This window comes from Tiliqua scincoides, chromosome 8 (assembly GCF_035046505.1).
Source record: "Tiliqua scincoides isolate rTilSci1 chromosome 8, rTilSci1.hap2, whole genome shotgun sequence".
Classification (NCBI taxonomy): Eukaryota; Metazoa; Chordata; class Lepidosauria; order Squamata; family Scincidae; genus Tiliqua; species Tiliqua scincoides.
In genome coordinates this window covers 47,093,377-47,364,096 of record NC_089828.1, presented here as the reverse complement: position 1 = coordinate 47,364,096, position 270,720 = coordinate 47,093,377, and the positions used below count along the sequence as shown (strand labels likewise).

At 49.5% G+C, this 270,720-nt stretch overlaps 9 protein-coding genes and 4 pseudogenes across 12 annotated transcripts; 6 read left to right on the top strand and 7 right to left on the bottom strand.

The window, feature by feature from the left end:
- The first annotated feature begins 28,506 nt into the window (after positions 1–28,506).
- LOC136659503 (5S ribosomal RNA) lies at positions 28,507–28,626 on the top strand (annotated as a pseudogene).
- A 23,934-nt stretch (positions 28,627–52,560) lies between these two features.
- On the top strand, positions 52,561–59,149 carry HIC1 (HIC ZBTB transcriptional repressor 1). 3 transcript variants are annotated; one of them, XM_066634781.1, is made up of 2 exons: positions 52,561–52,690; positions 55,709–59,149. In XM_066634781.1, exons 1-2 carry the CDS (start codon positions 52,639–52,641, stop codon positions 57,766–57,768), a joined length of 2,112 nt encoding a protein of 703 aa, XP_066490878.1. In that variant the 5' UTR covers positions 52,561–52,638; the 3' UTR covers positions 57,769–59,149. The 3 variants fall into 3 exon arrangements, with proteins under 3 accessions (XP_066490878.1, XP_066490879.1, XP_066490880.1); XM_066634782.1 differs by lacking the exon at positions 52,561–52,690 and adding an exon at positions 55,058–55,071; XM_066634783.1 differs by lacking the exon at positions 52,561–52,690 and adding an exon at positions 55,249–55,301.
- Positions 59,150–61,980: 2,831 nt separating this feature from the next.
- On the bottom strand, positions 61,981–147,416 carry SMG6 (SMG6 nonsense mediated mRNA decay factor). 2 transcript variants are annotated; one of them, XM_066634779.1, is made up of 18 exons: positions 146,110–147,416; positions 144,718–144,910; positions 143,783–143,893; positions 143,009–143,115; positions 141,999–142,077; positions 141,534–141,644; positions 141,230–141,424; positions 134,577–134,638; positions 133,036–133,181; positions 107,047–107,163; positions 105,385–105,547; positions 96,132–96,333; positions 73,842–74,018; positions 72,477–72,623; positions 68,329–68,482; positions 65,282–65,493; positions 64,558–64,639; positions 61,981–63,564 (listed from the first exon to the last, which is right to left on the bottom strand). In XM_066634779.1, the coding sequence occupies exons 1-18, from the start codon at positions 147,327–147,329 to the stop codon at positions 63,434–63,436; spliced, it is 3,609 nt and encodes a 1,202-aa protein (XP_066490876.1). In that variant the 5' UTR covers positions 147,330–147,416; the 3' UTR covers positions 61,981–63,433. The 2 variants fall into 2 exon arrangements, with proteins under 2 accessions (XP_066490876.1, XP_066490877.1); XM_066634780.1 differs by having other exon boundaries at positions 105,385–105,544.
- LOC136659838 (5S ribosomal RNA) lies at positions 116,016–116,136 on the bottom strand (annotated as a pseudogene).
- Positions 147,417–154,493: 7,077 nt separating the features above from the next.
- On the bottom strand, positions 154,494–167,222 carry POLDIP2 (DNA polymerase delta interacting protein 2). Its single transcript, XM_066636144.1, has 11 exons — positions 166,966–167,222; positions 165,036–165,117; positions 162,260–162,357; positions 161,076–161,172; positions 160,670–160,745; positions 158,963–159,070; positions 158,434–158,570; positions 158,017–158,043; positions 157,702–157,827; positions 157,276–157,355; positions 154,494–156,335 (listed from the first exon to the last, which is right to left on the bottom strand). Exons 1-11 carry the CDS (start codon positions 167,139–167,141, stop codon positions 156,221–156,223), a joined length of 1,122 nt encoding a protein of 373 aa, XP_066492241.1. The 5' UTR covers positions 167,142–167,222; the 3' UTR covers positions 154,494–156,220.
- Positions 167,223–167,435: 213 nt separating this feature from the next.
- Positions 167,436–171,443, top strand: TMEM199 (transmembrane protein 199). The gene is made up of 6 exons (XM_066635903.1): positions 167,436–167,645; positions 168,647–168,720; positions 168,938–169,027; positions 169,475–169,517; positions 170,283–170,395; positions 170,680–171,443. The coding sequence occupies exons 1-6, from the start codon at positions 167,450–167,452 to the stop codon at positions 170,773–170,775; spliced, it is 612 nt and encodes a 203-aa protein (XP_066492000.1). The 5' UTR covers positions 167,436–167,449; the 3' UTR covers positions 170,776–171,443.
- Positions 171,444–174,693: 3,250 nt separating this feature from the next.
- SEBOX (SEBOX homeobox) lies at positions 174,694–175,722 on the bottom strand. The gene is made up of 3 exons (XM_066636458.1): positions 175,629–175,722; positions 175,347–175,537; positions 174,694–175,041 (listed from the first exon to the last, which is right to left on the bottom strand). The coding sequence occupies exons 1-3, from the start codon at positions 175,720–175,722 to the stop codon at positions 174,694–174,696; spliced, it is 633 nt and encodes a 210-aa protein (XP_066492555.1).
- A 5,295-nt stretch (positions 175,723–181,017) lies between these two features.
- On the bottom strand, positions 181,018–186,886 carry VTN (vitronectin). The gene is made up of 8 exons (XM_066636118.1): positions 186,707–186,886; positions 186,229–186,348; positions 184,123–184,413; positions 183,857–183,996; positions 182,752–182,908; positions 182,089–182,241; positions 181,582–181,875; positions 181,018–181,189 (listed from the first exon to the last, which is right to left on the bottom strand). Exons 1-8 carry the CDS (start codon positions 186,765–186,767, stop codon positions 181,074–181,076), a joined length of 1,332 nt encoding a protein of 443 aa, XP_066492215.1. The 5' UTR covers positions 186,768–186,886; the 3' UTR covers positions 181,018–181,073.
- A 6,173-nt stretch (positions 186,887–193,059) lies between these two features.
- On the top strand, positions 193,060–210,505 carry SARM1 (sterile alpha and TIR motif containing 1). Its single transcript, XM_066636242.1, has 9 exons — positions 193,060–193,508; positions 200,723–201,341; positions 202,449–202,661; positions 204,016–204,107; positions 204,872–205,107; positions 206,777–206,879; positions 208,091–208,280; positions 209,544–209,665; positions 210,376–210,505. Exons 1-9 carry the CDS (start codon positions 193,060–193,062, stop codon positions 210,503–210,505), a joined length of 2,154 nt encoding a protein of 717 aa, XP_066492339.1.
- On the top strand, positions 207,531–207,650 carry LOC136659499 (5S ribosomal RNA; annotated as a pseudogene).
- A 5,415-nt stretch (positions 210,506–215,920) lies between the features above and the next one.
- On the bottom strand, positions 215,921–223,797 carry SLC46A1 (solute carrier family 46 member 1). The gene is made up of 5 exons (XM_066636457.1): positions 223,543–223,797; positions 220,455–221,307; positions 220,194–220,277; positions 218,777–218,933; positions 215,921–217,880 (listed from the first exon to the last, which is right to left on the bottom strand). Exons 1-5 carry the CDS (start codon positions 223,795–223,797, stop codon positions 217,796–217,798), a joined length of 1,434 nt encoding a protein of 477 aa, XP_066492554.1. The 3' UTR covers positions 215,921–217,795.
- Positions 223,798–237,944: 14,147 nt separating this feature from the next.
- Positions 237,945–268,448, top strand: SLC13A2 (solute carrier family 13 member 2). Its single transcript, XM_066636456.1, has 12 exons — positions 237,945–238,034; positions 251,864–251,992; positions 257,799–257,935; positions 259,080–259,288; positions 260,789–260,975; positions 262,298–262,420; positions 263,127–263,348; positions 263,628–263,722; positions 263,900–264,021; positions 264,815–264,976; positions 265,922–266,059; positions 268,281–268,448. Exons 2-12 carry the CDS (start codon positions 251,894–251,896, stop codon positions 268,446–268,448), a joined length of 1,662 nt encoding a protein of 553 aa, XP_066492553.1. The 5' UTR covers positions 237,945–238,034; positions 251,864–251,893.
- Positions 244,172–244,288, bottom strand: LOC136659558 (5S ribosomal RNA; annotated as a pseudogene).
- Positions 268,449–270,720: the final 2,272 nt, after the last annotated feature.

The following is a 270,720-nucleotide window of genomic DNA, read 5'->3' as shown; positions in this document are numbered from 1 at the left end:
AAAAGAGCTCCTGGGCATGAGCAGAGTGCGTTTGCATCAAGGAGCAACTGCAGCTGTGTGACTTCCAGGGCTTCAGTTTAGTGGATGAGAAGCTGCTGGGATGTGCTGCGGGGCGCCCCCTGCCGGCCAGACAGCGAAGCGACCTTAGACGGGGCGGGTGGGGTTTGCTGGCGTCCGCGGGAACCTGCGGGGACGGAGGCCAGGGATTGTGCAAGTGGCGGACAGCTCCGCCCGCCCCAAGCGAGGGAGATCGCAGCGGACTGAGCCTGCGGGAGCCACGGACAGTCCTGGCGCCGTCGAACAAGTCTTCTCTCTGGGGGGGAAGGCGAGGAGCGACTCGAGGTAAAGACGGGGCTGGGGGGGCTGGAGGGCTGTGGCAGCCGCGACCCACGCCTTGGAGTCCCGCCCCGCCTGGATGTCTCAGCCCCTTCCCCAGGAAGTAAGAGGTGTGGCTGTCGCCCAAGCCTTCCTGGAAGCCCACCCCCTTCTACCCGTGCAACTGCATTCAGACGTGCACCTTGTTGATCTCTCCTCCTCTTCCTCAACCTTTCCTACTAGAGGGGTACTAAATGGGGGGGGGGGTTGCCTGCTTGATTGTGACCCTTGTGTAAGAAAACAGGAAAATGTAGTGTATTCTCCCCCCCCCCTCCTTTGCAAACTCTAGAGGGGTAAAGGTGGTCTGAAAGGGGGAGATAAGCATGGGGAAGGGTGGAGAGAGCCACAAGACATCAGCACCCCCTCCCCACCTTAAATTCATGGTGGGCAATTGTCAGAGGTTAATCATATCAGAGCTCTGAGCCATGTGCAGAGTGCCTTCCTGGCATCAAGGGGTTAACACACAAACACCCCACCTACCTATACAAGGGATATTAGAAGGTAAGAAAGGGACTGAAGCCCAGGTACTCTGCGCATTCTTCATGGGGGGGTACAAGAGGGAGGTGTCACAGGCAGGTGGTCTGTTATTTTTTGTAGCTGTTGGCATGACAAGTTGAGGGGCCTGGAAGGTGGGCGGCCTTGTCTGAGATGAGTTGATCTTTTGGTTCCTTATCATGTTTGGGATGAGCGTTGATCCTGTCTTCAGGTACCGGCTACTTCCACACTGTGCTGAAACTGAACAAGCGAGCGTCCCCTCCCTCCCCCATATCTGAGTCTCCAGATCCTAGGTTTGAGCCTGGCAGTCGTGTCAGGCCTGGGTGGTTTGTTCTCCCCAGTCGGCATGAGTGCCAGGGCTTGGTCCCCAGAGCCTGCAGCCATCTGCTCAGCAGGCAAGGGAAGCTGGAGGCCCGGAGGGAGGAGGGGGGAGCCACACTGCCAGTGTGGGCTGCAGCCCCAAACGAAGCTGGCTTTCTGGCCAAGGTTCAGTTCAGTGACTGAGAGGCAAAGGCACTTCCTGTTCTGGGAACGGCGTGTTCCTCGCATTGGGCCAGGCCTGCTCAGAGTCAGGAGCTGGCACATTCCACAGCAAAGGATGGATAAATCATTTCCAGATGCAGCTGCTGCTCTTAAAGTCTCTCTCTTGCGCTCACAGACAGACATGAGGAGGCTGGGTGAGTGGGAGGCAATGAGGGCAACAGGGAACTGATGTCTCCCTGCTACCCCTTTGAGGTTGGGACCCCTGGGGTTTCCCTCTCGCAGGCAGGCACCCTGGATCCTAGCAGTTGCATTCCAAATAATTGGTGAAACGACCATTTCCCAGGAGAACCGTCTCACAGGGAGGCGGATGTCAACTGGCCCATGGTGGCGGCAGCAGGAAGGTAAGGGGGGGGAGGAAGCATGAGGTAGCTGCTCAATGGCCCCCACTAACGGAAGTGAGCTGTATTGCCTGCAGCCTTGGCTGCAACATTCAGGATGGCCAGAAAGCAAACTTTGCATGTTCACTTAGACTAACTTGTGTGGCGTTTTCCCCTCCTCCCATTTAGCTTCCAATGGGACCAGTCGCCAATTATTTCCGGGTTACAGCCCCTCAGACTGATTGTGAGCCACTCTGAGCGGCTGACTGCTTTTTTTCATGAAAAACTTTTTTTGATGGCTTGCAACTGTTCCAAATGTCCAAGAGGGGGGTTCAGGAGAGTGTACTGTGATGGTAATAAGGCAACCTCGCCACTGCAAAACCTTCTCCTGCACCCACCACCCCCCTGCGCCAGAGACAGGGAAACATGGTGGGCTGCCTTGCTCTGGCCCCACCTCCGCCTCAGGATCTGTCATTGGGGGTGTGGGTTGGCATACCCTCAAGGTGTGGTATCCAGGGCAGTGTACCCCCCTGCTCCCCCTTAGCAATGCCACTGTCTTCAAATATCCCTTTTTGGCAGCTCTTGAGAAGAAAATGTGCCCTGTTTCACCTGAAGGATGAAGGAATCCTCTGTGGGGAAAAAAGAGGGGGCGAAAGAGCATTGCACTGAGGTGAGTCACCCAGGTCGGTGTCGTCCAGGATGGCCTCGAGCACTCTAGCCTCCAGAGCCAGGATGCCAGTGCAAGGGAGGCATTTGTACCATGACAGCAAAATGGAACTTTCTTGTTTGGAGGCAGTCCATATATTAGATGCTGGGAAAAATAACAGGGGAAGCCAGTGCTCCACATGGCTTGCTGGGGAGCTTCCAGAGGCAACCGGCTGCCTCCTGTTGGAGACAGAATGCTGGGCTAGGAGGACTGAACTGCAAAGCCTTGTACTCCTCTTTCTCCTTGTGATGAAGAAGCGTCTCTTGTTTAAAGCAGGTGCCGAAACGAGCAAGTGGACTGGCTGATTACTGAGTAGTAGCGGCTCTCTGAGTGCCTGGGTCTCCCCCGTCTGTTGATAAAGCTTTTTGCAATACCAGTAGGCCCTAGTTTGCCTCTGTTTACTGGGTCACTAACAGAACTTTTTCCTCCTTTGCATATTAATAAGAATTAATAAGAAGAAGACTTTGTATAACAGTTACTGAATTGACAAATACTTCACACATATTACCTTGATGGAATCTTTACAACAACCCTGTAAGGTAGGTGAGTATGATGATCCCTCTTGCAGCATTGGGGAACTGAGACTGAGAGAGGATGGCTTGCCTAAGGCCATCTAGTGAGATTGGTGTGGAGGCGAGGTTTGAATCAAGGTCGTCTGATTTGAAGCTCAGTGTCTTCATGGCTATGGCAACCTGCTTCTGGTATTATAAGGGCAATTATGATGCTGTTTGCTTGTCTTCTGTTGTGTGATCATTTGTGGTTGGGTGACGCCTCAAGTCTGGAGATTTCTTGGCTCCTCCTCTTCCGGAGTTGCCTGCAGACCCCAGGATGCTTACCTGGCTGGTAGGAGACTTGCTGGGCTTGCTGAAGGAGACCACGACTATGGGGTGGACTTCCTTGGCAGAGGAACTTCTCCCCCCTTCCGCTCCTTGTGGACTCTTGCCTGGCACAGAGAAGGGAGCAGTGCCACTTGGAGCCCCCTGGACCTCCCCAAACAGTAAGAGTTTATGTGCAGTGAAAGCTGAAAATCTGCACACGAGCTCCTACTGTTCAGGGAGGCAGAACAGCCAGTCGACCCCGCCTGGAAGAGCATGCCTTGTGGTGGGTCGCAGACAACAACATGCTCCAACAGGCCTCCAACTACCACCAAGCCATGGAGATTTACTTGGTGGCCCAACTACCAGGAGGCTAGGTGACCCTCAAGCAAGCAAGTAAGCAGAGTAAAACTGGGGTCAACTTCCCCCAGAGACAATAAGCCAGGATGGGTAGAAAGGAGCCCTTCTCATTACTCCAAAGTAGGCTGTTTTCAGTGGGAGTTGGTCCAGGCACTTAATCCTGGCTGGGGCACGAACCCTTTCAGGCTGGCTAATCTTCTGACAAAGGCAGGGCTTGAGATGAATGGAAAGACAGCCAAAAGAAGCGGTGAGTGGATGTGTCCATACTTCTCTCAAATTCATGGTTTAAATTTCCCACTGCTGGTGTGAATGAGCAATGAGGATTCCTTCCAACACAATAAGATTCCTTTCCTGATGCCTTCTTCCCAAGATGCCCCCTTCAGCTCAATGCACGCCTGCTAGCTTTAGAGGTGTGGGTCAGAAGCAGAGATCTAGCTGGACAGGTAGTGCGATGCCATAGTAGGGGAGAGGAAGGAACCGAGATGCCTTCTGAAAAGGATTAGACAAACTCATGGGAGAGGAAAGGTGCATAAATGGGAATGAGCCACAATAGCCCTCAACTATAGAAAGCTGAATGCCAAATGGGGAGGGGACCATTGAGATGAGGAGACCAATGAGATGGGCAGTCCTTTCCCTTCGTGCCATGTTGGTGAGAGTTCCAGAAATTGACTGACTGGTCACTTTTGGAAACAGAGCACAGGGTTAGGGGAAGTTTGGTCTGGTGACTTGCTAGGAACTGAATCTCCGGAAGACGCATGGCGGGTTCAAAATGCAGTTGAGTCTCTTTGCAGTAAATGCAAGGCCTGTGGCTCCGGCAGGAATAACATCTCTTCTCACAAGCAGCCCATGTAGCACTGGATTCCATGCCACTGAATGTGTCGAAAAGCAAGACATGCAAAAATGTCTGTGTCTGGTGCATGATGTGTGACGGTCCATTCGCACATGAAAGTTGCCCTGTGGTGTTGCTGTCATCAGAGAGCGAGCGTGCCTGCGTGAACTGGCCCTTGATTCCTCAGGAACTAAACTTTGAAGTCCAAATGAAAAGTGCATTTGCTTTTTGTGCCACCACCACCCTCTTTCATCTTACCCTAACTAATCCCTCCTAACTCTGTATAGATGTACATAGCATCTAGCGGACTTCATAATTTTACCCTACCTGGCTGGAAAGGCTGCATGTTTCCAAGATGCATTCCTGTTCTGAGATGAGCTGGAGGACTTTTTTTTTGCAGGATGAGGAACAGGGAATGCTGGGAGTATCCAAGGCCAAGGTTTGCTTCAAGAACATGACTAAAGTTTTGTTGAGCTGGGATTGTTGTGCTACTATGCCTGAAAGCATGTGGGCAACTGATTGCAAAAGTCAGGGAAATAGCTGAATAAGATCTGTGGGGGTGGCTTCCAGAGACTTCTGTGGTTCCTTTTCCCTTGCCATGATTAGTGAACACAGTAAAGGATGCAAGCCAGTAGAAATTGCAGAATTATTCTGAACAAATTGTGCAAATGTGTGTAATTTATATAGGATGATATTCTGAATTACTTTGACAGTGATCCTATCCATACTTACCTGGAAGTAAGCCCAATTGACTATAATGGGACTTACTTCTGAGTAGACATGCAGAGGATTGGGCTGTAAGATACAGAACTACATATATGTTATGCTGTGCTATCTCATATGTAAATTACTGCACACAACCTTGGGCATGACCTTCGAAGGCTTCTAAACTGGAACAGATCTGCTGACCGCTGCATCCTTCATGGGGCTTCAAGGCCAGCGTTTGCCTGCAGAAGTCAGACGGCAAAGAACGAAGCTGCTGGGATCAGGAATCACTGTCCAGGTGAGCTGCATGCCTTTGGGACGCCTGTGGCTGCCTTCCAAAGCTTAGGCTTGTTCTGTCCCCAGCGACTATGTTGCAGTTTTGTGCCAAGTAAAAAAAAGCACACGGGGGAGTCCCTTAATTAAATCTGTGATATGGGAAGGCCATTGCCATTTCAGCTGCCAAGGGTACCCATTTACTGTGCATCCACTGTGAGCAGATGTTGCAATGCAAAATGTGTAGCAAGGGGGTTGAGCACTGGCGGGGGGGGCTCTTTGTGCTCTTATGGCTGTGAAAGATGAATGGGATGAATAGATAACAATCCACAATTGGATGCGGAATCCAAGGAGACTTTATGGATTCACTGGAGTCCTTCCGTTTGAAGCATGAAAGCTGTAATCAAGATAAACAAAAACAGGAGCAAGGGAAAACAAGTGCTGACTCCCAGATTGCTTTGAGCTGTCTGGTCCTTTGTGATGCAATGTATATGAACAAGTACTGACTCTGTGCATTAGACTAGTCCTCACTGAGTATAGATACCAACCTGGTACTAATTAACCTTCCAATAAACATGCATTCTGCTTGTAAGCTAACGAATGTGGTGCAAACTCTGTTGCCATTTCTCAGACCCTGGAAAGAATTGAAGCTCACATGCTCCAACACATACACCCAGTGGAGTCTCTTCTTGTGCAGCGAGGAGTGCCAAGATCAAAGGGAATCGGAAGGAGATGCTGGAACAAATAGTCTTCCTCCTGCCACCCCCCTCCCACGCAAATGTATCACAGTAGCCCAGAGCCCCCTCCAGCAAGGTCCAGTACCCAGGGAGCAGGGGGATCTGCATTCAACCTCTGTCCCAGACTGGTCTCTGCAGTGGGGGTCCATAGCGGAACCTTAGATTTGGGGCTGCTTTCACACATGTACACACTCGCTGCTGACGATGTTTCTGCGTCCACTCCCAACAACCATGGCTGTAGACTGTTACCAGCCCACATCCACACAGTAACAATCTAAAGCCACGGTTGCCCTGGAGACGCAAGGATGAGCTGGCACCATGCTGAATGGAATCCTGAGGACTTGGCCGTTGCGGTGAAGTAGTAAGTGTGGAGATGAGAGCTGCTGGGGTTGGAAGACGGCACCCCGCTCCTTCGTTCCTTGTCTCTGTCCCCAGATGTGGCATCTTTTTAAAACATCCATTTTTGATCCAAACTCTCCCAATTCATCCATGCAGGCATACCCTTGTTCCGTGGCCTACCTGGTGCAAAATCCTTCCCAGCAAACCCATTTACATCACTTCTAGTTGTAGAGTCACCACAATGGCCAGAGATTGTGGCACATGGGCTAGTGGCAGAGGGTGGATAAGTGGAGTGAAGGTGGAAAGCTTGCACATAGGAAGGTAAGAAAAGGCAAACAGGGATCCCAGCAGATATCCTTGGAGGATTCCTCCTGATCAGGAGAAAAATCTCTTCTCCTTCCAGGTAGAAAGCAGAGAGGCAAAAATGACTGCGGCCGTAGCTCTCGTTGCAAGACTTCAGGGCTAGGTGAACCAGGACTAGGCAGCTTGATAAAGGTAGCTTGATGGCCTACTAAAGCAATATGCAGTCAGGATAGGTAGAGCCAGAATTTATGCAAAGGACTCACTTGCCCAAGATGCCTCACTGCTTCCTGGAGTCTGAGGCAACCCCCCACAGCAATATTCCCCCCCCCCAACACACACATGCATGGCAGTGTGTAAGCTACCTTTCTCCCTGGATTTGAAAAGGAAGCAGAGCAGGAGAGGAGAACTGGGAGCATTGATACTCTACCCGTCCCTCTCCTCTTTTCTCCTCCACACTTCCTGTTCCACTCAGTTTCCTTCTTCCTTTTCAATCCTGGAGAGTGCTGGAGATGGGCAGGTGGATGTATGTACCCCTACCAGTATGGCTGCCCCTACTAGGCTGTCCCTGTGCATATGTGACTAGAAGATCATTGGTCCACTGAACCCAGTTTGTTTGTTTGACTAGGCAGCAGCAATCTATTGCTTCAGGACCAAGCGGAGTGTGTGTGTGTGTGTGTGTGTGTGTGTGTGTGTGTGTGTGTTTTAATTGGAGAGTCCAAGTATTGAACAATATACATGGCCATATACAAGGAAAAAGCAGTTGCATAGGACAGATTTTTTTTTTATATACAAACCTTTCTGTTGCAAAAGACTTTCCATGCACACTTACCTTGATGTACAAATGGAGTATCCAACATTCTGCAAGCACAAAACCCAAAGTGTGCCAAGCTTGGTTTTCCCTTTTCTTCCACCTCTGTCTCCTCATTCCCTGTGGAAGGCACTGAAAGATCCAAAGAGGACTAAGGCCTTGCTGGGTGAGGTGCAATTCAAACTGAGCAGCAACGTCTAGAAGAAAGACTCTCTAATTCTTGTCCTTGATCCTCTAGTAATGAGGGGAGTCAAGATCCGAGACAGGCACCTGTAGCCCAGAACTTGCCATCGCTTCAGTGCTCAAGAGCCAGGCATGCGCTGAAGGTTACAGGTGCCACCTTGAATCCAGGAAAGCATAGTTTCTGTAAAAAGCAAGTTTTGTGTTTGAATGCACACCTGCCTTCATCATCATCAGCCACCCAGTTTAGAACTCTTTTGCTCTTGAGATGAATGGGGAGAGGTTGGGACATAAACACTGAACTGGATTTTCCATTCCAGCACAATCCGTTCATCCAACTAGTTGATAAAACCACACAATTCCTCAAACAATGCAGAAAGGGGCCTGTAGAGTAAATACTAACCAGTGAGGTGAGCCCCAGGCTGCACGGGAAGCCAGTGTGACTTCAGAAGAAAATCATTCCAGTCCTAGATATTGCAACCCTGGACCTGAGCAAACCCCATCCCAACAGAAATGCAAGAGGGTGCATCACCAGTCCAACCTGACACCCTACTCCTGTTTGTGCAGTTTCTAAATCCTTGGAGCAGGCCTGGACAGTTTTCTACCCACCAAAAGGAGCAGCCCGGCTATGATACCAGTTAAATTCCTTGCTCCTGACAATCCACTAAATTGTCTGAAGCAAGGAATTTAACTGGCATCATAGCTGGTTGTCCACCAGGAGAAATCCACTAAAACTGAGTGGCGAAAGAGTTAGAACAGACAAAATATTTCTTGACCCAGAGTGTCATTAATCTGTGGAGCTCCTTGCCACAGGATGTGGTGATGGCATCTGACCTCAATGCCTTTAAAAGGGGATGGGACAGATTTATGGAGGAAAAACACATCATCCTGGTTTTAGAAGTAGGCTATCTCAGAATGCCAGATGTAAGGGAGTGGCAACATGTTACAGGTATCTTGTTGTCTTGTGTGCTCCCTGAGGCACTTGGTGGGCCATTGTGAGATACAGGAAGCTAGACTAGATGGAACTGGTCTGATCCAGTGGGGCTCTTCTAATGTTATGCTAATGGATGGGGGGAGGGGGCAAACTGATGAGACTTGTTGCCCCTCCCCTCTCTTCCCCCTCCCCACTTCTTGCCCTTCAACTACACCTTGTTCATCAATCCAACCAGCTTTGTAAAGATGCCCCAACTCAAGCTATACACAAAGTACAAGAGTAATCTAGACCTCTCCAATTCTTACCTCTAGCTTCAGGAATGGGAGGCAGCAGAAGCCCAAGGGAGGGGTGAGTAATTGATCCAAAAATAGTTATTTCTTTTTCTGCCTCATGCTGGGTTTGCTGAGGCATGTTTGAAAGTCTTTTCTAGCTGAGCACCAAAAAAGCAGTCACCCTCAATGCTTGGGCTCTGTCAGGCTCCTTGCAAGAAGGAAGTTTTCTGACGCCCACAGCAACTTATTCCAAAGAGCATAGGGATCAGCACCACGGACAGCGACCCACATGTGGCCTTGCTTGTGCTGCTGCTCTTGGACAGAGGCAGGCCCTGTTAGCCGAAGGGAGTTCTGCACACCTCGGGTCAGGTAATTGATGGTATTTCTACTCTCTAACCCAAGCTGGCTCCCGAAGTAGTAAGACTCTAGAGCCCGCTGAGAGGGGGCACTTACTAAGGTCTCCCGACTTTCTGAGAGGTCTGAGGTCTCTGCCCATATTCTCCCTTGCTGCTTGAAGCTCCCTCCCAGAGCATCTATATATGGCACCAACATCCCTCGATTTCTTCAAAGCCCCCCTTCGCCATCATGACCCCTGCCCAGGTCTCACTCCTCAACCACAGTAAGTCAAATTAGCTGCACTTGCGCCTGTTTTTCTCTTGCAGGGCAGGTCCTACTGGGAAGCAGGCTGTTCCAGGGCCAGTGCCTGCCCACTGGATGGCTTACAGAGGCTTACTCTGAGTCAGATCGTTTGTCTATTTAGCTCTGTCTGGTCTGCTCTGATCCGCAGCAGCTCTCCTGGTTTCCACCAGGAACCTTTCCCAGCTCTAGGTGAAGACCCCAAGGATTAACCTTTGGCCAGGACCAATCCCTTGTTACTCCTGCCCCTTTCCCCTCCCTTCATGGGACCTCCTGCCATCGAACTTCATCAATTGTAGTCTCCTTCTCTCTCACCTTGGGCAGCCCAATCCTGGCTGCGACTCACACACAGAGGCAGGGAGGAGGCCCTACTCACCACTTACTCCTGTCCCCGGGGAATTGGAGTTGCACCCCCTTACCTGATTCCCAGGAACCTGCGGAGAAGACATGCGAGCCCCGGGGCCACTTAGACGCGCACCACAAAGACTCCTGGTGGAAGCACCGCTGTCGCTGTCAGACTTCAGTACCATGACTGTAGACTGTTACTGTGTCTCCCATAGTGCTTAGCAGTAAGCAGTCTAGAGCCAAGGTGCTGACGTGCTGACCGGGGTCTTCTCAACGGAGTCTCCAGGAGCGTCAGCAGCTGCCTGGAGCCGCGACACCTTCTGACACCTTTTTTTTTTTTTTGACACATGCCTGCATTGAGTTTGCAAGTTTCTAGTCCTCATGACCGCAGAGGACGTTGGGAAGCCAAGGAGACGAGTGGAGACCTTTTATTGATCCCAGACAAGGGTCGGGGGGGGGGGGAAGATCACATGCTTTAGGGAGCTCACAGACGAGTTAGGGGGCAGGCGGCATTCCTAGAGCCGGTGGGGCAGCAGCTGGTTGTCTAACACTTCTGCCCTAGGTCCGCCTGGAAGAGCTCAGTTCAGGGTGGGGAGATCCACCCATGGGACAGAAGCCTGTGGCAGCCCCCCGCCCCCTTCATTTGATCTGTGGCAATCGGTTCCACCCCATGGCCAGGGAGCCCTGACAACAAAGGGAGCCCAACAGAGCTCAATGCCCCGCACACCATTGCGAGGGGCTTGATGATCCCACCCAGGTCTCCCTTGGGCTCAGAGGTAGCTCGCCTCTGCCCAGAGAAATGCCCCCATCGCGTCTAAGAGACTCAATGATCCTCCAGGAAGGTGCTGGATCCGGTTCTCCGAAGCACTTGTTGCGCTTCCTGCGTTCACACTCTCGGCTCACTCCCACGCCTGGCGCACCGTCTGACCCCCAGCGTTGGCACCGATGCCCCCCGCCCGTCTCTCCCCGCTCTCTTTCACAGAAGCAGGCAGGAGAGAGAGAAAGAGAAGCTGGAAGATTCCCGAGCTGCCACCTTCTCTCCTCCCAGCCCCCAGCTGGAGGGGGGGCAGGGGAGGTGGTCTTCTGTTCTCCGTGCGCCAAAAACTGGGGAGGGGGGGAGAATTTCAAGGCTGGGAGGTGGAGGAGGCGAGGGGGACAAACGGCGTCCCTTGCTAGCTGTTCCCCTCTGGCTGGAGGCGTCAAGCGCCCCCCATTATGATCTCTCCCCCCCCCGCCTCCATCCATCCTTCCTCCTTGACCAGCGTGCAGTGGCACCCAATGGGAAGCGCAGAGAGGCTGGGCGTCTGGTCCAACCAGTGCTGCTGCCTCAGGGGCGGGGGGGGGTGTTTAAGAAGCATCCCTCCTCCCTTCTCCCCCCCCCCGCAGGTCCTTCCTTGCAGCAGCCCTGGGGGGGGGAGAGAGAGAGAGAGAGAGAGAGAGAGAGAGTCAGCCCCGCATTTCCCTCCCCTCCTGGGCGGAGGAAGTGCAGCAACCTTGGCATTTGCCAGGCGGGGGGGCCAGCGGGGGGGGCGCCTCCTTTCCCTCCGCTTCCGGCGCCAGCGCCTCCAGCTATTGTCCCATTTCAAGGTGAAGAGCCTTCGCAGCCTCGCCAGGTAGTAGCAGCCTGGAGGCGGGGAGAGAACTGCAGCAGCATGGGGCGGGGGGGGGGGAACCAGGCAGGCAGGCGCAATGCAACAGGTAGCGGGTGTGTGTGCGGTGGGGGGGGGGAGATCTGCAGGAGCACGAGGGCCCCATGAACGGGGGGGGGGGAGAAGAGAAAGGGAATCGAAAGGGCTCTGTGCCCCACCCCCCCGCCACGTACTTGGCTCGCAAACCCCCAGACCCCACTGGGGGATGGGGAGACGCAGTAGAGCTCTGCGAGCCCCCCATCTATGGGGTTCACGAACCCCCTCTTCAGATCTCCCTGTTCCCTCTCCTCCGTCCCTTCGTTCTATGCACAGGTCATCAGCTCTCCTGAGTGCCCCCCCCATTAGTACGGGGGGAGCCTGGGAAGTGGGGTGCCGCCCGAAGCCCTGCCATCGCCCCCCCAGCTGCTGCTGCCACTATCCCCCCTCCTTCGTCTATAGGGGAGAGGCTGGATCCAGTCTCTTTCCTCTGGAGCCCCCCCTGCACCCCAATTTCTCCCCCCCCCCCACGAGAACCGGCTGTAACACTCGGGGAGACACAGACGGTCCGTGGCACCCCAAAGACCCTCCATCTCCTCTGCCCCTTCCTTCCTCTAGCACCTGTATTGGGGGGGGGGGTGCTTCAGTGCCCGGACAAGCCCCACGTGCTCGGCGTGGCAGCCAATCCACTCCGGGAGAGTCACGCCTCAGCCAGCAGGTGCTGCCACCCCCTCCCCCAGCCAGCCAGTCAGTCTGGGACGGGATAGGCTGGAGGCTCACCGACCTGGAGAGAGAGGGAGGAGTGGGGGGGAGGCAGCAGCCCCCAACCTATCCACTCCCACCGGCTGCGATGAGCTGGTCTTGCAGAGGGGAGGGGGCGACGCCTAGACTGGAGGGGCCACCACTGGGATCATACCTGAGCCTCGACGGGACGTCCTCTCTCTCTCTCGGGTGATCCATCCTTCTTGTTCTCCCTTTCCTTCCTTCCTCCCTTCTTCAGCCCCGGAGCCGCAGCCTCCTCTTCCTCCTCTTCCTCCTCCCCCCCGGGGGAGAGCAGCGACCCGATCCCGGATCCGGCAGTGGCAACCGGCTTTAGAGCCTGTGCCTGCAGCCGTCGGGGTTTTTATAGAGTCCGGCTCGTAGTAACGGGGATCTCGCGGCTCATTCATAGAAAAGCTTCAACCTACACAATGACGTGGGCGCGACGTCAGCGGGAAATTTAGGGAACGGGCAGAGGCTGCTATTTATATCCCAGGGAGAGGGGAGCAGGAAAGGGGGGGAGCGAGCCAAAGAGAGGGGCTGGGGGGGGGAGAAGAAGGAACAGGGTCCTCGGAGTAGGATCTCTAGGAGGAAGGAGCAGGGTCTCACAGCTCCATAGGAGCTCTATGGGAGCTGTGACACTCTGCATGCCCCCAGAGGTGTTCTTTTTGGGGGGGGGTCCAACTTCCTAGAGCCCTGGAGAGATCCGGACCACGGTGCCCGCAGACTCTGGGTGGGTGCTTTGGGGGGGGGGGGTCCTTCCAAACTTTCCCTGTGAACTTCCTCCACCCCCCCCCCCACACACACATTATAACCCTCATGCCAAGAGGGACCAGGCGCAAAGGAAGCTATGGGCCAGGACAGCAAGATGGAACCTCCATGTTCAGAGGCAGTCTACCTTTGGGTATCAGATGCTGGGGACAAACAACCAAGGAGGGCCGAATGTCCTTCATTCTTTGCTTCCGGAGCTTCTCAGAGATGGCTGGGTTGCAGGGTGGGGGAAGGAGTTAGCAGGACTTTTTAAACGGGTGGAGTCAAAGAATAGAGCTTATTGCAACCTAAAGCCATGCACCTACCTGCATGGCTTCTTCTCCTCTGGAGCTGTGCTGTCTTCCTTTGTATCCAGTGTCCCTAAGAGCGAGTGCTCAGGGCACTCCCCCCCCCCCAACCCACAGTCCCCTAACTGGGATAGGCTGGTGGGGGTAGGGAATCCAAGCATTCACTAGATTCTGTCTCTTGGTCTCCCAGTCCTGAGAATGGGATGTTCTGAGCCTGCCTCCCCTCCCAGAAACCTCTGTATATGTGCAACACAAGCGCAAGCCCTACATAATGTGCGGAGTGGACAGTACCTCTTCAAAGTTCACAACCGATATCCTTGGGGCCCAAATGAAATTTAGCCAGAATCCAAATCTCTGATTTTCCATGTTACAAATTTCACTTTAGAAATGTGTCTTCAAAGTGCTGGGGGGGGGGGGGATGACCCTAAACCTTGAAGCTTGTAGATAAAATGTTAATGGCACTGTTGTTTCGTGTTGCCTTGACAATTTTGCCTCTCCCTTCCTGAGTCCATTTCACCTCTAATTATTATGAAAGTTAAAACAAGATTAAAAAAGAAACTTTAGCTGTTGGTATTATGGAAGTCAAATGTCCGATCTGGGGCGAAAACATGGAAAATACTGATGGATGAAACCAAAAACCCACCTAGCGCAGCATCCTGTCTCCAGCCAAGGTCAGTCAGATACCCCTGGGAAGTTCGCAAGCAGGATATCAATGGCCTCCCCTTGTCGTCTGTCTCCAGCCCCTGGTACTCAGGGATATACTGCCACTGTACAGGGAGGTTCCACTAAACCTTAAGATTTCTTCTCTGTACAGGAAGGTTCCACCATGACTAGCAACCATCGACAGACCCCCTTTTTCACTGAATTTGCTTAACGCCTTCTAAAACAAGTAGCCTGTCTTGTGGCAGTGAGTTCCAGAAGTTCTGTGCTTTTCATTTGGATTTTCATTGAAATATATGAAGCTGCTTTGTATTGAGTCAAATGATGGGGCCATCCAGACCTGTATTTGGGGCTTCTTAAAACACGGGTATTTCCTGGTTGGAGATGCTAAGAATTAGTCCCATGACCTTCTGCATACAAAGGAGACATTCTCCCACTGAACCTCAGCCCTATGGTCTGAGCAGTCCTGTCTCTGCCTGCTTTGAAGAGGTTGTTGAATGGGAGCTCTGAATGGGAGCTGCATTCAGAGAAGCTTCCCTTGCTTCTCCTCTTCCCAGCCTCCTCCCCTCTCCCCAAATACTTCAAGCATCTCTCTCCTCTCTTCCAAACTTTCTCTTCCTGTTGGGCTCTGAAGTGCTTCTAAAGACGTACTACGTGGGTGGTAATTCCCATTATCTCTCCATGAAATGCAAGTCTCAGAGGTGGGAGGCACTGTCGGTACCAGGGGGTAGGGGGACCCTACTGTGCAATAGGGGGATAGGGTGACTGCTTTTTTGAGAGGGGTGTGGTGGACGGCTGGGTTGGCTTGCCTTGAACCTACCTGCAGACCTCTGAGATGTGGAAAGGGTCACTGCTGAGTGGCTCATTTCTAGGGCACTCTGAATTTCCGAAAGGGGCTTGGCATTCTTTTGAGTCTGCCCTCTCAAGGGCCCGCAGGAAAGGCACACCTTCCCATTTTACAGGTGTGGGCCCAGGATGAATGACTGGCCCAGGGTCACAAAGTGAGTCTGTAGCAGAGGCTGAACATGCACCCTGCTTTCCCAAATAAACCCCGTAGCCAGGCAGCTGATTCTGGGAGCTTCCCAAGCAAGGTCACAAAGTACCCTCCCCCCCACTTTTTGAATCCTCTGACCAGAAGTTAATGTTGCAAAAGAGAGGTGCTGGGACCCCAGCCTATCTTGAAGCCTGTTGGGAGTCCTCATAAGGGTGGTCAGAGAAAGGGAGAAGAACTGATGATTCCCCCCCCCCCCCAGCTGGTTTCTGGGTAAAGGTGATTCAAATCCCTTTTACTGATTCTCCATACAAAAACATTGGAATAGATTGTTCCAGAATAACAATGATTTTGGACTCATTTCCCAGGTATCCAGCATAGCTGAGAAGGCCCTGTGGTCCCTGGTCTGTATTTGGGATGGCAGGTAGTTTGCTGGAACCTTCCACGTTTGAATCCCTCTCCTCTCAGCCCCATTGCTCCCAACAGCTCTCTCACTTGGCCCTTTGAGCAAACTCCAGCATTCGCCCTTGTCTGCCTGGCCTTTGCTCTCCCGGGAGCTGCAATCTTGCCCAGAGCCCTTTTAGATCTAGAGAAAGAATTTAGGACAAGGAACCAAAACACCCACAACACATACGAGAGCCGTTCTGCAGAGTTCTCTGCTAGGAGCTTGTCCCAGGCCTACCTGGAGATGCTGTCACGGATCGAATCTAGGACATTCTGCATGGGCAGCAGATGCTTTGACACTGAGCTAGGGTCCCTCTGCCACGGCCTCTGAGAGGAATTTTATCAGGGGGTACAAAGTTTCTTTTGGGCCCCTTTGCAAAGGGGGAGGGATGAAACAGTGTGGGGGAGGGTGGTGACGAGCGAGCAGAATGGGGGCAGGAAGGGGCAAAACAAGATGGGGGGAGGGTAGAGACAGCTGGAAAAGTCTTTGGAGCCCAGGTCTACCCACCCATGTGGCACTGGCAGCTAGATACAGTAATACAGAAAACCAAACACACTCCTAAGTCTCTCTAAAATCTTTTAAATATAGAAAACAGTGCTGAAAATGAGCATCATCATATTTAGGGTCATACCAGAATGGAAAGTGTCCTGTGCACTGCAAAACTTGCTTCTGCAGCAGCTGTAGTCTTGCAGCTGTGTCCCTGAGCTCCTACACTTCATGGCAAGCGGATCCACAAGCCAAAGAGCGACTGTAGCAGGCCGGTTTCCTCCCAGATTTGACACTGTGTTAAGGAGGGTCATGTCTGCATTCCTTGGCCCAGCATATATGGCTTTCCAATAGCTGTAGTAGCTGCAGCCACACGCTGGCAGTGTCCCCAGCATTCAGTGCGGGCAACAAGTCTGAGAAGATAGGAAAATGTCAGATCCCAAGAACTTTCTGGGCCCCCTCCTTTGGCTCCTGGGCCCCCTTTGTGACCCTGGGCCTGGGTACAATTAACCCCCTTTACCCCCCTCTCCTGGGCCCTGCTCTGCCACCCCCCCAAGACTTGGGGGCCCACCAGATGGCACCATGTCCAGGTTCACATATGCATGGCCACCACTTGAGCCCTCCTAACCGAACAATGTGAGCAGCTGCCATTGAGAAGGGCTGTGTTTGGGTGGCAAATTTTATCTGTGAAAGCTCATTCACATGGCAGCTGGCCGATGCTACTTTTGGTCCATTCCTCTTCTTTTTTCTAATCTGGGAAAGAGGGAGAAGGAGGAGCAGCGGAGATGGGTGACCAGATGGAGGAGGATGGCCCCCTGACCTTCCAGGTCCTGCTGCAGCTGCCTCAGTTGGCCTGATGGATGGGCCAGTCCTGCAAATGCATACCAGGCCCCACTGAAAGGGGCAGCTGGACATACAGATATAGCTACCCTCTTAGAGGGCAATGTTATGATGAAAAAGACCTCTCATCCAATAAATCTGTAAATCTTCAAGGTACCTCCAAAGTTCAGAGATTGTTTTTTTCTGCAGCAAACCAACTAAACAGGGAACTTGGTTTAACTACCCATTGGCTGGCTGAGCTTCCTGGGGCCACCAGAGCCAGGATGATGTAGTGCAGGGGTGCTCAATAGGTGGATCGCTATCCACCGGTAGATCGCGAGGCAAAATGAGTAGATTGCGGAGTGCCGACCCCCCCCTTCAGCTGCCTCTGGGAGGAAACGCCGGGAGTAAGGTCCATTGTACTCAATGGGGCTTACTCCCAGGTAAGTGTAGCTAGGATTGCAGCCTCACAGCCTAATCCTAGGCATGTCTACTCAGGAGTCAGTCCTGTTATACTCAGTGGGGCTCAAGGTACACCAAAATACATTGTACACATAAATGTTATATGTTATGATGGCGCGAACATTGTAAAAAAAAAACTCTGGTAGATCTCTGGGCCTTGCTGGGTTTCAAAGTAGCTCTCGAGCCAAAAAAGTGTGAGCACCCCTGGTGTAGTGGTTCAGGAGTCAGATGTAGCTCTGGAAAATTCAGGTTCAAATCCTTGCTTAGCCATGAAGCTTCCCGGGTGACCTTGGGCCAGTCCCTAGCTCTCCGACTCACCTACCTCACAGGTTGTTGCGAGGGCAAAAGTTGGGGAGGAACTATGTACGCCGCCCTTGCACTCCTCAGAGGAAGGATGGCATAAGAATGTGAAAAATAAATATATAAATAAACTTCCTTCCCCAAGGACAGGGTCCTTCCCTTTCGAGGTGGATTAGTGGGGAAAGAGTTCTATTCATCACTGATTATGTGTGCCTCCCCCCCCTGCCCCGACCCGGAACATGTTTGTGTATTCAGCAGTGTTTCCACTAGACAACAACAGTTGTGGAAAGGGTGCTGGGGAGAGGAAGATACTCCAGACATTTTGATATGCACACAATCCTCTCCCCTTAAGGGAGGGAACTGGCGCATGTGGTGCAGGGCTTAGGGCCCAGTCCTATCCAATTTTCCAGCGCTGGTGCAGTTGTGCTAGTGGGGTGTGTGCTGCATCCTGTGGTGGAGGGGCAGTCACTTGGGGCCTTCTTAAGGTAAGGGGACATGTGTTCCCTTTCCATAGGTCTGTATTGTGGTACACTGAATGGGCCCTAAATTCGCCAAACTGATGCAGAGGTGTTGAAGGTGATCTAGTGAGTGTGGGTGAATTAATACTTTTTCACTAGTGGTCACAAGCATGCTCTGCTCAGGGTCTCGACGCAGGCTGAACTGGGATGAAGGTGCTAGTCCCTAAGAATGACATTTTCCTAGGAATCCATTCACAGTGAGCACATGTGTGGTGCTGGTGGGGGCTCTAAGGACTGTCCCTTGCCCTGGAAGCCTTTGGCCCCAAACCACTCAAGAATTTCATGTATGTGGGTTTTGTGTGTGTGTGTGCGACTGTGGCCATCTGCCCACCTCCCTTCCCCATGCCGACGTTGTTCCTGTGCCTCCCCCTCACCGATTTACTGTCTAGAGCCTCCCCCACCCCCCAACATCTTGTTTGTGTTGGAAGCTTTTTGTTCTGACCTCATATTGTGCCCTGGAAAAAGCATCATAGTGGTCTCCATGGCAACGGAGGCTGTTGCTGGTACTTCTGCTGCTGCGAGGCTGGAAAGGGAGCCGCCTCGGCACAGGCGCTGGCCAATCGGCGCCCGCGCTCCGCTTCCAGGTTTTCCTTCTCGCTCCGCCGGAATGGGCGAGGGTTCGAGCATCCCCTTGCGCAACGCACCGGAACTGCTGCGGTGCAAGAAGGGAGGTGAATGAATGGATGCGGGGGGGGGGAATCTATGAATGAAGGGGGGGGATCAGTTCAGAATCAGCTCAGGTCAGTCACAGCTCCTCTCTCTCCTCCACATCTGCCCACACACACACACACACACGGGGGGGGGGGACGACACCCTCTCGCTCTGCTAGGGCTGATGCTGCCTCAGGGTCCAGGCCTGGGACATGGCAAGTGACCATTATGCTAAAGGCAGAGATGCCCCTGAGCATGGGCAAAGCGCTAATCCCTTGCCACTGGGGAAGCTCAGCCAGTTCCACGGTTTGAGTGCTGGAGCCTCTCTCCCTCTTGACACATCCCACTTCCTCTCTGCCTCCCTCCCCCACTGTGGGATTTGCCCCCCCAACCCACCCCGTCTTCTGCTTTCTTTGCCCCCAGGGACACTTATTGAGGTGAATCCACCTAAACCAGGACAGCATAAATTCTGGGAATTTGAGTAAACATCTGCAGAAAGTGTCCACCTTCTCTCTCTCCCCCCCCCCCCCAAAAAAAAAATCTCTTGTACTTTTCACAGGTAGAAATCCAGCAGGCTAATTTATATGTTGGCAACTGCTGCTGTACCTGTGGGGTTTCTTCCTGACACATGCTGGTGACAGCACAAATATTCTGCCAGGAGTATACACAAAGAATCAGCAAATGTCATTGTTCCCATCAAGAGTCCCTTCTGTGCCCCACACCTGGGACATGCTCCCCATTCTTCTGGATCATAGGAATGCTTATTTTGGGGTGCCTCTTCAGTCCCTGTGGCTTGCCGTCCCCTCCAGTCCTGCTAGATAAATATGTGAAGTGTCTGCCAAGCTGGAGCTGACACCTGCCTGAGACAGGGCTGAGCCCCACTGCTATTTCACACTACCCACCCTTGATTCCCTACTCTCACCTACGCCTTGCCCCCGGCAACCGTCTGCCACAAAGGTCATATCTGGGGGGACCATTGAAGAAAGTTCATTTTCTGCTCTCTCACATCCTCCCTGTTAAGGCCATTGACTGCCCACATCAAAGAGGATGTTGGGACTTATGTGGGTCTCTAGGTCAGAGCTTCTGATGAACGCAGGATAAGATGATGAAAAGTCTTGTGGCCACTATAAAGAAGAACAAACATCTTGCAGCAGAAGCTTTTCTGGGCTCAAGGCTGGCCCAAGACCTTTGGGGCCCTGGGATGCTACCACCTTCTTGTGTGGCACTGTGCCAGGTCAAAGCTGCTTCCTCCTGACCAAGTGGGGTGCTAGCCACCACCAGCTTTCCCCTTCCCTGGATGTGAAGAGGGGAATGGGGAAGAGGAGGGTGCATGGAGAACGGGCTAGAGCAGGGGTGCCCAAACCCCGGCCCAGGGGCCACTTGCGGCCCTCGCGGCCTCTCAATGCAGCCCTCAGGGAGCCCCCAGTCTCCAATGAGCCTCTGGCCCTCCGGAGATTTGTTGAAGCCCACACTGGCCCAATGCAACTTCTCTCAGCGTGAGGGCAACTGTTTGACCTCTCGTGTGAGCTGTGGGATGAGAGCTCCCTCCACTGCTTGCTGTTTCAGGTCTGCGATGCAGCAGAGGCAGCAAAGGAAAGGCCAGCCTTGCTTTGTGCAAGGCCTTTTATAGGCCTTGAGCTATTGCAAGACCTTCATTCATTCATATAAGTTCATCTTTAATATATTCATTAATGAAAACTTATGTAAATTTATTCAAATTTTCAATGTAAATTAATTCTTTTTTTTCTCCGGCCCCCGACACAGTGTCAGAGAGCTGATGTGGCCCTCCTGCCAAAAACTTTGGACACCTCTGGGCTAGAGCAGCGGTTCTCCAGAGCCCTTACACTCCAAAACAGAGGGAGCCTCAGAGCCCTAGCACATGCATAGAGTGGCACCGCACTGTGCAGCTGGTGGCCCCTAATGGTGTGCTAGGGAGCCCCTGAAGGAGTCTCAGGGAGCCCCAGGGAGCCCCAGGGCTCTTAGGAGATATGCTGGGTTAGAGCATCAGGGGCACCATGCTAGAGATGGGTGGCAGGTACCTCTCACCAACCTGTTCCAGGGACAGCCAGCCCTGCACGAACTAAAGACCATGATGTGTGAAATCCTGTGGATAAAATGGGTGGAGTGTTTTAATAAAAATAAATTCTTTTAGCATCTTATGTATTTTATTTTTTTTAATTATCCAGCCAGGTTCATATTTACCCCCTTCTATTTTCTCACCCAATAACACCCAGGATTTTGGAATCAGTAAGAAGGACAGGCAAACCTGTTGCATATTGTGGAGGACTGGAAAAGGTGGCTTTTTCCTTGACAGTGTTGGAATCCAGAATTGGGTATGCATTGCATACAGCATTTAAAAATGCACCCGTTGAGCATTACTAGCAAGACTGAGAGTGCAGTATACTCTCTAATAGACTGAGCTGTAAACTAGGTAGTCTCATGTTCAACTCTCGATGGCCCCGAACCAGCAGAAATTGAATGGGGAAGGAGCTGTAGCTGATTGGTGTTGTGTGCAGATGGTCCCATGTTTAATCTTTAACAATAGGGCTGGTGCAGGAAAACCCCCCCCAAAAGGAGATGCTGTCCCCCCCAATTCCTGATGACGGACCAGCCTCCACCCCTTGGAATGGAAAAGGAAGATAAGGATGGAGCAGAAGAGGAAGCGGAGAGGAGAAGAGAGTGGTGGGCTAGATTGACCGTGTTTTGTTAGCCAAGCTGGGTACCATTATAATAAATACTTTATGGGGTTGTCATAAGGATTGTAACAGAGCATATAAAACTAGGTACATGAGAAAAGAAAGTCATAATAGATGGCTAGCTCACTTAACATGAGCTGGAAAAGGATCTGTTGCAAGATCCACAAGAAGTTGCTACTCCATTTGAAGCATTCTCAGTGAGGAGGCTACGTGGTGGCAAGCATGCCCAGGGCCAAGCCACTCATGAGACCATCACCTCTGATGGCAGGCGGTGCTGCCCACCTCCACTGCTCATCCTCCTTCAGCTCCCTGGATTTGAAGTGATAGAGGAGAACAGAGAAGAGGAAGATTTGCAGAGAAGCATAGAGTGGTGGGCTAGAGTGTCCACACTTGTGTTCAATTTCCCTCTTTTCAAATTCAAGGGGGAGGAGGATGGCAGCGATAGCGACTGGCACACTGCTGTTAAAGAAGAATGGCATTTGGCATGGCAAGGCACAATATGGGAGCATGTGTGGCACTTTTTGGTGCCCTGTCAAGGTGCTGGCAAGTTTTGTGTTGGTCCTGAGTACAACAGTGAGTTGTGGCATGAAGTTGGGCTCACTGTATGAGAAAAGTTGTGTCAGCTGCTGGGGAAGAAGGGAGGGGAAAGGTTCCCAAGACCTTCCCAGGCAATTCAAGGTTCACTAGTGAGGACAGATCAGGACAAGAACCAGGGATGGGCATTTGTCAGGGTTTGAATGCCTTTTTTACCATTTGTCATGACTTCTTGTGTGTCCCAGAGCAGAATCCTGGCAATACAGTTTGGGGGCCTGAGCCCTGACAAGCCATTGGGGCAGCAAGGGCATATTATGGACTGGCAACAGAGAAGAAAGGAGATGCCAGGCCAAGGCTTCTTTTTTCACCAGCTCATCCCTTAGATGCATGTCAAGATCTGTGTTAGGTCCTGTACAGGACAGACTGCATCTCATCTCTGGCCTGCACAACAGGCAGAAATCTGATAATTGACTCTGCCCTAGCAAGGGGATGCAGTAGCAATAGGGAAAGTTTCTCTTGGTGAATTCCTGCCTGTAGGGTAGTTTTTAAAGGCATGCCAGAAATACCCTGCCAGGAATAAACTGAGAATCCTGCCTTCTTGCCTTGGGGGGCATATAGTCTACACGGGATGGGCAAGATGAGGAAGGCAGATAAGTGAGAGCAATGGGGTGGGGAGCTAAGAGAGAAAGGAGGAGGCCCAGGCCAGCTGAGGCAAGGGAGGAAAGGCCTGGGAATGGGCCTTTGGTCCTGGCCACAGCTACTGCTATATGAAAGGTGGAAATCAACAGGTGCAGCTTTCTTGCACCATGGAGGCAAGACAATGGCCTTGGCTGAATGACAAGAAGACAACCTGCCTTTGACTGTCAATGGCACAGGAATCCTGGGAGGAAAAGCAGAAAGGAGGTGCTTGGGGGAGGATGGGGAAGGGGCTTTGCAAACAGAGAGCATTGGGGGCAATGCTCATGCATGTGGGGCTTGCCATGAGGTGGTGCGGGTGTCTGTGTGCGCCCTCTGATCACCTTTCAAAATGTGACATCCTGCCTCACTCACAATGCTGGTTTTAATGGTCTGTTCTTGGCCGCCCTTGTGAGGACTTGGTCCTGAAAGGTGGGGTATAAACCTTTGAAATGAATTAATTGAATGGAAGAGCTCATAATTCTTCAAAGAAAAATGTATAAGACAGAGAGTCAAGATAGTATTGTTGACATCATCATCATCATCATCAGTAGTAGTAGTAGTAGTTCAGCAGTTGGACATAGACCTGAAAGACCTGGGTTCAAATCCTCGCTCAGCCATGAAGCTTCCTGGGTGACCTTGGGCCAGTCGCTATTACTCAGCCTCACCAACCTCACAGGGTTGTTGTAAGGACAAAAGGGGGGGAAAGGAACCATATATACCACCCTGAGCTGCTTGGATGAAGGGCAGCATTAAATAAATAAATAAATAAATAAATGCTCGCCACGGTCCAAGTGCTTATACTATAAGGATCTTCTTATAGGATCTTCAGGAGCTAGGGAAATACACTTTCAGAAGGAGTTTGACACGGTCCCTCACCAAAGGCTACTCAAAAAACTCCAGTCAGGGAATTAGAGGGCAGGTCCTCTCCTGGATTGAGACCTGGTTGAAGACCAGGAAACAGAGAGTGGGTGTCAATGGGCAATTTTCACAATGGAGAGAGGTGAAAAGCGGTGTGCCCTAAGGATCTGTCCTGGGACCAGTGCTTTTCAACCTCTTCATAAATGACTTGGAGACAGGGGCGAGCAGTGAGGTGGCTAAGTTTGCAGACAACACCAAACTTTTCTGAGTGGTGAAGGAAAAGTGATTGTGAAGAGCTCCAGAAGGATCTCTCCAGACTGGCAGAATGGGCAGCAAAATGGCAGATGCGCTTCAATGTAAGTAGGTGTAAAGTCATGCACATTGGGGCAAAAAATCAAAACTTCACATATAGGCTAATGGGTTCTGAGCTGTCTGTGACAGATCAGGAGAGAGATCTTGGGGTGGTGGTGGACAGGTCGATGAAAGTGTCGACCCAATGTGCAGCGGCAGTGAAGAAGGCCAATTCTATGCTTGGGATCATTAGAAAAGGTATTGAGAACAAAATGGCTAATATTACACTGCCGTCATACAAATCGATGGTAAGGCCACACCTGGAGTATTGCATCAGTTCTGGTCGTCACATCTCAAAAAGGACATAGTGGAAATTGAAAAGGTGCAAAAGAGAGCGACTAAGATGATTGCTGGACTGGGGCACCTTCCTTATGAGGAAAGGCTACGGCATTTGGGCCTCTTCAGTCTAGAAAAGAGGCGTCTGAGGTGGGACATGATTGAGACATACAAAATTATGCACAGGAAGGACAGAGTGGATAGAGAGATGCTCTTTACACTCTCACATAACACCAGAACCAGGGGACATCCACTAAATTTGAGTGTTGGGAGGGTTAGGACAGACAAAAGAAAATATTTCTTTACTCAGCGTGTGGTCGGTCTGTGGAACTCCTTGCCGTAGGATGTGGTGATGGCATCTGGCCTGGATGCCTTTAAAAGGGAATTGGACAAGTTTCTGGAGGAAAAATCCATTATGGATTACAAGCCATGATGCGTATGTGCAATCTCCTGATTTTAGAAATGGGCTATGTCAGAATGCCAGGTGCAAGGGAGGGCACCAGGATGAGGTCTCTTGTTATCTGGTGTGCTCCCTGGGGCATTTGGTGGGCCGCTGTGAGATACAGGAAGCTGGACTAGATGGGTCTATGGCCTGATCCAGAGGGGCTCTTCTTATGTTCTTAACTACAATTCCCAGGAGGCCTTGCAGGTCTCTTGTCATCAGGTGTGCTCCCTGGGGCATTTGGTGTGAGATACAGGAAGCTGGACTAGATGGGTCTATGGCCTGATCCAGTGGGGCTGTTCTTATGTTCTTATGTACACTCTGCACATGTTCCAGGGATGTGTTGCTTTGCATGGCTGAAGCCTGGCACTGAACCTATAAGGCTCTGGTGGCATCCTGGTGGAATCAAGCCCACCTCTCTGCCCTACATTTCATCTCCCTCCTGGCAGCAAGCCGATGCCAGCAGGACTTGCCCATGCAAGATGCCCGTCCGCCAGCTAGCCCTGACTCGCATGAAGTGGGCCGGGGGGGCATACCAGAGCCACACTCACTGAGGCTCTCTAACTACCAGCTGGCAGGGAGACCCTCCTGGCTGATGGAGTGACCGCGTGTGTCCAGAATCACATTTCCGGCTTGGCAGCTGCATCACAGGAGCCTGGCACCCACTGACCTCCTTTTCCCTCCCGGAAAGGGTGCGGGGCTTGTTGGGCTGCGTTGGCATTCCAGGCACGTCCCGACCCAGCGGGCACAGGCTCCCTCTTGCTCGCTACCTCCGTCACTGCGCGGCGTCAGCACCGGCTGCCTTCTCTGCGCAGCCAAGCGGGCAAGGAATGTGTCTGGGCGGCACGTGCTGCCATCTGGTGGCAACAGGAAGGTACTGGCACCGTGGCTGGGCAATCGGAGCTCTGTGACGCAAGCACATGGCAATCAACGCCAGTACCGGTGCCCAGCAAAATGCCAGGCGGTGGGCACGTACTGGCAAGCTCTACAGGTGCCTCTCAGTGTCTACAGGTTGCCCAGCAAAATGCCAGCCAGTGGGCACATACCGGCAAGCTCTACAGGTGCCTCTCAGTGTCTCAGCAAAATGCCAGTCAGTGGGCATGTACTGGCAAATTCTATGGGTGCCTCCCAGTGTCTCAGCAAAATGCCAGTCAGCGGGCATGTACTGGCAAATTCTATGTGGGTGCCTCTCAGTGCCTAGAGAAGTTGCCAGCTTATGGAGACTGCAAACTTCCATGCGCCTCCAGGAGCTATGGGCTGCCTGCTAGCCTTTTCCTCTGGCAAGGACCTTGTGCCTTGTCCAGTTGCGCGACAAGCTGAAATTCAACCGGTGCTGCTCTCAGCATTGTGAACCTACTTTGAGGAGGAAGCCAGCACCAGTTGAATTTTCTAGACTGCTGTTAACAGCACATGGGGGGCATACAAAGGTGGGGTGGATTGAGAGTAAAGGGCAGCTTCATTTTGTGCCTGGTCTTAGCATTTGTGGGTTGAGTCAATCCATGGAGCCTGGCCCCACTGCCCAAATCTCCTCTCGAACAAGTTGAATGATAACATTCACCTCTGCACACGTACAGAGTGCATTCCCGCTCCCCACTACTTACAACCCATCTGCTCATGGTGCATGTTGTACAAATGAACCTGTTTTTATTCCTCAACCTGAACCTCCACCCACCCACCCTGCTTTATATCCTGTGATCTCAAAACACATAGACGAACAGGCCCTGCTGAGGGAGAGTCAGCATGGCTTCTGTAAGGGTAAGTCTTGCCTCACAAACCTTATAGAATTCTTTGAAAAGGTCAACAGGCATGTGGATGCAGGAGAACCCGTGGACATTATATATCTGGACTTTCAGAAGGCGTTTGACACGGTCCCTCACCAAAGGCTACTGAAAAAACTCCACAGTCAGGGAATTAGAGGACAGGTCCTCTCGTGGATTGAGAACTGGTTGGAGGCCAGGAAGCAGAGAGTGGGTGTCAATGGGCAATTTTCACAATGGAGAGAGGTGAAAAGCGGTGTGCCCCAAGGATCTGTCCTGGGACCGGTGCTTTTCAACCTCTTCATAAATGACCTGGAGACAGGGTTGAGCAGTGAAGTGGCTAAGTTTGCAGACGACACCAAACTTTTCCGAGTGGTAAAGACCAGAAGTGATTGTGAGGAGCTCCAGAAGGATCTCTCCAGACTGGCAGAATGGGCAGCAAAATGGCAGATGCGCTTCAATGTCAGTAAGTGTAAAGTCATGCACATTGGGGCAAAAAATCAAAACTTTAGATATAGGCTGATGGGTTCTGAGCTGTCTGTGACAGATCAGGAGAGAGATCTTGGGGTGGTGGTGGACAGGTCGATGAAAGTGTCGACCCAATGTGCGGTGGCAGTGAAGAAGGCCAATTCTATGCTTGGGATCATTAGGAAGGGTATTGAGAACAAAATGGCTAGTATTATAATGCCGTTGTACAAAACGATGGTAAGGCCACACCTGGAGTATTGTGTCCAGTTCTGGTCACCGCATCTCAAAAAAGACATAGTGGAAATGGAAAAGGTGCAAAAGAGAGCGACTAAGATGATTACGGGGCTGGGGCACCTTCCTTATGAGGAAAGGCTACGGCGTTTGGGCCTCTTCAGCCTAGAAAAGAGACGCCTGAGGGGGGACATGATTGAGACATACAAAATTATGCAGGGGATGGACAGAGTGGATAGGGAGATGCTCTTTACACTCTCACATAATACCAGAACCAGGGGACATCCACTAAAATTGAGTGTTGGGAGGGTTAGGACAGACAAAAGAAAATATTTCTTTACTCAGCGCGTGGTCGGTCTGTGGAACTCCTTGCCACAGGATGTGGTGCTGGCGTCTAGCCTAGACGCCTTTAAAAGGGGATTGGACGAGTTTCTGGAGGAAAAATCCATTATGGGGTACAAGCCATGATGAGTATGCGCAACCTCCTGATTTTAGGAATGGGTTAAGTCAGAATGCCAGATGTAGGGGAGGGCACCAGGATGAGGTCTCTTGTTATCTGGTGTGCTCCCTGGGGCATTTGGTGGGCCGCTGTGAGATACAGGAAGCTGGACTAGATGGGCCTATGGCCTGATCCAGTGGGGCTGTTCTTATGTTCTTATGTTCTGTCTTACTTTCATTGTGGAATTTAAGGCAGTATACATGAGGTTACCAGGAAGTCTCCCATCCAGGCGCTGACCAGACCCACTTCAGTAAGGTAGCTGCATCATAGCTCAAACATACCATGAGATTTGTGCCGTAAAAGCTGCAGCAGCAGTTTTCAACCTTTTTCATCTCATGGCACACTGACAGTGCCCTAAAATTGTCAAGGCACACCATCAGGTTTTTGACCATTGACAAGGCACACCATACTGCCAGTGGGGAAGGGGCTCAAATCTCCCATTAGCCCTACTAATGGCCTTCCCACCAAATTCATGTGGCACGCCTGTGGAGCACTCGTGGCACACCAATGTGCCATGGCACAGTGGTTAAAAATGGCTGAGCTATAGCCTGCAGGGGAAGCGTGTCCCATCACTATCAAAAAACCAAGGAAAGCTTCACCAATTTAATTTTGGGGTTACAGGCTGAGATTTGCACCAATTCTGCACCCACCCCGGACCTGATCTGCCCACCCCATCCCCTCTCCATTCTATCCCACCCTCCCCCTGCCCTTGAGCTGGACTTGCCTGGTCCAGTGGGCATCCTGGTAGCTGACGGTGTACATTGGAAGGCTCTGGCCTTCCCACCAGTGTGCCGGCTACTAACATGGTCTTGAAGTGCTTTATGGAGCTTTTTTGTGACAGTGCACGCTGGTGGAACACACATTCTGCCACCACAGCCTGTAGGATCGGGCTGCTATACACTAATGGGATGTGAGCTGTCAGTGATGAACGAGGAAGGAAATCTTGAGATGGTGGTGGCAATGATCATGGTGGTGACAGCAACTGTTACCCTGCACATGCCCAATCTCGTCTGATCTTGGAAGCTAAGCAGGGTCAGGCCTGGTTAGTACTTGGATGGGAGACCGCCTGGGAATACTGGGTGCTGTAGGCTTGTACCATAGTCTTTCGAGACTGAAGGTTGCCAACCATTTTTAGCTCCATGACAATGTGGACCCCCTGTGCAGCAGTAGTGAAGAAGGCACAATCCATCAGGGGTTGAAAATAAGACTGCTAATACGGCCCCTACACAGATCTATTGTGTGACTGTGTTTGAAATGCTGAGGACAGTTCTGGTCACCACAGATCTCCAGATTAGAGCCGGAAAAAGTGCAAAAACGGGAGCCAAAATTATCCGAGGGCTGTAACACCTTCCTTATGAGGAAAGGCTATCATGCTTGGGGCCAGTTAGCTTAGAAAAAAGATGATTAAAATGAGGAGGAGGGGGAGAGGACGCATGTAACTGATAGCCCAATCCTAACCTGTGCTGGAACAAGCAGGTTGGCTGGCCTGGGCTGTATCCAGTGCAGGTTTGACAGTGGAGGGAATGCAACATGTTCCCCTTGCTCTGAGTAATGCCCCAGCCACCTCAGTGAGGCAACTTGGATCTGCACCAGTGAAATGGCTGGCACAGACCCAAGCAGGCCCGTGTAATGCTGGTCTGCTTGGGAGGGGGGCTAGGCCAGGCCTAACAGCAGGAGGCCATCTCCACCCCTCTCCTGGGCCCTGCCTGCCTATTGACCTACTCATTACCATCCAACCCCCCTGCTCCAAAACACCCCTGTTTGCCCTCCTCCTGGCAACCCCATCCCATGCAGCAGCCTCCCCAGACCAGCACAACCTTATACCTCCTCGGTCTGGCATGGAGGCTCAAAGTGGCCTCTGGGGACCAGCACACATCCTTGCGCTGGCCCAGCTGACTTTCCCAGAGGCGCAGACGTGACTTATGGCACGTTTGTGACTTTCCTGGGCCGGTGCGAGGGACTCACGCCAGCCCAACGCAAGGCTGGGATTGTGCTCTGAGTCTCATATAGTTATGCATAACGCGGAGAAAGTGGACAGAGAGACTCAGGAGATTCAGGAGAGCCAAAAGAAATTACCAGGATGCACAGAGCATCATTAGTCTATGGAATTTGCCGTGTGGTGATGATGGCTGCTTTAGAGGGCTTTAAAAGGGAACGCATGGAGGAAAAATCTATCCGTTTCCACATGTCATGATAGCCCTATGCTCCTTTTAGGTAGAGCAGCTAAAATCTTAACCACCCTCTTCCTATCCTTACTTTTTTTCCACTCCATTCCTGTCTTCCTTTTCCAACCCAGGGAGTGGAAGGTGGAGTGGAAGCAGTGGGCAAACAGATTTGGGTGCCCCACCAATGTACTGCCTGAGGCAAATGCCTCAGTTGGCCTTATGGAAGGGCCCGCCCTGCCCACACTCTGCCCCTGCGACCCCTCATTAGAGTTAGGTTGAATTCCGATCCTCAGATAACTGTCTTACAGACCAGGAGCACCTCTGTCTTATCTGGATCAAGCTTGATTTGGTTCACCCACACCTAGGCCTGCCTCAGCCCTAGACACTGGTTCAGGATTGCAACCGCCTCACTGGATCGTGTTGGAAGGAAGTGACAGAGCTGAGTGTCATCTGCTTGCTGATGACATCACACTCCATCACCCTGGAATGGATGGCGCTGCCTTTGGTGTACTTCGTTGTCTTGCACCACTTAGAATGTGTCTGATACGCAGGCCAGCCCCAAGGGTTTCCTCCAGAGCATCCCACAGCCCTTTGTCACCTGGCTGTTCCTCCACACATCCTATTAAAAGCTCTTCCATCCTCCCAGATACATCTGCTTGGGCTTGGCTACAACCCTCATGCTCTTGCACTCCTGTTCCACTCGCCCTTGCCAAGGTCTTGTCAGTTTCCAATGTATAGGCCAGCTTCAGAAAGATGGGCCTCCCTGGGCGAAAGCAGGCTCTGGCATCACAACAGGTCTCCCTGCATCTCCTGGCTTCTCAAAGGCCAGCTGTGGCTCTTTGCATACCCAAAGGAGACATTATTAGCCCACATTCCTCAAATCCAGATTCAGTGTGATGGGATTATGTCACAATTATTGCAGGCAGTTCTGGGGAGAGAAGAATTGAAGCCCGAAGGTGAGAAAATACTTATTGGACGAAACGCAGATAAACTCATTGGATGGGGGTGGGGAAATGGATTGTCAGTGCACAAAATAGGCATACATTTCTCCTCCCCCCCCCCAACAGCAGAATCCAGCCTACTGGGACTATGTTCTGATCCTGGCAGTAATCCTGGCCAAGGCAACACTTGCTGGAGAAAAGACAGGGCCTGGAAATAGATCTTGGCATATTCCAGGAAGTGGCCAGGCAAGGGTTAACCCCTCACAGCAAGCACCCGCTGGCGTGGCACAGAGAAACCAGCAGAAAATTTAACAGCGAGCTGCCCCAGGGGCTCCAGCCTGGCTGCGCACTGCGAGTGATTTGGTGTGGGCAGCCAAGGCCCTGTTAATCGAAGCCAGGTGTGTGGGGAGGGGGTTTTGGGGGAAAGCTCGGAAATGGGGGCTTGTATCCTGTCCAAGAAGGCCGGTTGGGCCCACAAGTGAGCATGCGCCAAAACCACAGCTGGATGTGAGGCACAAGCTCCCAGCATCTGGCCTGTGTTGCTGCGCTTTGATTAATTGTGGGGAGGGGGGCAGAGGCAGGAGACACTCTGGCCCAGACCTCCCCACAGAGCCAATGAGTTAACCAGAACTGGCTCCAATGTGCTGAACTCGTTGAGGAGAATGTGCCCTTTCCGTGCACCAACAGAAAAAAAACAGCACGTGTCACTCTGCCAGCACCAGGCCAGAAAGGGGAGTCAAGCCATGCTGCAGGCATGGAGGCATTTTTTCTGCCCCCAGAGGCTTCATCATTTTGCTCTTCCTGTGTGGCAGGATGTGGCTTGTTGCCTTCCAGGGAGAGCCTAGGGTGGGCTGCTACGGGATTCCACCCACAGCCCAGAGAGACCCCCCCCCAGGGAAAATGTTCAGGAATGGTCTCAGCAAAGCACTTTTCCAGTTAGGGTGAATGGGATACGATGGGGTGGGTTTGTTTTGTTTTTAAAGTTTAGGATCGTTCTGGTATCTTTCGATGGGGTTTTAATCCCCGAGTCACACTGGGAATACTAGAAATAAATACCAGAAGGAACAAACAGAGCTAGTCTGAGACATCCCCCCCCCCCCGCAGCACCTGTGGTGGTGGGCCAAATACACCCATCCTTACACAGTTGCACACTAACTGCTCCACCTCCTCTTTGAACTTGAAAAGGAAAATGAGAAAGAGGTGGAAGAGGAAGTGTAGTGGAGACGAAAGTACTTCCTCTTTGACTCTGTCTCCTTCTCTCTTTTCAAATCCAGGGACCAGGTGGAGGAGGAGCCACGTGGGCAAAGGTGAGCAGCAAGTTCTCTCTGCCAACCCATTACCTGTCTCAGCTTCGTGGATGTCCCGGGCAGCAAAATAACAACCAAGCGTCTTGTGGCACCTAACAGATTTAGGGCACAATCCTGACGAGGTCTACTCAGAAGTAAGTCCTATTTTGTTCAATGGGGCTTACTCTCAGGAAAGTGTGGTTAGGATTGCAGCTTTATTGTGGCAAAAGCTTCATTCTTGTGCAGTGGTCATTTTTCAGGTCCCTGAAGTGTTGTCCTCAGTTGGCAGGTATATACTGTATGTGGGTATGGGGAAGGTTAACTACAGAGACAACGTATGACAATGTAAGGTATGGGGAGTTAACTGACAATGGCCATGAAATCCATGAGGTGCAGTCTGTGATAATTCTCTGTAAAGCTTCAATGTCTACATGCAAATGTATATGTGCAAGAGAAGCACAGGGACAATTAGCCACAGTAGCAGTAGTAGTAGTAGTAGATATTATTAAGAATACAATACTAATATACCGCTTTCAACAAAAAGTGGTTTATATAGCTAAATGAATAAATCATTGGTTCATTCATAATATTTATTGATTCATAATAAATGAATATTAAGTGTGTTGGCATCCTTCAGTCTCGGAAGACTATGGTGACACGCTCTGAATGGTGGTTCTGGAACAGTGTCCTCTCCAGTGCGCAAAGCCTGGGTAAAGTAGGTATGGAGGATAGGCTGTTACCCATGCAGCAAATCCCCCCTCTCCATGTCGCTGAAATGGTCCAATGGAAAGGCAGAAGCCAATACGGTTGGTTCCGGTGGCGTCGCAAGAGTTGCCAGAACGTGACTGTGTTCAGCCATGAACTGCCTCGGGGACTCCGGGTCCGGATTTTGCCTCGAGGTTGACTCCTGAAGCCTTTTCCACAACTGGATGTAGCCACAAGGCAGTGGAGGTTTGGGATCAGAGTTTTCCTTCTCTCAGATGAGCTGCCTTCCCAGGCTGAGGAGTCCCATCTACCCGGTGGCTGTTTAGTCGCCTCTTAAGACAAGTACAGCCAAACTGAAGGCCTATTCTTATCCCCAGCCCCCAGGGGCTGAATGAATATTAAGTGGTAATAATAATGTCTTTCTAGTCTTGCTAATAACCCAATCCTATGTATATCTACTAAGAAGTAGGTTCCATTCTAGTCAATGGGGCTTACTCCCAGGGAAGTGTGGATAGGATTGTAGCCTAATGGCCCAATCCTATCCAACTTTCCAGCACCAGTGCAGCTGCAATGCAGCCCTGAGGTAAGGGAACAAATGTTTCCATACCTTGAGGAGGCCTCTGTGACTACCCCAACACCACAGGATGCAGTGCACACCCCATTGGCTTGGCTGCACCGACACTGGAAAATTGGATAGGATTGGGCCCTACGTGAATTAATACCAGTTGCAGGAGCAGAAATTCTGAGCTTGATTCAAGCCTGAATGAATAGAATCAGACTTCTGGATAACATCTATCTCAGCAACTTCACTTTGGAAAGTACCTTTGAAGTCCTTTTATTTCAGAGTGACAGCTTTCAAGTCAGTGGTGGTCAACTCCTCTTCGCCCTTCTCAGTGAGCTCCAGGCCCAGCACGCTAAACTTTGTTGTCTGCTTTTGCTTTTGTGTCTTGAGCAGGTTTCTCTGCACGCCCTGAAAACACCCCCCCACTGATTTCTGCCGATCAAGCTGCTACTGCACAGGAGCAGCTCCGGTTGATTTTGTCTGGCAAGTTGATGACCCTTCTGTGTCCTAGGACAGAAGGCCAGTCACCCGTCTTTACCCCCCCTCTCCACAACTTCAGGAACACAGAGTGGAATTTGGACCTGGTTGGAAATGTGTTGCATGGGATGCCCTCCCTCTACCCTCTCCAGGGGGGCCCAACCTGAGATGTCAATCAACAGGTCCCCACAAAGCCTTAGGGAGGCAGCTGTCTCCAGGTTGCTGGGGGGGGGGAGTGATTTATATATAACAGACCAATAAATTACCTGGATGGGGCCTGGGGGAGCCATTCCTCACTCCAGCAGCACAGAGCTGCTCCCAGAACCTCTCCAAAAATTGTTTCCAACAATTAGCTGAAGATGAGGCAGAGAACCAAGAGGGAAAATAGCTTCTAGGGAGATGGGGGGGGGGCTCAGTGCTTCCCCTCTCCCCTGAAACTCATGTTTTTATGTGTTTTTGATGGTGTTCCTTTTGTAAATTTAGCTGGTGAAAACTAGCTTTTCGAGCGATTAAACGTGCTAAAGGCTTTATATCTGATTCACTGTACAGTGCCTTGATACGTACATAGCTCAGCTGGAGCTGACTTATACAAAGTCAGCCCATTGGTCCAGCCAGCCCAATCTTCCCAACAAAGATCTTTTCCAGGCAGGACTGGGCCAAGACTTCCTGACACCTGCCCTTACCTGGTAGTGTGCTAACTGCCCCCTCTGTCACTCTTCCCCCTCTCTGGGTTTGAAAAAGAAGGGAGAAATGGAGTACAGAGTAGTTAAGAGTGGAGGACTAGAGCATCTCTGCAGAGATGGGTGGAGGTGCCTGGCAAACTCTCCCAACAAATCCACTGGCAGAGGCAGGACCAGCCTGGCAGCTGGGGCAGGGTGCCAAATGCTCCCCCCCCCTACTTACTTGGTGCTACATCAGTCTCTGATCCTTCCACTCTCTGGATTGGAAAAAGGAAGAGAGAGCGAAGTGGGAGAGGAAGTGCAGAGGTGAGGAGCCCAGTAGGCTTAAGCTCTGTCTCTCTAGCCCACCACTCTACTTTTCTTCACACTTCTATTCTGCCCCCTCTGGTTTTTCCAGTTCAAGGAGTAGGAGGGTGAGGAGGACCAGTGGAAGAGAGTGGGCTGATGGAGGTGGGTGCTTCCTGCCAGTCTCCTGCCCAAGATGACGGCCTCAGTTGGCCTTTATGGATGGACAGACCTCGTTCCCAGAATTATTACCCAGAATCCTTTGTTAAAACCAGAGACACCAGACAAAATTTTCTACGTGCAAAACTTGTGCTCTATCACTATGCTATACCCCCTTCTCAATTGAACACCTTTTCTAGGTGAGTGTGAGGGAGCACAATGCTTCTAATCCCCTCTGCTGAAGAAGGGTGAACGCAGCTGCACTGCTTGACTTCCACATGGGATGTGGAATGGTGTCTGACTCAAATCCACTTTCTTAAACACATGGTGAGCCACAGTCTCCAACCCCTGACCTCTGGATACCAGTTTCAGAGCCAGTGGTGTCGCTATGGGGGCAGTAGCACAGTAAGTACTGCAGGTGCTGCAACCTTAGCGCTTTGCACCCCTCTAGCTATGCCACTGGTTGGTGGGCAAAAGTGGGAGGAGAAGGGGAGGGTCATGGGAAAGCTGCATGTGATTGTCCTGCCACTGGACTCAGCAGGCCCCTCCAAAATATGCATGGGCCATGGGGGTTTGGGGTTTGTTGCTCTTGAGCTGAGACAAGTAGCTCATTATATTGCAAACATAGGCTGTCAGGCTGCAGGTGGAGAATCACATGATTAAACATGCCCCCATGTTTCTGGTTTTTGGATTTTTAAAAAACCTCCCTGCAAGTAGAAAAGTAGAGTGTCAGGACAGTTAGGAGGATTCTTCTCTTCTCCCTAACATGCAGGGAGAGAGTTCCTTTTTGTTTTAAAATGGGAGAGCATTCAGTCATGCAATCCCCTCCTGGCAGACTCAGACTGAATGCATACAGTCGAGAAACATCGGGCCTGCCCAACCATAAAGGTGACATCAGCAGCTTCCTGTGGCAAACTGTGGGCCAGTTCTCAAGCGCACCATGACGACTGGCTTAGCCCACACCCACCCACCCATGAATGACCTGCAGAGGAAACAGATAAAAATGGCATCCACTGCTAGAGGTGCTTGTCTCTGGTGAGTGAGATAGGATTACAGCCTAGGGCCACAATCCTATACGTTTCTGAGAGTAAGCCCCAGTATACACAATGGGACTTACTTCTGAATAGACATGCCTAGGCTTGTGCTGTAACTGTAAGTAGTCTTACTGAACACAATGGGATTGCTTCTGTGTGAAATAAATAACACCATTTTCAAGCACACTGCTTTTCCTCTTCTCTTCCTAAGAGGGAAAGGAAGGAAAGGGGAAAGATATGAAAGGAGGAATTCAGGTATGAACAGGCAAAAGAGAAAGGGGAGCAGAGGAATGAGAGAGGCTGCCCTTCGACAATCTGCTTCAGGCAGCAAAATGTCAGGTGCCTGCACTGCAGGAATAGTTTTCTCAAGTGTTTAATAGAGACCCTCTGTCACATTCCATGTAGAGGTTCTTCAGTTGTGTTTCCACTGCTGCCTCAGGAGGGATTAAAGTCCTGCTCTCCCTCATTGCCTGGCCCTCATGCTGAGAAGAAAAGCCATTGAGATCCATTCACCTCCAGGTCCTGAGTAGTACAGGATGTTGGCTTTAAAAAAAAAGGGTTGGTGCAATTGTGGCTAATAGCATGAGCCTAGACTTGTCTACTCAGAAGTAAGGCCCACTGACTTCCATGGGACTTACGCTCAAGTAAGCTGCAAGTTTATCCACTCTTACCTGAGAGTAAGTCCCACTGAACTCAGTGGGGCTTACTTCTGAGTAGACATGCATAGGCTTAGAGTGAGTTACGAATCAAGACTTTCCCAGTTGAACTTTCGCCTGTGCAATGGACTCACTAGGTGGCCTTAGGCCAGTCACTCCCTCTCAGCCTTTCTATTACTGCATATCTTGCAGGATTGTTGTGTGAATCCCATCAAGACAAGACAGTACATGTGAAGCGTGTTGCACACTTAGACAGCAATCCTGTACACTCTTATCTGGGAGTCAGTCTCATTGAATTCAGTGGGACTGAGTTCTGAGCAGACATGCCTAGGATTGTGCTGTCGGAGAGCACTACACAAGTGGTGCCGCTGTCAAACAAACTTTAAAGCGGTCCACAAGGGGCACTTGGAGATGGTCTTTGCTTGCTCATTCTCTATAGGGGCTGTGCACAGCTTTGCCAGGTCTTTCCTCTCTTGGCCACCTGTATTTCCCCTCTGCAAATTTATCAAGCAGAAAATCAATCTGTTTTTAGAACAGCTGTACAGTAGTGCGGCGACCACAAGCACTGCCTATTATTAGCCCTGCTTTTCCACCTTCTTCTGAGAAGTGTGGCAGAAGCAGGAGGGTCTCACAACGGTGTCCCAGTGATCTTCCGCTCTTCACCTCCTGCTCTGCACCTCAGTGGTGTAATGGGGGGGGGGAAACACTAAGTTTTGCAGGGAGCCTCACCACAGCATGCATGTGGCCCCTGCCCTTCGGAGCTATTCTGGGCAGTGGGTGCAAAAAGCCATTCTGGGGGAGGTGGAGGAGCAGCTTGCATATTACTGTGAGTCTCCCTGCAAAACTTAATGCTTTGCACCCCTCTCTAGCTAGGCCACTGCTGCACCTCCTGTACTGATTGTGGCACAATGCAAGTGCCCCCCAAGTCAATAGTACTATTGACTATTGACCAAGTGCAAGTCAATAGTAATATTGACTATTGACCAAGTGCAAGTCAATAGTAATATTGACTATGGTGTGGAAGTCACACTGCAATTCCTCATGTATGGAGAATAACCTGGGAAGTGCCCCAAATCTTGCTATCTTTTTAAAACTGTGGTTTTGTTAAGAAGAAACACCAATTGTCCCTAGGGAGGAAGAGGAGCAATAGAAAGATGTTTTTAAAAAAATTGTAACCCACCCTGATCCTTTGGGATCAAGTGGGGTAGAGATTGAAATTGTTACTGTTTTGTTTTTTTTAATTTTTATTTATTTTTCATGTTTTTATGTCACCCTTCCTCCGAGGAGCTCAGGGTGCCCTACGTGGCAACCTTCCCTCCTTTTGTCTTCACAACAATCCTGCGAGGTAGGTGAGGCAGAGAGATAGCAACTGGCCCAAGGTCACCCAGGATGCTTCATGGCTAAGCGGGTCCAGATGCTTCAAATCTGGCTCTTCCAGGTCTAAGTCCAATGCCAGAACCTCTACGAACCCTGGCTCCCAAAAACTATTATTGAGAGTTGCCCGGGGTGGCTGTTGTAAGGACAGAAGAATGGGGTAACATATTTCTTAAATAACCCTTCCAGGCAAATTAGTTTTGAAGAAAATAAATACTGAAAAATGAAGCAGCTACAAAATCATAACTGGGGCTTCATCTAACACTCAAGAATATAACCCGAGCCAAAGGTGACTGTGCTATAATTAAACCTGACCAAAATAACATATGTCTTTCAAGGAAACATTTGACTAACAGCTCACCATTCGCAAATGAGATGAATGGCTACAATCATTCATAAAAGAGCCTGAAACCATTGTGCTTCTTACGGGCATGAATTAAGCCTGTTCATTTTTTCCATGAATGTCAAGGACCCTACCTGTTGATGTCACTGCTTTCCCACTTGTGTGCTATTTTTAATCGAGCTGCCAACAAGAGGGAGCCAGCAAGAGTTTTGTGCCGGGTGACCCGATCGTGTTCAGCAATATTTAATAGTGCTAATTGAGAAGTCGGTAGGAAAACGACACACGATTTTGGGAAGTCCTTCAAAAACCTGCTTCCAGAGCTGGGTGATAACAGCACATCCCACCACAGATGAACACATGTGCCCATGCCTCCGTGCACTCTTTCTGAGCATCCCAGCCGTGTCACTGTCAAGCATGAATGCTACAGCAACCAGGGCTCAGCCTAAATGGGTCTGGCAGAAAGCTGCCCACATAAAGCCCTCCCCCCAGCAAAAAAAAAAAAAGCAACCCAACTGCTGACAGCAGGCTTTCTCAGCAATCTAGCATGGCACCCATTGGAAATAAGAGACGAGAGACATGTGGTGTGGGTTAAATGCAGGCCAAAACTTTATGAACTGCGTTTTGTGCAGACATCTGCAGCTTAATCAAATGATACTGTGGGCATAACTCTTGGGGCTAAGGCAGGGTCTACACTGTGCCCATTTCTCTTCCCATTCTGGGCGAGCTTCCCAAGGCTCAGAAGGACATTTATTTACTTACTTTTCACATCTTTATACTACCCCTCCACCAAGGAGCTCAGGGTAGTGTACATAGTTCCTCGCCTCATGGTACAAGCCATAATGTGTATGCGCAACCTCCTGATTTTAGAAATGGGCTATGTCAGAATGCCAGATGCAAGGGAGGGCACCAGGATGAGGTCTCTTGTTATCTGGTGTGCTCCCTGGGGCATTTGGTGGGCCGCTGTGAGATACAGGAAGCTGGACTAGATGGGCCTATGGCCTGATCCAGTGGGGCTGTTCTTATGTTCTTATGCCTCCTTTTATCCTCACAACCACCCTGTGAGGTAGGTGTGTGTGTGTGTGTGTGTGTGTGAGAGAGAGAGAGAGAGAGAGAGAGAGAGAGAGAGTGAATGGCCCAAGGTCACCCAGGAAGCTTCATAGCTGAGTGGGGATTTGAACCTGGCTCTTCTAGGTCTAAATCCAACCCCTGAACCACTACACCATGGCTACATCTAGCATCCTCATTGCTACACTGAAGGAAGTTTTACCAACGTCACCTTCCCCCAGCCCCAGGACTGAATGGATAATTCCCCAAAAGGGGTTCTATTCTCAGATGTTTTTGGGTCCCAGAGCCTTGAGAAGCTGTTCCATGAAAACCTTCCTTTTTGTATTCAATAATGCCCACCAAATGCTCACCAACTATTTTCTAGTTCCCAAACTGTGGGTTGGGACCAACCACTGGGTTGCAAGCCAATTTTTGGTGGGTTGCAAAAAGTTTTTGAAACATTAAAAGAAGTCACACATTCCTATTTTCTTTAGTAATTGGCATGCCATAGATAACATGTGAACTTGGGTGTTTTTTTTAGGGGGGGTCTAGTGGGTCGCAGTGGATTGTCATTTTAAAAAGTGGGTCCCGGAGTTTAAAAGTTTGGGAAGAACTGTTTTAGAGGGATATCACTGTACTCACTGCACCTGCTGTTGGGATAAGGGACTGTCAGCCCAATCCTATCCACACTTTCCTGGGAGTAAGCCCCACTGATTCTAATGGGACTTAATTCTGAGTAGACATGCATAGGATTGGCTGTCAGTTAATGCACAGCATCCCTGCAAATATTACCAAAAACCCTACAGTGTAGGGGGGGGACACAGTTCAAGCCATGTTGTCTGGGCTGGCCCAAGACCTCTAGGTGCTCAAGGCGAAGAGCACAATTAAAACAGAATATTCAGGTGCCAAGTGAAAAAGACACAGGAAAATGGGGAGGGCAGAGTTGGAGGAAGAGAGAGCAAAAGATGCCCTTTTGAGGGCATTCATGGACCCTTTGAGGGCATTTGAGGGCTCTTTTGAGGGCATTCATGGGCCTTCGGTCAGTGCCTGACCTCTGATGCTGATACCATGATCAACATTCCTTTTAAGCTGAGTGCTCCTTATGCGCTATGACAGGTTGCATCTGTTTCCCAGTCAGCAGCCCTGCACCCAGCGTCAACCATAGGAGAGGCAGGGCCCAACAGGAAACATTTTTGAGGAGCCCCGATTCCAGTGGCATAGCTAAGAGGGGGAAGGGGGTACATTGCCCCGGGTATCACACCTTGAGAGAGAGGCCTCCAATAGGCACTTCTAGTTTTTGCCGAAAACCGGAAGTGATTTCAGAGGCCTCTAAGAGCCCAATCCTAGGCGTGTCTACTCAGGAGTAAGTCCCATTATAGTCAACAGGGCTTACTCCCAGGAAAGTGTGGAAAGGATTGAATCCTAAGACAACCCCTCAAGGCATGACACCCAGAACCTCAGAAGGTGCCCAACGCCTCCTCAGGCCTCAGAAAGCCCCCTGGAGGCCTAAGATGTTGTATGGAGGGGTGTCAAAAATTGGGAGGGGGTGCTAGAAATGTTTGTGGGCCCCCCCCCCGTGTCAGATGCCTTAGCTACACCACTGTTAGCTTCACAGCCAAGGTCTGTGGAATCTTATATAAGTAAAAATTATTATAGATGGAATCTCTCCACGGCAGAGAGGAAAGTAACCCAAACATATGCTTAAAAAGTGCATGTGAGTTAACAGACCAAATGGATCTGAAAACATTTTAATTATCAAATTGCAACACGTAAGCCTACAAGTAGACAAACAAAATGTAGATTACCTTTGAATAGTAAGCAATTACAAAGCCACTTGCTGTAGTGACTGTGAAATGATTTAGTAAAAATACTGATTTTTTTTTTTACCCTAGTGTGTGTGGGGGGGCCTAGGTACAGAGCCCAATTGGGAGCAATTGGGCCAATTGGCCTAAAGCTACCCCTGCCTGCATCCCCAAATCCACCAGCTCCTGGCTTGCTCTCTCCCAATGTCTCCATTTCGTTCATGTCTCATTCACAAGCTGCCAGCACAACTGGAGATTCTTTTACTTTGACCAGACACGTGTCTACGGCGGGAGGTGGGTGATGAGTCACCATCAAGGGGATCTTCACCTTCCAGGGAAGTCTCCCATTAAGGAGGCTTCCTTGAGCATCAAGGAACATCAGCAGGCCTCTGGAATGATGCGCTTAGCAAAGCTGTGGTCGGCCCGCATCATGACTGCCAGCTTGTAACTGCACCCCCTATTTAAAAGAGAAACAAAATCTAAATGCTGACCATTTTTTGTTAAATAAAATGTCACTCCTGTAAGAGAAAATAAATGAAGAGGTTAGCAAAGTCAAAAATGTGCAAGGTTAGCAAGACACAAATTAATCATTTCCCCGTCACCAACGCCCTATACAAATAGGATGCATCGTTCCCTTTCTCCCCAGTTTACCTTCAAGTGCTGAGCTAGAATGCAGGGCAGCGGAAGGAGCAGAGGCTGGCACTTCATTGGGTAAGGGGGTTCGTTCATTTGGCAGGCCATCTCAGGTCTTGGGTTGGTCCTAATAGCAAATGCCCCACTGAAATGCATTGCTTCCTCCAGAAGGCAGCCATTTGAATGAACTGCTTTTAAGAATGGCCATCCAGATGCATTAGATCTTTGGTTGGTTACAGCTTGTTTTTAGGGACCATTTAGAAGTAGGCTACCTCCAAATGGCAGGTGCAAGGGAGTTTCTTTTTTGTCTTGAGGGTTCCCCGAGGCATCTGGTGGGCCACTGTGAGCTACAGGAAGCTGGCCTAGTTGGGCCTTTGGCTCGATCCAGCCGGGCTCTTCTTATTTTCTTATGTTCTTATGACCGTCTGAAAATGCCACCTTGGGTGCCCTTCTGGGAGAAAGGCGGAATACAAATCTAATAAATAAATAATAAAATAAATAGCCAGTGGAAAAATACCCTCAGAATAGAAAGGAGATTAGAAAACAATGCAGTTCGCTGACCACTCTGGAAAGGCTTGTGCTGTGAATGAGCAATGCCTTCTTGCTAGCGGCATTTAGCCACACGCCAAGGTGTGTTTGCTCATTTTTTAATGTACAGGTTGCTTTTGAGCCCCCCCAAAGACCCTCAAGGCAGCCAAAAAAAAAATGCCATTTTGAAAATTGATTCAATAAAAAGTCTATGGAAAATAATACATATTTTCGTCATGCAGCACAGGAAACAGGAAAGGATCACGGATCAATGACAAGTCCTTTGCTGATGAAACCATTATGTGACTGACCCAAAACCCTTTGTACACATTGTTTAAAATAAGACTGGATGCTCACAGATGTCTAAGAAGGGTTGTAGCAATGCATTGCAAGGGACCTGAGTGTCTCTTGCAATTATCTGATTGGTTACAGTCACCAGCCTTAACTAGCACTAATCCAGGGGCACTTAGTACTCTGAATAAATGAATTCCTGAATTCTCAAAGCACACAGATCTGAACAGGATAACACATATTGCAAGATCAGTGGGCAGACTGAAACTGAGCCCACACCAGCTTTCCTTCCCCAGAATACCAACCATCTCTTCTGTCCTTCCCACACTAAGGCCAATGCTCCCTATACGTGCTTTCCTGGGAATAAGCCCCATTGAAGACAATGACACTTATGACCAATGGCGTCACTAGGGTTTATGTCCGCCGCTGCAGGAGGCCAGCATGTCACCCCCTTGATGGACCTCCTCCCATGCAGTGGGCAAGTTAATGACCCCGGAGGTGGGTGTGGTGATGTACCATTGCCCCACCCCACTGATTTTTTTTGGCTATACATTTTGATAGAACACAGATATTTCAATGTAGTTTTTTTTAACTGCATCCTGCTGTAAATTACACATCGAATGGTATATACCATGATGGTATTCCTACAAATTACAATTTTAGAGGTTTTGGTCACTAGTGGTGTCACCCCCCCCCCCCGGGTGTCAATTTACTAACGCCTTATTGGTTCCATGCTGCGTCATAACAACATCTCATTGGCTCTCAAACAATCAGTCTCATTGATCTGTTTTGAATTAAGGAAATGCACTTTTTTGTTACAGAAGATAGTTGCATTTTTGTTTTCTGGTTTTTTGGCCATAACTTTTGATAGAACGGAAATATTTCGTTCCAGTTTTTTTCATTGCATTCTACTGTAAATTATGCATTGAATGGTATATAACATGATAGTATTATTCCTAACAACCGCAATATTAGCTATTTTGGTCACCCATTAGCTATTTTGGCAGCCCAGTGTGGCCCTCACCTAGGGACACCTCTCCTTATGTCTGAGTACCACGCACAAGAGCAGGGGTTCCCAAACTGTGGGTCATGACCTGATTTTTGGTGGGTTGCCAAAGGGTGATGGAAAGATCAGATAACTGCCTCGAGCCCTGAGGCTATTGAAAAATCAGATACTGTAATAACAAATTACCCTGCAAAGAGTTCAGCTCCTGCCGTTCGCAAGATTGCTGCTAACTGCTTTGTAAGGAGCTAAGCTCCTGAAGTTTTCAAGCACTTGCAAATATAGGGAGATAAATGTTTGAGGGTCTTTTTCTGGTCATAGTTACTTAGAAATAAAAAAATATATATTTCTTTTTAGATTTTTTTTAAGTCTAGTAAACCTAGATGGGTCCTGATAGAGTGTTGTTTTAAAAAGAGGGTCTCGATGCTAAAAAGTTTGGGAACCAAGTGCTAGGGTAAATGGTCCTGTCACTAGAGTGTTTGGTATTCTCAGTGTGACACGTCTGTAGGCTCTTCACGTATACTGTGATTGATATGATGCAGTCCTATTCAGGTTACAGATGGTTCACCTGACACTCTGGAGATCTGCTGGGCTTTGCTCTCTTGAACTGCAGGTGGGGAGAGGTAGCCCACCCAGGAGGCCAACTGAAGCAACCAGCTCAGGCAGTAGGTGGGCAGGGGGTGCCCGCCTTTGTCCAACAAAGCACCTTCACTGTTCCTTCTCTTGCTCCCACTCCCCTGGACTGAAAAAGGGATGGAATGGGGTACATGACAGCTGGTGGGCTGTCTCAGGTGCCAACAGATCCTGGGCCAAATTGGGGGCGGGGGAGAGGAAGAAGAAGGGATAACAATCTTCTGCCCTTTTGCAGACATTTCCAGTTCATCACTCTCTTCCCCTCCACACTTATTTCTCACTTATTTATTTTTCACATTTTAATACCACCCCACTCCCAAGGAGCTCAGGGCTCTGTTTGTCCTCACAACAACCCTGTGAGGCAGGCAAAACTGAAAGGTTGTGACTGGCCTAAGGTCACCCAGGAAGCTTTATGGCTGAGCGGGGATTTGAACCTGGATCTTCTGAGTCTAAGTCCAAATCCCAAATAACACTTCCTCTCTTCCTTTTGAAATCCGAGCAGGAGAAGGAGGAAGAGTGGTGGAATGGGGGGGGCAGAGATGTGGGTGGCAGTCACCCCCTGAGACAATTGCCTCAGCAGTCCCCATTGGCGGCCTGACCTTGATTGAAGAATGTACAGAAAAGCGGTAATAAGGCTTTTAAATAAATTAATATTTCCTTGGAAATAAATCCCATCCAAATTAGTGGGACTTTCTTCTGAGTAAACCTGGTACACAAACAAGCTCCTTGGTGCCATTGGCAGCCAGCTTGTACCCTGGGCTCTATGGGAATGCACCAGCGTTCCTTCAGAGACTGGTTGATTGACAGCTACTCCATGTACAGACCAGCGACGATGCAATGCGCATGCAGTGTACTGACCATGAGATGGCTGCAGCTGTACAAAGTGTGTGGGAAAGGGGAAATGAAAGCCACTTGGCAGCCAAAGGGACACCCTTGGACAGCCTTCCCACCCCCACTGGAGCCATTTCCACTGCAGAGCATGCCTGCCAGAAGACCTTGAACTTGTGTCCTCCCAGCCCAAGGAGGCCCACCAGCTATGCAACCGACAAGGGTTTCTGTGGTCGTTGTGGAACGTTGTGGAACTGGTGCCTTGCCAGTTTCTCCACAACCCACCCTCCTCATGAGTTTCATGGGTCCTGGGCAGGTCACACAGGTGCTTCAAGCCAATTCGGCATCACAACGGTGCATCTACCTTATACAAAGCAGTGGAGTATGAAGAGGGTGGGTGGGGGCCCCTGGCCCTGGGTGCAAGGCTGCAGGGGATGTCTAAGAGCCTACCCCAAGATGTTTAAATTTCTCTTACAAAAAGAAAACTTGTCTATTTTTGTTGGAGTTGGTGTAATTCCGTCTGCTGTCCAGAGGGGGCAGGATGTTGTCCAGAAGGGGTCAAGCTATGGCCCAGTGACTCTGACCTTTCTACCTGTTCTCTCTGTGATCCTTGTGGGGTGTGGCTCTAACCCTTTATCCTTCCTTTCTCCTCTGAGCACTTCCTCTTGTCCTCTGACCACTGACCTGTTAAGATGGCACACACCAGGGCTCTGATGCCCAGGCCATCTTGAGCACAAGGCATGCAGGGCGAGGCAGCTCCAGGGCCTTGCTATCTCTAAGTGTTAGCTGAACCTCTGATCCTAATCAGATGCTGTATATATACACTTAGTGGAACTGTAAGTAAATAACTTCTTTTTTGCAACTTTAACAAGCCATTGCCTTTTTGTCTTTTTTATTGATTAGCAGTCAGCCGGGTGAGGGAGGTTTCCAAAGAGGAAACTATTTTAATTTCCTCCAGCAATTTTAAATTTATTTTCCAATTGTTTATTGGTTTATTTATTTATTATTATTTTATTTATTTATTTATTATTGGTTTATTTATTTTCCAATTGTTTATTGGTATGTGCAAGGTAGAGGTAGGCTGCCTCTGATTGCCAGATGCAGGAGAGGGCACCAGGACGCAGGTTGTGTCCCTTATCTAGTGTGTTCCCTGAAGCATTTGGTGGGCCACTGTGAGATACCGGAAGCTGGAATGGATGGGCCTTTGGTCTGATCCAGCGGGGCTCTTCTTAAGTTCTTACGGTTTATTTTTTCAATTGTTTATTGGTGTGTTTGTGTATGTATCATACCAGCAATATATATACCAATTACACACAATTCAATAAAAGAAAATGTTCACTGTTTGTGCTTCTTCTCTGGCCATTATTATTATTCATTACATGTCATGACTATTACTATCTGTCATGGGGGTACCAAAAATTTATGGACCCCCAGGTGCCAAATAACCTTAGTATGCCACTGCTCTAGAACTCCTGAATCTGAGATGGTGCACCAAATGCCACCTTCTTACCTGGTGAAACACCAGCCACCACGTCTGCTGCTGTTCCTCCCCCCTCCCACAACTGGAAAGGGAACAGAGATGAAGAAGTGTAAAGGAGGAGAGTCAGTGAGCTAAAACTTTGGAGATGTTCTAGCCCACTACTCTCCTCTCTTGTCCTTTCCTTTGCACTTCCTGTTTTGTCCCACCCTCTTTCTTTTTGAATCCAGGAAGCCGGAGTAGAGGAAGCAGGCAGGCAGAGGTGACTACCTGCCGCAGTTGGCCTCGCTGACAGGACAGCATTGAGCCATTTTCAACCACTGTGCTGTGGCACACTGGTGTGCCGCGAATGGTCCCCAGGTGTGCCGTGGGAGTTTGGTGGAGGATCATTTATTAATAGGACTACTGGGGATATGAACCCCCCACCAACAGCAAGGTGTTCCTTGTCAATTGTCCCAAAACTAATGGTATGCCTTGACAAGTTTAGTGCCTTGACAGTGTGCCATGAGATGAAAAAGGTTGAAAATCACTGGCCTGGACTGACAGAGCAGGACCTTCAGAGAAGGCCAAAGTCTTTGTACCCTCCTGAATAAGGACAGTTTTGTGGAACCAAGATGCTTTTGGGAGCTCACAGGCAGGGAACTGCCTTTCCCTGTTTGTTTCTAGCATTCTCTGAGGAGCTGGAATGCTTGTTGGCAAGCTGGGGGGGGGGCACAGATAAATCTGTCTCCCAAGTGTCATAAGAAGTGAAGCCTTGATGCCTAGGATCAAAAAGTAGATGATATTATATTTCAATCAGAACATCTTGGGCTTGAAACACAGGATGTGAGCTTGGCGTCACACAGGTCCCTTGAGCTCCCCTTTTAAGAGTCCGGCTAAGGAAGAAGCCTGTGAGATTCAAAAGTGTACATTCTCCATGGTAAATATTCCCTGGCTCTTTGCCTGCTGGGATTTAGCTGATGGCTCAAATACATTTGGGGGGGGGGGGAGAACAGGAAGCGACACAATGACACCTAAGTCCATCTCCTGCAAGGGACTTTTAAAATCCAGGCAGTGTCTTCCAATGGTTAAAGCAATGTATATAAAAGAGATATAAAGGAGAATATAAATGCTAGAATTTAACAAGGAGGGTCATAGGTCTACTCGTGATGTTTGCTTTTAGATGGCTTGGTTTGGTTGGTTTTTGCCTCTGTTTATTGAATCGATTTGTATGTGACTTTTCCAAAAAAAAAGACAGTTTTACCCAGAACAACAAAGATACAAATAAAATTAATCATAAAAAAAAAATCCTTCTAGAGAGCCAGGATAGTGTATTGGTTCAGGAGTCAAGCACAGACCTTGGAAGGTCCAGGTTCAAATCCCTCCTCAGCCACAAAGCTTCCCAGGTGACTTCGGGCCTGTCACCATCTCTCAGCCTCACCTACCTCACAGGGTAGTTGAGAGGACTAAAGGAGGAGAGGAACCACGTACACCATCCTGAGCTCCTTGGAGGAAGGGTGGAATAAATGGGAAAAATAAAATGTATTCTAGCTTAGTGGTTCCCAAAATTTAAGCATTGGGACCCACCTAAAAGTTTCGTTTTACCAACTGCTCAAGCCTCTGTGGCTATAATGGGGATTGGGCAGCAATGTTCCCCCCCCCCCGCAGGTTGTTTAACCCTTTATGCACATAGCCTAACCAGCTTTGATAGATTTGTCAGAAATTGTGCCATGGACCCGCTGTTTGGGAACAGCTGTTCTAGCTTATACAGAATTGAGAAAGACCCTGGATCGTGGGAGGGATGGCAGGACTCTGGATCATGACTCCCACTTTCTCACCGAGGACTCAGGGTTCAGCTCTCCAATTCTGCTGGGTGATTCAGGACGGGCACTTCCAAGAAGGGTGTTTCACACACACTGCTCACATGCCATTTGCAGCTGGTTCACATGACATCATGAGCCTCCCCGTGGTCCAGCCCTGCTTTCCCCAAGCTTCATGGGGAAAATTATTACTAAGAATATTTATACGCTGCTTTTCAAGAAAAGTCATTCATAACCCCTGCTAATTGGGTAAGAGGCACTTTTTCAAGTGGGTGCTCCTTTTTTTAGCAGGGGGAGAGTAACTGGCCCACCTCACCCCAGCAGTGTCTGTTCTAGTGGCTGTCTGCTGGTATTCATTTGCATCTTTTTAGATTGTGAGCCCTTTTGGGACAGGGAGCCATTTAGTTATTTGATTTTTTTCTGTAAACTGCTTTGTGAACTTTTAGTTGAAAAGCAGTATATAAATACTGTTAATAATAATAATAATAATAATAATAATAATAATAATAATAATAATAATAAAAGCAATGCAGAAGAGACACCAGCAGTAGCCACTGGAAAGGACACCATGCTGGGATGGAGAGGGCCTGTTGATCTCCCTTGCCCCACTAAATATAAGAGGACTCCACTTTAAAAGGTGCCACTTTGCCTAGTTAGCAGGGCTCAAAGGCTGCAATCCAATGCACATTTACCTGAGAGTAAGTTTCACTGAACTCAGTGGGGCTTACTTCTGAGTAGAGATACATAGGCTTGTGCCCATAATACCAGGAAAATTCAAAAAGCAGCACAGCAGCTCAATTGTTGGTGACCTGTTGGGTCTGTGCATGTCCAGAGACCACACCAGGAGTAGGGATGAGGAACAGTACTACTTTGCCACCGGATAGGGCTGTTGTAAGGATTTACACGTGCAGCACTTTGCACGAATGTTAAGTATTCTTCTTCAAATGGAGACATCCCAACCTAGACAGCATCAAGGGGACCACCTCATGTTTTCACACGTGAAGCATAGCGAGTCTTTCAACAGCTCTTCCTCTGTGTGAATATCTGAGTGTCCGAGGAGGAGCAAAAGGTGCGTTCCTGGATGCTGGGTTTTACACGCGTCTTCCAAACTCACTTCACGCGTCACACGTGAACGCGAAATTCTGATGCCTTCACTTTGAAAAAAAACATCTCGCTCCCCCCTCCACACCTCCCCAAAGCGGGGGAGGTTTAGATGACTTGAGAAACCGAATCGGAAGCCGGTTTCACGACCGAAGCGAGGCACCTTTCATTCGATGTAACGTGTGAACGTGTCTCCTAAGGATTGTGACGGCTCGGGCGGAGATGGGGAGGGCGGGAGGCAACTCAGAGGTTCCTTTCCAGGAGAGAACCGCGCTCTCTCTCCGGATTCTGGCCCCTGGAAGGCGAGGCTCCGTTTTGGGTGGTCTCTGGGGTGGGGGCAAACCCAGGCCAGGAAGAGAGTCTATAATCATTACAGGATCTCCAATGGATCCCTCTGGATCGGGCCTCTCCGAGGCGGCTCACAACATCCAGAATTGATTTCAACCAGGCGTCCACCCACTTAATTCGTTGTCGTGATCGCCGTTGACTTTGGGGAAGGGGATTTGGGCGCTGCTGGAGCGGGATGGTGGGATCAGGCCCCCCGCTAGATCCATTCACGAGGATGTCAGGCGATCGGGGCCTTATCCAGGCTCTCTGAAATGAAGATCGACCGCGTGGATCGGTGCAGGGAAAGAGAAAGCGAAACCGCCACTGGGCGCCACGAACACGACCAGTGGCATAGCTAGAGGGGGCGCAAAGCACTAGGTTTTGCAGGAGGGGACACGGAGGGACAGAACACCAGTGGCGTAGGTGCAAAGCACCTTTTGCAGGGAGCCTCCCCGGGACGTGCAAGGGTCCCTGAGGCTCCCTGCAAAAGTTAGTGCTTTGCACCCCCTCTAACTACGCCACTGGTGTTCTGTACCTCCGCGTGTGTTCCCCCCCCCCACGCGAGGCTCCCTACAAAACATAGTGCTTTGCCCCCCGTCTAGCTACGCCACTGGCGTTCTGTCCCTCCGCGCCCCCTCCCCAGGGAGGCTCCCTGAAAAACTTTGTGCTTTGCCCCCCTCTAGCTACACCACTGTGACTGAACACGGGAGGGGGGCTTTCTTCCTCTGTCCTGGACTGTGGATCGTCCGCTGAAACCCCTTTCCCTTGCTCCCAATGATCCTTTTTTCTGACCCAAATATTTCGTTTCGTTCATGGTTTATTCTCAGAAATTCGCTTTTATTATTATTACTATTTTAATGCTTTCCCACTGCCCGCCCCCTCTGAAAAGGCAAAGAAATCATGTCGCTCCTTTACGCAAGAAAGAAAAAAGATCCACGCCCCTCCCCCATTTTAAAGCTTTTGATTCATGTGAATTAAATACGAATTATCAAAACCCCACTGACTCTGTATGCAGTTGTCCTCCCCTAGATCCGATTTGCCCGAGGCCCCAGTATGAACACCCCCTCATCTAAACCCTTCCCACATTTAATTCGACCCCCAGAAAGGGGAAGGGGAGAGAAGGTTTCATTTAGTGTGGGTCAAAAATTGATTTTAAACGCAACCGTTTAATATTTGTCAAAGAAAAGAGTACAGAATATTATATTATACTATATATATATTACACTGTATAATGTTATATTTTGATTAAGAATATTCTTAATCATAAAGAATATTCATCATTATTATTTATTAATCCGGCTGAGATTTGTATTGGAGGGAATGAAGAGTTCCAGACCCCCTCCCCTTGATTTATCAGCACTTGGGATGGGTTTTGAGGAAGGCTGGTGGTGGAAACATTTTTTTTGGGGGGGTGGGATAAAAAGGGCTTGTCTGGAAATTAGATTTCATTGTTGAGAAAAGCAAAGGAGGGAAAGAGATTTGGGGGTTTATGTCTGCTCGAAATGTTTGTCTTAGGGCTTGTTCAGATGTTAAAGAACCAAGACACTGTCAATTTAAAAAAAAAGCACGCATTAAAATCCTCTCCCCCCTCCCAAGTGCTCTTTTAAATCTCACCTCCCAAAGCAGGTCCTTCCTCCCCCATTCGATACACGGCTACACGCCCCCTTCCTCCTCCCTACACAAACCCACCTTCACCTTCTAATGTCCCTGCAAATTCAGTGCTGGCTTGGGAAAGGGACTGTACAGCAGTGGCGTAGCTAGAGGGGGGGGCAAAGCATTAAGTTATGCAGGGAGACTGACCGCAGCGTGCAAGGGGTCCCTCCCCCTCCCCTTCGGAGCTATTCCAGGCGGGAGAAGCAGAAGGGGAGAGGCCCCTCGCACGCTGCAGTCAGTCTCCCTGCAAAACCTAGGAGAGGTGATGATGTGGGGTGGGTGGGTTCAAAGAGTCACAGCAGGATAGCTCCCACCTGGAGCTCTGGATCTCCCTCTCTCCCCACACCGTGCTGGTCTGTTTCAATTTGGGCTCCAACTGAATAGCCGATAAAGGGGGGGCGGGCCCATCGCGGATCCCCCCAAAGCGTCCCCAGACGGAGACCCGGAGCTGAGCTGAGCTGAGCACCTGAAGGAGCTGGGAGCGTCTGCGTGGGGTCCCAACTGGGGCCACCAGGTGGCGCCATCCCTGCAGGCTCCCCCTACGCTGGAAAATCGCGCCTTGAGTACTGGGGTGGTGGTTGGGGGGGCATGCCTGGAGGTGGCACCCGGGGGGGGGGCACCGGGCACGGAGGGGTTGGGAAACGGGGCAGCCGTGCCAGTGGCTGGAAGCGCCCCGTGCCTCAGGCGATCGCCGTCCAGGACCCGCATCCCCCAGGCAAGAGGCTCTGGGACGCGGGCGAGGAGAGGAGGGTGCGGGGGCAGCAGCAGCAGCAGGGAGGGACCCGAGCTCGCCAAGCCCCCCAACCCGCGTCAGCGCCGCCACCAACCTCTCGGGCAGCGTCTCCGGCCGGGCACCGCCTCGCTCTCCCCCAGCAGGGCGCAGGGGCTGGCCGGCTCCCCTCCGCGCCCTGGGGCTGCCTCTGCCTGCCCGTCCGTCCCTTCGGGGCTGCGCGGTGCGGGGTTCCCCTCGCCTCTGCCGCGGTCCGCCGCCGGCTGAGGGGTCCTGCCTCCCCACGGGGCGCCTCCCTCCTACCTGGGCTGTTCCTGCGGGAGCCCCGTCGGGCGGCTCCTCCTCCTGCCCCCGCCGGGGCTCGCTCGCTGGCTGGCTCGGGGGAGGCGGAGGAAGCGGCGGCGGCTCCTTGAACACGCCCGGGTTCAGCCCGGGGTCAGGGGGAGTTCGCGGCCCGGCCTTTACCTTCCCCGCCGCCGCCGCTGCGCGCCTGCACATGGGGGCCGGCCAGCGGCGGCAGCAGCAGCGCCGTCACCACCACCGAGCGGCCTGAGGCGCCGGCCGGGGCGCAGCGGAGGCGGCAGACCATGCGCGTCCACCCGGACCTCGCCTGCCTGGTCGACTCGACGGGGCTCCCAGGTAAGCGGGCGCGGGCGGCAGGGACGGGAGCCCCCAAAGCCCCTCCGGCCCGACGGGCGCGGCGGGAGTGCGGACCCCGCGGCTGATGGGCCCTGCGCGGTGGACCCCCAACCACTCACACCCCCCTGCCCTGCTGGTCCCAGGGCACAATCCGAGGCAAGCCTACTCGGAAGTAAGTCCCACCATAGTCAATGGGGCTTACTCCCAGGACAGTGTGGATAGGAGAGCAGCCCAAGAGCCCAAGCCTACTCAGAAGTAAGCCCCACCATAGTCAATGGGGCTTACTCCCAGGACAGTGTGGATAGGAGAGCAGCCCACGAGCCCAAGCCTACTCAGAAGTAAGTCCCACCATAGTCAATGGGGCTTACTCCCAGGAGAGCAGACTAAGAGCCCAAGCCTATGCAAGTCTACTCGGAAGTCCCATGATAGTCAAGGGGGCTTACTCCCAGGAAAGTGGATAGGAGTGCAGCCTGAGAGCCAAGCCTGTGCATGCCTACTCAGAAGTAAATCTCATGATAGTCAATGGGGCTTACTCCCAGGAAAGTGTGGCGAGGATGGCAGCCCCAGTCCCCAAATGTCAGCGCGACGCGGGTGCCCAACCTTCCCCTTGAGCCCGGGTGTCCTTCGGGGAGAGCCACCTTCTGCCCGGCCTGCCGGGGGCGGGGGTCCCGCGCCCACCCTGCCCGGCCCGGCCCGGCCCGGCCCCAGTGCTCCCCGCCAGCCAGCCTCCAACTCGCCTTTCTGCGGCTGGACCGTCCCGGTTGGGCCTTCTTTCCATCAGCCAATTCCGGGGCGCGCTTCCTCCAGCCGCCCGGGCTGCCTCCGGCTGGAGATCTGGCCGGGGTCGCTGCCCCCTTCCCCGCACGGAGGAGCCTTTGGATGGATCGAGTATCCGATGGGGAGCGAGGCACCTGCGGAGGGTGTGGACAAGCCGCTCTCGGACACGGGCTGTCCGGCCTCTGGCAGGCTGGGAGGCCTCGAATTAAGGCTGCAAACCTGTCAACACTTACCCGGGAGTAAGCCCCATTGACTAGAATGGGACTTACTTCCGCGTAGACATGCATAGGCTTAGGCTGAGGCTGCAATTCTATCCACACTTTCCTGGAAGCAAGCCCCATTGACTATAGTGGAACTTACTTCCGAGTAGGCATGCATAGGCTCAGGCCGCCATCTAATCCACACTTTCCTGGCAGTAAGCCCCATTGACTATAGTGCGACTTCTGAGTAGACATGCATAGGCTTAGGCTCAGGCTGCAATCCTATCCACATTTACCTAGGAGTAAGCCCCATTGACTTAGTTCCGATGGGCATGCCTAGGCTTGGGCTGTAAGGCTGCAGTCCTATCCACACTTACCTGGGTGTAAGGCCCATTGACTCTAATGGGAGTTAGTTCTGAATAGACATGCATAGGATTGGGCTCTATGTCACCATGTGGTGGACACTATGTGGGGGGACCCACCACAGTCTCTGTGGTCCACTGATCCTTCTGGCTGGGGAGGGGAAAAGAGATGGGGGGGGCACGACTGGTGTCTCTCCTGCCTGGTCCAGAGAGGCCCATCTCGCCTGGCCAGTGGTGGAACCAGCCTTTTTCTCCAGATTGGGGGCTTCCAAGGTGGCACCTGGTTCCCCTGAAGAGAGGTAGGCTCCCTCCAGAGCTGGAGACCCCCCACCCCACCCCGAGCGTGGAAGTCCTCTAGCCTTATCCCTCACGCTCACCGCGGGGCGCCCAGGCCTGCGGGCGGTGCCCTTCTCTCTCCCTGGGGCTGGGCTGGGGGGGGGGGCTCCGCTTTGCCAGGCGAGACCTGGGCTTTGGGGCTGCGGGCGCCATCCTCAGAAGTCCCATTCTGTCCAGTGAGGTTTGCTCCCAGTAAACCTGAGAGTAAGCCTCACTGGGCACAGTGGCACTGACTTCTGAGTAGACATGCATACGCTTGGGACCCCATCCTGCAATTCTAGCCACACTTCCCTGGGAATAGGTCCCATTGACTATAATGGGGCTTACTTCTGAGTAGGCATGCATAGGATTGAGCTCTGAGTCGCCTCTTCTTGGGGCTCCCCGCAGCGGGCCAGGATGGGGCTTCTTCGCCTCCCTGGGCTCTGGAGGTCGAGGGGGCGGTGGCACTCTCGGGCTCTTTTGGGGGGGGGGGGCGCAGCTCCGTAGAGGTGGCTCCCTCCAGGTGTGCCTGGTTAGCCCTGCCCCGGAGGGGGCGTGTGATGAGATCAGCAATGGAGATACCGGGGGCTCAGCCCCCTCCTTCTCCTCCGCCCGCCTGCAAGGGAAAGCCCCTCTCTCTATAAGGGCGGGCCGGTGGGGGACGACGGCCAGAGTGCCACGAGAGGCGCCCCTGCCCCGGGACCCCCACCCACCCACCCGCCAGCAGGTACCGAGCCGGGGAAGCGAGAGGGAGGCCGGGCCGGGGTTGGAGGGCCAGGCTGGTGGAGGCGGGCTGGGAACACAGTCGTAGGCGGGTCTACTCAGAAGTAAGTCCCATTGTCTTCAGTGGGGCATTCTCTCGATTAACTGTGCACAGGATTGCAGCCGCGCAGCCCCACTTCTATGCATGTCTGCTCAGGTGTAGGCCCCACTGTAGTCAATGGGGCTTACTCCCAAGTAAGTATGGATAGGACTGCAGCCTGGGGCGCCTGCTCTGACACAGCCGGATACTCCCGCGCGCTCTCTCTCTCTTCTATGCATGTCTACTCAGAAGCAAGTCCTATTGTTTTATATGGGGTTACTCTCAGGAAAGTGTGGGTAGGATTGCAGCCTTAGAGCCCACTCCCATGCCTGCATACTCAGAAGCAAGTCCCATTATAGTCAATGGGGCTTCCTCCCAGGAAAGTGGGTTGCAGCCTCAGAGCCTAGTGCTATGGTCTACCCAGGAACAAGTCAATGGGGCTTCCTTCCAGGAAAGTGTGTCCAGGGCTGCAGCCTCAGAGCCCAGGAGTAAGTCCCCCGGGCTTGCTCCCAGGACAGCGCGGCCGGGACTGCAGCGTCTCCCTCCCTCCCTCTCCCCGCAGGCGCCGCGATGCTGGACTCCTCGGAGCCGGCGGGCCACTCGCGGCAGCTGCTGCTCCAGCTGAACGCGCAGCGCACGAAGGGCTTCCTGTGCGACGTGATCCTGGTGGTGCAGAACGCGCTGTTCAGGGCCCACAAGAACGTGCTGGCGGCCAGCAGCGCCTACCTGAAGGCCCTGGTGGTGCACGACAACCTCATCAACCTGGACCAGGAGATGGTCAGCCCCGCCGTCTTCCGCGCCGTCCTCGACTTCATCTACACCGGCCGCCTGGGCGAGCCCGACGGGGACCCCGCCGCCGAGCCCAGCCTGGGCGCAGTCCTGGCCGCCGCCAGCTACCTGCAGATCCCGGACCTGGTGGCGCTGTGCAAGCGGAGGCTCAAGCGCTCCGGGAAGTACTGCCAGCTCCGCGGGGGCTTCTCGCCCTTCGGCAAGCTGGCCAGGGGCCTCCGCGCCGCCACGCCCGTCATTCAGAGCTGCTACGGCGCGCCCGGCCGCCCCGTCGAGGCGCTCAGCACCCACTGCGGGGAGCTCTATGCCGCCGCCTCCTCGCAGGGCGCGCACCCGCACGGCCTGTGCCCCCCTGAGCGCCTCTGCTCGCCCCTCTGCGGCCTGGACCTGTCCAAGAAGAGCCCCGACGGGGGGCCCTCTCCGCAGCTCCCGCCCCCCGAGGGCCGCCTGCGCGCCCCGCCCGTTGAGGCCCGCGAGAACTCTTTGCCCCCCAGGCCGGATAGCCCTGCCGTGGGCGCGGGGCTGCTGCCCCCCTTTGGGGAGCCGGCGCCGTCCCAGCTGCCGCCCTCCTACCACCGCAGCAGCAGCAGCCCCGGGCCTGAGCCGTCGGGGCGCGCCGAGGTGGCGCCCGAGTTCCTCTATCGCTGGATGAAGCACGAGCCTCTGGTGGGGGGCTACGTCGAGGAGGACGAGGAGGAGGAGGACGACGACGAGGGGGACCGTCGGGGGGGCCGGCGGGACAAGGGGGGCGGCGGCAGCGAGGAGCTGGACCCCAAGGGCGACTCTCCCCCGCAGCAGCCCCCCCAGCAGCGCCGCTACCCGGGCCTGGACCCCGACGGGGAGGCGGAGGAGCTGGAGCAGGACAAGAGCACCAGCGAGGAGACGGGTTGCAGCAGCGGCGGGCCGTCCCCGGAGGCGGGCAGCCTGGAGCGCTACCTGGGCTACGAGCAGGAGGGCGGCTTCGGGGGGGACAACCTGTACGTGTGCATCCCCTGCGGCAAGGGCTTCCCGTCTTCGGAGCAGCTGAACGCGCACGTCGAGGCGCACAACGAGGAGGATGAGCTGTACCGCAAGGAGGCCGCCGAGGCCGCTGCCGCCGCCGCCGCAGTGGCCGCGGGACAGGGGCCCCCCTTCCTGGACAGGGCGCTGCTGCCCCCCGCCGCGGCCCCGCTGCCGTCGGGGGACCTGCTGCGGCCCTACCGCTGCGCCTCCTGCGACAAGGCCTACAAGGACCCGGCCACGCTGCGGCAGCACGAGAAGACCCACTGGCTCACGCGGCCCTACCCCTGCTCCATCTGCGGGAAGAAGTTCACCCAGCGGGGCACCATGACCCGCCACATGCGCAGCCACCTGGGCCTGAAGCCCTTCGCCTGCGACGCCTGCGGCATGCGCTTCACCCGCCAGTACCGGCTCACCGAGCACATGCGCATCCACTCCGGCGAGAAGCCCTACGAGTGCCAGGTCTGCGGCGGCAAGTTCGCCCAGCAGCGCAACCTGCTCAGCCACATGAAGATGCACGCGGCGGCAGCCGCCGCCGCTGCCGCAGCCGCCTCCTCGGGCCCCGACGGCAAGCTCAAGCTGGACTTCCCCGACGGCGTCCTGGCCATGGCGCGCCTGGCCCAGCAGCAGCAGCAGGACAAGGAGCTGCTCTCGCACGCCTCCCACTTCCTGGCCGACCCCAAGGCCGCCATGGAGAGCCTCTACCTCGGCCTCAGCCCCGACAAGGCGGCGGAGGTGCTGGCCCAGGGCGCCGCCGCCGCAGCCGCAGCCGCCGCCGCCCACCTGCACAACGACCACCACGCCCGGACCATAGACCGCTTTTCGCCCCCCTGACGCCCACCCTGGCTGCTGACTTGATGGGGGGTGTGGCCCACGGGGGGGGGGGCTTGGTGAGTCTTGCTTTCTGCCCACTTGAGTGATCCTCCCCCTCTGGGGAGGGGTCAAAACTGGGACCTGAGGTGGGTGGGGAGGCAGGTGAGGCAGTGCCTCCTCATAGGGGTCCTTCCACAGTGCGAAGTGTTCAAGTACTGGAGGCAGGTGAGGCAGTGCCTCCCCTCCCACCAGGGTCCTTCGAAAAGCGGCGCTGCCACAGTGGGAGGTGCTCAAGCACTGGAGGCAGGTGAGGCACTGCCTCCCCTCCTTTGAAAAGCAGCGCCGAGGCAGTGGGAGGTACTCAGGCACTCACAACCCATGCGCAAAGCGGAGTGCGTGGGAGCAAAGCGTGTGGGTTGTGAGTGCTCACGCGCTTCACATGGCGGTGGTGCTTTTCGGTGGGGAGGCACTGCCTCACCTACCTCCCCACCCTTGGCAAGTCCCTGGGTCAAAACTGACCAGTTCAATCATGGGGGGGAGGAGAGTGGTCTTCTACTCCTCCCACCACAGTGCAGCCAGAATGCGGACCCCCCCCCCCCCTTTGCTGCCAGGCTTTGGAGCTACTGCCTCCTCCCACCCCAAGCAAGGGAATTGTGAATTTGTCCCTACCTCAGCTGCGCCCCCCCCCCAAATATTTCCTCCTCTTTACCATGGGCCATGGTGGGCCATGAAAAGGGGGGCGGGAAGGATCACTGGGACCCCTCCCAGTGATGCTTGGAAGACTGCCATCTAGCAGAGAACTGATCTCGCCATTATTACGCGGAAGTCAGTCATCTAAGAGCCCAATCCTATGCATGTCTATTCAGAAGTAAGTCCTATTATAGTCAATGGGGCTTATTCCCAGGAAAGTGTGGATAGGACTGTAGCCTAATTCTGGACTGTGCCATTGCAGGTTGGGGGTGCGCGCCATAGTTTCAACTGCATCTCCCTTGAAAACAATTTTTGAAAAGCTCCCTACATTGCGGAGAGGACTTTCCAAGATGTGCTAGTTTGCTGCTGGAGGAGTTGTTTTCAACTGGGGATGCAGGTAAACGACTCCCCCCCAGCCTGTCATCTAAAGTGGTACAGTCCTTTATGAGCAGATAAGTTTTCACTTTTTCCACGTTGCATGTTTACATGCTGCCCCCCCCCCCCCACATTGCCAAAGGAGTCTCAGACTTGTAGAGATCTGCTCAGGTAAGGGTCTTCAGCCTTGGTGCAATTCCCAAGGACTGTGGAAGGGGCCGGTCTCTGCGCCCCTCCCCTTTGGGAAACTGATTTGCAAGGGGACACTCAATGATCTTTCCCTCCCCCTCTCCCTGGATATGCCCTTCCCTGTCTCTGTGCTGGAGGGCTGAAGCTTGGTTGAGTAGTTGACATGCTCCTCTCCTCCTGGTGGAAGGGGGCCTTTGAACTTGTGTTAGGTCTGATTCCCTCTTCCTCCAGGGACCAGAACAGGATCAAGGCTGAGTCCTGGCTGAGAAGATCCCTGTAGTAAGGCTTGTTTGTGTGTGTGTGGGAGGGGGGGGGGTGTCTGGCCAAAGTGTTCTTGTCTTCCTCTTTTAACCAAAAATCAGGTTAATGTGAAACTCCTTTTAGGTCCCCAGCCTGGTGGGTAGAGATCTTCTTTCCATCAGTCTACACTGGGAGTGCCCGTAGGAATTCTCCAGTAAGGCAGTCATTTATCTTATTGGCAGGGCTCTGTGGCTTTCATAGCAGGCAGAAATTCAACTGGGGGCTATATCCAGCTGTACCTCTTGACTTTCTGCCTGTTGTGTGGCCAGGGAGAAAAAAGTGGTAACCTAGACAGCCTCCTCTTTTCTCCGTCTCCTCTGACCATGGCAGCAGTTTCTGGAATTTGAGGACACCCGTCCTTTAGTCAGCGTCCTTCGGTCAGCATCTGGCTTATACAGGACTTTTAGACAGCTTCCTCCCACTGAGTTCCTCTGGATGTGGCTTGGCTCACTGACATGAGGCACCTCAAGTGACTTGTCAAGCCCCTGTTCTTACAACACTTCTGAGATGTGTGTTGGCTGAAAGAAACAGCCCTGGTGGAGGGCAAAAGGGGTGGCCTCTGCTGTGCTTCTGTCACGGGAGTACAGGAAGCTCCAGGACCCGTTTGGAATGTGAATAGAAGAGGAAAGGGTGCATCTCCCTCACTATGGGGCAGAGAAGGCTTCCCCGTCAGAGACTCCAGCACCTTCTCATATGAACAAGCACTGCCTTCCACTGTTCCTAACTGAAGCCAAAGATTTTTGGAGGGGGTGGGGGGTTCCCTCTTTTCTGGACATCCCTCCTCCCATGGGACATTTTGACAAAGACAAAACACACCCAATTTGTCAGCTATATTGAGGGCCAGAGGGGCTGGCCTCTTTCATCCTTGGAATGGAGGGAAAAACTAGGCCAAGGGGAAAAACCACACGCCTTGCCCCATTGCCAGGGGCAAGTGATTTTAGCCCTGGCGCCTGGTTCCTTACCCTGCTTGCTGCACTTTCAGGGAGAGAGGTGTGCGTGTGTGTGATTGAGTAGGCAGCCCTCCCTCAACTTGTGTTGTTACAGCAAGTGTTGTTTGCCCTTCCCAAAGCTTTAACCAAAAATCTGGTTAATGTGAAGCTTCTCTTACCTTTTTGCACAAAAGCCCCTCTCCCCACCCCCAATGTGGCCTGTGCCAGCAGTGCCTTCACCTGAGCCAGCTGCCCCCCCTTCCCAGTCCCGGAAGGACACAGAGGGGGCTCTCCCGGAACAGCCAGAACTATCCAGAAGGGGCCGCCTGTTGTGCCTCTCGTAGCATTTTGTACATGGGATGTCGTTCCCTTTTGTTTTATACCAGAAAATAAAACCAGCAATAAAGGTTTTCTTTAGCACCACTTGGTCTGGGTTTGCTTGGGTGGGAATGGGCTGGGCAAGTGGGTTCCAGGCAGGCTGCTCAGACATTAGTAAAGTACATGGGAACCAACCCCCAAGTAGTTGGTGTAGGTTAAGGTGTCCAAACTCCTAGGAAGTTAGGAAGTTCACCGCGTGCACCAGAACAGCCAGCCTAACCCACCTTAAAGCCTGTTGTGTGGATAACATGTTATGGACCCTACATGCACTACCCAGAAAAACAGCAGCAGATGAACAAGGCAATGATTGTGGAGGGATTTGCTGAGACACAAGAAGTTCCTTTGAGCCTCTCTCACTGGGAGAGTCACCACTCTGGACACAGGAGGAACAGCAGCACCTTCAAGGCCATTGCGCTCTTTCTCTGTGGCAGAATTCCCCCCCCCCCATTTGCATGACAGATGTGGGGAAATGAGAAAACGGGATTGCAGCACCATGAGGAAATGTGCCCGAGGTTTTGCCATCATGCGGCTCAAGGGCTTCAGTGGCTGAGGAAGGGAATCTGGTGCCAGCAACCGAGATTTAGTGTCTGTCAGGGAGCACTGGTTTTAAATGTCATGTGCTATTAAGGCAGGGAGGCTCAGGCAGAGCAGTGGCCAACGTGAGCATGCAGGCCCCCCTCCCCCGGCAGCTCAAACTTTTTCAGAGAAAAGGATGCACCAACAGTATCCTGTTTCTGAGGCTGCCGTTCCCTGCGCACATCTAAAAACAAGTCTCTCTCGTGTCCCTGATGTGTCTAATGATGGAGGGGAAGCATGTATGATTCACGTTTTTCTCTTCCTGCATTTTTGAAGCATGACACGGAAATGGCCTGGTGAAACACCACTTCTGCATTGGCATCTTGCAGGTTCTGACAAATCTGCTACTGGATGAGGGCAAAGCTGATGTAGCAGCATGAGAGCCTCGGGGCTTCACAGAATGCCTTCTTGTGTATCTGCCCGACAACAAGCCCTGTCAAAGTCAAAACCTTCCATACTGCACCAGTACCTGACATCAGGAAGTCTTGTTTTGCCTACTTTACCCAACGTGCTTTGAACCTGACGCAGCAAACCACTGCCATGGACAGTCTTGTCCATCTGTCATAAGTAATTCTGGACACTTTCCTCTTCCTAAACACACTTGTTTTTTAAAACTCAGGCTGTTACTATTTTTTTTTCCTGGCCCTAATGAAATCAGATGTGGCAGCTACTCTGTCTCCCTGCCCCACTCAGTCAAGTTCTCTCTTGAAGCCAGACTGAGAGATCAAAATACCTACCAACTCCCACCCCTACTGCCCTCTCCCCCAAAATGAGGTGACACAGAGCAGCATACCCTACCAAAAATTTATTAAGAAAACAACAGAACAAAAACGGTCACAAGCCCCCCATCAAACCCAGGCAGGCTAAAGCACAACTAACGGCAGTCTCCTTGCAGGAAACTGGGATGGATCCTCGCCTTTGTTTTGTGTGCAGGTGGCAGATGCTGCTTGGTGGAGACCTGCAAAGGCAGAGAGAACCTTTCCCTCCCTGGACCAGCTGGACTGCGCAGGGCTGTGCCCAGCTCAGGATGCCATTCCTAAACCATTTGGCGCAACTTTTGCAAAGATGGCACAACTTATCTACAAAGGCGTCTTCTAATGCACATCTTTCCATATCCAGAACCTTTTTTGCCCATTTTGGGCTTCCCCTGACCTAAGCCCAAAGGGATGGGCTGGGAATGTTGTGGTCTCAGTCCCTTGTACAGGTGCCATTCTGGCAGATAACTGCTCCCAAGGGAGGGGGGACAGGCTCTGCTGAGAGGAGAAAAGGGATGCACAAAATTCTGGTCTCGCTCCCTGCCCCCCATTGCGGATTTTCCGGATGGAAAGGGAGGTCTTGAAACAATATTCTCCTCCGCGCTCCCCACTTCATTACAGACTCCAGAAGGAACATCAACACTTCTTTACAGGAGGGAGTGTCTGTTTGAACTCCAAGGGCCCCCCTCCCCCCCGGCATCTCCATGCCCTCAAATCTCCTTCATGGGAGGACTTACTTGTCTCCCCACAAATCCTTACAGCCTAACTATTGTTTCCAAACCCACAGCAGCTGCCTCCCTCTAAACCATACCAGTGAAAACACTAGGTAAGTAATTCATGTGAATTCCTTTTGGCTGGGAGAGATGATGACCATGGACAGGGGAACACCAGGTGGACAGTGCCCCAGTTGTCAGGACTGCAAAGCAGGTGGTGGCCATGGTGAAGATGTGGGCAGGAGCAAAGGGTCCAAATGTGTCCCAAACAGCAGAGGTGCCAGGCTAGGCTAAGCAAGCTGCAGGCAGACACCCCCAGAGGTGCTGGCAAATGCAGGAGGCACAAAAGGGGGTATGAAATGAGATGATGGCAGGCTGCCCACCTGTCTAGGTGATGAGGGGAGGGGCTCAGGGCTGGAAAGAGCAGTTTACAACTCCCAAATTAAGGCTACCATTGTCCCGCCTTGCTCCGACTAGGAGGCAAGGGAAAGTGGGGAACCTGACTCCAGTCTCTCTGGTAGGTCTCTCTTCCCTGTCCAAAGACCCAGAGAACCCTCACACTTTCTAGCCTCCATGGCAACAACCTTCCCAGCATGCCTCTCTCTCTTGCACCCACAGCACGGCCATTCCGGGTGGGGTTGGAGATGCTGCATTTATTGTTCATTGGTGGGTCCTGGCACGGTGGCAGCGGCAGTAGTGGCTTGGCGCTAGGCCCACCACCTCAAGGCCGCTCTCCTGGTGGCAAAGAGCTGCACAGCTTCTCAGGGTGACCTTTGCCTGCTCAACCCTCCTGTGCCCACCGCAGGAAAGTGGGGATGTCCCTCACGGGCACGTTGCGTGTCAGAGCCTTCACACGCAGGTTCCGGTCATCTGTCAGCAGCACCACCTCCCGGAGCAGCCGGATAGGGTCATCTGGAAGAGCAGAGGGTCGAGGAGGGGATTAGAGGACAGCAGCGGCCCGCACCAGTCTGGCACGTCAGCTCCAGCCCCAGGGAGTGTGCGTGGCCTGCGGCCCAAGCCTCGCCCATGTGGATCCCTTCTGAAGGGCTTAACAAAAACCATCCCCAGCTCAGGCCAGGCGACGAGGTGGATTGTTACAAACCAGAGGCTGTCAGATTGTCAGGCCCCATCCGCCATAATCCCCTGATCGTCCGATTCTGCCCCAGTGATGCATAAACACTCAGAAACGCCTTCTCTGTCAAGCTGACAAGTTAAGCTGCAGAGAATTTGGCCCGACAAACGCAAACTGGGGCCTTGGGCGGCAGCTGCCATTGTGCCTCCTTGTCCTGCCTGTCTTGGCAATGGCTTCAGCACAGTCAGGAGTGCAAAGACAGCCTGAGATGGGAGGGCACAGCAGAAGAGAAACATGGGCCAGACACTCTCCCCCGCAAAGCTGACTGGCCTGACAACAGGTTGTCCTGGAGACGGTCCCAGGGCACATCTTCGAAAGGGCATGAGAGAGTGGAGGTATGCCATGATGGCACCACTACCAAGAGCAGGATTCACTCCAACTCCCAGGCCTGCAGCTGTGGGGTGTGTGTGTGTGTGTGGCATGGACAGAAAGCCATCCCTACACACTATAAAGTTTTTTTTGCTGTGTGCGGGAACAAGCTTTGTCTTGGGGTTTTCTCTTCAGTTTCATCTTTCTTATTCAGATGACTGGTGTAGTTCAACAGCAAAGCTTTCTTGTTTCAGTTGAGGGCACAAATATTTATTCCTCCCCACTTAACAAAAATACAGTTTCAGACACTTCTTCCAAACAGAAGACTAAGCAAGTGAACAAATGATTGAAGACAAAGCTCACTCTGCCCCTGTTCCCTGCACACAACCTTCACTAGTTCCTAACCTACGCAACTGCCATAGGCCCTGGAAGTGGGGTGTGTATTTAGGAACTCCATGACATACCTTTGTTAGCTGGCATGAAATCCTTGGCCTTGTCATTGCAGTAGTGAAGGCAACAGGAGAGGATCAGGTCGTCATTGTTTCCCTGAGCAAAAGGAAAACAGAAAGAATCATCCTTGGTTTGAAAACAAATCTACCAGTTAATCTATCCATTTATAAAGAATAAACTGTGGATCTGAGCGAATGAATTGACTACCTTTTAAAATAAATTTGCATATTGTCAAAACCACAATCTAACTGCCTTATTGAGATAGCTTGTACTCTAACAAGCGAAATGTGCCATTCACTGTGCTAACGAGAGACCACCAATGTTAAGGTTTTCTTTTTCATTCCATATTATAGCAGAATTAAAAGAACCTCAGAATTAAACATGGGCCCTAAATTTTCAGGCCCATGGACTAAAATGGATCCACTGATCAATCAACAAATTTTTTTACTCTTTAGTGGGTTATCAGCTAGAAGTGAAGGTAGAGGAGAGTGGGGTGGGGGGAAGGAAAATCTGCAGCGGGAATGGGGCAGTTGTCATCTCCCATCAGGACCAAACTGCAGCTCTGCTGGATCTGACCACAGGCCCAACATGCTGTTTTTGACACAAGTCAAATGCCCATCCAGCAGTTTTCCACTTGGTGCTCAACTTTGCTCCATGCCATTTGATCTGGGATCTCCCTGTGTATGTGGGAGGGAGGGGGCTTCAGGAAAGTCTGGAGAAAAGAGAGATTCCATTTACCTGCTGCCTAGAAATGTCCTCGCTGCGGAAGGAGATGGATTCCAGCTCATTGCCCCGGCTGGTGAGGGCTCGCATGTAGCTATCACGCCGCTCAAAGCGTGTCTCCAGGAACTCAATGGCCTTGCGGGCGCGCTCCTGCAGCAAGCGGGCATAACCCCCAACTCGGTGCTCTGATTCGGGACCCCTGGCCAGTCCGTCCAACTCATTTATTACTAATAGGAGAAAGAGAGATTAACTTGCAGTTTGCTGCTTCCACTGGAAAGTCCCAGCAGTGGCATAGCTAAGAGGGGCAGAGGGGGTACATGCTCCTGGGTACCACGCTTTGTGGGGGTGTCTTAGAGGCCCCTGAAAGACACTTCTTGTTTTTGGCATTAACTGGAAGCACCTTTCGGAGGCCTCTATGATGCTGCATGGGGGGTGTTAAAATTTTAGGGGGCGATGTGTAAAAAAATTTTTGTGCCCCCATGTGCCAGATGCCTTAGCGATGCCACTGTGTCCCAGATGGCGCCTGAGAAGCCTGGGCACTCTAATATAGGGCCAGCCCTTTCCTCTGGATGGCTAAAGGTCTGGGATCTTACAGGTTGACTGCGGCTTCCATGCTGGGGGAGGAAAAAAAAAAGAGACCAGGGGAAACCATGTAGGTGGCAATTCTGGGCTCACCTTTTGGTCAGAAGCGGCAAACAAGCATCTCTCCCTGCAACAGGGTCACTGTTGAAGCAGCTGCTGTGAGGTTCCTGGAAGTCTGACTGGGAGCCAAGTGAGTTCAGAAGTGCACAAGAGTGTGAGTGTGCCTTCTGGCATATGAATAAGTCTGTGTGCATGTGTGCACAAGGCCGCAAGAGAAAGGGCAGAGGTGGCTCCACAGGGCCAGTGTGTTGCATGTGCTTCTTTTCATGCACCCAGCATCTCCCTGAGACAGTTAATCCAACAGCTCTTTCCAGCTTCCTAGCCAAGTGCTGAGATCAAGTGGGAAGTATGCATTCCTTGGGGGCTGCTGGTGTGGGGGGGGGGGACAGTAAGTATGGGGCAAGGGCCTCTCTCCAGTGCTGTGAAATCCCCTCCCCCTTTGCTGTTTTTGGTGACGGTGGCACTTACTGCCTGGACATCGGCATATGCCGTGACATTCCAACTACAACAGGCCCCCCCCGCCCTTGGCCAAGACACAGCCTCTTGCTCTTGCAGTGTGGGGGGGGGAAGGGAGAGAGAGTACAGTGCATAGAACATCAAACAGGGGAGAGAGGCTGGTACTCCATCCTGAAATCCGTTTTACAGCCGGTTCCAAGCCAAACAGCCTTCAAAGGGGAAGCTTGTTTGCGCTCCTGCCCGAGCTGGCTTCTCCACAGCAGGGTCAGGTTCAGGGAGCACAGTGGAATGGGGGAAAGAGCTGAAGAAACCAGTCCTGGAGGGAGCCATGGGTGGGCCTTAACTCTTTACTGCACCCACCCCAGGAAGGGCTCAGGGGGTCCTGCCTCTTAGCCGAAGCAAGGGGGATGAATGAGGAGGTGCCCACCTCCCCTTCCCACAACTGGAACAGAGTCCAGGTGACTGCTGAAAACGAGACCAGCCACCACCTTCCTTCTCAGTCCCCCTGCTGCCCACTGGCTGACCCACATACAAAGTTCCTCCTCTGATTGAGGTTCTCCCCATGGCAGCCTGCCAATATGTGGGGCAACCTTTAGGAGCCCAAATGGCTCCTGCGCATGAGACTTCCAAGCAGCCTGCCTGGTGCATTCCTACAGGATGGTCAGCCTTGCAGTGGGGTGTGGACTGGGTGGTCTTTTGGCTCCTTCAAACACTCAGTGTGATTCTGTAAAGAGGCCAAAGACAGCTGCAGGATAGCTCTGTCTGGAGAGGCTGTGATGTGTGGCAAAGCTGGGGTGGGGAAAGAAAAACAGGGGGGTGGTGATGGAGCTGGATCGGAGGACTCAGACCTGGAATTCAGAAGCCCAAGCAGACAAGAGGCAACTGCTGTGGGCACACCCAGGGCTTCTTTGACAGTCACGCTCACTTTAGGTCTTTCTGACCTGGAGCCACATATGCTCTCCTCCCTCCCAGGCAGGACTTGCTCCCTATTCCCACAGCAAAGGTACCAAGACCTGGGGGGCTGTGTCCTTAAGACTCTCTGGGGATGACGGACCAGCCTCCGACTCAGAGGCAATGCTGCTCACTGCTCAAAGAAGGGCCAGAGCACTGCTCCTTAAGAGTGCGAGGGAGCGGCATGTAAGTGTGCCCAGCATCTCTCTTTCCGCCCTCCACCCCTGCCACAGACCACCCAGAGGCAGCAGCAGCAGCTGCCTGTTATCTGCCAGGGTTGAGTGTTTACCAATAACAGGACAAAGCATAGCTGAGTTGCTGGACTGCAGCTTTATAAGGAGAAAAGCCAGAGCCAAGCCAGCAGCAGGACACAGGCAAGGATGAGCTGCCTGGTTCCACAGCCTCACCCTGGCCAGAGAGCCCAGGGAAATATTTCCCCGCTCCATCGGACCAAAGTGGGCCCATCCTGTTCAGCGCCCGGTCTCCAGTCCAGGCTGGTCAGAGATCCACCACTAGGGCACACAGGTCACCCTGTTGGTGTCCGCTGCTGTTCAGAGGCAGACTGACCCGACGATGGTGATTCTGCTAAGTGCCAATAGTCTATAAACTTAAAAAAAGGATTAAATACATCTGCTGGGAATCAAATCTATCAAGACCAGTAGCAATGACAGCATATGCAATAGAGTCTTCATGTCCAGAAACAGCCCATTCACGCTGCTGCCTACGGTGACTGAAGTACGCCTCCAGGTGGCCAGGCAGGGAAGCTTCACAAAAGCAGTTCCTCTCCCTTTCCTCCTCCTTCAAAGCCTAAACAATTAACAGAGGGCTGGCCAGGCCAGTGCAGCCTTTGGTGGGCTGGCAACTTCTGTGGCATTCTTTGCAAGGCTAAACTGCAGGCATCTGGCTGCTCACTGCTGGCAACAGCGGGTCTGACCCAGAAGAAAAATCCTCGCGTCCACACAGCAGCGTTTTCGAAGAAGTGGGGAAGCTGTGCCCCCCAACAGCCCACTTACCAATCAGGGGGACCACGAGGATGAACTGCCGGCAGTCCAAGAGCTTGATCAGGCTGCCCAGATGGTCAATGAAGCCGTTAGTGTCTGGCACCAGGAAGACGGGGCGGATCTCCAGTTCCATCTGCCTCACCTGCGCCTGGTCCTTCAGCACCGCCTGCAAGAGAGGCCGGGCGTGGGAATGAGACCCAGCAAGCCCACAGCAGTCCCAGTGGGAATCCCAACAAGCACCAGACCCGCCCTGCCTCAGAAGACCAGCCAGATCCCCTTGTGTGAACACACACCCTCCTCCTCTTCAAATTCTCCCCATCCAAAAGACCAGTGCACACTAGGAACACCAGCATGTCTCCACTCATTTTAAATAATTAATTCTGCCAGTCGCAGGGCAGGGACATGTGAAGCACCAAGGCAGACTTTGGAAGCACTGGAAATTCTCCTGCCCAGTCTCATCTCCGCCTCAAGCCAGCTTCTGAAATCCCAGAGTTTTCAAGTTTACCCTCACAACCATATGGGCTGGAAACTTGCTTTGTGCACGTATTTTAAAAAAGAAACCCCAAGATTCTCAGTGCTATGAATCCTGCACTTGGGGAAAAGCCCAACCTGCATTTTGGGGATCTTGTTTACAATAAACTGCTACTTCTGTAGTTCCATCCTCCTCTCACAATGTTTTGCATAAAAACACGACAATCAAGCCACGCTAAAAATACGGCCATGACATCACACGCATTCCTATGAGGAGGAACCCTTCCAAGAGTCCACATGTGCGCCCAGTGCCCAGGAAGTGCCTCCACACTCCCTTGGCCGAGACTCCCAGGCTCCTGGCAGCGCTAAGTGAGGCCTGTGCTGGCCGTCACGTCCCATCCTGCCCCCTGCGTTGGCCAGGGAGAGGACGACAGGATGCGCGTAGCTGTGGGGCTGGTGCCAAGGCTCCCCCTCCCCCGCCACCACAGGCTGTTCAAGGAGCTGGAGGGGAACTTGCCTCAGCAGGGTTCAGAGGCTGGAGGGAGGTTTATTTGTCTTTGGCAGCTGCTGGCCAAAGGGGTACAAGGGGAGCGCCGACATCCGGCCAGGCGAGAGAGCGGAGAGAGCAAGGCAAGAGGCTTTCTGCCAGAAAGACACTGGAAACAGCTCCACCACCACCTCTGGAAAGGGAAGGGCATAGGGCAATTTCAGGGGAGGCTTAGGGCAGGTTGGCTCAGAGGGCACAAGGTCAGAACTCAACCCCCCGGGATGCAAGGAGGGGGCCCCACTTGCTTATTTGTAACCAGACTTGGGAAATGGCACTAAATGCCTCTGAGAATGGGCAAAGCTGCCTTTCTCTTCAGGGCCAGGGCTTCCAAGCAGAATGCCCAGTGTCAGCTGGTGGTTGCCGATACCTCTATCATGCCAGCTTCACAGGATGGGAGAGGCTTTCCAGGAAGGAGGAGGATGCCAGCTCTTGCTCCAAGGCTGGCAAGCAGCAGGTACAGACGTGCCAGCTGTCCGGTAGCAAGCTTGCTGGCCGCAGCCGCAGCGGAGCCGCTTGGGTGGGGATTGCCCTTCCGCTGTCGGCAGGTGTGCGTGGCTCTATGCGCGTGCTGGGTCATTGTTTCCCAGTGCGAAGGGTGAACAGGCTTGGGCTAAATTTAGACAGCAACCCCCGCCCCCGCCCCCACAGGAGAGTGGCTGGGCTTGGTGGGGACAGCAGCATAACTATTTTGGGCAGGCCTCCACTTCTCTTCCCTTCCCGCGGGAGCAGCTCCCCCTGCTGCAGCGCCCAGAAAAGAATAGGGCTGTTCAGAGGAAGGACTTGTTATGGTTCAGGTGGGATTTTTTCAGCTGTGCAGGAAATACCGCCTGGCCCGGCACACAAAGGATCAGGGCAGCCTTCACAGCACCTGGGGGGCAAAGCTGGGGAGGAAGAAATGCAGCCCACTCTTCCTCTTGCCTGGGCGGAGGAACCAGCAGGCGCCCCACCCCACACCAGACTTCAGCAGAGGCAGGTTTAGTTTGGGACTACTTTTCAGTGCTCAGAACATAGGGAGGAATGATTGCCTCTGAGCATGTGCAGAGTTATCTCCCTCCATAGTCACCTAGGACATCTTGCAGGTTCCCCCTTCCCTCTCTCTTTAGAAATTAACCACAGCTCTCCTCAACGTTCCAAGCTGGCAGAGCATTACTGTGAGCCAAGCAGACACACCCTTCTCTGCCAGGGCAGCCCACAGGACCATCCCAATTGCAGAGCGAGGAGGACACTCAGATGGCATCTAATGCAGCTCACAAACTAAGAGCTCTTCTTACGTTCATCCGTATTTGGTGCACAGGTCAGCCTTCCCTGAAAAGTACACAGGAAGAGGATCACAGGCTCCCAAAAGCAAAGATACCTGCTTCATTCAGGCTACAAAGAACACAGTGCAGTGTGCAAGTCAGTGAGGCAAGGTGCATGCCTTCAGCGGTCAAGCGTTGAGAAGAGGTGCTGGGGCCTGGAAGCCACCTCTGCTGACATGGAAGGAAGTTCATCCTGCCCCCTAATCCCAGACACATTTGGGTTGACACCACTAGCTCCACGTTTTTAATCTCAGCTCCACATCGTCTGCAGATGCACAAGAGATTACGATCAGGATGAGCTGAGAGGGGAACGACGAGCGACTGGATGGAAACAGGGCAGGTCAACGGGGCATCAAGATGACCCTCCCCACTGAAGAAAGGGCCAAGCTAGCTAGAAGGAAGGACAAGGGACAGGCACCCCAGCATTTCAAGGGCACATGTACTATCTGCCCCCCCTGTCCAGTGTAACAGGTTGTCAAATTGTGACAACCTCTGTCCACTCAGACTCCAGTCCAAGTGAACTTCCCCTTCTTGCCTCACTTGCCACTCCTCCCTCTCCTATCTGTGTGGGCCCTGGGTGTCAGGGCCTTGGTGCTCCCAGCTTGTGATTTAAGGCAGCACTTCTGAACTGCCTGTTTCCAGCTCCACTGTGGTTCAGGCTGAATAAAGAGCTGAGAAGTGTTCTTCTTCCAGTGCCATGTGAGTGGTCCGGTGGCCAAAGCCACTGGGGCCGCTGCACCAGGAGGCTCTGGAGAGTGGCCTTCATGTCACCTGGCTCTGGGTTAATCAAATGTCATGCTCTCACTCTCATAAACACACACAACCGTGAACCGTGCATGTCCACCCCTCCGGCTTGCCAGAATCCAGACCCTTTCCTCCTGGCAGGCAGAAGGCTCGCTGCAGCAGGCAACGGTGGGCCTGGAGAGCAAAGAGCGGTGGTTCTGGGCCTGCAGCCAATAGCCGGCGGGTACACATGTGCGCGCTCTCCCAGTAGGGCCTTCAGCGGCCCTGTTTTACAACCACCTCGGCACAGACTCCAGAGTTCACGCATATGGCTAGACAGATGTGTTTGGCTTGTGTTCAAGGCTGGGAAATGAAGAGTTATGGAAGTGAAGGGCCCTGGGCATTGCAGAGGATGGGGGGAAGCAGGGGGGAATTTCCCTCGGCTGCTGAGAAACCCTTCTCTGGGCTGGAGGGAGCCAGCCAGAGAGTGGGGTCGGGAGAAAGCCAGGCAGCCAGTGCCTGTGGCTTGCTCTTAAAGGGCCAACACAGAAATCTTTTAAAGTATGTGTTCGGGGTGGAATCAATGGTCCCGGTGCAGCTTCCTAGCAACAGAGAGGGGAATATGGGAGTTGAGGCTGAGGAGGTTGGCATGGAATATGCACTATGGGGAATACACAGGGGATGCCACCCGGCTTGGTTCTAAAAGGACAAGAACATGAAAAAATGGGGCAGAGCACCCCAAAAGAATACCGGTCCTAGAGACTGGTCTCCTTGGCTGCATAACCCTCCACCAGCCCCTTTGCCTGCTTCAGCAGGCCATCTGGGGATGGCAGTAGAGGAAGCAGCAGCAGTTCATCATGAGCCTGAGCTGATGGTGCAGCAAAACTAAGTCGGACTCCTTGCTGGCGACTGGCTCTTTAGTGCTGGTGCACTGTGGAACTCCACTTCTTTTCCCCAAGCAGTCGCCCTTGCAAATGTTTTGGTCAAGTGTTTTTCCCACCTTCCTTACTGCAGAGTAATACATGCCATACATTGGTAAAATCTCTTCCTCTACCCATAGCAATTCCCCACCTGAGCCTGCAGTGTGCCTCGATAGCCCAATTCGTGCCTGCCAAGCCTACCTGGATCTTGTCCTGGCGACGCTGCTGCTCAGCAACCTTCCTGGCCAGTGCTTGCTTCTTGGCCCGGAGCTCCTTGATATCCAGCTCTCCACCACTGCCTTCTGCCTCTGAGTCATCTTCAATGGCCTCAATCCTGACATCATCCTCCTTCTCATAGTGTGGGTGGTCAGGTGAAGAAGAATGGGGGACAGAATCAGTGCCACCAAAGCTGCTATAGAAAATTTACCCAGCACATTTACAAACCGAATCCATTTTACTCCCTTTGACTTTCCACAAGGAATACTAGGAATTGTAATCCTGCAAGGCTGACTGAGTTCACTGCTGGAGAGCTCAAGCCTCCTCACAGAACTACAATTCCCAGAGTGCATTGGAAGTGTCACCCCCAAGCTTGCCCATCTCCCTTCAAGAATAGCAACAAGGATCCCATAAAACCTTCCTGTTGATGCAGAAAAGGATATGACAAGCATGAGTGCACGCTTCAGGGGAAAAAGTCACCCCAAATTCCCTGGCTCAGATACCCAGAATCCATACATTCAGAACGCCCGTTATGTGTGAATGTTACAATTTTACAGGAACACACAAAATATTCGGCTCAGACCTCTAGAAATGTGATGTGTAAAGAGGCTCTAATCCACAGTGGCTTCTAACCCCAAGGCCTCTCAATAAGTGGAACAGACTCTGCAGCCTCAGGGCTCAATGCCTCCCACCCTTCCCTGCTTATCCTGACCTCCTGTGAGATCCTACACAAGACAAGCATGGCCCTGCAGAGCGGCTGGCAGGGACGCCACACACACACACACACACACACACACACACACACACACACGGCCTGTAGAGAACCCCGGGCTACAGGAACAAGCTGGGGCAGAAAAACAAGAGGAGAAATTCCTTAATCACATCAGGATGTGAGAGAGGCAAGGGAGGGCAGGGAAGGGGGGGAGAGAAGAGCCAGCACCAGTCCCTCTTCCTGTACGTGTGTTGGAGGCTGCTGTTCAGCACTGCTCCTCCCATGCCCCAGCTCCACTGCTATAAACTCGATCCTGAGCCTGAACCCTAACATCCCCCCTGCTCCTCCTCCTCCACCCCCTTCCTGCTGCGCCAGAGCTGCACATTATTAAAGCTATCCCCCCCCAATCGTATTTGCAAAGCGCATCTGGAACTCATCGTTGTTACCAGAGTGAGAGAGAAAGGCTCTTGGGTGGGACTGGCAGGAAGGGGCACATGAGCACAGCACACTTAAGAGACACTGTGTAGACCCCCTTTCCCTCCCTCCCACCGCCAGCTATAAATAGAGGGAGAGCACAGGCCAGCCCAGGCCCCGCTGGGGCAATTGCTCCTACTGCGTGCGCCCTTCCCACCCGGTACCTGATCTTCCAGTTGTTTTCCCTCTTGGCTTGCCGTTTCCTTTCCCATGGCGTCTGGGACGGGGGCCACTGACACATACTTTCCACCCTTGAATGCCAGCAATGGCTCTTCTTGGCCACAAAGGGCTTCCAGGAAATACTTCAGCACCGTGACCCTCTTGCAGTCGGCTGCAATAACCTACAAAGGGAGGGCAGGGGGGAGAGGAGAAAGCAGGGTCAGAGCATCAGCGGGCCTAATGAGAATCACAGGGAGGAGATCTGCAGTCTGACCACAAACAGACCTGGGTTCAAGTCCCACCTCTGACACAGATAAATGGGCAGGTTTGGGCAATGGCATATTAGGATCTGGGCTGCTTTCAGTGTTACTGTTCAGGAACATGATGATGTGATGAAGCACTTTCTCTTTCCACCTACTGCCCCTATCATGAGGGATTAAGGAGCTTCCAAATGGGCCTGAATCTCCGCAGCTCCTTTCAGAAATCTAGTATCCCTCTGCAAGAATACGAGCAGAAGGACCAGCAACTTGCCTGCCCACAAAGAGATGAGGCACTGCAGCTTTGACTGTGCTAGGGCCCCACCCCGAAAGTATGAGATAGCAAAGAGGGAGGTCAGGTGGGTTCTTTAATTTCAGCCACATCAACGTGAGATCCATGACAACCCCTATAATGGGAAAAGTGGATTTTGGACAAGGTCACATGACATGGGTTGAGAAAGGATCACAGCAAGTGTCAACACTCAACAGGGAGGGATGATTTTGGGCAAAGCCATGCACCTTCTGACCCTGCAGGTACTCCATGATGTATTCAAGTCTTAGTGATACTCTCTGAACTGTGCAGGAGACACAACATAGCGACCTTTTCACAGGTACAACTTAGATTGGTGGAGCAGTAGACAGAAAGCTCTCTTTTTCGTTTAGGTTTTAATCAACCCCTCTGCCCCAGGCAACTTGACAGTGTTGTTCTTTCGTATCTACCATCACCCCCAAATTCCTGTCAATCCTTTACTCAAATAGGAATAGGGAGACAAGAGGGAAGAAAAGTGACAAGAGAGTAGGAAAAGAAATGAGGAACATCCCATCCCAAATGACAGTCAGCTGCTCCTCACCACTCTTCTCCTCATATGTTGCAAAAGAGATGGCAAGATTTGACTGAAGGGCTCCCCCACTCCTTTCCTTGCGGGCATTTATTTTTCCGCTAAAGCCAGATGAGGCGGAAAGAATCCTGTGATGAATTGAGAAACCCATGAAGAAATCTGTGGCAAGCTTCCAGGCTTGCCTGCTCTCATGCCAGCCAACAAGAGAGACCAAGAAAAGTAAGCCAGGAAGCGAGTGGCTTCAATTCTCCTCTCAGCCATAAACCCAAGCAAGCTGCTCTCTCTTAGCCTCAACTATCCTTATCTGCAACAGCAGATACAACAAGCAACCCTGTAAGGTAGGCAAAGTTGCTTGTAAGGACTGCTGAGATGTATACAGAGCCCCTTGAACACCTGGCCTCAAATATTTATATTGATTTCAGCTTAAAACAGTGGGTGAGACCACAGTGAACCTCCTGCAGGAGGGAATTCCACTAGTAGTGAGCCAACACTGGGAAAGCCCTCCTGTGCAACTGCATCAGCCACACCTCAGATAACCAGGGAGCACACAGGAGCATCTCCCCAGAGGACTCCCCAGGACACATGTGGACTGATAGGGAGGAGGTGGTTCTTTCAGGTAGTCAGGTCCTAAACCATTTAAGGCTTTAAAGGTTAAAAGGTTCCAGCATTCTGAAGCGCACCCAGAGGCAAACTGGCACCATTAGCTCACAGGAGGTCAAAGAGACAGCAGCCCATAATAGATCAATAGGCTACACATGGTGAGTCATAGCTACTTGGGTGGGAGGCAACTCCATGGTGCCCAAGATAGGAAGTGAATGTGCTCTCCCTCACCAGCTGCCAGCTTCCTCTCTGCAGGCTAACTGGAGTTGCATGGCACATGACACAACAGCTACCTGAACCCCAACACGAGCCCTTTGAGTGTATGTCCCGCCCCCACCTCCATGGGAAGCCAGAAATCATTCATAATGGGAGGAGATGGCCAAAATCTTTCTCTGTAACAGATCACTCCTCAACTGTCCTGTGCAACAGCTGGAGAAGGGGGAGACAAGGGAAAGAGATCCAGACAGCAGGCTGGAAAGGTTCAGGAGTAATGGCACAAGGTTCCACCCTCTCTCAGCATCAGGCCTTCCATCTGTAACACTGGTCTGTTAAATAGAGATGAAATAAAGAGCACTGAGATAAAGTATGCAAAGGATTTGAAGGCGTAGTCGTTTTTATACAGCACATTTCCTATTTTTTATAATGTTTTTTATATTGTCCTACAATAGCAGCAGTCAAGGCCACATACAAAATAGCACCATCAATTGTCTGTCATAAGATCAATATAATCAAATCACAAAACCTTCTTTAAAACAGCAGCAGTTGCAAAAAAATAAGGGGGGGGTGATATATAAGTGTCCTTGAAGTAAAAGAGCTTGAAGTAAAACACCCGCTTAAGTAAAGTTCTTTACTATCATCTAATACTACTGAAAGAGGCATCCTGGCCTGGCCATCTTTTTTGGAAAAGGGTTTCATTATCCTGTTGAGCACCACTTCCAGGTAAGAGATCAGGAGCATCCTGGGTCACCAAATAGCACAGGTCATGTCTACCTGGCCAAGTGAAACCAGTTTCAAGATTGCTTAAAAATTCACAATACCCAATAAGAGAAGCCTGGGAACCATAGTTCTGGGAAGGAGCTAGGAATGTCTAACAAAAATTGCTCAAGACCCTCACAAAACTACAGCCCTCAGGGTTCTTTGGAGACAATTACTTGACAATTAAACCAGTTCAAAACCACTTTGGAACTGCAGGAGAGAGAGGCACCCTAACAATTTAGTGCTGGTCAGCATTCATCTCTGCTTTTTCCTCTGTTCCTGTGCCCAGGACTGGTTCCTAAAGCTCAGATTCTGGCATCTTGGAATTTGAAGCATCTAAGAATGTTTTTCCAAACCTGGAAAGAGATGTATATTTGGACCTAGCATTTAGTAGAGGTCGGAGTTCAGGCTTTTAGATGCAAGTGGGTTGAAGTTACTGGGTGACCTGAAACACTATAGCACTAGCCTACCTGGCAAGGCTGTGATGAGGATAAACACTAGCAGAAAATTATTAGTGCTATGCAAGTCATAAATTTAAACCATCAGTGGGGCCTCCATCATGGGGTTCCCTTGACACAGGACAATCTCAAAGTGCTGCCTCACTGCCACCAAACTGTGTCTGGGACACAGCCATCCAGGGAAGGTGCCACGCAAATCTGATCATGACTGAAGGGGAAGGCGGAGCTACTCAACAAAATTTGGGACTATGTGCTCACCTGTTCAGCAGCTTAAGACCACCTCGGTTCTGAGGACCACCTTGCTGAATGGGTGGATTTACAGCTTTCCTTTATCTCTGCTAATTACTGGCACCTTCAACTGACTTTTACAACTTGCTAATTTTATGCCCTGACTAACAAGCAACTGAGAGGCAGGTCAATTCTGACGCCTGCCCACGGCTGGGAAAGGGCAAGCTTGCCCCATACAGTCTGCCCTACTGAGGCAGCCCAGTGGCAGCAGAGCAGCTGCAGACACCCCGCAGGCTGATGTGGTTTCATGCGTGACTCTGAAGCGGGGGGGGGTGTGCGTGCGCACGTGTCAAGAAGTGGCCCAGAGCACTCTTGGCAACAGGCTGCTGAAAATGGCTGCCAGCAGTGCTCTTGCTGGCAGACTCCTTTGAGCACTTAACAGGTGATTAAAACATCAGGACAAGTTGGGAGTCTTTCCAACATCTTGGGAGCCAAGGTTCAGTTGGGCCATTGACAGCAAACCTTCCCTGCGGAGCAGCAAGAGGCAGCCCCAGCTTCTGGGGCAGGGAGCTCTGTCCTCCCAATTCTCCTGAACTATTTGACAGGCTGGGGAAAACCCAACAGCTTCGCCTTGGCTGGTATCCCCCGTTCAATGTCAGGCATGGCTGGCTTCACCCCAAGTAACCAGCTTGCAGCTGCTCAGAATTCCCCTCCCCTTTTGGTCCAAGGATGGTCCTGAGGACAAGGGTTCAGCCCCACTGACAAGTCGCTCTGCATAGGGCCCTGCTGCTATCTATCTCAAAAGGTGGGCTATACAGCTGATTCTTAGCAAACGGAAGCAGACCAGGGCAGTGGCGACAAATAGCCCTGTGTGCTACCCAGCAGCATCTCTTGACAATCCACAGAAATACAGCTGGGAACCTTATTTGGTCCAAGTCCCCTGAAGGAACAGACTGTCAGTCTTGCACACGTAGGCTCCAGAGGGAGGGAGTGGTTCTTCATTACAGGAAACCACAGGCTGAGGGAGTCCAGTGCATCCAGTGGGTCACCATGCATGTCAGGAAGCTAGCAGGGTTCTAGTGTTTGGACTCAGCTGGGCAGGATCAAGTACCACCAGACAGTCCTAGAAAGAAGTCACCTGTACATGCTGGGGTAGCAAGTAGTGTTATGGCCAAAACCCACCTGCGGGAACAAGCAGCTGCCCTGGTGCGCAAGATTTAAATCTCTCTGAATTCTGTGCTACCCTGTATGGAGCCTAAACTTGCCTGGAGCTCCTGGCTGTCTTCCATGGTCAACGAGAATTTTATAGCAAATTCTAGGATTCAACCACAAACGTTCAAGCTTCCCTGGTCACAAACACAAAAGTATCTTCTATGTGTCAGGAACTGGTAGGGATCTCTATGCGCCTGATCCTCAAGTGCCCTCACAGGGTGCTTTGAAGGCTGCAAAGAAACAAGCCTTGCCAATTGTCCTCAGGTCATTTAGTCACAACCAGCACAGGAGTGATAGGCTAGAGAGCATCTATGCAAAGGGCCACAGCCCTGAAGGGGTGAGCAGGCAGATATTTTCAACAGCTTGTTGCCATGCTGTGCCTTCCACGCCCACCCCCTTTACTTGGTTTCTCTGGTCATATAGAAGCCACATTATACCTAGCATGTTTTCCGTCATTCTACTGCATCAGGGGCTGCTTCAGCGGATGAAGTTTTTTGTGGCCCATAAGCCCCCTTAGGTATGGCTGACGCATGCTGCACTTCTGTGGGAGCACGAGCCCAAAAAATACAGTATTCAACTTCCTGAGAATGTTAGCATTAAAAAAAAAAAAGTTTCTAACCCCTTTGAAGGCTACTTGCTGAAATCTCAGAAGCTGGGATTTCCAGTGGTATCGGTACCTTTGCCTCTTCCATAACCAGAAAAACCAGAATTATACAAAATAGAAAACACCACAGAATTATGCCATTTGTTCAATTTGCATGATTTATACAGGTTTTATTTATTTATTAGATTTATATTCTGCCTTTCTCCCTGAAGGGCACCCAAGGTGGCTAACAATCAAAACATTAAAATGCAGAATAAAATACAAATAAACATTAAAAATAAAAACAATTAGATAAAATACACAGCAGTCAGCAGTAAAACGCATAGTAAAAAACATTAATTTGTAAAACTAGCCCTTACAAGGCCTCGAAGGATTCCGAAATAAAAAAGTCTTCAGGCCCTGCTGGAAAGTTAATAATGAGGAAGCTGTCCTCAATTCAAAGGGGAGGGAAGGTGCCACCACCAAGAAGAGCCTGTTTCTGGCCGCCATCCCCCTCACCTCTCTCAATGGTGGCACAACCAACAGGGTCCCCTCTGATAACCTCAGAGAATGGACTGGACTATACAGAAGAAGGTGGTCTCTCAAATACGCTGGTCCCAAGCCATTTAGGGCTTTAAAGGTCAAAACCAGCACCTTGAATTCAGCCTGGAAACGAACTGGCAGCCGGTGCAGCTGCCGGAGCAGCAGCGTGACGGAGTCAAACCACCGACCTCCAGCAACTACACGAGCTGCCGCATTCTGTACTAGCTGTAGCTTCAGGACTGTCTTCAGCAGCAGCCCCACTTAGAGCGTGTTACAATTAATCCTGATGTCACCATGGCATGGACCACCGTGGCCAGATTCACCTAGTACAGCCACAGCTGGTGCACCAGTCGAAGCTGAGCAAAGGTGCTCCTGGCCACAGCCAACACCTGGACATCCAGGAGCAGCTACGAGTCCAGGAGAACCCCCAAGCTGGGGTTGCAGAATGCAATTCTTCCTTACACAGAAGTAGGACTGCCATGGTATAGTGTTTGGCTATGAGCTCAGAGGACACACAGCCTGACCTTATAAGCACCAGAAGTTGCCTTGTATTTTGATCACCATCCTATCTAGCAGCACTTGGAGCTCCACAGGATGACAGAGCAAAAAGTGTAGAATAAGGAAAGAGTCCCTTCTCCAGATGCCCAGCTGTGTTGGCATGCTGACATCCCAAATGCTTGACTTGAACATTTCATCGCATTCACATATAGACCTGCATTGGGCCCCTCACTGGGCAGGGCGTAATGCCCAGCGGTCACTGCAATACAGCTAAGTGGCTGCAGGCCTCTCCAACTGTCCTGATTCCTTTTTACTGGGCTCAACCATGGAAGAGGAGAAAAATGCCACCACAGCCTGGTCAGCCAGTCCACCACAGGAACCACAGTGGCAGAGGCCCAGCATGCTCACTCACTCCTTCCAACAGCAAATGTTTCTACACCACAAGCTGCTCCCTTTGGCAAATGCCACCCTTGGGGGAAGCCCTGGTGGGTGACCCCGCACCACTTCAGGGAAAAGCACCAGGGTTGCTTGCCAAAGAGGTGACAGGATGGCCTGAGAACAGTGGCTTCAGCCCATGCACATGTTTGGATTTGTTCTGTTACATGTTCTGGAATGAGGCACATGTCCTAACTATGCAAATCCCCACAATGGGCAAGAAGGACTGTAGCCTCCACAAAAGGTGTTTTGATGTTGACACTAGGCATCTGTACATGCTATATTAAAGCGCATCATTACAGAGTTGTAGTCCAAAAACTAAATTTTCTGTAGAAGCCATGCAAAAGAACATTATTAGTATAACAGATTCTGCTAATCAAGAACAAAGAATTCTGCCACCAGGCCAACAAAGTCATGTTCAGCCTTTCTCACGCCTGAGATAGTACTGAGAAATGCCAACACACATGCTAACTCTCTCTGCAGTCTTGAGGGCTAGAAACATTTTTTGTTAAATGAACACTCAATTTCAAAGTTGCTGAATTCTATTCTAAATGCAGAATTCTGTAGCTACAAGGGTGTGTGTGTGTGTGTGTGTGTGTGTGCGTGCATGCGTGCGTGCGTGCGTGTGTGTGTGTGGAAGGCTGAAAACAGCTGCAGGCATCCACAGAAGAACAGGAAGAGTCAGTGGCAACCAGGGCCCTTACAAGGGAAAAGGAGGGCAGAGAGCAAGAGAGCTTTCACTTCCTGTTAGGATGCTGAGAAGTTCCTAACAGCTGCTCCAGCCTTGGCGAGTGTCTCCAAATCTAGGCACTGTATGACCCCTTTTAGACAGGTACATGGGAGTTTGCAGCAGCTCATTTGCAAGGGACAAGGGGGCTGGGACTTCTACAAACCTCATCTCGGGGCTTTGCAGAAGCGCCAAAGATGAAAAAGAAGAAGAAAAAGCAATCAGAATGCGTCTGGGAAGGCTGGGGCACAGATTCATCCTTTTGAGCCTTCTCTCTCCAGCTCCTCTGGAGAGGATTGGAGGGAGAAAGTCTTGCTCCCTCTCCACACCCTCCACATTACGCTCTCAGCATAATCTAGCTCTTGGCAGAACTGCTGGCCAGACATTACCAGTTCTGGTGGAATTGGAGCAGGCCGATTCCAAGGAGCACTGCGGAGACCTGATGAGGCAGCGGCACCGGGGGGAGATGTGAAAGGAATGGGAGAGGCTTCACTCTGGGAGTTCAAGCAAAGGTTGATGGGATCTCTCTGGCTCAAAAGGACATCCCATATTTCAAAAAGCAGGAACTCCACACTCAACAGGCATCTAAAAGCTGCACAGAGCCCAGCAGAAGAGGCATTCCACCCCCACCAATCTAAGGTCTTGATCAGAGTTAGCTCAGCATTTCCAAGCCGCCAAACAGAAAGGAGATGGGGACGGGCCACAGCTGGCCAGCTGCAACTTGGGCGTATTTTATTCCGCTGCCCGTGGCCAGGCAGGATCACTCCAGACAAGGCTCAATCTACCGGCTGCCTCTCCAGGCAGGTCTGATGCCAGCAAAGAGTCGCATTTTTCCAGCCGTGGTCTTCCCACACTGAGACACAAATTTCCCCCAGTACTGCCAGCTGCGTTCCCCACTTGGATCTGCAGATACCTGCCATGATGACAGGAAGCTGAATATTCCACCGACCCCCACAAATTCCCTCGTGCCATCCCAAAATGCACCTCTCTTTCTATGAACAATCAAAGCACATTGGCCAAATAGAAGCTAGGGGATTGCTGTGGTCTGCACCACAGTTAGCCTCGGGCTCTGTTTTGTAGCTGCAATATCTGGTAGCTGTGTGGCCAGGCCTGGCTAGTGGGTGGGTTAAAATCACTGAATCATAAAGGGTCATGCACATCATCTAGGTAAGGTCACTGCCTCAATCCAAAACAGCCCTGTGCCCTAAGCGCATCCCCAATGGATGTCTCCAACACTCTCACAAAACACCAGAACCGGGGACATCCACTAAAATTGAGTGTTGGGAGAGTTAGAACAGACAAAAGAAAATATTTCTTTACTCAGCGTGTGTTTGGTCTGTGGAACTCTTTGCCACAGGATGTGGTGATGGTGACTGGCCTGGTCGCCTTTAAAAGGGGATTGGACAAGTTTCTGGAGGAAAAATCCATTACGGGGTACAAGCCATGATGTGTATGCGCAACCTCCTGATTTTAGAAATGGGTTATGTCAGAATGCCAGATGCAAGGGAGGGCACCAGGATGCAGGTCTCTTGTTATCTGGGGTGCTCCTTGGGGTATTTGGTGGGCCACTGTGAGATACAGGAAGCTGGACTAGATGGGCCTATGGCCTGATCCAGTGGGGCTGTTCTTATGAAAAGCAATGCTGGGAGTCAATCAAGAGCTTATCGTGTCCAGTGCCTCTGGCCTGGGACAGCCATTGCCTACAGCATCCCAGGATTAGAAAGGTTTCCAGAAGGAGATTCCTCTACTACTGTATCCATCTAAAGTTTTCCCTCAAGTCTATACCCCATACATAGTACTGATAGGAAGGGAGAACAAGGAGCTTTCCAGACAGCCAAGCTGATACAGGCAGGATAGGGCAAAGGTGGCGAGTTAAGCACATGAAAATGTGGGTTCCCCCAGCAATTTTTTTTTCCAGCAGACTATCTCTGTCTCTGCACAGAGCAGTGCGAAAATGAAGCATTTGCTAGGAGGGCAATCTCCAGGTCTTTCGTGACACCTAATTAATTACCAGGTAGCATCTCAGCAGAACTGCCAGCAAGTTGCAGCATGAAGCAGAGGGAATGAACTCCGCAGCAAACTAAACATTTCCTTTTGCCTCCTGCTGCAGCTCCAGGGTTTTTAGGGGTAGTGGGGGTGGGGATGTTGCTGGAAATAACAACTGGGTCCAGGGCTATTAATTTCTGCCCCATAGACAGCCAGGTCTCTCCAAAAGCCTTCCTCCCAAGGAGGTGCCCAAGCTTCCCACCACATCTTCACTTTCTGGGGCAAGAGATAAGGTAGACTGGTGCTGTGTGTGTGTCTATTTCTGAAGTTAACAGAGCCAAAGACAGGCAGAAATTAGGAGAAAGGTAGATCAGAATACAGACCTGAATGTTTTATGTAGGTTCACCAGTAATGCTAAGAACAGTATTTCAACTGCCTGCAAATCAAAAGCCACTTTCTATAGCACATTAACAACATTAATACTGGAGAGCCTAGAAGGCATTCTTGGAAAAGGAATAACTTCAGGGCCTCCCAGATCAGAGAGAAAAAGGGCTTGGTATGATCAAGTGCCTGGAAGGAGTTTTTTCCCCACTGACACAATGTCTTCACCTCCCTGGCTTCCCAGGACTCTGTATGTCCTGCCCAAAGAAAGCAAGTACAGTATGACTCTTGCCAGAATGAGACTAGAAATGAAGGCATGAGAGATCTCTGCTCCTTCTAAACGGATCACGTGCCCTCTCTGCCACCCAGCAGCCTGCCTGATTCCTGTGCTCCAGTACGGGTTAGGGGTTTTGATTCAACAAAGTTCACACTGGGCTGGAAGATTTTCTCTTTCACACAGTTCCCTCCTGGTGACCCTGGGATGTACCCTGCATCCAGGTGCAAATCTCCTCACCAAGCCAGAGGCATCACTTTCTCTTGGGAAGTTCCTTGATGTGAATCCAAGTGAGGCAAGGACATCAAAGGGGCTTCTGCTACACAGGCCCCCCCCCCAACATATAGGGACTCTTGCTTTCAAATGCAAATTCCCCCCCCCCATTCCAGTATTAAAAATACTTTATTGATATTGCAGGGTCTAAAGGCAGGCAAGGGCTGCCTGGAGGTCCCAACAAGAAAGTCTAACACAGTCACACAGTATCAAAAGGGGAAACTCCTAAAAAAAATATGAGGGGACTAGTTATTAGGAAGTTGAAAGGGAGTGTCAAGAGAGTCAAGCTCCAAAATGCTCAGAGGTCACCGAAAACCACAATAATTGAAGTCAGGTACCATTAAGTCCAAGAGGATGCCAGCCTGAGGAACAAGGAAGGTTACAAAAGGTAAAAATGGCAATGAAGAAAGCAAAAAGATGCACAAACCTGGGCAAAAGAAAAGGTAGTGAAGCAAGCAAGGAAAAAAAAGAGCTGGAGGAACATATCGCGAAAAGCTGTAACATCACCATCAAAATTTTCACTAAATAAACTAAGGGTGCAATCCTAACCCCTTATGTCAGTGCTTTCCAGCACTGACATAAGGGCAATGCAGCTCTGAGGTAAGGGAACAAACATTCCCTTACTTTGAGGAGGCCTCCGTGAGTGACACCCAACTACAGGATGCAGCACATGTCCCATTGGCACTGCTATGTCAGTGCTGGAAAGCAGTGACATAAGGGGTTAGGATTGTGCCCTAAGTAAAGTAAGGAAATTGGCCATAGAGGCAGTTGGATTGTAAGATGACAAGGAAGCGAAAGGTGTGCTAAAGGAGGATGGGATATTGCAGAGAAGCTGAATTACTTGTGTCTGTCTTCACGGTGGAAGATGTAGGAGAGATATATGTGCATGTGGAAGAACTATCATGGTTTCTGCAAAGGGACATCCTGTCTCACTAACCTTCTAGAGTTCAGAGAGAGAGAGAGAGAGAGAGAGAGAGAGAGAGAGAGAGAGAGAGTGTCACAAAGCATGTGGATGGGGTGACCCAGTGGATATTATGTATTTGGACTTTCAAAAGCTTTTGACAAAGTCCCTCATGAAAGGTTCCCAAGAAAGCTTAGCAGTCATGGTCCTCTTATGGACCAGTAACTGGCTACAAAAAAGGAAGCAGAGAACTGGAATAAGTGAACAATTCTCACAATGGAAGAAAGTAAGGAGTAGGGTATCCCCAGGAACCAGTGCTTTTTCCTATGAGGAAAAACTAAGATGTGGGATTTTTTTTAGTTTAGAAAAAAGGCAACTAAGAGGGGGAGGACATGGCAGAGGTTTTTACAATTATATACAGCATGGAGGAGAGAAGTTTTTCTTCCTCTCTTGTAATATTAGAACCAAGCAGCCAACCAGCTAATTGACTGTTAGGCAGCTTAGAACAAAAGAAGTACTTTTTCACACACTGCACAATTAACTTATGGAACTCTCTGCAACAAGATGTGGGGATGGCCATTACATCAGATGGCTTGGATCACACAAGTTCATTGAGGAAGGGGTTTAGCAATGACTATTAGACCCATGATGGCTATGTGGAACTTCTATGCTTCAGAGGTAGCATCTCCAAGAATGTCAGGTGCTGGGTGTGGTGGTGGTGGGAGCAATAGAAGGGGAGAGTTATCGCCTTCTAGCTCTGCTTTTGGGGTTCCCTGTGGATGTGATGAGACTTTGGTCTGATCTAGCAGAGTTTTTCTTATGTACCTCCCAGATATTATGATAATCAGTTGCATAAGGGGGGGGGTCTTTAAAAGGAACAGAAAAAATAGTGCAGGGTAGGGTCCATCAAAAGCCACAACAGAGAGGAATGGAATAGCTCTGGAGCATCACATGCCACAGCAGGGCACAGCTCTTCTTGCCCTGTTTTGAAGCATGAGGCTAACCACAGCTGGAAACAGAATGCTGGACTAGGTGGACTCACTTTGGTCTGACCCCACAAGGCATTTTTCACGTTCTGAACGTGAGGTTAACTGCAGCGTCTCTCAGTTCTGCAACTAGAGAGCTTCTCATTGTCACTTCTCATTGTCACTTGTATGAGAAACTGCTCACTCTCCAATGGCTGGAGAGGTATCACGGCAGAAGTTCACTTTTCTGTTCTCTGTCCTATCCTGCTGCCTCCACAATCACATGAGTTTGGAACAAACATGGTTCCCACCTTCCACAGGCTAAAATCAACCTTCAGTTTGAATTGCTCTGCTGTGAGGCTTGGCTGCGTATTATCAAGCAAAGACTTCCAGGGATAGTCTAACTTGCAACTAACTGTCACTCTGATCTGGGGGTTGTGAAGCTCAGTGAGAAACAGTACGTAGTACAAGACTGTGTTCTCTCCTGGGTATAAAGGCCTGATCTTCTAACTGCTTGGCAACAATAGAAGGGAGTGAGTTGATCAGAACTGGGAAGAGTGTGCATTCTAGTTTTATCTGTAGGTTCCCACTGCCAGCTGTTCATTTCTACCTTGCACTTGGGCACTTCAACTGGATAGTACATTTTTCACTCTAACTTTCCTCCTTTTTAAAATCAGCTAAGTATGCTAATACCTCTCCCGGGTAAACTTCAAATACATTTGGTAAATGAGCACTGGTAACTTAAGGACAGAGCTGATGGTGGAGGATATCAATGCGAGGATCTCTCAAAATACAGTAGGTTTGTCCTTGGTTGCAGATTCCAGCAAAAAGCTTCCAACTCTGATCCTGCCATCAATTCTCTCGGTCTAACCTCAAGGGAACGATCCAGAGCAGAGCTCTCTCGTGGAAAGGGCATCCTGGGATTCAACAGCTCCTCAGACATTGCTCGAGTCATGTGATTCACCACTTTGGAATTTCTGAAGAGGTTCCTTCAGTTCTCCATGGCCTGAACTGCCAGAAGTTCAGGGAAATGGCACAGGCAGCAAACAGCCTTCAAACACAGGCTCACTGCCCCGGGGATGGAAACCACAGTTTGGGTGCATCTGTGAGAACTGATGCTTGCAGGAAACTGGTGGCAGTCTCCCAATCCCAGGGACTAGAATATTCTGGCCACTGATAACTAGCCGGAAAAGGTTCCATCATTCCATGGTTCTGGTGGGGGGAAAGGATCTGGTACAGTCATTAGTACTTGCTCCTAACACTGGGAAAGTTTCCACACATCTCAAACTATCCCTGTTCTTAAATCTCTCCCTCCCTTTGCAAAGCTCTGAGTGCAAAGACGAGAATGGGGAGAACCTTGCCCCACACAACAGCAAGTGGGACCCCAATTAATGACCTGCAATCCGTTCAACAACGGTGAAGATGGAAGACTCCCCAGCCACTACCACAGGCCATGTCTAAGGCCATCCATGTCTATCTTCAGTCTAAGAGCGACTGTCAGTTGTGCCAGTCAGCCAAAGGCAATCCAACACATATGCCCTGGTTTTAAGCAGAAACTCTGGCATTGGGAGAGATGGATGGCAGCAAACTTATGAGTAGGGTGGAGCAGAGAAGGTAAAACCCTGAGAACCAAGACATCACCCAAAGACTAGTCAGGTATCATCAAGCAGGAAGCTGGACATCAACCTCCAAAGCAAGTCAACAGATTTTCCTGATTTCCCCAGAAACAGTGCTGACCCCCCCCCCCAATGATGCCTGGATGGATGTTCCAGTTTTTCCAGTAAGCAGCATTGCAAACCCTGCCCACATTCAACTGGTTCTCCTTGCTGTGGGGCACCTCTGGCCATGGCCCCCTGCCTGGCCCTTGGATACTCGACACAGAGCCACATATTTTTTTAATTTGATATAATTATCTCCGTGGAATTTCTAAATGCAGCCTCTCGGGATCCGAAGCAATTAAGAGAAGATAAATTTCTTTTCATGGAGCAAGCTGTCAAACGGATGAAGCAATTTCATTCCCCATTTGAAGTGGAAGCTTTGGGTCATGCCTGGTTTATTTGAAACAGTGCCATCACCTCAAGCTGCTGATCTTATCTGTCTCTCCCTCTCTCCCCTTCCAATGGCAGGGCACTGCCGCAAGTGATGACACCTGGCATGCTGCCAGCTCCTCCCCAGACACAGCTTATAAAGAGGCCACTGGGTGCTCCAATCCAAAGATGGGGAAGTAGTGAGACTGCCGAAGGGGAGGGGAGAGATAGAAAGCTCTTGTGGTAATGGGATTGATGGGCATTCGAAGTTTGGTGCTGGGTGCACAACTTCCCATTTTTTCTTGCTTATGCTGACCTTTAGAGAACTGCAAGTTCCCCAAAGGAAGATGGCCCTGCCCTTGTCTGTGTTCTAGAAGATCCCATCAATCCCCGGCCTTCCTAAAGAGGTGATGTGCATATGGAATTCACTATCACACGATGTGATGAAGGGCCACTAGCTTGACTTTAGAAAGGGACTGGAGAAATTAACAGATCTATCAAGGAGCTAAGCTAAGGAGGACTCCCAGGTTCAAAACCAATCTACCCCTAAATAGCAGAGGCAGGCTACCGCCTCCATGTTAACTTTCCATCAGGAACTGACTGGACTAGATGACTTTTGGTTTGAAACGGAAAATCCGTTCTTATTGATTGAAGACAGTCTGCCTGCAAAAGTGGCAAACTCTTGAATATGGAAGCCAAATGTACTCTCACTGCAAGAGGAGCCAACACATACATCTCCAAGTTGGCATCCAAGTGCAGAACTCTGCAAGGGAATCAGCAAATAAGCTTCTCCCTCCAGCCCTGCTTGTTTGCCTCCAAAATCACTCACATCCTCCTACTGAGTGCCAAGTTGAAGAGGGCGATGAAAAGCTCAGCTAGGTCCCAGCTGACCACACACAGAGCTTTGCACATACTGTGTTTCTGGGACCATATGACACAAGTGCAGGATTAGTTCTATATTACAGGTCTTTACTGAGAAGACAGAACTCTCAACCAGCAAGCAATTCCATGATGAGGGTGCCACTGCAAAGAAGGCCCTGTTCCTTGAATCCCATGGCAGCACAACCACCTCATGTGTCTTTCAGAGAAGAATTCCTGCAGAGAAATGCACTAAGATTGGGCAAGCTCCCTCTTAGCTGTTCAAGTTCAAAAGGCAGAAGACATATTCCTGAATTCATTTTGAAGGACTGAATGCCAAATCATGGCACTTCTAAGCTGCAAATCCTCAAGACTTGTAGAGCAAAACCACTCTGCAGGGGTAGGACTGGCTGGATTCTTCTCTTTCTTCAGTTGCCTCCAGCATAAGGGGTTTTAAATAAAAAAGCGAACACGTCAGGGCTTGCTCTGTACAACCAGCTGCCTTTCTAGGAGTAGCCAGAGCATCCTTATGGTCTGGTCCACCCCGCTTCACTGCCCTCCCTGGCAAGCTAGTTCCATCAACTGATCTGCCTCTCTGCCCACCCACAGTCCTGAAATCTGGATAGGAAGGAGCTTCTTGGTCAACTGCTAAGTCAAGGGATGCCTCTCTCTTAAGTGGTAGGAAGAAAGAGAGAAAAGACAAGCAATGTGGCATTTTCCCCCACATCAAATCTCTGAATATGTGGAAAGAAGGTCAGTTCCTTGAATGTCCTGCACACAGTCAAAAGAAAGACCTATAAAGGAAAGTGAGCAATGATCCTGCCCTAAGATCTGCTCCGAGCAGCTAATCCTTCCCCGTTTGCCAACTCCCCAACCCCACTCCGTCACCACTTCATCAAGCACTCTGGGAGTCCCTAATGAATTTTCCAGGCTGTCAAGAAACACTTGAGAGGAGATCCTTAGTCTGTCCACAGCCGGACACGAGAAGCGTTGGTCAGGCAGGCACAGCTCTAACAAGACAGGAGCAGAGTCGAAGCCTGAATCAGACATGCCAGCACACTGTGAGGCAAATTTGGGAGGGCCTGTTTAGTAGAATCATCAGCATGGACTTCAAGGGGACAGAATTTGACAAGAATGAAGTTTCACATACGCCTTATTTAAACCACCCTGAACAACAATCTCTTTTGCCAGGTCAATCCAACTCGGACACCCAAACCTCACATTCTTGTACTGTTAGGGCTGTCACCTTTGCCAATTAATTGTTTAATACAATTAATTATTTGAAAAGAAAAACAAACACTTCACTTGTTTTTGAAGGATACTTGTACGTGTGCTGCAGACGCTATTTTAGAAGCCCTCCTTGCTGTGTGAGAGAGCAAGGGAATGTCTCTCCTATGGTGGTGCCTCTACCATAGGCAGTTTAGATAACTGTGTGCATTTTTTTAAAGCTGCTGCTAATTAATTGGAAGCAACTTTTTGGTGGACCACAAGGTTGGAACTGATTGGTTACATTCATAAATCAGCAAAATACTGCAGCCTTAATGTAATTATATTAAGCTTGCTCCGAATGCCAAAGCTTGTCGGAGATCCATGCAATTCAAAAACCTGAACAGCAGCTTGTCCAAGTCAAAAGTATCATCTCACTCACTCTGTGTTTAGTGCTCATTTCTAGAACATATTCTGGCAACACTGAACCTAATGACAGAACTTAACACTAGTGCTCAGGAAGGGGAAAGAAATGGTGAGCATCCCAAGAGCGGGCACGATGAGGAAGAGCAGAGGAATGGGATGGCCATCTGATACTAGATGAAGGAGGAACTGGATGAAGGAGCAAGGCTTCCTTGGAATGGGCATCATCTTCCAGGTCTCATGCTCTTATGCATAAAACAGGTTCATGCTCTCTTAAACAGAGCTAAACTGTCTGGTGCTCCTTCAGGAATTATTTAGGTGGTCAGGCTTTCTTCCTGCACTGTCCACATACTCTTTGAGGACAGGAGTACCTTCTCCAACTTTTCCTCAAAAGGAAGATCATGTCGAGTGAAGTCATGAGGAAATGTCCAGGAAGGCTCCTCTGCTCTATCTTTTAAAGGAGACACCTTTCTAGAATGGACAGACGAACCACCTGGGAGAGGGGTGTAGGAGGTCCTGTGAAGGTAGTATTTGCTAAATCAAATCAGGGATTGCAGTAGTGTCAGAATAAGAGTTCAAAGCGTGACAAGGGCTTCCTAGACTGAAGTTACCTGCTCAACCCACAAAAATGGGATTGGAGGTAAAAGCCAAGTGCTCCAGTGCTCAAGACTTGCATATGCATCATTTTGAAATGTAGAAACTATCCTACAAAAGTAGTGCACATTTCAGAATTAATGGTGCAATCCTATACTTCAGATTGTCAATCTGAGTAGTATAGCATAAGGCACATGTTCTCAGACGCCAGCACGACAACAGACAGGCTGGTCTCTAGAGGCCCTTTCCTCAATGTGCCAAACAGAAATCCTGCCCCTGCCCTCTCCATACAGTGAAAGGGGACACCTTCTAAGGGCTGCTTGCCTGGTGCTTACTAAGTGTGCCCCCTGGCAGACAGTGACCTTTATGTCATCACACCTGGACTCAAGGCGGCTACAGCAGAGGTCCCCCTCCCGCTGTAAGGAGTAGTCAATCGCTGCTGGGCCATTTCCTTCCACGTCTACCTGCACAGCTGTTTCCTTCCTGGAGGCTGCAGCCCCCAGTGGGACGCAAGAGGCTTCTGTAGGTGCTTGGGAACAAGACGGAACAGAAATTGTTTCACACCTGGCTCCGAAATTACAGAACGCTGGAGCGCAGCCAACACAAGCTGGCAGTGCACCAGCTCCAATGGACATCAATTAAGCAGGTCGACAGCAGGGTTGCTTTCTGCAATCTGTAGCGCCCCAGAAACCTTCAGCAGCCCCAGCACCAGAGGTTTCCAGGTGGGAGCCTTTCCCGTGGATTCTACACCCAAGATTTATTGCTCAGTTCAACCCCCCACCCCACTTTCTTTGCACTAAGTCTCCCCCTCCTTTTCCTCCAATTCTGACACACGCTCTGAGCCTTTCTCCAGGGCTCCTCTCCTTTGTCTTAATGCAGCACTGGGCTTGTTTCCCCCAAGTCATCTGTTGCCGAGCTCAAGAAATATTTGCTTAGGATGTTACCTCCCTGCCTCCTCTCTTTGGGTCCCTAAAGCTGCAAGAAGAGTCAACGTGCCCAGGGGACACAGTGCTTCCTGACAGCCTGTGATGGACTCTGGGGGCCTGCAATGGGTAGCTCACTGTTTACTACTGGCAACAAGTATAGTATGCTATTTCAGATTGTGTGTGCTCAGGCCTCAGAATGCTTCTCCAATGCAAAAGAGGATAAAGAGTGTTCCTGCCTATGATTGACACATAGGATTGTCCAGAGGATTGGCCAGGCCTGATATAAATATTGGCCTTTTGTCCTTCCCTGGCCAACAGTGCTGTGTGTTCTGTTTGTTGCACCCCAGGCCTCAGCTTCTAGCTTTACAGCTCAGGGGTTCTGGGCTGGAGAACTCAGCTACAAAGCCCAAATTCACGTATGGCTGCTCAGAGCTTTAATTTGGCCCAGGTATTTATCATACCAAGCAAAAGAGAAAGATGGGCTCTGTGATCTTGGTTTTTTGTGAAGTTCAAGAGGAGGACTAAGATCCTGCCACATACTGCCAAGTTACCTTCTCATCAATGACATCACATGCAGCTTGTCATAATTGCTTTTGATAATCTGTAGGTACCATCCAGAAAATGAGGGTGAGGGCAAGGGTTTGCCAAACAGTTGGCTTTTATTCCACAGCTCTTGGGCTGCTGGCTGAGTCCAAGACACTGCTCATGGCAAGACTCTATAGAGACACATGCCTGGAGATGATAGGTCTTCTGCTGGCACATCAGCCAAGCAAGTGATCCTTTAGGCACAGGGCAGAGACACTGACTGGGAGCATAGTGGCACATACTGTGTACTGAGAATAGAAAATGCTACATTCTATTTCAAGAAAAGGTACATTCTATAACCCAAATACATTATATATTCCCTGTTGCACCCCCAAGCAAGACTTTTACAAACACTGCCTGCAGCTTCAGGAGGGGGCAGACTATAAATCTAAATAAATGACACATCTCTACAGCCCTGAGGGCTAGAAACTTGCTCGAGGAAGAAGTTAGCAATGTATTAGGCACGTGCAGAATCACAAACAGCAGCCAAAAGCACAAAAAGTAGGGACTATGGAGAGCCAAAGACTGCTCACCAATGAATAACACAGGACCACTGAGGACATGTTCATAAGGAGTGGGGTTCACATGATCAAGTGAGCCAGGATTGGGAAAAAAATCTTAAACCTAACAGGCCAGTATGTTCCCTCCTCCTCCTGCTTGCTATCTGCGACTTTTAGTTCCTGGTCTGTTCAAACCACAGCTCTGTGACTCGTGCAAAGCTGGGAGTTGTGGTTTAACTCTGGCTCACAACTGTGATTTCACATCCTGGCTTCCAGAGGGGCTGTGTTGGTCCCTTGCAGGAAAAAGCAACAAAGAACCTTGCAGCAACCTAAAGACTAATAAATAAACTTCAGAATAAGTTTTCGCAGACTACATGTACTTTTTGCATACACCTTGACCTGTAAACCAGCGTTAAACCACAGTTCCCAAGCTTTGCGTGAGCTGTGGAGTCATGGTTTCAACAAACCAGGAAGTTGATGGTGTGCAAGCCAAGGGGGTAAGGGGAAAAGCAAGAGAGAGTGTGCTGGTTCATTAGACTTAAGGATGTGGTCTTGATCCTAATTAACCATAGTGAACCCACCCACAGTTATTTCAGTTCGACAGACTCTTGATTACACTTTTAACTCCTATACGATGCTCACTAAGGTACACAAGAGAGAAGGGAAAAAAACTTTCAACACAATTCTCCCCTCAAACTCTCTATCCCTTTTCAGGATGCCCATCTTCCTCCAGCCCAAATCAGTCTTAAGGCACATGATACTGCAGCATAGTATATATGCTTGCAAACCCTATGATTGCTTAGGTTCTAAGGAAGAAAGTACTAAAAAAAAAGGGGAGAATTCTGGGATATTTTCCCCTCCCATTACTGAATGCAAACCCCCCCCCCCACCCATGAAGAATGCATTTCCACATGGGAAGAACAGTTCACCCTCCCAGACAAGGCTACAAGAGTACTGAATACAGTCCCACCTTTTGCACTCCTGCAGATGCAGGCCTAGAGAGCTCTTGCTTTCCTGCTGCCTCTGAGGGAGACCCCCACATGCTCACTACCACACACTGAGAGAGGCCTGGTGTGCAGGAAAGACCCCTCAACAGACAGCATTAAGAACAGGCTGCCAGCATCGCTTATTGGGGGAAAGAGCGGCTCTCCCTTGTTAGTTCTGCAAATGAGAAAAACACACTTCTGCTGGGCCTTTGCTGGGACCTGGGGCTTCTGGCCTTTTTATAGGCATTAAAAGCCCCTTGCCTTATTAACATGTGTCAGGATAGGAGGAGGGCTTGGTTTCAGGACTCCCCCTGTCATGGACCCCCCCCCAGCTCCAGAGTGCAAAGAATATTAACCCTTTCTCCCCATACTTTGCTGGGTAGACACTGACAGGTGCCAAAACAGCCAGGTTTCTCCCTGGAGCTCAAGCCAGTCTCCTTCACCTCTCCATAGCATACTCCTACCTGGATACCAGTTACTGTGTGCGCCCAGGGATCTCTCATCCTCAATGCTCAGCAATCACAAGAATAGACAGCAGCCACTAGGCCAAACCCCTCTCTAAAAACAGAATAATCTGCCTGCCATTCAAACACACATACATCAGTCCATGAAATCCAGCCTACAGGCAGCAAGTGAACTGCAGAAAAGGGTTTACCTAGCATAGTGCTCCCATTGACTCATGCAAGCAAGCCAGTCTCTGCACTGCCAGGGAACACGGACAGACAGACAAAAACAACTCCTTCAGATTCACTATCTGATTTTAATCTGGCAGATAAAAAGTATCCCCAATCCAAAAGACGATCAGTCAGATCTGAGACACAAACACATCCTCCCACACCCATGTGAACATGAACCTGAATGCCTCATACTGAGCCAGGCACCACCATCCGCTCAGGGTGTCAGTGACTCTCCAACAGGCAGTCTTTCCCAGTTCCACCACCTGCCATCCTTCGCTGCAGATGTCAAGGACTAAACCAGCACATGCAGTCCATGTATTCTGCCACTGAACAAAAGGCCTTTCCAATACAGTATGAGTGCCAATGAACAAATGATGGTGCCTTGTACCAAGTCAGACCACTAGTCCACCTAGCACAACAGAGTGACAGCTCTCACCAAGATCTCAAGAGGGAGGAGGTCTTTCCTTCTCAGCCACCCTGCTGAAAATTTGTGCACCAGAGATACCAAAGATCAAAGGCATGCAAAGCAGGTGCTCTGACAGTGAGACCGAGCCCATTTTATTGGTCACATAACCACAGTAAGCACACAAAATTTTTTGCAAGGGAGGGCACCAGGATGCAGGTCTCTTGTTATCTGGTGTGCTCCCTGGGGCATTTAGTGGACCACTGTGAGATACAGGAAGCTGGACTAGATGGGCCTTGGGTCTTCTTATGTTCTTTGCCAGGGTTGGGACAGTTTCTGAAAATCCAGGGAAATCTGGGTTGAGAGGAAACCCAAGACTGCAAAAGGGGAAGGGAGAAATCAGTCCGTTGATTTTGGAGCAGGGGCAAGGGATGCAATGGCCAGAGGAGCCTTGCCTTGCAGCCTCCTGCCGTCCAGCACACGGTGCCTGCTGTTTCCCTGTCACTTCGTTATCACTCAGCTCTTCAGAGGAAGAAAGATAGATCTGGCTGGCTTCCTCCTCACGCAGGGCCCTGCGGCCAGTCAGGGTGGGGGGCGGGGAGAGGAGGCTGCTCTGAGCATGATGCAAGCCATTTGGAGTGGAGGGGGAGCGCTGCCAATGCAAGCTGCGCTCTTTAAACAAGGGAGGAAATGACCGTATATACGGCATGCCAGCTCTCTCTCTCCTTCTCTCTCTCTCACTCACACACAGACACACAGAGTAGAGGAAGTCAAGAGGGGTTTTCATGACACAGAGCTGGATGTCAGCGGCTAAAAGGTCGATATTTTCCCTTAACACCCTTTCTCAATGACTTAATCGTGTTCCGTTTGTACAAAAATGCTTCCCAAGAAGAAAAGCCTGGAGGGCTGGGGTGGGGGGGGAGAGAGAAAGAAAGATGAGGAGGAGAAGGAGGGGCGTTTCGCCCTGTCCCTGACCTTGTCCGAGGATTTCTCCACGTAGCAGGGCTCCTGGGGGGCAACCAGCAGTGGAACGAAACCTGAGAGCAGGCGATCCTCCTCCAGGCTGAGTAGAGCCAGGTCCTCATCGGGGTCCTTGTAGAGGGGCACCTCTGACTGGTTCACGGCTGTTAGGATGTTGCAGAAGTCAGCCAGTGTTGCCCACACATCCACCAAGACCCTGAAAGGGGATGAGATGGGAGAGCTCAGCAACCCTGCATCCCACAGGAGCTCAATCAGTGTCTATCTACAAAATGCCCTTTGGGCAAAGGGAGCCCCCTAGTGACTTGCGGATCAAAGTGCTGCTGGTGTTCATACTAATCACTTTAAATGCCCAGCAGAGTAGGATGGGATTGTGTTGATGGCAGAGTGAGAATTTAGCCACTCTCATTTCTTTACCTGTCCCATGGGGACTAAGTTAGATTTAGCTAAGCAAGGTTCTAGTTCTCATTGTTCAGTGCTTGAAAACTCCAAGGCAGTTTCTGCTCAAGGCTGAGAAAAGATAGATCATTGGTAGCATGCTTTTCTTCTTTGCTATAAAAGAGGGGCTTGGCACCAGACCCTCCTCCATCAGTGCTGTATACACTTGTGGGCTCACCATGTAGTCATAAACTTTGCTGCTCATTACATAATTCAGCACTCTGATGGAGGTGGGAAGCACCTAAATAAATTCCAAAAATCAAGTTTCTAGTCATCATGGCAACTGAGAAAAAGAAAACTGGGATTGCTTCCATGCTGTTTACCTTTGTCCTTTTCTCTCATCTTTCCTATTTTAAAAGCATTCTAATTATCTGAAAATCCACATTATGCAAAATATATAATTATGCATATATTTAACTAGCAGACACATTCAGGCTGCAATCCTAACCACACCTTCCTGCGAGTAAGCCCCATTGAAAAAAACAGGACTTACTTCTGAGTAGACCTGGTTAGGACTGTGCCCTAAATCATCATCATACAACACTATCAAGTATATGGCACTTTATAAAGGCAGGTCTCCGTCCTGAGGAGCTTGCAATCTGTTTGAATGGTGCGGGAGACAACAGAAGGAAAGGAAGTCAAGGAGACCAAGAAACAAATGCCAGACAATGCAACATTAGCCCTTTGGTCTAGCTACAGCCAGAGGTGAGGATTAAGGGGTTACATCAAATGCTTCACGAGAAAGGTGAGCTATGATTCAAGGCAGAGAGATTTTCCAAGAAGAACAGAGAGCAGGACAGAAGGTTTGGGCACAAATGGAGTAGCTGTATGTGAAAAGAAGACAGGTCCCAGCTCTTGGCTACATCAAGGGTGGTGCCAGATCATCCCTCTGATCTCACTTGCCAAAACAAAGGTCTCCACCAGGCCAACTGTGAGGTATAGGAAGACTCTCTCTCTCTCTCTCTCTCATACATACACACCTCAAACAACATCAAAATGTGAACAGAAGCCTAGAGGTGGTGTAGGTGGGACAGCAGAGCTGCGTTTGCCGACACCTGGACTGGTTTCATTTCTGGTCACAACTTTACACTCGGGGAGGGGGGGGTTGTGTAGGTGGCATCATATCACCTTTGCTGGCTGCAGAGCTGAGAGAGTGAGAATACCACGGAGTGCCACTTTCTAGCACAGAGAGTTGCACAGAGATGCTTGAAAGTGTGAGGGCAAAATGGGCCTGCTGAAACCTCGGAAGTCAGAGAGGGGGCTGAACGAGGTTCCCAGCAGCACCCTGTAAAGTTCTGTGGAAAACAGCCAAAAGATATGCAGAATAAATTACACAAAAACGGCTGAAGTTAATGTGGAATTTTGTATTAAAGCTGCATCATGTATCCAGGTCACTGAACATTCAGCTTCTCTTGCTGCAGAACCTGAGTTCCCTGACAAAGACAGAGCTGTGGGGAAGGACCGCGCTGCTGAAGGAACCTTGCTTGGCGCTGTGTGGAGAATGTTCTTGGGCACTGGCTCGGCAGGAATGTGCCTGCCGTGGCACCTGGGGGACAAAAACAGGGGGAGGAGGGAACAAGTCCATGTGAAATGGAGAGACAAGAAGTCTCAGATGTCCTGGCAAGATGGAGCCTTAACAGCAGGGGCGGAGCCAGGGAACAACATTGGTCCACTGCAAAACTGGGTGAATGGGCAGTGACCTCTGTCCGCTGCCAAGTCCTTAAAGCCTTTTAAAAATGTCCTTAGAAGGAAAGATGAGAGAGGAGGGCACAGATCGAGAAATGACCTCTTGTAGCAGGGCAAGAGAAAGGGGAACCAGAGACAGGAAATGGAACCCTCCTTGTGCCAAACTTCCCACCTTGCATCTGCTTCCCCAGGGCAGGCTCCAAGACTGGGGGGGGGGGGTTTGGGGGAACAATGAAGAGAGCGCTCTGAGCAGAGGGGCTTACAAGCAGCCCTCCGACCCCTCTCTCTCTTTCGCTCCCCACCCCTGAGCAAGCTACTCCAGGTGGACAATCTGCACTCATTTATTTGCTGGAATCAACTTAACGGGCGGGGGGGGGGGGGAGAGAGGAGAGAAGCACTGCACTGAAACGAAACATCTTGTTTTCAAGAGTGTCCTGGGAGCCCAACGGAATGAGCTGCCATTAATCAAAGCCCAACACGCCATCAGCATGCCTGTACCCCGGAGTCAACCAACACGCCAGAGGGAAGGAGGGGGCCCAGGGGCCCTTGGCAAGCTTGCAATGATCATAAGGCTACAGCTCTCTTTACCGGAGCCAGGTCTGGCTGTCAGAAACGTTTAAAGGTGGAAAAAAAACAAACAGCCCCAACGTGTTTGGGGTGAGGAGGGAGGGCTGGGATTGTCCAAGGGCCCCGTGATGTAATGGGAAACGCTTGGCCTGCACTACCAGCTTGAAAATAAACAGAGCTGTGAGGGTTAAAAGGAACTGAACTTTCCACGACCCCGATCCACACCGGAGGAAAATAATAAGAGGAACGATCCCCGCTGCCCCACGGCCCTGAGTTTATCCTTGGGGCCAGGCCACAGAGACAAGCACCGGATGCGATAGGGCGGCTCTGGGCCACCTCCAACATGCAGGCTGCCCAGGGGACCACAGGAGGCCTTGGGAGGCTTCACTCTTGCCCCGCTGGCAGCTCCCACGAGCTGCATGAGGCTGGTCACATCGTGCTCCAGCCAGCCCAGCGCCGTCCAGGAAGGATGGCGGGAGGCAGCACAGGCATGGGCTGGGAACAGGAACAGGGATCATTCCCGGGGCAGAGGGAAGAGAGCAGTGAGCGCTCCTACAGTAGGACAAGAAAAGGACAGGCACTGGTGCAGGCGGCATCCAGCGCGGGACATCCTTGCCCCTTGGAGGGGAACTCACCAAGTGCCTTGATCACCCACTGCTCTCCCACTGCTCAGACATGAGGAGGCAGCTTCCCCCTTCAGAAGGGACAATGCAACCTGACTACCCCAAGCACCAAGGGTGGCTGTATGACATCCAGCTTCCCTCTCCCTCAGAGGGGAGTGTGTTTTCTTGCAATCACAGTTTGCTGTCAAAAACTGTGTCAGTGCTCTCTCATGAAGGCATCAGCTTGTTAGGTGCTCTTCTATCTGGGAAAAGCAATCAAAATTGGGGGGGGGGAAGGGTGAAGTGCACCCTGCAGGGACACCCCAGGGTTTGCGATGGAGAACAGCACTGCTCTGTACCAGAACACGCCAGGTCAGCCCTTTGTCCTAACTCAAAGAAATAATGCTTAATGGCCTTTCCCCACAGAGAAGCAAACTGCTCCCTGGTCAGAATAATAACACAGATCATCCTGAATGTGCAAAGTGCTCCTCTTGTGTAGTCTTGAGTTAATCCTTACGACAACCCTGTAAGGTAAATATTAACCCCACAGTGCGGCTGAGGCTGAGAGTGGCTGGTTTAATGCTACCTAGTGAGTTCACAGCAGAGACAAGATCTTAACTGAGGAAGTCCTGATTCACAGCTCCACCTGCGCCAGCTCTCTGTTTTCCTCCATGCCACCAAGGCACAGAGAGAAGCCAGATGCTGCTCATCTGGCCAAGAACTGCCATGTTTGCCCTCAAGAGCAGAGTTGCCCCCCCTCCCACAACCAGCTCATTTCCTTTTTTCTGCCTTGAATTCCTGGGCTTAAAGGGTCTGTCCATGAGACTGCAGACAGGCCACTGGGCCCCAGTCAGGCTAGTCAGGGTAAACTGGAGAATGTGTGCATTGCTGATGGGCATAGCCCCAGGGAGAAGGGAGGAGGCTCTGCTGAAATTAACCTGCAAGGAAGCAGACAGGGCACATATGGGGTGGGCTGGGTCAGGCCTGGGGTTTAAAGCCCGAAGGCTCCTGGGACCCCAACCACAACAGGCCTCTGGATGCCTGGAGCCTTCTTACACACACAGCGATTAATGCCGAACACAATGACCCCATGTTACAGGCCTGCAGGGGCCCCACGGAGGTGGCCATTTCCTGTGTAATACCAGCCTGTTTAAACACTCACACACCAGCCCCACAGCTGCAGAACAAACCCGGAAAGAGTGCGGTGGAAGAAGCCCAGCACTGCGTTCCAGATGGCAAACCGCTCGGGCTTTTCTGTTGCTCTTGGAGGTGGGAGGGAGGAAGGCAGCTCAGCTCCCCCCCCAGTTTGTTGCCCCAGAGCCCCTGCTCATAGGCTGCTCTGTGCCAAAAACCCCTTGCTCAGCCAGTTCTTGGTAGCCTTCAAAAAAAGGCATCTTGACTACCTTATGGGGAGAAAAACACAAAACCAAGGGCAGGGCTGCAGGGTCCATCACACCTCCAGCTCTTTGAGGTTTGTTTCTGGTGCAACAGGTGCCACCTGGAGGCAACCTAGAGCCTCCTAGAAGAACCATCCAAATTCAAGGCTCACTAGTAGTGCTTTGCAGGCAGAAGCATCTCCAGTTAAAAAGGACCTCAAGGGCCGGGCCAGGAAGACCTTTCTCTGAGGTCTCTCTCTGCCTGACCACCAGTCAAAGGACGCAGCACTGGGTGAGGTGGACCAGCTTCAGCATAACGTCCCCGTATGAGGCCATTTCATGTATTCCTGGGAGCCATGAGCCTTCTCCGTTGTGGCAGCACAGCAGTGGAGTTCACTCCCTGCGGGGGTCTGTCAGATCCTGACCTGGCAACTTTAAAGTGTGTGGCCAAAATGTTCTTGTTCAGCAAGTCTTTTAAACTGAATGTGTTTGAGCTGTGATTTTATCTGGTTCCTGTCTGTTTTTGTTGTTGTTTTATAATCTATTGTTGTTAGCTGCCTACTGAGGACTTGGGGACCTGAAAAAGGACAGAATAATTGAAAATAAACATCAACATGCACACAAAAATATGGCCAACACTTCAACAACTTTCTCTCTCTCTCTCACACACACACATGTCCCACAATGGTTTCTGCTTTGGGGACATACTGCCTTTATTTGTATCTGTCTTATAGCAACCTAATTACCCCAAGTCTGATCCCTATTCTCGCTGCCTCTCCCCACTGCCTGCAACTGTCTCAGTCTAGAACCCCCTACTTAGTCCTTCCTCCTCCGCTTAGCAGCTTCCTCCTTACTGGAACTTCACAGTAAGTTCCAGTGCACTGCCCTGCCACACTCCAGGAAAAAAAAAAATCAGAAGCAGGTATGCAAACTAAACGACATTTTCCTTTCATACTACTTTGCACAATTCATTCTCCTTTCAAAATGCAGTTTTCAAGGGATGTGGAATTTTCCAGCAACTGCAGGGAGAACAGAATGTGGGAAGGGACGGGGTGTATGTATGTGTGGCAGCAGCACTAGGACAAGTGAACTGCAAGAATACAAATCCCAAAAGGATGAGGGCAGGAGTTATGTGTGAGAGACACAAGAGAGATAAGGCCCTGCCCCAACTGCTGAAAATCCTGCCCCGGTTTGGTTCTGTGACATATCAGGCACTGGCCACTCAAACGTATCTTCACAGCCTAAAGCAGTGGTTCTCACACATTTAGCACCAGGACCCACTGTTTAGAATGAGAATCTGTCAGAACCCACTGGAGTGATGTCATGATCTGAAGTGACATCATCAAACAGAAAAATGTTTAACAATCCTAGGCTGCTATCCCACCTACACTTACCCAGGAGTGAGTCCCATTTACTATCGTTGTTAAAAGAATATACATAGTAACTTGTTAAAAGTACAGGTCTGTAACATTTCCCCAAATGCAGTCACATACCATCAAGTCTAATAAAAATAAAATATTCAAATGAATGGGGACCCCCCTGAAACTGGCTCGCGACCCACCTAGTGGGTCCCGACCCACAGTTTGAGAAACACTAGTCTAAAGGGCTAGAAATTTGCTTTTTAAACAAAACAAAATGCAACAAGAAGCGAGAGTTGAGATTCTCGGACTGTTGATCCAGTGCCAATTTCTGCACTATATGAGAATGCAGCAGCCATACGGGCTGGGAACTTTGGGGTGGTGGTGTGTGCGTTAAAAAAGCAACACAACCCGGCGTTCAACAGTTATGCTGCAGCTCCAGGACCAGATGGGATATGAACAGCCTTAACACCCGCAACCCCACTGTGCACGTTTGCATCAAAAGGGATGTGTTCCTTTGGAAAGGGCTCAGCTCCTCACACTTGGCTAACCTGCCTGCCCCTGAACACAAGCTTCCTTCCTTGGCCCTAGGAAATGCCTGCTCTCCCCCCACCCGGTCTCTGTTCTGTCACCTGGTGAGCAAGCAGTGCCACTTCCTCCCTCCCTCCCCCCCCCACGCTCCTGCTGCATCCAACAGGAGACCAGTGAGCGGAGCGGAATGCAGCTCATTTCCACCAGGAGGACTCCAATCCAGACGGGTGATAAATGCATCTGAGCGCCAATTAGGAAGATATATAGCATCAGAACGCGAAGGTCTGGGCAGCCTGGTGAGGCGCGGAGGGCTCTCCAGAGTCCCAGCTATGTTTCCCATTATGTAACCCTGGTCATGGGCAGGCCGCCAGACTCCAAATGAAAAAGAGACTCTGGCTTGGCACGGCTTCTATTTTCCTATCCTCATTCAGGGTCAGCGGAGTGTCATACAGCTGCAGAGAAAGCTCCGGGGATTAAACCTGGGAATGGCTCCAAAGCCCAAGACCCGGGTTCAAGTACCAGCTGAAAGCAATAAACCAACTGCCACAGCTGGGCTGAGTTTAGCCAGTCTCAGCGACACTGGCTCCCTGGGAACCGACCACCAGGGACAGTGGAAACAGAGACTGCCAAGGACGGGCCCAGAAGGCCACTGGTAGTGGCAAAGGGGACTGTGCTCATGTGCGTGCATGATTTTGACTCTCTGCGCACCACTGCACAACTCTGCTCTAGAGGCACATCCAGATCCCCCCTCCAAACAGGCTCTTTTGATAGAATGCCACAAAGGGGAATCATCTGCATTTGAACTGGAGAGAAGTGGTGGGGATGATGGAAGAATAGCCTAAACTGAGAGGTGCCAGAAGTCACGCCCTGGCAGCTCACCCTGCTAATGTCAGATGTGTGAGGGAAAGCACACTGCATAGGCTCATAGGCGCTTCCTTCACTGGGACACCACACACCCCAGTGCTGCTAGGCCTGGGCTCTGGAAAAAGTCCTGGGGCTTAAATCCAACCCTGCCCACCCCCACAGGTACAAAACAATGTTGCGCTAAGCCTCGTGCTTATCTGTCCACAGGCTTCCAAACTCACCACTTGGCCTGAGTTCATCACACCTGCAACTTAAGACCCAAAGTGAGCAGGATGCCTGTCAGAGTCCTGGGGAGCCTGCGAGGCCTCCTTGCAGATGTGGGTCTCCATCATCATTACAGTGGCCCAGTGAGTCAAAGGGATGAGAGCTCAAGGGGAGCAGCATGGAAGAGCGGACAACGGGAAAATGAGTCTCAAGTGCTCCAAGAGAATGTGCCGCTGCTGCAGAATCAGTGTAAGGACCTGGGCAAATCATCTTCTCTCAGCCTCAAATTTCCCAACTGTAAAATGGGACTGATGGTCAATATTACCTCAAAACAGAAAGCCAATTTTCATCTACCATCTCATCTCTTCCCCCCCCCCCCGCTCACAGAGGCAACAGCTTCTATTGGTTGAAAAAGGGGGGGGCAAGAAACTGCTCCCACTCACCCATGGGTCTTGGGCAGCGAAGCTGTGGAAGCACACAAGAGGAGGAGGAGGGAGGAAGCTCCTCCCCAGAGCAGCTGCTACATGAACCCAAGTGGGAAGACAGCCGGGATTGGCAGGAAGTGGGCTCATGTGAGCACACTCCAGGTTTGAGCTACTGCCCAAAGATGGGCAACAGTTCACATGAGCAGGCAGCGGGCCCACTCCACCCCGAGCAGCCAGCAAACAGAAAACAGACTCTCCCTCTCCCCAAAATGGGGCCCGGCACTTCCTGTGTGAGATTTCCATTTCCTCAGCCAAAATGAAAAAGAAGCAAAAAGTGGCGGCAATAGGAGAGGGAAGAGGCCGGGGATGGGCGGATATCCTGTCTTCTCGGTGCAGGAGTGGGGACCCATTTTTAGCTGGATTACTCCTCAAGCACCTTCCCCTCATTGCCCCGAGCCCTGCCTCTGCTGGGCTAGCAGAATGAACTGGGGCGGAGGGAGAGAGGAGACTGCAGGCTCCGGGTCCAGAGGAGAATGGGAAGACCTGCAGGAAAGTGGCAAGCAAGGAAGCATGCGCAGATGGGTGCCTGGTGGGATAAGGCGTCTTGGCCCAGCTAGGGTGGGTTTGTTCCAAAAGGATGCAAACAGCCAAAAAGATGTAAACAGAATTCAGCCAGAGCAGTTAACCCTTCCAGAATCACCCTGGTGTGAATCCTAGGCTGCCTCATCCAGGGTATCACAGCTCATGGAAACAGAGGAGAGAGCAGCAAAGGGGGCCCTGAAGATTCCGACCCCTCCTTTGCTGGGCGCGCTGAAGACACCATGGATTTTTGTGCGTCTGAATCATGAGAGACAGGCAGGGTGGAGTAGTGCTAGAGTAAAACCAGGGAGATCTGGGTTCAAATCCCCTCTCAGCCAACATGCTCACTGTGTTACTAAACCTGGTCTTCCTCACAGGATTGTTATGAGGACATAATAACAATAACAATAATAATAATAAGCTATCCTGGGCTCATTAGAGAAAAAGCAGGATGCAAATGTCATAAATAAGAGTAAAAAGTTCATACTGGCCCCAGTGTACATACACAATGGAACGGACAGATGGCCCTTCCCTCCTGGAAAGTCCCAGGACTGGTGAGGAAAGAAAGACAGGCAGGAGGGTGGAGAGAGAGGCAAGACAGCCACAAAGAGCTGACGTACAATCTGGGAAGCTCCAGAGTGCTGGGTGGTGGATTCCAGGTATCCGGGTGGCCAAGCATCCAATCTGACCAGACCTTGATGCTGGGAAGAAGTTCCTTCAAGTCCTGTGGCAAGGAGGAAACCTTGATGTCATCATCCTCGGAGCCCTCCTGGGACTGCGCTGCTGTTGAAAAAGAAAGGAGAGAATCTCTGGCTTCAGCATAGTTTTTCCTGAACTGCCTTGTTTGCCCCTCCACTCCCGCTTTTCCCGATCCTGGATATCTAATACAAACTGAAAATCTATTAGGCTGGGACAAGAATTATGGTTCCCAAACTCTGTGCCATGAAAGAGGAACAAAAGAGGTTGCCTTGGAAAATTAAGCCACCTGGCGGAATGTCTCCAGTACTATCCTACAGCCTTCAGAATGGAGAGGCCCTATGTTCCCTCTTTCTCTTGCCAATACGGGCAAGTGGCATCGTTCTAAGGAAGACAGGGAGGATGTGCCAAGATTCAGCGCTACAGATGACAGAGGCATCAACATCCACTATAAAGCCTCAGTCCCCCCAACCCTGAGACTTGAGGCTGACAAGGCAAAGCAAAGAGCAGGATAATTTGGGGGGGGGGGAGGAACTAACATGGCTACTCCTCCGGAACTTTTTAAGGGTGCAGTGAAGCACGCTTCCAATTTTAATCCAGAAAAGAAAAAGTGTCTCAGGAATTGAAAGAAACACCGGAAATACATCTGCATAGCTCCTAAAACATGGTGGCACTAAAAAAATGCTGTTCAGAAAACCAGGTTGTACGACAAGAACTAAATTACACAACCAGGATAAATCATGCATATGTGTGTGTTGTTTTTTTTTTTTCTAATTTTGCCTGGTTCTGCCTCAGCTAGACATAAATGGGGGCATGGCACTGAGGCCCTGTTCCCCAAAGAGAAATCAGTCCTGCCCCCATCTCGTCTGATTTCTGCAATTCCGCTAGAATTCCCAGTCAAAAGATCTACATATTAACTTTTAAGTGTAATTCTTTTAAGTAGAAACTGAGAATCATCATCCTCTGCACTCAATACCAAAATTTGCCCTGGAGTGAGGAGCGGACGAGTATGGGAGTCCAGATTATGCACAGCCCTGGATATTAGCAGCAGCAAAACTTGGTCAGACTGAAAAGTCATCACTTAAAGAGGGCTGGGGACCGAAGGGTGTCTATCATTCATGTAGCTCACAGGAGCAGTCTACTGAAACCAGAAAGATCTGGCTGGATGCATGGAGCAAGCAATGACAGGCAGGAAAGATGAAGTGTAGCAAGAGGGGTGGGTGAAGTAAGGTCAGAAGACCCCTAGTTAAAACATAAAGAGTTCTGCTTCTCGCGGCTTCCGGGGGGGGGGGGGGGACAGAATCCAAAGAATATATACACTAAGTTCCCAGCACAGGTGCCATTCCATTCTGGAGGTCTCCCTAGAAGTCAAACATGCATAACTTGAGACAGCCGGCTCTTGCGGGCCTAGTACTATCCCACCTGCACAACAGTATGACAGAGGACATACTGTGCCTACATGAAAGTGCTGGTGTTTTGAGACTGTGTACTCAGGTAAGTAGACACAGGTAAATAGACTGTGAACTCTCCAGAAGTCCAACCACCCTCTTCTGACAAGGCAACAATCTGCCCCCAGCTGTGCTTACCTAATGAGATTTCTCGCAGCAGATTGGTGCAGCGCTTGACCAACATGGAGAACATGGAGAGCCCCAAAGCCGTGGCTTGCTCCTGGATCACTGAGCGGCAGTCTTCCGAGAGGCACTCTGTTGGAATTAACACGGAACCTGTTAGCTCCCAGGACTAGGGCTGAGCTGAGCAATCTCTGACATACACATATACACACTACCACCCCTCTTCAGAAGCATCTGCTCCACACTTGTAAAACAGAGGCAGGTGGAATGTGGAGGGGAATCCAACCCGTCACTAGACTACTGGACCAGAAGCATCAACTGATCATCTGAATTCTTGCAAAGAATGCCTTCGCCTGACCTTGCAAGGTCCTCCTCATGTCAAGTAAGAGCACATGCTCAAGGCCACCAAACAAAGATTAGCTATGCTTTAACTGCGAATCCTGATTCTGAGTGTGCGTTCAGGACTGCGTAAATTAAAAACCCATCAGCAGACCACAGAGAGTCTTGTGAAAAGAAAGCAGACCATGCAAGACTAGTAGAGAATCTTCGCTCCCCCCACATCAGCAGCATTCCACAACGAGTCAGGAGGGACACAGGCCCGCTCTCAATGGAGGTCTCAGTGCAGCTCCTGCCACTTGGTACCTGCCCTATTCCTGTGGTGGGGATGGGGGGCATGGAAGGAGCAGATTTAGCCTTGCAGTCCCAGCAGGGAAGCAGCTGTTCAGCCTGGCTCACTCCTCTTGTGCCAGCTGGAGGTCTGCAAAGTGTCAGAGGGACAATTTGTGGTGTGTTGGCTCTGCGTGTTGGCTCCGTCCCAAGAGGCAACTGCTTCAGTCTCAGCCATCAAGGAGGCGGCGGCTCCTTAAGCTTCTGCCTACTGGGCTTAGCTGAGAATGTTGCCAACGCAGGTGCAACGCAAGTCATACTCTTCCAAATGAGATATGAGAACAAATCCCACCAGTAGAGACTGCACCTGAGGTGGTGGTGGAGTGTGTGTGCAACACTGGATCCCCAGCTATAAGCCTGCCCAACAGGCTGAGCTGGGCAGTTTGGAAAGTTGCCTTTGGAACTGCTTCCCCCACCTCCAGCAGGAGAGAAGGACATGCATGCCCCAGGACCAGGACAGCAGCTGATGACTCTTGCAAAAACCTGAAGTCCCCAAAAATGAAACACACTTGACACTACAAAAGAATCTGGTATGTGAATGAGTCGCTAAATTGAAACTGTTTATGGTACTGAAAGATCTAAACGAAGGATTGCTGAGAATAATCATAGCACAAAGTCTCCACCCATATGAAAACCTTATTTGATTATTGTGAAACAACAATTAGATCTGGAAGTCCACAGAAGTAATTGATGACTAAACTAAACACTGGCTGACAGGTGGCTGGTCACTGAACCTACTTTCACAAAATCTCCATCCAGAGCCAAACACTAAATGACTCTCAGAAACCTACAGGAGTATAAGAATTGCTGTAACAATCCTGCAGGTACTTAGTGCCATTCATGGTGTGAAAATCTTCACACAGCCAATATCCCAAATGCTTTACAGTAAGTCATTCTCATAAACAAGGAGTCAAAATAAGAGGCTTCTATGAGAAGCAAACTTTGGGGTGCTAAGGAGCCCACGGCTTGTAGCAGAAAAGCTGCCCACAAGCTTGGGAACAACAATACACAGCCCCCTCAAGGAACCCACAAACCAGACACCAGGCCACTAAGCCTGATGGCCCCGGGCAATCCACTCAAGCGGTACAGCTAGCTCTTTTCAAGCCAAGGCCATATTCACACAAATAACAGCCACACTGTTCTGACAGAGAGGGGAGCTGAAGCAGGTGCCCTCTTTGAAGAGGAATCTAAATCCTTCGGACCCACTCGTCCAGAAGGAGGTTAGTGAAATGGAACCTGCTCCACCTTCTTCCCAAGATGCCTCTGTCCATTTGAGAGAGGAGCATTTGTAGACAGTAGAGTGTAAGAGAACTATGGTACATCCTAACAAGCCTTCAGGGAACACTGTCCTTCCAAAGGAGAAAGCACTCCTGACAATGTAAGTATTCTTAACAAGAACGGGCCACTGTCCTGAATAATCAACTTGATCCATGTTAGCAGAGTGAGATAGGTATGCAAGATCCAAACGCTTATGGGGGAGGGGGGAGGGAACTTGAACAAAGGGGGTCACAGGTTTTGGTGATGCACCCAAACAGCCACCATGAAGGGCTTGGTGGTTAGGTAGCATCAATGACATCTCTGCCTGAATGGAAGATTGCCACAGAAAGTGTGTATGCGCACATTGCAGTGTGGCAGCAAGTGGCACTGCAGCAGCCCTGGATACCTCCCTTCTAGCAAAACCAGGGACCATCAGCTTGTACTCAAGCAGAGACCATGATCCCCAAGAATGTTCTCCTCTAAAATGGATGTGTCTTCATGACAAGAGTTCTGCAACATGGAAAATCAAATTCTGTACCCTTCATGTATTATACACCTTAAGCAAATCTACATGTATTTTTTTATATCATGTAATTTGTTCAGTTTACTATAGTAAATGGCAAAAAGCAACACAGAGCACTGAAGCCTCCCATCCCCCTAATCACTGGAAATCTTGCTAAGTCTCGTCTGGCTTCAGAGATTTCAGCAGGCCCGCAGCCCACATGTGTTTATGTCTTCCTTGTTCAATTTTTCAGCTTTAAGGAAAGAACAAACCTTGCTAAGATTTTCAAGAACCTGAACTCTGTGACTGTTACCAAATTCTGCAATTTTGCGGTGCTCACTGGGGAATCACTGAACACTCCGGTAGTGCTGTTCAGTTTTGGCTATGTGACTCTAAAATTGGTTTTTGAATTTCCCATGTCTACAAATCAAAGGAAAAAAACCAAGCTAGGCAGAATGATGGGCAGTTCTCTGCCACTTTCTATATAGCGTGTAAAAAATGTTCTAAAGGTACGTAACAGAGATGGTTTGTAGCATGTGAAGATGCTACAAGGACTTCACTTTGCTCTTTATACACAACCAGGCCCCTGTCTCCAGTCAGGACCAAGCCAGAGCGGGCAAGGGATCACTGGGCCAAAAAAGAAGCAAATGCTCAGCAAGACAGTTGGGTAAAGGAGCAGCCCCCAAAAAGTCCCCTTCTAGGACTCACAGCTAAGCAGAGTTAGGTGTGATGGGCAAGAAAAGGTCCAGAGGTTCCTGTTAACACAAGACAGAAGAGGAACCCTGAGACGAACTTCAAAAGCCTGGACTAGATTGAGGGAGCCGGTGTTTCTTCCTCCTTCCAGTTTGGACAATTCCACATTTGGGCCTGCCCGCTGGGCAGAGTCCAGGCAATGTTCCGGCCCCCATAAATCTACCTGGGTTCTCTTGCGTAGTCGAGACACACTTTGGTTTCCCAGAGAACATAATATTCATGGAAAACATAAACCAACTGTCGTCAAAGTTGTCGGGGCTCAGGAAATGGAGCGGCCGGGAGAAGGCTGCCATGTGGCCGGATGTTATGCATTTCTAATTAGCGCTATACATCTTTCAGCAGCAGCGAGTGTCCTTTTGCTGGGAAACCAAGAGCGCTGCCCTTGTTATTGTAACTGTCAAGGAGTGCTTAAACAGATAATCTCCAGGAAAAGTGATAAACACAACCCTCCCCGCCAGGGTGTGCTGGACACCATCGCCAGACCCTTCGAGAGGACAGTGTGGCTGGGCTGGCTGTGGTGAGCTGGAGGAAGGGACTGCCACAGAGGGGGCACTCTCATCCGCCGTGGAAGGAAGCCCTGGGGCAGGGGAAATACAGGTGACAATGCCAGTGTCAGCTTCCGCTCACAAGTCTGACTGAGAGCAGGAGAGCCACAGCTGTTCCGTTACGAAGGCTGCCTCCGGAGTGGGGAAGTCAGTGGAAGAGAGAGCAGTGTGGTGAATCTCAAGCAACAAGCCAGAGTTCCAATCTGTCAGTCTGGTGCACGACCAGGACACCACACAGTTCAAGTCATATTTCCAGGAGAGAGTCCCCAGGCGCGGCTTCACAGCTTCCAGACAAATCACACTATGATGTGGGTGTTCATCATCGCCTCTGACTTGGGCCTACTGAAGCTGGTGTCAGATCATGCAACGTTTGGAATTTCATTCATCAAGCAGAACAATTCTTTGAAACTTAGCCGCTTACACAAGTGAAGCCTAACTCGGTACAACGGGCACCTTTAAGCATTATGAAGGTATGACAAGAGCAGGTTCGGCCTAATGATCAGTTATTTGAGAAGAGAGGGCAGTAATGCTCTGCTCCAAAGAGAAACCTATTCTCTGTGTGAGGCAGTGGGGGAGCAAGAAAATCTCTGTACAGGCTGGCAAGGACGTGCTGAAGCCAGACCGAATTCCACCGCAAGCCAGTCTCCTAATGCATCATCTACTGTTCTGGCAGCAGCTGAGAGGAGATGGCTGAGAGACCCCTTTCCTCCAGCTGGATGGCAAGGCAGGAGGCAGCCTCAGCTGGTTCCCTCCCTCCAAGCTGACACCACCTGGAGGTGATCTGCTTCTTCCCTTATCTACAGTCAGACACTCTCAGAGTGCTTGTCTTGTGAGTCACTCCCAGCCAGACAGTCCTGGCATCACCCCCCCCCCGCCCCCCAGCCCAGCTGGTTGGCCTTTCTGCAGGAAGTGGGCAAGAGGGGAGAAGAGCACCAGGAGGGCTTCTGCTGATGCTGCTCAGGCCCCATCCACATGCATGCACCAGGAAAGAGGAGGAGGAGGAGGAGGAGAAGCCAATATATAAGCCAGATAGGAATGAAAGTCCCCAAGACTGTTGGGGGTGGTGGTTTGAGGAGAAAGTCTCAGCCAGGGACATTATAGCACCTAATGAATCATGTGGCCACTCATGGTCTCCTCCTCCCCAAAATCCAAGGACAAACTCTCCCATCACCCCCACATACCCAAATGGCAGGCGAGCCACAATGCTCAAATGTCAATTCTTTGAGTTAACAAAACAGAACAAATGTGAGTGGCAAGATGGTGCCTCCAACCCCCCAACTGTCCCCAAAAGATTATCACAGGAAGAGGAAAGGCAGAATGCTGGTGGGAAGCAGCTACTAAGAGGCAGGAGAACCGGACCTGAGCTTCATCCTCAGCCAGAGGATACTGCACTCATCATGGTTAAGCTAGAGCACAAGCCTAGGCATGTCTACTCAGATGTAAGTTCCACTGTGTTCTATGGGATTTACTCCCAGGAAAGTGTGTACAGGATTGAAGCCTTAATCCCCTCTTGTTTTAAGGATTACAAATTTGCTTCCTTAAAGGAAGAAATAGAAAGGCAGCTTACTCAGAGCCTGTAAGAGCTGTTGTGTGCAAGTGCTGATGGACAAATCCTACAATGAATGCCTTCCCAGGTGATTCTTCCCCACTCTAACCACTGAGATCAACAAGAGAGATGCTACTGACACAATCCCCATCTCTTGGGGAAGCAAAATCAATGGGGAGTTGCAACAGGGCCTTTTCAGTTGCAACTCCCCCTCTATGGAAGCCACTTTACTGCCTGGAGAAGGAAGCCAAATCCACCATCTTCTGGCTTTTAAGAATGGAGGCCCTTTCTCTGGTAGGCCAATAGGAGCCAATGTTATTTCAAGACGGTATTCCACTGGTTGAATATCTTTTTTGATTGCTTAATGTGTATTGATGCTGCATATGTGGTAATTCTGTTCAAATCTCAGAGGAGATTTCAAAGATCTTCCTTCAGACAGATCTCCAACAAAGCAGGGCAGAAATTATTCAAAGCGTGAACTGATGCCCATCATGGATAAGATTCCTCTTGCCAGAGGAGGAACAATTGGCAAAAGCACGACAATGGTACCAGTGGTGGTCACGGTGGTGGAAAATCACCCCAAAAGGGAACCAGAAGTGGGATCAAGCACCTAATCTAGTCTTGGAATTGCAATTTTCGGCAGACCCTGGTGAGAAGTGGATGGACTGAAGGATGCTCTGAGTTTCTGCAGTCTCAGGACAGCCACTTTGCCGCTCACACTTAGTCAGGATAAGTGCACGATGATCTTGTGTGGGCAGGTGTGACTGTCAAGCACGCACACCCCACTTTGCAAAGTATTGTTTCTTGTGGGAGGGGGTGAAAGACAAGGGTGAAGCATGCTGGGAACGGAGAGGGGGTGAGAATGGAGCAACATTCCCAATGGAAGCTATTAGATACTCAACACTTCATTTGTTTCTTCCACCACCACCCCACCCCCCACTCGGGGAACACAACTCTCAGCTCCAGGACAGGAGGCTCTCCTCTGACGTAACCAGGAAGCAGCTGCAAAATTAAGGAATCCCTCCTGACATCATAAAAAGGGTCGATGGTTTACAGGGGAAAGTATAAAAATTAATGACATATTCCCAACCGATGCTGCAGGCCTGCCCGAGACTTGCACAGGAAGCTAAGCCGTGCAAGGCCACGTGCTCCTTCACTTGCTTGCCCAGGGCAGGGTCATACATCCCCCCAACCCCTACTTGCTCCCTGCAGCCTGGTAGTCTGGGGAGGTGGAGGTAACGGCAAGGTCAGCCTCTGGGCTGGAGATCCATGCAAGGCCCACTTCACTACACAAGGTTGTCTGCTAAAAGACAGTGCTCTCCCCCACCATGGATGTACATATAACAATCTTCAGTCTTCAGGGTGAGCCGAGCATATTTTCCCCTAGAAAGGGAAAAGGGCACCCTTGCTAAAATTAACTTGGTCCTTTCCCGGAAGTATCTGTGGAAAGCGACTACCATTTTTAGAACATATTATTCTCAGAAGTTTCCTGAAAGGACCCTAAAGCCCAAACATGTTGAAAAGCCATTTCCACGTGTATGTATGTGTGTGTTTGGGGCGGGGGGGGGGGTGATACCAGGAGTTGTTGGAGAGCCAGCTCACAATTTGTGTCACTGGCAGTGCCTCACTTAAGTTCCATTTGGCTAAGGTTCTTGTAGTTGCAAAACACAGATGGAAGCTCTCCCCAGAAATCTCCAGACACTGATCGATTCTGGAATCCCAGAGAAGAGCTGTAGGGCTAAAAACCTGCTCTGGCAACACAGGGAGGGATCAGATTCAGCCCCGGTGCTAGCACCACTCGAGAAGAATACAATCCCAGAGCTGAGATGCAGGGTGAGTCTTGGATGGCTCCCAGTGCTAGAAATGTGTTGAGTGGCAGCTCTCTTCCATTGCACGTGAGCAGAGATGGGGGGGGGACTCCAGTCAGCCCCCCCAAGCAGTCAAATTGTCCAGATAGCCCAGTACTCTATATAGTGACAGAAAGTATATCTCAGGGTCACAGGCAGCAAGCTTTCCTGGGCTCATGCTTATTCAGCTGAGGAATGGAAAAAACAGAATGGAGTCTGAGGCACAGGGTTCAGCTTCCCAAATCAGAAGCTAAAGCTCTAACTTCATCAACCGTACAAAGGTGCACTGTGCAGATTATGAGCCGTGCCCAAGGAACTCTCAGAATTCACTGGGGTGGCTGCACAGGGGGTCTACTGGTCCCAGGGAAGGGGATTTGGTACCAAGCACAGCAGTTTGCCCCTTCCCATGGCTAGCAGAAGCAGAATATATTATGCAAAAGAAAACTCATGCTTGGGTGTTTTGCGGCTGCAGGCCACAGAGTTCGGCTGCACTTGGTGCCAAATTCTGACTACTGTTGTTTTGTTTTACGTACCGCTGACACACAGTTTTGGCTCATGCCTCTTTCCAAAGTGGTGCTAAACTGAACTTAGGACCTTCTGGTAGAATCACAGAACGGTGCCCACCCTGCTCCGGCTCAGCAGAGTACATGCGGATCGCCCACCCAACCAAAGTGCTCAAAATTAATGAACTTGTTACAGAAATATAGTTGAGGATTTCTGGCCAGCAGCAGCTCTCGGGGGGGGGGGGGGCAGGACAAGTGTGGTGAGAATTTGGCCACAGAGCTGTCGCTGCTGCAGGCTGGAAAGGAATACACAAGCGGAGGAGAGGCTCAGCCTCTATCACTCAGCAAGGCCCACAGGCTACTGCTTGTGTCCCAGACAGGAGAAGCAAGGCAGGCTTCCCCAGCCGTGTGCTAGCTACAATTTCTAGTGCAGCTGCAGCTAGGGGCAAATATAAATTTCCCTGGAGACACCTTCAGAAGGATGGCAGAAAGGGAGAGGGCAGGCTCCTGGAACTGTGAATATCCCTAGCAAAAAACTCTGGCCTGTTAGGCTAAGGGACCCACGGTCCTTTCCACAACCTCCACTGCCCTACCTTCTAGTCAACTTCTCCAGAGATCCACCAGAACAACTGTCACCCCCTCAAACTCTCTCTCTCCCTTCATAATGGAATCTGCACTGGTGACGACAATTGTGGAGCTAAATGATGGTAGTAGTTCCTGATTAGTTTATCAAAGGGTATGCTCTCAGTACATTTACTCAATCTGCATCACTTCTAGGCTTGCCTCTTCCCTGCAATTCAGCAGGAGCACAAATTGTTGTACTAGATACCAAATTCATAGGAAGCTGCCTTATACCAAGTTAGACCACTTGTCCATCTAGCTCAGGGGTCTCCAAACTCCGGCCTGGGGGCCTGATGCGGACCGCAGTGAGCCTCTATCTGGCCCGCGACCGTTCTGGTCCCAGAGAGCCACTGGCTCTCTTGACTGAACACGACCAGAGCTGTGCTCTGATCGTGTCCAGAAGGTGTCCTGAGGGCCAGGGAGACTGTGCACAGCCTCCCCAGCCTTCAGAACACCTTCTAAAAGCTTAAAAAAAAATCACTTCCCGGTTTTCCCAAAAAACCAGAAGTAACTTTTTGTGCCCTCTAAAGGCCTTAGAAGGCTTTCTGAGCATCAGGGAGGCCTCCTCGGTCCTCAGAACACACTCTGGCTGTTTCCTGTGGTGTGCTGGTTCTAAGGTGTTTACTCCTGTATATTTAAGTAAGCTGCTTGTGGGGTGCAGGAATAGGGACCCATTTGTGTGTGTGCGTTATTTCTGTGGTGTGTGTTGGTTGGCAACCTTCAGTCTCAAAAAACTATGGTATAAGCCTACAGCACCCGGCATTCCCTGGCGGTCTCCCATCCAAGTACTAACCAGGCCTGACCCTGCTTAGCTTCCAAGATCAGACGAGATTGGGCATGTGCAGGGTAACAGGTGCTTGGAGAAATCCAGGAACTCTGAGCCCATTTATTCATTCATCTAAGTTCTGTTTCTAATGTACTGATTTAAATTTTATATATAAAATTTATTTTTTCTGGCCCTCAACACCGTGCCGGATATTTGGCTCTCTGGCCAAAAAGTCTGGAGACCTCTGATCTAGCTCAGCACTGTCTACACTCACTGACATCAAGTCTTCAAAACAAAGGTTTTCACAGTCCTACTGGGAGATGCTATATAGTACAGTATATCGTATATATAGTCTGAAGTCTGTAGTATATATAGCCTGAAGTATACAGTCTGCCACAGAGTGGTGGGCCCTCCCAATCCAGCTACCCACTGATTTCTTTCTTTGTTTCTTAATGCAAGTTTCTGACTATTATAGTTCAGAAGCATTTGGGCAATGCTTGCTGAAATCTCAAAAGTCAGAAGAAGTGGCTGAAGAGGAACTTCAGCAGCTGGGGCTTCAGGGCCCTGCACGATGCATGGCACTCCTGCCTGTAACTAGTAAAATGAGAATAAGTTACAAGAAGTGGCAAAGAAAAACTGCAGAATCAGTGATAAAAAAGGAGTGATTATGAGTACATACAATGCTTGAGTTAGCACAATATATGCTGGTTGCACAAGGTAGTATTTCCTGGGTACAGGATTCTAATTCTTTTTTTTTTTTTATCATGGAGTTCTCACAGTCCTGCTTTTGGATAGCGGAATACATTTTTTTCTGGTAGTAAATTCACTTTTAAAGCTCAGATGTATACCCAGCCTTGCCTAGACTAGACAAGCACAGTCACGGGGCCAGGAGCTGAGGGGCTCCAACCCTGCTTCCCTACAGCACCCCTGTCTGGGAAAGTCTAGGCCACAGAGAATGGCCTTGCAGCCAGAGTTGCTGCTGCTGCTGCTGCCGTGCTGTGTTTCCTGATGAGCTCTGACGGGGAGGCAATTCCAAGGCAGGTTTCAGTTTCAACTTTGACCAGCAGCTCTGAGACTTGCACTCCAATACATGGCCGAATAAAATATTTTTTCATAAATTTAACGCCAGCATGTCTGTGTTTGGAAACTCTGAAAATCCATGTTGTATGGTTTACTGTGCTGGAAAAGGTGCCAGCAGAGTTTCAAAGGAAGGGAAGTGTATAACTGTTTCCTTTCAAATGCATTTTCCAATGGGATCCATTGAGGGAAAAGGCTGGAACTAACTAAAACATTATTAAAAACTGTTACGAAGAGAGAAGAGAGATGGAAAAAGATAGACACCCCTCCCCCCCAAGACCATTCTGGAACTGAAGAGGCAGCAGCAAGGAATGGGCTATGCCACAGGCAGACAGCCCTTCTGGGTGGGAGCCAGAGGTGAGCTGGCATTTGTGCTGGTAACTGCCACTCATAATTTTGCTGGCTGCAGCTCAACGGACAGGGACTTCAGCACTGCTGGACCCAATGGCACACGGTGAGCTGCAGCAGTGGCTGAGAGCGCTGCTCTCGCGAACTGCTGACCCTCCATTTTCAAACCAAAACTATTTGCTGGAGGAAAAGCTCCCCCAGGTTCCAGCCTGGTTCGCCAAGGAGGGATGGGCCCAGCCCTCCCTGGAAGCTGCACACACAGTGATTGCACACATAGTTAACTCTGAGGCAGAAGCCCATCTAGCCCAATCCTCAGGATGCTTTGCAACACATGCTGTGAAAGCTTATTTATTGCTTACTAATATTGAGTGCTCTGTAGCCCTGCATTCCAAGTGCATTGGACTGTAGCCAGGGCAACAGCCCTAACTATACTGGGGCAAAAATGTCTGAAAAGACAAAATCCTGCCCCAGGAGAAGCTGCCTTCTGCCACCTGTGAGGGCATTCATTGATCATACATGTGTGTATTTGGTTTCTTTGCCTCAGATCGCTCACAGTCATGCATACACATATGTCCTGCCCCAGCTGCTGGAAATCCTACTCAGCCACAATCACACATGCACCTGGCTTCTGACATTGCATTCCCACATACTTTCAAGCCCACCTGTCCTCTTGGTCATCAAAAGGACTAGAAACTTGCTTTTTGTTTTGAAAAAAACAAAAACTGAGATTTGGGAGCTGCAGTTGCAGAATGCTCATTGCCCATGAGCCTCCTTTCTTGTTTAAACGAAACAAACTGAACTCCAGGAGACTCTCTTAAAATGTCATGCTCTGCAGAGTAATGAGGTTTTTATGTTGTTGTTAAATATTCTTTTAAACTCTTCTTTTCAGCTTCTCCCTGAGAGGAAGCAAGCAAGACTGCACACCATGGAGAATATTTAGCACCCATGTCTTACTCGTAGTTGCCCTATCAATGTAGCTCATGTTATCTTTTGGCTGGAACACTATGAGTGTCACAGAATTCCATTAAATAAAAACAAAATACAAGTTTCTAGTCTTCATGGCTGCAGGGAGAAACTTGGTTGGGGCACCAAGCGTGAAAGGATGGAAATTCAGCACCCTGCTCAGTTCCCTTCTCCTTGTATCTGAACATGGAGGATCCATTTCATTTTCGTGGCAAATGGCAGATTATAAATCTGCCTCATATCTAAGCATGTGGCTTTCAATGTACCTTGTGAAAATTGATTAAGGGGTCTTATAGTTTGGGGGGAGAACCCTGCAGCTACCGCCAGACCGGGCAGAGCCTGGTGCGGGTTTGCAAAGCTCCTAGCCTCCAGTTCTTCGGGGTGCCTCAACTGTGGGCTGCAGCACACATGTGGAGGGATGAGGGGAAAAATAAACAGACAGACAAAAGAATGAGGACGCCCTGCCAATTCCAATCGAGCAGCATTTCGTTTAAATGCTTATCAAGCTGAGAAAGAGCAGAGTTCTTGGAAAACAGCGCTTCCTTTCTTCCAGTGCCAGCGTCAAACACCCTCAAGGACGGGTACAGGCCAGGCACAGCAGCAGGCAGCCTGCCCCACCCAGCTTGGCAAACAACCTCTTAGCAGTGGCTGGTTAAAAGAAGGAAAAAAAAAAAGGCATCACAGCACAATTTTATTGTTAGTAATTTCGGAGCCGGCTGCTCCTGCAGGGCCAAATCACCCACTAAAATTTTGTGCTAATAAAAAGATTTTGGATCTCTTTTCTTTTCTTTTCTTTTTTTAAGCAAAAAGCACAAGCCCAAAATCTGACTTCTGCCAAACTTTTTGACAGGATCCCTGTTCCATACCAGACAGCAACCCTGGGCACTGGGAAGGCTGCGGGCCAGTGAGTCACAAGAGACAGCTTGCCTACCAGGCTTGGCTAGTCTTACTCACTGCCTCACTTCTCAACTGTGGCTTGTTCTGAGTTCCACAGCCACTGCAAGAGCCAATCGACTTCTCACACTCCCTCCTCTGTAAAGCACAATAAAGGACCAAGCAGTACGTAAAACACAGCATCATATTGGGCTAAGTAGCTAGCACAGAACGTGATAGAAATCTTCTAATAAACACTGATAAAAGATGGAAAAGGAAAGCTCACACCATCCCATATCAACTTAGGATAGTGCAGGACATGATTCCATTTTGCCTTCATTGTATATGTTCTCCAGTACCAACACTGCACATACTGCCCCAAAGGAGGCACCACCTGGACCCAGTAACAATGTGAGAGCATCTAACCATTAAAGCAAAAGGCAGAGAGATGAGAGCCCCACACACCTCTCTGCTCCAGTCCCAGATGGTTTCCTTAAGCACAAAAAGTATGAAAAGCAGAAGGCTGTTCAGGGGTTGCTGCCCAATAAATGCATGATGCTGCCTCTAGAACTGGGACCCTCCTCCTTGAAAGGAAGGAACCCCCCCCCCCGGCCCCACAGCACTGAGGGCCCATGGAGATCCACTATGGTGTAGCTCAGAAATATGGCTCAGAACATGGGCTCAGGGCCCATGGAGATCCACTATGGTGTAGCTCAGAAACATGTCCTGGTTCTTGACCAGGATTACTTTAATTTGCAAGCTAAGCGGCTCCAGCTGCAAGTGGAAAGAAGGCTAACAGTAGTAAAAGACAGCCCTTAAGGGCTGGTACAAAGGCCGGCAACACCCCCCCCCCCCCCCACAAACACACACTGTTCTACAAAAAGAACATGCATGTTTTAGCCCATGTAATTCAGGTGTGCAGGCATCTCTCATCCCCGCCGACAAATATTCTGGTTTTTCAAGCAATTATTTGGGTTCGGGTTTTGGGTTGTGTGTCTTTTTCTTTTTCTTTTGCAATGGTCAGAGTAGAGGGAAGAAAACAAAAACAAAAATCCTCCGGCTGATAAAAGGAAACGAGGGAGACGCGAACAATTGAAAACTACCTAAAAGCTCGGGAGAGGTTTATTTTATTAGTTCTTAATAAATATCTTGCAGATTTCCTGCAGGAAATACACCAGATCACATGTAGAATAGTTTGATACTGATGTCAACGGCATCAACATATGAAATCTATTAGGGGCGAAGCCACAGCAGGGCGATCAGTGTGCAGAAAAGCTGCACGGCACCAAGGCAAAGGGGGGGGGGATCTCACGGCCCTTCCAAATTCTTCGAGAGGTAAAAAAGTCAGCCAAGACACAGAGAGAGAGAGAGAGAGGGAGAAAAAAATCCCACATCCTGCTTTGGGCTGCCAGCAATCTGAAGTGCCCAGAGATTAATTCTATGTCTGGCCTGGAAATGTGACTTTAAAGCATGGGGGGGGGGGGGGAAGAGGCCAGGCTAACTGGGGCTGGCACAGTGCCACTAACTCCCCCCACACCCCCAGTCATGTTTCAATGTAGACAGCAGTAAACCCCAACAGACAGCAGCTTCGCGCGCTGCCAGGGACTCGCAGCAACAGCAGCTGCAGCGCATCTCGCTCAGCAAATGCAGATGGGCCTGAGCATACCGCTTCCACTCCGCACGCCTTTCAGAGGCAGGCAACCCCACTGGCTCTGGTCCCGGATGCGTGCACCCCCTTCCCCCTCACACACCCAGAGGCTCCCCAAGTCCTCACGGGGACAGCTGATTCCCCAGGCAGGAGTCATCTTTGCATGCTCCTCCAGCACTGATCCAGCAAAGGAGCAGATGCTGTTTGCACACACTCTTGTTGCCCATTCCAACTCAGGCAGCAAAAAGGAAGGACTTTGGGAGAGGTGCTGAAGACGTCCCCAGACAAGGCTTGAAAGACAACCTGCTTTTAAGCCAGGAACAAGCCCCCTGACTGCTTCATGGCTCAGTCCCAAAACTAAAATCAACGTGTGAGATCAGTAGGATAAAAATGTAACATGGAAACAGCTGTATGGGTGCTTGTTGCTGATGGCTTCCTCATGGCCATACAGCACAAACCACCCTCACAATGCCATTTGCCCTCACTGCCCTGCTGCCTTCTCCCACCAACAACAAATACACTTCAAAGCACTGAAACTAGTAATCAAGTTGTTACGTGCAAGGGGGGAGGTGAATCCTTCCTCTAGAGCTAGTTAATTGGGGAGGGGGAAGCTGCCTAATTGACAGCACAATCCTAAATTGTGCTGGATTAGGCAGGCTAGGAGGGCTGCGCTGTATCCAGTACAAGGTTGGGGTTGACTGTGGTTCAGCCCAAGGCAAGGGGAAACATTTTCCCTTACCCTAGGTAAAGCAGCAGCAGCCCCTATGGGTCTACTTGGATCCGTACCAGCTGACAAAGTGGCGCAGATCCAAGCAGAACGGAACAGCCCAGAGCTGTGCTGCGTGGCCTGGGAATGGGGCTAGGATTTGGCATAACTGCCGGGTTCTGACCCCCTGCCTCCTGTACCCCGCCCTCCCTCCCCTGGGAACGCCCACACACCCCCTGCCCCAGAATGCCTCTGTCCCACTTCCCTCCCCGCCCGCCCCACGCTGGTCAAACTCAGCTGGCGCCAACTCACCTGCCGCCACTGCCACGGAGGCTGGATCTGGCCTCTGTGGGTTAGCGCATCTCTGTGTGCTGGCACAGCTTACTCCTACAGAGGCGCAAATGTGCTTTAGGTTTGTGACCCTCCTGGGCTGATGCAAGGGAGTTGTGCCAGTGCAGGGCAGTTAGGATTGCGCCCTCAAACATTTAACTAAGTAATCACATTTCAACACATTTAGATCATGCAAAAAATCATAGCAAAGGTATCCTGCACTATGGACGGCATGGTGTAGTGGTTTGGGAGGTAGACTCAGACCTGGAAGATCCAGGTTCAAATCCCCCCTCAGCCATGAAGCTTCCTGGGTGACCTTGGGCCAGTCACTTTCTCTCAGCCTCACCTACCTCACAGGGTTGTTGTGAGGAAAAAAGGAGGGGAGCAGCTGTGTACACTGCCCCGAGCTCTTTGGAGGAAGGGCAGTATAAAAATGTGAAAAATAAAAATAAATAATAAACCTTTACAAAATGATCCCCAGCGCTGAAATCACAGTGATGTGAGACCAGTTAGAAAAAAGACTGTTTAATAATTTTAAAATCACATTTGGGGCACACATGAACCTATTCAGAATAATTCACCTGAGCTAAAATGACTTCAAAAATCAACAAGCTAAAATGTCCTATTAGGACTTCAGAAGACACTGCTTAAAAAAATATGTGATGCAAATCATAGTGAGATATTGTGTAGAGCACTGGCTAGTGTCAGACCAGGACTGGGAAAACCTAGGTTCAAATCTCAATTCAGCCAAGAACATAACTGAGAAAACATGGGCCAGACAAGATCTTTTAGCCCAAGTTACCTCCCAGTGTTGTGGAACAGGTAAAATAAGGGTCAGGAGAAATATGTATGCTACCCTGAGCACCTTAGAAGAAAAGTGGAATATAAATGTAATCCATCAATCTTAACCACACACCTCTGGCTTCAAGACTTCTGTGGGGCTAAATCAGAACCATTTCATTTTGTCAGCTTTGGATACAGACAGATAGTAGAGAATGCCGCCTTGAAGTTGTAATCACTAGGTGGGGAAGGCGGCAACATACCCAGAGATAGTTTCTCAAGACTGACACATTTGCTACGAGGCTAGCCTACAACTGGCCCTCGTGCAAGATGGCATAAGATAGTCCAGAATGTTGAGATGAGTTCCCAAAACTGCAGAATTCTGGGCATCTAACATGGCCACTTTATGAATCAAGACAAGCATGACTAGACTAGGTTTCCACTGGCAAGCCTTAAAAAGCACTGGCCAAAGCCAATTTGCAAGTAGCATTAGCCATTAAGGACACCATTACAGCCACTAAAGTGTCATCATGGAACACCCTCATCTCACACCCAAATCATGGAGACTTCTGTCTCTCCAGACCAGAGGTGCCCAAACCCCGGCCCTGGGGCCACTTGTGGCCCTCAAGGCCTCCCAATGCAGCCCTCAGGGAGCCCCCAGTCTCCAATGAGCTTCTGGCCCTCCGGAGATTTGTTGGAGCCCACACTGGCCAACACAACTGCTCTCAGCATGAGGGCAACTGTTTGACCTCTCGCGTGAGCTGTGGGATGAGGGCTTCCTCTACTGCTTGCTGTTTCACATCTGTGATGCAGTCGCGGCAGCAAAGGAAAGGCCAGCCTTGCTTTGTGCAAGGCCTTTTATAGGCCTTGAGCTATTGCAAGACATTTAGTCATTCATATAAGTCCATCTTTAATATATTCATTTCTGTAAACTTATGTAAATTTATTCAAATTTTAAATGTAAAATAATTATTTTTTCCCGGCCCCCGACACAGTGTCAGAGAGATGATGTGGCCCTCCTGCCAAAAACTTTGGACACCCCTGCTCCAGACTGTTTAGGCCAGCCGCAGGTACCATTCACTTTCCCAAACAAAGTTCCCTGGGCATTTCATATACCAGAAAAAAAGGCAACAGGCCAAACAATGGAAATTATGTTGAAATTGCTTGACAGGTCAACAACGCAATGTTACGTCTCCTTCTAGCACTCCATTTGTAGAGGAGCTGTGTCTCTAAACAGGATGCACCAAGAGATTCAAAATGTGATGGAAATTAGTTGCTGAAAATTTGCACCTAATTAGCTCTCCCAGTTGCATTTTTCCATCTAGGTGTGCTTAAGTCTTTCATTCCTTCCCTCCAGAGCCTGAAACCACTGCAGGGTTAAGTGTGAACCTTTCAAGACAGAAAAGGCTGGGGGCTAAACTCACAGGCGAGTTTACACATGGCAGCTGTGAAAAGAGGGGCACTTGGACACATCCAAGGGGAAGGACTAATGAGTCACACTGATAGTTTTCACTGACAAATCAAGCAGCTTAGAGTTATAGCCGAGGGCACATTTTAGTCAGTGGAGCCCAGAGCATGTGGTTGGTTTGGGAAGCTATTTTGGTTCCGGTGTGTTGCTGTAACAGGGAACGAAAAAGAGGTCTTTCCAGCACCAAGAGGCAACATCTGTTTGTTAATTTGGAAGTTCTCACACTTGCTTTAACATCTCAATTTTTTTGTTTTCTTTGTAAAATTTGTCTTTCACACATACAAGAACAGTTTCAAGATGATTAACAACATGAATAACAGAACACCACAATTCAGGAAAAACAACTGCAGGCATTAAAACAAATGGCAACAATACTAGAACATAACATTATCTCACCAGCTTCAGGTATGAAGCTTGACAGAAGAACACCTTAACAAGTCTTCTAAAAGGGCCAAACATCAGGAGGCAATTGCTGTGGTGGCACCCAAAGAAAGGTCCCATCTCCCATTTATAAATCATGGAAGGACCATATTGGGAAGTGGGGAGCTCTTTTAGGTTTCCCAGATCTGAGCCTCACAGGGTTTTAAAGGTCAACCACCAGCACACTGATTTAGCCCCAAAACTAACTGGTATGTAGCGAAATCCTCTGTTTATTGAAAGGATGTTTCTACAGCCTTTCTATCAAGTTTCCAGGGCAGTTTACAAAGTAAAAAAAACAACAGAATATGACAAAAAAAATCAAAATTAAAAAATAAAATACTACATCTGAACAACAGTTAAAATGAGCAAACAATTTAAAACTGACTTGAAAAGTTTCAGAAAATAAAAAGGGTTTGCCCAGTTGATACCAAAAAGATAAAAATGCAGGTGCAGGCAAGCCTTTCTGTAGAAGGAATTCCACAAACTGTCACCACTGACAAGGCCTTCTCTCGGGCACCTTACCTCCAATGGCCAAAGCCCATGGAGGAGAGCCTCAAAAGCTGATCTCAGCAACCAAGCAGTTTGATGCAGAAGCAGGCATTTGTTCAGGCCTCTGGGTCCCAAACCATTTAGAACTTTAAAGGTCAGCACCAATGCTCTGAATTATGACTAGGAGCTCATGGAAAGCTTTAAACACCTCTGAGATATGTCCTCAGTTACCAATCCTGGTCAGCTGCCAAGTGGCTTTGTCCTGAACTCACTGCAGTCCCTAGGAAGTCTCCAAAGGTAAATCTGCATACAATGCAGTGTGGAGGTCAACCCTGAAGGTCGCCAGGGCATGGATAATTGTGGTCAAACTATCTCTATCCAGGAGAGGCAATAGTTGGTGCATCGGCCTCAGCTGGTGAAGGGATCACTTGAGCCTCTAATACTGATGTTGTATGGCTTTACATTTGCCCAGACTACAAACCTGGCCCTGTAGGTGAAGTACAATGTTCACAGAACCTTAAGAACATAAGAACATAAGAACAGCCCCACTGGATCAGGCCATAGGCCCATCTAGTCCAGCTTCCTGTATCTCACAGCGGCCCACCAAATGCCCCAGGGAGCACACCAGATAACAAGAGACCTCATCCTGGTGCTCTCCCCTACATCTGGCATTCTGAATTAACCCATTCCTAAAATCAGGAGGTTGCGCATACACATCATGGCTTGTACCCCATAATGGATTTTTCCTCCAGAAACTCGTCCAATCCCCTTTTAAAGGCGTCTAGGCTAGACGCCAGCACCACATCCTGTGGCAAGGAGTTCCACAGACCGACCACACGCTGAGTAAAGAAATATTTTCTTTTGTCTGTCCTAACCCGCCCAACACTCAATTTGAGTGGATGTCCCCTGGTTCTGGTATTATGTGAGAGTGTAAAGAGCATCTCCCTATCCACTCTGTCCATCCCCTGCATAATTTTGTATGTCTCAATCATGTCCCCCCTCAAGCGTCTCTTTTCTAGGCTGAAGAGGCCCAAACGCCGTAGCCTTTCCTCATAAGGAAGGTGCCCCAGCCCCGTAATCATCTTAGTTGCTCGCTTTTGCACCTTTTCCATTTCCACTATGTCTTTTTTGAGATGCGGCGACCAGAACTGGACACAAAACTCCAGGTGTGGCCTTACCATAGATTTGTACAACGGCATTATAATACTAACCGTTTTGTTCTCAATACCCTTCCTAATGATCCCAAGCATAGAATTGGCCTTCTTCACTGCTGCCGCACATTGGGTCGACACTTTCATCGACCTGTCCACCACCACCCCAAGATCTCTCTCCTGATCTGTCACAGACAGCTCAGAACCCATCAGCCTATATCTAAAGTTTTGATTTTTTGCCCCAATGTGCATGACTTTACACTTACCGACATTGAAGCGCATCTGCCATTTTGCTGCCCATTCTGCCAGTCTGGAGAGATCCTTCTGGAGCTCCTCACAATCACTTCTGGTCTTTACCACTCGGAAAAGTTTGGTGTCATCTGCAAACTTAGCCACTTCACTGCTCAACCCTGTCTCCAGGTCATTTATGAAGAGGTTGAAAAGCACCGGTCCCAGGACAGATCCTTGGGGCACACCGCTTTTTACCTCTCTCCATTGTGAAAATTGCCCATTGACACCCACTCTCTGCTTCCTGGCCTCCAACCAGTTCTCAATCCACGAGAGGACCTGTCCTCTAATTCCCTGACTGTGGAGTTTTTTCAGTAGCCTTTGGTGAGGGACCGTGTCAAACGCCTTCTGAAAGTCCAGATATATAATGTCCACGGGTTCTCCCGCATCCACATGCCTGTTGACCTTTTCAAAGAATTCTATAAGGTTTGTGAGGCAAGACTTACCCTTACAGAAGCCATGCTGACTCTCCCTCAGCAAGGCCTGTTCGTCTATGTGTTTTGAGATCCTATCTTTGATGAGGCATTCCACCATCTTACCCGGTATAGATGTTAGGCTGACCGGCCTATAGTTTCCCGGGTCCCCCCTCTTTCCCTTTTTAAAAATAGGCGTGACATTTGCTATCCTCCAATCTTCTGGTACCGTGGCCGTTTTGAGGGACAAGTTGCATACCTTAGTCAAGAGATCTGCAACTTCATTCTTCAATTCCTTAATAACCCTTGGGTGTATGCCATCAGGGCCCGGTGACTTATTGATCTTTAATTTATCAATGAGGTCTGAAACATCTTCTCTTTTAACCTCTATCTGACTTAACTCCTCGGTTAGGAGGGGCCGTTCGGGCAGCGGTATCTGCCCGAGGTCTTCTGCCGTGAAGACAGATGCAAAGAACTCATTTAATTTCTCTGCCATCTCTAAGTCTCCTTTTATCTCCCCTTTCCCTCCCTCACCATCCAGAGGGCCAACCGCTTCTCTGGCGGGTTTCCTGCTTCTAACATATTTGAAGAAGCTTTTATTATTCCCCTTAATGTTGCTGGCCATGCGTTCCTCATAGTCTCGCTTGGCCTCCCCTATCACCTTCTTACATTTCTTTTGCCACAGTTTATGTTCCTTTTAATTCTCTTCATTAGGGCAAGACTTCCATTTACGGAAGGAAGCTTCCTTGCCCTTCACAGCCTCTCTAACTTGGCTGGTTAGCCATGCGGGCACTCTCCTGGATTTAGTGGAACCCTTCTTTCTTTGCGGTATACACCTCTGCTGGGCCTCTATTACTGTTGTTTTAAGCAGCCTCCATGCACTCTGGAGAGATTGGACTCTTTTTACCCTCCCTTTCAACCTCCTCCTAACCAGCCTCCTCATTTGAGGGAAGTCCGCCTGTCGGAAGTCAAGGGTTTTTGTTAGAGATTTGCCCGGTATTCTTCCCCCAACGTGCACGTCAAAACGGATCGCAGCATGATCACTGTTCCCCAATGGCTCAGTAACGTTTACATCTCTAACCAGGTCCTGCGTACCGCACAAAATTAAATCCAGAGTCACCTGTCCTCTGGTGGGCTCCGTGACTAGCTGATCTAAGCCACAGTCATTTAGCACGTCAAGAAATCCGGTTTCCTTATCGTGACCAGAACACAAATTGACCCAGTCAATATGAGGATAATTGAAGTCCCCCATGATTACAACCTTCTTCTTTTCAAGAAGAGCTTCAGTTTACTGGCCCTCATCCAGCCTATTACCAATTTCATTTCTTTTCTGCCTTACATGCAGAAGACAGATAGAGCTGGGGGCCGCCAGCATTTATTAATGATGCCTCATCCCAAATTCCCTGATGACCTCTCCATGTAGATGTTAAGAATGGAGGACAAGATGGAGCCCTGTGCGACCCCTTAACATAAATGCCACAAAAATCAAGCAATAATTCCCTAAGTGACAGCTTCTGAAAGCAGACTTTCAAGTAGGCATGAAACCGCCAAAACACCATTCCCGCAACTCAGGGAGCCTATCTAAAAGGATACCACAGTCAATGTTACAGGAGACTGTCAAAAAGGCCCAAAGAATTCACAGCCTCACACTTTCAGTCTCTCTCCCACCATTGGTCACCCACCTCTGCCAAAATAGGTCTAGAAAGACATCCTCATGCAATTCACCTAGAGTTGCATGGACACCACCCACTTGAGCCCCCTGCCCAGGAGGTGGCAATAGTCACTGACCAATAGTTGCTGAAATCTTTGGGCTGCAGGGATATTTTGTTTAGCAGCGGCTTCACAATTGTCTCAGTTCAAGGTGGCAGAGACTACTCCATCTTGTATGGTGGCACTATTGTTCCATGGCCCCAGCTGGTCAATCTCCCAGGCTATATGCCAGTGATTTTCAACCTTTTTATCTCATGGCACACTGCCAATGTACTAAACTTGTCAAGGCACACCATCAGTTTTTGGACAACTGACAAAGTACACCTTGCTGTTGGTGGGGGGTTCATATCCCCAATAGTCCTATTAATAAATGATCCTCCACCAAACTCCCGCGGCACACCTGGGGACCTTTTGTGGCACACCAGTGCGCCACGGCACAGTGGTTGAAAATGGCTGCTATATGCTATTAGCCTACAAAGGGCAAACAATCAAATGGACACATGACAGGCTCCACCTCTCCCAGCACCTTGTCCAGTTCACAAAAACTTAAATTCATTCCATAAACCAGAACCAAACAGTGGCCTGGATGTCTCGACTGACCGCAACAAATTAGCTGTATCCAAGTCATGATGGGTGTATGGACGTAAATAGTTTTCCTCTCCAAGCATTAAGAAAACATGTCATGGTGTGCTTTAAAAAGCCCCTATACAATCCTCTGTGGTCCAAGGTGTAGTCCAGTGGTCTCTGAAGTGGAGACTGCTGCATGCTGGCAAAGGCTTCCCCAGTGCAGGTAGCACAGACTGTTCTGTGAGGGAGCCTCCACAAAGTGCCTCCGTGTGTCCTCATTCCTTGCCACATCCAGCTGCTTCTGCCCGGAAATTCAGGCGCAAAGCCTGTTGGAGCATCAGAAACCGGAAGCGGCTGGATGCAGCAAGGAATGGGGGTGCACAGAGGTGCTTTGCGGAGGCTTCCCCACAGAACAGTAAGCACGCGGGAGAGAATTTTGGAAGGCACCGTATCTGGCCCGTAGGCCGGATAGAGAGCCCTGGTGTAGATGGAAACTTGGAAAAGCGGTTAGATGATTCCCTGAAAATGCAGGGGGGGGGGTTTAGAAAAATATTTTAGAACCAGTCATATCTTCTATGCTTCTAGCTCCAGCCACCAAGCTGTCATGCATGTTCTGGAATGGTTATACTGTACTGAGGTTTTGGTAACATGTAGATTATCATTTAATCAATCAATGTATCAGCTGAAGGGCAGATAATTCACTGATTCAAAATTTTTTAAGAGACCTATTTTATTTATTTATTTTCCCGCTTTATCTCCCTAGTGGGCATTCAAAGCTGCTGATTCTGCTTTTTATTCCCTGCTTCTCCATGCCCAGTCACTGGGACTTGATTTGCTCAACAACTCCCCTAAAAGAATTAGGCCCCTGCTGCTCCACTGATGGGTCTATGAAACTTGGAAATGGGTGTTGGGGGTCACTTTCCCACGGTGTTGTTTCTGCTCCTGGGAGTCTGAGGTTAAGTTAACCCTCGCAAGAGCCTAATTTTAAAACTCCACTAAACCAAGGTGTAGCATAACCCGCTGTTATTTTTACCAGTGGCGAAGACAATTGGACTCCCATGAAGCAATTTCCAGCTCTGATATGTGCCGTGCGGTTAGCATGTTTGAGGCTCCAGCAAGATGATGCCTGCAGGTTCCGGGACCGGATGTAAGATGAGATTCTCTGTGCACTGCCTAATTTTGCTCTGCCCTGCTGCTCAGGGTTGACTCTCTTGAACTCCGAGAAGTCACTAGGAGTATTCTGCAAGGGCACTATTCCGTGTTTGGCAGTGAAGGGTTATGAGTGCTACAAGGATGTGCAACCGTATAGTGATGCACTGATCATTTTTCCAGTGCGCATAAGCAGGGGCTCTCACACTTCTAGCAAGCAGGCTCATTGTGCCGACTCCCTTTTCTTCAGTTCACCAAAGATCATGCGCCAAAGGGAAGAGGAGATGGAAAAAGGAGCACCAAGTTGAGGTTTCTATGTGCAGTGATTTTCAACCTTTTTCATCTCACGGCACACTGACAAGGCACTAAAATGGTCAAGGCACACCACCAGGTTTTTGACAATTGACAAGGCACACCATGCTGCCAGTGGGGGCTCACATCTCCCATTGGCCCTATTAATAAATGACCTTCCCCCAAATTCCTGTGGCACACCTGTGGACCGCTCACGGCACATCAGTGTGCCACGGCACAGTGGTTGAAAATGGCTGCTATAGTGTAACAGGAAGACAGAGGGAGCCAGAGAAAACATCCCCTCTTGTTCTGCCCCAGGGTCCTGGGGACAAGAGGAAACATAGTTACACCATATAAATTATAGCAAGGATTTTGACCTGAAGAGGTCTGTATTCCCCAGTCCAACTTTGAGTCCAAAGCCATGAGTTCTAACTCAGCCTAGAATCTGCTTCCACTACCATATACAGAGTTGACTATTGGTCTACCAAACCCAATACAGTCTATTCTGACTGGTAGCTACTCTTCAAGAGCTACTCTCAGGCAAAGAGAAGACTTTCCCATTTTTGCTACCAGGGATTCTTTATCCCTATTGCAGAGAGTGGAAATATGATTTTTTGCATACAAAGCACATGTTCTGCTGATCTATGGCCTCTAGGAGCAGCACAGACCTGAAACACATGGAGAGTGCATCTGCATGCATTAAGTGCCTTCCTCCCACCAAATACCTATTTCTAGCCCTTTTGTATCCAGGATTAGGGAGAATGACCTAAACAGGAGTGACTCCCAGCACCTCTCCAGTTAGAAAACAAGCACTGCCAAAGCCAGGAGTCCTCCTCTCTGATTGCAAAGGCCAAAAGGTCAGCATATGCTAAGATCAGGGGTCAACACAAGACACACATGCCAGTCACAAGCAAATCCTCTCTCTGAAGACTGATTTGTCTAAAAACAACTGGACAGAAGAACACTCTTTGGCTCTCCTGGTCTTGCCCTTCTTGGGTAGGAAGGCAAAAGACTGGAATGCAGACCCAGAGCTGCTGCGCATGTTATGTGTGGGGAGAGGTCTGCAAGGAGTAGGGAGGGAGAAGGGAAGCGATCCTGGAGGTGGCCTATGAACATCCTCCAGTGATTTATAGGAAGTATAATCCAATAATATAGTAAAATAGAACAGTGTGTCTGAGATGGGTTTGATTCCAGGAATTATAAAACAAATTATTAAAAAGAGAGAGAGAGAGAATGCAAAGGGGAAAGCCCTACAGAGTCCAGATTACAGTAAATTGGGCACAGATGGGCGGGGGAGGGGGCTTTCACTCCCCCCACTGAGATGCCCTGCCACAAGGCACGGCTTCAATTAGCTTGCTTGCAAACCAGAACTTGATTTCCCCCCAAATTACAGAATTAAAAAAAATTAACATTCTCAGCATGTCTGCGGTCAGGATAAAGGGACCCACCACTTCCCTGCCAAGCGGATGTGCAAATGGCTACCAAACAGCCCAGCACGGCCACCTGGAGTCAGATTTGGCACTCACCTCCTTGTGTCGGAAGAAAGGAGCCCACCAATGTTTCCCTTTGGAGATAACTAGCAAGTGTCTAAAAGGCATGAAGCTCCTAGCGGGGGTGTGTGTGTCAGAACTGCCCACAGACCAGCATGTGAAGTAGCCAGCCAAACCCCTTCCCAATAGCACTTCCTGCTGAGTACCAAGACCCAAGGACAAGCAGGGTAGACTTGTTAAGGCTGTGCTCACACGACTTTCTGCATGCCACCGACACCAGCACAGCAAGCAATTCACAGATGTGACCGGGTAGGCATGATTGAATCTGGAAGTCTCATTGAAATTAACAGGATAAAACAAAAGTGTGTCCCAATTGATCTAAATTATTCATGCACAATGTAATTTCCAGGCAAATTGTGCCCTGTATTGGCTTGGTGGCAAATGTGTGTGTGTGGCATGCCACTTGGTAACCTACTTCAGATAGTGTCTTGGACCACAGACAACAGAGAATGCTTTTCCTTGGGCCAACCTCACTGGCTGCGTACAACTTCTGTGATTCACAGAACTATTTTCTAAGCAGGAAGAGAAAGACGGCAAGGGAATTCTGAGCTGGCCACAAAGTTGTGAGAGGTGTACTCTGCCTGTGGCTTTTAGAATACTTAGGAGCGTTGCCTAGACATGCAAATCCTCCTCTCCAGCAAAACCTTGTGCCCCACAATATCAGGATATGAAAGGCCTGGTTGCACTCTCCTTCCCTTTCTGCTCCCTGGTTCACACAGAATAGCAGCCACTTGGGACTTGACAATGGAGTGGCCCCTGCCCTCCCCATCACAGTACCTTTGGGTTGAGAGTTGTACACAGCAAACATGTTGATGGCCATGAGTTGCAGCATGCGGGTGCTCCCAATAGGTGGAGGGCTGTGCTCTAGCAGTGCCTGGAACTCGCTCAGGACCTCTGCAGCAACAGTGGGGAATGTCTCCATCCTGAAGGTGTCAAGAGAAGAAAACTGTGAACACCCGAAGCTGCACTCTGGCCACCTGAGTCATGCTCCTGAAGAAGAAAGGTAGCCAACCCTGTTGCTTGCCCTTAGCAGGTGAAAAAGGAAAGCATCCTGCCTCTCAGAAGGTTCCACTCTTGGCCACCAACAGACCTCCCCCCCACCTCCATGAATTCATTGTTTGTACAAGACTTTCCAGAAAATGGGGTTCAGAGGGCTATGAGCATACAGTATGTAAACATTGCCAGTCACGTCAGGCAGGTATACCAGCTTGATTAGAGCCATCAGTTACAGACCTGGATTTATCTGGTATTCCACATTGGGGAAATGAAAGGCAATTGCAGAATCTGCTGGAAACATTGGCAGGGGGTGGGTGGGTTGGGCAACCACAAACTTCTCAGTCTCAGACCCCAAAGAGGATAATAAATAATGACCAGCCTTGCATGGTTGTTGTAAGGATCCACTAGGCTAGTCTCCATGAGGTGCTTTGAAAAGTAGGATGTCAATGCTAGGTCTAGTTATAATTTGGACTTGAGGGGACAGCCACTTGTTTATTGCAGGAAAACTTGGCGGTTTACAACAGATGTGTGCTGCTCACAATGGATGGTGCTGCATGTGGAATCCAGTTCAAAGAAGTGTGAATTGGCCCTCATTCAGAGCACTCTAGATTAGATAAGAGTGCATTCAGAGTCTGTTAAATGGATGCATTTGTTGGGCAGCCCTACTCTTGACAGGTGCCCACTGCTTCCTAGATACCAGCAGAGAGGTTTTGTTTTCACCTGCTCTCCACCATGACAGTTTTCTCATGGCATTTGGTAGCAGGAATGTTTGGTAGCAGGGGGAGGGGCTCGGTCAGGCATTGCGGACTAACAAGAGGGAGCTCAATTCACAGGGAAATTCATTGCCTCCATTTCTTAAGACAAATTCATGAAGATTTGTCAAAAGATTGTGGCCATGTACTTGAACTACCATGTACAAAGGCAGTGTACTGTTGATACTAGATGGTGAAGACAAATAATACAGGAGGGTCATCATCTTCACGTTTTGCTTGAGGGCTTCCGTAGGAATCTGGTTGGCCACTGCTGGGATACATCGACCCTGCCCAGCAGGACAGTTCATATGTTGGAATGGAGGGCAGAAGTTGAGCTCCAGTCTTGAGTCACTGCAGCCCTTGGTTTTGCCCATGGCCTGAGCACTGACCTGGCATGGGAAGTGGACAGGCCCATCCACACCCCACCCTCAAGAGTCGGTCGACGAGGCCAGGCCTGTCAGCTTCACACCCTGTGCCCTCAGTTCCAAACACAAGCCCAGTTGCTAACAATATTGAATTCCAAAAGGCCTCGTAATGTAGGAAAATAAAACAAACATCCTGCAGGCTTACCCAATCCTGGTAAACAGCTTCCCATGGGCATGCAGAAAACTCAGGACGAACCTTTTGTTCAGCTGCATGGGAAAAAAAAAGATGATGAAGAAGATGAGAAAACAATTCAATCTCTCTCTCTCTCCCTTTTCCTGTGAACGAGCTTAGAGTCCCGGGTGACAGGATAACCTGGCCGGGATGTGGGGGTGGGTACAGCAGATGGGAACCAAATGGCTATGCCCCGGCCCTCTTCCCAAGTGCAAGGGCAAGTGCCAGACAGCTGCATGGGAAAGTCACGCCAAGCACACAGCACCCTCTGCTGGCGGCGAAGTACCTCTACAAATGAATGCCTGCAGACTTCTGCTTAGGGGTCAGAAATCCTGAGGATCCTTCACCCTCCCATGAAGCCGGACAGCTGCTGCCACTTAGCTCTCTGAGGACAACACAAATGCGACTAAACAACTTTGAAAAACATCCAGCTCAGGGGGACTGCAGAGAGAAAGAGCCTGGCCTAGGATGCAGGGAGCAATTCCCACTCTTGATTTGGAGAGCAGACCATGAGTCTCCCTTAACTCCATTACTGTATACCTGCTAACGAGCCAATGTCCAACATTGTCACATGATTCCGCCCCTTGCACAGCGGATCAGGGCTGGACTGAACCTTCATGATCAGTCTATCACCAATTATGTCAGCTCTGCAGATATGAGTGCTCTCAGACTCTTGGTCTATAGCAGATACTCCAATTTTTTTTAAATGTTCTGCCTCTACCAGTGTTTATTAAAGCCCTGACTCAATCTGGGTCTATGTACGCTCCTCCTCTACACTGTTTACTGAATGGCAGAGCTCGGGCACCAAGGCCAAAGGCCCACTGCTTGTTCCCTGTGTCCCTTTTCAGTGGACCTAAAGGAGCAAGTAAGGTACTCTTTTTCTACCCTGACATCCAATAAAAGTGCCACTACTGTTGCCAGACACACACTTTCCCCAGCTGGGAATTTGCATCGGAACCATTGCGCACAGAAACAGTACAAGTGCACTCAGTTTGGAAAACCTGAGAGCCAGTGCCACTCACTGAAATGGAATCATTCATCTGGAGTAGGAAAACCCAAGCAAGCCCCTGCTTAGCCACAAAGCTTTCTAGGTGGCCTTGCCATAGGCACATGCTCTTTCTCTCTGCCTAGCCTCCCTCATAGGGTTGTTGTGGGGATAAGATAACCTCTAGACTCCTTGGAGGAAGGGTGGAATAAAACTCTATGAATGAAATGAAAAACTACACTCATTAGAACAACAACATTTCTATGCATTTTTCTTCCTCGATGTGGAAGAAACTCTGATATGCGGTGTGAATGACACTGGTGAAAGGGAGGGTGGGCGTGGAAATTGGGGTAAATTTCCTGTCGCCTACATCTTTCACAGTCTCCCACTCCACCCAAATACTCAACTCCCTGTCTCAGCTCTGACTCCATGCCCACTAGCCAATTTCCATCCCAGTACTGGCTAAGGAACTTCAAATCCTGTCCAAGCTCCAGATTCTCTAGCTGGTCAGTCAGACAGGAAAATGAAGCAAGAAAGCCACCGCGGGTGCTCAACCTGGCTACTAGATTTCTGTGTCTAGCACTGAAATCAAGACACAAGACACACCTATATGGCAAGTTCTGCCCACTCTGGCCTGCTTCTCAAGCCAGGAGCAGCTCCTGTGGGCACAGCCACAAAGCAGCCATAGACAGGGGCAGAGAAAGACCCAAGAAACCTTGGTGAGCCTAGAGCAAAGTTCAGGGCAGCAAGGGGCACGAGAAGAACAAGGAAGTAACACCCTGAGCAACTGGCAGCAAGTGACACCGAGTGCCATTGCTATGACACCACCATGACCCTGATGAGCTCAGCACTGGAAAGATAGAGAGAAAGCTGCAAAGTTCACATCCAGGCCAGTGGCTGTTCTCCAAATGACTCTTCTCCTCAAGTGACTCACCTGCCATCCAGACCCCTGGGAACCTCCAGCTTCGCACAGCCAGAGGGAAATGGAGACCAGGCCCTCAGAGGGGAAGTGGCATCACCTGCTGATTGAGGCAGCCATGTGGAAGGAGAGCACTTCCCCAAAGCCGTGGTAGCTAACTGCGCCTCTCACTCCCACAGGCTGCACAGAGGAAAAGGCCACCCACCATTTCCCATTGCCTTGACAACAAAATTGCACAGTGGTTTTTCCAGCCTCTCTCTTACACGTTTGCCCTCACCATGACTTTCTGAAGAAGGTCACTGCAGTACCCATTTTACGGGTGGGGAGCAGGCACACTGACAAGGCCAAGGTCACACCACAAATTCAAGGCAGAGGTGGGACTGGAGCCAGGTCTGGGTTATCCCAATCCGTATATGCCAACCTACAGGGCTATGTCCCCTTGACAGCATGGGGCCCCAAGCTAAAAGTGAAGAAAACAACAGAAGCGGACCTCTCTGAACCCCTGTCCACAGGTACATCTACAGCAGGATATTCAAGCTTTCTCCCTTGCCTGAGTGATTGCCAGTGAAAGTTATGCTTGAAAGAGAAAGACACTGGCACAAGCCTCCTGGGGTGATTCAGTTGGGCAAGCCCTTGACCTGCCCCCCTCCCATGCCAAGTGCAAGAAGAGCTGTGATGAGAACAGTGCAGTCCTTCAGATATTAAAAGGTGCGAAAGCAATTGTTGCAGGCTGAAGAGATTCATGCAAAAGGCGCATGCGTCTCAGTTCACAAATTGGACAGGAAGTTGCTTAGGACAAGAGCAAGGCCCCTGGCATAAGCACAGGTCCAACCGGGGAGTTGGGGCTTGCATACTGTGCTCTGCACCTGAGCATCCGATCCCAGATGGGAACAAGGCACCAAATAAGGGAAGAATTCTAACACAGCTGCTCGGGGGGGGGGGGCAAGGGGGAGAGACTGTTTCAAGTTAAAAATTGTTACTTCAGGTTTGGAAGCGAATTTCAGTATCTGTTCTTTATCAAGCAAGGCAAACTTTCCCCACAGCAGCAGCGACGCATCTGCGTAGCAGAAAGTGCCAACAGAATCAGGAGGGACTGCAGAAAGATCAGCTCTTTCTTCATCAGGAGACCGGATGTGGGAGGGAGGGTGGTGATGGTGGCAGTGGTGTGCTCATGGGGGTGGGGACAGTTTGGGGTAGTCAATGGACGCTAGCCGAGTCCCTTTTAAAGAACCGCTCACAAGCACAAGGGGAGGCTGTGTCCAGAGAAAAACCTGACCGGAAGGAGGAAGTAAAGCAATCATAGGCTGATTTGTTGACACAGGAACTCTTTCCCTGCATTTCTCCCTCATCACTGAGATTCCCTTTCCAGAGCTGACGCGAGGCCCAATTTGGGATGCGTTTGCAAAGTGGGCCGCAGTCCCAAATATGTCTTGTGGGACATCGTCCAACACCACTACTCCCCCCCCCCACCTTCCCACATGCTAACAAACTTGACAAGCAGTGGAACCCCAGGCCCAGCCTCTGAAAAGAATGCAGTCTGCATCCACCAGGGTCAGGCAGAATGAAGGGGCAGCACTCACAAAAGAGGAAAACAGGCAAGGTTACAACCTTTTCCACAAGAGCTGGTGTGGGGGGTGGAAGGGAGTGCCCCTTCGCAGACAAGGGGACTGTCATCCAACTGGTGGTAAGCATCAGTCACTCTTGACTGGCTTCCACTGACCCTGGCCTGTATGTTTGGGAGCCTGCAGGAATGACATCAAAGCAAAACATGCCCTGGCTTCAGCCACGGGAAACACACACTGTGGAGGGTTCACTGGCAGTTACTTTAATTGCAAACATTTTAATGCGGCTGCACTCACAACATTACAATGATCTTGCAGCAAAGCAAAGGGGAACAAGGCTTTGACACCAAGTCTCAGACTGGAACTAGAGCACTTGCTGTGCTATCACAGTGATAACAGCATGAGCTGCAAGCCGAAGGCCCCTGTACAAATCTCAAATCAGATATGTGTTTCTATGGGTGGCCTTAGGCAAGGCATTGCCTCTCAACTCCAGGGCTCTGTTTGCAAGATAGTTGATAATAAAGACCCATTGCGCACAGGGCTGTTACAGTGGCATGCCGTATACATTTTTGCAAAACTATCAGAACTGTTCCAAGAGTGGGGTAAGGGCAGTTCATGGGCCTTTCACAATTACACCAGGAAATGCAATATTAGACACAGAATTCAACATCTTTATAATCTCAACTGGGAAGAAAGAAACCCAAGCTTCCAGTCCTCATTGCTGATGAGCTTGGACAAATGTGGAAAACACCTGATGAAATCTCAGAAGCTAGAGAAAGACCGGGCAGGATTTTAGGTAGTGTGGCCTTCTGCACTCTGCAGAGTACCTGCTCCTTCCCATAGCGAGCTGGTGCAGAGAGCAAACAAGCAAACGTAAGCAAGCTTTCAGGGCCCAGAAACGGGATATTTTTAAAAACAAAACCAAACCGCAAGATATGTACAGCTCTTGGCTCAGATCTTTGCAAAGACACCAATGAGATAGTGGGACTTTCCTGGGGAAGCAGCCAGCTTCTACCAGGGAATGGTGCCCACTCCTGACTTGCAAGGGCTTTCCTTCTCCCCACTCCCAGTCATGCCAACCCTCTCCCTTCTGCTCTCATATTTCATCTCTTCTACATATCTGGAAACTCTCAGTAGTAGCAACACAGTCACTTTGTGGTTGGCAACAAAAGGTCAAGTGGGCCGGAAGGAAGAGGAAGGCTGTAAGAGGGTTCTTGTTAGAGTCTCACGGAAGGGCTTGGGGAGCCAGGGGTGGCTCTGAGAGCAAGTAACAAGTCTGACGGATGGGATGGGGACAAGCCCAGTAAGAAGGGGGGGGGCAGTTTCCCTGAAAAAAACACAAAAAACATTCCACTGTCAAGAACTAGGAGTAGGGAGGGGTGCAGTTGGTGGTTGGAACAGGGGAAGGAGGGGGAGTAGCAGCCAGCGCAAGTTGCGTGCTGCAAGTCACGTCCCCAAGCCAGTGGGGCCGGGCATGTGGTTTTCGTGTCTAACCAGCCCAACTGCAGCCTGGCACCCGCGGCTTCCTCCCTAGAGAACTTCTCTCTCTGTTAGAGGAAAGAGACCAAACCTCACATCTCGAAACGAAACGGCTTAAGTCAAAATAAAGCCCTGAGGTGGTTTTGGTGACCGGGGTCAAGTAGGCTTGGTGTGGGATGGGGGGGAAGAGAGAGAAAGAGCACGCAAGAGTGTGAAGGTTGCCAGTCAAGGCACGAGGGAGGGGAAATGGAGCCTGCCTCCAACTTGTGAACTGCTTCTGAAACAGAAAGGAAAACCTCAGAGTTCCCCAAATTAACACACTAAACCCCAGGACTTGTCAAAGCTCTCCCAACATGGCACAGCAAGCAGAATGAACAGTTCCTGAGGACAGAGAGTGTTTCTGTTGGCCTGCACCCCCAGGCAGTCTAGAGTCCCAGGATCTTCAGAAAGGCAAGCCAGCAGCATGCACAGATACCAAGTTGCTCAGGGGAACATTGCAAGTGGCCAGATTCCTCCTCTCAAAGGGCAGGCGCCTGGCACCAGCATTCCACCTCCTACACACAACTCTTGAGAAAGTCTTCATAGGAGGTTCACCTTGGCCTCTAAACAACTTCCCATCTACTTGTCTGAACTCTCTTCCTGGAGGTCACAATGGGCTCAATGGGTGGAGGAGACAAAGGCCATGTTAAATCCCTGCCTAACAGAATGAGAAACAAGTTTGAGAGGTGAGCACCAATCCCTGTAGGACTACAATGTACCATGGGATCACAGATCTAGAGCTGGGGATTCATAAATCCTACTGTGACATTCACAGGTCATCACAGTCCGCTGTTCCTCAATCAGCAGTCCAACCAACCCCTGACATCAGTTCCTACTCTTGTTCTCCGCATGAGGAAGCCTATGCTGTGGCTTCCTCATGAGGAAGCTACTCAAACCATTCACTGCTATGCCATATCTATGAAACTAGATGCAATATGGCAAAACCGGTGCCATTTTTTGAATCAGTACGCCAAACTCATATAAAATCACCATAAAATCTGAAAGTTTTTTTTCTTACTCTCAATTTCACAGGCCTGTGTTATGCCTGTCTTAAAAGCTGGGTGCTAAGGTGCTCCTGCCCACCCCTTGCTGTAAGCCACCTTCTGAACTCAGAGCAATGGGATGCCCTTGCACTAGGGGACAGAACCCAGGCGTCACAGAAACTGTGACCATCAACGTACTTCATTCTAATCCCTCTGAAAATATGCCTCTAGCATCCTCACTGAGCAACACAACTGCACAACTACAGGTGTGAGAGACTTAACTACAGACTGAATCTGAGCTCTATGCTCTGCCACTGAGCTACTGTCTTTCCACAGTTTGTGATAGGCAAGGCAAAATCATCACATCAGCACTTGCTGGAACTTGCTCGAGTTCCTGTTGGCCTGCATGTGGCACATCTTGGTAGAGCAGGGCCACCTTCACAGTGTGGCAGTGTGTCCTACATAAGGAGAGGAACAGTGCCACACAGTGTCAGAAGGGAACACTGCACAACCACCTCCTCCTCATTCTGCTTAGGCAACAATATCCCTCCCCTTGCACCATTCCATTACCTGAAACATGATCTTGAAGCTACTGAGGGGCCAAAGGAGATGAAACCACAGCAGCCCTGAACCACCCCCTTTGACCCTATGGTACTCACATCACTGGGGCTGAGGCTCCCAAGCCCATTGTCCTGCTCTGAGTCCCGGCTGGACTCATGGCCCTGAGAGGAGCGGGGATGGGATGGATGGATCCAGAGCTCCAGGCGGGTGGCATCATCACCAGCAGGCCGGAAGGTGGACTTCTTTCCCTTTCCCTGCCGGCTGGGGTTGTTTTTCTGTTCCACCTGCTCAGCCTGGGCAGAGAGGAGAAGCACTGTCAGGACAGATACCCATGAGCAGGCTCTTCGAGACAGGGGCGGGGGAGGGGATAAAACAAAGGCTCAACCTTTCCCTCCTTCTCACCTTTCGCTTTGTCTCTTCAAAGAGGCTCATGAGGCTCTCCTTAGCGGTGAGGATAGGGTTACTGGCAGCCAAGCTCCGCATGTAGTAGTACACTGCATCTAGCTTCCTTCTCTGCAGGCATACAAACATACACTCATTATGAAACATGCCCAGGTCGTGCTCTTGCCTCTAACAACTTGAGGTTTACAAATAGTTCTTGGGGACCTCTAAGGCTGATTTTGGGGAGCTTAAGATCATGTATTTCCCTTTGCCACATAGCAGAGCGGACAGGAACAAGGGGAACTAAGGATAAACAGGGCTTTAAAGGGAGGCACACGGAACCAGAACAGTTTATTCAGACACACCAAACCACCTGATATCCACAACAAAGAGTTAGCTGATCCTGCCAATCACAGCTTTGTGTTCTTATCTGGCACCATGGAGCTCAACCAATTTGTGTTTGAATTGTGTGGGTTTCTCTCTTACCGTGTAGACAGCCAGGAGAGCCAACTGGTTGTATGGGCGTCCGTTCTTGGGGGCGATGTGCTGGGCCTTCAGGTACCAGCTAGGGAAGGAAAAGACCACGTGACTGACAGACTGGCCTTTCACAAGATCAATTATCTGAATTCTTAGCGTACTGGTTTCAACTAGCCATCAGAAAGGAACTATTCAGCACACTGCACCTCTATGCCCTCCTAATGACTAAAAAATGGCTTTGTTTTAGCCTAAAAACCCTCCCAGAACATCCCTTAGTGCCATCTTTCTCCCCTCCTTCCATTTGCCTTGTGAAACCCACCTTTCCTGTCAAGACTTTGGCTTAATCCCTCTGACCAGGGGTTGTCCTACTACATTTGAGCTTGTTTGTTGATTCCCCCCACAACATTGTATAACCCTGGTTGGGCAAACTTTCAAGTTTAGGGCTCCAAGACCGTTAACAATTGTGTAAGAGAGAGAATTTCAGCAGGTGCAGCCTGTCATCTGTGAGAGGAGAGGCTGCACTGGTGAAATTCCCTCTTCTATACAATTGTTAAAGGTCCAGGATTCCTAAAGCTGAATGTTTGCCTACCCCTGGTCTAACCCATGCTACAATTTAGAATGCTGGCTCCTTGAGGACAGGGACTTGGCTTCTTAACTTGCCAAACTCTATAAAGCAGCACATACACCGGTGGTGCTATACACAAAACTTAAAGTAACTGCTGCCAAACTCCTCTAAGAACTGGCTGAACTTACAGCCAAATCTAATCCAGTGACTAGCTCCAGTATTTTATGAAAGAGAGAAAACATTCTCTCTCCAACTGCTCCTAATTTTATATTCTTCTACAAAACCTCTTGCAACTCTGCTACGCATCACTTTCAGCCTCCCACCCACTGCAACCAATTACCATGGCAGGATGACAGACAATCAGCTGGCTGCCAGAGGGGTGCCAGCTGCCACACCATAATGCCCCTCTGTAGCATGAGGTACAGGAGTAGCTCTTTCCTGAGCACCTTCCTACCTGCGTGCTTTCCCGTAGTTTGCCGTGTCGCTGCCTTGCTCCCTGTACCTGCAGATGTCCCCTTGGCAGATCAGGCCCCTCTGGGCACTGATGAGAGCATATTTCACCTGACAAAGAGATGGAGAAATAACAGATAGCACCAAAGGTTGGCTAGCAAACAAGCAGCGGGGATAGCAAACACTAGAGGGAGTGAGTCATATTGCCAGTGACAGACGGAACTTAAAGGGGTATAAGAAATTAGAAAATTGCAAAATTATTTTAAAAGTGGTACAGTCTTTGTGCATGATTGTCACAGGCCAGCTGTTCCTGCAGGGCTCACATTGAAGAGGATGCATTTGTCCCCTGTGTCTTACTGAAAGGCAGTGCTTTCCTCACAGACTGCTGATTAGCAGCCTTCTACTGAGTCAGACCACTGTTTCATCTAGCCCAGTGTGTTCTACTCTGACTGGCAGTAGCTCTCCAGAGTTTCAGAGAGTCCTACCTGGGGATGCCGCCAGGGGCTGATCCTGGGACCTTCTGCATGCAAAACAGGTGTCCCACTGCTGAGTGACAGTCCCATTCTCAAAAAGAAAAATGCCCAATCATTACATCATGGCCAGCTTATTATGCCTGCTGCCTGATCTCACTCCTATCCATAGATAGAAAGAGTCTACCTCTTAAGAAAGAACCCTATGAGTCTCCTACACACCTGCCATCCACCCTGCTTCCAGCATCCACTAGGTTATTTGATAAATTGAGAGCTCCCCCGCCCCTGAAACAGGCCCCAAGACTCACCATCTTCCGTAGGGGCTTGCTGCGAACAGCCATTCCGTCCATATAGTCTTCCAGCTTGAACTGGTATGAAACTTGCAGTTTCTGAAGCAAACTGTCAAAGAACACAGTGCCCTGGAAGGAGGAAAACAATCAGGCGGGAGGGGAAGCACTCTCTGTACAGGTACCAACAGAGTCTTCTGGTGAATTAAAAAGACACAAAGCAATTTGCTGGATCTCCAGCTAAGAAAACCAATCATGGAATTTTTAAACATTATTTTGGCTTTTAATCAAGGATGAAAAAGTGGATCCACAAGCCAATTTTCAATAACTACCTAACGCCTGCAAGCGGCTCAGATTCTTGCAAAGAATTCTGGGCAAGATGGTTCTTGGTCTGCCGTAGCAAGGTGCTTCTGATGTTCTTAACCCATTTCTGCCCAACCCACAGATGTACACATTTGATCCCTGTTGCGTATTGCAACGTTGGGCAGAAATGGCTGCAATAAGAGGGCATACTCAGGGCCACTGAACACAAACCAGCTGTGTGAATCCTGCTCCGAAACCTGTATTCTGGATTTAAAAATGCGTAGGTGGACCACAGAGCCAGAGAGTGAAAGGTCTTTTCAGCACATTATTGACATTTCAAGAAAGGAAATCCTTCCTTCAGTATTTTCCTATTTCCATAGTTCTCAGAGATGACAGTTTAAGAACTACAACTACAGAGAATCACGCTCCCCTCCGCTTCAACACACTTACTTCTATACTCTCCCACACTCAAGGACAGGCTGTTAGGTGGAATGTAAAGGCACCCAGTTAAATTTCTCTTGGGATTCCCAGGTTGATGCATGGATGTTGCTTATAAAGTTCTGAGTGATCGCTGTATTTGGAACTGGGAGGAATTTCCTTTCCATAGGAATCATAGGATCCTTGCTAAGCTGAAAGACTGGGCCTCACATTACCTCATCCAGAATCTCGAGCAGTTTGGTGCGGATCTCCTGAGCATTCTCCCCAATGGGGTCCTTGAGCAGCTGCCGGAACTTCTCAATCACCTGGTAGAAGGCATTCTTCCACAGCAGCTGGTCTACATTTTGGGTGTCAGCAAATTCGATGTCGGTCAGGAGGCAGCGCTCGTAAAGCTGCAGCATTTCAGCCCTGGAACAGCACACAGTTGCTGAGCGGGTGCTCTCATGGTGGCAGCTACCAAACAACAGTCACAGCCCAGCAAAGAATTCTAAGCTTGTTTTAACACTAGTTCTCTATTCATTAGAAGAATTAAAGTATGGAATAGAGTCCCTCTTGAGGAAAAGACATCCTCTCCCCACTCTGAACTGTTTCCTCATGTAAACTCTACAATGTTGTTGGGACTTGAAACCTGATGGTGAGTGATGCCTGGGGGGGATGTGCTGATACTGCCATGCAGCTCCAGACAAAGGTGCGGGGAGAAGGGTGTAGAGAGAAAAACCATACCACCCAAGGAAGCCTCCATAAACCCATAAGCCACATGAGTCAGACTATCCTCTTTAACCCCTATAAAGGCTTCTCGGTCAGAGGTTCTTGATGGCTAGAGCACCAGAGACTTTCTGTTGCTAGCTGCAACATACAATCATCTTCACCTTGCCCCCACCCTTAAGAACATAAGAAGAGCCCTGATGGATCAGGTCAAAGGCCCATCCAGTCCAGCTTCCTGTATCTCAGAGGCCCACCAGATGCCTCATCGAGAACACAAGACAAAATACCTGCATTCTGTTGCCACTCCCTTGCATCTAGTATTTTGAGGTAATCAACTTCTAAAACCTATTTCTACAAACCCATCATGGCTTGTAATCTCTAATGGACATTTCTGCCAGAAATCTCTCCAATCTCCTTTAAAATGCATCTAGGCCAAACACCATCATCACATCCTAGGAGCCAGTATAATCAAGGGCGGAATAGGGTTCCCTCCACTCATTCTCAGGCCTAATGGCTGAGACCACAGAGAAAAGAACCACAGAGAAAAGGAACGTTTGATCTCTTTAGTTTAGATCACATAACTCTAGCTCTTTCTCTGACTTCCCTGAATAAGGAAATATCAGAGAGAAAGAATATGAACAATACACAAGTAAGGCTCACCCTATGAGGTGATCTACCCAGGATCACCCACTGCTACTTGCTTTCAACTCTGCACTACAGAGTGCAGCTCTTGTTCCCCACTGATTCTTAGCCTTAACACAGCACAGTCCAGCAATCTGGCCTCCTCTCTCCAGCAAAATCCATCTTCAGACAACAATTTTCCCAACCATCTCAGCCAGGCAGAACTGGCACCAAGCATATATTCCAGCTCCAGTGCCCAAATGCTAAGGTAAGCCTCTAACCTGAGCTGTCCCATCTTATCCAGGCCCTCAGGACTGAGCCGGTCCCTGGAAAGGAGGTTGCTCAGTTGCTGCTCCAGGTTGCTGGCTTCACGAAGGACCTTGCTGAGCTCTTGTTGCTGCAGGTTCCGCACCTGCTGCTCCATCTCGGTGCTCATGGGGCCAGTCTGGAGGGGGCTGCAGAGGTAAGGCTCAGCCTGGCTCGGGTAGCCAGCTGGATAATAGGCACCTGGGTAAATGCCATTGCTGGGGCCCACCTGATATGGAATTGAGTACCCAGTGTAGGGATAGGGGGTTGCCTGACCCACAGACCGGCTATAGTAGTAGGGGTTGTCAGAGTTCTGGAACCTGTAGTAGGAGGATTGAGCTTGGCGAGTGTCACTCCGAGGCACAGGGGTCACCTCATCGTCTGTGTCTAGGAAGTGCAGCTGGGGTGTCTGGTTCTTTAGTGCGGGCTTTTGGTCTGGATTGTTGGGGTCCCAAAGCCGGCGGACTGTGCCTCCACGACCCCTGCCCCGGATTCCCTTGCTGCTGCTACCAAAGAGAAGTCTGGGCCCTGAGTGGGGTGCTTCAGGAGAGCCAGCATTGCTGGCAGTAAGGTCTGTGTTGGCTGGGAGGACTAAGATGCCTCGACCACTTCCCTGGGGCTCCCTGCTTGAGCCCCTCCCCTCCCCAATCTCTGTGGAGTCACTCAGGCTGGCCCCAGACGGCTTACGCTTATTCCAGTCTGCCTCAGTCATATAGAGTTCCCTGTTTGCAGTCCGCCTGCCAGGTTGGGCTGTTTTGGCCTCCTTCCCATCAGTGGTCCTGGAAGGCCAGCTATGCTCCAAGTGCCTTTTGGTCTCCGAGTCCCTGCTGGGACCATGCACTTCTGCCTCCTCAGCCCTGTCATCATCGAGTGAGTCTGTGGAGGAAGCAGACAGCTGCTTCCTGGGACGAGGCCTCTCCTTAGCCAGTTCCTGGCGTTTCTTCCCCACCTCCATCTCGCCACGGGCTCCATCTGTGCTGTTGTTGCTCCCAGCCGAACTGGTACTGCAGGTACGGTACCGGTTCCGGCGCTTGTCAGAGCGGGAATAACGCTTTGGAGTGCTGAGTTTACCATGGGCCATCTCATCACTTCCTTTCCTGGCCCTGTCCACTCTCTCAGTTCGCTTTCCCTTCTCCACCTGAGCATGCTTTGCCCCCTCTTTGTTCACACTTTCTTCTCTCCCCTCTGGAACCATTGGCTTCCTGCAGCCACCACTGCTCTTCCTTTCAGGCTCTTCATCCCTCTCCCCCTTAATGGGAGACTCCTGAACTGCTGGCTGGCTGACAGCTGGGTCCTTAGATGCATTTTGCAAGCGTTTCCCAGGCTGGTAAATCTGCTGGTCAGGTTTCTTGGCTCGTCTGATAATCCGAGGACACCAGTCCTCAGGGAGGCCCGCTTCATCTTGGGGACCCCCTGAGTCAGCATTCCCTCCAGAGAGGCCATTTGGGTGCTGGTTGCTTCCTTCATGCAAGTCTTGAGGGGTGTGGGACTCCTCCTTGCTGGAAGAAACAGAGAGGTTCCTGTCCTCAGCTATTCTGCCTTTGGCTTCCCCGTGCCCTGTGGGCTCCTGCTTCACCAAGGTATGCTTGTTCCGCAACCGGGAGAGGCCAGGTTTGTAGATTTCAAGGTCTGGGCGCCTGTTGTCTTTGCGATGCCGGGGTTCCTTCGTTGTCTCTACAAAGGAAAAAGGACAGAAATGTTTAGTCATGGACTAGACCAGAGCTATTCAGACTGGGGTGCCACGACGCCCTAGCCTGACAGCCCTTGCCTCTGCCCCTTTAAGGGGCAGGGGGAAGGCAGACATGCAATCCCCAGGATCATGTCACTAAGGGGGACTGCAGGGACTGGGATGTACTCAACAGTCCCTGCAGCAGCCTGTTGGGGGTGCGGGGAGCCCTGTGTGAGCATCTGCAGGGTTCCCTGACATTCCAAAAGTGAAAGTGGAGTGATAGCGCTTCACTTCCGAAAACCTGACGTGGAGCGCGATAACTCCGCTTTCACTTTTAAAAGGCGAGGGAGCCCTGCAGACACTCGTGCAGGGACTGGTGAGTACATCCCATCCTGGGGATCGAGTTGCTGCCTCCCCCCCCCCCCGCAAGGGCTTACTGGGGTCCTCAAACTCCCTGAGAGTTTGAAAACCCCAGAACTAGACAATGAGGAAAACAAAGAGATAAGTCAGAGAGAAAGGACTGCATCTGGGTTTGGCTAAGGAACTAACAGGAATTAAACAGGCAAAAACAGTTTAACACTGCAGGCCCTGCCTTTGAACCAAGTTTCAGTTTACTACATGGTGGCTGCCACAAGGATCCCAAAGGGCAGAAAACACAACCTAACATACAGTTTAACTTAAAAATCATTTGATTGTTTACAGGTTTAATTGTTTTAGGGCGCAATCCTAACCCCTTATGTCAGTGCTTTCCAGCAGTGGCATAGCAGTGCCAATGGGACGTGTTCTGCATCCTGCAATTGGGTGTCACTCAAGGAGGCCTCCTCAAAGTAAGGGAATGTTTGTTCCTCTACCTCAGAGCTGCATTGCTCTTATGTCAGTGCTGGAAAGCACTGACTTAAGGGGTTAGGATTGCGCCCTTAGTTGCTTTTCACTGGGCAGAGGAGACAATTGACAAATGTTTTAATCATACTTCTAATTTTAGGCTGCTGTAGGGGTATACAAATTTCTAGACTCCACTACGTCAGGTGAGAATTCTATAAAATCTGAAAGCTGGCTTACTCTTACACCAACTCAGTTTGGTCCAAAAGAAGTTATCATTTAACCTACAATATTTCTCTGCATCATGACAACTTGCTGATGCTGACTGATCACAAGCCTTAGGGATAGAAGTAGAATGCAACACACTAATACCAAAAGCAAGGAGGGTCAGAAGTTATCTAAACTGGGGCTCTTGTGGCTCCTTTACTGCAAACTTGCAGACACTAACGAGTTTCCTTCTGGGGTAGAGCTGGCAGGTTGGCTCATACTATCCTTCTCTCTTCGTTCTTCTGTGCTCTCATTTTAGGAAAAATCTAAGCCACCTTCTCTGACTGAACTCTTTTAAGATTTAATATAGCTCTAAAAGGGGCAGATAGTGAGTGATCTGACAGTATCTTCTCCCTCTCAACAATGGCACCTATTATGATAAAAGAACCATGAAAACTAGAACAGTACGGACAACAGAATACCATCTGTGCCCTTCAGGTCCAAGGCGGTTTCTCACTGACAAAATCTTGGCCCCAAACCCCTTAGTGGAAATTCATTCAGGAAGCCAGAACAGACCTCCTTCAGGAGAGAACATCTCAACAGTAGCAGACAGCTCCCACTGGTCAGCTCTGCTGCGTGCCATTATCAACTCACAGACGGCAAGGAATGCCCAGTCTCCTCAGGGGTTTGAGCTTCAAGGCATCAGAACCCTGAGTAAAGTCGTGTCCATGACAATGGAGCCCTAGCAGGGCAGCATTCTGGATCAGAATACCCTCAGCAAAGTCGCTATTAGATGCAGATTTGCTGGAGAAAGTTTGCTTAGCTCCTAAGGAGGACTTAATTTGAGTTAAGACTCAGCCCCAGAACCTATTCCCAATGAACAGCAGTCAAAAGTAGGTCCCTCTAGTCCAGCATTCTGTTTCCAACAGCAGCCAACCAAGAAGCTCACCACCACGTCACAAAGGGAACAGCAGTCCCCTGCTGTTAGTCCTCAGCACCAGGTACTCAAGAGGTACACTGCCTCTAAAGGCAGAGGTTTCATTAACCATCACAGCTAATCATTGTTGTCAGAACTGAGTCCTACAACACAGGAACAATAAATGAGCAAGTGCTTTTGAGTATGTGCAGAATACCTTTCTCTCTGCAGCAAATTACCGAAACTGGCATCACTCCATCCCAACTGTACAAATAATAATGCACTCAAGGGTTTTTCCAGAGGGTTCCGAACAAAATGAGGCATCCTGGCTGTACCAGAGTCTGTCTCAGCAATTCAGCAACACACTCAATGGAAGCTGCTCCCACAACAGTAGATGTGGTTGGCATTATGTGTATGCTTCGTGTTTCAGGCAGTGCTTCACTAGTACACTGGTTCTGTACTACAGGACTGAAAAGCAATGTGGCCCACCAGCCAGAAAGTTGGAGATTGAGGTGCAAGTTCCACTCCATAATGGAGCTATTGGTTAATCGTGGGCAAAGCCTCTTCCTCTCTCAGTCTCAATTTCCCATTTTCTTTGTCACCCCAGTTTTTTAAACACATGTACTTGGAATCAGATTTAATAAAATTAATAGAATTTGCTTCCAAGAAAATAGCCGCAACACAATTATTAAGTGTACTTGGTACTGGACTGCAGTCAGTGTGTTCAGGTTAGAGATGTCAGAAGCCTAGAAGCCTTGCAATACAATCCTGTGTGTATCTACTCGGAAGGAAGTCTCAGAGTTTAATGTGTACAGGATTGCAGCCTTAGCTTAGCTTCTGGCACAGACTGAAAGGTCACTGTGTGGTCTCAGTTAAGAGATATTTCCTCTCAACCTCATTTCCCATATGTAAAATAGGAATAATTTCGATTTACTTCACAAAATGAACAATGTTTGGGCTGAGGGGCCATGGTTGAATACAGGTGTCCATTTCTGGAGAGTAAGATTAGGAGTCTTACTGAACACAGTGGGCTTACTTCTGAGTAAAGTAAATAACATCATTTTCCAAACAGCTCATAGTTACAAGATCAATTTTTTGATCCCAGATTTTGATCCCTGGATATTATAAAGACCTCCCTAGTTACACAGGCCTGTAACTACTTTAAGGATGTAACCCTAGCTACACTTACTTGACTATAATGGGACTTACTTCTGAGTAGACAAACATAGGATTGGACACTCAGGTTATAATCCCGTCCACACTTACTTGGGAATGAGCCCCACTGATTATTATGGGACAGTTCTGAATAGACATGTATAGGATCAGGTGCTCAGGCTGCAATCCTACCCATGCTTACTTGGGAAGAAGCCCCACTGATCATCATGGGACTTACTTCTGAGTAGACATGCATAGGATCAGGCGCTCAGGCTGCAATCCTGTCCACACTTACTTGGGAGGAAGCCCTACTGATCATCATGGGACTTACTTCCGAGTAGACATGCACAGGACTGGGTTTTAAGGCAGCACTCCACGCTTGTCCTCCCCCTCCCCCCAGTGCTTTGGTGCTCACAGGACTTTAGCCTTCCTGGGTGACCAGGGAGACCCGTCAGCCCCTTGAAGGCGCTCTCCCTTGGAGGCGAACACGCATGTGCGTTCCCACGTGACTCGCAAATACACGTGTGCAGTCCCATGGAGGCCTCCTGCGGGCGGGCGAGGCAGCCCCGGGGAGGGCGGCAGCTGCGGGCGCCCACCACGCCCCCCCTCCCTCCCGCTCCACACGGGGAGTCCCGGCGGGAGCGACTCTGGAGCAACGGCCGGGGCCGTCCACACGGGGCTAGCCCCGCCCGCGCCTCACCTGGGCCGCCCCTCCCCAGCGCCGCCTCCGCCGCCAGAATCCCCCTTCTCAGCTCCGCGGCCGAGACGCGGACCCGCTCCAGCTCTGCGGCGGCCATTTTGACTCCCGGAGCCAGGGAAACGGACGTGGGGACGGTGGCCGAGAAGGCCCAACCAAAGCAGAGACACAGAAACGCGCGCGCGCACAACGCATGCGCGACACTCTCACCGCCAGCCTCCCTTGTAAGGACTCGGGAAACATAAACATGAACATAGCTATAAGAAAAGGCTAGAGTAGTGGTCCCCAGGCTCTTAAGCCACCAGGACACACTTTTAAAAAGGACCCTCTGTTAGGGCCCACCAGACTTTTTAAAAAAGGAGATCTAGAAAGAAATGTTTTATTTATTGATATATCATAATTACCATGTGGAACTCCTTGCCACAGGATGTGGTGATAGCATCTGGCCTGGACCAAACAGGTTTATGGTGGAAAAGGCCATCACAGGCTACAAGCCACGTCAGTTTGTAACGTAAATAGTGCATGTAAATAGTCTGTGGAACTCCCTGCCACAGGATGTGGTGATAGCGCCTGGACTGGACAGGTTTATGGTGGAAAAGGCCATTACAGGTTACAAGCCATGATGGGCTGCAATGTAATTAGTGCATGTAAATAGTCGGTGGAACTCCTTGCCACAGGATGTAGTGATGGCACCTGAAGGCCTGGATGAGTTTAAAAAGGGGATTGGACCAATTTCTGGTGAAAAGTCATCACACGTTACAAGCCATGATGGGTATGTACAACCTCTTGGTTTTAGAAGTACCTCAGAATGCCAGGTGCAAGAGAGGGCACCAGGATGCAGACCTCTTGTGTGCTTGCTAAGGCATCCGGTGGGCCACTGTGATATACAGGAAGCCGGACGAGATGGACCTTTGGCCTGATCCAGGAGGGCTCTTCTTTCTTAACCAGAAAGAAAAACCCACAAACATTCATCTTCCTATATTTACACACGCTTGCAAATTTCAGGAGCTCAGCTCCTTGCAGGGCAGTTAAGCAGCAACATTACCTGATTTTTTTAATAGCTTCAGGACTTGAGACAGTCAGTTATCTGATCTTTCCATCCCCCTTTGGTGACCCACTAAAAATCAAGTCACAACCCACCAGTGGGTCCCAGCCCACAGTTTGGGAACCACTGGGCTGGAGTGGCACACAGTCTAGAAAATGCAGTAAAAATAAAAACCATGCTTGGTTATTATTCTGCCGCACAGGGGATTCGTTATGGGCTCTCAGTGATGAAGCCAGAACAACAAATGGAGACAAAGAAGGGGTAAAGTACATTTCTGTATGGGTGAGGTTTGCTTCACTTTTTAGATTTATGAAAGAAAAATATGTTTTCCCCTTAACACTTCCATCCTAAACTGAGCATGTAGTGGCTCACAGCACAATGTTATGCATATGTTCCTTGTGTTCAGTTGCGCTAATTCCAAGGAAAATGCATATAGGATTACAGCTTAAGAGTCCAAGCTGCCAACTGAGACATGCCCTGGTTCAGCACCCACCTCTGCACTAACTGGATGTACAGTACTTAGGCAAACCATTCAACTCTAAGCTTCACTGAACACAAATGGATTTACTTTTGAGTAAACATGTACTAGATTGCACTGTCAGACTTGCAGCTGCAATATGTGGATAATGATAACTTACTACACAGGTTGTCAGAAGGAAGACATCAAGATAAGCCAGACAAAGTGTTTATAATTAAACTTGAACCCTCTTTGAAAGTTAAAGCAAGTAAGGAGTTCTGTGGCATCACAGAAAAGGTTTAGCACTTTTATTTTGGCTTAAACTCTCATGCAGTCCACTTCATCAGATGCGTGAAGTATTATTTCTCTGTGAAAAGATGTGTATATGGATACTCATGGAGCAGGGAATAAAAAATAAATTAAAGGAAAAAACTAAGTGATGAACACAGTGATCATTTGCTACAGCAGTAATAAGCAGTCTTCCTGACTATGCAAATAAATCAGCAGCAGTGCTAGTTACACTAGGGCCCTGGGAACAATATTTTGCTATAGATGCTAAACTGATTGCTCCAGATCAACAAATGACAGGACACAGCAGCTGCAGAATGGGAAGAGGTACAGCTGGTGATAGTCTTATAAGGAAGCTAAATGTACAGAATCAATACACTGAATTTACATCAGCAACACTAGGACATTCAGTCCAGTCCAGTGCAGACTTCCTGACTTGAAGTAAAACTACAATCCTTGGTAAGAAAATATTGGCATTTGCAGCACTAGGGAAAAGCCAAAGAGTCATTGCTCTATAGCCTTTCCCCAGCTGCCAAATATTTCAGCTCCATGTGTACAAATTTTAGGAAAAATCTATCTTAACCTCTTCCCCCACTGCCCCAGTTACCTTACATGACAGGCAGGAATTCAAGAGGTGAATCCTTCCCACTTAATGCAGGGAAAGGCTACATCTGTTGAATACCTCCTAAAAACCTGTATTTTTTCAAAGCTTTTACTTTAAGCCATTTCTGCCCAACACTGCATATATACAACAGGGACCAAATGTGAACACTTGAGGGCTGGGCAGAAATGGGTTAAATGAAACTTACATGTAACTGAACATGTATTTTTTCCTGATCTTCCTTTCAGTGCTTCTCACCCTACCCCTGTGTTGCTGACACCCATGTAGCATTTTTTATTCTAAAGAGCAGGGACCTCTTTGTTCATTGCTCTTTAAAGCACCATGCACATTGCTGATGAATATGCATGTATAATAAAAATATGCTAAATAGGCCAACCACCTTCAAACTGTAGCTTTCTCACCCATTACAGCAAATCAAGTCAGCTCCTCTTAGTTATTCACTGGAATTCAGAACAAGGTGGAATCCATGACACCAAGACACAGATTACTTCAACACTTTTATTGAATAGCATTTTTTTTTACAGTTATTTACATGACAAAGTCAGCCTCTGTCAAAGATTTTTGCACTAATGTGGCTTAGGAGGGGGGAAAATGGGCCCAGGGGAAGTTACACACCAAGTAGCCCTCTTTACTAAGCCCAAGCCACACACTAAGTTGCCTTCATTAGCACTCTCTGAGAATACCCCCTTCCCATCGTGCTGGTGGCTGGGTCACCTACTTCAAGCCATAAGCAGGACTGAAGGAGAACGTTTTCTAAAAGGTGCAAGGTGCTGCTCTGATTTTGAACCTAAGTTGGTTGGTTTTTTGTTGTTTTTTTTAAGAAAGATCCATTGGCAGCCACAAAGACAAATAGCAGCAGACCGGAAATCAAGTAGACTGTGCTGCACTGGCAAAACAGCTAAACTGCAATCCTTAATTGGGATACTTGTGGCAGAGCTGGTCTTGCCCAACAACCTTCCTTGTTCCAGCCCCTTTGGCACCTACGGCAAGCCCAGCAGCTCACATGAGAAATGATTAAAGACTTTTATATGCCACTGCCTGTAAAACATGCAAGCCACCAAAACAAGGCAGTAGGAGGCAAGACCAAATCAGGAAGGTGCTCATCCACAAGCCTAGCTCAATATCCTCCGAGTTGCCTCGCTGTGCTAAGTTGGAGGCCAAACTACTTTCAAAGAGCGGCTGCCTGCCCATTTTGAAACTAATGATCTTCTGTAGGTGATACTATTCTACCTGTGAGAGCTGAGCTATGAGGCACCCGAAGGAACAGCAAGAGGGAACTGTACATTAGCCAAGGGGAGACAATCGGCAGCTCCCAATCTGGACAGTATGCAGTGGCAGCATCACTACAGGCCATTTGCCTTGCTCTCACCTCCCACCTTCTGTTATTAAGGAAAACACACCTTTCCCCTTACTCTTCAGTAGCCAGGAAATGAGAGCAAGCAAATGGCACACTACAACAGCCCTGATGCACAAGATGCTACATATTTATTTGTTGTCCCAGAGCTGCAAGAACAAACAGGTCCAGTCTCTGGGATCAGGAGCCCCCGTTACTCTGAAGACAAGGTCAACCTTCCATATTCACATAGTGTGCGGACAACCCACCCAAACCCATGTGAGCCATCAGGCTCCCAAAGAAAACAATGCTACTGAACTAGAGGTGGGAAAAGCACATCAAATCTGTAGTTGAAACCTTGTGGGTATGGGTGATAGACAAGGCCAAAGGACAGAAGTAGCAGCAACCCATTCCCATCCCTCTTCTGGTCTTATAACTGGATGCGCAGCTAAAAAGGGCACAACCTGAGCTTGATGAAATCAGGGTAAGAGCAATGCCTTGAAGTTACAAAGAAGACTGGGCGACAACCAGGGAGGACCTGTTTATTCAGAGAAAAGGAACTCCACACCACCTCACATTCTCATGACACTTTGCAAAAACCTTCTGGGCTCCACCAACAGCAGCTTTGTTCTAGGCACCCAGGCTCTGACTCCAGCAGGCACCACAGGAGGGGAAATGGTTAATGGTGCCAAGCAGCCACAATGAGCCAAATGTAAAAGGTCCAAAACCCAAATACCCATCAGTCAGAAACTGGTAAAAAAAAGGAAGGTTCAAAATGTTTTTAAAAACCAGAACCTGCTCCAGCCCTCAAGGGAGGCAGAAAGGGGCAGGCAGGGTAGCAAAGCCGTCCTGGGGAGCCTGATGTCCTGATGGTTGCTCTACCAGTGGAGGCCAGAAGGCGGTGTCTTTTCATCCTTATTGCTTTCCAGAGAAAAGGGTGGGATCCGGACATCAAAATGAGAACCATCAGGCCTCTCAAAGCGAAAGGTACCCCTACAGAGCAAAGCCAGAGTGAGAGAATGACACAGAGCAGGCATGCCCAACAGTTCATCTCAAGAGCCATTTTTCTATTCGGGGGTTATATCACAACATGAACAATTTTAACTCCGTTTTTTTCTCTCTTCTAACAAACTCTATTTTCTCTCCTTTCCCCTCTGCGTCCCACTGCGCTTTCCATATTCTCTCTCTGTATCCCTTTCTATTATTCTCCTACTTCTCTCTTTCTAATCCTTGGCATACATCCTCAAGTGTGCTACAACCAAAGCCCCACTTTCCATTTCCCCACCCACAAGTCTCTCTCCAGCCTCATTTCTTTGTTACTTCCATCTTTCTTTCTGAAACATCACAGTTAACTGAGTGAAAAAAAACAGTGTCACACATTCTGATCTACAGCTATCTATCCCCTTCTTCCACCACACAGGTCTTTTAACACTATCTTTGTTGTCCTTCTCTTTCTTTCCACACCCCCATCTACCAGGTCAACGTTTCTTCTTCAATCCCTCTCTCTTTTTCTTGCTTGTTTCTCTGTCGCAAACCCTTTCTTTTGATTCATCCTTGCTGTGTTCAATAGCACTAGCATACAAGGCTTTAACTTGTTCAGCAAGAGAATCTCAGACGCAGCTGGGTTAAACAGTGTGGCTATCTGCAAGGAGCCAAGCAAACTAGCATCAACTCCACCATGCATCTCTAAATCCAAGAACAGGAGAAGCAATGCCAGCATAGTGATGTAGCAGTCATCCCCCCCATACCCACCTATTAAGGGGCTTGGGCAACTCTACATGCTCTCCAAAGACATCTGAAAGAGCCAATTCAGTGCTCTTGAACTCAAAGACAGCTTCACTCTCTCCCTACCTTGCAAAGTTGCTGGAAACGGTTAACTCTTTTCAGCCTCTCCACTATGATTATGGGAACCTACAATTCACAAATTGCTTACCACATATGACCACTAGATGCCTGCAAGGAGACATGGCTGCTATACTGAAAGGCGGGCTGCTCTTTGGACAAAACCGGTTCCTGAGAAAACAAGAAATGAACATCAGTCACATCCCCCATGGCTCACAGGAGAAGACTGCTGCATTGCAAGGGATGTCCCCTCTGTGCCAGGAGAAAATGAACTGTTGCCTGTCTCCCTTTACTATGTCAGCACTGTCCCCAAACCATCTCAATAATTGTCTTATACGATCTCTCCAGACTGAACTTCTAAATAAATTAAAGCTTCTCTGTGCTTTAGTTCATGGAGAAGATCCTGAAACAGAGAGGAAAGATCTCAGTATAGGCTGTGACCTAACTACAGCAGGCACCAAGACAACAATGAAGCCTCAAATTTGCAAGCAGGAGGAGTCTTTCTCCTACCACTTACTCGGCCCACTACCCCTCGGCCACGGACAGTCTCTAAGGTGCCAGACAAGCTGAATATTCTCCAGTGCCGTTCGCGGAGCTGCACAACTTCATTGTCAAGGTTCTCCAAGCGTATACAGTAGCGCCACTGCAAGGAAATAAAAATGTTGCAGTCAGACCAAGAGCCAATGGCAAACATAGGCCAAGGTTTTGCAGTGACACAGCAGAATGCTATCAGTTGAGGGCCACAGACTCCTCGGAAGTCCCTTCAAGGATAGAGGTCTTATCACTCCCCTTAGCTGCCAGGCAGCAAAGTACCCATTTGAAAAGTACTCACCCAGTAGACGTGGGAATTCTGGGCTTCCTATTGAAAAAGAGAAGGTGGGTTTTGTCACAACTCTGAGCCCGACACAGGAACCTCACAGCAACCACCACAACAATCTCACCAGTTAGGCTACCTTATTTATTCCCACTCCCCAAGGAATTCCCAAAACCCATGTCTGTGGTACAAGGATAATATCAGACAATAAAACATTGACCAAAACTGAAATTGGAGAGTGTTGTAGGAACATAAATGGCTTGAACAAGTTCATGCATAATAGATTCTTATTTAACCATGACAGCTAAAACAGCTACATTTAAAGAGGTGGCCACCTGGATCTGTGGCCGAACCTAGCATGACAATCCTTATATCTGTGCAATCTTGGGACAGGGCAAGATAATACCAGTTACTTATATGGCTTTCTGAACGTACCCGCATCCCCATGTAGAAGGGGATGACTGTGACCCGGATGTTTTCAGTAGTTTCTCGGTGCACATCAGAGAGCTCTAGCCAGGGATGGTTCTTCTCCTGCCATGCACACAGAGTATCCCTTGCCACAAAAGGTGGAACTATAAAGTGGTTCAAAGTACAACAATTTCAGCAGAGAAAGAATTCAGGTTCCCCTTGGCATACATCCCTCTTTACCAGGTGGACAACACTAATCACTTTGCAAAAGAAGAGTCCTGCTAGATTATCTAAGGGTCATCTAGTCCATCTTCCCATTTCCCACCATGGCCAACCAGATGCCTCTGGGAAGGTCACAAGCAGGACATGAAGGGAACAGCCCTCTCCTACCACTGATCTCCTGCAAATGAGCGATATTATCTCTGAACCTGGAGGGTGCCATTTTGGCATCGCTGCGTCGGCGGAGTGGGGAGAAGATAGGATTAGGCCATCAGTCTCATAATTTGAAACGCTGCTGCAATGCACTCTTGTAGCCTTCTCCAGAACAATGAATTACCTTTCGTCTGGTCATACAAGAGAAACCGTTCAAACAGCTCATGCTGGATGGGCACCTGATCGGTAGATGTATACGGAAGAATGTCTTCGTGGCTTACGTAGTCAAGTCCTGGAAAAGAATTCCAAACAAACACAGACATGAAGCACCACTGACCAAAAATTTGCAATAAAAATCTAGAGCAATCCGCTAACTATGTACTAGGGCCAGAGACTGGCAAGTGAACAGGAATTAACCCCAACTTCAGGACAAAAACCTGTCCAAATTCACAGTGATAGCCCATAAGAAATCAATTCATTGCTTGTGTGCTTAATCAGGAGGACATATTTGCAAGCAAAAGAAGATTTTATAATCTTTTTCTGGTGTCTTGCCTGTATGACACTTCTCCAGTGTGCAACATCCGTCATCCTCTATGACACCCTCCTCTAAGACAAGAATTAGACATCACAGAGGACACATCACTGACAATCTTCTCTTCCTTCTCCCCAATAATATTCAAAGCTAAGCTATTAAATAATATTCAAAGCTAAGGATGAAATATTTGAGAATTATGAAACTGTCAATGCAGTAGCATTGACAGTTTCATAATTCTCAAATATTTCATCCTTCCCACAAGTAGCAATCAATGAAACTGAGCAGGGATGAGGAAACTCACAATGTACTGGCATCACACTTTTATGTTTTGAAATAGCAGCCACTATCAGGGGAGACAGGAGGACTATGGCAGCCAAGCATCAGCCTAAAGGAGGAAGAGCTGGGTGGCACAATCCAAAGTATGTTTATTCAGCAGCACTTCTTCACAATTTATATAGCACCATCAATGTACATGGCACTTTAGGCAAAATGTAAAGTCAGGTCTGTATCCCAAGTGGTTTAGAATTTAGACAGACACAAGGAAAAGGACTGAAAAGGGAAATGGAGGCAGGAAAGAATGTGAGATTATTTCAGTTACTTGTTACAGTAAGGACAGAAGCGTAAGGCACTGTATCAAAAGCTTCATAGAAACTGTGGGTTTTAATAACAGATTTAAACAAACAAGATGAAGCATCATGTGGGTGATCCAGGCATAAGAGAAAACAAGGAATAAGGAGTGGAGACCTCTGATGACACGAGGACTTCGGGGGATTGCATGTCATGAAGTTGGGGGAGGGAAGATCAGAGGCAGGAGTGTAGTGGGAGGGGTGTAAGAACTAAGAGGTAGAAGAGGCATAAGGCCATGGAGGGCTTTGAAGGCAAGGACAAGAGGCTCTGCTGGATTCAAGACCCAATGGAAAGCCAGCAAGGGAGGGAGGTGATGGGGGTCAGGGTGTTGTGGGAGGTGAATGATTGTGGCAGCAGAGCACTGCAGCAAGGTGAGGCGGAAGAGATGAGCCATTGCAAGATGAGTGAGAAGGAGGTTGCAGTAGTTAAGAGAAAACCAGGGCATGAACTAGCTATTACCAATGGGCATAAAAGGGCCAGCATCTTGAAATGTTATACAGAAAGAAGAGGTATGACTTGATGGCAGACTGAATATGAGGAAGAAGAGACAGAAAACCCAAAGCTTCAAGTTTGAACCCAAAGCTTCAACAGGGTGGTTCTTACTACTTTTGATAGGGCTTACTTTCTAGTACACACAGTCAGGACTGCAGCTTCACAACACTGGCAGCTGGACAACACTGGCAAAAATCCCTGGACCCTCCCAGACAGCCAGAGAGGCCATTAGTTCACCTGGTATCGCATAGAGGGCTCTGCTGTCATCATGGTTTGCTAAGAAAGTCACTGCTTCCGTCTGTGATCTCTGAGACTGAGGAAGGACACGGAAAAACAGCGCTTAAGGGGCACAAAACAAGTCTCCAATCAAATCTGCCTGCAATCAATATTTCTCTGTAAGCAGCATAACCCTCTTCCAAGATTGCAGCCATTAACCATCTAACTGGGCTGAATTTCAAAACAGAGCCAGAAATCAATCCAAATATCACCAGCAACAAGAAAATGGACAGGAGGCAAAACATGATATGTCCTTAGGGGGAGGAGAGCAAAACTTCTGCATACTCTGACTTCCCACCTCCACTTTCACATTCCCACCACTATATCCCAGCAATGCATGGAGAAGGAACAAGAATGAAATACTTACTATGTGTGGGCAGTCACGAGCATCTATAAGCACCTGGTAGTAAGTATGTGTCTTGCCTTTCACTTCTTTGGATCCATGGCCACCTGCATTTTCGCCCCTGAACCAAAAGACACCTTACTTTAGACTATTTTATGCCCAATATACCAACACCAACTTAATTCCAATTATCAGAAAGCAAGGACCACTTTGTGTGTGGCCAAAATCTCTGGCACTGAGCAACAGCTCTGCTTTAACAACGAAAACTCAGTTGTGCTGGAGACAAAAGCCACTCCATAAACCTATTGTCCCAAAAGAGCATGTGCTCACTGACCCCCCCCCCCCCGAGAACATGCCTGATCCCAACACATTTTGAACTTCAAAGTGCTTATTTAGAACAGACAAACAAGGAGCATTGCATTACTATGCTACTTTACGAAAGTACTCAACAAGATTTGCTCACAGGAGCATGTCATCAATGGGATCAGATTGGTAATTAATGCCATTTAGAGATACCATACTGTATGATCCTCGACTATCCAACAGTCTCTTGCTCCCTTCAACGTGCCTGCTGTTTTTCCTTGCTGCTTCCTGGAACTCACACCTACAGTGCCTATATCAAACCACCTCCTTCACGTCTCTCCTCAAAACGTACCTCCATTAAGCATTTGGCTCAACTCCTTAGTACTCATCCAACTAAAACCAAGTCCATGATGCTGCACTTATCTATACTGTTCCCTTGCTAGCCTTGCCTCTGCCATCCTTCCCTCTCCTCACTACCTCTTGAAATTTCAACTGCAAGTTCCTCAGGGCAAGGACTGGTCATAAACATTTTTATCATGTGGCATTAATCTGATTATTTACGCTGACTTTATGTTTAAAACAGAACTCATAAGGTAGCTTTACAACAATGAAAACATCAAACAACAAAACACCAAAATGTCAATAAAACCTAATATTAATATACAATAAAACCATTAACATAACCATAAACACAAGAGTCCAACTCCCAAGTCGCCTGTAGAACAGCTTTCAGGTTTCAAAATGTGATTCAATTCAGCTATTTTTATCCTAAGAATAAAGCTTATGCACAGTTTCCTTGGTATAAACTGCCCCTTCACCAGCAAGTTTCAGCAGCCTTTAAGGGTTGGCAACTAAACCAACCCCTGCAATCCTCTATTTGTTGCCAAGTAAATGCAAACACTTACTTTTCAGGCACTGGAGAAGCAATATCTCTGTCATACAGCCTGGCTTGCCAAGGAAACAAGACTATCCCCCGGTATCCAAATACGCTGTGGAGAAATAACTGAAAAAGAAAGGAAGGGAGGGAGGGTCAAAAAACAGGCTCTTGGACCCTGACAGGTTAAGCAAAACACACTTCACCTACATAAGAAAGAACCAGCTCTATGAAAACAGCTTCAGGAAAGCCAAGGAAGGCAGCTTGACTGTAGCTTAGTTGCTCTGCAATCTAGAGTCTGGGAAACTCAAGGACCAGTAACGGCCATGAAAAGGTTGACAGCACCACCACAGCACAAGCTTCAGTACAGCCTTGCAGATAAGTACATATTATATGGCCTCAAGCATTTAACTTCCTTGCCAGTTGTCACATATATCATTTATGGTGCACTGACAGCATAAACAACCAACATTATTTTCACTTACAAAAACTGTTACGTTTAGCTACACTGTGGTAATTTCTGTTCACTGCAAGGAACTGGGCAATGCAATTGACAAAACTAGACTTGCAGGTTGTGAGCAATCAAAAAGAGTGCAGGAGGTGGTTTCCTCCTAAGTAGTGTTTCCCAAACTTTTTAGCACCAGCACCCACTTTTTAAAATGACACTCAGTCGGGACCCACCTAGATTTAGGAGACCAAAAAAAAAACGTTTTAACAGCTGCTCCACCCTGCGTTTTTATCCTTTTTATGACAGTGGAGGGGTCGGAACCACCTTCTGGAGCACTTGTTAAGGTCCACATTCATTGGATTGGGACCATTTTGGTGGCCTTGCTTTCCCTTTGCCTGGCCTGAGGCAAACTGAAGCAAGAATTGAAGCAAGCTTGCCTACTCACAAGTAAACTTGCATGTACTGCTCTGTTTCAGTTTCCATAAGGCTCAATACATTTTCCTTGTCAGTCTGGCAGGGGTGAAACTTCCTTTTCATCAAGTGAAAGTCTGATGGAGCTTGAGTCCATAATTCTGGTGGTGTTGCATTCTTCTTAATCTGCCCTTTAAAGAGGTCTGAGGCACGGTCATGTACTCATGAGTATATGTACACAAGTAGCTCAGTTTTACTTTCACTGGGGCTGTATACATTTTCCTTGTCACCTATTAGCTTGTCAGTTTCAGTTCTTAGGACCCACCAACAATCAAGTCATAACCCACTGTCAGGGAATTAGAGGACAGGTCCTCTCGTGGATTGAGAACTGGTTGGAGGCCAGGAAGCAGAGAGTGGGTGTCAATGGGCAATTTTCACAATGGAGAGAGGTGAAAAGCGGTGTGCCCCAAGGATCTGTCCTGGGACCGGTGCTTTTCAACCTCTTCATAAATGACCTGGAGACAGGGTTGAGCAGTGAAGTGGCTAAGTTTGCAGACGACACCAAACTTTTCCGAGTGGTAAAGACCAGAAGTGATTGTGAGGAGCTCCAGAAGGATCTCTCCAGACTGGCAGAATGGGCAGCAAAATGGCAGATGCGCTTCAATGTCAGTAAGTGTAAAGTCATGCACATTGGGGCAAAAAATCAAAACTTCACATATAGGCTGATGGTTTCTGAGCTGTCTGTGACAGATCAGGAGAGAGATCTTGGGGTGGTGGTGGACAGGTCGATGAAAGTGTCGACCCAATGTGCGGCGGCAGTGAAGAAGGCCAATTCTATGCTTGGGATCATTAGGAAGGGTATTGAGAACAAAACGGTTAGTATTATAATGCCGTTGTACAAATCGATGGTAAGGCCACACCTGGAGTATTGTGTCCAGTTCTGGTCGCCGCATCTCAAAAAAGACATAGTGGAAATGGAAAAGGTGCAAAAGAGAGCGACTAAGATGATTACAGGGCTGGGGCACCTTCCTTATGAGGAAAGGCTACGGCGTTTGGGCCTCTTCAGCCTAGAAAAGAGACGCTTGAGGGGGGACATGATTGAGACATACAAAATTATGCAGGGGATGGACAGAGTGGATAGGGAGATGCTCTTTACACTCTCACATAATACCAGAACCAGGGGACATCCACTAAAATTGAGTGTTGGGCGGGTTAGGACAGACAAAAGAAAATATTTCTTTACTCAGCGAGTGGTCGGTCTGTGGAACTCCTTGCCACAGGATGTGGTGCTGGCGTCTAGCCTAGACACCTTTAAAAGGGGATTGGACGAGTTTCTGGAGGAAAAATCCATTATGGGGTACAAGCCATGATGTGTATGCGCAACCTCCTGATTTTAGGAATGGGTTAAGTCAGAATGCCAGATGTAGGGGAGAGCACCAGGATGAGGTCTCTTGTTATCTGGTGTGCTCCCTGGGGCATTTGGTGGGCCGCTGTGAGATACAGGAAGCTGGACTAGATGGGCCTATGGCCTGATCCAGTGGGGCTGTTCTTATGTTCTTATGTTCTAACCCACTATTTGCAAAACACTGCCTTAGGCCCAAATCCTAACCAACTTTCCAGCACTGGCATAGCGGTGCCAATGGGACATGTGCTGCATCTTGCAGTTGAGTGGCACTCACCAAGACCCCCTCAAAGTAAGGGACTATTTGTTCCCTTACCTCAGAGCTGCATTGCCCTTATGTTGGTGCTGAAAAGTGGATTAGGATTGTGCCATTAGAGAGTCAACTGGAGGAAGGCAGGTGGCATTAACAGCAAGCATTCCAGAAGTACTTCCTTACAACTAGCTCAAACACAGGGACAACAAAAACTTGCAGGATGGATGGAGGAACATGCAACCAGGAATCCATCACTTCTAGGTTGTGCACTGGTCCCCCTCCAGAACACTCACCTGACCCGTCTCATATTTGCCGTGCTGCTTTGGTACTTCAAATACACCTACTGTCTCCAACACTTTGCCTTCAGGACGGTTCCTAGAGCAGGGCCATAGAGAAGAGAGATGTCAGGTTCACCCAACATACTGGCCAGTCGGGTCAAGCAGCTAAAGCATCTACACTGACATTGAGGACACAAGTTCACTTTTCAGATCTTTATTCAGTTATGAGCCTAACAAAGTCTTTTCTCAGGCTCTGTCTCTCCGCCGCCCAAAAAGTTAATGATCAAGAAGCCATTATGAATTACGCAAGTGATGTAAAACTACTTGTTAAAGTTTAACCACAAAGCTAACTGCAAACAAAAAGGCTGCACAGTTGTTAAATTGATCCTCCATGTTCAAAGCAGTCTACCTCTGAGTACAAAGTGCTGGGGACAGATAACAGGAGAAGGCTGCTGCAGTCATCATACCTTATTTGTGAGCTTCACAGAGGCACCTGATTGGCCATTGCTGGGAAGAGTATGCTAATCTAGATGAACTGTCAGTCTGAGGCGGAAATCCTATAAACACTTTTCTGGTAGTGAGCCCTATTGAACACAGTGGGACTTTCTTCCGAGTAGCCACACAAAGGATTGCAATTCAGCTAGACAACCTTGCCTGTATTCTCACAATGAGAACAGCCCTCCTTTAAGGATAATCTGCTGTACCCATGCAACAGATAACAATAGAGCTGTGAATCACATGGGTGAATCACATGTGAGCGTTTCCAGTAGATGCCACAGAGAGAACCTTTTGCATGATCAAAGAAAAAAAATCCACCTGATTATTAAGTGAAACCTGTGAAAACCAAAACAAATGTGAAGCTATATAATGTTGAAGTTATATAATGTTGTTGCAGTGCTCTCATGCACTTTTTACAATTGTCTAGTCGCAAGTTACACATGAATGCTTTCATCCATGGTTTGCTTTTCCACACAGTTGACAGGGTTCTTTCTCCCCCCCAAATCTTTTTCCACCTGGCTCAAGTAACATTTGATACACACAGAGATATTTTACGCACACACAGAGATGACGGACTCAGACAGGTGCAGAACAGACTCAAAATTTCCCACTGGTGAACCAACTCCCTCACCCAGCCTCTGAACATCTAAGTGCCCTTTCACGTGGAAAGCTAGCATAGGACGAGCTCCAGCAAATTGTGCTTTCCTATCTTGTGCTTTTCTGCACAAGATAACTGAATTCTTGTTGCCTTGTTCCAAGTTTCCCAGGGTGAGTCTGACAGCCCAATCCTAGGCAGATGTAAGTCCCAGATGCAAGTCCCATTGTGCCCAATAAGGCTTACTGACAGGAAAGTGCGCACAGGACTGCAGTCTGAACCAGCAGTACCATCCTTGCACTGCTGTAGCCTAGGTCTACTCAGATATGTCCCATTGTGTCCAATGGGGTTTACTCCCAGGAATGTGTGCATATGACTGTAGACTGAGCCTGCACTGCTGTCCTCACACTGCTGCAGCCCAGAGCCCAGGTCTACTCAGTCCCACTGAATCCAATGAGGTTTACTCCCAAGAAAGTGCATACAGGACTACAGCTTGAGCCAACAGTATCCAGAACCCAGGTCTTCTCAGATGGAAGCCCCATTCTGTCCAATGGGCTTACTCCCAGGAAAGTGCACATAGGGCTGTAGCCTGGCAGTATCCAGAGCCCAAGTCTACTCAGATGTAACTCCCATTATGCCCAATGGGCTTACTCCAAGGAAAGCGCACATAGGACTATAGCCTGAGATGGCAGTACCCAGAGCCCAGGTCTACTCAGAAGTAACTACCAATGTGTCCAATGGGCTTACTCCCAGGAAAGCGCACCCAGGACTGCAGCCTGAGCCAGCAGTGCCAGAGGCCAGAGCCCTCCGCCCACCCCCCCAAACGGCAGGCCAGGCCCCCCCGCCGCTCACCGTGAGGAAAGGAGGCGCCTCGGGGGAAGCCTCGACCCTGGCCCGAAGCCTGTCGGCAGCCAGGCCGCCCCTCCGGCCGCGCGCAGCGCCCTCCCGCTCCACGGCAGCGAGACCGCGGCCCGGCTCAGCGCCGCCACCGCCAGCTGTCGGCCCCGCACGGCCGCCGCCACCGCCATGCCCCACAAGCGCCTCGGCCGACACTGCCAGGCCAGAGGCCGCGGCTACCCACAGTACTCAGCGGCAGCCCGTCATCCTTTGCGCGGCCGCTCTAGGCCCTGAAAACCACCATAGACTCCCCATCATCTTAGCGACGGGGCTTCCTGGTTACCCCGGACGCTATTTTCCCTGTGCCCCAACTCATTCGCCAACTTCCGGCTTGACCGGAAGTCAGGCCGTGTTTGTGGGGACAGTCTAGCCCTTTCATCTCTATCTTTCCCCCTAACTCTACAGTGACGTCCCTTCGGCCAGAGCGACGCGCGGTCACATGACCCGCCGTCCTGGTTTCAACATGGCGTCTTCCCTGCGGGTCGGGGAGGCCCTGCGGCGCGCTGTTGAGGGCCCCGCGGCCAAGCGGCTCCCGCAGGAGTTGTTCGCGGAGCTGGAGGCGGCTCTGGCCGGAGACGGCCCCGTCGTGTCCTTCGCGCTTGTCCGGAAGCTCCACCAGGCCCTGCGGGAAGCGGGTGAGTTGGGGGGGCAGGAGACTGCCTCAGAGCCCGCGTCAGCCAGGCGGAGAGACCTGGGCCTGTGGCTGAGGTTTGCTGGGCAGGTAGACCAGGGCTTGAAGCCCAGATCTGCCTACTGGGTAGACCTGGGCTCCCGTTCTGACCTGCCCCCAGAGCCCCCTCTTCCAGGCAGGTTGACCTGGGCTCCTGTTCTGACTGCTCTCTGGAGCCACTTCTTCCAAGTGGGTAGACCTGGGCTCCCGTTCCAGCTGTCTCCTGGAGCCACCTCTTCCAGGCAGGTAGACCTGGGTTCCCACCTGAACTTGGAGCCAGCTCTACCTGCTGGGTAGACCTGGGCTCCCATTCTGCTCTTTGGAGCCACATCTTCCAGGCAGGTTGACCAAGGCTCCCACCTGGACTTGGAGCCCAGATCTACCTGAGAGGTAGCCCTGGGCTTCCATTCTGTGGCTTCCCTGTGGAGCCACCTCTTTCAGGCAGAGTGACCTGGGGTCCTGTTCTGACTGCCCTCTGGAGCCACCTCTTCCAGTTGGGTAGACCTGGGCTCCCATTCCAGCTGTCCCCTGGAGCCGCCTCTTCCAGGTAAGTTGACCTGCTGGGTAGACCTGCGCTCCCATTCTAACTGCTCTCTGGAGCTGCCTCCTTCAGGTGGGTTGACCTTGGGCCTCTGGCTGAGGTTTGCTAAGTAGAGAGACCTGGGCTCCTGTCTGGTCTTGGAGCCCAGATCTACCTGCTGGGCACCTCATTTAGCTGTCACAAAGTAGTTTGCAAATAGACCAGGCTTCAGATTTCATCAAATTGCTTTCTTCAACTCTGCTACTGCTAGTAAAACATTTCTTGCAAGTGTAAGGTCCCCTACTCATTATTTCATTATCAAAATTTAATGTGTATGCTGTTTTGTAATCCACTCGTGGCCCCCCCCCCCATTAATATAGTTATCTGATTCCTTCCAGCCAAAGATTACATTGAGGACCTCTCATTTTCTCCCCCTTCCCTCCTAGGGTCTCAAGTGTATCTTCATGAATTGCTGGAAGGCAGTGAAATCTTTCTTCCTGAAGTGAAAAAACCTCCCAGGGTTTGTATCAAGCACTGATTTGTATGTTGAATGACAGTAGATTTTGTAGTTTTTGACATGTGAAGGCTTGCTAGAAGCAGTTGTGTCTTTCTCTAAACATGTTGATTCTTGGAGAAATATATCCTTTTATATGCCCAGAAAACCAGAAAAATATTCAGCATTTAATAGAATGGAGCAGTGTTCCCATGTTCATTTTGTCTCTTTGCTTCTGTTTCAGAATCCAGAATTAGTGGCCCGGCTAGAGAAGATAAAGGCCAAGCTTGCTAATGAGGAGTACAAACAGATGACAAAAAACATCAGTTGCCAGGTCAGAGGGGGGAATGTAGGGAAAACAGAAAGATGGGCTGACCCCATCACTAGCCAACATCAGCTTTCTTCCACTGAATTGTATTTTACTCATTTCTACCCAGCCCACAGGTGTACACATTTGATCCCTGTTGTGTATATGCACCATTGGGCAGAAATATGAGAAGAATGTCCCATTGTTTGCTTTCAAGACTGTGTAGCATGAAAGATGGTGCAAATAATGTGTAACAGAGTGCAAGTGCATTTTCTGCCACAGTTATGTAGTTGGACAGGCTTTATACCAAACTATGGACATCTTTTTCTGCACTATAGCTGGCAAGGCAGGAGGAGATCTTTTAGTCTTGGGACTGGTATTGGTGTTGCCAAGCAGGAGAGAACTGTAAGGCCAAGCAGAACACAGGGGAGAAGTGTAAGAAACTATCAAATTCTCTTTTTCCCCCCCTTCTAGGAACTGAATCGGTATGGCACTCTGGCTGACCTTGGAAGGCAAGGTGTGTTCATGTTGTGAGAACTGGGCAGCCGGCTAGTTTTCTTCTAGCATTTAAAGAATAGTTTTAGATCTTGACTGAAGTAAAGCATTTGTCTATTCTTACAGAGAGGACTTTTTTCTCTGCTGTTCAAAAGCAGCATTTGGTGACTTTGGTGACATGCCACCCCATGCAGATCACTCATAAATAAGTTTAATGTTGAATTAAACACCATTGGATAAACCACACCCCACGGTAAAATCTTGTTGGAAGTTTTTAGTGGGAAGAAGGAGACTGGGAAATTTCCATCTGCCCTCTTAAAACTCTGCCCCCCCCCAGCCTAAAACTACAAAGTCCTGTTCCAGACTGCCTGGGCCATAGATACTGGCACCATTCTTAGGACTGAGCTATACTGAACTTAGGCTGCAATCCTATCCATGCTTTTCTGAGAGGAAGTCTCATTGAACACAATGGGGCTTACTTCTGAGTAGATATGCATAGGATTGGGCTGTGAATGAGCAAGACCTGCAGTCTTTTGCTTCCTGCAGCCAAGCCAATGAAAATAGCCAGAGATGTTTTCAGTTTCTGCTTTTGCATTAGCCACGAAGTGCAGTGACAGGGAAGGAATGAAGTGGATAACTACAGTGCAAGCAAAAAGTGAAGTATTGAGTTTCTCTGGACAAAGTGAGAGAGGGGCATTGCTGTTTTAGGACTTCAGTGGCATGTTTTGAGCAAGCTTTTTGGGCCGAGTGACTCCCACATCATAAACCTTGTCTCTCCTTTCTCCAGTTAGGTCCACGAAAGCCCTAGTCATCACTATATTCAACTTCATTGTCACTGTTGGAGCCACGTTTGCCTGCACCTATCTCGGCAGCCAGTACATCTTCACTGAAATGGCAGCGGTGAGTGGCAGTTGGACGGGATGGTGGGAAGTCTAGCACATGTTCCCTGTTTTGCCCACTATTACATGATGCTTGAAAATGCCTATAATTGATACACAAGCACACGTTTGTAGGACATTTTGATACAGACAACCTGGGATTGGACCCCTTACGCTATATTACTAGAAACCAGAGTACAAGCTAGCTCTTGCTCTACCAGGGCAAAGCAGGTTGTCCCAGCAGGCTTTGACAGTAGATTAGTTTGCCAGAGACAGGACTGACTCACATTTCCCTTTTTCCTCCAGCGTGTGCTGTCAGCTGTGATTGTAGCCTCTGTCGTAGGTTTGGCAGAACTGTATGTGATGGTCCGGACTCTGGAAGGGGAACTGGGAGAGCTGTAGCCATGGAGTTTTGACTTTTGGAAGCCCACTTGGGAATTCCAGGCCTGTTTCTTGACTCTCCAGTTGCTGATTGTAGAGCCAGTGTCAGCATTTGGAGATGACCTGCAAATCCCAGGAGTCAGAAAGGAAGACGGGGGACCAGCTCTCTGCATCTTATCCTCCACTAGGTGCTTGCTACAGACAGAACAACTCCTTGACTGTCCCAAGACTTTTCTGTTGCTCTTGTACAAAGTGGAGCATCTGCCTTGATCGCCTGAATCTCTCCAAATGCTCTTATTTCTGGGTTTCCTTTCTTTTGTGTATATAAGTTCTGTGATGCACAGCTGTGTGGATTGTGTATGGGACTTAGATCCAAGCAGCAAATGTCCAGACCTGTGGATGAAGAGGCAGCTTCCTTCCAGCAGTGGAAGATGCTGGTTGTGTTTACATCACTTTTGGCCACCTATTTGCCAGTCCCCAACATCTTATTTGGGCAGTTCCATTGCTGTTTCCTTGACCCCTTTTCAGTGAGGCAGGTCCACTAGCTATTCTGCAGAACTGAGCAACCACACCTGAAATGCTATTTCTCATTTCTTGCTGTTGGGTTCTGTAAGATTTTCCTCCACCTTTTATCTCCTGAACAGAAATTGAATTTTACTTTGTGCAATAAATGATCTGACCAAAAGCAATTCACGAGTTACATGTCAGCTCCACAGCAGGAGCAAACGGTCTGAATTATATAGAAATAAGGGCATTTCTGTGATCCTCCCGGTTCTCTTAAGAGATAGAATGTAAAGGCAAGAGGAAGTGGGACATGGTTCTGGATGTTTTCGTCAGCCCTTAAAGCCAGTGCGCTAAATGGTTTCACCCAGTTATTGCTGAGCTATTGGTGGGTTATTGCTAGCTCAGTGCTATCTCTTGGACTGCTAGCTCAATGCATCCTGTCCTCTTTGTCCTCAAAGCCACATGCTTCTCTTTTCATCTTGTGCATGTAGTTTGAGGCAAAAACCAGAAGTGCCTTTTGGAGGCCTCTAGGAGGCCAGAGGAGGTTTTTACCATATGAGGGAGTGGTAAAAATTTTTGTGCCGCTGGGTGCAAGATGCCTTGGCTATGCTGCTGTTTTTCTTCCCATGCCCTTGACTGAGGAAGGCCTTTGACCTTTGGTTCCCAGCGTGCTTTACTGAGTAGGTCCCACAGGTGTTATGCTGCAAAGTTAATGGGAAGATGAGGCCCATGTCCTGTGGTCTAGCTGCAGGGCATTTGAAGGCACCTGCTTTTATGGGAAGAAGAAATGCTGAGAACTTGTCTGGAATACCATCCAAAAAACTTGTCCAGAATACCGTCACCTGCTGGGTCATGCCAAAGGTCCCCTCTTACCCAGTATTCTACTCTCAGCAGTTGCCAACCTGACCCAAATGCTACTGGGAAGCATTTCTTCCCAGACATCATAAGGTAGAGGGATCTTCCTCAGGGCTAGCCTGTCCATGAGACCAATGGAAGCACCCACCCACCACCTCCTATTCCCTGACTTTGAGGTGGAAGAGGGGAATGGTGCAGAGTGGAAGTCCCTGACACTAGCCCATTACACTTCTTCTGCTCCATTCCCTTCTTTCTTTTCAAAAGCAGGAAGAATGGAGGTTGGCATGCTGTCGCGTAGGGACAGAGTGCATTTGGGCAGCACCTCAGACACTAAGCGGTAGACTGCCTTGACCACAGAAATCCCATTGAGCTATCCTAGGTAATACCTGGTGATAGACCTATCCTCTATTAACTTGTCTAATACTTCTTCAAAGCTGCTTACGGTGGGAGCAATTGCAATATTTTGTGGCAATTAATTCAACATGTTGATGAGTTAGGCGTTCATGAAGGTGAACTCTACCAATCCGTTTCATTGGATGTTTCTGAGGTTTAGTGTGTAGAAGAATACATAACATGTTCTCTCTTTCTGGTATTCAAATAGCAGTGATTTGGAGACATAATTTGACATCATAAATGGAGGGTTGAAACTGGAGGAGATTCAAACAAATCCTTCATTGATCTCCCCACCCTCATCCTCTAACCTAACAGGATGAATAAAGTGGGATTTTGTTTTGGTAGAAGGTCAAGATTCACATGGAATAAATAATAAATGTAACTAATAGAATTCATTACTGCAAAAGTATAGATTACACACATTCATGGATAACTATGAGGACTTAGTAGCACTGACAGACGTAATAGCCAGAGGGGCCCTCAGGTTCAAAGACACAATTCTGAGGCCAGTAGCTGCTGTTGGAAACAGGAAGCCTGGTGAGACAAAATGCATACAGCAGTGCTCTTCAGCCTTGGGGTTGTGACCACAATGGGGTCGTGACAACTTATGTGAATGAAATAGGTTGAAACCACAGGACGAGAGCAGCAGCACTCAAAGTAGCAACCACTGCACACCAGAATGCAGTCCCCGGTGCAGCTGGTGCTTACAGTTCCAGCGCGTCGTGGAACTTCATGTCCTCAGATCAGGACGATGCGATTCTCTAGCCAGTAGACATGGTGCAGTGCCCCAGTGGGCATTGTGCCCAGATTTCTGCAAAGATGCAACTGTCTGGAGCGTTGCATCATCCCAATATATGGACATGAAGTTCCCCGGTGTGCTGGAACCGTAAGTGCAACCAGCCCTGAACGAGAGTATCACCAGGTAAAGAGGGGAAGCATTTGGTGTATCCCTTCAGGTACCAGGAGATTAAGTCCGTCCTGCTCATATTCTTAGCAATTGTGCTAAAATAGCTTTAACTAATGCCAGACTTCATGGTAACTTTTTCTGCTCTAATAATGTTTGATTACAGTGAACAGTGCTGGGAGGAAGTTACAGGGTGGATAGATAGGGTCCCAGGAGGGGAACGGGATCAGTCATGGGTCCCTAGCGTCATACTTTATTTAGTGGAATTATGGCACGGAAAAGGTTGAAGACCACTCGCATATAGCAGTACCTTGCCCTTTTGTCTGGTCAGGGACGAGAGCATGGACCAAGGTCAAAATGGATGGATGTCAAAGCATAGACTTATTTAACTTGCAAATTTAGTTTGGCTGGCAAAAAATGTAAACAACTAATTATGTAACGAAATAAAAGGAAAACATAAGAGCAGTGCAGAAGACTGGATTAAATTGAACAAAAGTAGTAAGGTCTTAGACAAGATGTGAAATGTGGTTATAATGGAAAATGGCTGAAAGAGCAAAGCAGTGGAAGTCACATGGATGAGAGTCAAGGTACAGTATTGCTGTACATCCCTCGAGGTTATAGAATTGCCACGTTCCTTGCGTTGGAGCCCGTGGAAGGGTTAAAGAGCGGGCACTGTGCCAGGGCCTTCTGAAGCGTTGATTAATGTTCTGATGTCTGCTAAGCTCCCGCCACAAACACACTGCAATATTAATATTGTAGCTACATGCAAATCCGGCTGGAGGGTCTTGGACCTTCCGCGGGCCATCACTGGGATTAGGTGATGTAGCTCAATCATCCGCAGATCCACCCAGAGATTAAGGTATTTTTTCCTGGCAGATTAGGTGGTATTACCAGCGATTGTGAGATCTGAGCCCCCGCTCCTGTTGGCATTGATGGATATTGGATACCCCATCCTACCTCCACCCCATGCAAATCTGAAATGAAAGTGATGAGGCTAAGCGATGAGGGCATCACAACTCTTTATTGAAGTTACAAAGGGGAGAGGAAGAACCTGCAGATTAATTGAGCCAGGTGCATTTGTAAAGGGGGGGGGGAAGAGCAGAGAATCATTTACTCTTTGGCCTCCAGCAGGGAGCTGCCTTGACTCGTAAGAGCCTGTAATGTCAAGAGCAGGTGGTTGGGGGAAGAATACTTTGTTGCCCATCCCCCTATGGCAGCTTGCAGGGTCTTCTGGTCTCCCACCTCAAGTTTGTCCCTTGCTGGACAGAGCGCACAAGTTCAATCTAGAGGTCCCCAAGGTTGGCCACCAGAGCTGCGCTGTAGATGAGCCCCGAGATGGAGCCCAGGGAGGTGGGTGGCGTGGGGAAAGCATCCCAGCAGCCAGACAGTGCAGTCCATGCCTCCTCTTCCTCCTCCTGGACAGTGCTCCAGGGCCACCAAGGTGGTGGCCCCGCAGCTTCCTCCCAGCCAAGCAAGACTGAGGCGCTGCTGCAGGGTGGTGGCGGGAGCAGCACAGGCTGCCTTGCAGGGTGGCCTGTCATCGAAGTGCCCAGATGGGCTCGACGGCACCGGGTCTGCTCCTGGGCTGCGCTGCTCTTAATTCTACGGGCACGCCGGTTCTGGAACCAGACCTGGGGCGAGGAAGGGGGGGGCAGGTCAGTCGGGAGGAGAGAGGAGCTACTTAAACTCCCTGGGGAGGCTCCCTGCAAACTTTAGTGCTTTGCACCACTGGTGCTATTTCCCTCTGTGCCCCCCAGCGTGGCTCCCTGCATAACTTAGTGCTTTGCACCCCCTCCAGCTACGCCACTGGTGCTATGTCGCTCCCTGCCCCCCACAGCGAGGCTCCCTGCAAAACGCACCGCTTTGCCCCCTCTAGCTACGCCACTGCCCAGACGCGGGTGCCAAAGGGTCCCCCCTCCCCTCCCGCGCAGCTCACCTGGATCTTGGCTTCGGGGAGCTGCGTCAGCTCGGCGAGGCGCTCGCGGGTGCCGATGTCCGGGTAGGGCAGGGCGGCGAAGACGCGCTCCAGCTCGCTCAGCTGGCCGCGGCTGAAGGTGGTGCGCTTTCTCTTCCTGGGGCCGACGGCCGCGCCGCCCGCACGCTCCGTCCGGGGACCCGGGAAGCCTTCTGCAGGGAGAGAGACGGCAGGCACTGAGGGACGGGACGGGACGGGGCAGGGACAGGATCTCCTCCTCCTGCCGGCCCCCTGCGCACTCACCTCTTCCAGGCTCCTCCATCCGCCCTCCGGCCGCCCCGTCGGGGAAGATGAAGAGCGGGCTTTGCAGGGACCGAGGCTCCCCCTTCGTACCCATGCTGGCTCCGCGCTGCCCCGGCTGATGGTGCCAGCCCAGTTTTTATCCCTTCCCCAGCAGGCAGGCACCGCCCCCCCCTCCGCTCCCCCTCCTCGGGCTGCCTCGCAGCTGGGACCAGCCCGGCCACCCCCCTTTGCCCCAGACGTAATGCCAACTGGGCACGGGCAGAGGCGGAGGCGGGCCGTCCGTCCAAGTCTAGCAATGAGTTGGCAGGAGCTGTCCTTGGTGCTGATGGACGGGGCAGACGCAGGGAACCTGGCCTGGCCGGTAAGCTGGGATGCCCCAAGGCACCCTGAACACCAGTGGCGTAGCTAGAGGGGGCAAAGCACTCAGATTTGCAGCGTGCAAGCGGCCCCTCCCCTTCAGAGCCATTCCAGGTGAGTGGAGCACAATAAATGCCCTGGAGTGAAACAGATTTGCACCCCCTCTAGCTACGCCACCGCTGCCCAGAACCAAGTGCAAACAAGTGACTCCCTTTGCGCTGAGCATTCAGGGAGAGGTGGCCTCTGAGCATTTTCAGAGAGCAGAACTGAGCTCAGAGTCTTCTACACTCCTGGTTTCCCCCTCTTAGCCTGCTTTAGTAGAACCGGTGCTTCCAAGTCACAAAAAGATGTGGGTCCGCTTTACGATGCATTGGTCAGACCTCACCTGGAGTACAGTTCAGGACACTTTAGGAAAGATGCAGACAAATTGGAGCATGATCAGAGAAGCGTGGCAAGGTGTAAGTTGAGCGGGGTTTTGTTGCCCACGCCTTGATACCCCTGGTGTTGCCCCCTCCATCCTGTTGACCCCCCCAGCCTGCAGCCCAGTGCACTTGCTACCCCCTGTCAGGAATGCTAGGGGTATGCTAGCTTGCCCCCACTATCAGAGCAGAGTAGCAGCATGTAGGAGAGCGTTTGAAGCTAGCAGTCCCAAGGAGAAACACACAGCTGCACGTTCCTTTCAGCAAGCAGACTTGTATTGAAGAAAAGGTTCAGTAAAACAAAAGGCTTATCAGGAGCACAACAAAAGAATAGTAATAACAATCATCCATAGAGTAGAAAGAGCAGCTTATCACACAACAGCAATGACTCCAGCAGCACCTCTCCCAGACACCATCCACAAACAACCCACACCCATAGCTTCCAGTGTCTGTTTATATATTGGAGCCAGCCAATCACAGAGCAGGTGACCACATTGTCTTGTGATCACTGTTTCACAGAATTGTATCAGCTAATTTACATAGGTGCACAATCATGGTGACTCAGCACTTTTCTTTTGTCTTGGTCACATGGTAGTAACACAGGGCCCTGTTTTGCCAGATTCCCAGTTCAAGCTCTGCTTGGAGAATTATGCCCACTTTCAGCTAATTAGCTCCCCTTTTTAAGCCAATAATGACTCTCGTTCTGCCTTAGTCCTGCTGGACCGCACCACCGGGGTAGCGTGCCTGTTTAATCTGCAGAGGTCCTCTCTCCTGCCAACAGCCTCCTGCCACTACAACAGCCCCTTGGTCCTCAGCAGGTCTTGGGCACAGCAGCCACACAAACTCCAGTGGCTCCAGCAGTCTCTGCTCCAGCAGTCTCCAAAGTCCATTAGTCTGCTCCAAAGACCATCAGCAGTTCCGTATTTCCAGTTGTCCTCAGAAGTCCATCAGCCATTAGTTTTTCAGTCCATTAATCCAGTCTGTCCTTCCTCAAGCTTTCCTCCTTCTGCTACCCACCCCCAACTCTCCCTTCATCAGGTGCCTTTATGCTTGACGGCCCTATTGCCTTCAAGTGGCTTACCCTTACCCTTACCCTAGAGACCTTACCCTTAAAGGGGCCACTGCTGACACCACATCCTACCTCCTGGCCAGATCTTCCGCAATTCCAATACAGGCCCAATCCTATCCAATTTTCCAGTACTGGTGCAACTGTGCTAATGGGGCATGCACTGCATCTTGTAGTGGGGCAGCAGTCACAGAGGCCTCCTTAAGGTATGGGAACATTTGTTCCCTTACCATGGGGCTGCATTGTGGTTGCACTTGGGCTGGAAAATTGGATAGGATTGGGCCCACAGGCAGTGTGTTACATTTTTCCCCATGTAGGTTTTCCAAATAACCTCAGTGCTTCATCACTATCTAGGCTGAAAAATTCCTAGTGCCTGATGCAGCACAAACCTTGACACCTGTTTAGCTATGCCACTGCTGGAAAACAAGACCCACAGGGAAAGGCTGAGAGAAGTTGGCATGTTTAGCCTGGAGAAGAGAAGGCTGAGAGGGGATGTACCAGTGCTCTTCAAATACCTGAAAGACTCCTGTGGAAGAATGAACAAATTTGTTCTCAACTGCCTCTGAGAGTAGATAGAACTAGATCAAGTGGCTTCAAACTGCAAGAGAGGCAATTCTGGCCAGATATCAGGAAGAAATTCTTCATGGTAAGGGTGGTGCAATAGTGGGACCAATTACCAAGGGAGGGGTGGATTCTCCCTCTGAGTATCTTTAAGCAGAGACTCAAACAAGCACCTGCTGGAGATCCTCTAGGAGGATTTCCTGCTACAGTTGGGGGTTAGACTAGATGACCTTATTGGTCCCTTCCAAATCCATGGTTCTATGTAAACTGTAAAAATTTAAATTAAAAAAAAAAACGCAGTGGGAGAAATTCAGTGTGACTCATTTTGGTGCTTCATTTTGGAACAAATAAAGCTGCCTTACATTGAGTCAGGTCCACCTAGCTCAGCATTGTTGACATGGGCTGGTAGTGGGTCTCCAGGGTTTCAGACAAGACTCCTCCTCCCTCCTCTGGAGATGCTGAGGACTGAACTTGGAACTACCTGCAGGTAAACTACCTGCTCACATACAGTGGCTACCACACATTACATTTTTAGCCTGGGGATCACCCATAGGCTAGAAAACCACTATTTCCATTTTTACAGTGCAGCTGGTCTGGCTTCCCCTTGGACCCAGGAGGGTGCAAGCCAACAGCCAAACTCTGACTCCACATCGCCATCTAGTGCCCACGAGGTGAAATGCTGATTCTTCTGCAGTAAGTCTGTGGAGGCCAAGCTGCAAGCCAGGTGACTGTGCATCAAGTATGTGCTGCTGGCTCCCTTGATACTCCAGTTGCTCCTCAGGAGAAGTGGGTGTGGCTTATGAGGCTGGAATAATGTAAGTAGAGCACTTTGAATCCTTGCAACGCACCATATGCCTCCCAAGTGACCTTATGAAATTTGATTGCTGAGAATAAAGAACCACTTCCTGCCCTGAATCTCATAGCCGCCCAGTTGTGAAACCCTCCAGAATCCTAACTGACAGTGCATGTGTCTGGAAAATGCAGGACACTTGCTCTTAGAAGAAGCATGTGCCTCTGGCCATGTGCCAGCCAAGGGGTCATACCACCAACTCTTGCCTTTGGAGGCACACTGCAGCACAGATCAGAGATGAAAAGGTGGGGGGGGGGGAATTCACAGAGAGCAGAAACTTTGGGAGACAGTCCTGTGATGCCACATGCATTTCCCAGCATACTTTGCATATAAGAAGCCTTTGGTGATTATGTGGGGTCCAGGACTCTGGATTTTCCCTCCACAGTTTTGGATCCAAAACCTGCATCTCTCACAATGAATGAGACAATAGGGATGGGGAAGCTGAGTCTCGAACAACCTGCTCAGGGATTTCTGGAGCATTTCAACAATTAGGTGGGGGCATTTTCATCCACCCACAGCAGCCTGGCTTAATTTACTCTTACCTGAGCATCACTTTTTCTGGCTACCTGATTAAAAAAACTCAACAGTTTGCAGTGACAGTGCCCTTGGTTTGAGTCTGGGCAGAAAAGGGACAGTTCAAGTCACTGCCTTTCTCAGGGCACAATCCTAACCCCTTATGTCAGTGCTTTCCAGCACTGGCATAGTGGTGCCAATGGGACATGTGCTGCATCCTGCAGTTGGATGTCACTCAACGGAGGCCTCCTCAAAGTAAGGGAGTGTTTGTTCCCTTACCTCAGAGCTGCATTGCCCTTATGTCAGTGCTGGAAAGGATTGTGCCCTCAGGGGGGGGAAGCCAAATAAGCCCAAATTCAATGTGGCTAACTCCAAGTCAATATGCATTGGGTAGCAATCCTGCACTAGGAAGGAAAATTATTTCCATTCAAGGTTGGTTGAGGCCAACTGAGGCAGTTGCATCAGCAGATTGGCAGAGGATTCCCACCTATGACTGTCCACTGGCCTCCACTGCTCCCTCCCTCTCCCTGAGTTGGAAATGGAAGAGGTGGCTGTAGTGGAATGGAAAGTGAGGAGGAGGATCATTGTGGATGATGAATGGCACATCATGGACCATGGCACATCACCATTTGACATGCTGCTTCAGGCCCAGGGAAGACTTGGACCACTCCTGAACAATTGTAAGAGTCAGTCATGCTGTGTGTCACATCTCCCTCTGGATTTGATTCAGGATGCCCCCAGGATGCTCAAGCACATATGCCCCATAACTAAAAAGGTAAGACTGATGGATAGCCCAATCCACCATAACTCCCTGTGTGGTGATGCAGTGGTGCCAATGTGGCATCAGCTGCATCCCATGTGGAATTATTTTGGCCTCTAGGGGTCTCCTTGGGGCAAGGGAACATTTGTTTGCTTGCCCTAAGGTAAGTCCTAGTGGCCTGGATCTGTGACATCAATATCACTGGCACAAATCCATGCGGACCCGGGAAGGCAGATGGAGCCTGGAAAGGGTGTTAGGTTTTGGCGTGAGCCACTGCCACTAAACTGCTCCCTCTCCAGTCCCTATCTACCCTCCTCCCTACCCTCATTCCAGCCACCCCACCTCCCTAAGCCTCCTATGCATTCTTACCAGGGCAACCCAAGTCCACTTGTGACGGCCTGGCTGTGTGCTCAGGCATGTCAGCTTTTGTGACAGCTGGAAAGCACCTAGCACCACTGAAATGCTTGTTCCGGTGGCACTAGGCACCTTTAGGATTGGGGCACTAATTTATCCTAGAGCCTGATTCCCTGTAAAAGGAATTCATTTATGTGGCAAAATACACTTCCAAGTCCTTGACTGGATGAACAGGGTGAGCCCTGAGCACACAGGTAGGCCATCCCTGACCTGCATTACCTGAAGGTTGCCCACGGAGGGGGGAGGGGCTTGCTCTGATTTTTTGTTTTGCCGATTTGACATCTTCTTTCAGCCTTCTTTGGCTATGCCTGCAAAAGTCCCATTTTTGGACCAACCCATCTAAGGCAAAGGTCCTATGTGAGGTAGGCCCTGACAGGCTGCAAAGAACTCTGGGAATATCTTTCCACCCCTCTGATCCCCAAAGACAACAACACGGTTGGAGGCAGAGGCAGGAACATGATGCTTTATTTGGCTGGTGTCAACGTAGAGAGAACTCTGGCTGGGCTCAGGCAAGATCCTCCTCAGATGGGCAACCTAACCAGTACTTGGCAATGGGCCGCGGGTATTTGGGGTACACCCAATCCACTCGCCTTGTGTGCAGGTTGACACGATAGTACTTGTCTGCGGGAGAGAGGCAAAGATGTCAGCGTTCCCACAGGGTCAGGGGGCTCACAAATAGGGCTTGGAAGGACCACTTAGTTCTCATAGCTAATGGCTATGGATAGGCTGATTCTTCCTGAACGGGCCTAACCCTTGCAATCTAAGATAGTATCCCCCACCACCCGCTCTTGTGGCAGTGAGTTCCATTTGTTAATTTTGGGTTGAAAGAGGAAGTCCTTATCTTTTGTCTGTCCTGAAGTTCTTGCCAATCAGCTGAAGGAAGACAATGAATTCTACTGATGCTTGAAACTCTCCCTTCTCCTGGCTGTCAGTGCTATGGGGCAGGGCAGGTTCTGAGGGAGTGCAGACCCCCCCCCCACAGGAATAGATAAACTCGCAATTCCCAAACCCACCTTTCACAAAGAAATAAACACTCTGGAAGGGCTGGCAGCGGGAAGTTCCATCGAGCAGCCAGTCTAGATCTGAGGATTCTGAACTGGTTCCACCTGGCCAGTCCCAGATTTGGGAGTTCCAGCGTCCCCAGCGCCTCCGGTTGCGGTACTTCTTCCGGTGCCGGCGTGATGACCTCCTCCTAGACTGTTCGGGTGAGCTTGGCTGCACGTAGATCCGCCCAACCATGGCTGCATCCACTTGGCCTGGCAGCCCTCGCCAGCCTTGGCTAATGTAACGGGGTTTGCTGGCTCCACCTAAAAATTGAGAAAGGGTGAATGTGAGACATGGCATTTGCCATAGCCAGAAGGGTAGGGTGGTGAGTTTTTCCCATGGCCTCCCCCAAGACAAGGGACTCTCTCCTCTGCCACAAACTCACTGGAGAGGCCCTGGATTAGGCAAGTTACCGCAGAATCAGCTGTGGTCCTAGCACAGCACACAAACCCTACAGTCCCAGCTGCCCCACTCACTGTGCTTCAAGTCCCCCAAAATGAACTGGAAGAACTCCTCCCAGCTGTCTCCTTGTATTCGCGCATAGTGATCAAAGACCACCGACGGGGACGTCTGCTCGCACTCCTCACGGCTCGGCTGCTTCACAAAGTCATAAGACCAGTATTTTTTTCCTGCAAGTGAGACGCAGCAGACTTCAGGATGGGCTGGGGCAAAACAGCCTTCCCCGCTCCCACCTTTTCTTCTTGCTCCTTTCCCCATTCCCTGGATTCCGGAAGGAAGAGAAGAACAAAGCGACAGAGAAAGCGAGGCAGAGTGGAGACTGGTCTGACTCTCTAGGCCACAGCTCTCCTCTCCACACATCTTCTTCTGCTCTGTTCTCCCTTCCTTTCTGGAGGGAGGAGGAGGAGCAGGACCAGTGGGAGGCAGTGGCTGGCACACTGCCAGGTAAGGCATTTGGCATGCTGCCTCAGGCACTGGGCCCAATCTTGGGCTGGCCCTTTGTACAGGTCACTGCCCCAGCGTTGCAGCAGTCATGGAACTAACATGAACATGTGAACCGGCCTTGGCTCTCCCTCAGTCATTTTTTAAACAGGGGACAGAACCAGGCCCTGAAGAATTGCATTGCTCAGACTTGGGAAGGAAAGGCTTGATATCGGCCAAGGCTGGGAGGAACCCATCACCTTTGAAGAAGTAAACCCTTTCACTGGTGAGGTAGTTCTCAGCGGGCAGCGCGATTGCAGCATCGACATCATCAGGGATCCCCTTGAAGCCGTCAGAGATGTTGCGGGGAAACTCGGGGTCTAAGACTCCTTCGTTAAAGCGCCAGTAGAGGCTTCCCTGAAGAACAGGAAGACAAAGGTGCAGCAGAGAGGCAGGATGAGGGGCAGAATGTCCAAGGTGAATGGTGGGGTGACGCACAATGGATGGTGTTTCCAGGCCAAAAAAAAAAACAGGCACAGGAACTTAACTCCACCCGTCAGCCATACATGCTGATCGGAGAGCTTTGTCGTTTCCATCTCAGAGGTTTGAAGCTACGCTGGCAAGCCTGGCAGGGCATTCAGTGCATGCTCAGAGGCACTCTTTCTTTAGATGATTTTGCCTGTTTGAGAACAGAACCCAGACATTGCTGGGCGAGGTTGCAGACCTCTGCCTCAGTCAGGCCCAGTCTGCCAATGAGGCCAACCAAGGTGGGTGGCAAATTGCCTGGGGGCGCCGGTCATCCAGCTCCGCCCACTTCTGCTGCTCCTGTTGCTTTTGGGATTCAAAAAGAGAGAGAGGAACAGAGTGGAAGAGGAAATGTGGTGGAGAGGTCTAGCCCAACACCCTCCTCTCCTCCACACTTCCTCTTCTGCTCCATTCCCCTCTTCCTTTTCAAACCCAGGGTTCAGGAGGAGCAGCAGCAGGGTGGGGCGGGGGGGGGGAGGAGTGGCTGATGTGCCAGCAGCTAAGAGTGTAGCATTGCACTTGCTGCCGCATACTTAGGCCAGCCTTGGCTACAACCTCTTGATGATGCAACAGGCTTCAGGCACCGATTGTTTTTCCAAGCAAGAGTGCCGTCTCTCCCCCTGGTCCCTGCTGTCCCTACATCTGTGCCCCTTCAGATCCTCTGCCCAGTTCCCTCTTGCTTCTGCTGCTCTGGGAAACGACCCAGGGCACCCCGGCCATCCAAGCTGTGAACCCCCTTGAAAGAACCCTAGGGTCCAGAAGGCAGCAAGGCTCACTCACTGTACTGCGGTCTGATGGGGGATGGGGGAAAAAGTGTGTGTGTGGGGGGGTGCCACCCACCTTGAAGATATATGTCTTGCCCTCACAGTTGATGCGGGTGAAGGCAGCGTCAATGGGTCCTTCAATGCCCCACACTTCCTGGATGAGCTTGGGGTAGCCAGGCCTCACGCTTTTCTCATCCAGTTCATATAAATATTTACCTGGGTTGGGAATAAAAGAGATGAGGAAATAATATGACATTGGCCCTTTCTGTGCACGAAAGGAGGGAACCCTGAGCTCCTTGGAGGAAGGGTGGCATAAAAATGTGAATCAAATAAACACTGTACCACGGAAGGCATAAATGGAGCCATTCTTCAGACTCGTGAAAGCATCAAAAGGCTTCCCACTGCACAAGACCTCCTCCTCCGGTACACCAGCAGTGGTGGTCGCTGTCTCAGGCAAGAAGGCTGTCCCAGTGGGCACCATGGTACTCGCTTCTGTCTCTTCTGCCCACTCATAATCATAGAGGGTGCTGGTAACTAGCCTTGGGGTAGTTTCAGTGGGCGTGACAGCTGTGGCATTGAAGTCGTAATCCAGGTACTCATCTTCTGGCTGGAGGAAGACATCTCCACGGGTTACTGAAATGGGGGAAATACCAGACAACATAGCATTGATCAGCGAAAGCTTCATTTCAGTCTGGGTCAGGTCTCAAATGGGATTGTTGGGTGAAAAGAAAAGGGTGTCTCTGAGCATATGTGGAACACCTTTCCTACTTGCGCTACTGAATAACTCAAAACTAGATGTAAGAGAAAACACTGATAACAAAATAAAAACACATATCCACTTTCTGCATTTCTCATTTTTGTAAAACAAACAAAAAAAAAACAAAACCCAAATCTGCAAAAAAAAACAACACAACCCACCATATTATTTGGTTTTTATTTATTATTTAATGGGGGGGGGGTGCAGTCATTAGAATGTGGCTGCATTTGCTGACCCTATACCACCTATATCACCTACGTAGTACACTTTAAAGTGTACTAAAGTATACTTTATACAGTAAATTAATTATAAAAGTAATTATACACTTTTAAAGTGTATAATTTTATATACTTTAAAGTATAAAATTTATAATGAGAATGTAAATTCTGAATAAAAACACATAACACCTCTTTCTGCACTTCTAACTGAAAACACCAAAATCAACAACAACAACAAAAAACTGTTTTCTCCTGCCACTACCCAAAACAAATACCTGAGATTAAGGGTAAGAGAGCCAGGATGGTGCAGTGGTTCTGGCGTTGGACTTAGACCTGGAAGATCCAGGTTCACAATTTCTGCCTAGCCAAAAAGCTTCTGAGGTGACCTTGGGGCAGTCACTCTCTCTCAACCTGGCCTACCTCACAGGGTGGTTGTGAGAACACAAGGAAGGAAGGAGCCGTGTACACTGCCCTGAGCGGAGGAAGGGCGGTATAAAAATGTGGGGAAAAAATAAAAATAAATAAGAGCCGAAGGTGCGGCTATTTTTTTCTTAAGGGCTCTGCCCTTCACTGTCTTCTGTCTGACATGCAGTTTTAAAAGTGAAAGCTCTTCCTGGCAGGAAGAAGGGATGGGGAAAGCTTCAAGGGTTGCATTTATCTGGTTTTGGAAATTGACAAACATCTTCTCTGTCCACCAGCTCACCAATCTTGTTTACTGACTGAGTCATGCCCAACAATACTGTTTATCAAGGGCCTTTCTCTGATATCAATGGGAGGTGGGGTTTGACTGGAAGCCCCACACCAATTTTCAAGGCCCAACATGAGCTCACCAGAACAATAGTGCTGTTTCCAAATGCTCAGGTATTTGAGTGCCTTCTACTCTTTACAAAGCAAAAAGGGAACTCTCCTTGGGAACTCTCTTTGTGTGACCACAATGGATACCCTCAATCCCCATCACCACTAATCAGTCTTTGTAGCTGAGAATCCAAGGCTGCAATTCTATCCACACTTACCCAGGAGAAAGCCCCATTGACTATGATGGGACTTACTTCTAAGTAGGCATGCATAGGGTTGGGCTCCGACTCTCTCTGAATCACCCAGGGGCAACAAAGGACTTTATTCATTTTCTGTCTTTTTTGGAATGGGGCTTGCATGACTTATATGTACCAGTCCAGCCCAGCCCAGCCACTGGAGATAGGCAGGACGGCTACAGTGCGAGGGGAGTTATGTGGGAGAGCCAGGATGGTGTAGTGGTTTGGGAGTTGGACTTAGACCTTGCAAAATCCAGGTTCAAACCCCTGCTCAGCCATGAAGCTTCCTGGGTGACCTTGGGCCAGTCACACTCTCTTTCAGCCGCACCTACCTCACAGGGTTGTTGTGAGAACACAAGGAGGGGAGGAACTGTTTACACCACCCTGAGCTCTTTGGAGGTAGGCAGTTTAGAAAGGTGATAAATAAATAAAGGGATGTTACTTTTGGTTTTGCAGGTGGTAGCGTAGTCACTACAGCAGCTCTGGTAGTACATGCAGAGGTCGTCACACTGGCATTTCTTTTGGCTATCGAAGCCTTTGTCACAGCGGCCCTCGCAAGACTCTGTAAAAGGCAGACCCCCAAATGCTCAGTGAGGAAGGACTCAAACGTGCAGCTCCCTTGTCCCTGCAACAGGGCTGGGTGGCATAATCTGGGAGGTCACAGGGGAGTCCCTTGTGCTGTGCACCCAGATGACTCTCCCATTTGGAGTTTGCTGGTAGGGACCCACAAAAATCTTCAGAACTCTTTTGCTGAACCAGACCAGAGATCCAATTAATTCAGCATTTTCCTTCCAGCCTTGAGCCTTTGGAAAATTCACAAGTCAGGCACCAGGGCCCCCCCCCCACTAAGCTGTTTTCTAGCTGTTTTGGGGTTCCCCCAGTAAAGAGCCCAGGTGGGAAGTGATGATTCAGGCACTTACCCTCAGCAGCAAAGGCCCCATACAGGCAGCCTAGGTACAAAGCCAGGAGCAAGAGCCTCATGGTGTTTGGCTGGGTAGATGACCGTCCCGCTGTCTGACTGGACGCAGTGGGGCTGCAGCCTCCTGCAGCCCCCCAGGACACTGTTTGCTCCCTGTTTCCTCTCTGCTTCAAAGGAAACAAACAAGGACAGCAGGATCACAGCCCTCCCGCAGGCTTGACCGCTCCTCCTCTGGGGCTGGCCAAAGGCTGCCCTAAAGGACTGAGCACAGCTATTGCATTCCTGTTGCCCTTTGCTTATCAGTGCACTGTTTACTTTCACTGTGAAGTCATGGTCAGCAGAGGGCAGTTCCCAGGGCTAAGCTTGCCCTCCTCCCACTGCTTCTTTCCTCCTTTCTGCAATTATCCACTCAATGGGCCAATGAGAGAAGCAGGCCTAGCATCAGGTCTGAGAACAGGTCACTGCAAGAGTTGGGGGACACCCCCCACCCCCTCTATACTGGACGAAAACATGTTGTTGATCAAGAAATTAAAATGTTGATTTCAGGAGGTCAGTTTTTTCTGAAAAGGTGGTTCTGGCCAGGGCAGGCCCATTCGTGAAGCTAGTTGAGTCAGTCGCCTCAGGAGACAGATTGGTAGGTGAGCACATGCTTTATCCAGCCACTCTCCTCTCTTCCACTTCCTCTTCCTTTTCCAGTCCAGAAAGCAGGAGAAGAAAGAACACCACCTGGTGGGGGAGGGCAGCCTTTGATGTGCTGCCATGTGCTCCAGAAGAACTCTGGGCATCCCTGACTCTGGCTGTCAGGATCAGCCAAAATGTTTTGCCACAAGAGGCTATCAGATGGTAACAGGGCTCCTGGTGAGTGTGTCACTTGTCACTTGTGAGTGGGTTGATTAGTGAACATAATGCTGTTGCCAAGTTAGTTGGAATTTGCAAACACTTAGATGAGGCAAAAGAAAAAAACTTCAGTCTGTCTTTTGGCCTGGAAGGACTGCAGAGTGATGCCAAGATTTTGCTTTCGGGAGTTTGATCAGGACCATTCAACCGCCAAAATATCCAAGCCAGTCTCACTGAAGACTGAGGAGGCAGCCAATCTGTTCTAAATTCAAAGTCAGAGCTGAAACTGACATGCAATTTTCAGAGTCAGCTGTACCAAGTTGCCCATGAGGAAGGTGTCAAAGCAAGCAGATGCAGGGCAGAACCCAGCTTCTCTGGTCCTGACTTGTTGCCAATGTGGCTCCTGGTCACATCAGTCAAGAAGTGAAGCAGTCTGGCAAGTGAGGTGCTGGGACCAAGTCACTTTATCTCCCCCCCTGCACATGCCCGATCTCGTCTGATCTTGGAAGCTAAGCAGGGTACGGCCTGGTTAATACTTGGATGGGAGACCACCTGGGAATACCGTGTGCTGTAGGCTTATACCACAGTCTTACGAGACTGAAAGTTGCCAACCAACCAAGAGGCGGGATGTTTGTAATTAGTATTTGGGAAAGACACTCTGCACATACTCAAGAGGCACTCTTTTAAGTAACTATTAATTTTCCATTTGTTCCTGTGTGAACTGTAACATAAACTAAGTCCCCCAGAAGTTGAGCCTTGGTTCAGATGAAGCCCCTGGAGACAGATTAACATGATGTCACCCCAGAGAGAGGTGGGGAAGTCTGACAATGGAGAAAGAGATGGGAAGCATGTTCTCTGCACAACCCAAGAGTTCTCCATTTCCCCTTGGTGCATGACCAGACAATGAATGAAGAGTCATGTGAACTCATGTCTCACTTTCCCTTAAAACTGCTGCCTCTGCTAGCAAGCTCTGCAAACAAGGTGAGGTGGAGTTTGTACCCTGAATCCTGTCCTGAATCAATTTTGCACAGTTACTAATTAATAGGGACTCCAATTGCTCTGAGGCGCCTCTCCTCCCTCCCCCCCCCACTCTATGATTCTTACTCATTTAGGGGGCAAAGAGCAAAAGCAACCAGGAGCCCTAGGTTTGCTTGGTCTCTGCTAATCAACGAGTATTCTAGTTACTAGACCCAGCCTGACAACGGTTGGATCTCACTCTCCACTACTGAAATGTCAAGACCACCCGTGATCAAATGGTTTGTGTTTCATTCCTCTTCCAAAATGGAAGTGGATAGCCCACACCTGAGAATTCATAGTTTTCCCTTTATGAAGATGTAAGCCTCAGTGATCCAGATACAAGTTTGAAAATGTGATGGGGAAAAAATGAGGCTGCAAGTTTTAATTGATCTCAGTTAAAGCACTTGTCCAACAATTGATTATTCAACTTAATCTAAACCTAATTAACAGACTCCCTTAATTTTCTGGTACTAGTCTCATTCATGGCTAAACACACAATACTACAATTTCACAGGCACTAGGACATTTTGCCAGTTCTGAACTGCAAGCCCTGCATTCCTAATCCCACACATGTGGGCCTGGCAAAAGTCGTGGTTGGCAACCTTCAGTCTTGAAAGACTATGGCAGAAGCCTATAGCACCTGGTATTCCTGGGCGGTCTCCCATCCAAGTACTAACCAGGCCTGACCCTGCTTAGCTTCCGTCATTGTTCCTCAAACACACACTAATTAACAAGCCCAGAGCAATGGTTGTTCATTTGTGGAAAGGCAGCCTGCACAGAGGTCCCCTCTTCTTTCTGTACATCATGTGCCTGGCAAAGCAGGATATAATCCATGATTTCTGCTGCTGTGCAGTGAATTTGGGGAATAAACCCAGCCTGACCCTCTCTATGAGCAAAAGAAGACCCAGCTGTTTCTGCCATGCTTTGTGGCCTCCAAGCCAGCCTGGTCCAAACTGGTGCCAACACCAGTAAGGGAATCAAGCAAAGGATTTAAATTCTTCTCTCATCAGCTGCCCGAAGGTGGGCTTCTCCCTCCCTCCTGCCCCAGAACTAGAATCCACTTAAAGGCTCTGTCTACAAATCATTTCTCCTGACACTCATCCCTCTTCTTGCGAGGAAAGCTGCCCCCCCCACTCCCCCCTCCACCTGCCGCTCCAACACTGCAAAGAGGCTGCTCCGGAGATACTCCTCTCACCATACACAGCCTAAAACAAGGCCAGAACTATGGGCCCATCTTTCTGCACCATAGTGGCCAAGCATTCCCTGCTAGCTCTGGAATCTTCCTGCTGAGAGAGGGATGAGTTTTTCTGCTCAGAGCGCATGACATCCGATTAGGCCTGCTTCAGAATCAAGATAGGCAGACCTAGCGAGCCGCTGGACAAAACCGCCCCTTAGGTTGTGGCCTGTCCAAAAACCAGTGACCATATCAGAGGTAGAGGCAAATGTTACCTGCTCAAAATCTCCAACAGGGCTGTTGCTTTGGAGAGCCAACACGTTGCATCTCTGGCGCCAGGCTACAGCCCAGAGTGTTCCAGTGTCTGACCGCCTCTGTGTCTTGGTCACTGCAGACTGCAAGAGGATTAGTCTTGGTGACAATCCCCAAACATGCTTGAATCCAAAGCTTCCGGCAGTTACCATTTACTTGCAGTTGCTCACAGGCATAAACGCCCTCGCCTCAGCTAAAAATAAGACTATTAATGAGAGAGAGAGAGAGAGAGAGAGAGAGAGAGAGAGAGAGAGAGGTTCCTCAAAACAACAATCCATTTTTGTAGGATTTTGTGATGGCCACACAATGCTATGAAATGACACTGGGAAACTTAAGTAAGACATGTACAAAACAAGTAAGACAAAATCACAGCAAAAGCATTTGAGCCAGTACAAAGAAGCTAGAGGAAAGAGGGGATTTGTGTCACTAAGTGTTTAATTTCTAAGAAGAGACAGTATTGGAGCTCCAGATTGCCTGGGAGCCAGACTCTCACATAAAAAAAAAATTCTCCTTCATCTCAGATGTTGAGGAAAAGACACTCTGCACATGCTCAGTAATACTGTATCATTTTACACAATCCAGAGACTTCCATCACAGCAGATTCCAAGGCTGAACCCTCGTACAGTAAATCCTGCCTAGCTCCACAGGCCCAACTTTATTTGGATTGATAAAGTGAGCAAGTTTTGAGTTCCAGAGAACAGGAACTCAACTTTTCCCATTTCGAACCGAAATCACTCAACTTTCAGTGCTTAGAACTAACTGAAATTGATACTGAATGAATGAGCTCATCTTTACCAAAATAAGGTGATCCCTTTTAAGATGGAAGGTGTTTAAAAAAACAAAACCCTTTGTTTTCTCTTTGTCACAGGAAAGACAAAGCCTGTCTTTGCTCTGCAGGGGCTTCCGTTCTAGAGGAAACAGCACCTGTGAGGGAGATAAGCCTAAAGCCCCTTGTTTGCATAAGAGAAAGCAGGGACATCTCAGGCTATTGACATGATTAAAATCACATCTAGTTTGGCTTTGGCTTTCTTTACAAATGATAAGGTCCTGGCTGCAAGGGCTGGCCTTAGAAAAGTTTTCCAGAGACAAAGCTGTAAACAAAAAACAATGCCATTGAAAGGACTTGTATAGCCTGCCACATACTGGATAGGTGGTTTAGGCCAGCCAGCTCTTTCCCTCTCAGTCTCAGTCTTCCCCATCTATGATATGGGGACAATAACACTTACCTTAGGAAGTTGTCATAAGGACAACATCAAGTTAATCAGAAAGCATTATATCAAGTGCTGGAGAGAGGCCAAAGTCATGCTTGCTGACCGGGGTGCCCTGTCCCTAATTACAGAAGAAGGAACCCAAAGACCACCAAGTCTTCAGTAAAGCATTTGACAAGGTTCCCCAAGAAATCTGAATCTGGAAGCTGGTAAAATACAGGCTAGATGATACAATCATTAGGTGGGTTCACAATTGGCTCTTTGGAGCAAGAATGAGCTGGTAAAATACAGGTTAGATGATTCAATCATTAGGTGGGTTCACAATTGGCTCTTTGGAGCAGCAGAGATCAAGTATTTGCTATTTTCTGTGCATCTGCCCATGAAGCATTTGAAGAATGCTACCATGTGTCCCTCTTACTCAGGGTCGGCCCATTCATGAGGCCAACTGAAGTGGTTCCTCAGGCAACAGGTTGGTGGAGGGTGCCCATCTCTGTCTGCCTATTTGCCTCCACTGGTCCTCCTTCCCGTCCACCCCCTGGACTGGAAAAAGGAGAGGGGATGAGAAAATGTGGAGGGGAATGGAGTACTGAGCTAGAATGCTGGAGGAGGAGCAGAGGCTGGTACATCATTGGGTAAGGAGGTAACATTTGGCAGGTTGCCTAAGCACCAGGAGTTTTCAGGCTGGCCTCGCTCTTCACTCTAAAAATTCCCAGTTCGCCCAATCTTTCCTCATTTAGAGCTAGCTTTCCAGACCCCTAACCATCTTTGTTGTCATCCTCTGAACCTCCTCGAATTTGTGTACATCATTCTTAAAGTGCTGAACCCAGAACTGGACACAGTACTCAGAACAAAGTCTGACTAGTGTGGAATGATGTGAAACTATTTTCTAAACCAGTTGTGAACCCACTTAATGATATCATGTTATCTCAGGCTTTCAAAATTGTTACACAGCTCTGGTGTTATTGCCCTTTAGCAATTGTTTTAATTGTCTGTGGCATTTTCAATTACAGTTGTGTTCTAACAGTGATTTTATTTATGGTGATAACATTCCAGTGCTGTGATATCACTTCAATCAGGCAGGATATAAATCCTTACAATAAAATATTTTTTATGGACCAATTTTCTAACCAGCGTAACATGGGAACTTTGTCAATTATTTTGCTGAAATCAAGATTAAGGCTGCAATCCTATCCACACTTACTTGGGAGTAAGCCACATTGATGATAGTGGGATTTACTTCTAAGAAGACATGCCAAGGATTGGCTCTGAGTCTTTGAATTGCTTTGCCTGCATGAACTCTTAGGGCAGAAAATCAACCAGGCAGCCTCCACTGCTCCTTGTCTCACCAAGAAAGAAAGGAGGATGCTGTTGCCATGACTACAGATCCTGGTTTCAGGAGTGGCTCTTGGGAGGAGTGACATCACCTCAAAGAGAGAAGGGGAGGAGACAGGATGGTTTGGAAACCGCTGCCCAGAGATCTCCGCATCCCAAGTCGGCAGAGGAAGCAGCAGACTCTGATTTTGGCACCAAGAGAGCACTGCAGTTGGTACCCAACAGCCTTTTCTCATTCATCCTTGCATCTCTTGCCCTTCCTCAGTTGTTCACCCATATCTGTCCCCCAGCTTTGCATGCCTTCCTCTCCATCTTATTCTCACTCATACCTCCCCACTCATCTTCACCCCTCCTCCTCCTCGGTTATCCTTTTTTTGGCCCCCCTTGATTGTGTGCTCCCAAGTCTGCCTGGTGCATCAGATCAAGGATGGAGCTCTAGAGCATCTCCTTCCCCTGCACATCACCAATCCCCACATGGTGCTTACTCTCCTGGTTTCCGCCTACAAACTGTGCCGCTTAGCCATGGCCAACTCTGAGATGTTGGCAGCGGGGCCTGGCTACGGAAGCCAGGAGGACTGGTGGGCAGAAGATCTTGAGACATGCCAGGGGGTCTCTCCTGGAATGAGCGTGGACATCCAGGCTGCCCTGAATAGGATCCTGCCCGACCTGCACCAGGCCATTTCTGCCACCAAGCAGGCTGTCGGCCCCCAAGACCTCCAGTGTAGGATGGCTGAGATTCTGACACTGGTGGAAGAAGCCTGGGTGATGCCCACAGTGGGCAGGGAGGTCGCCAAGGGGCTGTGTGATGGAATCCGTCTTGAGGGAGGCCTGGACCTGCTCCTCTCCTTGCTACAGTCAGCAGATCTCGAAACCAAGTGCCAGGCGGGCAAATTGCTGGAACAGATCTTGGTGGCAGAGAACAGGTGAGGAGGAAAGGGGCAAGGGGTTTTGCATGGCACAGTGCCACCAAGATTGGACTGAGTAAACTTCCAGACCTTATATTTCTAGAATTAGGGAAGGGGGAATCCAGCCATTCTTTGTTTGCTTTGTCTAGGCAGCTCTGTGTGTGTTTTGAAACCAGTTCGCACTTTTCAGAGGCTGATCCGAGAATACATAATAAAGACCTCCAAATTGCTGCCTTTTGGTCTTACACATTATAGGCTGTTGGGGCTCCTAAAACAGTCCCCTTCCCCACCCCCATCATATGTTTACCATCTAGCATAGCCAAATAGTTCCGTGCAGGATTCAAAACTTGCTGTCTGGTATGGTGTTTTTTTGGGTTGGCACTAAGAATGAATCTGATTGCTTTTAGTGCACCACCAATTTTCTTCAGGAGAATATTACACATTACATTTTGACCCCAACCTAACCTAATGAAATCAGTCACTTGACCAAAGCTACAGTAAATGACTGTAGGGTTGAGCAGGCATATAAATATAGGTCCAAAATTCTCTCCCTTGGCAATCCCAGCCTTCCAGCTCTCCTTTCTTCTTTTGGTACTTTATCCCTTAATTGAGTATATTAAGTATTTCTCTTTAGACTATTGCTGAGCTATTGATAACATTCATGGTAGTTCACACTGAGCAAAAAGACAGGTCTCTACCCTTGGGGCTTACCATCTCAACCGGGACAATAGCCATCTTCTTATTCCTTTGTTCTATACACTTCACTTTGAGATCTATTTTGTCATCATCTTCATTATCACAAGTGATAGGTACCTTCAGCTGCCACAGTAGGGGGGAGGGAATTATAGGGCACAGTTGAACAGCAGCCCAGATAATGTCATCAGAACTGCCTGTGTGACATCATTCCCTCAGGGCCACATATTCCCACAGTGGGAGACTAGAATCAACATGACCCTGCTGTGGGGGGAGTGCCCCCCCACTCTCAACCTGAATTTGAGGTGACTGGATGCACAAGAACCTGCAAAGCATTTAATGCAGCATTGGAGGGCAAATCTGGACCAGTGGAATATGTCATGTAGGGGGGAAAGAGAAAAGCCGAACCAACCAGATTTCCCACTTTGATATAATGCCTAAGGCAGAATTTCCCAAACTTCAGAAGGAAAGGCACACTTTTTTCCTGAATTCAAATTGAGGACAATTTCATATTTATGCCTCAAATGGGTTTGCTAGTAGTATTGGAAAGTATTTGTGTCCACCAAGGAATTAACCTGGGTACATCCAATGGTGTAGTGGTAAATTCTGAAGTGCAGAGGCTCATCATGACACCCCTGATGGCTCATCATGACATAGCCACGCTGCACTAAGGCTACAATCCTACACCCTTACCTGGGAGTAAGCCCCCCCTAAACTCAGTGGGACTTACTTCTGAGTAGACATGCATAAGCTTGCACTGTAATGTAAACAAATTAACTTTAAATGTCTTCATTAGATTGCCTTTCCCACCCGCCACACATACTATGCATTTAAAGAGCTAGCAGCTAGCTCATTTAACAGTTTAAAACAATGCAATTTTAAAAATGGAGTAAAATATCCCAGATAAAAGGTATATTCCTGCACAATCTTATGTGTGTCTACTAAAAAAATAAGCCCCCTTAAGTTCCACGGGACTTACTCTTGGGTAAATATGTAAAGGATTGTAGTCTTAGGGTGCTAACTTCTACGGGCTGAGTACCCCTTATCTGGATTCCAAAATATGCAATATTCCAAAATATGGAACTTCTTTTAGCACAAACATGATTTTGTAAAAACTTTTTTGCCTAAAGAAATAAAATCACAAACTGTGTTTCATGCACAAAATTATTAAAAATATTGTATAGAGTTACCTTCAGGCTATGTGTACAAGTGGTATATGAAACACAATTTTCATAAAATTTTGTGTTTAGATTTGGGACCCTATTCCCAAGATCTCTCATTATGTATATGCAAGTACTACAAAATCCGGAAAAATCCAAAATTCAAAACACTTCTGGTCCCAAACACTTAAGATAAGAGATGCCCAACCTGTACAAGTTTACTCAGAAGTCCCACTTTTTCAGCAGGACTTACTTAGGTAAAATTGTATAGAACTGTAGCCATGCAGTGCAATCCTAGGCATGTCTACTCACAACTACTACTCCCACAACTGTCTACTCCCACTGACTTCAATGGCGCTTACTCCCAGGTAAGTATGGGTTAGGATTGCAGCCTTAATGTTGCATGAGGTATATGTTGTTTCTCAGACATTGCTTAGAAAAGATGAGGTCCAGATAAAACATTGGCCCCTAGACAAATTTCTCAGTTGGCCTTCTGCTGAACCTGATACTTCTTTTTGGCTAATGTCCTTTGAAAAAAAGTTTCAAAGGAAGTATATGCTGCTAATGAAATCAACACTCCTGCTGCTGGAGATGTTCCAGAGCTCTGCCCCCCCCCCGCCAGATTATACCCCAGTTAGTAGACCTCTAAGCAGTTTCTGTACTCCAGCAGATGTTGATTGTATAGACCAGAGCAGTGACTCAGGCAGAGGTGCAACAGGTAGCATAGATTCAGCCTCTTCTCTCCAGCACTCCACAAAGGGAGACAGGCAAGAGGGTTCCCCATTTCTCCTGCATTCTTCAGTTCTGGATTTCAGAAGAACAATCAGTGTTGTCTTAAGATAAATTTGGAATATTTATATACTGTATATTTATACACTGCTTTTCAACAAAGAAGTTTTCAAAGTTGGTTCTATAGTAAAAGAACTGAGTACATGGTTCCCTGTCCCAGAAGCACTGGCCAGTTAAAGAAAGGGGGCAACCAAGCAACATCTACTGGGAAAAATTGCTTGAAAAAGTGTCTCTTTCCCCATTTAGCAGGGGTAACTGTACTATGATACAAGGTAACGAGAACTGATTCATATTAACACCTTATTGGTTCCATGCTTTATCATAATAACATCTCATTGGCTCTCAGAACAATCAGTCTCATAGTTTGAGTTAAGAAAATCCACTTTTTGCTCCCTAAGGCAGTTGTGTTTTCATTTTCTGGTTAATTGGCCATAACTCTTGATAGAGTACAGATATTCCAGTGTAAATTCTTTCATTGCATTCTGCATTAAATTACCTTTCCAACGATATATAACATGATGGTATTATTTATACATACCAAGGTCTTCACAATTTTGGCCAGTGGTGTCAAGCTCAGCTTGTTGCCACCCTAAAGCTTGTTGGTCGTGCCATTGATACCCCCTGCACCCCTTTAGCTACGCCACTGGCCCATCCCATGCATAATGACAGTCAGCCACATAAAATAGACAGTTCTGGCTTCCAGATCTCAGTTTCTTAAACTGTGTGAGAATGCAGACTTTGGCTACCCCAGTTCTAAGGAGATGATCATGGTGATCATCTAAGGATCACCATGTGTTCCCCGTCCTCAGACTTGTGAGACACCCAGGTGGCTATATGGGAACAATGGTGTCTGTTCCACTCACTAGGGGTTTCTGACTGCAGCCTCTGTTTGCTTGCTCCATCCCAGAGATTGGAGTAAAAGTCCTCATTCAATGGTATGGAGCAGGTAAAAGAGGCAGCAGCTGGGAAGGCCCAGCTGGATGAAGGCAGAATCCCCTCTGTAAATGCCAGAAGAAGCAGGGTGAGCAGCAAGATGAATTCACAGCAATGGCTTCTGAAATCAGATTGTTGGTTCAGCCGCCTGTCTTGGCTTCACCTCCGGCTGGTATTGTGCAGCAGCCCCTCCCATTGCCAGGTGAACTTCTAAGAGCCTACATGGGAGGTTAATTGGGAAAATGCATTAGGCGGAAAACCTCAGCCCAGGCACCAGTTTCCTTCCTGACACCAGGAGGTGACTCTTTGGCTTAAGTGCCTCTCTTAAGAATACTACACGACACTCCCTCCCTGCACGGTGGGGTCATCAGAAGCAAGGGAGGGAACCGGCTTGTCCTGTTCCATGCGCCAAGAACAGGCTGTGCAGCTGTTTCTGCACATCGGTTCCTTGTCACCACCCTTGGGGACCACTGGCTTGTCGGCAGGCCGAGATGCAACACCTCCAGAGGAAAATGAGCCCTGGCAATGTGATCCTGCTGGAAGAACAGCAAGGAGTGAGACACGCTCCCCAAATGCTCCCGCCAAGCGAAATCACACTGTCACACCTCCTCTTAGGGAGCACCACTTGGACAAAAATGTGGGTAGGCAGATGGAAATGTGCACCCCCTGTCAATCAATCACCTCCATCTGTCTCATGGACAGACCAGCCCTCTCTACTATGGAGCCTTGGACTCCCTCATGCTGAGAGCAGTTGCATCAGGCCAGTGTGGGCTCCAACAAATCTCCGGAGGGTCAGAGGCTCATTGGAGACTGGGGGCTTCCCGAGGGCCGCATTGAGAGGCCTCGAGGGCCGCAAGTGGCCCCAGGGCCGGGGTTTGGGCACCCCTGGTCTAGATCATGCAAGGCGGCATGAGCAAGGCAAAGCTTGGACTCTGGATACAGCTGCAGGAAGGATCTCTTTATTACTTTCATACAGGGACGGCCCATTCATGAGGCCAACCGAAAGAGCTGCTTTGAGCTGGGGGTTGGGGAAGTGGCACGCTGGCAGGGGGGTGTCCAGCAACCCGTGTCCCCAGCTTGCAGCCTGCCCAGCCAATCCACCTGTGCACTATCAAATCCCCTCACACTTGCAGAGCATGCAAGAAGAAGAGGATGGGGGGGGGGCTTACCTGCCCTGCCAACTATGCTGTGGTAGCACCAGTCCTTTTCCTAAGAGCTCTTGGGAAAAGGGCTGTTATCTTTCCTCTCCTGCCACATCTTGTAAAGCGACCAGAGAGGGGGCAATGCTGGAAGCGAAGAGGTTCTGCTCCCAAGATTGTCTTTTAGAAGTGCAGGTGATGGTGATGATGATGATGATGATGATGATGATGATGATGATGATATGCATGCTGGAGTATGTGTCATGGGAAAGCTTGAGCCCCCCTCCCACATTTATACCTGTCCTTCATCAGGGGTTCTCAAAGCAGCTATGTGCCCTCCTCCCCACCATCCCTTTTGCCCTCACAACAAAGGGGTAGGTTAGGCTGAGAGCCTCGCCCCAGAGAGCTTCACGGCTCCTGGAGGATTCCCGCCCAGATCTCTCCGCAGTCCTGGTCCAACTGCCAGATATACTTGTAGCCACTTTGCTGCCAAATTTTGTCCAACGTCAATATTAGTCACCCACCGGCAGAACAGAGCAGTTTCTGGAAAAGGCTTGTCTCACCCACTTCCTGGAAAAGCAAATTGGACTGAATCTCTCCCTCTAGCAGGACACAAGGTCTTCAGGCTGCAATGCAACCGCCTTGTGTCTCCAGGGCCTGCGAAACCTGCTCCCTGCTGTAGCCCTAGCCCAGCTGATGGTTTCTCTTGTTTGCTATCCGCATTATGTGCCAGTCACATGATAAACATGCACAGCAAGGTACCTGTCTCCCCTGCCCCTCCCCAATGTATGCTTGTCCCACCTGCTCAGAATAGACCACTGCTGGGCTGTGACTCAAGCACTGATGAAGAGTGATGGGAGATGAGCCCACAAGAGCCAGGGACTTTATGTTACCTTGAGAGTGCCTCTGAGCATGTGCAGAATGCATGTCCTTCATCAGTCCCCAGCAGCAGAGGTGACATTACAAGTCGTGTCAGAGCATGTGGCTGTGCCCATCAAAATCGGGCATACAATGCAGGCTGGCAAATGAACCTGGTCAGGAATTGCCAGGCTCTTTTGCAGGTCTGGCCCAAGTTGTGTCTATGTGTGAGGTTTTAGAAATAGGCTACCTCCAAAGGCCAGGTGCAAAGGAGTGGCAACAGGATGCAGGTCTCTTGTGTGCTCCCAAAGGCATCTGGTGGGCCACTGTGAGATACAGGAAGCTGATGGGCCTTTGACCTGATCCAGCATGTTCTTCTGTTACATGCTCTTGTGTTAACATGCCAAACTCTGCCCCCCTTACCTGGTGAGCTCCTTTTATTCCCTGGATTAGAAAAAGGAAAAAGGGACACACTGAAGTGGCAGTGCAGAAGAGAGGACAGTGATGGGCTAGCTAGAGCGTACCTCTCCCATTCTAGCCCTCCACTCTCCTCTCCTCCACACTTCCTTTTCTGCTCCATCCATTTGGTGGGCCGCTGTGAGATACAGGAAGCTGGACTAGATGGGCCTATGGCCTGATCCAGTGGGGCTGTTCTTATGTTCTTATGTTCTTATCCCACTCTTCCTCTTCTAAGGCTGCAGTCCTAACCACACTTTCCTGAGAGTAAGCCCCATTGAACAAAACAGAACTTACTTCTGAGTAGACCTGGTTAAGATTGTGCCCTTAGCCATGGAGTGGGAAGAAAAGGAGGAGCAGTAGACATGAGTGGTGAACAGAAGAGGGTGCCCCCTGCCAATCTTCTGCCTGAGAGGGTGCCCTTCTGTCAGCCTCATTAACAGTGGTCTACACAGACCCCTGGAAGCATGGATCCCCCCAAGATGTGGTGACCCCTCCCCTAGACCTCTCCCATTGCTTTCTGTAGCATTTACACTGTTCCAGCCAGGACTGGGAGTTGTGATGAATATGGCAACAATTTCATCACAACAGTTTTGAATAGTTCACACACCCTTGCCAGGCAAGAAGGCAGGCAGGGATGGGTGGCGTACAGATAAGCTGTTCTTGGTTATTGCATGGCTTGTGCCAGAGTCTGGATGGGCCAGAACGTTCACAGACTATAGGTGACTGACATTCACCAAGAAACAGGAAGATCATAGTGGCTCTCAGTGCCTTTTGGTGTGAGCAGATCCTCAAGTCACACTCCTCAATGACAAGCAAGCAACTTTTTCTCCTCTGCTAAATATAGAACAACTGCTGAAAAGGCCTCTGTGCCTGGATGCAGATCAGGATGAGTGGAATGGAAGCTCCTTATTCGCTTCTTGTCCACAGAAAGTAATTTTCCAACATATGGGTTTCCAGTTGTTGATTTCATGCCCTGCTTGTGGGGTTCCAAGAGGCATCTGGTTGGCTACTGTTGGAAACAGGATACATGGACCAAACTTTGGTCTGATCCAGCAAGGTGATGCTGATGTTTTTTCTGCCGTATTTTAAATTTCTGTTTTGGCTTGTGTGGAAATAAAATAAACTTAAGCTCTTCCCCCTCCCCTCCACAAACTTGCCAGTCCTGATTCTTCTGACTCTGCCTTTTGCTCTATGTTGCCAGGGACCGGGTTGCACGGATTGGCCTGGGTGTGATTCTGAATCTGTCCAAGGAACGAGACAGCCCCACATTGGCCCAGAGCACCTCTGGTATCCTGGAGCACATGTTCAAGCACTCAGAGGAGACCTGCTTCCAGCTGATCTCCGACGGAGGGCTTGACACCATCCTCTACTGGTGCCGCTGGAATGACCCGGTGGTGCTGCGGCACTGTGCCACAGCCCTCGCCAACTGTGCCATGTATGGTGGGCAGGCCAACCAGCGGCTCATGGTGGAGAAGAAGGCGGCGGAATGGCTCTTCCCTCTGGCCTTCTCCAAAGATGACGAGTTCATCCGGTTCCATGCCTGCCTCGCCATCGCAGTGCTGGCCACCAACAAGGTGATTGAGAAGGAGGTGGAGCGCTCAGGAACGCTGGCCTTGGTGGAGCCCTTCATTGCCACTCTCAATCCTGGGCAGTTTGCCTGCACCTTGCTAGGAAGCAGTGACAACAGACAGGGACGGACAGCTGAAGACCTCCAGCGCCTGGTGCCCCTGCTAGACAGCTCACGCTTGGAGGCTCAGTGCATGGCTGCCTTCTACCTGTGTGTCGAGGCAACCATCAAAGCCAAGCAGAAAAAGACAAAGGTAAGGCTGTGGTTTGGATGACACCAAGGGGGTCTTGAAAGAATTAGACCAACGTATACAACACCGTGAGCATCACCTTGCTGGATCAGACCAAAGTTGGTCCATCTAGCCCAGTATCCTGCTTCCAACATTAGCCAGCCAGATGCTTCCTGGAACTCCACAAGCAGGGCATGAAACCAACAGCTCTCCCCTCTGGCTTGTCCTTGGCAGCTGGTATTCAGGCCTACACACATTTTCCTATCTTAAAAGTTAGGTCTATTCTTGGGTATATTTAGGGCGCTGAATCCAAAAATTGCATTGTTTTTGTCCAATTGGCTCTAGTTTTGGGGGTATGGCATAGCCGCCTTATATCCCAATTCACGCAGCTTCCTCATGAGGAAGCCATGGCATCAGCTTCCTCACGAGGAAGCTGCTTGAATCGGCATATTTGGCCATGCAGTATGACTATGCAGTACCCCCAAAACTAAAGCCGATATGGCAAAACCGGTCCCACTTTTGGATTCAGCACCCCAAAAATATCCTGAATGTGTTCAAATATCATTGGCAACTTAAAAAGAGGTTTTTTTATAGGCTTGTACTATCTCAGAACATGAAGTTTCCATTTATCTATCATGACCAATAGATGTTGATGGACCTCACCTTTAGGAAGTTAACTTACCCTTTCTGAAATCCTTCTAGGCTGCCCAGTAAGGCTGGTAAGGGCTTGGTTTAGACTAGTTTTAGAACACAGTGTTTTATATTTGAATGGATAATTTGATCTCAGTTTTACTGGGCTGTAGCAAAATTTTCAGCAGTGAGCTTGGAATTCAACTGTCATGGGCAGGGAGGAGGAGGGAAGGGGAGTTTGGGGGCAGATTTTTCTCTTCTTGGACTTATGCCAGCTATACAGATATATAACTGGCATAGATCTGAGGAGACCCATAGGCAATTGGGGACCTGCACAGAGGTAAGGGAAAATATTTTCCCTTACCTTGATAAGGCCTTCTGATGACCCCTCCCTGACCATAGCATGCACCCCATGGCCAGGCTGCATGGCAGGGGTAGGATTGGGCAGGCAGGGGCATTAGAAACAGGAGCTGCCATCTGCCCCTCTCTCATTATTCCCAGATTTTCACAGAGATTGGAGCCATCCAGAGTCTCAAGAGAATCGTTTGCTATTCATCCAATGTCACAACCTCCACGCTTGCCAAGAAGGCCCTGCGCATCATGAACGAGGAGGTCCCCCGGCGCCTGTTGCCCACTGTGCCCAGCTGGAAGCCCCTGGAGGTGCAGAATTGGCTCCAGCAGATCGGCTTTGCAAAGTATTGCCCACACTTCTTGGTACGGTTTGCTGGCGCTCGGTCCGAAGGGGAATGGGAGTGACCAACAGGGAATAGGGAGTCCAGGCACTTACCTGGGGCAGCAGAATTCAAGACTCACAGAATCAAAGTATTAGAGGGGACCTTGTAGACCATCTGGTCTGACCTCTTGCTTGCTGTAGGAAATCCAACTAGACACCAAGGTATTGTGGGGGGGGGGGGGGATACAATTATCCTCTGTTATCCCAGACTCTTGGACAACAAGCTCTAGAGTGGGATAGGGCAGGAATGCCTCTACTGGATTTCCTGATTGCAGCCCCTTACTTTCATGGAGCCAAGAAGAGGGCTACAGGAAGGAAAGTAGTTGTATGGGAAACACAGCCCCCTCCCTGCCACATGAGGAACATGATATGGGGGGGGAATTAAGGGAAGGAGGCCATTGCTATCCCCATCCTCCCTGGCTAACCCATTAAGATTTTGATTCAAGTGGCCCAAGCGCATTGTAACATATAGCCCACCCTATCCTTAGGTCTCAGGGCAAATCACACAAAGTCCCCACAGTTATACAATGGGAAAAAGGGAGAATCCATCTCCTGGAAGGCAAGTCCGGCATATCAATGAGGCTGCCAAAAGTGCTTGCCTACCCATTTCCTGTTGCTGTCTTGCTACCGCCACTCAGCAGCATGCCAGGCCGTCAGTCTTCTACTCACTCCCTGAATTTGAAAAGGAAGAGGTGAATGGAGTCAAAGAGGAAGTGTGGGGGAGAGGAGACACTCTAGCCAACCACTCTTCTCCCTTTCACACTTTCTCTTCCACTCTATTCCCCCTTCCTTTTTTTAATCCAAGAGAGCAGAACAAGTACTAGCTACTGGCACATGACTAGGTAAAGGCTGTGGTGGTATTTGGCATTCTGGGTCTGGCCTTGGTTGAAGGCCCCACAAACCCACTTGCTCTTGCAACTCCATCCTCACACATCTCCCTTCTGGCAATCCTGTACTCAAAGCAATCCTCTCTATGTTTTGGACATTTCAACCTCTCTCCTCAGCCACCTGGTAACATGCCCAGAGCAGGATGCCCTTGGGATGTATAACTGAAAATCTGGTTGCTATCAAATTTCTTCAGCTACCATCACTCTCCCTAGGATCCCAACAACCAGAGTTCCTCTGTGTCCGCACTGTTTGGGTGACTATGGCTACAGCAGGTGTCTGGCTATCCCACTTGTGCCTGCTCTCTCTCTCTCTCTCTCTCTCTCTCTCTCACGCGTGCGTGCACGTGCACGCACGCACACACACATGCACGTGCACACACGCGCACACACACAGCTCTTGCTCTTGGTTTGGAATTTGAAGCTGCTCCCATAACTCTTTCGTTGGCAGGATCGCCAGGTGGATGGCGACCTACTGTTGAGGTTGACAGAGGAGGAGTTGCAGGTGGACCTTCACATGACCTCCAGCATCACCCGCAAACGGTAGGGAACCAGCTCAACAGGAGGAGGAGGAGTTGAAACCAAGGCAAGGGGTGTGACGGGAGGGGAGATCAATCTTCAGCAAGGTCTTCTAACTCAAATCCATTTGCAAATATTATCTTAACTCAGCTTGCATTGTTCACTTCTTTGTTTTTTATCATGTTCCCAGGTCTGGGGGGATTTTAGTTCTCCAGGATGAAAAAGAGAATGCGTTAAAGGACTGCATTTGAAATGATGGCACTCGACAGTGCCACCTTAAATACCACACTTGAATTTAAAACATGCAACTCAAATGTGTCAGGGTTCAAAATTTGTCCAAACGTCTGTTTCGATGCCATTTATCATCCAGGTTGCCAACTGACCAGAAAAAAGCAGCTTGTCGTGCTCTTGTGTCTTTAACAACAGCTTGATGAATAGAGAATGGGTGAATTTTTTTTCACTGCATGTAGATAGCATCACCTGCTAACATCTGCATATCAAGCTCTGTTAAATGCACAGGAGCAAGGACCAGTAAAGGAGTTGGCAACTCCTGAGGTTGCTTTCGGTTTGAAACTGGGAGGAAAGGGGAGCTGCTCCAATCCAGGGACAGAGCTGGCTTGTAGTCCACAACACTCACTGCCCCAAGCAGTCCCTGGTCCTGCAGCCTTATCCCCGATCATCACTCTCTCCCCTCCTTCAAGCACCTTAGGCCTATCTCTTCTCCATATTAGCTTCCATCCCTCATAGCATTGCTCCCCCTCTCCTGAGCTTGCTTTCCGCCTCCCCAGGTTTTTCCGGGAGCTGACTGAACTGAAGACCTACGCCAACTATTCCACTTGTGATCGCAGCAACCTGGCCGACTGGCTGGGCAATGTAGACCCCAAGTTCCGCCAGTACACCTACAACCTGGTGACCTGTGGCATAGACCGAAACTTCCTGCACCGAGTCACCGAACAGCAGCTGCAGGAAGACTGCCAGGTGGAGGTGGGTTTCCACCGGGTCCGCATCCTCTCTGCAGCACGAGGTAAGTAGAGGTGGGCGGGCCTCAATGTCTGGTTCTCTGAGGACCATTTCAACCAAGCATTTGTCCCAAGACCCACAGCAGCCCCAGCCAGGGGCTCCCACCCATGATGCTGTGGTTGCTTCAAATGGCGAGCTGGTGAAGGTGGCAAACTGGCTAGGGGATTACCTTGCACCCCCATGCCACCCCCACTTGCCACCTCTGCTTGCCCAGGTTTAGAAAAGAGGTGGTGGGGGGCATGATGGAGGCTTGCAAAATTAGAAACGGAGGGAGAGGTGTCTTTTTCTTCCTTCCTCACAACAGGAGGGATAACAAGGGGGTCATTCAATAAACTGATTTGGAGATTTAAGTCCTTCTTCACACAGTGCATAATTAAACCATGACATTTGTTGCCAAAAGATGCGGTGAAGACCACTAGCTCAGATGTCAGACCAACTGTTACCCTGTATGTGCCTGATCTTGTCTGATCTTGGAAGGTAAGCAGGGTCAGGCCTGGTTAGTACTTAGATGGGAGACCGCCTGGGAATACTGGGTGCTGTAGGCTTATACCATAGTCTTTCGAGACTGAAGGTTGCCAACCAGACCAACTGATGGAGGGCAGATCTAGCAATGGTTAATAATCATGACTATGAGCTACCTGAACACTAGCTGCAGCAAAGCACTTGCAGGAGAGGGTTACACCTGGATCTCCTCCTTCCTGGAGGCAGGTGATTGTAGGAAAGGATGCTGGATTAGGTCGGACTTTTCTGATGTTCTTAATTGATGGCTTTCCCTGCTTTCTTCCTTGTGAACCTTTCCAATACTTGAAAACAGTTTTAAATATTTGGAAGGGTCAGTTAAGAACATAAGAAGAGCCCTGCTGGATCAGGCCATAGGCCCATCTAGTCCAAATTCCTGTATCTCACAGTGGCCCACCAAATGCCCCAGGGAGCAAACAGACACAATCTGCATCCCTCTGGGAAGGCTGGGAAGTTCGAGGACAAGTTGATCCAGAGCGTGATGAGCGCCCGCAACTTTGTGCTGGTCCTGTCCCACAGTGCCCTGGATAAGTGCATGGGAGACACGGAGCGCCAAGACTGGGTACACAAGGTGAGGGAAAACCATCCATGCCAGGTGGGACAGCCCCCAGAAGCAGTAAGTGCACTGCAGGAAGGGGCAGTGACTGGTAAGTAAGCTCAAGCTCCTGAAAGGGCAGTAATGCATTTAACCTCATGCAATCTCCCTCTAAAACCAAGAGCTTGCACATACCTACTATGACTTGTAACCCGTAATAAACTTTACCTCCAGAAATTTGTCCAGTCCCCTCTTAAAGGCATCCAGGCAAGATGCCATCACTATGTCTTGTGGCAAAGAGTTCCACAAACTAATTACACGCTGGGTAAAGAAATATTTTCTTCTGTCTGTCCTAACTCTCCCAACTCTTGTAGATGTCCCCTGGTTCTGGTGTTATGCGAGAGGGAAAAGAGCATTTCTCTATCCACTCTGTCCATCCCCTGCATGATTTTGTATGTCTCAATCATGTCCACCGTCAGGCGCCTCTTTTCTAGACTGAAGAAGCCCATACGCTGTAGCCTTTCCTCATAGGGAAGGTGCCCCAGCCCAGTAATCATTTTGGTTGCTCTCTTTTCAGTTGGCCCCAGCCACTCACTCTGCTTTTCCATCTCCTCCCTAGAGATGCTCCACTCTCCCTTGCCGTGTAGCAGTGGCAAATCCACCTCCGAGGGGACAGATGTTTTTATCAGCTATCGAAGGAGCACCGGATCCCAGCTAGCTAGGTAGGAAGCAGGAAGGGGTGTGTGTGTGCCTGCAGATGCTGTGACTAGAGGCAACATTGATTTTTGGCGTTGCTGCAGTTGTATATAAAGTCAAGCTCTTTAATTTGTAAATGGCATACAGACAGAGAAAGAGAGACTAAACGCAGAAATATCAGGACACCCCCCCCCCCAGAACATGCTGCCCCAAACAGTCGCTTCATGGTAAAGCTGGCACAACTTGTGACTAGTTCTGGCCTTATTGAGACATATGCCTGTACTTGCTCAATTACTCTGTGGAACTCACTGCAACTGCCTATTGTAGTTGCTATGGTTGTTTATTAGGCTATTTACACACAGGAAACTTGTGTAGTCATGGTGCCCAGTCCTATCCAACTTTCCAGTACTGATGCAGCTGTGCCAGTGGGGATGTGCACTGCGTCCTGTGGTGGTGGGGGGCAGTCATGGAGGCCTCCTCAAGGTTAGAGAACAATTGTTCCTTCACCTTGGGGCTGCATTGCAGCTGCATTGGCGCTGGAAAGTTGAATAAGGATTGGGCCCTTAGAATAAAAAATCATACATACTGCAAACAATGCATTATTTTGAGAATCCTTAAAACAACCATATAAGGTGGGCCAGAAGAGGAATCTAAGTTCAAGAGAATGGTAGTTTGCAAGAAACAGCAACTGTTACCCTGCACATGCCCAATCTCATCTGATCTTGGAAGCTAAGCAGGGTCAGGCCTGGTTAGTACTTGGATGGGAGACCGCCTGGGAATACCGGGTGCTGTAGGCTTATACCATAGTCTTTCGAGACTGAAGGTTGCCAACCAACCTAGTGAGTTAATGGTAGAAGTGAGAGTGAAGCAGAGACTACTGGGATCATAGCTCCCAATCTTAGCCACTGTGCTTATACCAGCTTTAAATACTAATCAATAAAAACAATCAGCTCAATCCAAGGACAGACCATTAGCTGCAAGGAGTGTCCTGAAACAGGAACAAATTCATACAAAATAGGGTCTACTAGGAGCTATTGACAACCAGCGATAAGAGGTACCTCCATAATCAGGGGCAGTTTATCTTTAAAAGCAAGATACTGAGGGCAAGGCAAACCACAGGGAATGCTTTATGCTCTGGCAGAACTTTGCTGAAGATAGTGCTGGGTTAAATGGGACTTTTGGACTGAGACAGTGGGATGGTTTCTAACCTTCTCAATACCTTCTCTCCCTTCATCAGCCTCTTGAAAGTCCACCTCCAGCTGCATGGCTTCAGTGTCTTCCTTGATGTGGAGAAGCTGGAGGCTGGGAAGTTCGAGGACAAGTTGATCCAGAGCGTGATGAGCGCCCGCAACTTTGTGCTGGTCCTGTCCCACAGTGCCCTGGATAAGTGCATGGGAGACACGGAGCGCCAAGACTGGGTACACAAGGTGAGGGAAAACCGTCCATGCCAGGTGGGACAGCCCCCAGAAGCAGTAAATGCACTGCAGGAAGGGGCAGTGACTGGTAAGTAAGCTCAAGCTCCTGAAAGGGCAGTAATACATTCAACCTCATGTGCAGTTTTGCCATTAGGCAAACAACAATCTTTCAGCCTCAGGACCCCCCCCCCCCCATCTACAATATGGAGATAATAATATGCAGGGTTTTTGTAAGGATTGTAATAAATACTTTGAACACTCAAAAACACTCTGCAAATACTGTTGTTGATAACACACCATTCTGGGCATGGCTCTGGTTCAATGGTTCCCAGACTTCTTCACGGAAGTGTAGGAAGCACTAAGTTTTTGCTGGGGCTGGGAGAAGGCAGTGACACAAACCCCAGGATTGCACTGCTGCCGGGAACAGGAGGGGGGTTTTCTACTTACCTGTAGCCAGTGCTACCTGTAGCCAGTCCTGGGTGGTCTGGGGAGCGTGGGGAGCCCTCTCCATGTGTGCAGGGCTCTCCATGCCTGCACACTGGTTGGCAACCTTCAGTCTCGAAAGACTATGGTATAAGCCTACAGCACCCGGTATTCCCAGGCAGTCTCCCATCCAAGTACTAACCAGGCCTGACCCTGCTTAGCTTCCGAGATCAGAGGAGATTGGGCATGTGCAGGGTAACAGTTGTCCATGCCTGCAGAAGTGTAAAAAAGAAGAGGAAAAAAGTGCAAAAACCAGAAGTGCTCCCCTTTTTTTACACTTTTGCAAGCACGAGGAGCCCTGCACTGGGCTCCCTGCAGTGCGGTGCAGACCCCCCCCGGACTAAAGTGCAGATTTCAGATAAGTAGAAAACCCCCCCTCCTGTCCCCAGCAGCAGCACAATCCTGGGGATCACGTTGCTGCCTTCCCCGCTCCTGCCCCTTAAAGGGGCATTGGCTAGTGCTTTCCAGGTTGGTGGGTCATGACCCACCACTTTGGGAATCACTGGTATAGTTTTACAAAAGATCCTACTTGCAATGAGATGGGCACCTTCTCACTATTTATTTATGTATTGATTCTGAAGCATTGTTAATTCCCTTTAGTTGTCCCTTCACGGTCACTAGCCAATCTGACACAGCGAAATACCCTTTCCCAAGTTGGAATGTGGCCATAATTCTCATTAGGCATCTTTTCCATAGCACTCACTGCTGTCTGTCTCTTGACTTGTAGCAGTTTCTGATGTTCAGTCAGGAACAGGGGTCGGGAAGATTCCATGAATGTTTATCTTTTAACAGGAAATTGCCACAGCCATGAACTGCGGGAAAAATATTATCCCAGTAACAGACCATTTTGAATGGCCCAACCCCGAGAAGCTCCCTGAGGACATGAGAGCAGTCCTGAAATTCAATGGCATCAAGTGAGTGAGCACAGATTCTCTCAGGAGAAACCTTATTGGGCAAGAGATGGTGGTGGATAGATTTGAACCCAATTGACACCCATTCTTTCCCCAAAGAAAGAGGCCATGTCATCTCAACAGAGTCCCATTTCTCCCTCCCTGCCCCAACCTGGCCTGCCACTGTGCCTTTAGCAGCAAAGAGTTAAACATTAGCACCTGCTAATTTTTTTGCATGTCAGGCAGCTGTTAAAAGCACAGTTACAGAGACTGGCTGAACATTTGGCAACCCTGGTAAAATACCTGCAGAAAATCCCAAGGTCCATGGCTGCCTGGGGCCTCCCATCAAAGAAACTTAAGCATGATTTTTTAAGCATGGGGAAAGCGCAGGACAAGAGATCAATGGCATCAGAACGTGAATCCTGCTCCCTTCCTGTAAAGGTTAAGCAAACAATCCCCAAATAAACACCCCATCTGGCAGTGTCCCTGTCTTTGTGTAGTGTGGGCATTTCCTCATTCCCCTTCTTGGCTGAGCAAAGTATTGAGTCAGGCCCCTCCCCTGACAAAACCATGGGACTACTCAGCACACTTAGGGAATCCTGGGAGCCCGGGGAACTTGTATTCCCCATGGCCTCTTCTGCGCCAAATCCCACCATACTCCACAAGCTGCATTGACAAAGCACAGGCCAGATCCCTGCCACAGCCTCCGCTCAGCTGCCTTGTTCTCCTTGCAGGTGGTCCCATGAATACCAAGAAGCCACAATCGATAAGATCATCCGGTTTCTGCAGGGTCGCTCATCCCGGGATTCCTCCGCTGGCTCGGAGAACGGCCTGGAATGTGGGCCTCCTCTGGGGCAGACCTAGGACTGGAAGGAACTTCCTCCATCAGCTTCTCTGCTGCATGAAGGACAGGGTGGCGGTGAGAAGCGGGAGGGGCAATTCTTTTCTTCTACCCGTCTCCTGCACACTGTCCTATAAGCAAGATGTGGCCTTAAAACATTCCCTCCACCCTGCTTTTTTAGGCTCTAACTGCAGCCCTCCCCCTTTTTGGAATATGCCCGTTAGGAGACGATGCAAGAAAGAAATCTGGCCCCTAAGAGCAGAAGAGCCTCACAGCCCTTTGCCCGCCTAGGTTGATCATCTCCAGCTCCTCCTTCCTCCTGTGGCTTGTGGCCTTTCACCAGAGGCTCTTAACCCTTTTCTGTACCTGCGAAGAACTTTTAGGTTGGATATCATTTTCTCACATATTATTAGCTAGTGTAACACTGATTTTTTTTTTTTTAAGAAAAAGGGATCTGGGAAATTACAGACCACTTAACTTAGCATCTGTTCTGGATGGACTGATGGCAAGCATTATTAAAGATAAAATTATCAAGCATGGAGAAGAACGAGCCTTACTGAGGGAGAATCAGCATGGCTTCTGCAAGGGGAAGTCCGGTCTCACCTTCTAGAGATCTTTGAGAGCGTCAGCAAGTATGTGGCTAGGGATGGTCTGGTAGATGTTAGATACTTCGAATTTTGACAGTCTTTCACCAAAGGTTCTGACTGAGTAAATTAGGTAGTCATGGACAAGAGGATGGATCCCTTTGGACTTGTAAACACAAGAATCTGTATTAGGACTGGTGCTTGTTCATAAATGATTTGGAGACTGAGATGATCGTTGAAGTGGGTAAATTTGCAGATAACACTGGTTGATTCAGGCTGGTGAAAACTCAGACTGTAAAGAGCTCCAAAATGATCTCCTCAAACTGGGTGAGTGGGCAACAGAATGGCAAGAGGTCAGTGGCGTCACTAGGAGGTGCAGGCCACACCGGGGTGGGGGAGGAGGGACACCACTGCTGGTCAAAATTTTTTAAATGTTTCTGAATATCATCATGTTATATATCATTTGATGCGGAATTTCATACAGAAAGCAATGAAACAAGCCGTGTTGAAATATCTCTATTCTATCAAAAGTTATAGCCAAAAATCCAGCAGGGGCGGGGCAGAGGTACATCACCATGCCCATTGAGCACGGTATTGTCCCACTGCATGGGAAGAGGTCCATCATAGGGGTAATGTGCTGGCCTCCCACACTGGGTGAGGCAAACCCTAGTGACAACACTGAAAGAGGTACAGTGTCAATAAGTGTGAGGTGATGCATATTGGGGTAAAAACAAACAAACCCTCTTTTCAAATATACACCGATGGGATCTGAACTGTTGATACAAACCAAGAAAGAGAACTTGGGGGCAAGGAGGATAGCTGAAAACATCCACTTGGATGCGTGGCAGCTTTGAAGAAAAAAAAAAAAGCAGAGTCAATGTCAGAAATTATTTGTAGATAAACAGAAAATAAAACTACAGGTAACACAATCCCCTTGAACAAATTTATGGTGCAGCCACATTTTGATTTTCTGTAATCTGGTAGCCATCTGAATCATATAAGACAGTGTTTCTCTAATTGTGGGTCGGGACCCACTAGGTGGGTCGCGAGCCAATTTCTGGTGGGTCCCCATTCATTTCAATATTTTGTTTTTAACATATTAGACTTTATGCTACCATGGTGTGTGACTGCATTTGGGGAAACGTTACAGAGCTGTACTTTTAACAAGCTACTTTGTACAGTAGATTCTTTTAACAATGATAATCAATGGGACTTAATCCTGGGTGTGGGTAGGATTGCAGCCCAGGATTGTTAAAAATTTTCCTGCTTGATGATGTCACTTCCAGTCATGACATCACTTCTGGTGGGTCCCAACATTTTCTCATTCTAAAGAGCGGGTCCTGGTGCTAAATGTGTGAGAACCACTGAAATAAGATGTTCTCAAAAATGGTTGGCAACCTTCAGTCTTGAAAGACTATGGTATAAGCCTACAGCACCCAGTATTCCCATGTGGTCTCCCATCCAAGTACTAACCAGGTCTGACCCTGCTTAGCTTCCGAGATCAGACGAGATCGGGCATGTGCAGACATTTTAGAGATGGGAAAGATGGGAAAGGGAACAATCAAAATGATTAAAGGCTGGGGCAGTCGCGTCATTAGAGGACGGAGGGGGTGCGGGCCATACCGGATGATGCACACAGGGGGGTGACACCACTACTGGCCAAAATTTTTAAAATCTTGGTATTTTTGAATAATACCACCGTGTTATATATCATTTGATGCGGAATTTCATGCAGAATGCAATGAATCAAACTGCACTGAAATATCTCTATTCTATCAAAAGTTATAGCCCAAAAACCAGTGGATGAGGGCGATGGTGCATCACTAAACCTACCACCCAGGTCACTGCCTCACCCACTGCATGTGGGGAGGTCCATCATGGGGGTGACACGCTGGCCTTCCACAGCAGGTGACACAAACCCTAGTAACACCACAGGGCTGGAGTATCTTCCTAATGAGGAAAGGGATGGCATTTGAGGCTCTATAGTTTGAGAGGAAAGGTGACTAAGGAGAAATGGGAATTTTGTATAAGCTTTGTGCACTTCCAGGTTTGACCACAGCATGCAAGGAAACATGGTAAGGAGGGAAATTCTCCATTTCTCGCTTCAGCAAGTGGGAAGCAGATCACTAAGATTTGCATTGAGATTTGCATTGGCAGAGCGTTGGAGAGAGGTAGTGGCAGAGGTGGTGGGAACAGACTTGGAGCAATAGGCACCTTGAATCCTCCAGCCCCCACTTCCTGCCACTGATGCAACCTGCTCCAGGTGGCCTCCTGGATGGGCATATGGATGGATGCATGGATGGTGCATATCCCCCACAGATTTAAAGTAACTTTTCAATGACCACTTGATAACTAAACAGATCCTCCACTTGGCAATAGATGTTTGATTATCAAATGTTGGGAACAAACACTAGGGGGGGCTGTCACTCCCATGCCTGCCTTGCGCTTCCCAAAGGCATCCCCTTGCTGAACAGAAAGCAGCTGGAATAGGGGGCCTTCCAGTCAGGCAATGGGAGAGGGACCATGGCTTAGCAGTGGAGCACTTGCATGCCAAAGACCCCTGGCGCCTCCAGGTAGGGCTGGGAAAGACACCCCACCCCAAGGCCTGTCACTGCCAGTCAGAACTAGCAAATACCAAGCTGGATGGATGAAGGGTCTGACCTGGTAGAAGCAGCTCTATAGAAGTACGTACCTATGCAGTTCTTGTACTAAATTGGGCAAAGGTGCAGTTCTCTATCCTTATCTATGCCCTCTCTGTGGTCCCAACCCTCTCCCGATTTGCTTGGTACCGAATGACCAGGAAATCGGTGGTCCTGCCTTTGAGTAAATTAACACAAGAAAACAAGCAAAAGGTTTATTTGTCCTTTGCATGCCTCCTGCTTATCTTATTAGGGGTACTCTGCACGAACCTACCTTTTCCCCACTCAAATGGGGAGGAGGGAGGTTGAATTTAGATGATGACCTTTGCTGGGCTCTTGCAGCCATATTGGAGGAAAAGTGAAGCTAAGTCTTAATCTTTCCTGGGCTGCTTCCTTGACAGTGCTTGCTACCTGATGGGCCCAATCCTACCATGGGCCAAACCCTACCTTTGGCCCATGTCAAAGCCCCTAGCCCAGCACAAGTTCCTTGGAAAGTTGGCCATAGCAGTAGAATCCAATGCTTCCACACAGTTGCTCTGCTATCCCCTTCCTTGGCATGAAATCCTTCTAATACAGCCCAGGGTGTGGTATCTTTGCTGTGTTGGTTGCCCAGCCCCCTCTGCTCACAGGCGTGTGGGATGCAGCCATGACCCCCTAGCTAGAAGGGTCATGAGGAAATGGAACAGGAGATGGGCAGGAAGCAGGAGGCTGCATCAATTATGCAAGGAGTCAAATGATCACCTCTTGAATTATGGATGGCTGTGAATTAGAGGCATCAAGGCATGGGGCAGGGCTGGGAAGGTGGGGCATTTGGTGCAGAAGGCAAGAGAAACTGGGACTTACCAGCCCCACACCACACACAGCTGCCCCCTCAATGCTCTGGTATTAATCCCCCACCTGGCACTGGCCTCCAGTCTTTCAGTAGTTCATTTAAGGACTAGATTCATCAGGCAGTGGGAGAGGGCTGTTCTTTTCCATGAACAAGTTTGGGGAGGTGATGTTATTAATATTGCCCTAGTCTTTACCCAGCATGTAATCAATCCGTGGAACGCCTTGCCATAGGATGCGGTAATGGCACCTGGCCTGGATGCCTTTAAAAAGGGATTGGAAAGATTTATGGAGGAAAAGTCCATCACAGGTTACAAGCAATGATGGGTATATGCAATCCCCTGGTTCTAGAAGTGGGCTATCTCTGAATGCTAAATACAAGGTAGGATACAGGTTGTTGTCTTATGTGCTCCTTGAGATACAGGAAGCTGGACTAGATGGGCCTTTGGCCTTATGTTCTTGGGCATGACACTTTACAGAGCATAAATAGGAGATGTCCTTATGCTAACAGGTTCACAATTTAGAATTTCACACAGGGGAGACAACAGAGGAAAGACAGAAAGGAAGGCAGGAATAAATGGGGGGGGGGAGAGGACATGTGATTATTGCATAAGCACTTAGGCTTGCTTACAGGGAGATCAGACTAAAGAGGTGTATAGTCTCTCTTTAGATTTGTGGATAGAAGGGAAAGTAAATGGAATTTTTTTTAAAGGATGTGCAAAATAGGAAACAGAGAGCAGGGCAGCAAGCTGTATGCCCAGATGCATTGATTTAATTTTTTTCTAAACAAATTTTCTACTTTCTTCTGATTGCAATTGTTAACATGGCTCTTTGCCTTCTCCAATGTTTTCCCTATCCATGAGTGCCTCTTAAGACAGCAGGGTAGGGTTGGGGTAGCTGCATTCTGTACATTCCTCAAAACACTGTGCACACCACCCAATCCGAGATTGGCTTCGGGTCTAAACCTAGAATTCAAATTTAGCCTCTTTTTCCATTATCCTTATGCACAGATGATAATGCAGGTTTACCTAAGACGGACTGCTCTGCTCTCTGGGGAAGGGAATGACTGATCAGAAACACAGGTCCAAGTTTATCTTATCAGCAGCAAATAACTAAAGCTGACCAGATGGCCAAGCACATGCAGGGGGGAAGAGCAGCCCTGGGAAAAAGCAGGTATAAAAAGGGGAGTGGCAACAGATCCACTCCTAGTTTGTGACACCAGGCTGTTTCACATGTCACAAGGGTGAAACATTCATGGCTGTCACCATCTGGTGAGGTCTTTCAATGGCAAGTAGCTGGGATTCTGGGAACACTAAATGAAGCTTCAATGTTCAGAGGCAGTCTATCTCTGAGTATGAAAAGCTAGGGGCAACCAACACAGGACAGTCATCACCTTCATACTTTACTGGTGGAGCTTGTGGCAAGCCAGCATAGGGAAAGCAAAATGAACTTTTGGTCCCATTCAGCACAAGCAATTCCTATGTTCATAGCTGCTCGGTGACATGTGTAATTTGACGATACATGGACTTCCAACGTTGGTTCAAACTTAACTGAAAATAAACCAGTTTCTTTCTGCAGATGCCACACACGCACTCAAGCTTTTCTGAACTCAGTGAAAAGTCAGGCTTGGAGCAAAGCGGGGGTGAGCAACAGCCCCCGTTTGAGATGATGGAGATGTGTGCAGCATGTTAAAGCTAGAACTGTTTGGCACTCAGCCTTCACATTTCAAGTTTCTAGTCCTTAGAGAGAGAGTGAGAGCATGTGGGGTTAAAATCACAAGCCAAAGAAATGGCTAAATAAGTTTCAATGACACGCCTTACCCCGTGCCTATCCCCATAACTAGCAAACGGTTTTCTCTTTATTGTTCACCCTAATTGCAGAAAATAGCACACCAGATTAAAATGTTGATTCTTCGGTGCACAAAGCAGACACAATGAATAGCAAATTCTAGGGGCTACAGGGCATCTCAACCGTAGCTGGATGTCTTTAGATCCAGTTTTCAACCACTGTGCCACAGCGCATTAGTGTGCTGTGAGTGGTCCACAAGTATGCTGCAGAAGTTGGAGGGGTCCATTTATTAGTTGGGCCACTGGGGATGTAAACCCGCCCAGCAGTGCAGTGTACTTTATCTTGTCAAGAAACTGATAGTGTGCCCTGACAATTTTAGCGCCTTGTGTGTGTCCTGAAGTGAAAATCACTGCTATTCTGGGTTTTTTTATACTAGCAGCAGATCAGCTAGCTATTTCTTGCTATCTCTATTACCTTTCCTGTTATCACTCCCTTGAGCAAAAAAAAAAAAAAAGGAGTGGAAATGCTCCAAGGCAGGACATTTCAAGGTCCACACAGTAGAACATAAAGCTGTCCATTACCACATCCTCCACCATGAGAGTCACTCAAGAGGACACAGAGCATCTCCAAAGCCCTCAATAAGGAGTCTCTTATCAGCACTTGGAGATTTATTGCCATGTGTCCACTGACAATTATTTTTTCTCTCTCAATCTCAAACCAGGAGAAATGTGCGTGAAGAGTGAGCCCCTCACCCTGAAAACAGGCCTGCCCACTCCTAGCAAAAGAAAGAGAAAGAGCAAAAGAGAGAGAGAGAGAGAGAGAGAGAAGCAATATTGCCAAGGCCAGCCCAGCACAGAACAGCTAACCAGCATCACAGATGCAGGACTTTCCCTAGCCAGGTCCACACCCACCCTGATACCATCACTGTCCCATTCCTTATCTTGGGACGAGTTCAGTCTCTCTTCTGGCAGTTTCCCCTCTGTAAATATCCTTGAACTGCCAGACTGCAGTGGGGTTTGGCCCCCCTTTTGAAAATGCCGCTCAGTGGCACAAACCCCTCCCACCATGTTGTGGACGATCATTGCAAGCTTCCTTGGCACAACACAGGGTAGGGCAGAGCCTGGAGTTTCTTCATGTTTTCTGGGGAAGTGCACATAGTGCCCTACAGGTTCAAGCCGAGTCAGACAGGTTCCTCCGAGCTTTGTGTGGCCTCATCTCATCTAACTTCAGGGAGTGCCTTTTACCTCGGGGTCAAGGTGTGAAGAATGACCCTGATATAGCCCTCCTTCCTCCCCTGTTGAATGCCTCAAGGAAGCATGTTCTCTCATCCCACCCCCTGCTGCAACCTTGTGGTGGGAAGCCCAGCAAGTAAGGACACCCTTCTGCCTCTACCCGTTTCCACCCAACCGCCCTTCCCAATCAAGGTGGACACACAAGTCCTGAGTTGCTGGTCCGATTCTAGAACAGGAGCAGTTCAATGATGGACTGATTCACCCTCTGGCACTGGTGGATCTGTAAAGTGGCGATACGCAGGTTTCGCATCTTGGATTTCTATCCACCTGAAGCCGGGAGGGAAGGAGGAAAAGGGGCAATATCAGAAAAACCCTCAGTATTCCTGAGAAATAGACTTGGTGCCCTATTACGATTGGAGTTGCACATCCACATTAAGATTCCCCACTCGTCCACAATATTCAGTGCACAGCCTGGGAAACCAGAAACTGCTTCAATGTACCTTTGATCTGCTATAGCAGGGCTCTTCTCTAGAAAGAAGAATGCATCATACCCCTTGGGAACAGTGATAAAGAAGTCAACAGCAAATCAAAAGCAAGAAAAAACCCATACAAACAGATGCAGCGCCCAGGAGGGAGAGGCAACTGCATAATGGTTTTATGCATGGGATGGAGAGAGTGGATAGAGGGATGTTCTTTTCCCTCTCACACAACACCAGAACCAGGGGCATCCACTAAAATTCAATGGCAGGAGGAAACAAAAGGAAATATTTCTTTTACCCACTGTGTTAATCTGTGGAACTCTCTGCCACAGGCTGCGGTGATGGCACCTAGGTTAAATGCCTTAAAAGGGGATTGATTTATGGAGGAAAAGGCCATCATAGGTTACAGCCCGTGATGGGTATATGCAACCTCCTAGTTTTAGAACTAGGCTGTTCTGAATGCCAGACGTAAGGAAGTGGCACCAGGATGCAGCGATCTTGTTGTCTTGTGTGCTCCCCGAGGCCTCTGGAGGGCCACTGTGAGATACAGGAAGCTGGACTAGATGGGCCTTTGGCCTGATCCAGCAAGGCTGTTCTTATGGGGCACACAAGCGCACACCAACCCAGACAGTGCCCCCAACATCTTTGGCTAAACCCAGCAGGTTTCTCTCCCGCAGCTGTGTGTGAATCCACAAGCAGCAGGCCTAGACTGCCCAAATGGAGCAGGAAGGCCAATGACATTACCCAACAATGGCAGCAGGAACAAGGAGGATGGTGGCTCCAAAGAGGAACGGGAAGCCCTTCATGAAGTGCAGGCAGGCTGGGTAAAGGGAGTTGAACACACCTGTGGCCACCAGAGAGCACAGCCCTTCGATGCAGGCTACTGCAGCAAAGAGGGCACCTAGAGAGAGAGAGAGAGAGAAAGTGACTAACTAAGCAGAGGGCTAAGGTACACATGAAACAGCCAAGAAAACAAGTCCATAAACCCAGAACAATCAGTTTTAAAATGTGACCCTGGGAAGTCAATCAAAAGTACTTTGAACCTGCTCTCTGTTCCAAGTGATACACAGACAGAAAAGAATGTCCCAAACCCAGGAACTGAGATGACTTCATGCCAGGGCACTGAGGCAGCTCAAAACAGAATTGGAAGTTCAGTTTCAGCAGTTCAGACAAACACTAGGGTTGGCCCATTCACGAGGCCACTGAGGCAGGCACCTCAAGTGGTGGATTAGTGTGGGGTGGCTTCCATCGGCCCCTCCCCCCACCAACCTTCCTCCTGCTGCTCCCTGGATTTGAAATGGAAAAGAGGAGAAGCAAAAGAGGAGGAGTGGAGGTGGCAGGCACACCACAAGACAGGCATTTGGCGTGGCAAGGTGCCAGGCAAAATCAGGCCACCACCACTCCTCTCCAATGTTAGCCCACCACTGACATCTCCTCTACACTTCCTCTTTCACTCCATTCTCCTCTTTTTCAAATCCAGGGGGTGGGAAGAGAGGGGAGTAGGGAAAGCTGATGCACTGCCAGGTAAGAGGGATAGAATGGGGTACATTGGCACTTGCTGATCTCAGGGCAGCTCTGGCAATTAGACTGGGCAAGTCTGCGTAATGTATTCTGCAAGGTGCCCTCTCCATCTCCTTGAACTTGCACCAGCTAAAAAGTTGGCAGAAATCTGAGAAGACCCATAGGTCACTGAAGGGCTTACAGAGGCGTAAGGGAAAATATATTCCCTTACCTCCCCCAAGACTCCCGATCCCCCCCACCACCACCACCACTACAACAGGTAGCAGAGTCTGTTTTGGCACAAATGCATGCTATTGTGGGAAAAAGGATAGGATTGGGCTGATAATTTAATCTTCTGCTGGGGTTGGGAAGGGACAAGCTACAAAGGACACTGACAATCACTGGAACTTCATTAAAACCCTCACCAGCTTCAGAAGTGTCCATTTCCATTGCCAATACCCTCACACTTTCAAGCATCTTTTCCCAGTCATAAGGACTAGAAACTTGATTTTTTTAAAAAGGAAGAAAACAATAAAAGCAGAGATTGTCAAGAAGCATCCAATATTCCATACAGAACCTACAGAATCCAGGCCTATGTTCAGCTGTGCTCAATAGGATGGGGCATCCCTGCCCTTTGCTGTGGATCGTGTACTCCTCTTACCCTGCTCTGTGTCACCAACCAATTTCGACAGCTTGGACCGGACTACTGGAGTCACGGCGATAGAAAGAAAGAGGAGTCCATAACCTGTTGGGCGAGAGGGAAGAACAGTGTATGGCGGTGTGCAAAGCTAAGAAAGGAGTCACAAGCCTGGCCCATGAAGCTCCCTTGGTGCCTTCCCCATGCTGATCGCTCTGCCTCCATTGCTTTCTCAAGATCAGAATGCTGGACTAGCTGGGCCTTAGTCCAATGAGCCAGAATCACCTGTAAACATCAGGGGGGTCGTAGAAGCCAGGGAAAACACCACCAGCCCTGAAAAGCTGGAAAGCAGCCCCGCTTCTGCCACCCAACTGTCCGCCATACACATCTGGAGCAGCCGCAGCCCTGCCAAGCTGCTGAGGTAGGTCAGGTAATAGGCTGCAGAGCCGTAGCCGATCAGATCCGAGCCCCAGCAGAGTGGGAAACTGAGCTCAAAGAGGACCAAGATTTCCCTGGTCCCAAAATGCACAGTGATCACCAGAAAGAAGACGAGCGAGTAGAGTGCGAGCTTCTTCCAGACCCTGCCCCGGTCAGGGGCTACATAAAGATGGTAGACAGCCAGGTAGTGGCAAAAGGTGAGCAGTTTCCCTGGCCGTCTCTGCACCACCGATTCTTGGAGGCAGAAGGCAGAGTACAGGGCAGCACAGAGGCTCACAGCAAAGACCAGCCAAAAAGGGGCTATGTATCCTTGGGCCTTCAGCCATTGTCCGCCGACGATACTGGCCACCATCCCCGCCAGACCAAGGCACGCCTCCAAAATGGCAACCCGGAAGGTGCGTTCATGCTTGCTGCTCACATCCGCTACGTAGGCAAAGCAGCCAGCCAAGATCAGGTTGTAGTCACCCGAGAGGCCACTCAGAATTCGGCCCAGCAGGAGGTACCCCACAGGCAGCTTGAGGTACATGACGACCAGGTAGATGCCTGCCTGCAGCGCCATGCCCAGCGCGGGCATAATGAGGATCGGCCTACGGCCCACATTGTCACTCCAGGGCCCAAACAGAGTCACTGAGAAGAGGCCGACAAAGAAGCCAGCCAGGTTGATGTACAGGTTCCAGTGGGCCACCAAGGTCTCCACCTCCTATGAGAGACAGAAAGACAGAGAGACTTAAGACCAGGTAGCACCTGGGGCACCCAAACAGATGCTCCAATTCCACTGCACTGCAATGACTGAATGTGAGGAGCGCTTGGCATTTCAAGAACATCAGAAGACCCTTCTTGGATGGGACCCCAAATCTATACAATTCAGCACTGCAAACCATCGACAGCCTCTGGAGAGCTCACTATTTTATTTGTGTTCCTCTTTCCTTGGGAATCAAATGATGAATGTGTATATAGCAGTGGTTCTCAAACCTTTTAGCGCCGGGATCCACTTTTTAGAACGACAATCTGTTGGAATCCACAAGGAAGTGATGTCATTAACCAGGAAGTGCTGCCATGGCTGAAAGTGACATCAATTTAGGCTACAAGCCTAAGCCGTGATCAGCCAAAGGTCCCATTACACAGCATGCTCATGCTGTTATTTTGCAAAGCACAGAATTCAAACATTCCAGCTCGGAAATCAAACCAGGATGTAAATTTGGATCCTTCTCCACCCATGTAGCCCTCAGCCCTTTCCGGCCTCCCATCTTCCCACCTATTCAGGGCAAAGCATCCTGCCTCTCTCCCACCAGGAGCCTGTCCTACCCTGTATTATCAGCTCTGTATTTTCAATGGCAGCTGAGCTAGGTGCTATGTGACCCACCTGAAACCAACTCGTGACTCATCTAGTGAGTCCTGACCCACAGTTTGAGAAACCCTGGTATACAGTATTCTCCCACCAAACTAGTAGTCTTTCACCCCCACCTGCAAGATAGGGCACTGCAGAGCTGCAGCTAAGGAGGTCTATTGACCCTCAACCCTCTATCCAAAAACCAGTTCATCATATTAGAAGCAGGGGTGATCCAATGAAACTGATTGGCAGAAGATATGGGACAGATGCTTCTTTGCAGAATTTAATCACCTGTAGAATTTGCTGACACAAGACACATCGATGGCCACTACCTTGGATGGCTTTAAAAGGGGATTGGGCAAATTCATGGAGAACTGGTCTACCAAGACAGCCATACATAATTCCAGAATATTGGGTAGTGGGTAGTAATGGTGGGAAAGGGGTCCACCGACTCGTATGAGCATCCCAGCCAGTGTGCTACTGCCAGAAAAAGGTTGCTGGACTAGACAGTTCTGATCCTACAGGGCATACATGTTCTGAACTGGAGAGTGAATAAAAATACTGAAAAATTTGACTTCAGACCACATTTTGCACAGCCTGGCTCAATTCATACAGACTTTTCATTCATACATGTCTGGGTGCACCATGTCTCCTTTCTGAAAGGCACTGTGAAGGAACATACATTGCACACAGAAATTTGCTGAGAAAGCCACATCATTTGACTAGGAAGCTCAAACATCTGACATTCCAGAAATCTTTTTGAGTCAAGTGCCTTAAGCTATCATGTGGCTTAAGAGTCTGAACTTCAACTCTGGCCTGGGCGAGCCTGGCTGGTTTGCTCCACTGGGGGCTGGAGAATCACCACCACGCATGTGAAGGGTAAAAGTGAAGCCAGATCAGCAAAAAGCAAGGGTGGCCTCAGCCAAAAAAGCAAGGCAGCAGTCCAGGAAGGGAAGGTCTCAGTCTGGCATAAACAGAGGGGGTGCAAAGCACTAAGTTTTGCAAAGCACTAAGGAATGGCTCAGTCAGTGGCATAGCTAGAGGTGGTCTCTTGTTATCTGGTATGCTCCCTGGGGAATTTGGTGGGCCACTGTGAGATACGGGAAGCTGGACTAGATGGGCCTATGGCCTGATCCAGTGGGGCTGTTCTTATGTTGGAGGTCAAAACACTAAGTTTTGCAAAGCACTAAGGAAGGGCTCAGTCAGTGGCATAGCTAGAGGGGGTCAAAGCACTAAGTTTTGCAGCATGCCAGTAGCCCCTTCCCCTTCTGAGCCATTCTGGGCAGTGGGTGCAAAAAGGAGGCAAATGCCCAGAATGGCTCTGAAGGGGAAGGGGCCACTTGCACCCCACAGTGTGGCTCCCTGCAAAACTTAGTGCTTTGCACCCCCTCGCCACTGGCCTCAGTAGCAAAAAGGTCCCTCCAAGGTACTCTCTGAACACACCCCGTTGCTGATTTCCATGGAATGCCGTTGCTAGCGCCAAGGTTAGGAAGCCATCTTAAAAAGGCAAGAGTGCCTCTGAGCATGGACGGAGCGCACGGACGGGAAGGGGCGCTGGAGCGGGGCGCTCCCTGCTGGGGCTCCGGCGAGGGAGGGAGGACGCACCTGTGGCCCGAAGTGGGTCCCGTTCCCGCAGCCCCGACCCTTCTCCGCGGAGCTCGTGCCGTCGCCGGGGCCGAGGCGGTCCCAGAGGTACTGGGTGCAGAGCGGGTTCTGCAGGCTGACCGCCACCGTGGCCAGCAGCAGCACCGGCTCGACGGCGCGCAAGCGGGCGCAGCGAGGGGGCGGCGAGCGCTCCGGCCCCGCGGGGTCGCCCCCCTCCGCCGGCTCAGCTGGAAGCCCCTCCGGCGGCTCGGCCATGGCAGCCATGGGGCGGAGCGGCGTCGAGGCCCGCCAGGAGGGCGAGGGGCGGATCGCAGCCATGACGGCAAGGGAAGGCGGAGTGAAGCGCGTAGCCTATAAATACCGGCAGAGCCCGTCGCTCCCCAACCAGCTCCGGCTGCCGTCCTCTCCACGCTTCTTGGGAGTAAGCCCCATGGACTATAGTGGCCCTTACTTCTGAGTAGACACGCATTGGCTTGGGCTGTCATCCTGTACGCACACCTCCTTGGGAGTAAGCCCCACAGTGGGACTTACTTCTGAGCAGACATGCCAAGGATTGGGAGCCCAATCCTATGCATGTCTAAGAAGTAACAGCCCAATCCTATCCACACTTTCCTGAGAGTAAGCCCCCTAACTCTAACGGGACTTACTTCTAGGTAGACATGCATAGGATTGGGCTATAAGTTCCATCGTAGTAAATGGAGCTTATTCCCAAGTAAGTGTGGCTAGGATTGCAGACTGTGCTGTTAGCCCCATAGAAAAGCCAACCTGCTGTGCTGTGCAGCCCCAGGATGGGCAATTTCTCGAGTCTCACCTTGAAAAGACATTGGAGATCCTGAATTGAATTCTAGGCTCTTTATTTTTTTTTAAAAAAAATAAAACATAAATAGAACAATAAGTTGCTGGCCCTTTTCTCACACCCCAAAACCTTTTGGTGACAGGTCAGGGGAGAGTCATTTTGTTTTGAAACATTCCATTCACTGCTTTACAGTGAACCTGTAAAGCAGTGGTTCCCAATTTTTTTTGACTAGTGGCTTTCTTGACCTACTGGGGCACTGGCCACAGCTCCCCCGTTAGGGCTGCAATCCTATACATTGTACAGGCGTGCCCCCCTGTATCCGTGGGAACCCCACTGCAGTTATGTGAATCTGCAGATACAGGGGTGACCCCCTACCTGTCCTCCCCTCACCTCTGGAGGGTCTTCTGAGCCTAACAGAGGTCCTATGCGTCCAGAGGATGGGGCACAGGGAGCCCTCCCACATCTGCAGATAAGCGAATCCACGGATACAGGTTCCACAGATATGGGTCCCCCCTGGATAGAGTTGGGGGTTTATCATGAGGATTCATTGCTCCTCTGGTTAGTTTCTGCAGCTTCCCGTGGAGCCATGGCTCACAGATTGGGAATCACTGCTGAAAAGCATAGTTTGGAGACATTTGTAACCTTATAAGCACAAATTCTGCAATGTAGGATCCTTTATGTTTTAAAACAGGAGTGTCAAACATAAGTCCCGGGGGCTGGATGCGGCCCTCAGGCTTTCAGCTGCTGTGTAGTGTTGAGGTATTATTATTATTATTATTATTATTATTATTATTATTATTATTATTATTATTATTATTAATAACAGTATTTATATACCGCTTTTCAACTAAAAGTTCACAAAGCGGTTTACAGAGAAAAATCAAATAACTAAGAGTATTACTGCTGAAAGGGCAGCCCACATGAAAATTGGGCTCTCCCATATCTTGGAATATGATCAAGATTCATGTATTTTCTCTTTTGTCATTTGCAGCTAATGAGTTCCTAAGAGAGCAAAAAGTGTTTATTTTTGGTTATGACCTGTTTAATGACATCACTTCCGGCCTAATGACATCACTTCCGGCCCTCAGCAGGCATCATATGTGGCCCTCTGTATGAAATGAGTTCGACACCCCTGTTTTAAAACAATATTGTATCTATGCTTTTGTTAATGTATCCCTCTCACCCTTGACCTTGACTGAGCTGCTGTGATGTCATGCACTGAAGATGCTAACTGCTCAGGGGGGAAGGTGTCAGAAACAGAATGTTGACAGGCAGTGCAGCTCAGTATAAGGGAGAGGGGAACACCCTAACCAAAATGGAATGGATGGTCTCGATGGGTGGATTTGCTTCCCTGCCTGTACTTGCGAAATAGTCTTTGTCCCAGTGGCCCCCTTTCTCCCAGTGGGAGTGTAGTTACTGACTTCCTTAAATGGAGACAACCTGCTTGAATTTTGTCCCTGATCTTTGCAGATGTTTGTGCTACTGCAGACATTTGGGTGGCCAGTGTCCTGGCATTGGGGGGGGGGGTGCCACCATCTTTCCAGCATCAGTTAGGATGCTATTTTTAATTGCTAACAATGTGTGCTACTACAAGGCAGAACATAGCTGTAGAGTCCCACCTGGGAGGGCTTAGCTGGATCCTGCCTCTGTGGACATTTGGGGGACATCCAGGCAGTAACGAAGCTGCCCTTGAGGTGCCCTGGGGCAAATGCCACCCCCCCCCCCGCACCACGCCATGCTTACCAACGAAACGGAACCTCGCACAACTCCAGGACTGACTGGGGAAGCATTTTGAGATTTCCCTGTGGACTTAAACAGTACTTCCAGAAGTACTATTTTTGATTGCATTGGGAGTCTCAGTAAGGCTTCCTGTGTGGTCCTGGAGTCTCAAGGGCTCAGTGCCCTGGACATTTTCCCCATTTGCCCAGAACTAGGTCCACTGCTGCATCCAGGAGCTGTGCCCTTCCTGGTATCTGGGGCTATTATTAGCCTCAGGATTTGTTATAAGTAAAATCAAGGCTGCTAGGGAGGTCCCAGCCGGGGGAGAGTGCTGTTGCTGCCTTGGCCAATGAACTCAACTCAGCATTTATTACCATAACTGCAAAAGATTATGCCATTGCCATAAATTATGCCATAGATTATGCAACAGATTTTCCATAAACTACAGTTGCTGATACCAGCTGTTATGAAATGGCTGGAACACTGTAAACGGGAACCGAAAAGAAGAAGGGAAAAAAAAAAACTGTTTCCCTTGAGGATGATGAGCTGTGAGTTTTACTGACCTACTCCCCTTTCTGCTTGCATCAGACAAAGCATCTGGCTGTTCCGTCCATGAAGCTCGCCTGGGCTCAAAACCCAAGACCAGGAGAGGCATTGGCTTGGTGTTCTGAAACAGCAGCCACTCCACTCCCCAGCAAGCTATTTTATACATGTGGACTTTCAGAATGAGCAGCATAGAGAAATGATTAGTCCTGAAACTCCCAGCTTGCCCACTGAAACTGAATGGCAGCTGGCTCTTCATCACACAATGTGATTTATTTCTGAACTTCATGGTCCCGAGGCGGATTAATTTATTACATTGGTAGCCTGCCCTCTGGGCCAGCCTTAGGGCCATTCAGCCGATTTTGCCGAATCGGGCTCCATGTGTGATGAGTCCCCATGCTAAGGCAGCAAGCAGAGTGCCTGCTGTCGCAGTCGGGACCTCGCTCTACAGCTGATGCTTGCGAGGCCAGAGCGGCAAGCGGAGTGTCTCTGCATTGGCCCTCCCGCTCTCCCCTGTGTCTGACTGGCTTGAAATCAGACCATCCGGAAACAGTTGGTGGTGGCATCATCACATCACCACCCCCCACTTCTGGGTGCCAGGCTTTGCACACAGCACCATCAGCCCTGGGTTCAGCATGGCTCCTTGGTGAGTGGGGGCCCTGCAAAAACATTTACATCCTGGCTTTTCCTGCCCCAGCTGTAACCTAACAACAACCCTGCGAGGTAGGTAGGTAGGTAGGTTAGGCCGAGAGAAAGTGGTTGACCCAAAGTCACTCAGTAAGCTTCATGACAGATTGGGAATGTGAGGCCGGATCTCTCTGGCCCTAGTCTAACCCTCTAGTCTAACCTCTACATCACACAGTTTTCCGTGTCGCAATGATGTTGCAATGATAACTAGTTTCAGTGGGTCAAAAGATAATCAGTTTAGATGGCTCAAAAGATAATTAGACGGATTTGTGAAGGAGAAGGAGAGATCTATCAGTGGCACAATGGCTGGAATTAATGTGTGCGGAGTTGCCAGACACCTTTGGGCAACATGGACCTTTGCTCTGACTGCCACCAGGTAATTCTTCTATTCCTTCCCTGATCCCCAGCAGCAGGAGATAAGCAGTTCATTTGAAAGGAAAAGTCATATGACCTTTCCCGGAAGAAATTTAAGAGTGTAATTTAAGAGGTCTCTGCCTCCTGTGGGAAGCTCTCAAGTTCCCACCTTTCTTCTTCAGGACACAATGTTCATTTCACTTCCGAGTGGGCTGCGATAATTGCTATAGCAGCAAAGGTACTTCTCTGTCAACAGCCCAGGTGCAGAAAGTTCATTTTAAAGGAGGAAAATTTTGCAATGTCTTGAAAAATAGCTGTAGAGCTGATGTTTGCCAATTGCCCTTGAAAAGCAGTACCCCAGCAGGGCTAACCCAATATCTCTTGATGCTTGAGGCAGCCAAATGGGAATGTCAAATGCCCCTTGCTCTGGGGCAAGCCCCCGCAGCTGCAGTGGGTCAGCTGGTGCAAGTCCACATTGATCCGTATTGGTGGATCAGGTCTGGAAACGGGGACAGGATACAGCGCATGCTGGCATCACCAATCATGCCCCCTCCCAGGCCAGATCCACCCCCTCCACCCTCCTCCCTACCCTCCATCCACTCAGTTACTCCCCTCCCCACCCACCCCTCCACTGGACTTACCTGGCACACAGTTTCAGTGCTTTATGGTATTTTTGTGACAGCTCACACTGGTGGAGCGCATGCTCTGCTGGTGCTAGTAAGCATTAGTAAGGGTTAGGATTGGGCCATTTGTCCCATCTAAGCTGACAGCCATTGCCACACCTCCTGGTAGTGGCTTCCATAATTTCATTGTGCGTTATGTGAAAAACTTTCAGAGGAAGTGAGACAGATGCTCCCAGCACAGGTTCACACGCTCTCAGTCATGCCCCACACTCCAAGCACCCATGTGGGGGCACTGAACCGCATCTTCACCTGACTCTAATAATGGGTTGGAAATGATTGGGAAGAATTCCGGCACAAAACTGCCTATTGTGCTTCGGCTGTTTGATCTCCAAGATTCGTAGTCTTGGAAGCTGGGAGAGTTTTTGTGCAGGCCTAGAGTTTTCTCCTGTGCTCCTCTGGCCACTTGATTCTGTTCCTCCTGACCACGGGTCCCTGTAGCAACCCAAGAACCAAGCAATCTTTTCCATTTAGGAAAAAGGGGGAGATGGAAATATGATTAGAGAGAGGTATCTCAGGTTGTGCATAGTGTGGAGAAAAGACTTGCAAAGGTTTGGGCCAAAGTTTGTTCTCGGCTGCCTCAGAGATCAGAACTAGATCTAAGGGCATAATCCAAACTGCACCATGGGCTGGCCCAGGAGGGTCACAAATGTGCTATAAGGCTCAACAGGTGTGAGGCACATTTCTGCCTCCCCGAGAGTCGGCTGGGCCAGCACAGGGATATGCGCCAGCCCAAGTGTGCTAACTTCAAAGGGGAGGCTCGCGTCAGCCAAGCTTGGCCAACGCAAGAGTCTGAAGAGGGTGGGGAGGAGGCGGGGAGGAGGTAGGAGGGCAGTGTTCTGGGGTGGAGGGCGATCCTGGGGCAGATAGGTGGGGAGCAGGAGGTGGGGCTGGGACTTGGCAGATATGCCGGATTCTAGCCCCTGTTCCTGAGCGGCATGGAGTGGCTGCAAGCCACTCTGCTGTCCTCAGACGTTTGCCATCTCCTGAGGTGGTACAAGTCCGAGGAGACCCACTGGGGCTGCTGGGGCTTACCTGGAGGCAAGGGGAAGAGTTTCCCCTTACCTACAGCTGAGCCACTTTTGCACTGGATATAGCAGGAGGTCTGGCTCAGTTGGTAGAGCTGCCGTCTTGTATGCCTGAAGATCTGAGACTGCCAGTTCGAAACAACCGGAAGTACCCGAGAACTGATATACTGATGAGCTGACCCTCGGTGGCAGAGAGGAGTTGCCCTCAAGTGGAGTGTGGGAGGCGAAGGGCCAGAGAGAGGCCAGACCGGGAAGGAATCCAGCTGGAACGAGGAGTTCTATGAAAGACTAGAACTATTCAATTGTAAAAATCCCTACGGGGGTTTAGAACAGCCTGCCTATGGAAACCGCCTTGGATTAAAGTCCAAGGAGAAATCTGATGACCAAACAAAGGCAGTATATAAATACCTGTATAAATAAATAGCGCAGGCATCCTCCTTCAGTAAGGAAGATTTTACTTGGATAGTAGTAAGAAATTCTTAAAGGTAAGAGCAGTTTGACAATGGAACTGATGACCAAGGGAAGTGGTGGGTTCTTCCTCACTGGAGGTTTCATGCAGAGGTTCAACCTTTTGGAGAGGCTCTGGATTCTCCTGCTTCTAGCTGGTGGATGGACTTGATTATTATTAAGTATATTTAAATACCACTTTTCAACAAAAGTAGTTCACAAAGAGGTTTACACCGCAAAATAAAAATAAAAAATTTGGTTCCCTGTCCCCAAAGGGCTCACATTCAAGATGGCCTTGAAGGTCCCAACTCTCTGATTCTATGAATATGAATAGGGAGAACTTTTTCTCAGGAAAGTTCATGAGAACTAGTCTCTCATGACACTAGAATCTGGGGTCATCCAATGAAACTGATTGGCAGGAGGCTTGGGACGGGCAAAAAGAAGGATTTTCTTACCCGGCGTAGAGCTAATCTATCAGACTGATTGCCACAACCTGTGGTGAGGACCATGAATGTAGATGTAGGGCCTGTCCAAGAAATCCTGATGCAGTGTGCCAAAATGCTGCCTGTCTGCCCCACCAGGTGATGTGGGGGGACGACGACAGCATTTTGGTCAATCTCTGCTCCTCCCGACTGAGCTGAAGAGGTTTGCTGCAGGGTGCATGATGACCACACTTCTTCCACATGCTTGATAGGGAGTGAGGGAATCAATGGGGAAAAGGTCTGTGCTCTGCAGACAGCTGGAAGAATAAGGGGGGGAGCAGTGGAAGCTCCTCCTTCCCGCAGGGTTTGGGGGAGGACTTGTATGGAGATAATAAAACATGCCACATTCTGAGTGTTCAAAGTGCTTCACATCCAGTATCTCAGTAATCTTTACAACAGTCCTGTAGAGTAGATAAGTATTGTTGTTCCCAGTTCTAAGGAGGATATTTAACCTTATCCTGTAAGCCTGTGGCAAAGTAAGATTAGAGCTGCGGCCTTGCTGCTTCATAGCAGCACGAAGTATCCACATGACAGCCCAATTCTAAGCTGGCTACTACGGGCAGGACAGGCGCATGCACGGTCACAAATGGGCCATAAGCCACGTTGCAGCAGCCTGGAGAATCATGGCTCCAGTGGAAAAGCCTGCACCAGCCTTCTGGCACCAGTGCCCACTTGAGCAGATAGGTGCTCCATGGGCCGGCAGAGGGGTGGATCAATCCTGGGAGGGGTGTGTGTGCAGGAACAGCATCAGTGGCTGTGCCATATCCTATCCCTTTTCCCGGGCCTGATTTGCAAAATGGGGCTGTTTGAACTCGCAGCAGCAATTTTACTGGCATGAGGCCAAGTAGCCCCATAGCAGCTGCAGGGGCTTCCCCCTGGGAAATGGGACAAATGTCCCCTTCTGTCAGCAAGACCTCCATCAACATCTACACTTGGGCTGGATGCAGTGGAGGCAGCTTGGGACTTTGGTTGTTGGAAGGTAACAAGGTAAATGCTTACCTGAAACACGTATGTTTTTGATTGGTTTGTATGTGTAAGTTAGAGTAAAGAGGAGGTGTCCAAGCAGGTTGGAGTGGAAGAGTAAAAGGGACGGTTTCGGTTTTGGCTGGGATTGGGCAGCCTGCCACAAGATGTTCTCTCAGAACAATGTTGATACTTTTGAATGCAAGCACAGTGAATGTTCTTTTGTTTTCAGACCACAGGAAAAAAAAATATTCCAGCAGTTTGAACTTTTCGGTTTGAAGGAGCAACAGGCTTTTTTAACACACAAATGCTAGAAAGCTTTGTAACACACAGGCTCTATCATTGCTTTAAGCTCAGAGATTGCATATATAGGCATATGTAGATAGCTACACAATATTATTAGAGCAACAGGCTGTACACACACACGCTGGAACAGTATTATACACCAGAACCAGTTTTGGTGCATTAACACATGTAACTAAGGTTAGCCTAAATGAGTTGTAATAGTCTAACTACATTCTAGGGTTTAAAAGAGAACACAGCAAAGTCATTTCCAGGTTCACATCAAGAGGTCAGATTCCCAGAGAAAATCATTTCGCAGCAGTTTTTAGGTGAACACACACACCCTGACATCAATGGCAAGTATGTTGCCTTGCGAAGGCCACAGTAAATCATATGAGTTAGGGGTGAGGTCATTTTGAGCAGGATTGCAAGTGCAGTACCCATCGACGGCCTGCACAAATCTGTATGATGTATGTAGAAGATGGAACAACGGATGTTTTGAACCCACCAATGAATTGTCTCCAAAGAGAAATGTATGTGTCTCAAGGAGGGAACCTCAGATTGTTATAAAAGTGCGCTGCAGAAGGCACTCTGGGCTTCACTTCGCTTCTCTACTTCCACTTCTGACTTGTACACACACTCTCTCAAAGCTTCGCGTAACGTTAGGGTGGTTTCTCTCACTTTGGACTTACAGTAAAGGCCTGGATTTGATCATCTTTGCCTTCTGAGTTTGCTTTGGAACCTGGGATTACCGTGCAACATCTGAGATCTCTTGTAACATCTTGGTTTTTGTACCTTGCAACATGGTTAGGACTGGGCTGTTAGTTAAAACAGTAGCACACACATGCGCCCTCCAAATCTCTTCCAGAGCTGCCAGAAACCTCCCCACATCTGAGGAAGTGTGCCAAATACAGCTCCCCTTACCTGACAATACAGCAGTGACCTCTGCCTCCACGGCTGAGATGAGAGTGGTGGAGCAGAGCAACAGAGGTGCTCTTGGCCATGTCTCCCCCATACTTCCACACCATACCTCTCTTTCTTTTCTGGACCAAGGAGCAGGAGAAGGAGGAGCAGTGGAAGCAAGTGCATCTAGACTTCTGACAACCCCATCCTATCCATGTTTCTAGAGCAGTGGTTCCCAACCTTTAAGAACCCACAGACCACTGGGGCAAAAATTAGAATGATCATTGACCATTTGTGACTGTGGGGAGGTCTGGCCTCTGCCCTCTTTGGTAGTCTGTCCCCCCAAGTACTCCCTCATAGACTTGAAGAAGATGGAGAATGAACTGCCCATAGCCACAGCTGATTGTGACTGTGGGCAGTCCGTTCTCCGCCCTCTTTGGTGGTCCGTGGGACACTGCTTGTTCAGTAAGACACTGGAAGTTTTTCTGAGACCTTTTCAACCATTTCTCAGGGTCTCACGGATCACCTACTGAAAAAACTGAAAACCACTCAGTGTGTGGTCGGTCTGTGGAACTCCTTGCCACAGGATGTGGTGATGGTGACTGGCCTGGATGCCTTTAAAAGGGGATTGGACAAGTTTCTGGAGGAAAAATCCATTACGGGGTACAAGCCATGATGTGTATGCGCAACCTCCTGATTTTAGGAATGGGCTAAGTCAGAATGCCAGATGCAAGGGAGGGCACCAGGATGAGGTCTCTTGTTATCTGGTGTGCTCCCTGGTGCATTTGGTGGGTCGCTGTGAGATACAGGAAGTTGGACTAGATGGGTCTATGGCCTGATCCAGTGGGGCTGTTCTTATGTACCTATGGTCCATGGACCACACCACAGGTTGGGAACCAGTGTTCTAGAGCAAAATAACAGCTATAAGGCAGGGGAGAGCAGGTTCCAGTTCATTCACGAGGTCAGCTGAAGTGGTCGCCTCAGGCAGTGCTTTGGCGGGATGCCATCGTCTGCCTCCACCCACCCACCTCTTTCCACCATTCCAGCAGTGGCTGGGGGATGGACTTCAGTGTGCTGCCTCAGGTGCTGGGTTACCTCCCACCTTGAGCTGAGGTGGGAGGTCTATCCAGGTTGGAATCAGTGTGGAGGCAGAGAGTCAAAGTCCTCCCTCCTCTAAGATTCCATGCTGGGGGGTGATGATTTGGTCGATCCAGTATTTAGTTTTAGAAAAACAAGCACTTTGGTTTCAAGCACTTTGGCTTAACTCATCATGTACAATAGTTTGACTAAGGAAGACAGGCTGTTATTAAACCTTAAGAATTATTTCATTGCTCAGCAGTGGTGCTGCAGAGATTTCTCCAGTTTCGAAGGTGTGGACTTTGCAGGGAGCAGAGAGAGAGAGAGAGAGAGAGAGAGAGAGAGAGAGAGAGAGAGAGAGAGAGAGAGGAAAGAATGCATCCCACCCTTCACCCCCAGCGTGGCCTTGAATACAGTCCAGTTTCCTGCTCATCCTCAACGGTTCAGAGTCGTGAGTTCCTTCCCCTGTCGCTTCTGTAAAGATCTCACCACCTCTTTGGTACGTAATGCTTCACAGATTAGGGTCGTTGATTGCATTCCATCTTGTGGATTAATTATTGCAGAAGTTTTTTTTTTTATGCCTTTATGATCTTATGTAATAAGCACTTCTTTTGCACAAAACTTCCAACAATCAGCAGATAACCAAAGATAAGCCCAACAGGGGAAAGCTTCCTGAAGGCCCTACGTAAAGCCTGGCTTCTACAAGAGGTTGCCAGCTGTTGTTTTTTTTTTCCTGGCTATGCTCCTGTGTCTCTAACAGCACACAGGAAATGAGCAAACAACGGCATGGAGACTTGCATGCCAGACTCTTATTTGAAGCATAGAAGCAGAGGCATCTAAATAGGTGGCAACCCTAAGACCACTTTTGGGGAGGGGTGAAGAGCCAGGTGGAAATTACTGCAAACAGACAGTTGCTGCAAACAGGAGGTTCCAGTCTTGTCACTTCCTGGTAGGATTTTTGTGTCTTACATTTCCTCATGTTTTTATCTGATGCTCTATAATACACCTTTGAATAGCACCCCCTTTCCACGTACACTTAAGGACTGTTCACATGTTAAACTGCACTGGGTGCATCAGCCTGTACCTGAGTAAATTTATTCATAGTGTTCAATGCAGGTACAATTGATGTACTGTGTACATAGAGGGCTGACCTGTAAAGATGAATCCAGGTCTAGGGTTTGTATCCCTGATCCTGAATTCTGAAATATGGAATATTCCAAAATACGGAACATTTTTGAGCACCAACACGACTTTTTCCTTTTTCCTTTTTTGCCTAAAGAAATAAAATCACAAACTGTCTTTCATGCACAAAATTATTTAAGATAGTCTATAAAATTACCTTCAGGCTATGTCAGTAGTCCTCAAACTGGTGGGTCACAACCCACCAGCCTGAGAACCACTGCCCATTTCCCTTTAAGGGGTGGGGGTAGAGTGAAAGCAGCAATGTGATCCCCAGGATCGTGCCGCTGTGGGGGAAGGGGGGCTGTTTTTAACTTACCAGCTGTCGGGGTCAGGGGGTGGTGGTGCTGGGAGCCCCATGGAGCCCTATGGGGGCTCCCCGTGAATTGTAGAATGTAAAAAAATCAATTGCGACCCACTTCTGGGTTGTGATTGCAAAACTGGAAGTGGCTCACAATCTTCTTTTTTTTCTTTTTTTTTTTACATCCTGCAAGCTGTGGGGACCCCTGCAGGGATCCCAGCAGACAGCCCTGCAGGGGAGCCTTGCAGAGTCCCCTTACCCCAGACCTCAGCAGGTAAGTTAAGTAAAAAACGGACCCCCTTCCCCCTCAGTGGCACGATCCTGGGGATCGCATTGCTGCTTTCGCTCTGCCCCCACCACTTAAAGAGAAATGGGCACATCGCTGCTTTGCACCCCACCCCTGTAAAGACTCACCCTGGTCCTCAAACTCCCAGAGAGTTTGGGATCCAGTAGGCTCAGTGTATAAGGAGTATATGAAACATAAATGAATTTTGTGTTTAGACTTGGGCCCCATCCGAAAGAGCTTTCATTATGTATATGCAAGTATTCCGAAAGAGGGAAAAATCTGAAATCCAAAAGAGTTCTGGTTCCAAGTATTTTGGATAAGGGTTGCCCACCCTGTACTGTCATTTATACAGAACCATGCAGTCAGGTACAGACAGCAGAACTCAGCTACAGGCGTTCGGTACCTGGGTACGATATAACATGTGAACCACTGTTTAGAATAAGGTAGTAGGATGAGGTCTGCAAGTTCAGAGGTATGGCTTCCAGGTAGACCTGACCCCAGCAGTTTTTCCTTTGGAAAGGAACTTCCTGCCTGTCCTGGAAAAGTTGTGCAAAGGAGGGCAGTTACAGATTTGTGCAAGGTCAATCTACAAAATTCTTCTGTCTGGGCAGGGCCGGCCCATCCATGAGGCCAGCTGAGGTGGGTCACCTCAGGTAGCAGATAGGCAGAGGATGCCCATCTCCATCCACCTATTCACCTTCACTGTTTTTCCACTCCCTAGCCTGGAAGAGGGAAGTGGAGTGGAAGAGGAAGTGTGGAGGAGAGAAGAATGGTGGGCTAGTTGGCACTCTAGCCCACCACTCTCTTCCACACTTCCTCCTATGCTCTGGCCTCCTCTTCCTTCTCCAATCCAGGGAATGGAAGGAGCAGAGGCCAGTGTTTCCACTTGGTAAGGGGGAGCAGCATTTGGCATACTGCCTCATAAGAACATAAGAACAGCCCCACTGGATCAGGCCATAGGCCCATCTTGTCCAGCTTCCTGTATCTCACAGCGGCCCACCAAATTTTCAGGGAGCACACCAGATAACAAGAGATAACTACAACAGGCACTGGGAGGTCTTGGAGAAGCCCTGCTAACCTGGCATTCAAGTGGTACTCTGAAAAACAACCAGTGTGGTGTAGGACGATCCTCTTTAGCTCCAGCCTTGAGCATGGGACTCAGTTTTAATCATGTTAAATGAATACATCTCATTCACTACCAGCCCTGCATTTTCTGTTTTCTTTCTGCTTTTCTAGGTGTACATCTGTATGGCGGACAAACTGGTCTAAGTCATTCCTTCTCCCGTGGGAACTCTAGGAACTGGCGGGGGGGGGGTACTGGGAAGAGAATGCACACAGTACCCTTACCAAACTAAAGTTTCAAGGATTTGAGGAAGAGTACCCATGACAGTAAAATAAATGAGAACCAAGATACATTTGCAGTGTGGCTTTTCTCTTCTCTTCCCATTGCCTTTCTACTTTGGGGGTGGGGGAGCAAATACTGCCACTGGCTTGACACACCTCAGTGGGCCATGATTCAGTAGCTGAAGAACAATGGTGTAGGGGACACCGGGTTGGTGTCCATGAGGCACATGGAGGCAGTCACTTCAGCTAGCATTCCTCCCACACTGTGAATTTGAAGAGTATGGTGTGGAAAAGGAAGTGGAAGAGAGAAGAGTAGTGGTCTAGAATGTCTCCTGGGAGACATTCTAGGTCACCAGTCCACTCTCCTCCATGCTTCCTCTTCCACTTTGTCTTCTTTTTAGAACATAATGAACACTGGAGAATGAAGTGGATTGTTGCATGCTGCTGTTACGGTGGCCGAGGAGGAGGAGGGGGTCAGTGGGTGAGGCAGAAGATGGCACAAGGAGAAAAATGGCTGCTCAGCTATGAATGTCATTGAGTTGCATTGAGCAAATCCCCAGATCTCAGCCCAACTTACCTCACAGAGCTGTTGTATAATGGAGAGCATTTTGAGAATCACTTGGTGGGGCATCTTAATGAAACTAAAAGCATCTTTGGCTACCTGGGTACTGATGAATATTGATTGAATTGGAAAACAGGGGAGCCCTTCGCAAAAACCAAGGGCCCATTCTGGCCACTGTCAGTTCTAGATCTAAATCAGAGGTGAAAAGGGGGGTTTAAAAAGTCACATGTGAAAATGATCCAAGAGATCCTTATCAGCCAATCCACACAGACAACCATTTTAAAATTGCCATCCCTCCGAAGAAGAGGCAGTTGTTTCAAACACAGCCTGGCAAGGAACACAACCCACATTTCAGATCTCATTCCAGTTTGAACGTCCATAGAAAAGCTCTTGCCTGCAAGATTGATTGAGCAAGTGCATGTGGGAAACTGCAGGTGGTTTGACCCGCAAAACCTGGGGAACGAGATGCTGGCTTCTGAGTCACTGGGACAGGAGGGAGCAAATAAACTGGGAGGCTCCTGAAAGAGTTAACTTACGAGCTGCTGAGGTGCTTTCCTCCTGGGCAGAAAGATTGCTGGCAACCTCCTTCTTTGCTCAAACCCCTCCCTGCTTTGTACTCTTTTCACACTTTTGCCTCTGCCACAATCCTACCAGCAACCACCAGGGTGCCAAGGTCAGCTCCCAGTGCTCCAGAGCCTTTATATAGCCTGGAGAAACAGACTGGGAGCTCTTTAGAACGTGGCCAAGCTCCAGAATCACCTGCACCATGTGGAGAGAGATCCTGGCCCATAGGAACTACCTGATCACCTGGCTGATCCCATTTATCTTACTCCCCCTGCCTCTGCTTATTCCTTCCAAGGTAAGGTGGTTTTAAGGTGTTCTGTCCAGAGAAGTGAGAGATGATTGGGATGCCTTTGAACTCTCTAAGCCGTGCAGCTTCCAGGCAATTGCATCATTAAAAGCCAATTCTCTTTTGTTGGAGCTTCTTGGGTTGCTGAGTGTATAAGCTTTGCAGAACCTGATCTGCTCTCCCAGTTGTCCAGGGAAGCAGCACGACTGAAGATCTGTGGTTACATTGTGGTTCCAAGGCCACCAAAGATCCTAAGCGCACATTCAGGTGATCCCCAAAACCACACTGAGAAGATGTACATGCTGAAGAGCACATGCTTTTTGGTGGAAAGTTTCTAGCACATCCTGAAGAGGAAAGCCAGTTGTCAGTTTAACTGTTTAAAAGGAAAAGCTGCTTGCTTCTTCAGCAGAGGATTACTGTGGAACCTTATTTATTTTTCACATTTTTAGAGCGCCCTTCTTCCAAGGAGCTCACGGCAGAGCATACACATAGTCCCTCTCCTCCTTTATACACAGTATAAAGTATGTATGCATAGTATACATAGTCCCTTTTGTCCTCACAACAACCCTGTAAGGTAGGTGAGGCTGAGAGATAATGACTTGCCCAAGGTCACCCAGGAAACTTTTTGGCTGAGCGGGATTGTGAACCTGGAACTTCCAGGTCTAAACCTGACTCACAAATCAAAACATCTGACTCTCATCCTGGCTTAGAGAAGACACTGACTCTATTGCACAGTTCTCTCCCTTGCACGCATGTAGCTTTGTTAGATTGTGACTGCAAAGGACAAATGTAGGGGTTGAACCTTATGACACAGAAATTTTCAAGGTGTCCTCCAACTCAATGGTTGTAAGATAAGAAAAGATGGTGGCCCATAGAGAACAAGCAATACAAGTGTCTTGCATTCAGTGATCCTGAATACAAGACATTTAAGAATGTTAGCTTTGTTAGCTATGGAGCACATTGAGCTATGGAGACATTTAAGAATGTTAGCTTTGTTAGCTATGGAGCACATTGAGCTATGGAGACATTTAAGAATGTTAGCTTTGTTAGCTATGGAGCACAGATCAGTAACGAGTGGCAAAAGCATTGGCATTATGGATCAGTTTTGCCTTTGGAGAGCAGACGGCCATTTAAGATCAAGTTTGGGAATTTCTGAACCATTGCAACTTTCTCATTGGTAACACACCCATTCCACATTGCAGTCAGGGCCCCTGAATAACTTTCTGGAGGGGAGGGGGATTAGAGTCCCCATTTGCTGTCCATAGAGAGAGCAAAGACACAGTTACCGCTTTTATTGAATAGCATCCAGAGGAAAGAAGGTCTGACAGCATCCCAGATACTTGGGGTTCCAGGTCAACCTTTTGTTCTTGCAGGCCCCTGTGCCAAGGAAGCGCACAGTATAGAGGGCCAGCAGTGTAAGAGGTGCAGGTGGGACTGATCAAAAACTAAAAATTGACAAATTTCTGGCTCAGTCAGCATCCGCTCGAGAGTTCTCAAAGAATTGAAATGTGAAATTGCTGAGAGTCTAAGGTTGCACTCCTAGACACACTTTCCTAAGAGTAAACCTCACTGAACACAATATGACTTTCTTCGGAGTAGAGATGCATAGGACTGTGCCACTCAGTGGCGTAGCTAGAGGGGGAAAGCACTAAGTTTTGCAGGAGGCCTCACCACAGCGTGCAAATGGTATTCGCCTCTGTTTTGCTCCCGCTGCCCAGAATGGCTCCGAAGGGGAAGGGCCCCTTGCACACTACAGTGAGGCTCCCTGCAAAACTTAGTGCTTTGCACCCCCTCTAGCTACACTACTGGTACTGCTAGAAACATATATAGTGTCTTGGAAATACTAGGGGAGGGGGATCTGAGAAATTACAGACTGGTTAGCTTAAGCATTTTTCCAGGTGGAAAGCATGATTAAAGACAAAATTATTGAGCATACAGAAGAACAAGTCTTGTTGATTATGAATCAGCATGACTTCTGCAAAGGGAAGTTCTGCCTTACTAGCCTGCTGGAGTTTTTTGAGGCCGTCCAGTAGTATGTGAATAGGAGCAATCTGGTAGACATTGCATACATGAATTTTCAAAAAGCTTTTGACAAAGTCCCTCATCACAGGCTCCTGAGTAAACTTAGTAGTCACGGAATAAGAGAATGTGCCCTCTTATGCAATAGTTAACCCCTGCTAACTGGTTAAGAGTCACTTTTTCAAGTGGGTGCTCCTCTTTTATTTAGCAGGGGGAGAGTAATTGGCCCACCTCACCCCCAGCAGTGTCTTTTCTGGTGGCTGTCTGCTAGTGTCGCATCTTTTTAGATTGTGAGCCCTTTTGGGACAGGGAGCCAGTAGATTTATGATTTTCTCTGTAAACCGCTTTGTGAACTTTTTGTTGAAAAGCGGTATATAAATACTATTGTTGTTGTTGTTTGCTTTGTGGATTGGTAATCCTGATGATCTGGTCTGTGACAGGGGCTTTTAAACATATTCACACATTATCTGGGGCTGGTGTAAGGTGAGGTGTCCATGTTTAAAGAGATCTTATAAAGGGAAGTGAAAAACAGAGGGGATTGTAAAATGTTTAGAAAGGATCTCTCCAAATTGGGTAAATGGGCATCAAAATGTCAAAAGGGACTTAGAGAAAGTGTAAAGCAGAGGCCCACCAATTGTGGTAGCCAAACCAAGATGCGTGGTCCCCAGAGTCTTCCCTCTTCCCTTCAGCACAATCTGCACATATTTCCCACAAAGAGCTTCAAAAAGACGTCTTCAGATGGAGTGAATGAGTAACAAAATGGCAAATGCTACTCAGTGTATGGGTAAAGTAAATGTGCACTGGGACAAATACTCCTAACTTCACCTGTACACTGCTGGGGCTTGAACAGATAGTGATTAACCAGAGATGCGAGCGGACAGCTCAGTGCATTATGTTAACTCACTATGAAAATCCTTGGCAAGTGTCCAAGACATTATTATAGCATAGTGGCTCTCAAACGGTGTCCAGGACATTACTATAGCACAGTGGTTAAACTGTTGGTCGCAACTGGATTTTTGATGGGTCCCGGCCAAGTCACGTCATGTTCATGCTGAGGAAAACATGCTCCGGAGGTGGGCTTTTCGCATAAATAACTGCAAAAGCTCAACAAATGCCGTCACATACTGTGGTAGCATCAAGTCTAATATTAAAAAAAATAACATATACTGAAATGATTGGGGACTCACCAGAAATTGGCTCGCAACCCACCTACTGGTTTTAAGCCATTTCTGGCCAACGTTGCATATACTCAACAGGGATCAAATGTGTACACCCGTGGGTTGGGTAGAAATGGGTTAATTGGTGCACCATTTCCCCATATTCTAGGACAGGGGTGTCCAAAGTTTTTGGAAGGAGGGCCACATAATCTCTCTGACACTGTGTTGGGGGCCCAGGGAAAAAAAGAATTAATTTACATTTCAAATTTGAATAAATTTACATAAGTTCACATAAATTAATATACTAGAGGTGGAACTTATATGAATGAATGAAGGTCTTGCGATAGCTCAAGACCTATAAAAGGCCTTGCACAAAGCAAGGCTGGCTTTTTCTTTGCTGCTGCTGCTGCATCACATACCCTCATCCTACAGCCAATGAGGGTCAAACAGTTGCCCTCATACTGAGAGCAGTTGCATTGAGCCAGTGTGGGCTCCAGCAAGTTACCGGAGGGCCAGAGGCTCATTGGAGACTGGCATGTCCCTGAGGGCCACATTAGGAGTCCTTGAGGGCCGCAAGTGGCCCCAGGGCCGGGGTTTGGGCACCCCTGGTCTAGGAGGAAGGAGAAGGCGTTCTGTGGCTGTGGGCATTAGTGTGATCTGCTTACCTCAAGGGATTAGGTAGAAGGAAATGCATAGTCATACCTAGAGGCATGGTCTTCCCTTTGCTTTTCTGCTTGGTATGCCTCATTGTATAACAACATGAAGCTTCGTTCTACTGCTCACTGTAGTTCAGTATTGTCTCTACAGTACACTGATTGGCAGCAGCTCTGCAGGGCATAAGGCAGAGACGGACTTTCTCAGTTCTGTGGAGAAGCTGCGAGGACTGCGCCCAGGATCCTCTGTGGATCTCTGTGGCTGCCTGTTGCTTGCAAAAAGTGCTCTGCCAAGTGGTCTGCCAAGTGCCCCCTCACCCAGCTTGCAGGCGTACAGGTATGGAGGCGGAGCATCAGGGCCCCATGTTGCACTTTTGGATATATGAGCTGTGCTGTTTTGCTAGGATTTCAAGTCTCCTGGTCGGGTGCCCAGGTTGGCTGCTAAGTGGAATCTGATCCTCTGCTGGGGGTGTGGAGATGGAGAGGGTTGATATGGTGGTGAGAGAATCCCCTGGGCTTCTCCATAGACTCCAGCAAGAGGGTTTGATGGGTGCCACTTCTCTTGCAGGCCCAATGTTGTGCCAGCATCAGTGTGAGTGAGACCTCCCCATATTCTCTCCTCGTGTTGATAATATCCCACACTCATAGGAGCAGCCCTGGCAGAGTGTTCCACGGGGGCAACACTGGCATACATCCAGTTATCTATGGCAGCATAGTTTTGTTTTTTGCTGGCAGTTAGAATAGCAATTCTGTTTCGCCCAGCAGACATAATTCCAGGGATTGGATTACACTGGCAAATACAGGGTTTTATTTAACTTCTTTCAAAGGGGTAGTCACGTTAGCCTGTTGCAGCAAAAACAATTGGTTAGTCTTTAAGGTGCTGTTTTAGCATCTTAAAGACTGACCAGTTTATTTCAGCATAAACTTTCACGGTCTCGAGTCCACAGGCGCATGATGTACATTCCAGTATCTGATTCATGTACGCATGTATCTTCAGGCACCTGATGAAATAGGCTCTAGTTCACAAGCATGTATGCTAAAAATTCGTTGCGTGGCCTCTCCCAGTTTGAAGAGACACTTGGTCAACAGACTGAGACAAAGAGGCAAACAAGGAAGGCCCACAGCCAGGGAGACAGACCAGGGACACTACACTTGCTCCCAGTGTGGAAGGGATTGTCACTCCCGAATCGGCCTTTTCAGCCACACTAGACACTGTGCCAGAACCACCATCCAGAGCGCGATACCAGAGTCTTCCGAGACTGAAGGTTGCCAACAACATGCTAAAAATAAATTGGGTAGTCTTTAGCGTGCTGCAAGCCTTCCTGTTTAACTAGGTAGCACTGCATCTTTGTTTTGTTTTGTTTTCTAATGACACATTTAATGGGTATTACGGTTTTGTTTTCATTTAGAAAACTCTTTAAATAAACCAGGAACTAGATCTGGGTGGACAGCACAGTGCACCCAGTTCACCAAACATGGAGCAGGGAGGGTTTGAGTTTCAGTATCAGTTTGAGAATCAGTAGGAATTTCCAGGTGTCTACTGAAAGCAACAAGCTTCCAGGTAGAAGCATTGCTCGGGAGTGCGGGTGCGGGTGTGGACCGCACTGAGTGATGCACTCCGGAGGGGTGACATCACTACTGGCCAAAATTGTGAAATCTTGGTATTGTCAAATAATACCATCATGTTATATATCATTCAATGTGCAATTTAATGCAGAAATCAATGAAACAAACAATGTTGGAATAACTGCATTATATCAAAAGTTATGGCCACTTAACCAGAAAAGGAAAACCCAACAGCCTTATGAAACAAAAAGTGGATTTTCTTAACTCAGAACTGGCCAATGAGACAGATTGTTCTGCGAGCCAATGAGGTGTTGTTATGACACAGCGGGAACCAATAAGGTGTTAGTATGAGTCTACTCTTATTTCCATGTATCAGAGCTAATACTAGAACTCTTATTCAGCTGTGTATTCAGCCCAATCCTATTCAACTTTCCAGCACCAATGCAGCTGCAATGGAACCCCATGCTTGAGGAGGCCTCCGTGAATGTGCCACCCATCATAGGATGCTGTGCATGCCCTGTTGGCATGGCTGCTTCAGTTCTGGAAACTTGGATGGGATTGAACTCTGAGTGTCTTCAAGTTGGCCACTGGTTTTTTTGTGGGTTACTGATTTGTTGGGTGACCTGTACTGCTCTCTCTCTCTCGCGCGTGCGCGCGCTCTCTCTCTCTCTCTCTCACACACACACCCAAAACAGTTTGAATCACCATAAAAACTGGTTGGCAACCTTCAGTCTCGAAGGACTATGGTATAAGCCTACAGTACCCGGTATTCCCAGGCGGTCTCCCATCCAAGTACTAACCAGGCCTGACCCTGCTTAGCTTCCTAGATCAGATGAGATAGGGCATCTGCAGGGTAACAGTTGCTGCCTTGAATCACCATGTAATATGCAAATCAACACAGGGGAGGGCAATTTTAGCCTTTAGAACAGTAAAGAGAGGTTGAAAAAGTAGAACATACATTGAATGAATGACTTCCAGGTATAACTGAAATGTGTTGGAAGAGCAGATTGTCAAAAAACGAACTGTCAGAAAGCGGGGGATACCTGTAAATGAATAAGGTGACACCAACCTTAGTGATGCCACTGGATTGAGACTGTGTCTATATTGTCATTTATGATGTATAGTCTGGTATGGGAGGAGGTCTGTCACGGGGGTGACACAATGAACTCTCATTCGCACCGTAAGAGCAGTGATGCAAACCGTAGTGAAGCCTCTGCCTCCAGGAGCTTCCAACATCACGTCATTTTGGAAGAGGCATAAAAAATAAACTCCAGGAATTGCTTCTGTGAGAGTTGGCAACATGAAAACATGTCGCAAGACCTTTTTTTTCCGAATGCAAATGTTTTCAGTTATGCAAGCAACCTGTCCTAGAAGCCAAAACAGCAAGCAACTCCTAAAGAGAATGCTTCCTGGTTGAGTTGCTGCCAGTTCTCCCCCATATCACTCTTGAGGTGTGAGGTGCTCCTCCAGTAGTGGAGAATGAATGAATGAATGAATGAATGAATGATGAGCGAGCAAGCTTGGGCCAACGGACAGAACAGCCACTCAAAGGAGTCAGTGGGTCATCCAGTTCAGAGCTCCCCCGGTGCCTGAGGTGGCACCCCAAACACTGCCAATCTTCTCAAGCAGCGTGCCAACCGCAGTCTCCCCAACCTCTCCTGGCTTCCTGGCCTCCTGGCTTTCAAAAGGATGAGGGGAATGGGCCATAACATGTGGGAGAGAGAAGCCCAGAATTCCATTCCCATCTGCAGCCAAATAGTCTTGGGGGAAGAGCTGAAACTTGGTGGTAGAGCATCTGCTTTGCGTGCAGAAGGTCCCAGGTCCAAGCTCCGGCAGCAACTCCAGGCGGGACTGAGAAACCCTGCAGAACTTCTGCTGGTTGGTGTCATCTCAATACTGAAAGTGAGAGACTAGGGCAACTTTGTAGGTTCAAACCTGCAAGCAGGTCATAAAGGTGACAGGCTGCACTTAGATCCTCCTCCCCCTTTCAAGAAACAAGAGGCTTCTTTGGACTTTCTGACTGAGCTGCAGAATGGGGAGAAGGGAGGCTTTCCAGTTTCCAAACAGTTCTTAGCCATTACATCTTCAAAATACTAGGAAGGGTTCAAAGTCCCGGCTGTCACTCAGTGCTCCAGGTCTGTTTCCCATAGCAAGGAGCAGGAGGTTGGGATCACTACCGATCAATTTTTAAGCCCGAAGTTGCTTTGGCACTGCAGGAGGGGGGCTGGAGGGCTGCACTGAGGAGCCTGGTGGAGAAAAGTTACACTTTAAATGGGCAGAGTTCATCTCTTGGGCTCAACGAAGCTGTCAGAAATTCATGACTCAATCTTGTGTTTCTCGCACGGACACTCTCCATAAGCTGGTGCAATGTACCGAGAAGGGCAATCAAAATGATTGAAGAGTTGGAACCAGGAAAGACCAAGGCATTTGAGGCTCAAGTTCAGAAACAGACAATTAAGCAGGGCCAGCCCTGCCATGAAGCAGAGTGAAGTGGATGCCTCAAGTGGGAGACGACGAGAAATAGAACCAGGCTGCTTCTCCTGATCCAGTAGTTCTCAAACGTTTTCTGCTTGCTTTTAGTGGACAAAAAGGGGATCAGTGCAGGCTGGATCCATGGCAGGCTCCAGGGAGGTGAAAGAGACTCCGAAGCAGCTGCCATTGTGCTCCCCTGCAATCTGTTGCTGATGCATCCTGCTTCACCTCACCTAATGGACGGGCTGCCCTTGCTTAAGGGAGGGGCTGCTGCTCAGTGGAGTAAGAGCTGCTTTGTAAATAGAAGGCCCCCAGTTCAATCCCTGGCATCTCCAGGTTAGATAGAGCAGGACTAGTGACCTGCTAGTCAGTTTGTAAAACACAAAGGGCCCTTTTGATCCGTGGCCTTGGCCTTCAAAGATTTGAACACTTCCAAGAAGCAACTTCTGGTTTGCACCTGCAACTTCCAATCGCATCCGGGAGGTATTCTGAGGTGCGGGGAGACCCACGGCCCACTCCATTGTCGTCCCCTCCCCTCAGAACGCCTCCCGGATGCGATTGGAAGTTGTGGACACAAAACAGAAATTGCTCCTGATCACTTCCTGAGGGGCTGGGAGGCCCATGGGGTGGGCCACGGGCCTGGAGGGCCTGGAGCTACCTCAAAATAAGGTATTGTTGTGCTGCGACTCTGCCCCCATTATCTGGGATTCCAGCATCCATGAATTTTGGTATCTGTGGAGCATCCTAGAACCAATCCCCTGCAGATATTGAGGGCTGACTGTACTGGATGGGCCAAAGTTCTGACTTGCTGCACAGTGGCTTCCTATGTTTAAACAACTTCTCAGGCACTGATCTCCAAATAAAAGGGCCTCACCTCTTCTTTCCCATCTGCTCCTGAGGACAGGGAGAGTTGCCTGATTTAGGGCCCGATCCTGAGTGGTGTGTGCCGACTCGCCACCGGCACGCACTGTCACAAACACGTGACAGTAAAGCACGTTTGCGGGAGTTAGCGCCAGTCAAGCACCAGACATGGCCCAGAGCGAGTCCCTGCCGGGCTGGGACAGCGCCAGTGGGAGGCAGGCCATCCGCCTCCAGGTGCACCCTGTGAAGCACCTTGTGGTAGAGAGGTAATATGGCGTGGAGGGTGGGTGGGGAGGAGATGTTCCAGGGGTGGAGGGTGGGGGGAAGGCGTGGGGGGGGGAGGAATGGCGCAGGAGGGGGGCGGGACCAGTGGAGCTGAGCTCCGCTGGATCCACCACGTTGGGCCATGTGGCCCAACACGGGACTCCTTGATTCTGCTAAAGAGCAGCCGCAGAATCAAGTAACCCCATTGCAGGACTACGTCCCTTACCCAGAGAAAGGGAATGAAAGTCCCCTTTCCCCAAGGAGCTGCTGGTGGCCGCCTGGTGTGCACAGGACACTGGTATTTTTGGCGCCATGGCAGACCTGTGCACTGAGTGGCTCAGGATTGGGCTGTTAGACCTCTCAGCTGCTTCTGGCTTCCCAAGCCTCTGTGGCCTGATCTCAACTCCCGCCTGACCTAACTATTGTACTAATTAAACGACTTCATCCCATCTTTCCATTCCCAAAGGGACCATCAGCACAGAACAAACCGCAATAAGCATAAATGCAAAGGAAAAACTGGGAAACAAACAGCCAAAGAGCAACAAATACAGAGTACTAACAGCAGGAAGCCAACCAAAATAAGATCCGTTTTGTCCGACTATTTGATCCGAAGTGTTTTAAAGAACTGGGAGGTACTCAAGGTGGTTTACGGTCAATTAAAATGAATGGAAGTCACCATCAATGCATTAAATCATCAAATGAGGAGACATGATTGTGTAGCCGCTGCTGAGCTCAGGATAATACCCCGGAAATGACGTCACACCTGGGCTTTTAAAAAAGTGAAAATGGGGGAAAATCCACCTCCTCCCCACAGCAGCAATCCTCCCGCTTGCTCTGCCACTTTCCCCCAGCCAGTGATGTAGTTAAGGCATCTGCTACCTGAGGTCAAAGAAGATTTTGTAGTCCCCCCACGACTAAAATCAAATTTAATTAATTAAGTAAATAAATAAAAGTGTGCCCCTTATTGGTTAGAGACACTGTGCTGGGAAGAAAAGAGATGGCAATTCTCCCCCTGCTAAATATAAGAGGAGCACCACTTGAAAAAGTGCCTCTTTACGCAGTTAGCAGGGGTAACTGTATTATGATACACGGAAATGAGAGCTGACTCATATTAACACCTTATTGGTTCCCTGCTGTATCATAATAACACCTAACTAGCTCTCAGAACAATCAGACTCATTGATCAATTTTGGGTTAAGAAAATCCATTTTTTCTTACATAATGCAGTTGTGTTTTTATTTTCTGGTTGTTTGGCTATAACTTGCGATAGAATTGAGATATTTTGATGTGGTGTGTTTCACTGCATTCTGCATTAAATGTTGCATTGAATGGTATATAATATGATGGTACTATTCAAAAATGATAGGGTTTTCACAATTTTGACCATGAGTGTCAATCTCAGGTTGTTGGCCCCCTAAAGCTTGTTGCCCAGTACAATTGCTACCCCCTGCATCCCCTTAGCTACGCCACTGAACATGATCCTTTGATTCAACACGTATTTTTAATGAGCAATATTGTCGTTGCCCACTTACAAAAAAAAAACAACTTTTTTTCCCCACCAACTCCCCATCTGAAAATGGGGGTGGGGGGTGGGTAACAGCCAGCAGTGGCAGAGCTGCAGTGCCAGAAATCTTCAGCACCACTGCCATCTCCTAGCACTCTCTATATGGGCATCTCCTAGCGCTCTCTATATGGGCTCTGGGGACCTCAGGGGGCAGTCAGGGGCCCTTTAGCCAGGGCCTGACTTGACAAACCACAAACACTTGACCTGCCCCAAACCATTGGCCTATAAAAGCAAACCCTTGCTATAAAAGGCCATTGTGCTTCAGCCAGTTGGCCCTATTAAAAGAAGATCCTGTTGCTGATAATAGGTTGGATTCAGTGATCTGGCTGGTTCACTGCAACTCAGGAAGCTGGACTCTGGGCCAAGATAAAGCAGAGAGCAAACAAAATCAGAAAGGGCACAATTGTCTGCAAAAGGCAAATCACTGTCAACCTCTACAAAGAGCCAGCAGTGCCTAAACATATTTTCTCTGGGCCCAGAACAAACTTGTAATATTCATTCCCGCCCCCTGCTCCAATCTGTTGTTTGTCTCGAAACATCAGAGGACAGATCAGTGTGGCTTAGATTCTTTTTCTTCCCTTCGTTTAAGCGCCTGACACTTCTGGTAGCCCAGTTTAGAGAGACTGGCATGGCAATAGGATGGCACATATATGTTGATTATATACGAGATGGGTGTAGTCAAAGGGGAGCAGGGGGCACTGAAACGGTGGAATTTCTCCTGCAGTAGGAATAAAGATGCCATCAGCCATGATGTCATCACTGTGATGACATCACATGGCCAGTCCAGCCATGAAATAACATGTTGTGGCTTTGCATCAGGGCAAGTGGTTGGAAGAGCAGCGGGTTAGGGGTACCCTTCACCCTAAGCCTGCTCCACCTCCTACCAGCTCACCATGGATGCAAGCCACATTGCTCCACCCTGCTTGCTAAACATAAGTGGTAATCAGATCACCTCCTTCCCTCCCTGTGCTCCATCCTCCCACAGGGTTTGAAGGGAATGCATCCCTTTAAATGCTGTGCAAGAAAGGAGCGCTTTGCTACCCTCTCACTCTGTATGTGCACAGTGTTTTAAAGGGACATGTTCCCTTTAAGCTTTAAACTCTGTGCATGTGCAGAGTGGAGTGAGAAGGTATGGAGCCTGTTTTTTTTATCCTACTCCCTCCAGCACTGCTGGAAGAAGAAAAGAGGGGGGGGGGAGACTCTCATACTCTCTAGATCAGTTTCCCTTGCCTTCTAGGTGCTTACAAAGCAGGGATAGATGTTCTGGAGCTTCCCCCACCCCCATTAGTTTACTTACCAGGAGTGTGGTGTATATGTTCCCTGCCCACATTGCCAAATCTTCGTGTGTGTGTGTGTGTGTGTGTGTGTGTGTGTGTGTGTGTGTGTGTGTGATATTTATGTGTACACTAGTCCATGAAAGTCAGTTCATGTCCAGCCAGGGCTGGTTCATCCATGAGGCCAACTGAAGCTGTCACCTCAGGCTGTGGTTTAATGAGAGGTGCTAATCTCTGTCCATCTTCTTGTCTCCACTGCCTCTCCTTCTCCATTCTTGGAGTGGAAAAGAAAGAGGAGGACAGAGAAGAAGAAGAAATATCTTGGGTTGGCACTGTGTCCAGCCTGGATAGGAGATGTTTTCAGATTCCACCTTGACTATGGGTTCATTGAAGGGCCTGGCACACTTCCAGTTTCATTCATCTGTAAGGCTGGAATAAGAGGAATAATTGTGCCTCACACAATTGTTGTTAAGTATATACAGTACACAAAAAATATTGGAGACCGGGTTGCATTAAACATGGTTGAAAAATGGTTTACTGCGTGCCATTATATGGTTTGGTCACTGGGTGGCGCTGGTGTTAGTTGAATAATAGTGAAGTTGGCAGTTCTCTCCTGTTATTCTGTTCTTGTTACAAGACAGAAATACTGTAGTCATGTTTAATGTATTGAATGCTCTCTTCGGAGCTTCTTGGGGCCAGCCCAAGACCTTCAGGAGCCTGAGATGGTGTGTCAAATGCCAAGCCTTGGTGATGTACCAGCCACTGCTCTTCAGGGATGAAGAAGAAAAGGAGTCTCCCCTCCTCTACCACTCACCCTTCCTCTCTCCTCCACACTTTGTCATCTACCCACGCTTCCTCTTCTGCAGTGGCATCGCTGTGGTTTGTGTCACCCAGTGCAGGAAGCCAACGTATCATCTGCATGATGGACCTCCTCCCATGCAGTCGGCGGGACAACTCCCCAGACAGTGGGCATGGTTGGCAACCTTCAGTCTCGAAAGACTATAAGCCTACAGCACCTGGTATTCCCAGGTGGTCTCCCATCCAAGTACTAACCAGGCCGGACCCTGCTTAGCTTCCAAGATAAGACGAGATCAGGCATCTGCATGGTGATGCACCATTACCCTCCCCTTGCTGGTTTTTTGGCTATAACTTTTGATGGAATAGAGATATTTAAATGTGGTTTGTTTCATTGCATTCTGCATGAAATTACACATCGAATGATATATAACTTGATGGTATTATTCGAAAATATCAAGATTAAAAAATTTTTGGCCAGTAGTGGTGTCACGCCCCCTCCCGTGGACGTCACCGAGTGCTGCCCACACCCCCTAGTGATGCCAATGCCTTTCTGCCATTCTGCCACTGCCCTTCTGCTCTCCTTTGCCAATGCAGGGAGTGGGAGGAGGAGGAAGAAGAAGAGCAGTGGATGCATGTGAGTGGACAGCGGTGGGCACCTTCAGGGGCAAATCTGCCATGAAACTTATGAAGCTTCAGGGCCCCTAAACCTGGAGACCAAATAGATATCTTGTTTCCGGAGTGCCCCAAGTCCACTGGGGAAAAGTGTCATCTTTCCTTAGCTGACTCTACCTATGTCTTAACAGTACCCAAAGATAAGTTATGGCAACTCTGGAAAATGGCATATATCACACAGGTTTGCTAACCAGGCAGCCCATTCATCTTTGCCAATCATGAATCCAGCATATTTAGAGGGGGTGCAAAGTGCTACGTTTTGCAGGGAGCCTCATCACGCCATGTAAGGGGCCCCTCCCTCTCCCCTTCAGAGCCATTCCAGGCGGTCACCTCCATTTTGCTTCCCCACCTGGGACGGCTCCAAAGGGGACATGGAGGGGCTGCTTGCATGCCGCGATGAGGGTCCCTGCAAAACTTAGTGCTTTGCCCCCCTCTAGCTACACCACTGCACGTACCCTCCATTCACACAGGAATACACGCAGCAAGCCCCCCACAAGCATTTTTGCCCTCATTTGCTCCCCCCTCTTTCTCCTTGCAGGAAGCGCAATGTGGCTACACCATCATCTTGATGGCCCTGCTCTGGTGCACCGAAGCCCTCCCTCTGGCCGTCACTGCTCTCCTCCCTGTCGTCATCTTCCCACTCACGGGCATCATGGAGTCAAAAGAGGTAAGAAATAGTGAGCCAACAGGCAGGGCAGCTGTCACTGTCGAGGTTCCCGGGACCGATCTGTTCAGGAGCACAACTGTCCAAACACTCTAAGTGAGTCAGGGATGCATGTTCCCAATTTGTTCTTAGGTCACCTGTCCTCTCAAGGGGTCTCAACTCTCAGCTTGAGAGACAAGGCTACTGTTCTTAGTTGTTCCAACATGCTCCACGCGCTCAAGGGCCTGAATTAAAAACGTTGAGTGTGTAGGGCACAGTTCTTAGATGGATAAGCTAAACACTAAGTACATGGCCAGCCTTAGGGCAATGTGGCCTACGTTGTGACATTGGGCCCTGCTCTCTGGAGGGGAGGGGGCGCACTGGGGCAGCGGGCAGATTTCCAACTGCTGCAGCCAGCATCTGGCAGCCTGGGAGGGCAGTGTGGCGAGCAAAGCGTGGGCTTGTTTGCCCTCCCCTGGGACTGTTTAGCCTGAAATAGGCCTCCCGGAAGTAGTTGGTGGTGACTATGTTCCAGGTGCTTTGCGTGCAGCACCCCAAGTGTTCTTGCTTGCCCCGGCTCCCTGGTGGGGATGGACGGACAAGTGCCCCACATTGGGCTCTGCTGGGCCTGGAGCTGGCCCTGCCACCTGATAAACTCAAATGCCTGCAAACCAGATGGGTATGCATTTGTTTTTAGGTCAATGCCCCTTGGTACAGTGAAGTGTGGTGTGGTGCAAGGCTGGAGCGGCAGACCTGGAAATATGGTGTGATGTGATGATGTCATACCACAAGCCGTTTAGGGGGGGCTACCCCAGTGCCTACACAATCACAGGGAGACAGAGCTATCTCTGCTGCAAGGTCTAATCTCTGTATGTGAGATTATTTTAATTGGAGACATGTGAGTCTCTGGGCTATTTTCATTGGAGCAGGACGTGACAGGCTCTGCCTCCCCTGACTGTATGTCCCTGCCTTGGTAGCTGCCACCATCCTGACTAACTAACTAACTAACTAACTAACTAACTAACTAACTAACTAACTAACTATAACTCCCAGTCCCTCAGTTCCAGGGAAAGCTGAGGTCCTTCAGGCTCTTGCACTCTGAACTCCCAACAAACAGTCAAGGGATACAAACCTCAAGCACATTGCAACACTTTCCAATGGCAGAGTGCATGGCTAGGCCACACTTAGGTGAGACAATTTCCTTCATTTCTTTATCCAGTGTGTAATTAGTCTGTGGAACTCCTTGCCACAGGACGTGGTAACATCTCACCTAGATGCCTTTAAGAGGGGATTGGACAAATTTCTGGAGGAAAAGCCCATCATGGGTTACAAGCCATGATAAGTATGTGCAAGCTCCTGATTTTACTAGTAAGCTACCTCGGAATGCCAGATGCAGGGGAGGGCACCAGGATGCAGGTTGTGTCTGTTGTCTTGTGTGCTTCCTGAAGCATTTGGTGGGCTATTGTGTGTTACAGGAAGCTGGACTAGATCGGACTTTGACCTGATCCAGCAGGGCTGTTCTTCTGTTCAAACTCACAGACTCAGGCCTGTAATAATACTATATAAATGGTTTATTTCAAGAATGGTTAGGGTTACGTTTCCACAGAAACGTATAGATACTTTGGAGAATACATGCAAGACACACAGAGCAAGACACACAATACAGCTAGCTGCCTAAACTGCCTTAACCTAAGGCTCACCTTGTTGTTCCCAAATTCTAGCCATAAGCAAAGGACAGATCTTCTACATTTCCCCCCACATCTGGGTAGCCCAAGCATCCATGATGGAATGGTAAAGAGCAGCCCTGTCACAAACTTAGGGGGTTTGAGGTGCCCAGAGTTCTTGGTTTTTGGACCCTAAAGCCCTCAAGGCCCCCCTGTCCAGTAGTACTGCCACCACCCTGTATGTGCCAGTGCCTCAGTCCAGGGACACTGAGACCCTCTAGGCTTAACTCTATCCCTTGCAGGCACTGAGCTCTTTCTCCAATTAAAGCTTCAGTCCTCAAGTTACTAGACCTCAATGAGCACTTGGTAGCTTGCTGAACGGCTAGGCAGGATTCTGAACCTTTGTCCCCAACAGACAATGAAACAACTTGGTAAAAGAGATTTTAGTTTATTAAGTACATAAGGCAGCAAATGCTGGAGGCATAAACTTCTAGGAAACATATCAGCAATAAAATAATAAAGCTAGCTGGCTATCTCTATTAGTCCCTATCTCTCACCTGGGTCATGACATGTCATGAACATGTACAGTTTAGGCCTAGGTTAGCATGTGAAGCCTGAACCAAACTAAGTCAGTAACGGAGAAGTGGCTAGCAGTTCCTAGCTGCAAGAATGTGAGTAAACAAACAAAAAATTGTTGTCTCTCCTTTGCTGGCCAGAAAGGACAGACAACAAGAATTACAACCCATTGGAATGTTTAACACCACAGCAGACTGAGGGGCGCCTGATGAAGCGGAATGGAATGCAGCTATGGATCTCCACTTGGGAGGGGTAAGAACTAGGAGGGCTAGCAACCAGACCCACTCCAAGAAGGTTGTGTCCTCAAAAGTTTCTGATTGGACAGTCTAAATAAGTATGAAGTCACCTCAGCACTATTAGCATAGGAAGTATAATAATGAGTGCCCCAAGGGGTATGTGTGTTCCTTTTTGGACAGAGGTTGGGGGCAACATCCTGCACACTTGGAGCTCCATTGTCCAACAAGGGCACCTGGCCTCATAGGTAGCCTGGAGCTAAAAGATCTACAAGAGAAGCTGACCCAGGTGAGAGATAGGGACTAACAGAGATAGCCAGCTAGCTTTATTATTTTATTGCTGATATGTTTCCTAGATGTTTATGCCTCTAGCATTTGCTGCCTTATGTACTTAATAAACTAAAATCTTTTATCAAGTTGTTTCATTGTCTGTTGGGGACAAAGGTTCAGAATCCTGCCTAGCCGTTCAGCAAGCTACCAAGTGCTCATTGAGGTCTAGTAACTTGAGGACTGAAGCTTTAATTGGAGAAAGAGCTCAGTGCCTGGAAGGTATAGAGTTAAGCCTAGAGGGTCTCAGTGTCCCTGGGCTGAGGCACTGGCACATACAAGGTGGTGGCAGCACTACTGGATGGGGTGGCCTTGAGGGCTTTAGGGTCCAAAAACCAAGAACTCTGGGCACCCCAAACCCCCCTAAGTCTGAGCAAGACACACAATACAGCTAGCTGCCTAAACTGCCTTAACCTAAAGCTCACCTTGTTGTTCCCAAATTCTAGCCATAAGCCAAGGACAGATCTTCTACATTTCCCCCCACATCTGGGTAGCCCAAGCATCCATGATGGAATGGTAAAGAGCAGCCCACCTTTCCCAATTCCAGGGTCCCTTTGCAGCTGAGAATTTAATTTCCACCAATCAGAGCTCAGACCAGCCAAAGTCTCCACAACAGTGATTTTCAACCTTTATCACCTCATGGCACATTAGGAAGGCACTAAAATGCTCAACCATCAGATTTTTGACCATTGACAAGACACACCACACTGCTGGTGGGGGGCTCACATCTCCTACTGGCCCTACTAATAAATAATCCTCTCCCAAATTCCTGTGGCACACTTGGAGACCATTCAAGGCACACCAGTGGCACACCAATTGGCACACCAATGGCACAGTGGTTGAAAATGGCTGTTCTAGAAGGGCAATGCAATCCTTTGAAGCCACTGTCAGTCACTCTACCTGCCCCTCCCAATTGGAGACTCCTAGCGGTGGTATATTTCTAATTAGCCTGACCTTGGACTCTGCCAGGCTCTGCTAGGCTCTTTTATCTTACTGGCTGTAATGAGAAGCGAGATAATTCAAGCTTCTTATCCCAGCTAATCCAGCTGATTGCCACCAGCTGGTGTAAAGATGGCAGCAGAGTCCCAAAATGGAGTCAGACCTGGACCTGGATTACAGCTGCTCTTTGCGGCATCAGAGAGGGCTTGTAAGGAGGCAAGGGGGGTGTAGGCTATTGGTCATCCCTTCAACTTTGTAAATGACCAACCCCAGCTTAAGCAGGCATTCCATTTCCAGGGACCCTCTTCCCCCACTTCCTTGGTATCAAGATCAGGATGGGTAACCCGCTACTGAATGCAAGACTGAAGGGTGTGTTCTACAACCTAGGGTGCCTCTGGTTAGTTTCTGGAGTTGGAATCTGAAGAGTAGAAGAACCTACTAGATGGATCAGCCAAGGACAGAATGCCAAGTTCCAGCCTCCAAATCTTTGTAGCTGTTTTGACCAGGTCCTTCATACTGTTTGTCAAACCAAAGGGCTGATGTTGCGCACACACCCATCTTCTCTTCTTAGAGCGCTCTGAAGATAAGCACACGCAGCTCCAGAGAGTTCACTACATGGGGACCAACCCTATTGATGGCCATGGCATTCCTCAGTCCAGCCCTGGAGTCCCTCACATGCCGTCATGCTAGAATCCATCAGTGATCAGATGCCGATCAGATGTGACCCATGGAACAGATGCCGAGGGAGGTGGTAGATTCTCTCTCACTGGAGATCTCAGAGCAGAGGCTTGAAAAGGCACCTGCTGGAGATGCTCGAGGAGTTTTTATTGCCACCAGTAGGGGGTTAGATTAGAAGACCTTGAGAGTCCATTCTAACTCTATAATAATAATAATAATAATAATAATAATAATAATAAACTTTATTTGTATCCCGCCCTTCTCCCAGAAAGGGACCCAGGGCGGCTAACAACATGTAAAAAAACAGATTTAAAAACATAAATTAGCACAAATAGCAGATAAAAAACATATTAAAAACACATTAACAGAGACCATAAAAAACAGTAGTCAGATTAAAAGACAGAATAAAAAGAGCACAAAAGAGCAAGTCACAGAGGAATCAGGCCTGTAAAAAACTACAAGATGTGTAAAAAATGTTAAGAAGGCCAAAGAATCAGAAGGCTTGTATAAACAGCAGTGTCTTCAGGCCTCACCGGGAACTCTCAAGAGAGGGAGCCATTCTCAAGTCAAGGGGAAGGGAGTTCCATAATGTTGGTGCCACTACCAAGAAGGCCCTATATCTTGCAGCTGCCCCCCAGACCTCCTTGGGTGGCGGCACTTGTAAAAAGGCCTTCTCTGATGACCTGAGAGGGCGAGCCGGATTGTACGGGAGTAGGCGATCTCTAAGATAGCCTGGCCCAGAGCATTATAGGGCTTTAAAGGTCAAAACCAGCACCTTGAATTGGGCCCGGAAACGAATGGGCAGCCAATGTAGCCCCCGGAGAAGCGGACTGACAGAGTCAAACCGCCTGGCTCCGGTGACCACACGGGCCGCCGCATTCTGCACTAATTGCAGTTTCCGAACCGTCTTCAGGGGCAGCCCCACATAGAGCGCGTTACAATAATCTAACCTCGATGTCACCGTGGCATGGATCACCGTGGCCAGGTCTGCACGATCCAAGTACGGCTGCAGCTGGCGCACCAGTTTGGTGAACTCTATGATTCTATGATTCCATCTTCTCCAGAGGAACTGCTCAGCCTGGTGCCTGTATCTATTCACTTGGACCATGGGGACCAGTCCTCACTGAGAACAATCCAATCTCTCTCCTCTGTGCGCCTGCATCCCAGCTGCCCTGTTCTGTACCAGGTGACAATATTCCAGGTATCTCAGATTTGTGGCCAAGGCTAAGGAAAGTCCCCCAATCCCCATCACCCACATCCTTACCACCCATGCCCCCTGTCCAACTCCCAGCAGCTTGCAGGTCAAACAAGAGAGGTCTATCATCACCTCACAACTGCCACCAATTTATCCCAAATTCAGAGATGCTTGTAAACCAAACCCTCCCGAGCTGACACCCCCTCCTTCCTTGGCAGGTGTGCATGGAGTACCTGAAGGACACCAACATGCTCTTCATAGGGGGGATGCTGGTGGCCATCGCAGTGGAACACTGGAATCTGCACAAACGCATCGCCTTGCGCGTCCTCTTGATAGTCGGGGTCAGACCTGCCTTGTGAGTACTGCTGGGGAGAAGGAATGAGAAGGAGGTGTGGCTGTGGGCAGGAGCGGGAGATGAGAGGCTTTCAAATCAGTCTTTATTCAAGACTATTCCCAGGGCTGCCTTTCCATAAGATCAGATGAGGAGGCCATCTCAGGTTGCAGGTGGGCAAGGGTCACCCACTCGTCCCTGCTGCTGCTGTTCCCACTCTATGGAATGGAAAAAGAAGGGAGGGACAGAGCAGAAGAGTAGCGTGAAGAGAAGAGTGGGGGGCTAGAGTGTCAGAGATGTTCTTGCCTTCCACTCTCCTCTCCTCCTCGATTCCACTTTTGCTCCATCTCCTATTCCTGTTTCAAAGGCAGCACCTGAGCCTTCCAGCTAATGACATCATCACTCCTGCTGTAAGTGATGTCCTGGAGTTCTGCTCCCCTTCAGCTACACCCCTGCATATCATTAATTTGTGGAACTCATTGCCACAGATACGCAGATGCTGACTATCTGTGTTGGCTTTAAAAAAAAAGGAGAAGTCCAGCAATAACTTATAGCCATAAAAACTAAATGGAGCATAGAAGCAATGTACTGTACCTTTAAATATCAGGTGCTGGTGATAAACCAAGGAGGGCTACAGCTTTGGTAACCTGCATCTGAAGTTCCAGAGGCATCCGTGGCTGACCGCTTTTGACAACAGGACACTTGGCTGGATGAATCTTTGACCTGATTTAGCCAGGCAGTTTTTATTCCCAAGTATCAAGTGAGATCGGAGTAGAGCCCTATCCAGTTTGGAAAGAAATAGTGAGCTAGATGGACCCAAACCCAGCCCATCCATGGGCTGATTGAGGCAGTTGCCTCAGGCATGGTTTGGCAGGGGGCAGCAGGCTTGGCCTGCTCTTCTTCTGACCCCTGGATTCAGAAAGGAGGATCATCTAGCCCACAACTTTCCTCTCCTCTCCATTTCCCTCTTTTCAAATCCAGTGAGGAAAGGAGTGGTGGTGACTGGTATGCAACCAGGTAATGGGAAGGACAGCATTTATCATACCACCTCAGGAGCCAGGTGGGCTGGCCCTGGATGGACCCCCTAAGGAGGCTCCTTGTGTATATTCTGTATATCCTGACCCTGTAGCCAGAGTTCAGAGTTCTTTTTTGTCTCCATCCTTGGCAGACTTCTGATGGGCTTCATGGGGGTCACGGCCTTCCTCTCCATGTGGATCACTAACACAGCCACCACTGCCATGATGGTGCCCATTGCACGTGTCGTCTTGGAGCAGATGCACAAGTCTGAGCAGGAGAACAGCTCCATGGAGCAAGTGGTGGCCACAAATGGGAACATCAATGGAGGTTTCGAGTTGCAAGAAACAGCCCATCAGCAGGGTAGGTGGCTGTGGAACCCATAAAAGTCACCTGTGCTTCTCAGGGTCTGTTTAAATCAGCTGGCAGGAGAGGGCAATGTGCCCCAGGCAATACAAAGAGTATCCTGGGAGGTCCCCACTTATAAGAGCCAAGATGGTGTTGTGGTTTGAGAGTTGGACTTAGATCTAGAAGATCCAGGTTCAAATCTCTGCTCAACTATGAAACTTCTTGGGTGAACTTCGGCCAGTCACTCTCTCAGCCTCACCTACTTCACAGGGTTATTCTGAGGCCAGAAGGAGGAGAGGATCTATCCTCCTTGGAGGAAGAGTAGTATAAAAATGTTAAAAATAAAAATAAATATTGGGATTTGCCCTAGACCACGTGTCCATGGGAAGAAAGGAAGCGAAGCTCCCCAAGTGGCTTAGGATTGATAGAAAGAGATTTTCTAAACTGGGAACACATTGTCTCTGGCTGGAGGCCATGAATGACTGGCCCAAGCCCTCCTGGAGTCAGGGATGATCCACCAAATGCCACCTGCAGCCTTATCCGGCAGATCACCAGCAATGGCTTCCACCATTCCACCTCAAAAAAAAGAGAGGGTAATAGAATGGAAGAGGAACTGTGGAGGATGGTGTGGTAGGCCCTTCCTTTTGGAGGAGGAGTGGGGAGGAGGAAGGGTGGCTGAGGAAGTCTGTTGCCTGAGGCGACTGCCTCAGCCAGCTTCATGGATGGGCCAACCCAAAGAGCAGCATGGACTAACATCATCCATGAGGCAGGAAGGGAGACTAGGAGGTCTGTTGCATCCAATCCTAACCAAATCCCACACGGTCACGCAGAGGATTTATGGCTGCTGGAGGGCACCTCAGGGTAAGGGGACATTTGTCCAGGATATGTTAGGATATGGAGTGTGCCGATGCCAGCACTCCCACCCCGCTCCTGGAACTGATCCTCCCACCCCTGCCCCTGTGGTGGCTCTCCCCCCCACCTTATTCCACCCCCTTCCCCTGCCCTGTGTTGGAATACCTGCTCTGGCAGCATCCTTCGTGTCCAGGAAGGCTCCAGGGATGAGTAGAATTGGGCTACAACCCTTTACACGCTTGTCTGGGAGTGAGCCCCATTGAACCCAGGAGGACTGAGTAGACATGCATAGGATTGTGCTGTGAAACTCCCTTCCAGATCTGCCACCTAACGCTTGAGATGAGGGGTGGGCAGCTTTCCAACAAACCTCCCAAGCGTGTGCAAGTTTGCTATGACGAAAGTCACGCTGCCTTCAGTGGGCCTTACTCTCATCCCTAAGTAAGTGCACTCAGGATACTGGCATGGAATGTCTTTCTTGCCCAATTCCCTGCCAACTGTTCTGTGAGACTGTCACTGCCCGGAGGGGCCACTTACTTGACAGGTTGCGGCACACTACAGGACTTGTTTTGCCCCCCTCTAGCTACGCTACTGGAGATCTTTGCTCTGGTCTCAAACTACCCAAGCCAACCTGTCTTTTGTTGCTTCTGCCCTGCCCTTCCACAGCAAACGGACACATCCTGACCGTGGAGAAAGTGCAGGTGCCGGACGACAACCGGGAGGAACTCGAGAAGAAGCACCTGACCATTTCCAAAGGGATGAGCCTCGCCGTGTGTTACTCGGCAAGCATCGGTGGGATCGCGACCCTGACGGGCACCTCCCCCAATCTGGTGATGAAGGGACAGTTGGATGAGTGAGTATTGATGCTTCCAGAGCAATGCTAGAACCTGCATTCTCTGTGCTTCCAAACCGCTTCCCTGTGCCAAGCAAATCCATGGACCGCAAGGGGTATTTCTGGAGCTCCTCTCCTTGGCCTGGCTCTGCACCTTCCTCACCGTGGTTGCTCGTGATTTGTTTTTCCCACAAACCTGGGTTTGCCACTGGCAGTCCATTCCACAGGGGCCCACAGCGCATGGTTCTGAAAAATGGATAGCACTCTTCAACACAAAAAAGTTCACAAAGCAGTTTGCATGGCAGAAGAAAAGAATCTGGCCCAGGCTCCTTAACACAGCCCTGGGCCGGCCCATCCATGAGGTCAACTTATGTGGTCGCCTCGGGCAGAGGATTGATGGGGGGGGGAGCTCGTTTCTCTCATCTCTCTGCACGTGTCCTCCTTTATGGTAGGACAGAACACAGCTGAAAGCTAGAAGCTAAAAGGAACCAGAAAGAAAAGTCCTCAGGTGGAGTCTGGTTGCGTCCCATAATAGAAGGTTGAACTCTTTAATGGCCATGTTACTACATGATCCAGGCTATCCACAAATAGTTGTGGATCAATTTTGAACTTTTCATGATGGCTTCAGGATAGATATTTCTAGGAAGCTGAACCATGTTTCTTTTGGGGTTCCTGCCTAAGTCATTTCACATAGATACTTGCCCCCTTTTTATGCTTTTTTCCACATTAATAATCATAATGTGAAAAAAGCATAATAATACTCAGACAGGGCTGGCTTTAGGAACTGCAGGGCCCAACTGGGAACATTTTTGCGTGGCCCAAGTTCACAGCCGAGGCCTGTAGAATCCCAGAGGTATAAATAATTTTCATTATAGACTTTATATTTCTACGGTAGAATGGAAAGCAATCAAAATTTAAACTTAAAAAGTGCATGTGAGTTAATGGACCAAATGGATCTAAGCACATTTTAATATAAAATTGTATCCAAGACTAGATTGCCCTAGTGTGTGTGGGGGGGGGCCCTCAGGCGCAGGACCCAATTGGCTTCAAGCCGGCCCTGATCTCAGGAATTCTGCTCTCTAGATTCAGAGAGGAGGAGAAGAATGGACAGAAGAGGAAGAGTTCAGGAGACGCTGAGGCCCACCATTCTCTTCTCCTCTGCCCTTCCTCTTGTGCTCTGCTCCTCCTTTCTTTCTGAATCTAGGGAGCAGAAGGAGAAGGAACAGGGGAGGCAGGCTCCACTTACTGCTCCTCATTTCAGGGCCAGCCGTGGATGGGGGAAACACTCTTTGTCCTCTATTTTCCCAAGGCACCATTTTACTGACATCACTTTCTTTCACCAGCCTATTTCCTCTCAATGACAATGTGGTGAACTTTGCCTCCTGGTTCAGCTTTGCCTTCCCAACCATGGTGGTGCTTCTTATCAGCTCCTGGCTGTGGCTACAGCTGATGTTCCTGGGCTTTGAGTAAGTAGGCACCTGTGCCTGCAGGGAGAGCCATGCGTGCTTCCGGGTGTCAGCTTCTCCCAGCAGAAAGGACTTGTGTGTGTGTGTGTGTGTGTGTGTGTGTGTGTGTGTGTGTGTGTGTGTGTGAGAGAGAGAGAGAGAGAGAGAGAGAGAGATAGTTGGGGGAAGTTACCGCTAAGGAGAGATACTATCTAGCACAATAGCATCAAACTTGTTTCATACAGCCAAATAGCATTCATGATGCCTGCCGAGGGCCAGAGGTGATGTCATTAAGCAGGAAGTGATGCCACTGAGCAGATCATGACCAGAAATTACCACTTTCTTCTCACTTAGGAACTCATTACCTGCAAATAAGAGTAGGGAAAATATGCAAATCGTGATCGTATTTTCAAGATATGGGAGAACCCAATTATCATGTGGGCTGTCCTTTCAGCAGTGACACCTCAGCACAGCTCAGCAGCTGAGAGCAGTAGATGGTGGTGCTGGGAGAGCCCAAGGGCCGGATAAAGAGCTTCCATGGGTCACATCCAGCAATGAGCCTTATGCTTTACACCCAATCCAGCAAATGGTGTTCTGGGATACACAATGGCCAAGGCTCTTGGCAATTCTGTCCCACTTGACGGAATTGTTTTTCTGGGGATTGTTCAGGGAATTGTTCCACTTGAGCTTGGGGAACCTCTGAGCCCCCTTTTCTCTCCCCTTCCAGCTTCAAGAAGAATTTTGGCTGTGGTAGCAGTGAATCTGAGAAAATGAGGTCCAAACAGGCCTACGGCGTCATCAAGAGTGAGCACCGGGCCCTGGGCCCCATGAAGTTTGCAGAGATTATAACCCTTGTCCTCTTCATTGTGCTGGTGCTGCTTTGGTTCACAAGAGAACCAGGTTTCATGCCAGGCTGGGCCAGTGTTGCCTTCGACCATGGGGATGAGAGGTGAGATAGGCCTTCTGATGCCTAACCCATCCCCTCTTTCCTGTACCCAACAGGGGAAGGGTTTCTGCCTCCCCCAGATCGGAAGGCTGGGCGCTGGAACAGAGGTACAATGTTGCACCAGATTTTGCACAATCACCCATCAGTGTCATCAGTGTCATCCATGCTGTGTCATCCATGCAAACACTGCTATTCCATTCCTACCCTAACCCAGTGTCTACCACTGTCAGAATCTCCACCATCACTGCCAGACATATTCAACTCTTGGCTCTTTTCTTACAGTTACATCACAGATGCTACTGTTGCCGTGTTCATTTCTTTACTGATGTTCCTGATTCCCTCTGAGATTCCCAGCTGCTTCAGGAACCAGAAAGATGGTAAGTGGGGGCAAGGGACTGAAAGGGTCTGGGTGGGGCACGTGCAGCAAACTGCATGTTGGGCATGCTCTGGGCATAGCAGAAATGCTGACCTTCTGTTCTTGGTGGCATCCTACCATCCAGCACAAGGATGGCTGCTCCTTTTCCAGATCTCGCAAGTGATATTTTGCATTTTAGACAGGACCGAGCAGATCCAGGCAACTCCAGCCCTCCTCGACTGGCAGACGGTCAACAAGAAGATGCCTTGGAACATTGTCATCCTCTTGGGAGGTGGATTTGCCTTGGCCAAAGGCAGTGAGGTGATTCCCTGAGATACTTTGGCTTTGCAGAGAAGCGCCCTGCCTGCAAAGAAAATATTTCTTTACCCGGCGCGTGATTAATCTGTGGAACTCCTTGCCACCGGATGTGGTGATGACATCTGGTCTGGGTGCCTTTAAAAGGGGGTTGGACAGATTTATGGAGGGAAAGTCCATCACAGGTTACAAACCATGAGAGGTAGGCTGTCTCTGAATGCCAGATGCAAGGGAGTGGCACCAGGACGCAGGTATCTTGTTGTCTTGCATGCTCCCTGAAGTATCTGGTGGGCTGCTGTGAAATACAGGAAGCTGGATTAGATGGGCCTTGGGCCTGATCCACCGGGGCTCTTCTTATATTCCTATGTTCTTAAAGCCAGAGTGAAAAGTGAAAAGTTCCTTCCCTCCTCCTCCAATTCCCCCCTTCCCAATTAAAGAAGCAGGAAGGATTACCATTTTGAAAGGGGGTGTGTGTGTCACTGTCTGGACAATGACTCTTTTCAAACACTAGAGGGCAGCCAAGTAGCACTGAATTATGGACCAGGGAAGAAGATCTGAGAGAAGGAATGATCCCAGAGAGCATCTAACTAACCACCTGCTGTCAGTCTGGGCCTGTTCCCTTTTCACCTATGAGACCTAGCGCAGAGTAGGTATATGGCACCAGAAAGAGCAGTTTTTCCTTTCACTGGTGTACCAGCCAGTTGGGCCTTAAGAGTCTCAGTAAAGATGGTCATGAGAGGTTGGGCTCCATGCCCTTCCCATCATGCCTCCTGCAACCTGTCTCTACCTTTTATTCCAGGCGTCTCATCTGTCTGACTGGTTGGGGAGCAAACTCACCCCCTTGCAGAACATCCCCCATCCGGCCATTGCCTTCCTCTTGAGCCTCTTGGTTGCCGTCTTCACCGAATGCACCAGCAATGTGGCCACCACCTCGCTCTTTCTCCCCATCCTGGCTTCCATGGTAAGTTGAAATGGAGTGCTGGGTTGCCAATGGATTTACTGCCAGAGCCTCTCCAGTGGCATCTTTCGCCCAGATTCCACCTTCTTTCTGGTTGGAAGGGTCATCTCTTTCCACCCCTTGGGAACCTTGTGCTCCTAGGAACTGCTGTATGCTGCCCCCAGAGGCTTGCCCACACTCCTGTGCTTCTTGCACCCCAGATTTGCTGCTTCTTTATGAAAAACCGCAACGAAGTGACATGAACTGGAGAGGGTGCCTTGCAAAAAGAGGCACTGTGGAGAACCAGCCAATCATTGCTTTTCTGCTTGCAGTCAAATACGGCACTGCCACTTTCCGTCCTCACAGCGGTAGACATCGCAGGTTCGGGGGCAATGGTGTAGCTGGCCCTTTTGGGATCCAGGGCTATGACTCTTGAAGTGCCTGTCCTAGAAGTAACTGTGGCACTGTGGCGATCTCACCGCCAATTACTTCTGATTTACGGTTCAGTTACATGCTGCTGTGGTAGCCGACAACTTTTTTCGTGGGCTAAAAAAAACCCCCACTAAGAGCGGCTCGCAACCACTCCACGTTCCTGCAAGGGGGGATGCAGAAGAAGGTGCTGCATCAGCAAGGAGGCCACGCTCATTTCTATGTCCGTTTGGACTTGCGTTTGACTTGTGTATGGCACTGGTACACGTGCTGGGCTGATGCATATGCTCACAAACCGGGAGGTGTCATATGAATACATAGTTTCCAGTGTCCATATATGAATCAGATGTTTCACTGGAGATGTGACTCAATAGAAAGGAGAAGAGGGGGGAAAGGACAAGCATTGCATATGAGAGAAAGTGAGAGTGCGCGTTTGTGTGGGTGCCTAGCAGGTTTCGAGCTTTCATGAAAACTGTCAGGTGCTGCATGCCATTGCAACCAGTTAGAGAACCAGGTTGAAACTGTGGGCTTTCTCTTCAGTCCCAGGCCATCTGCCTCCACCCCCTATACGTGATGTTGTCTTGCACACTCTCTTCCTCACTGGCCTTCATGCTCCCGGTGGCCACACCGCCCAATGCTATCGTCTTCTCCTATGGACAGCTCAGAGTCATAGACATGGTGAGCATAGTTTTTTTTTTTTGGTTGTTGCTTGTTTTTGGCTCTGCTCTTTCTAGCAATGGCATCAGACCTTTCTCTTGCCATGTAGGAACAGAAGGCATGCTTCCTGCCCAACCACTCATATCAGATATAGACGTTGCAAATTGTAAGAATGGCCATGATGGGTCAAGCCCAAAAGGTTCACCTGCTTGAGCATCTTGTTTCCAACAGTGACCCAGGGATGGCCAGAGATATCCCAAAGCTGAAGCTGCTGTGCCAAGTACCCAATGGCATGAACTCTCCCCTGCTTTTCCTTCTCCTCTCTCTCCCTGTGTTTGAAGAGGAGGAGGAGAATGGAAAAAGAAGTATGGAAATAAGAGAGTGGTGGGCTAGAGCAGGGGTCTCCAAACCCTGGCCTGGGGGCCAGATGTGGCCTGCAGCAAGCCTCTATCCGGCCCGTGGCCAACCTCTTGTCCCCTGAAAGCCTCTGGCCCACTCAACTGGACATGACCAGAACTGTGCTCTGATTGTGTACTGAGGGTGTCTGGAGGGTGTACTGAGGGCCAGAGAGGTTGAATGAATGAGCCCGTTCATTCATTTATTCACTCATCTAAGTTCCATCTTTAATTTATTTATTTAAATTTTATATTTAAATTTTTTCCCCCAGCCCTTAACACCATGCCAGATGGTGCCATGCGGCCCTCTGGCCAAAAAGTTTGGAGACCATCATGCTTTCCTTCTCTCAGTGGCATTACTGGGGGGGGCACAGAGGGGTGTGTGGACCGCACTGTGTGATGCACTGGGGGGGGGGGGAAACCATTAATGGCCAAAACTGTGAAAATCTTGCTAGTTTTGAATAATACCATCATGTTATATGTCATTCAAAGGGTAATTGAATACAGAATGCAATGAAATAAATTGCATTGAAATATCTGCAATCTATCAAAAGTTATAGCCAAATAACATAAAAGGTTATGCAGGGGTTGAATAGAGTGGATAGATGGATGTTCTTTTCCCTTTCGCACAATGCCAGGACCAGGGAACGTCCACTAAAATTGAGTGTCAGGAGAGTTTGAACAGACAAAAGGAAATATTTCTTTACCCAGCATGTAATTAGTCTGTGGAACGCCTTGCCAAAGGATGTGGTGATGACATCTGGCCTAGGTGCCCTTAAAAGGGGATGAGACAGATTTCTGGAGGAAAAGTCCATCACAGGTTACTAGCCATGACGGGTACGTGCAACCTCCTGATTTTAGAAGTAGGCTATCTCAGCACGTCAGATGCAAGGGAGGGCACCAGGATGCAGGTCTCTTGCCTTTTGTGCTCCCGGAGACATTTGGTGGGCCACGGTGAGATACAGGAAACTGGACTAGATGGGCCTTTGGCCTGATCCAGCAGGGCTCTTCCTATGTTCTTAAAAGAAAAACACAACTGCTTTATGTAACAAAAAGTGGATTTTCTTAACTCAAAACTGACCAATGAGAATGATTTTTCTGAAAGAGAGGGTGAGGGAGGGCACCAGGATGCAGGTCTCTTGTTATCCAGTGTGCTCCCTGGGGCATTTGGTGGGCCGCTGTGAGATACAGGAAGCTGGACTAGATGGGCCTATGGCCTGATCCAGTGGGGCTGTTCTTATGTTCTTAAAGCCAACGAGATGTTATTATGACATAGCAGGGACCCATAAGGCATTAGAATGAGTCAGCTCTCATTTCCATGTATCAGGGCTAATACTAGAACTCTGATTCCGTTGTGTGGGTTTCATCAGGTTGGCCACTGGTTTTTTGTTGGAAACCGATTTGTTGGGTGACCTGCACTGTTATATAAATAAATAAATAAATAAATAAATAAATAAATGCAGTTAGTGGGGTGATACCAACCTTAGTGATGCCACTGCATTTAGGCTATTCATATGATATTGTAATTTATTCTGTATGGTCTGGTATGGGAAGAGGTCCATCATGAGGGTACTGCAATGAGCTCTTGCACCAGGTGATGCAATTCCTAGTGGTACCTTTGCCTCTTCAGTTGGCCTTGTGGATGGGTCAGCCCTAAAGTGACCAGCTGGAAAGCTCACAAGTAGAGCATGAAAGCAACAGTCTCCCCCTGTTGCCTGTACCCAGAATTTGATAAGCTGAGGTATTCTTCCACTAGACTTTGAGGTTCCACCAGTTGGGTACCATGGCTACTCAGTGGATTCCTTCAAGTTCTATGATTCTGTGACGCTCTTTCTTGACATCCACAGGTCAAAGCCGGCAGCATGCTGAATGTGCTGGGGGTCCTAACGATCAGCTTGGCCATCAACACCTGGGCCTACCCTGTGTTTGAACTGCACAAGTTCCCAAGCTGGGCAAACAACACTTACTGCAGATCCCAGGGATGGAACACCTCTAACCCAGATGTGTTTGTTTGATCCCCTTGGTGCCACTGACCGATGGCCCCATCTACCACGCCTCCATGAGGAACCAGCTCACTTCTGGGCTTGCAAGGTCAAGACAGTTCACAGGCAGGCTTCAGGGACCGGTGGCGCTGCAGTGGCGGGCACTGCGGCTGTGGATGTTGCCATCCTTTCTCGCATCCCTGAGCTTCTTGTCTTTCAAATACCAGTTAGAAACTCCTTCCAGTGTCGAGTGCTGGGCTGCGTCCACAAAAGCCGTCAACAACAAACCGTTTCACTGAATCAGCAGAGATACCCATGTAGCTGTGTGCATGTGTGTGTGTGTGAGGGAGAGAGAGAGAGAGAGAGAGAGACTTGCTTTTGTTTTTGAGTGTCATGCAAAGGCATATCCAATCCTCATATTTCCCAGGCATTAGAATCACCATTCATTGCAGCAGTTTGCAACTTATGTCCATTGTAGGTGTGCACAGGTGTCTGTACTGCTGATTATTATTATTATTATTATTTTATACCCCGCCTTTTTGCCCAACAGGCACACAAGGCGGCTCACAACACTTTAAAAATACAACATTAAAAACAATCATTAAAAACAATTTAGAATAATTAAAAAATCTAAAAACAAACAAACAAACCCCGTGGATTTTCATATAAAAAGCAAGAACGCCAGCCTTTTGATTGGCAAAACCATTGTGTAGTTTGTATGTGTAGCATGTGCTACAGTAGCAGTTCCCAAACTGTGGGTCCGTGGCTCACCAGTGGGTCACGACTCCATTTTTGGTTGTTCACGAATCTGACAGGGCAGTTTAGGCTATGCGCATCAAGGGTTAAACAACCTGCTAATTGGGAGGGGGGGAGCACTGCTGCCCAAACACCATTATACCCACAGAGGCTTGAACAACTGGTAAAGTGAAACTTTCTTTCGGTGTGTCCCAGTGCTAATAAGTTTGGGAACCATTGTGCTACCGAAACCCTGTGTGATAACGCAGGTATTCCTAACGGGCAAGAATCACAAGAGTTTAGCAGGCAAAAGCCAAACACAGTCACTCCCCCTGTCGCTGTGTGATTTTTAAAAATGTAGATACTTGGCCATCCTGTGGGGGCTGCAAAGAAGCCAGAGGCTCAAGGACTACCCACCCCGGTGCTGCTTCAGGACCTTCAGTTTGGTCTGAGAAAACAACATGTGTATTTTCTGAAGTAAAAGCTATTTTGGAGTAATCTTGCTAACTATGTTGTGACTGGTCATTATGTTGGGGGTGGGTGGTGCTGCTGAGTATTGCCAGGACACCCCCCCCCCCACGGTTCTAATACGGCATGTGCAAACATTTGCAGACTCAGGTCCAGGTTGAAAGCTGATGGCACATCAGCAACTGTTACCCTGCGCATGCCCAATCTCGTCTCCAAGCTAAGCAGGGTCGGGCCTGGTTAGTACTTGGATGGGAGACCGCCTGGGAATACCGGGTGCTGTAGGCTTGTACCATAGTCTTTCGAGACTGAAGGTTGTCAACTAAACACATCAGCAAACAGGCAAAGGCACGGCACATGCAGCAGCTGCTCCTGGAGGCTCCACCACTTGTGGTAAGTTGGCAGCCAGGAGGGGGAGGGAAGGGGGAGTTTGGGGGCAGGGAGGGGAGGATTGGGAGAGGTGGATCCCAGTGGCCCCAGTACATGCCAGGTTCCTACCCCAGTTTTTCAATTTGTTCTTCCCCTTTTTGTGCAGCAGGAGACCTACAGAGAGAAAAGGGGGGGGGAAAATATTTTTCCTGATGCCTTTTTCCTTTTCTTTATATTTTTCCTTTTTCATCTGATGCATTGTAGCACATTGATGTGCTGCCAAATGCCTGTAGGTGTGCCAGGAGCCTCCATTTTGCTCCAGCAGCCCAGAAGCTCTCTAAAGGGGAGGGGCAGCTTGCATTCTGCATTGAGGCTCCCTGCAAAACTTAGTGTATTGCACTCCCTCTAGCTACACCACTGCCCATCACTCTTCTTTCCCCCACACTTTCTGTTCTGCTTGGTTCCCCTCTTTAAAAAAAAAAAAAATCCAGGGGGCAGAAGAAGGAAGAGTGGTGGACGGTGTGCATGTAAGGGGGACAGCATTTGGCACACCTTCTCAGATGTGGAGAGATCTCAAGCTGGCCCTGCCCCTGAACAGTGAGAGAGAAAATATGCCTGTCCTTTCAACACTATTCAACAAGCCATAGAGCCTGGTTTCCCTTTGATCAGCTTTTTTTTTCCCCAAGCAAAAGAGGCCTGTACGCATTCCCCTTTCCTCATCAGAAAGGCGTTCCAA

Bases quoted from the DNA above. Each gene is read 5' to 3' on its own strand.
- VTN (XM_066636118.1), bottom strand. From the start codon at position 186,767: ATGAGGCTCTTGCTCCTGGCTTTGTACCTAGGCTGCCTGTATGGGGCC. The intron at 182,242-182,751 runs GTGATGGGTTCC...TCTCACTTGCAG, and splicing joins AAGGGTTTACTTCTTCAAAG to GAAAAAAATACTGGTCTTAT. The intron at 181,190-181,581 runs GTGGGTTTGGGA...TCTCTCCCGCAG, and splicing joins TGTTTATTTCTTTGTGAAAG to ACAAGTACTATCGTGTCAAC.
- SLC46A1 (XM_066636457.1), bottom strand. From the start codon at position 223,797: ATGGCCGAGCCGCCGGAGGGGCTTCCAGCTGAGCCGGCGGAGGGGGGC. The intron at 218,934-220,193 runs GTAAGAGGAGTA...CTCTCTCTCTAG, and splicing joins GGTTGGTGACACAGAGCAGG to GTGCCCTCTTTGCTGCAGTA. The intron at 217,881-218,776 runs GTAATGTCATTG...TCCCGGCTTCAG, and splicing joins GTTCCTGCTGCCATTGTTGG to GTGGATAGAAATCCAAGATG.
- TMEM199 (XM_066635903.1), top strand. From the start codon at position 167,450: ATGACCCGCCGTCCTGGTTTCAACATGGCGTCTTCCCTGCGGGTCGGG. The intron at 168,721-168,937 runs GTTTGTATCAAG...CTTCTGTTTCAG, and splicing joins AAGTGAAAAAACCTCCCAGG to AATCCAGAATTAGTGGCCCG. The intron at 170,396-170,679 runs GTGAGTGGCAGT...TTTTTCCTCCAG, and splicing joins TCTTCACTGAAATGGCAGCG to CGTGTGCTGTCAGCTGTGAT.
- SLC13A2 (XM_066636456.1), top strand. From the start codon at position 251,894: ATGGCCCTGCTCTGGTGCACCGAAGCCCTCCCTCTGGCCGTCACTGCT. The intron at 257,936-259,079 runs GTGAGTACTGCT...CATCCTTGGCAG, and splicing joins GTCGGGGTCAGACCTGCCTT to ACTTCTGATGGGCTTCATGG. The intron at 264,977-265,921 runs GTAAGTTGAAAT...CTTTCTCTTCAG, and splicing joins TCCCCATCCTGGCTTCCATG to TCCCAGGCCATCTGCCTCCA.
- SEBOX (XM_066636458.1), bottom strand. From the start codon at position 175,722: ATGGGTACGAAGGGGGAGCCTCGGTCCCTGCAAAGCCCGCTCTTCATC. The intron at 175,538-175,628 runs GTGAGTGCGCAG...CTCTCCCTGCAG, and splicing joins GATGGAGGAGCCTGGAAGAG to AAGGCTTCCCGGGTCCCCGG. The intron at 175,042-175,346 runs GTGAGCTGCGCG...TCCTCGCCCCAG, and splicing joins TCCCCGAAGCCAAGATCCAG to GTCTGGTTCCAGAACCGGCG.
- SMG6 (XM_066634779.1), bottom strand. From the start codon at position 147,329: ATGGTTCCAGAGGGGAGAGAAGAAAGTGTGAACAAAGAGGGGGCAAAG. The intron at 107,164-133,035 runs GTACTGTGATGG...TAATTCCAACAG, and splicing joins GTACAACTCTCAACCCAAAG to AGTGCCTCTCGGAAGACTGC. The intron at 68,483-72,476 runs GTAGGCTTGGCA...CCTCTCTTGCAG, and splicing joins GTCGCCAGGACAAGATCCAG to GCGGTGCTGAAGGACCAGGC.
- POLDIP2 (XM_066636144.1), bottom strand. From the start codon at position 167,141: ATGGCGGTGGCGGCGGCCGTGCGGGGCCGACAGCTGGCGGTGGCGGCG. The intron at 158,044-158,433 runs GTACGTTCAGAA...CTTTTTCAATAG, and splicing joins CCTTCTACATGGGGATGCGG to GAAGCCCAGAATTCCCACGT. The intron at 156,336-157,275 runs GTAAGCAATTTG...TTTGCTCTGTAG, and splicing joins GCATCTAGTGGTCATATGTG to GGGTACCTTTCGCTTTGAGA.
- HIC1 (XM_066634781.1), top strand. From the start codon at position 52,639: ATGCGCGTCCACCCGGACCTCGCCTGCCTGGTCGACTCGACGGGGCTC. The intron at 52,691-55,708 runs GTAAGCGGGCGC...CTCTCCCCGCAG, and splicing joins CGACTCGACGGGGCTCCCAG to GCGCCGCGATGCTGGACTCC.
- SARM1 (XM_066636242.1), top strand. From the start codon at position 193,060: ATGGTGCTTACTCTCCTGGTTTCCGCCTACAAACTGTGCCGCTTAGCC. The intron at 201,342-202,448 runs GTAAGGCTGTGG...CATTATTCCCAG, and splicing joins CCAAGCAGAAAAAGACAAAG to ATTTTCACAGAGATTGGAGC. The intron at 206,880-208,090 runs GTAGGAAGCAGG...TCCCTTCATCAG, and splicing joins ACCGGATCCCAGCTAGCTAG to CCTCTTGAAAGTCCACCTCC.